Source organism: Sitophilus oryzae, unplaced genomic scaffold (assembly GCF_002938485.1).
Source record: "Sitophilus oryzae breed Bouriz unplaced genomic scaffold, Soryzae_2.0 scaffold_1500_pilon_pilon, whole genome shotgun sequence".
Lineage (NCBI taxonomy): Eukaryota > Metazoa > Arthropoda > Insecta > Coleoptera > Curculionidae > Sitophilus > Sitophilus oryzae.
The window spans coordinates 1,914,824-2,203,181 of NW_022146171.1; the positions used below are offsets into that span (position 1 = coordinate 1,914,824).

Here is a 288,358-nt window from a genome sequence, read left to right on the forward strand (position 1 = left end):
ACCAATAATATTTCTCTCATCCTCATCATAACTGCTACTATCTGAGTGTTTTGAATAATGGGATACATTAGGAATATGGGATATGCATTGGGAATAACCTGTTTATTTCTCACAATAAATTTTCTTGGCAATCCTGAGAAACGTGATTAGTCAATAATAAATTACATTTGTTTTCTTTCTTTGAATTTTTGAGGCCAGTGTTTGGCTAAGTAAAGGGAAATTAAAACAACTTTCGTTGCACGTCATCAATAACATCATGCGTCGTCTTATGGAGTTTGCTTGTGGTCGTATTATGATGTGCAATCAAAGTTATTTTAATTTCCCTATAGATGACGTTGTCAGATAGATTTTGTATACAAGTCCTAAGTGTTGTGTAGGTTGTGAATCACAGTTTACACCTGTGCAAGCTTGTATTAATTTGGGTGTTAGATATTTAATGTAAGGGAGACAGCTGTAGACTACATTGATCTCATTACTAGGGAGGTTATTTAGCTCTTCACCGATTGTAGGCTTCGATGATTGTGTGGTTTTGTTAAATAATATTCTATTCACTATGTATGGGAGATATCAATTAGTGATGAATATAGACTTAAGATCATACATCAGGTCTATATTTCGGAAGGAGACATGAGAAGAAAGAAGCGAGACTCTGTTGCAGAAAGCACCGACTATACCAAATTTTATCCGTGTGGGGTTGTCTTAATGATAGCTCATAATATCTATCACTACTAATGGGCTTTTCTGGATCACTTCGAGACGATTTTATTTTCAGGCCTCCTGACTAACTTCATCTAAGAGGGGGATCGAATTATTAACCCCGATTAACCTTTCGAGTGTGAACTTGAATATTTCGCTTGGGCTGTTAAAAACATCTAAAGTTTGTAGGACGTCAAGAAAAGGAAGCATTATGTGGTAATGTTCCACCCAATGGTAAATTTAACTATATTGGTAAGTTCTTTACTTGCCTCGATAATATGAAAATTATCTAAATAAATAAAATTTAAAATGTCAAACAATGTAACCATGTTAGCATCATCAGCAGATGATTATAAACTGAGTTTATAATCATCTGCTGATGATGCTAACATGGTTAGCGAAACGCGCGTCCAGTGTAAAAGTAAAAGTGTTTTGGTGTATTGTGGTGATTTAGTGTTTTTATTTTGCTACAATAATTTCCAAAAATATATGTTTCTAAAAATGACGTTATTAAACTTACCCAGTAATAAATTTACTTGCATGTTTTTTATGATTGATTTCTTCTTTTTTTAAAATTAACCATAAGCCTAAATATAACAACTTTCCTATTTATCTTTTAAATTATGACAGTTATGACAGCATTATTTAAAATGCCTCTTCACCTGCATATTTTTGAGAAAAATCTTGTTTTCTGATTGACTATCACAGATACGCCCCCTAGCGGACATTTTTCGAACCTGAAAATAATTTCCAGCGATTTCTCTTGGTCGATTTACTTATTAGAATTTTTTTCCCAAAGTTGTACGGTAAGTTTGGTTAGGTTAATTGGCCACCAATTAACTTAATATTCAAAATTACAACCTGGGTACGTACACTGTGTAGTACGACTAGTGATTTGACATTTTATATTATTGACGGTACCATAGTACTTAAACATTTTTATTACGGTTTTTTTTCATGTTTGCCTCGGTTTTAGACAGGTTGAATTCACTTTGATTTTCGAAGCATTATATTGTTTAGCTACCGTATGATAAAAAAACAACGGCTATGAAAGATGGCTATGAAATGACGATCGCTATCATTTTACATGTAAAATTATACCCTGCTGGCAAGCGAAACCTTGGGTCGGCGTTTACATGTATAGGAGTGAATCGCTATATGGCAATCAGTAAGTCGGAGAGAGCAAAAATACGAAGTATTTATTACATAATCACTTAATTTGACGGTAGATTCCATGCGTTTGGAAAAATACTTGCCTTCTGTCTATTCAGTACATCTTATTTTACTAAGCGTGTTGACCGTACCCTTCGTACACACGAAAATCGGCACCCAAGACCAAAAATGCCGACGCTTAGTATGGGGAATGTCATCGATGTTCATTTCCAAGCCAACTGGACGCCGTTTTTTCGATTATACGGTATTTCAGGCTTTGAAAATTCTTTTAATTATTTAGGCTTTATATTTTTTGATATAGGGTGGAAAATAAAAAACATTTTTGTGTATATAATACATTTATTTATTCATGACAATAAAAGAAGTAGAACTACATAGGGTAAATATTTAAGTTTTACAAACACAATGTGGAATATTAACATATCGAGCGAAGATTCTTTGTAGATCGGAATAGGCCTATGGTTGGTTCGCTGGTCACTCTGGAGGGGCTGTGGAACTCTGAAAGCGATCTGAAACAAAGCATAAAGATGAAAAAGAATCTACACATTATACATACGCAGACATATTCAAAGGATTTTGTTCATATTGTGCATGCATAGTATTTTTGGAGCAACTAGGGTAAAGTCGGGTGAGATGGCCACTGTTTTGTATAGGGGCCGCCTGTAAAGTTTTTGTGAAGGTTAGGCTTTATAACTTATCTGTTTACCATAGCTTAATTATCATCCGAACTGATAGGAAACTGTATACAATCCTGTAACAGTTTTTTTTCTAGAGAGCTATTACTAACGCTGAGCAGTCGGTCTTTTTTTCTCTCGGGCGCCACCCCCAAAATTTATAGTTTTGTATAGGGGCCGCCTGTAAAGTTTTTGTGAAGGTTAGGCTTTATAACTTATCTGTTTACCATAGCTTAATTATCATCCGAACTGATAGGAAACTGTATACAATCCTGTAACGGTTTTTTTTCTAGAGAGCTATTACTAACGCTGAGCAGTCGGTCTTTTTTTCTCTCGGGCGCCACCCCCAAAATTTATAGTGTTTGAGAGATCACTTCTGCCAGTACGGGTAGCTTTTCTACAGTGGAGAATCCAGGGAAATGGGGTAAAAGCCAGTTAAAGTCGAATATATTTCATAACGAGGTTTATTTAAATAAATTAAATATGAATCCAATATCTTCAAATAAATCAAATATGAAGAAAATATTAAAACATGAAATATCGCAAAATCTAACAAAAAGAAATTAAATCAGTTAATTACAATAGCAAATAATTAAGTTCACAGTATTTAAATTCAAACCTGTAAAGAAATATTATAATAGACAATAAAATAGAAACTTTAATTAAATTCAGATACGTAAGAAATATTATTATGGTAAAATAAAAGAGGAACTTTGGGGTAATTTCAAGATGCATTTGGGATAAACGCTTTAGAATCGCTGGTTACAAAGACTACAGCCTTATCTTGAAAGTATTGCGATTTGCATGACTTCATACCAAAATCTTCAAAGATCATTATCAAAACTCTGCGAATTTACGACAGAAGCACTTTAACTTTGTTATAAAACACTGCGAATTTGTGACAAAAGCACTTCGAATTTGTAACAACAGTGGAAATTTGCGACAAAATCATTGCAAATTTGTAACAAAGGCACTGTGGTTTTTGTAACTAAAGCACGGGGAATTTGTAACAAAAATTCACCTTAACCCGAATCATACACGGTCAATTTTTCTTTCAAATATATTTGCAAATACGTGTTATTTGAGTGTATGTGGCGTTATTTATGTATACCTAATTAAGTAGGTACACAACAATATCAATTATTTGCAGCAAATATATTTGAATTAAAAATTGACTTTTTAATTCAAATATTGGTTTGGTTTGGTTTGGAAATCATGCATAAACAAAATCAAACAACGCCTTATTGTTTCTACGTACACGACTTGCTGGGTGTTCAAAGGGACCGATGATACTAATACTAACAAGCACGTAAAAAGTTGGTCGCGTCACGATGCAAATACAGGCAACAATGGCTACTTATGCCAAGAGCGCCGACTTGCTACCAAAACCATGGCTTTCAGCTGAATAGTTTGACATTGGAGATAAAAGCATACAATTCCAATGAAACGAGTAAGTTGAATCCACGCAAAATTTGGCCCAAATGCAGTATTTTTCTGATAAAATTCTATTTGCCAAAAAAGCATGGGTTTTAATTTGAAACTCTTAAATTTGATGTGAAAGTAATTCATTTGCCTGAAAGGCACAACAAGACAAATGCATGGTAAATTTACCCCCATTGCAGTGGTTTTGTTTGGTACAAAAGCAGTGCTATTGGATTTAAGGAGTCTCCCTTGGCAAAAAAGCGAAAACGGCAAATGCGCGGAATCATTAAAGCATTAGTATTTTCAGTGCAGTATTGGTAACAGATCACATTATGACGATTCACACCTCCCAAATTCAGAAAATTTCGATATACCTGTCGATAATTTATATACGGAATCAGCGGTTCTGAAATGGACCAAGCAAGACATCGCAGAATGGAGAAATAGTATAATCGTATCCCTTGATGCGGGTGGTGCTAAAAAGTGACATCCATACTCCTCTAATAGCATTTAGTGAGACGCGCTATCTTATTGGAGAGGGTGGCTTGGAAGATTTTATTATACCACCTTTATTTATACTCTTGAATATCCAGCTGCCGAGTTTACTAAATGTTGCGTCCCAATAATCTAAGTGCTTTGAACACTTACTGATAGTAAAACGGAGCGTTTTCCCTTCAGGTGTTCCCTGTGTGTTCCCTTCACTTTTTTTGCTCTTGTTTTTTGAAGATTTGGGGACTGACATCTTTCTCTGTTTTAATATATGTAGAAGCTATGGAGGGTACTTCGCGTTACATTGTTGATGGCACTACGGGGGTTGACTCTGCTGGAGTTAGCACAGCTGAAGCGCCAGAGAGAAGTCGCCAGACGTGCACACTGATGGAATGTATAAAAAATCTATTGGCGCTGATCCCTCAGCTGGTAAAGTTTATTCTGGTGCACCTTAATTAGAAAATATAACTATTTGTTTTATTTTTATTATATTTGACGATATAATAATAATTAATACATTTCATTTGAAATGATATATAATTATTAGTTGTTGCAATTTTCTCTCTGCAGCTAAATCTTGATTTACTTTTGATTACTTGTTAATAATTTTGGAAGCTGTTTTCGGTGAATAACGTAAAACTCGGTGCTTGAGTAAGCAACGAAACCTAAGCTTCAATACGCCATTGCATCTTTCTATTAAAGATGTAGTGATTATAATATGATGCCGGTGGTATCTTTCCTCTGGAGTTCCCTTTTGTGCATTGTTAATTGGGGGCAGGATTCAAGATCGCAAGGCATAACCAGAGTCAACTATAGGTAGGGAATATAAATGTTAAATTTTGTATAACAACCAAATAGGAATAAGGTTTAAACAATTTCATACTTTTTAATTATTTCCATCACATACTTACCAATAAACATTTTCATCCTTTCTAGCACTATATGTTCCATTATTTCCATAAAACCATCATCATCAATATCTCTGAAATTCACCGGAGGAATATGATTTTTAATGCACATATTATGTAATATAAGTCCGGGACTATACATTGCGTTTTAGCGGGAGCGTTTTAAACGGGACCCGTTTGACGGGAATGCAGTTTGAGGCTATACATACTGCGGTAGAACGGTAACTGCGTCATTCGTGCTCGTGTTGCGCTAGCGTGAAATAAAATATTTTCGAAATCAAAAATTGTTTGCGCGCTTGAAGCCGCTGATTTGCTTGAAGAGCCGCCAGAAAAAAGAACAAGACGATATTCTGAAAAAAATATGAAGAGAAATTTTTTGGATACTATCGGATGTCTATTAATTCCTTTGACGAGCTATTAAATGCTGTCCGCCCATATATAACTAAACAAGAAACAACATGGAAGAACCCGATATCTGCAGAGGAAAGACTGACAATTACACTCAGGTAAGAAAATAGTTTATTAAGTTTAAGTTAGATATCTATATAATACAAAGAGAAAGTATGTAACTTGTGCATTAAAGAAAATCAGAGGAATGGGCAGAATGTGAGTAAGAAGGAGATGGCAGGGGCGTTGGAGTTTGAGATTCTGGGGGCGATGAGGCTTGGACGTTGTTATCCCAACGAGTTCGTGTTTCTCAGTGCATGCAAATATTGTTGAGGTTGGTGTGTGGTAGCGAAATGGGATTCGTATTGTAGTTGATATTCTGTCGATATGATGTGGTGGGCTGTTGAGGCATGTGTGGTTGGCTTCGTTTATTGCGGACATTACAGAAGAACTGCAGACTTTGCAGCCGGAAATCCAACTTCTCCTCCGCATTAAGTTGACGGTAATCCGGCAGCAAAGACAGCAGAAACGCTCTGTCGGTATCGTCTTCGACGCTTTTTGCTGTCCCCAATGACGAAAGAAGTTGCGTTTGGAATGGCGTCATAGCTGGCGCTGTTTTACGGCCCCTGGCCGATTTTCCCGGTTTGGGCCGGTATTGTTGGGGAGTTTGTTGGGATGCCACATTGTCGATATCCGGAGGATTTTCTTGGGAACTGTCACCATCTCCTTCGCCCTCGCCCTCCTCATCAGACACACGAGGCATGCTGCCCGTAGTTCTGGAAAATATAGTTCAAATTTCTTTACCGTCAGGCTGTTGTTCACGAACGCAAATTACGCATTAAAATGATACCTACACAGTACAACAGCTACCTGGTGTAGCTGAATAAGTAAGAATATTTATAAATTATTTAAGATTTCTAAAAGTATTTTGGTTTACCCAGCTTCTTTTCTCGATGGTTTGCTGTAGGAAAGATAGAGCATCTGCGTATACATATTTCCTTTTCTTTGGCGCCGGATCTCCTGATACACCTTGATTTATATATTTAGAATAGCTGTCCCTAATGTGGCGCCATTTATTCCTCATCTCTTTCACTGCAATTGAAAAATATGTGATGGTACATTTTGCTTCTTTTCCGATATTTAGCAACTGGCAACAACTTTGCTGGTTTGCAGTACGAATTTTATATAGCTAAAAGTACGATTGCGGCCATTGTTCGAGAAACTTGCCAGATTATATGGAGGTGCTTGAAAGAAAGTGAAATGCCTCCGCCTACCGAGGAAAAATGGATTGAAATTGCGGACACATTTTACGAGAGAACTGATTTTCCCAATTGTGTAGGCGCCATTGATGGCAAACACATCAGATGCGCAAATCCACACAAGTCAGGGTCGATTTTTTTCAATTACAAAAAATTCTTCTCGGTTGTACTGATGGCTGTGGCAGATGCAAATTTATGTTTCGTTGCTATAGACGTTGGAGCTTACGGAAAAGAGGGCGATTCAACTGTATTTCGCAATAGCCCATTAGGCAGAAAGTTATATTCTAACCAATTAAACTTGCCTGTACCTAGATGCCTACCAAATACAGACACTGAACCACAACCAACAATTTTGTTTTTGTCGGAGATGAGGCCTTCAAAATTCATACGAATCTTTTGCGCCCATTTCCTTTTCGTCAATTGGATCCTCGCAGAAGAGTTTTCAACTACAGACTCTCAAGATGTAGACGTTCTGTAGAATGCGCATTTGGTGTTCTTGCAAATAAATGGAGAGTGTTTCATACTCCCATTCTTGTGCAACAGGATTTTACTGATGACATTGTAGGCATGTTGCACATTACATAATTTCGTACGCAGAAGAGATGGAATTAATTATGAAGAAACTGAAACTCATCCTTTTCCGGAGGTTAATAACTTTGGACCGGGTATACGGGAACGAGGATCTATCGTGAGAGAATTTTTCGCTGACTATTTTTTGGAAGCAGGGGCCGTGGCTTTCCAAAGCCATCATATGTTTTGAATGAATATTTTAATTAATTGTCAATATAAATGAACCTAAAATATACCTACATATAGTGTGTATCGTTTTCTTACCTTGTTCCTGCTTTTCGGCCTCTGCCATTGCTTCCCACATATCGAACATTACTTCACCGACACTCCGCCAGCTCTTTTCCTTTTCATTCCTGTCACTATACTCTTTCGACGCCTTCTCCCATATAGCTGAATACTCCTGCACGCACTGTATGAACTTATCCGTATCAAACATATTGCATAAAAATACAAATAGCTACAACAAATTGCGCCGCAGAACCGCACAATATAAACGCTCTTGTTCAAATGCGTGTGTTGTCTATCGTATCCCGCGGTCCGGCCGTCCCGTTTGGCGGCAGCATGGTGCGCTCGCATCCGATTGGGGCGGCACAACGGCAGGTATATAGACGGCCCCATTTAAAACAATGTGTTGTATCTGTCCCGCCGAACGGGTCCCGCTAAAACGCTCCCGCTAAAACGCAATGTATGTCCCGGACTAACACAACTGTTAATAATTTTGGAAGCTGTTAAATAACGTAAAACTCGGTGCTTGAGTAAGCAACGAAACCTAAGCTTCAATACGCCATTGCATCTTTCTATTAAAGATATAGTGCTTAAAATAGGATGCCGGTGGTACCTTTCCTCTGTAGTTCCCTCTTGTGTATTGTTAATTGGGGGCAGGAATCTCCCATGCTAATATTAGGGAACCCATCCTCACTAAAACCACTGCAGATGTTTTGGGACTCCATTTTTCTTTTTGTATGAGTTTTGCTGAATACTGAGCAGACTATCTGAAAACGATACAATAATTATATTTGGCGATTGTGGTTGTATACCTTACTTCTTGAATCGACTCTTCCTCGCAGTTAGTCGCTCCGATTCGAAAGTACCAGGGTTGGCAACTAGCAACTTTTCCAACTTTCCACCAACCTTCTTCATCCTTTTTGCTCGGGGTTTTCGAACAATTGGGGATCTTGCTTTCTTTTAATAGATGTAGAAATTGTGGAGGGTACTTCTCCTTGCATTGTCGATGGCGCTGCGAAGGTCTCCCCTGCTGGGTTTGGCACTGCTGGAGTTAACACTACTGTATTATTTGTTGTATTTGGCACCGCATCGGCAGGTATATATAAATAAAACAATTTTTTCATTTCACTGTGTATTTATTTTCCACATTTCTCTCATCTAGTAAATTATAAAAAATAGGTAAACAGTATTTAAATAACAATATACAATCATCTTCCCAATCAATATAAGTTTTCCATTTCCTATCTTGAATTATCAGCACTTTCACTTCTTCTTCAAAAGCATAAGTTATGTTTAAATGTCCATCAATTTCTATAGATTTATCACACCAACCACTATTAACGTTTTCATCAACAAAGTCCAGAAACGTTGAAAAACCTTCATATGACATTTGAATCTTCTTCTTCTTGTTTGTACTTTGGAAAACAATTTGCTTTTCTGCCAAGTTCTCGGAAATGTTTAATGCTACATTTATTGGTTCTAATACACTTGATTTATCCATAACGATTTGATGATGAGAGCGATGTGAACAAGACAACGGTTTACAGTAAAATGAGCTAATAAGTAAAAAAAATACTGGATATTAATAGATTTAAATTTATTGAGTTAACAGGTTTATAATATAATCATATAATATATGAGCATTATTTACAGTACAAGAACATATTTCTAGTCTATGATAATTACAATTACTGTATGATTGTTCTAATTTTTCGGTACAGGTCAGAAGTAAATTCAAGTTCACTATACAGGGTGGATCAAGATTCATTTCGTTGTATGTGCACAGCAGAAATTCCTTTTTAATATATCCTTTAACGAAAACCATATCGACACCTTCCAATTCCTCCTGTATTATGTTATACATCGCCTTATAGGGTAAATACCCTGAATTATAAGGGATTCCATGAACATTGTGAAATATATAATTTATCGTCTTCTTATGGTGTATCGGCAGATGGTTGTAACAAATCTTTGGTTTAGACGTATAGGTTTTCATTTCTTTTCCATCGTATATGGATAATTCCTTAACCTCAAATTCGGGGATGGAAAATCCTTGTACGTCTATAACAACGAACTTCATCGTATCAATGTCTTGCAGCAACTGATTAAATTAGCGTTCTAACATGTCCTGATAAAGGTAAATATTCCATGACTCGATCGTATATGATGATACAAAATGCTCGGGTGTTTTCGGGGAAATTTTCCGAACTCTCAAATTCTAGCTTTACATCTATCACATTACTTTTCAAAGCCTCGTTTTGTTTTGAACAATCGATTACAAATAGGGCATGACTGGCAAAGGCGGTAAAATCTAGCAAAGGCTCGCTATTGATCTTTCCCAAATACGATTTTTGAAAATCCGTATACATAGAATAGGCTTTAGTAAACTGTCTAGTGTTAAAATTTAAATTTAGGGATTCATATGGGTAGGCCTCGGAATTTAGATAAAGCTTGACATCTGTAATTTTCAAATTATCGAAATATGTGCCATTAGCTTTATAGTTATCTTTTCGATCTTCTTGGAAGAATACAATAACATATCTCGCTCGTTCAGATGCTGCCTTCACTGTCCATACATCTTTTCTCGCTTGTCGTAGTGCAGGTAGTTCATGAATTTCCCATTTCCTAAATCCAATAAATATCGGTTTGTCCTTGGAAATTGCTTCAAACAATTTTAATTTCACAGAATCGTTTGGGTAGATATGTTTTACTCTTAACTCGATATTCAAAATGGTGATGTCTGCTTTCTTGTTTCCCTCTGAATTAACATAACAATTATCATCCTTTTTGGCACGTACAAGCTTTAATTTCTGCGTTCCCATAATAGCACTAGTATAATCGGAGAAGGCGTTCAATAGGAAATTCAATGGTATTAGGAGACTGAAATTATCCGTTTGTGGCTCATATGATTTCACAGCACCGCTAGGCCAATTCCATCCCGCCACATCAAGGGCAGTACTTTCATTTTGATTGAGACACAAAAAGACTTTTTAACGGTACTTATAAGCCCTGGATCTCGTGACACTTTATCGATTACTTTTCCATTCAATTCATACGTTATCGATTCAAATAGAAATGCTCCAACGTTATTTGTCAAGGAACATTTTCCTGTTTTCACAGCTGCCGATACTTCTTCCAGAAATTTGGCTTCAATGTATAATTCGGCCTGGCTAATATCCATAAACACATCCTGTTGATTAATAACAATTTCTATCTCATCGCTGTTCTTAAATGATTTGGTGAACGGGTGATACGTATGCCATTCTTCTCGAGCAATGGATTCATCTACGTTGACCGGTTGGAATATTTGTAGTTTTTCTGATACGGAGTCCATATTTACTGATAATATGGTGAAGCTGAAGTATGCGCTTGGACGTGAGCGTCTGCTTTGGCGTACAAGTACTAACTGATTGATTGCTCTGTGATCTGATATTTAAATAGTAAGGTTTAAAAGTTAAACCCATTCTTTTTAAGCTCCAACCGTATAACAATGTCTTCACCTCTAAAGTTGACCGGTCTTGATTCCTGATCTAATATATCCAATGTAATGTTATCAATAAAATTTCTATTTACTGGAAGGTAGATTAGATTTCTGGGTTCGATAATTATACTATAGCCAGGATCTACGCTAGGACTAAACTCGTACAGTGTATGAGATGGATTATTAATGTAATACGATCCAGATATGATATTGCATTCGATACGTATTGTTACCACAGGAAAAATTTCCACAGGTATATCTGATTTGTGCAATTTGTTGGCAGCTAAAACTTGCGGTGAAAATCTAATATTTTTTCCAATACTGTCTTCAGGTTGAAAATCTATATCGTAGATACACTTTATTTCACACTTTAGTGTATTATTATTAGGGTGTAACTTTATAACGGTTTTACTCTTAGAACTTAGCTCTTTTTGCAAATACTCTTCAATATCGGTAATCTCGTAAGATCCTGTTGGAATTTCAATTATTTGCTTTATACCGTCTACAGAATAATGAAACTTATTTCGGCCTGGTTCGATATTCGGTATTGAATTCCAGGTACTGAGAGATATCAGAGCTAGAGAATAACTGTATCTAGAATCGAGTTCTATTGGAGGATTAATGTACACGCTTAAACAGCTAGAACGACCTTTCAGTGTGAATGTCTGAGACATGACTGAGTTTGGAATTAAAACACATGTTCTTTTATAACTATTTATTATTATAGAGAAAGGACAATGCAAGATGACCACAATTGTAAGTATTATATGTTTGATACTGGTCGTAATTATAATATATTTTACATTTCTTGAAATATCGAACAATTTCTTTTGGTGGGTTTAAATTTCCAAAACTATCAAAATACACAACTTTATCCCTCGTTTTTCTATATGCTACCCAATGAGTTCCATCTCCTTCAATCTCGTCTAAATTTACAACACCGCACTCGTTCGTTCTAGGTGTTTGTGGTAGAGTATTTCGCATAAATACTCCTCTGAAGTTGGCAATTTTTAATTTCTTTACATATTTCTGTATATCTAGGTTAGACAAAGGTCGATTGGGTAGCTTTATTGGAAGTTTTTTGGTGATTGCTTCTGAAGAAATAATCCATATCCTGTCTTGTGTTTGGCAAGGTATAATCCGCTTCCTCTTTTACCCAACGCAATGGCTTCCATGGTCTCATTGTGTCGTTGAGATTCCTTTAATTTATCTCTTGCCGCTCGGCTATCTTGAACAGCTTTAGCGACAGAGGCAGCACCTCCGGTAAGAGCTCCCAAAGCACTTAGACCCGCGAAGAGCGGAATAAGAGGTAAAATGCCTCCGACTTTAGGTACTGGTATAACTCTAGGTACTTTAACTTTTCTTCTTCCACCAGCTTTGTTTAACACTCATGCGAGCTGCTCTCAGTGCTAGTTTAATATTATCCTTGAGGGTGCCATTACCATAATGTTTAATATGTCTCTTCACTTTATTAACAATAAAAGATTTGAAGGGTTTTCGTTTAACACCCATACCAAGCTTTCGTTTTGTTTTCATTGCGTTTGTAATAAGCCACGCAGCACTTTTTTCTCCGATATTAGAATCCAAAGCTTTAACTCTTTCCCACGCTTTTTCCAACACTTTATCGGCTTGATATCGTCGATTCAAATCCTTTTCTTTCGAGTATGCGATATCGTGCTCCTTACACGCTCGATCTAATTCGTTTATGCCTGGATCTCCTCTAGCTAATCGTTTAGCAAGCTTTGTTCCACCACAATATTGGTAACCAGGTAAATGAAGTTCAAATGGTAATTTATTGATAGCCCTATTTAAGAGACCTTTACCCTTTGACCTTCTCATTACAACTGAAGACGTGATCGAATAAACATCATATATATATGTGAAAAAAATGAGAAAAGTTAAACAGAAAATCGATATTGATGTTTGTAATTTCGATATCGCACAGGGTGATGCTAGAAATCGACATAGCGATCTATTACCAAATACTATAAGGGCTATAATCTGTGGCCCCAGTAATTCAGGAAAAACGAATGTGATGTTAAGTCTTTTAACAGATCCAAACGGACTTCGGTTCGAGAACGTGTATGTTTACTCAAAGTCTCTCTTTCAAGACAAATACACATTTTTGCAACAGGTTTTGGATCGTATTAAAGGTGTTAATTACTACGGATACAGCGATAATGATGGTGTATTAGATCCCGTAAACGCCAAACCCGACTCTGTCTTCATATTCGATGATGTAGCTTGTGAGAAACAAGATAAAATTAGAAATTATTTTTGCATGGGTCGTCACAATGCAATCGACTCGTTTTACCTCTGTCAGACCTATTCAAAGATCCCTAAACAATTGGTTCGAGATAATGCTAATATGTTGATACTTTTCAAGCAAGATGATACTAATCTCAGGCATGTGTATGATGATCACGTAAATACAGACATGTCGATAAACACGTTTAAGGATATATGTTCTGAATGTTGGAAAGACAAATATGGATTTCTTGTTATTGTTAAAGACTGTGATATTCACAAAGGCCGTTACCGAAGCAGATTTAATACCTATATAATACCATAAACATAGTTTAATGGTTAGTATGTAAGAACCCTTGGTCGAGGATACACCTAGTATCAGACGATCCGATTGAAACAGACCTGATTGAAACAGACCCGATTGAAACAGACCTGAATGCAACAGCCCTGATTGAAACAGACCCGATTGCAACAGACCCGATTGAAACAGACCCGATTGAACGGACCTGATTGTAACAGACCCGATTGGAACGGCTCTGATTGAAACAGACCTGATTGCAACAGATCGGGTTCGAAATGCCTAAGATATTAACAAAAGATGAGCGAGAAGTTCAGAGAAAGATTATAAATGCTGCTAGACATATACGAAAAAAACATCTAGCCTTGAAATTAGAACGTGATGAGGGAGATGAAGCTCTAAATAGAATATTGGGACCTATAACTATACCCTTAAATAAACTCGCAGACAGAACAATAAAGAACAAGGAAGAGGAAATTGTAAAGATGGAAAAGATAACACCACCATCATCGATAAAGAAACAGCCGAAACCTGAACGCAGTTCTCAAAAGTATGTTGAATTCCAGCCGACTGAAATGATTGCGGAGAAGTCTGGAAACAGTGATAATGATGATGATGATAATGTTTTTATGGAAGTACAATCACTACAAGCATTTAAAGATGCTAACGAAGATCTTCAAAAATCAATTCTAGAACAAACTGAAGTGTACAAGAGCTACTTGGATCAGTATCCAAAAATAGCACATGAATTTATCGATAAGTACTTTATAGATTCCGATGAAATAGATCATACGTATGGTTTACAACATAATGCACCAACTGAAACTTGGAAAATGGGGACGGAAAAAGTGGATTTTCTTCAAAATGGTGATATACGAGTAGGCGATTCTATTTACAAAGGAAATCGTGGTTTATATGAATTGTTATTTCTAAAGAAACCTATGCACTTTACTGAAAACGATAGAGTTCAATTTCAGAAAATATTGAAGCAAACCAACGTTCACAAAAGAGATTTTAGTCCATTGGGACAATTGAGAGGTAGTAAATCTGTGAAATATAGGGATTTCGTTAAACCATTGATTACAGCTGCATCTTCGGCTTCGCTTGAAGGTTCAAGACTTAGGCATTCATCAGCCAGCAATATAGCACAGAAAATCCCTAAAACCAGATCGCAAACTAAATCTGGATCCGCACTACTTGAGTATAATGAAAAACCTAAAGAATATATTTATTATGATGACGTCAACGAGTTGGTGGATAGATTAAGTAAACTGGATGCCTCTCAAACAGCAGGAAACGGAAACCATACGAATGAAATAATGAGTATTCTTGAAGAATTGTTAGAACTAGGTGTAGTTGAACCTATAAATAAAGTGTTATACTAGATATTTAGCATTATTATTTCAACCATGAACAAGTTCGGATGGTCTTTATCTTCCAAGCGAAGGTTAGTACACCCTCAACCTGAATTTTCCCACACACCTGAAGGAGATTATGATTTTGAAAATCGAAAAATAACTAATGTTGAAGACCCTACAGAAGAGAGCGATGTATCGACTAAACGATATACTGATGAGCTAGCAGGGAAAGTCCGCGAAGAGATAAAAGTTCAAGCTCGTTCTATGGAAACAATAAACGCATTTAACAGTGTTCTTACCGAAAGATTAGAGGCGTTAGAGATAGACTTGCAGGTGACGTTTTCAAAAATTTCAACAAGACTAACGGATATGGATAAGAAATTTGGAACTATAGAGGATGATAGTCAAGAAACTGTATATAGATCTTGATATGTTGGAAAGTGCGATAAAGAATTATACAGATACGGTGATTGAAAAATCCAATAAGGCTAAACGTCTAGAACTGGATAGTATCAATTCTAAACTATCAAACATTGAGCATGATATACAGAATATTGATACGGATATAGCAGCACAATATCTGAGAGCGCTTGATTCGTTTAAGACAATAACAAACCAGAAAATAGACGATTTATCAAACGATTTGGGTGATGTAAAAGGTGTCCTTGAAGATTTATTATTAAGTAAAAAAAATTCTAACCCAAAATAAATATAAATACACATATACCAGCACTATTTCGTTAGACAAAGCGATGGGTCCTAGAGAACAAGTCGTTAGGGAACTTCATAAACCCGCTCGTATTAAATTCAAAAGACGAAGATTTATTCAGTATGGTTTAGATGATACTTCTGCCACCGATCTTGCTCAATTAGATCAATATTCTCGAGAGAATAAGGGCTATAAATATATCTTGGTTGTGATTGATTGTTTTTCCAAATATCTATGGGCAAAACCTGTAAAATCAAAATCTGCACCAGACATTACTAAGGCCATGGAAATCATATTGAAATCTTCAAACAGAATTCCTAAAAGTTGGTGTCGGATAATGGCAAAAGTATTACAACAGTCAGTTTCAAAATTTGATGAAAAAATACAAGATCCAACACTACAGTACTTTTAGTCCTTTGAAAGCCTCTATAGCTGAACGTGTAATTTGCACTATTAAGGAAAAATTGTTTAGATCGTTTACGTTGAATGGGAACCATAAATGGCTGGAATTACTAAATAAAGTTACAGAAGACTATAACGATACGAAACACAGAACCATTGGAATGAAACCGAAGAATGTGGATAGTAATAGTGAGAAGAAACTACTAGATGGCGTTTATAGTCATATTAAGGTAGCGGGAAAATCAAAATTTAAAGTTGGCGATACCGTTAGAATCTCAAAACAGAAACATCTTTTTGAAAAGGGATATACGCCAAATTGGACTACTGAGCTTTTCAAAGTATCTAAAGTAAAAATCACAAACCCTGTAACGTACCTTTTAGAAGATTATCAAGGTAATCCCATCAGCGGTGGATTTTACGAAGAAGAATTACAGAAAACTAAACAACCTGAAATCTATCTTGTAGAGCAAGTGTTGAAAAAGAAAGGAAATAAAATTCTAGTCAAGTGGTTAGGATTCGACAAATCACATAATAGTTGGATTGATAAAAGTAAAGACATTGTCTAAACCTCTTCAGTATTCAAAATGCATTCATTGTGTAAGGAGTGTAATTTCCACTGTTTAAGTCATCAACATAAAAATCAGTGTTGTGTAGAATTAGAACCTGGACTTCAGCTTGTTAGGTGTGCTTTTAAAAATCGAATTAAATCTTATAGGATAACCTCTGAATCACATCCGAATAATATTATCCTTTATTTAGATGCTCTTAAAGATACTATTGTACGTTTACTTCAGGAACATATATCGATTCATACCTCCATCAAATTCAATATGGAATTATTTTGTTCCTATATATTAGGGTCTGAAACGAAAGAAGATATTAAATCGTTTAATTCCCGATATGATGTTGTTTACGAAAATACAAATCTGGAGGAAGTATTCAACGAGTTTAAACAAGTCTTAGTGACGAAATCTGGTGCTTTCCAGGAAAGAGATAGCGGCTGGTCGTTACGTAAGATTCTATTTTTAGAATTGAATATAAACAAGTTTAAACAAATAAATTAGTTTGGTGGTAGGGGAAGGAAATAAAACGTATACGGTCAATTAGTAATCGTCAAGACACCGGTTTGTGCGTATGTCGAGATGGAAGCGTTAGACATAGCCTCAAATTCATCATGTTCCCCACCAGATTATTTCGAGTATCTAAACAGTATGGTTTTACGAAGTAATATGGAAATCAAGAAAGAACGTAGATTGTTGGCTGAAACGTGTTATCCCACGAAGAACTTTGATATTGTTGCTGGAATAAGTATCGCGAGAGGATTGGTACCATCAGTTAAAATTGTGAACAAATTATTCAACCTACCCAATGAACTAATGATAATATCATTTGACGATACGGATTGGTTCGAGTTTTTGAACATTGCATCATCATTTATTTTGGTACCTGACAATGAGAAAATGGAAAAAACTGTTCAAGCCCTATCTGAAAATTTCACCGTTAAAGCAAGCAAATTCTTAGAAGAGTGGATAATTACAGTGATGTGCTTGGATGTACCGTTTTGTTTCACTATGGAAGACATTCGATTAATTTTAAATCAAAAGTTTATTGTTAATTATAGGTTAGAGTTACTTGTAAAATTAGACTTAAGACCTTTTTACGATAATCTTTTACATTATATTAGAGCTTGTAATGTCTCTGAAGAAAAGTGTTTGGAAGAAATTAAAAAATATTGTTATTTAAATGTTTGTGAATTATCATATTATATGTTGGAATTTCTAGAAATTAATCCAAATAAACTCGAAAATGATTTTCAACTCATATGTGTATTTACCTCTTGTGAATAAATGTATAGAAATAATAATTTAACGCTTTATTTTTTAGTATTATTTAAACACTTGAAAAGTAAATATGTGTAAAAGGAGAAAGATGTCTACCGAAGATATAAATTTTTTACTAGAGAAACATTTGGTTAATTTACTACAATTAAAAGAACTTATAAAATTTTACGAAGAGAAACAGTATATGTTTTCGAAACTTCTAGAATTGAAGATCTCCCATAAACATACTAAATGATGTGATTGGATGACTCGCCCTACGATATACGCATAATTTTTTAAATCAAAAGTTTATTGCTAATTATAGGTTAGAGTTACTTGTAAAAATAGCACCTTGTAACTGTTGTGAATAAATGTATAAAAATAATAATTAGCGTTTTATTCTTTAGTATTATTTAACCACTTGAAAAGCAAACATGTATTTGGATTTGACAAAATATACTACAGAGGAGTTAAAAGCTCTCTCTGTAGAATTTCTAGCAGAGCATATTAGCCCCTATACGCTTTTAAATATATGGTCTCGACTTCCTATTGAATACAAAAATAATTTCTATTTGCAAACGCAATTGCCATGTTTTATTCACTACAACCTGATCAAGTGACTCATATTGACGGTCCTCCCCCTTCTCAAGCAAGATGTCGAGATTGTTTATATGTTCTTCGTCAACATAGCTAAACAGTCATTCAGTATCCAGACATGGCGGCGTTAAGTTCAGCTTTTATTATATTTGCCGTTATAGTGCAAAATACATTCTATATAAATAAACCGAAAGATGTTATTGAAGCTTTCGTATGTTAAAAAACAATGATACTACAACGGAGTGTAAATGGCCCAGAAGCTTGGCAGAGATTGGAATATAGCAATAACGGATCGGTGGAAGTTTTCAAACGTCCATTATCGGAAGAAGAGACTAGGAATAAGACGAACATAAAATATAAAATAAGGGTAATCTTTTCAAATAGAAGTGTTGGAGATCAATCTGATTGGCAGATGCTACCCATCAATTTTAACGATAGTTCAACTATGAAAAATCAGACGTGTAAAAAGGATAAGGAAGAACCTACAGTGATTTCATATATAGTTCTATTTTTGTATATAATTATGACGTTTATATCATCTGCTATAATAGTATTTAGTACCTGCGCCAAAATATCAAAAAGTAAATGTGTTGCATACTTTAAATAAATATTAAAAATTTGCATTTGTTTTTCATTAACACCCTGTATATAATAGGTATGACGTAAGACAGGTTTGACGTTTGACAGATGACATAAGACAGGTTTGACGTTTGACAGATGACATTTGACGTTTGACAGATGATGTTTGACATATGACGTTTGACGGGTTTGACATTTGACGTTTGACAGATGACGTAAGACAGGTTTGACGATTGACAGATGACGTAAGACAGGTTTGACGTTTGATGTTTGACATATGACGTTTGACATATGACGTTTGACGTTTGACAGATGACAGGTTTGACAGATGACGTTTGACGTTTAACATTTGACATTTGACGTTTGACAGCTCCCCTCCTCCTCGCGCCTGCGCTGTACCCCTCCTCCTCGCGCATGCGCCGTGCGCTCTGCTCCTGCTCCTGATGCAGAAACCCCCTTCTCCCTCTACTAATATGTTCTGAAGAACCTCAATCGTCGAATTCAATATTTGATGTTGGGACCTCACTTGCACCGTTGCTAGTGTACTCAGGAGTGGTTAATGCGTAGCTATCTTTGATGAAATGTTCTAAACTCTTGTTATGTTCCAAACTCTTGTTATAACTATCAAGATCTCCAATGCTGATATTGGGAAACCCATCACTAAAGCAAAGGTTTTGTGACTTGTACCTCAAGCTTGAGATCAGTAGTTCTGGCAGAGATATTATTTGGGGAAAAATTTTAAACAGAAAACTTAGTCTTTGTAAACAGAAAACTTAGTGATTTGATTTAAACAGAAAACTTAGTCCCCTGATGCTAGATATCTTAAGGTAACAGCTAATCTTTCTTTTGCTGGAATGAATAATCTAAATGTATTATTTTTTTGGATTTGGGGACCAATTGCACTCAACAGCAACTCAAAGTTTTCATAACTCATCCTGAAGAAGTTATTGAATTTACCGTATGGTTTCTTCAGCATATCAACGATCTGCTGAGATCTGCTTTTATATAGAGACTGCTTCGACCATCTTATTTTCTTCTATTTTTTTTTAAAGGGAAATCACTACATAACATGCTTGTACTGCAGCAAACAAAAGTATAATGTAGAATGAGTGGGAGGGGTGATTAATTACTGCAACCTTGTGACTTTTTTTTTCGTATAGGTTTTTACTGAATACGAAAAACAGACTGTCTGAACACCAGATTTAGGATAACACTATCGAAGTCTCTTACTCGTTTGGTTTTTCTAAGAATGCCTTCACCACCTTTTACCTCGACCATTCAAAGTTGCCGTGCAAGTCTGTTAAAATACTAAAGGATGTTATCTTCAAGGCTTTTGGTTTACATTTTAGTTGAGCCCTAGGATATTTTCAAGGTGTTTTGTTTACAAACATATCCAAAACTTTACTTAACAAACTTGAGATTAACTATAGCAACATAGCATTGATTGTAAACCAAAAATGCAGATTATCGTATGCGTACTATATATTTTTATTTTTGATCTCTAATATTTAGATCGGAACGAATTCAGTTCACAATTTTACATTATCAGCATTTTTAGTTTGTCATCTAGTAAACGAAATAAAAAAGTTAGGTCGATGAATTCGCTATGATTTTCAAATCATACAAGATAAATAAATAAATTTACCTTTATTAATGAAAAATACCAGAATATAAATTTACTCAGTTCATCACTCTTTCGAAAAACTATTTCAGATAATAAAAATATAAAAACTGAATAGCTACATTAAAAAATGTTGGTAATACATAATAGTGCAAAAATTGAAAATGCATTACTGCTACCAGTAGAGACTTCCACAGAAATTCTGTAGGACATCTCTTCTATTACGTTCATTTCTATAACTGCCTCAAAGATAGTATGTTCTGTCTCTTGTGGATTGTCTTCTTCTTTAAATGGGACAAAAGGATATTGTTATCTTCCATGCAATTTGTTTGTGTTGATTCATTTGTCAAACCATTCAGTAACTGTGTTTTAAGGCTGCCAATAAACTGCTTGTAATTTGGATTGTCATTACAACCATAGTCATACCATATTGAAGCAAATAAATTCTCCAAAGGACCCTGATTTAAGGATCTAGGTCGCAATGTTCTAACACCCTTGGTTTGCATATAAATCCATACTCTTCTAATATCATTTAGTGACGTGAACCATCCTGTTTGAGAGGGTAGCTTAGAAGATTTGATTACACCACTTTTATTTATCCTCTTGAACGTCCAGCTGCTGAGTTTACTAAATGTTGCGTCCCAATAATCTAAGTGCTTTGAATACTTACTAATAGCAAAACGAAGGCTTTTTCCTTCAGGTACATTATTAGTTCTACTATTTAAATTATCGAATAAGGTGTCCATTTAATTTAATTTAATTTAAGTGGTTTTTATTCTCATCAATATATACAATATTTAAGACTAAAGGATTCCAAACAGGTCCAAGACCCAATATCACCTCAGTTCACAATAGTGTAGTATACAAATCAACACAATTTTATAATACTTAATTACTAAACCTTAAATTCTAAAAAAAGAAAAAAAAACTTAATATCCATATTGCAATTACTTAAGCATCATTAGAAAAATTAGTAATGTTTCTCTTGACTCGACTCTTAAATACTGGAAAGGATACAATAAAAATGTCTATGTAGGAATGGTGGTGTATTCTTACCTATATTAGTATTGTAAAAGTTCTTAGAAAACAAATATTTCCTCTAAAATTACGCTGGGGGAATGTTAAAATTAACTTTTTCCAGCAAAATTCAAACATCGTATTTACTGTTGATTAATTTATGTAAAAAGCAAACGTCATCACAAGTGCGACGCTGCTCAAGTGTAATCAACCCAAATTCCTGACGTAAGAGATCTGTGTTCGCATAATAATTATAAATGTTATTTTTCTTAAAATCTAAAAATTATTATTATTACTATGTCCTGGATGAACGTGGCAATGACAATTAATTTGTTTATTTTGACCAGCACAATTATCTGAAAAGAATATAATGTTTAATTCACCCCCACATTTCTTATATTTTATAGGTACAGTAGAACTTCGATAATCCAGACACAAACCGGAATAGCTATCGCCGAATTAGCGATGTTATCCGGATATTATAAACAAGTATCAACAACAAACTTTATAAAACACATAACCTTTAACACCATCATGAGATACCAATTTTGGAAAGGAACTTTATTGTCAGGTGTGAAATTAAATCTTTATGACTCTCACACATTATCGATTCAAAAAAAGTTTTGTTATAAATACCGCTAGACATGGTCTAGTACTTTTTTTCTGATGCATATTTATTGAGAAATAATTCCAGTGTTCTTATGCCCCTTCCAACAGTAACAGTGAAATATTGGCTGGGATAAATTAAGGAATTTTTGGAATCTGTCCATTCTTTACTGCTGACAAAATATTGTGGAGTTGAACTATTGAAATTCACGATTAATTTATTTCAAAAAAATCCTTAAGAGCCAGCAACATAGGCCATTGAAAATACATTACTGCTACCAGTATAGAGACTTCCACAGAAATTCTGTAGTACATCTCTTCTATTACATTCATTTCTATTTAAAAAGGATTTTAAATTGGACAAAGGATGTCGTCATCTTCCTCGCAATTTGTTTGTGTTGCTTGATTTGTCAACGTTTTAGGTTACCAAAATATCTAGAATTATACTCAATAGTTTGTGAATTATCCCTGGTCAAATTTCTTTAATTTCGACATTGACTCACTGACAGATCATCAAAATTCTAAGGCAAATGAAAAATCTCGAAATATCATTATGGACCAAAAGTTAGCTGTCTAGTCGTTATCGGTAACCGGCTTTTCGGCTATGGTAATAGGAGGACCGGTGATAAGATTGTTTTGAAAATTTGGATTTTTATATAAAGGCACTTGCTCCATCTATCTAAAATATTATCAGCGTTACAGTGTTGCCGGATCATTTGAAAAGTGGTAGCATCTTTGTTATTTTAAATGGAACACCCAGTATATTATTACATTTTTCGAAACTACTCTCATATCTCATAATTTTGTTATTATACTAACCTATCTCTTATACCGCACCAAAATAATTATAAAAGAATAATCTACCATCTCGATTACTAAGTAAATCTAAACAGTGTCCTTAAAAATAAAGTTTTTAAATTAGAATAGAATATCATATCGTGCAATTCCCAAGTCATTATAATTATTACAGAAATGAAGATGACTAATATTGATACTAACAATTTATAACAAAACTGTTGAATAGGTTCTTAAAGAGAGACTAAATAAAATAAACTGACTCGGTTTTACATGAGATCTCACAACTTTTTACAGTGCAAGAATAATTGTGTTGCGAGACTTGGAATTTTGATAGGATATCTTTTTTTCGTGAATTTGTATATCATGTAATCATTTTTATCGCGCCTTTTTTACACTTATACTGTGGTTTGATGTAAGCTTTTTAATGTTATAAATATTATTTAACGTAAAAAATATTGGATTAGTAAACCGAGTATCAATAAGCCATATTTTGTATCTTTTTCCGACGTACAGATTTTTTAAATAGAGCGGTTTAGAGTCCGATCCTGCCGGTTGCCAGACTTGCGACGGCAATGCCATAACCTCGCCACCCTGTGCTTCGCCGCCCATTCCAAAGGAAGTGTTTGTTGGGCGAGCGTCGGGTGAAACTGAACGATTGATCCGCCGCAAGTCAAATTTTAACGTGTTCCACATCCAGAAATGTGCCGTACGGTCGGAAAATGAAACGCAATGGCAACAGAAACGATGAACTCTGTTTACAGCAAGGTATTTAAGCGTTTATTTTTCTGTATGCTTGTTTTTAAGGTTGTAGATGGTCAGTGTTTATTGATTTTTACATTTTCCAATGTTAAATAATATATTTTTAACTGAATTTCGTTCTTGAAAATGGGTAAAATGCAAATAAATATATAAGACCGAAGAGGAAACAACAACAAACACTTAGACATTAGTTGGTTTATTTTTAGGTCGGTATCGTTCCGATAAATTGTTTTTGCAAGCGTATGAATTTTTATTTAATTTCCTCTCTCCCGTGAGAGAAACGAATCTACTTTGATTTTATTTAAATATACAGTATGTCCTTGGATTGTCTTTACAAAAGGAAAAACTTTTTTATTATTAACTTTTTGCGAAAAATGAATTCTTCATAAAAAAAATTGTTTGTTCTAAAATGGCAAATCTCGTTTATACTTTTTCAAGTTTTCATACCCAAAGAAAAATTCAAAAAATACAAGGTGTTTCAAAAAACATGTGCCATCTCTCGTGGGCCACGAGAGATGGCACATGTCAAAATAAGATTTAAGATTCCTCACGTCAAAATAAGATTAATTTTTCATATCAACATAGGTCCGATTCTGCTTTGTTTCGTAGCTACAGGGTTTTAAAGTCTTAATAAATAATCTTTTATCTTAATCGATTTATTATAATTTTCTTCCAAGCACTTTTAGTGATTCGAATGAAATTTTGAGGGTAAAAGTTGCTTTAAGTTTAAGTGCTACATATTTAGTTGCTAAAAAAGTTCATCAGGGGGTTATCACTGTAGTAATAATTTAAAAAAAACATGTGCGCTACTGACTTTTTTCTTTTGATATTAAAATTGTGTGGGCCGGTTAATGCCAATTAAAAATATTATTTCTTGATATTTTGTCGAATTTGGTCTCCTTGATGATATAAACGCAATTTTATTCATCTCAATTAATAAAATTAAAATAAAAATAAAATTAATAAATTATATATTTTACCTAATTTATTATGAAATGTTATTACTATTAGTAGTCCAACCTACAGCCATTTCAAATAAAAAAAATATGGTATTTAAGTTAATTGCAAAAAACCTAATTTTAAAAAGCTTTAAAATCCTCTAACTCGAAACTATGCATTTCCATACCCATGTTTATAGGAACTTTTTTTCATATTTTTTGATGAGGAATCAATGAGTGCTTATTTAAAATTTTCACAAGATAATGATATTAACTTTTTTAAATGTTGCTATTAGACTTGGATCAAGGTATATTAATAAAATTGCGTTTATCTCATCAAGGAGCCCGAAATCGACAAAATATCAAGAGACAACTTTTAATCGGCATTAAACTGGTTACACTATTTAGCTAGAAAAAAAGTCGGCGTACATAATTTTTTCAGAAAAATATTCCAGTAATAACTCATATGCACGTCCCTGGTGAATATGTCGACACTTTTTTAGCTTGAAAATATGTCGCATTTATAGTAATTTTTACCGTAAATATTTCATTCGAAACGCTAAAAGTATACTTGGAAGAAAATTATAATAAATCGGAAAAATATTAAGTCTTTAACACCCTGTAGCTACGAAACAAAGCAGTATCGGACCTATGTGGATATGAAAAATAAATTTTATTTTTACGTGAGAAACTCCTCACGAGAGATGGCACATGTTTTTTGAAACACTCTGTATATGAAAATATAGTTAATTTTTTCTAAGTTTCAAAAATCACAATGCTAATAACATTTTTAGGTTTCGATTCTTTGGCAGATGGGGATTATTAATTTTGATTAACGTCATATCTCTTGTTTTTTTAATATGTTAAAGAAGCACAAAATTAATATACCTAATTAATATGAATTATGAATAATGATATTATAGATTTTGTGCTTCTTTGAATAAAATGGGAATAATAGCAATGACGTTAATCAAAATTAATAATAACCATATATAGTCTAAGAGCTAGCAACGTTTTCGAGAAAGTATTTTAAGACGTCTGGCTCTTTGATATATCTTTTACTATGCTCTCTGGAACAGCATGCGGCCCGTATGGCTGCCGATACCCGTTGCGTTCACTACTGCGCATCGGAAGAAGATCCTATATTTTTTATTAATTTAGTCCTATAAATTCTAGTATTGAATATAAATCGAACATGTTTCCATGGCGCAGTGCGTAGAGTTTCCGACCACGAACCGATGATTCAGAGTTCGAATCCGGGTTAGGGCAAAGACTCTTTTATTTTATTTTCGTTTTGCTGCTTTCACTGCGCTATGGAGACATGTTCGATTTATATTCAATACTAGAATTTAAGGGACTAATAAAAATATAGGATCTTCTCTCAATGCGCAGTAGGGAACGCAACGTTTACCGGCAGCCAGACGGGCCGCATGCTGTTCTAGAGAGCATAGTAAAAGATATATCAAAGAGCCAGACGTCTTAAAATACTTGTTTTTCCGACGTTGCTAGCTCTCGTACTATATGTAGTTACAGATTTTTTTATTAATCTGTTTTTATAGTTAATTGTTTATAATTAATGTCATGTTAGTGATGTTATAAGTTGTTTATAATTAATTTTATGAAATCCATAGATGGTTGTTCGATTAGAACTCATAAATAAATAAGTGAAAAATGAATACTATAAGTTTTAATCAAGAATATGTTAATTTAGACATGTTATTAACTTTAACATGTCTAATCTGTTATAGCGTATTAAAAAAGAATTAAAGAAGTTCGAATATTTGAACCCCATAATAACTTTAAGAATAATGTTTAAAATGGCTAATACCGGGTGTTTTTCACAAGTGGCTCACCCAAACTTTTTTTTATTTTTTCAGATAAAAAAAAAACGAAATTTGGTATGTTAGTATATGAAATAAATCGGGATTAATTGACGGTATTCAATTAGTCTCGGTCACCTCCTGCTTTACCGGAAAATACTACAACTTTTGATTTTTTAAATAGTGCCATCGGTATTTTTTTACTTTATATCATAGAAAATGACGTTCTGAATAGATGTCAACTTTGAACATTTTTAATTAAAAAAATGTATTTTAAATTTCAATCTAGAGTGCCATGGCTTTGTTTGTTAAAACCATTAATTTTTAATCAAAGGGCTTTGGAAAAATATATTTGGTTTTCTAGTGTTTTTCGTGTCTTTTCTTGGCTATTTAAGAGATGCCCAAATCATATACTAATAGATTTTTACGAATAATTTGGTACCACATACTTGGTATTTCGAGTACCATGTATTTGGTTACATTTATGGCCATGAGACTCTAGAGTGAAGTTTAAAATGCTATTTTTTTAAATTGAACATGCTAAAAATTGACATATGATATGTTATTCTATTCAGAATGTCATTTTCTTTTATACAGGGTGGTCCGCACTGTATTCCGGAAACTTTGGCAGCATATTCTACAGATAAAAATAAGTAAAAAAGTTCATATAAATGTATGTCCGAAAATGCTTAGTTTTAGAGATATAGGGTGTAGAAGTTTTATTTTTATTTCTATTTTTTCCAAATAATTTCTGAAGAAACATATTTGGATGAAAATTGGTGTCTAGGAGTTTTTTGACATGAGAAATTTGATTTTGATGTCAATATGACTCCTACTGGTAGAGGGCGCTACCTACGTGTGTTTTAACTGTTTTGAAGCGTAATAACTTTTTGTCCGTACTTGTATAAAACTACCGAGGAAAAAACGCGAAAGAGGCATGAAATTTTAAAAATTATTAAAAAATGAAATTTGAACAATGAAAAAAAATATGGCATATTTGAATGATGATTGGTGAAATGTCATATTTATTTATTTTAAAAGCCGTATGCAAAAGGGCAGACAAAAAGATCGTGGCTCAATCAGCTGCAGACAGTTATCAAAAGCGCCATATTACTCTAGCGCTTTATTCAGGGAACGCTGGCCGCCTCATCCATTTAAGTATAGATAAATAATATAATATACGATTATATTATAAATATATTTTTTTATTATTTCAATAACGATTTTTTGTCTGCCCTTTTGCATACGGCTTTTTAATTAATTAACAATAAACATGACATTCCACCAATCGACATGCATGTATGCGATGATTTTCCTTTGTCAAAATTTTATGCCTCTTTCGCGTTGTCTGTCGGCATTTCAGCCACGAGAAAAATGTCTGTCAACAATTTTACACGTTTCCTAATAATAAATAAAAGCTATTTGGCAATTATAACTCGTGTACCTATAATATTTTTAGTGTCAAAATTTTTTAGTGTCACCCTTTAGATTGGCCGGCTTTAAGCCCCGGAATCGCGCTGGCAGACATGACTATTTCACAATGGCTACACCAAAGGATGCTTCACACAAAAAATTAGCCATGTAACGATATTAAGGTTTTTTATTTTTTTCTCAAAACCTACATATATGATAGCATGTGCACGACTTGTAGATAACTGAGGTCAAAGGTAAAAAAATCGATTTTTTTGTGCATTTTTTGCAAATATCTCGTTCCCTTTCACATTTACGCTATTTGTATTTACCATAACTATTGTAGAGGATAAAATTCTCTACAACTTTTGTTTCAAAAAATTTTTTGTACCTCAAACCGTTTTTGAGATAGAGGGCGGTGAGCGCGCAGTCGTTCATTATGTACGGTATCATTCAAGTTCAACCTCTAGTCTCGGTCAAAAACACGCCGTATAATTATTGAAAAATATATAATTATAAATAGTTTACATTTTTTCATAACAGATCATATTGAATATAATAATTTTTTTCATAAATTAAGTATACCTTCATTTAATAACACTTACCTCTTTGTACAATTAGAAAATTATTAACAGAAATACTTTAATTACATTTTAATTATTATTATCGTTAGATTTATACTAATTACATTTTAAGTAAATAAAAAGACAAGAAATACATTTTTAATTTATATGTCTATTAAAAAATACTATTTCATACATTTCCCATGGTTGAAATTAAAAAAATTGAATAAAAATAAAAAGAACTCCATGTTCTTATTTTTAGTTTTCTTCTTCTTCTTCACCATCGTCGTCTGGTCGTTGTGGAATTTCAAATTCTTCTTCATTTTCATCTTCAACGACATTTGTCTCCAAGTCTTCTAGGATTTCGGGGTCAAATGTACCATCTTCATTGACATCACTTTGATAGGGTGAAGCATTGAGACAAGCTTGCCCATTACACTGGCCACAAGCTAAAGAGCACGGCAACCCTGATTTCCTGCATCCACATTGCGAACCATAACCATTCTTGCAGTTGCAGAATATTGTGTTCAGCAAATTCTCTGGAGCTGGAGGTAGAATAGTAGTGGTAGGTTCTAGGAATCCATTACGCATTATCCGACCCCAGTCCTGGGGTTCTAAATCATGCCCTAACCAAGTCTGAACTTGGTAGTAAATACGATTGAAATGTTGGTGAGCTGCTGCACTTGTTGGTGGAAGATTTGATAATTGCACAGGTTTATTCAGTTTGGTTGATTTGATGAATTGTGTATAAAGAAGATGATCGATGCTGTTCTCAGATTTTGGAGCATTATAGGTTGCTAACAAAGTTCGCACTCCATTCTCAAATAACCTTTGAACCGGACAGTTTTCGTCTTCAAATGCTGCAGCAAGTTGATCCAAATCCGGAAGTTTTTCAAGTGTTCTTACAAAAGTTTTTTTTCCTTTTTTGAAGAGCGCAGAAGTCGTGTCACTGCGTCAAGAAACAAAATATGTTTGTTCAAACGAGGATATTTATCAAAACTTTTGGAAGAGTATATTTCAGTTTTTTACATTTCCTTTTCCAACTTTTTTTAAGAAAATTTCTTTTCGATGAGATAGAGTACAACCAATTAAGATGACAAGCAAATCTATGTATATCTTCTCCTATTATTACTGCAGTGTTTCCATGTTTCGATTCTTCAATAGCGGTTTCAATAATTAGAACAGCTGCATCATTTGTGGCCTGTTTTGTTTTGATATTAACAACTTTTAATTTTTCAATCAGCATATTAATAAGCTTTTCTTTATTATTTCGATTAGATAGGAATTTTTCTTGGGTAACAGGTACAACCATCGTTTCGTCAAAACAAACTTCGTATGTTTTGACGAAGCAGTTCTCCTTAGCTGCTCCATGGCTTTAATATTTTTAGAATAGTCTGAATATCCATCAAATACAACACAATGTCTGAACCATAATGCTTTTGTAAATACTACAGGTTAAACTTGAATGATACCGTACTTAATGAAAGACTGCGCGCTCACCGCCCTCTATCTCAAAAACGGTTTGAGGTACAAAAAAAATTTTGAACCAAAAGTTGTAGAGAATTTTATCCTCTACAATATTTATGATAAATACAAATAGCGTAAATGTGAAAGGGAACGAGATATTTGCAAAAAATGCACAAAAAATCGATTTTTTGACCTTTGATCTCCGTTATCTACAAGTCGCGTACACGCTACCATATGTAGGTTTTGAGACATGTTTTAGGATGTTAAAAAAATGGTTTATACGAGTTTACAGTCGGTTATCTCGAATTCCGAGGTGAAACCCCTAAGATGACTGGACTATTATTAGTAATTTTCTATTCTATCCAATATTTTTTTTAATGTTACCTTACTGGCGGACTGTGCGATAGGTATTTTCAATTAAGGATTCTTTTAGTATTTAAAATTTAGTTTTCGAGATCCAACAATATGCGATAGACGTTGTATACCGTTGAAAAACATTGCCTTGAAAATACAAACAATGAACTTCGTTTACAGTAAGTTATTTCAATATTTAGTTATCTGCTACTATTTATGTGTTTGTTTGAGACTGAAATTCTGAGTGGGTAATTTGTTTATAAAGTCAGTATATATGAAACAGATGACACAACAGATTATACCGGGTGTTAACCGTTTGTCTCGCTTTGGAAAATAATCTCTCATCAGACGGAACAGACGTTGCCACCACTCCTAAGAAAGGGTATAGCCGGATTAATATGGGAAATCTGCCCCCGCGGCTTTTTTGACTCGCACTCAGCGGATCGATTTGGTGCCGAATCAAAATAATTCACCTAAATTTTTAGCTCTGTAACTCAAACAGTTTTCGAGATTTTCAAATAAACCTGTTTTTTTAATTTAATTTTTATTTTTATAGTAAAATCCAAAATTAATTAATGATGATTTTTTTTCTAATTCTTAGAAGTCTAAGACAAGAAAAAATAATATCATGAGTCTTAAGCGAAAAGCCGATTTTTAGCGGAGGAAAGAAAATTAAAATCTTAATTTTTTTAACCTTCGTGAAATATGTCACTATAAATCGCCAGAAAATGTCTTTTATATTACTTTACACTCAGGAATTTTTTAGAATTTTTTGAAGTGGTGAAACAATATGAAAAAAATTAATAACTCATTTTTTTTCTATTTTTTTTTCTAAAATCTTCTCGGACTGATTTTTTTATAATAATCTTTATGTTTATTTCTGGCAAGGATGTATTTCTAATGAAAAAATATGTGCTACTCACTTTTTTAAACTAAACAAAAATATAAGTTATAATACAGAAGATCTTAGAAAAAAAATGAGTTTTTAATTTTTTTTCATATTGTTCCACCAGTTCAAAAAATTCTAAAAAATTCTTGAGTGTAAAGGAGCATAAAAGACATTTTCTGACGATTTTTAGTGAGTGACATATTTCACAAGAAATGAAGATTGAAGAAATGAAGATTTTATTTTTTTTCCTCGGCTAAAAATCGGCTTTACGTTTAATAATCATGATCATATTATTTTTTCCTAGACTTCTAAGAATTAGAAAAAAATCATCATTAATTAATTTTGAATTTTACTATAAAAATAAAAATATAATTGAAAAAAATAGTTTTTTTTTGAAAATCTCGATAACCGTTTAAGTTAAAAAGCTAAAAATTTAGGGGAATTAATTTTGATTCGACACCAAATCGATCCCTTGAGTGCGAGTTAAAAAAGCCGCGGGGGCACATTTCCCATATTAATCCGGCTATACTCCTTTAGGCCATTTTTGATAAAGATGGTAACTAAATACCGTATGATCGAGAAAAAACGGCGTCAAAGGCGGCTGGGGAATGACTATCGATGCTATTTTTGACGAGGTCGAACTCTGCTCAAAGTTAATTAACTTTATTTTGATTTTTTTAGGTAATTAAAATTCTTCTTCTTTTCACTTTAAAGATCTTCAAAAAAATTAAATTTTAATTAAAATGAATACTAAATGTAGAAAATCTAGGAGACAATAGTAAGTTTCCAGATACAGAAATCTATATCCAAAAAATATTTTTTTCTGATGATTTGAACTATACCAGTTTTAATTAATAAAAAATCTATATTAGGTAAATCTAGTAAATCGTAATTAATACTAAATGCGTCTTTAAAAGTAAAGAAGAGAAAAATCAAAAAGGCTCTAACCTAACAATCGCCCGTCCCAGTTCCAGGCATTTCGATAACTCGTTAACAAAAATCAGATTACTCTACTGTTAAAATGTATGGATTATCCTTTTGTAATTGTCTAATACACACTAGACCCTTCAGATTTAGTAAAACTGTAGCTGTAAACCAGTTATGTGTGTTCATTACTATACATGGAAGAAGTATCGTGTTTATCAACAAGGTTAATTGTAGGCCTTTACATTTTGCTTAATATGGTCATATTTTGTAATATTCAACTCATAATTGTTGATACTTCTGGTGGATGATGTTCAATTTAATACATGTATAAAATATAAACACACTAAATTGAAGTACTAGAAACGGTAAGGTGGGATATTTTTACGAATCTGTATTATTACTTTTTTACTTATAGAATATCTACAGCTGTGTATAACCTCTAAGAAACAAATTAAATGAACAAAACTATGTCCCAGAAATAGTCTATATAAATAGAAATAGTCTCTATAGAGGATTTAAGGAAAACCTTAAAATGTTTGTACAATTTGTTTTTGAATTTCTTCTAGGTTTCTGCATCTTCGGTCAGTGAAAGTAGAAATATTGAAAGCAGTTTTTTCAGTCCATAAGATTCAACATTTAAAAATACAGGGATACTTAATCATTAATTAATCTTAATTATTCTTTTTTGAGATATAGGCACTTAGGCAGCAAAATATTAGCCTTATAATCCCGGAAGCTGTGGCCAATAAATTAAATGATAAATAATTGTAAATTGTTTATACATATATAAATCACTTGTTTTAAAATAAAAAATTGGCATTTTAAATTTTATATTGTATTTATTTATTAAATGATAAAATTAAAATATTTATATACTACATGATCTAACACTGTAAGTCTTAGTTTCTTTGGTTTGGTTTACTGTTTGCCGAGTACTATGGGTATAGTTCATTAAATTAATAGATTCTTTTCTTATGATTGACATATGCATATTAATTGTTTTCTTAAGTTATGTTACAATGAAACTCACTTTATAAACAGTATAATATAGGTATTTATTTTCTTTCGAATGGTATTACAAAATATGTTTTACTGTGAACCCTACTAATTAATATACTATGCCTGGTTCAAGAGTCTAAATCTGTACTTATTACATTATCATTTAATTTAATAACAAACCTAAAATATTTGTCTGCGACTTACTAAAAAAAACAATTATGATTTTCGAAAGTGATTAATACAGCTTTTTGTAAAATTATACATTACTTCTTGATGTATGTATTATATTAATTCATTTATTTACTTAAATTGTTCCAATGTGTATATTATTTCCTACAATCTACCAGTAGTTACGTTAAAAGTTAAGTATGTAAATAAATGACTTAGGAGCCTAAAATTATTGAGATTAAATAACGTAATATATAAGTAAATAAAATTGACAATACACCAATAAAATATTTTAGCAATAACCATTGATTCCTGCATGGAACTTTACTTGAACACAGCATCACCAATTTTGTTTTCATTAAATTCTCTATGCAATAGATTATTTCTTGGACACAGTTTTGTTCATTTAATTAATATGCTTCTTGGAAAACAGAAACTTAGGCATACACAGAAACAGATACTCTATAAGTAAAGAAGTAATAATAAAGGGATTCGTAAAAATAACTATCTCACCTTATTGCTTCTAGTACTTCAATTTGGTTTGTTTATATTTTATATATGTATAAATTGAACATCATCCACCAGAAGTATCAACAATTATGAGTTGAATATTGCAAAATATGACCATATTAGGCAAAATTTAAAAGCCTACAATTAATTTTGTCGATAAACACGATACTTCTTCCATCAACTAACGGATTATTTACTGGTATTAAACACACATTTTTATTTACAGCTATAATCAATGCAATATTAGTAAATCTGAACGGTCTAGTGTGTATGAAACAATAATAAAAGGCTAATCCGTACATTTTAACAATACAATAATCAAAAATGTTGTCGAAATGTCTCGGTCGGAGGCTTGTCGGACGACGAGATTTAGTTAGGTTAGAGTCTTACTGGTCTTGCTTTTCTTTATTTTTAAAGGCGTTTACTGCATTAAGGATGATTTAATATCGATTTTTTATTGGGTAGAACTGGTGCAGATCGAAACATTTGAAAAAACAATTTTTTGGAAATAGATATGTGTATCTGGAAACTTTCTATTCTCTTCTGGTTTTTCTATATAAGGTATTAATTTTTGACAAATTTTATGTCAGTTCTCAGTAACTGACGTCTAGAGTTCTATCTCGTCAAAAATAGCATCGATAGTCATTCCCCAGCCGCCTTTGACGCCGTTTTTTCTCGATCATACGGTACTAATAAACTAATGAATTTTTTTTCACCAAAATAGAGGGTTTTCCCCGATTGGTATGATATAATTTCTTATGTAAATTGTTTTTTTTTCAGGGAATTTGACGTTGCTTGATGTGCCTTTTTATTTTCCGTGACCATTTTTTTGTGGGCTCCCCATAAATCAAATGAATAGTATGGAAGCTCTGTAACTGAACTAATAGAGATAATGACAATATGTATTTGATTTGTGATAAAAGGCTTTGTTTACCTGATGTTCCGTCATTTTCAGAAGCATTGAATTCATACTGGGGTCACAGTCTATTGCACTGTGTTGATTTCGCTCGAGCATCCCTTCTTGGGCAGCTCTTTCGCAATTTGATGGACAGTTAAAATATATTTTCTTAAACCGGGGATTGAGTACAGTAGATACTGCTAACAATAAATTTGTTCAGCAGATCCAAAGCGTTTTGAGGTTTCATTTAGCCAAGCCTCTTTTAACTGCTTTGCAACATCGGAATCGGGTAAACTTTCTTACTTCTTTAAATTGTAGAATCGTCCTTTTTCTATCTTCAAAGGTATTCTTCTTTCTTTCCTTACTTTTTTTTAAGTGAAGGACGAGAGTAAATAACAAAACATTTCGTTGAACTGTTACATTTAACAATAATACTGAGCAGAAAACACTACATACGTTAAAATACTTATAGGTTTTCAACATTTATGATAAATTTTTACAATTTTACCATCATTTTACAAACAGACGCTAATTGACGTTGCAGCCACCATTTTTCTCGCATGCGTCTCTCTCCATCGATGTCTTCGATTCTCGATAAGCTAAGCGCGGTTGCCATGTAGAGCAACATACATTAGAATTTAGGTACAAGGACAGTTACGAAACTAAACATTTTTTGAATACTTGATTTTATGTTACAAATCATTAGTATTACGACACTGCTAGTCGTATACTTTTCTCCAGGCATTTTCTTAGTGGCAGCTTGCTTTGCTTTTTTTGTAAGAACAATTATTGCTTGCTATTAAGAGTTTTTCTGTAGGTGTATGTTTAATATTTTTGTTATATTCCATAACTCCATTCATAAGTTTAGGATTAACTCAAGAAAAAACACCGGTTACTTTTACAACGTGTATTTTCCACGAACATTATTTTTGCCTCTCTTAAATTGAGGTTAGGTTACATTCTTCCTTTTTCGGAAACGGGCGCCTTCTGTCGCAGGCAGTTAACCCACACACTTAAAAATAACTAAGTCTAGACATGTTGCCCACCTTGAAGGACTGTGGAACTTCAATAATGAACAGACATTATGAACAAATAACACAAAAATATTAGCAAAATACTAAGTTAAACTGTAACAGTTTGCAACACTATGCGAATTTTTGCACAAAGAACACACCACAGAAATTCCTGTCAAGGAACAAGAACTAGATGAACTATCCTTTTTTGCACCTCTCCAAAAGGTAGTCCCACCTTCCACCTTGTCACTTACCTCGGAACCCTTTTTGAACCTTGTTAACACCAAACCCTCCAACAAATCCGCCTTACCTTTCAAAAAATCCAAAAATTCCTGTAAACTAGGAAACTCACTTTTTCCGACTACACCTGGACTATTACAAATGGCCTTAAAATCTGCCGACATCACCTTCCTCTCTTCTCACTCCCTCTCATTTTTTTTGTCTAGCTTAGAACAAAACAGAAAAATTAGGATTGAATCCCAGTGTTGGACCGGCTGATTTAGAGTTTTTAAAGATTGAATATGTTTAGAAATGGAATAAACCATTTTGTGAAGCTCACAAACTTTTGTTGCCTCAACACCTCGAATCACCTGTTCTGCTCCTTCCTCCAACGAAGAACGCAGGTAGTGAAACTTCTGTACCTTGCAGATGGACTCATTTGAGTGAATGAGGGAAATAAAAAGGTCTCTAAACTACAACCAATTTTTGTATTCACCATTAATTTTTTTCAAATTAATTGGTGGAAGCTTTAAATGGTTAATATTGTTATTAATATTGTGGGTGCCACTGCTGTCAGCAACACTTTCATGCACTTGTGAAGCGGTACTAGCAGCACTAGCACTGTTTGTTGCTGCATAAAATTCCTCTACAGTTTGCTTACTCTGCATGCAATTTAAAATAAATATTTTCAAATAAAGATCTTTCGCTCAATTGCTCCTCAAAAGAGTCAACCGACACCCCAATTTTGCCTTGAACTTCCTCAAAATTTGTTAATAATATGTTAAATTTCTCTAGTCTCTTCTCAAGTTCTAAAATTAACTTTTTTTCTATTTCTCCGGGACTAATGTCCGCAACACTACTCTTAAAATTCACCAAATAATTTTTAAAAAGTGTTTGTTTCCCCTTAATTACACCTCTATGCTTAATTAACTTATTAATTTCAACTTTAGTAGGATCTTCCATAGCTAGTTTTTACTCTATTTACTCAAAAAGTGACATTTTTTTTTATTAATTTACTCGACACATGTACACATTTTGCAAAAAGGCTACTGAAAAATGGATAAAAGTAATTGGAAAGCACTCACAATTTTCTCGACGATTTGTTTTTTGCTTTAGGACACAACACTGTGATTAGGACACAACACTGGGATTTCACAACTTAGACTCGGATTTGTTAGAATTCTGCACTCCATACACTGGACGCCATCTCATCACGGCTCTGTAGGACCATGTTTAATATTTTTGTTATATTCCACAACTCCATCCATAAGGCTTAGAATGATAAACTCAAGAAAAAACACCGGTTATACTTTTACAACGTGTATTTTTCCACGAACATTATTTTTGCCTCTCTTGAATTGAGGTTAGGTTGCATTCTTCCTCTTTCGGAAACGAGCGCCTTCTGTCGCAGGCAGTTAGCCCACACACTTACAAATAACTAAGTCTAGACAGTGTATCTATATCAATTTCTTCAATGAATATGTTCGGCTGGGTTTTTCAAATATCTGAATTAAATAAAGATCACAATAACATGCTTGTACATGATAGTAGTTGAAGTGACACAAAATATATTAAAAACAGGTTCGCTTCAGATACTGTAAAATTTTGGAAGCCTTGTTTGTCCTCGGATAGTTTTGATGAACCTTCACAACCCCATTTGGAAATTAAATTAAAATCATTGGTTCGAAATTTGTTTGCAGTGCGTGTATCTACGATTCTTAAAACCCTATGATCTAGATCTTTTACATCAGTACTAGATTTTAATCTAGTGGTACGACAAGTTGTCATAAAACAGGTGATAATCAGCTCGAATACTGATTTTTATGGCTGCAAATGTAAACATTGTTCTTTTTTTAATCGGTAGACGATTATTATACAATGTCGGGACTTCACCAAATGGACAACATAAACCTTGTATTGTATTTTTGGAAATACGGCTAAAAGGGAGATCCAGATAATCTTCGGAATGCCTCAATTTGTAAGCTATTGCACCATGTGCTGAATACTTCAAAGCCCGTATGTCTGTAACATGCGGATGGAAACAGTTTTATTAAAGTACAAAAAAAGTTAAATCAAATATTTACAGCTAAAAATTAATGAACTGAATCCTGCCATGGAGCTCTTCCATAGCCATTTACATAATCTGTAAATTCCTGCCTCACTTTTATGGCTTCATTTTTGGCCTTTGCCCATACTGTCTGCTTAAACCATAAACAAATTAATGTATATCTCCTGTCAATCTCTTCAGGATTATTGCCAAGATATTCTGTTTGGTTTTCTTTTAATAAATAATTGTATAATGTACAACTTGCTTGCACAATTAATTTTGCCTTTTCAGGATTCAATGGTATCGTATTTAATAAAATACGAAACCTATTGGCTAAAATACCAAAGGCATTTTCGACTACCCTCCTGGCTTGGGTTAATCTATAATTAAAAACCCTTTTCTCTTTATTAAATCCTTTTAATGGATATGGTTTTAAAATGTGGGTCGACAATGTAAAAGCTGCATCAGCAACAATAACATCAGAAACCCTCTCTATTCTTCTAGAAAGAGGTTTATCTTCGGGGACTTTCAGCCAGTTTCCTTTCAAGCGCTTTAGAAAGATCCTCTCCCGAAAAACACCACCATCAGATATGCGTCCATTTATTCCCACATTAATGTATGTAAAGGAATAGTTGGCATCCACCATTCTTAAAAAAACAACGCTATGCTGATCTTTATAATTGAGAAATGCTGATCCCATATTTGCAGCTGCCTTAATTGTAATGTGTTTCCCACCTAAAGTACCAATTGTATTTGGCATGTGTCATTTTTCCTCGAAAACTCTGGCAATTTTCAACCACTCGGCTGTAGTGTCAAGTACCTACAAATAGTTAAGATATTAAAACTAACAGCAGCACTTGATATATTCACTAGAATAAATAATGCTTTCCCCAGTAGCTAAATATCTTAGAGTTATAGTTAACTTTTCTTCTGGACTAATACATTTTCTGGTGAAAGATTCCTTATGGATGTGTTTTGATATTTTTGACGCGAGCGACAGAGATGGGAGATGGAGACGGAGAAACGGATTTCTTGTTTCTCGATCCAGCTTTTCCCACTAAACGCTTCTTTAGTTTATGAATTTTCCATCTTGTAAGAGTCTTGTTTTCCGTTAAAAATTTGTTTATATTAAATTGTGTTATTTTAAGAAATAATATTTTATTTGAATCTCTAATTGACTTTTCTTGACCGCATGTATACAATGTCGTTTCCTAGACGATGCGGTTTGCATTGTTGATGATTATTTTGACTGACGTCGCCATTTATCAAAAATTATTATTTGTTACTATTAACTTAATAAAAATATGTCAATAAAAGTTTTCTATCACATCACAGTTTCTAGATAATATGGCAGGTCAAAAATCACAATTTTTTTGGAAACTAAAGTACCGAGTTCTTATCTTCACTAGTGTTTTGACTGGAAAGGCAAGGTTTTTTTGGTCTGACTGGCTTTTCTCTTATACTGAGATGGAGAGGTATCTCTTATGAATCTCCAACAGTAATAGGCTAGCATAGTAGGTTCCCATCTTCCCTGGTAACGCCTCTCAATTGTGGCAATATCTTGATGAAAACGTTCTCCTTGTTCATTGCTAACTGAGCCCATATTTTCGGGGAAAAACTCAAATGGGAATGAAGGAAATGCAGTTTTAAAGACATATTGCATCCCATTTTATAATAGCAGTCTAGCATCACTTTTATTTTGTCACGAAAGTCGGCGGATTTGTTGTTACCAAGGAAGTTTTTTACCACATCTATAAAAGCGTTCCATGCTTCTTTTTCAGTTGGGTTAAGAGTAGATGTGAAAGATGAATCTTCAATTAGCTTTTTAATGTCCGGACCAACGAATACGCCTTTTTTGATTTTTGCTTCGCTAAGCTTCGAAAACTTTTGCTTGCGAAATTGAAAAGTAGGACAGTCTTTGTTTAAGCGTTTTACAAAATGTTTTATGAGACGCAATTTGATAGGTAGTGGTGGCAAAACTATATGTGATATGAAATTAAAATTGCATACAAATATTTTTATTAACCGACCTGATTATGAAACAATATAAGCCGATTCAGATAATTTTTTAGTGTTGAGTAGTGTAATCTATTTAGAACAAAAGCGTGGGGGACATATACGGAACCAACGTACCAAACGGCACGTCTTAAATATTTCCTATGTTTTTTAGCAACACGAATCAAGAAATATGCATTCTTAAGATCTAAAGAACACATTTGGGTGGGCCGAAAAACGCAAACAAAAATATTTTTTTGGAAATCTCAGTTGGCATAGTAAAAAAAATGGTAGGATGGGTAAACGATTAAAGCAATTTTTTTTTCAGAATTTTCAAAACATTTTTAGCCTCGCCCCAGGGTCACTAAATTTTTTTTACCTCAATATTTTGATCTGGAATAGTATAAAAGTGAAACATACTACCTTACTTATATTGAGTGAAAAAATTGGAAATAATATTTTAATATTTAGCCGCGTCCCTGGTACTTTAGAATAATTATTTTATTTCTTTGCAAGGTTTTGGAGCACCCCAAGGAACAGCAGCAAAATTTGTACCTCTTTGCTTGACAAAAATAATTATAATTACTTGTGACACAATCAAACAGTATTTTAATAATTATTTAGTTAACCTACAACTCATCGCGGGGAGGTGGCTGCATGTCGAGTTGCCCCCCTCCCTCCCTTCACATTAATGTAATCAAATTAATATAATCTGTTGCTTTTACTTTGCCTTAATATACTCTTTTTTATTTTCAAACGAGGGTAAATTTCCTCTTCCTTCTGGTCTAACCCTTATGAAATCATCTTTTGCCGAGGGGCCACAAACTCTGCTGGACACTTCTGTCACAATCTTTATGAATCTCTCCACAGATTGAGTGTGACATGGTAATTTACTTACATTTATAAAGGACCCATCCTTAATAGCTGCTAATAGATCATCATTTTTTATTTCCAATGTTAGTGGTGGATCTGTGATAGTGCGCTCCAGTTAATTAACACCGTGTTCGGCGTTCCCATTTATATCGGGAATTCTGAATATTCGCCCTTTTGTTGGTGGTTGACTTCTAACCTTTAATATTAGTCGAATACCAAGTTCCCTCACATATCTTCTCTGGTCGGCAATCATAGCTACTAATGTATTTTCCGAGTGGGCAAAATATGCGTTGGTTTTAATCACTTTATCAACGATTGCTTTAATTTCTCTAGGAAGATCTGGACACATTAATAGTTTTCCATAGATGCACGGAACCATATTCAATCGATAGCCGAGTTTTAATTTGAAACCACATAGGTGCGTACACTTTCATAATGAATTCTACTAAGAGAAGAAGGTTTTGCGAAGGATTGCAACGCGCATGGTTAATTTTTCCAGGATCTCTTTTAGACAGAGCTTCGGAACAAAAACCATCTCTAATTGAACAACAGATCTGTTACAGATAATGTTGATCTGTGTTAAAATCTTTGTCTTTAACCTCAGGTAACGTAATATCAATTGGCTGGAACTTTTGTATGGGTTTGGTGTTACACGATGCCAGCAATGAACCAATTGGACCCGAAAACGAGTTTAGTCCCTTCGTTTGACCATCAAGGTGTTGGAGCAGGACAATGCATTAGAACATAAACAAAGCGCGGTACGCAGCTAGCATGATTCTTAGCATCAGGGGCGCGGCTAAATAATAATATTTTCACCAATTTTTTTTCCTGTAATGAGGGAGCTTTTATTCATTAGATTTTTGCTATTCCAGAAATAAAATCACTTGATCTAACCATATTACAACATTATTTTTACTATGCTAGGTTAGGTTTCGAAAAATAATTTTTTCGGCCACCCTAGTACACATATAACCGTCTTGTTGTAAAATGTTACACACTGTTTGGTGATTTTCTGACTTAAAATGCTTTGTTGTAATAAAAGCATTAAGAGATTTTAAATTTAAAATAAGGCGCTTAGACCCATCGGGTTTAGGTATCAAGAAAATACTCGAAATAAATTCCCGTTTACTATGCTTTACCTCACTAATAGCACCTATATTTAAAAGATCTCTAATAGATGTATTTAGAAATTATTGCTCAGAACAAGACCAACTTCTTTCAGAAGGCTCGAATTTTTGAACCGGAGTGGAGTACTAATAAAAGGTAGTTTAAGTCCAGAAATCCAAGAAAGAATACTATCTTGGGTAATATTTTGCCAATTTTGTAAAAAAATATTGGAGCCTACCAACTAAAGTACACACCTCACTGAATATTGATCCATAGATGTAGATTAATATTGAAGAAGTTAACAATCCACGTGATTAAACTGATTAATCTGAATCTATTACAAATAGTACCGTAGTTTCATCTAAGTGCATATTTATAAATATACTAGAATCAACATTCTCCTCTTCATCTTCGTTCATTGGTGTACATTCCACAGGAATAAAAACTCCAGTAGCTTCATCAAGTACCATGGTACAAAGAATACAAGGTATGATCGATAGCGGCTCCAATTTCGTTCAGTTCACGCATACCACCTGTGACGTCACTAGGAAAATAAGCATAATAAGGAATAAATAAAAAATAAAGAAAGTTTACAGGAGATCTGCATTTTTAAGGTTATGGTTAAGAATTGCTTATTTTTTCTGACTTTTTAGTTCGTTTAATTTCATAATTACTAAAACCAGCAGTTTCAAAAATATATTTAAAAATAAAGGACAAAAATCCAAAATATTAATTATCTATTAACATGGATTTGGACGATAATAGGTAAGAATACTAAATGTATTTCTATATTCGGTATAAAATTGTTTATTAGGTTTTTAGTGTGCGATGTTATGGTAAATAATTTTCATGTTTATCGTCTCTGAATTACCATGACGACAGAGATGAGGATAAAAATATGACCATGGAAAAGTAACCACAAGAGGAATTGTTACATCATTTAAAAAATGTTGGGAAGTTGATTGTTTCCCATAGAAAACTAGACAATGCCAATGCAGATGAATGTATTGTAATTGTAATGGAAGTAATTCCAAGGGTGAAGTTTATTATAATTAGTGACATGTGCTTCTTTTTATATGTAGATGTTTTAGGTTTTGAGAATAAATCGGTTGAACGAAACCCAAAATTTAGAGGAAGTATTTGCATACCCAGAATATGCTCATCAAGGATTATAGCTCAAATTTCCTTTAATTGTAGGCAATTATTCAATACAAATTAACTTTTTAAGTGACTGAAATATTAAATAGTTGACTATATGGTATATTACTGTAAAAATATATTACTTTTAGGTAGAATTAGGGCCCGATACTCCGATACATTTCAATAAGTAGAATATTATTTTATATTAAATGGAGGTATTGTACCAACAATCAATTATATTAATACCGGAGATTAAAAAATAACAGAATAAATAGTTCTTTTTTTATACTACAAAAATAGACTATAGAATAGAACAGTATTTAAAAAATTAAATAAAAAAGTTATGCCCCGGCCGAGATTCGAACTCCGGTCTCTCGCTTCATAGCCTAACTCTCCACGCACTGCTCCACAGTAACTTGCTTAGCGATAGTTCAATGACGGTATATAAACAAAAAAACAGGTACATTACAATGTCTTGACGATTTGAACTGGCGCACGGAGCGTGCTGACCAATAGCGCCTGTTATCACCTGTGACGTAGCGGCCAACCTGCGCAATATCATACCTTGTTTTCTTTGTACCATGATCAAGTACCTCCTACAAGTACTCCTTGACGTCACTTGCGGTATTATTATTTAGATCTTCGGATGACATAATATATTTAACTCTAAAAAATATAAAATTTAATGTCATGTGAGAAATGTGTCAGTAATAATAGGTTAGAATATATGAATGTTTAATTATTGATACTTACTGTGATATTTTTTTTCATTCCGATAAAAAAATGTATTTTTTAACTACTGTCTAATGGCCGTTGATGACAATTACATTATCTGAGTAATTGAATTTTTTTTAATAACATTTAACTAAATCACACTGCTGAGAGGGAACTTGTTTATACGCCATCTTGTATTTTAAGATTTAAGATACGAGATTGCGCATGACAATTTTTTGAATTGAGATACGAGATTGTATTTTTTTAAATAAAAAAAAATTGGATGAATATTTTTATTTATAACTTTACAGATCGATGCGACGATATTTACCGATTAATATTCCGTTTAAATACCAAAATCGTTAAAAATCGAGGTTGCGTTAGAAATATGTACGTAATAATACAAAAGTAAATAAATTAGTACAAAATTAAAAAAAAATAGTTTCAATTAGTTTATAATTATTTATTATTCTTTGCTATCTTTCTTTTTTGGATCAAAAGCAACATTATTTCATCTTTCAGATCTTCCATAATTTGCACTGGCAAACTTTCCATTTCGGTCAATAAAAACTGGTAAAAACTCTCAGTAGGAGATGGTGTGGTGTCAGATTTGAGGTTGCTGTATATGGATTTAAGTGTTTCTGACAGTGGAAATATCCAAGCTGTTGCCCCATTTTTTATTCTTGTGACTGTAATGGTGTTGCCGCTTGAGAGTGCCTGCGGGCACTTTTTGATTCTTGCGAATTTAAAGTTGGTGTTGTTGCTTGAGAGTGCCCAGGAGTACTTTAGGGTTCACTACTTGCAGACTTCCCTGGATGAGGTTCCGCGATAAAATTATCACTATGTAAGCTCGAACTTGGCGAAACAATGCCAGTAAGCGGCATGTCATCCATGGAAACGTCCGTTTCAATTTCAAGGGCTGCATTTGTTTGACTAGTTTATTGCTCAATCTTAAAACTACCAAACTGCTGTATGTTTTTCGGGGTCGAATAACTTCTGCCAAGTATGACATTAAGAGTCCATTTCAATAGTCCGAAAAAGTAGCAAAATAAGCGTTCGGCATTTAACGTTTTATGAAAAAATTGAAGAAGGAAATTAAAGATAAAGGATAATACTATATCCGTATTGTTGCACATTTTTAGACAACTTCTATATTTTTAAGATTTTGAGGGTCAAACATCAACAACGGTCAAAATCCTCAAAATATAAGCAGGTATTTTACTGGACAACATGCTACTAAGAAAAAATGTTAGTTCCCTATACTTACTTAAATATTTTTTATTATTTTTTTCCTACGTATTCTTTGCTTCACTTCTTCTGTCGTAATAACTTCTGCACCTGTGGCTACTTTTCTTTTTTTATGATTAAATTTTTGGTTTGTTGCTTTTAAAGTGTTTAAAAGAAGGTCTTCAAAAGAAGTTGTTTCTGAATCTGTGCGAGAGCTTTGGTCGACATTAGGTGGAAAAAGTTTTTCAAAGGAAGAGTTCTCTCTTCTGGAGGTTCGGATGTTCCCGCATCTATACACTAACTTGCTGGAATTTCTGCTATATTGATCGTATGACATGCTGTATCTGAGTCTTGGTCCCTAGTCAAATCTTCTATCACAATGTCCAAACACAGTCCTGAGGCATTGAAGTATTGGTGGTAGAGTCAACAGAATTATTTAAGAATATTATTGGTCTGGACGGCCTCTTTAATTAAGGTAAATATGGCATCTTCACCTACTTCGGGGGATTCTGGTAATATCTTGTATTCTTTCCATCGTCTAAGGCTGATTGCTTCGTACATGGAATCTGGGATAACGTTCCTTGAAAACGGATATATACCACCCTTTCGGAATCCATTTTTTATTACCTCCTCATTTAAGTCTCTCCACAACTCACCTACTATCCTGGAGAATTCTTTTTTAGTCAATCTTAAGCCAATGTGATGCCGTTGCCACTTTACTAGTGCTTGATCCCAAGATGTCTTTAGTGGCTTAAAAACACTGAGATCTAGAGGTTCTAAGACGTGACTAGTATGTGGAGGTAACTTTAATGTGGTGACGCCTTCTTGAGATGCATTCTCTATCAATTTAATGCTTAGATGTGTAGCGTGTCCATCATATAATAAAGCGCGGGTCGGCCGTCTCCAATGGATTTTAAAAAGGATTTTGCAAAAACTGAGTCCCGTCTTTAAAGGGGGTTTTAAGTTCGTTTGATCGAACAAATTGTCTAACCAGTTCAAGCACATTCTTTCTGGATAATCCAAACTCAATTTTTCCATTTTGAGAAGACCATCAGCTAACCGTTTTTCATCAAATGTTCATAAAATCATCATATGTTGTTATAAAATATATATATATATATATATATATATATATATATATATATATATATATATATATATATATATATATATATATATATATATATATATATATATATATATATATATATATAGATTAATAAAATTAATAAATAATATTAATATGACTAATGATAAATTTAAAAGTTAAATATTTATTAAAAAGAATGTGAGATAGTTTCAATCTAAAAGTTATATTTTATTTACTAATACTTTTACACCTCAAGCAGGTCAATGCCCATCGGTAGCTCTACGGAGAGTAGGGGGGTTATACGAACTAAAAGAAAAATATAAATAAGCGCCACCCACTTTAAGACCCTCGGAGTAAAAGTGCTGTTCTTACACTAAAGTGGGAAATGCTAAGCTAAATAAAATAAAATAATAGAATCAGTTGACTCATTTAATTTTACGAAATGTTCCTCATTAGTAATTAGTAAATGTTAAACAGTGTGGCTCGGCAAATAAGATTAAATGGCTATACAGAACTTAAATGTAAAACAAATCAAAATAGTTATTTTATGAGCACTACCAGATTTTCTGCTTAAATTATAGCAACTCTAAATATATCCAAAATCGAAGACAATCTATACAAAAAAATATTCTGCATTACAAAACGACATTTCAAGGAGTTACAATTTACAGCAGTAAGTTAAAATGATCTTCAATAGCAGAATGTCAGTGTTAACTTGAACAAATAATAAAGCTAAAATGTTCAATAAATATATTTGTCAAAACCGAGGTCAAAACCATAAAACTAAATAGATTATATAGAAATGTAAAAGCGACTTAAATTAATGAACGTTCTCATGGTACTTACTAGTAAGTTTACATGTATGAGCCGCAATTCAAGTAAAGTATATCTAAATCTATAGTCTTGACATATCTGTCAAATATCAAATTTTAAGAAAAAAAAACTATAGTCCAATTCAACTATATATGACTACTATATATGTCTCTACGCAAAAAAAAATATATCTACAGTTGGAAAATATGAAAAAAAAAGAAAAGGTACTTATCAGACCATTCCAGGGGACGTCTCCCAGGGGATGGGCTGATCGTTGCTCTCAGGAAGTTGATGTATTTTGGTTGTGAATCAAGAGTAAGGTGACCAAGGGATGATGGTTAGGTTAAATAAGCCAACGGAACGACTTAATCAGGATGCTTGACTGTGCATTGAGATTTTGTTGCACATAAATAACTACCAAAAATGCGACCAAAAGGGCAACCAAAACTGCAACCAAAATTGGCCTAGAAGGAAATCAAAAGGAGAAAATTACTCTCTCGAAATAATATTAATATTACAAAATGGGGTACTGCTTACCTGGGATAAAAATACTACTACCTACTTAAAAATTTTCAATTTAAATCGGCATACAGCCAGATCCAATAGCAAAAACCCTGCTTGCAAAAGGGATCAAATCGAAAAGGAAGTAAAACTCGTACGTACCAGCTCTCGAGAAAAACTATCGCTAAGAAAAAAAGTTATAGCCAACTTAAAAATTTTAACATCCCCAGAATAAGAAGAATGACAATGGATATGCCCATCATATAGAAAGTCGCCGTAAAAGACCAAATTAAAGGAAAATTAGGAAGATAAGATCTGCAAGAATATTATTTTAGGGCCTGATGCCAATATTAAATAGTTAAACTCGATTCTCAACAACCAGAACACATCAATCATATATAAATACTACTCAACTCTGACCGCACGACCACAGCACCGATTAGATTGATGCCCACACAGCAGGAAACTGCCAAACTAACCTCAAACGCACATACCAAATGTAAACATCTCGCTACTGGATTAAAAATAAGAAATTATTTGCGACTATTTAGACTCGGTGTAGTCCCAGGAGATGAATACATTGGTAAGTAGTCCGCTTAAAAGTATGTGTTTTATAATGCCTAACCGATATATTTGCTTTTAGCTGCAATTAAAAGTTGTTGAGCAATTTGTTGAGCTACAATTAAAATTAGACGGTGCCGTAACCCAGAAGAACCTACAATTTGGACACATTTAAAGGGACAACAGCAAGCTAAGAAGAGATAACTCAAAATTAACTCTTCAAAACAAATGTTATAGTGTTAAGCATTCGAAAAGACAATCAGTGAAAGAATGTAAAGTTTGTTTATAAATAGTCAATTGCTTTGTTAAGTTGTAAATATAAATTTAGAGCAAATAAATCAAATTTGAACATAGCGAAATTTTATTGGGTTCTATATTTTGTTGTTGAACAAAAATGGCGAATGGTCTAGAATATAAACAATTATTACAGAGTTCTGTAAGCCATGCCATTTAGTTCCTTTTAAATCTACTAGAAGGCCATACCTTCCATATCAGGAAAATAAAACCCGTAACAATGTTTTGGGTTTAACACCACGTCTTTCTTTTATGTGGTCGAGTATTGTATTTAAAGGAATCACATATCTTTTACTGGCTTGGTAAGCATTTAACCTTTCGCTTTTAATTTCATCAATAGTTTCCGCAAGTTTTTCACGCGAGGATTTACCCCTGTCTGTTTTTCTAACGTAGTTGCGAACCATACTGGTCCTGAAAAGAAGCAGAACTTTTTAATGTTAATTTGACGTCAAGTTTTCGCAATGTCTTAACAAAACAAATGTTTGAAAGTTACAATTACATCAAGGTACATTCAGGCTGAGGGCGTCGAGGTTCCTCCGCGTGTCGAAATGGAATCAATTCACTTAACTTAAATTAGACCGTTCAGGCAGACAGCGTCGCGTTTGGCGTTGCGCTTGTCCGCTGGGCGTCGGGGTTCGAGTTCAATGGGGCGGGCGCGACGAGATGCGACGCTCGACGCTCTCAGCCTGAATGTACCTTAAATTTCGTCATGGGCAATAAGTAGGTGTAAACCTGGTCTGCATGGAGTAAACCCAGTCTATATGGGGTAAATGCAAAGCAATACGCACTTTTCCCGCCACTTTGATCTGCTCTGGCGCCGGGAGAGAATTTCGGCGGGGCAACGGATTTCTGTACGTCGGTAATATAGACAAGGAAATGTGCACATAGAGGATTTTACTACATTCTACAAAATATTTTTATTTGAATAAAAATAAGGTGACTGCCAAGAAGGACACATAAAAAAACAAATTCACATTCTAATTTTACATTGTAAGATATTATAAATAATAATACTTAATCCTAGTTGAACCAAATGTAACGAAATAATGTCCTACACCTCTATTTCCTTTATTTAGAACTTCCTAATCCTTTGCCTAAGGAAACGCAACTTTTCAATGAATGGGGATTTTGTTTGCTTGGCTTTTATCACGCTGCTCTACCTACTAGTTTTCTATTTCCACTCATTGTACACTTTCTACGGCTTATGGCAGTGGGTTGAACCCCAATCTTAATGCCCTTTCTTGATGTTTTGCTATGAGAAACAGCTAAAGACCCTTTATATTTGAAAGATGTATGTAATCCAGTTAAAAGGGATGGAATAGAGGCTCCATACTTTTCAGTATTTTCCAAATATGTTCTTACTGCTGGAACAAAATTCACTGGATCATCGGTCAAGTGATTGAAAACATTTTCGGTGTATTCTATTTCAATTATAAATTTTCAATTTCTTCAGTGTAATCGGGTTTAAAAGTTTCGTTCTCAACATTTATCTCACTCTCTCTTGTTAGGTCTTTTTGATCAAAAATTCTAATAGTTCAGAAAAAAAAACATGAAACTTTCTTATTTACCATTTTTTAATATCTCTTCAAATAACTCCTGTAGGGTGGGTACGAAAATATACGGGAAAACCCTGTACATTGTTCGAATAATTTTGTATATTTCTTACAATTTTGTAGGAATTTTTCCATTCCTCGACATTTTCCTATTCTCTATCCTACTACAATGATAACTATGCATAATAAATAATTCTACTCTTTAACTGGCATGTTTAGTGATCAACAGGCAATATCTCTTGAATTCTCACTGAATTGACATGAATATAATATTATATTTACCTCAGCGCCTTCTTTTGAATAAATTTTTAATTTCCATGAAGTATCTGATACTTGGATGAAATCTACGCTTTCTGGAAGGTGCATTTTTAATTTTATCACTATTAATAATAATCATTTACTAACAAAGTATTACGGAAACAGCACGTGGCATTTATTTTCTAGAGTAGAGAAAGAGTTGTCAAATATCTAAGTTGCATCTCAGTGAAAGCCAGTTGGGATGGCAGTGGGAATGGAGGCACTGTTTGGCACTTCATTTGAGCATAGCACACCTTTGCTTCGGCTATGTATAATATACACTTTAAAAATATTGCGTAATTAGCTTCTGTAGCTAATTGAGCGAATGGTCTAGTACCAATCGCTTTCATACGCTCCCATAATTCTCGTACATATGTCGGCAAATTCCGAAAGGAGATCGGAATTCTCGCTGGAGGGACGGAGGATTGTAGCTGGAGTGCGGAGATGTTGGTCGGATCAGAGACCTTCAACCTTCGGAGAATGGACGCTTGAAGCTCGTCCTGGAACTGTTGGTTCTTCTTTTCTCTGTATTTCATTTCTTGTCGAACCGCAGCTCCCTTTCCCTTAGGTTTAGATTTCTTGTCTTTCCTCGCGGTAGAATCTGTTACGTCAGTAACAATTTCATCACTTTTTGTATATATCCATTTTAATAGAAAATTTCCACTTAAAGCACCGTGAAACTATCCCGGTTTTTCAGATGAAAATTGATTTTCTAGAGTAACTAACGAACTAGACGACCGACAGCGAATTTGACAGCAATTGGTTGTATACTTACTCGCCAAATTTGCCTAGCTAAATAACCGACGCGACGTATAGAATTCGTGCCCGAATGAAAAGTATGTTGTTTAGAACACCCCACTCGGCTGCGGTCGGATGACGCTATTGACGGCTATTTAGTAATATGCGTGCCGAATATATCCATGGTTGGCAACAATTAATTTAAAAGTCGCGCCCTCGATGACGTAACTAAAAGTTTATTTGATTGTCAATTTGATTTCAGGTCGCAAAAGATTTTTTCCGAAAAAATTGCACTTGAATTCCTTATAGTATTCGGGGTCTAAAAGGCGAAAGAAAATCATTTTTTTTATTTCTTTATATCGATCTATGATTACATTTTCATATTATTGTAAGACCTACTTAAAATAGTGATCTTGTTTTTTTTGGTATATTTTTTAACTGCAAACATAGGCGCTACTTACAATATAATTAATAGAATTGTCTTAACGAATAACCAGGCTGACCGTCTTTGTTGAGGCATTTAGATCTTATATTTTTATAGAATATATTAATCATTATGTCTATTATCATCAACAAACACAGGTAATATTGAGTGTGCAATGATACTAAGGGCAGAGTCTCGCGATGTATCTACTCCAACTATTACCATCAAATATTTCGATCGTGCAATGAGTACTAAGGGTAGAGACACGCGAAGTAACCCGTCGCAAATATTTGTAAAACAATACTGAAGGGCAGAGTCACGCGACAGTATATAAACAACAACGATAATGTTGAGTGTGCAATGATACTAAGGGCAGAGTCACGCGAAGTATCTACTCCCAACTATTATCACCAAATATTTCGAACGTGCAATGGATACTAACAGCAGAGACACGCGAAGTATCCCGTCGCAAATATTTGCAAAACAATACTGAAGGGCAGAGTCACGCGACAGTATATAAACAACAACGATAATGTTGAGTGTGCAATGATACTAAGGGCAGAGTCGCGCGAAGTATCTACTCCCAACTATTATCACCAAATATTTCGAACGTGCAATGGATACTAACAGCAGAGACACGCGAAGTATCCCGTCGCAAATATTTGCAAAACAATACTGAAGGGCAGAGTCACGCGACAGTATATAAACAACAACGATAATGTTGAGTGTGCAATGATACTAAGGGCAGAATCACGCGACAGTATATAAACAACAACGATAATGTTGAGTGTGCAGTGGATACTAAGGGCAGAGACACGCGAAGTATCCCGTCGTAAATATTTCCAAAATAAAAGAAACAGATGCATATTGAGAGTAAGGAATAATCAATATAAAAATCAGTTCAATAATGTCCAAATTAAAATAGTCAATCAATAAATAAACAATTAATAACTCTCTCAGTTAAATGATATTAAATAAATAATATCCATATTAAAATAGCCAATCAGTAAATAAACAATCAATAACTTTCTCAATTAAATGATATTAAATAAATAATTTTCAAATACAAAGATAATCATAAAGTCATTATAATTACATTAGGGTTACTCTGTGAGAAAACTCACCAATTTATTCTGGCTGGCACAAAACACCGACGCACGATGGGGTATTAGCATGAAAAAGGTGATCGAAATTCGAAAAAGCAAATGTGTTTAAGATTTCCCAAAAAAAGATAAATGATAAGTTAAATCATGTCTGCAATGAATGGCGTTGCTATGGGTGTGTTTAGTTGCATTCATTTGTTTCAACGAAACGTCAAAATTGTTACTTCTCACAGATAAGAGGAAAATGGCTAAATTTTATGTCTAAAATTATAAATTGTTTTTGTTCTTGTGCTCTTTTTACGTTTATATTATTGTTTTGATTGAAAATGGTTCAGCAAGCTGCAGGTATGTATTCTACAAAAACGTATTATTAATTTTGATATTCTCTATACTAACGATTTTTTTGCAACTAAAAGTTGGGCGTTCAGAAAATTTGATTAAATTTGTGACATTTTTATTATACTTAGAGATTTAGTTGCCCATTTCGAAGAATTCAGCATATTGTCTATATACGTTTTACTTAGTAAACATTGGGCTTTTATACAGTAAAATAAAATACTGCGACTTTTTGCGACTTTGCTGATAAAATGAGAAAAGCATTCTTGGTTTCCTCTAATTTGCTAATCAGTGATATACTAATGCGAGGTGTAAACCGCGATGGAATTGTTGTGTACAAAGCGATCGCATTAGTGCCATTAGCAGTATAACACAATTTGACATTAGCTGCGACTTTAGTGGTATGGGCATTGCTCGCGGATCAGTCGTAGCATTAGTAGTATTAGTTGCGATATTACTACTGGTATTAGTGGCATTGTCCGTGGAAACACTGGAACAGTGATTTTTCTTTATTTTTTTAGAATCGACGAATTACCCTTTATTTTGTTCATATTATTTCCTCTTTAATTGAAATTAGCAATAATTTATATAAGGTCTACATAAAAAAATTTCGATCAACTATCTGTGTCAAATACCCCACTGTGCGACGCTGCGCACTTTCCGACTGTTCACTCAATAATGACGAAATAATATTATTTTTTACCGAAAGCAGCCAAAATGCGTTCTTAGAAAAATGATAAAGAGATCGATAATGCCCGCTTGGACCATATAAAAAATGTATGTCTTACATTATCAGTTCGCCACACTTTTCGGTACACTTCTGAAATATATTTTCGTTTCCATTAAATAAATTTTCCAAAAACTTATTCAATTCTTCAATTTTTTTAACACAATAACCAATATCAAAATTTTTTTATTGCAAAAGTATGTTAGTTTCAGCAAAAATATTAAAAAAAATATTGAATTAAAAATCTTGTAAGTGTGAGTCCCAATTTGATTGATTTGCGGTTATGTGCGTAAACAAATTTATAAGATCTTGAAGTTCAGAAAAATTTACATTTAGTGTTTCTGAGTTGTAAGCCCATCGTGTTTTTGGACGACGCGGGGTAATTTTTTTGAGCAGAATTGGTTAATAAAATTCGAATCTCTTTGTGGCTTCTGTGGAAGAATGATGCTAAATTTTTGTTTGTTCCAAAAATGCTTTGTTTCTATTGTAGGCTTTTTATTCAGTTGTCTAGGAGTTGTTTATTCAAAAACGAGTTCATAAAAACAGTTTAATGGTTACCTAGCACAATGGAAAAGTATGTGTGTTTAAATTTTAATAATGGTTTTGACTTGCCCCTCACTCTTTCTCGTCTTCTATCGTCACTATAAACTCTTCATAGTTTCAATTCGTCTTGGTTTAATCGTCTATACTATTACAAATTATTCGTCTTGCGTCTTTCGTCAGCTGGCGTCTGCTGTCGTCTGTCTTTTCCTCCGCGTCCTCACGCTATGTGAAAGTCGTAAGGAGCAAGTCTCAAACTAACTAGTGCTGGGAACATAACAATAATATCGATATCAAACTATCGAGCACACTACATTATTATTCTTTCACTTGATTTTGACAATACTAGGTTTAAAATGTGAGTATTGCACTAAAAATACAGTGCGTTAGGACATACCTCACGCACTTTCTGCTGAACGCCATTTTTATTCGATGATAGAACAGCCGCGCCATCATGCATTTGAGCTATTAATTTTTGGGTACAGATATACTCAGTCAGAATATCGATAACGATTTTTGATAGTGTATCAGCACTAAGATCTGCGCATACATTAACGAAACACAAAAACGGTCTACACTTTCATTAGGTTTTCTACAGTATCTTAAAATGGCACACAGTGTCTTTAGTTAATATTCGGTGACACAGTTCCTTAAAAAATGAAGAAATACTAATTAGTTTTTATTTTTCAAAATTCAGAAAATTATTTAAATCCGTGCCTGTGCTGTTCCATCACGTAATATAATATACTTACAAACTACGATTAATGAATTAATGATTTTGTAATTACTAAAATGAATATGGTGTTATCCTAAACATTTTCAATCAAATAAAATTTTCAAAATGTTCTATAAAATAAAGTTTCTAAAAATCATATACACTTTTCTAATAAATGTCTTATTAGGTATTATTATTATAAAGTATAATTTATACGTTAACCGTATATAAAAAAATTAAAAACGTAAAAATAATATAGTTGTAGGTTCAACTGATAAACTTCACCTAACTAATCCAATAAATTAAGTCAAGGCGTAGCCGAGTTGAAAAATTACTTGTCACCAGTGCAAAAATCACAACTAAACTTTTCCTTTGATTGGCACATGATTCGTGTCTCTACACTTCAGACATTGGATCATGTCTTCAACGACACATTCTCTACAAAATTTGCAATACCATTCGCGGTCATTTACTTTTGCCTTCTTAGTAATACCAGAATCTAGCTGAATTTTACGTTTTACAGTTTTCTTCTTATCTGGAGATGCCTGTTTAGCAGCTAACTCATCTTTATATGGACTTGCAGTAAGTACCTGTGCCTTCTGGGCCCCTCGAGATGTTTTCTTGGCTTGTTTTACAACTGGGCTTGTTAGGACTTCTTCGATTAGAAACATTGACACATTTTTGGAAACAGAAGAGGGCCTTTCTTCAGACAGACGCTTAGGCTCCTTTACTCCTAAACCATCGGCATTAGGCGTGGACTTGATGGAGCTCTTAGGTGCGGAAGTAGTTGCTGTAACCTGTAACTCTTTGTCAATGTCATTAGACGTAGGTTCACGCGAAGTCGATGATTTTAGCTTCTGATGAAGTGGACGCACTTACTTTAGAATCATTGGCTGTGGGCTGTGCCGCAGGCGAACAAGAGAATGCTTTGGCCTTTGAAGTAGATGCTTTCTCTTTCTTGGTGAGACTTAGACCGGAAGTCAACGCAACTGCCTGAGATGTGGATTCAAATACGGTACGGTTCAAAGGGGCCACGTAGCGAGCTAGGGGCTCATCGTAGCTGTCATCAGAATCTGATTCATCTTCAGAATGGTCACTTCTTGTCAAGACATCCGCAGGCGCAGGAGCAAAATCTACGTCTGAGAAAACATTTCGATCAACGGGCCAAATTCCAGTTTTTCTGAAACCGTTCATAGCATTTGCCATAACCGCAGCTCTGGGATAGGCTTCCCCAAGAAACTGTGCGACCTGGTATTGCTGGAGAGCTAATCCTGGATGAGACCTTAGCCATTTTTCATTTGCCTCGGTGTAATACAATTCTAAGGGTTTAAAAACCGCCACGTCAACTAGGAGTTGTCCAAACCAAACCAAACCAAACCAAAACAAAATAACACTATTTTTGCGAGCAAGTTCAATCGCTTCGAGGTTTTTTAAGTGTGTGCGTAACCGTCCAAAACAAGCAAAACCTTGCTGTTAACTGATGGTTTTATATACTTTATAAAGTTTTTAAGCCAGGTCACAAATATGTTTGTGTTAATGTACTCAGTATCCGAGATTTCCACCAGACAATCGGGTGGAGCACCAGTCCTCAATTCAGGATTTGCTCGTTTTCTTTTGAAAATAATCATTGGGGCGACGAACTGTCCAGAAGCACTTGCACATTAAACTGTGACAAATCTTTTCAGATTTATTACTTTTACTGGGTTGCGTGACTTTTTTATAAATTATAAAAAGATAATTAAGTTGAGCGGAAGGCAAGCTTGGATAAAAAGTACACCGACTCTTTGGGGCGTATGTTTAATGCTTTGTCTTGATGATGTTAGTTACACAAATCTACTATTACTTACTTTAATTGCGGCCCAACCTCTGCCCGAAAATCTGTAGCTCTTTTCTCGAGTCTTTTCTGGACTGCTCTGGAGATATTCTGCCCGTTCATAATGATCTTATTTATATACTTTTAAAACACTTGGTTATTTTTACTATAGAAATAAAACCGCCGAGTTTGTAGGAAAACATTTAAATTTAATATTAAAAAAAAAGAACAACAAAAAAAAATATATAATCGAAGTTACTTGTTACTACTAAAAATAAAGAAATGGATAAATACAGGAAAATTGTCTGGTTTCTGTTTTCATTGAGAAATATGATAATTACATAGTCAATTGAACCTTCATTATTAAGAACATTTGACAAAAGGACTTAAAAACATAACTATTAGCAGACACCAGACTTAAAACCTACAGGGGCTCACATCGTTAACTTTACCGAGTTTCGCGAACCCGAGGGAGAACCGTCTCTTTTAGAAACTTAAACCGAACTAACTTTTCTGCCTAAAAGCAGCCCCGAGGTTCCAACATTGCAGGGATGAAGGGTGGTGAATTCGGTACTTAGCCAATAAGGTCATTCCTGTAGGTAATGTTCTTTGTTTGATTGTCAGCTTGACACCGCCCTTCAAACCAAGTTGGTTCAGCCTCCCGTTATTAGATGGCAGTACTATAACCATTTTACGTATTTAATCCTCGTTTGGCGCCATTTACATCTAGATACGTGCTTTTCTAAAGTTCACAGATCCTTTACAAACATCCGACGATAGTTAAACATGTTATCAAGGGTGGTTATTGGTTTTACAACGTCCCAGCGTTTTTATCTAAGGTCTATCTTTACAATTTTTCTGTTTACTTCTAAGTTCTACAGTTTATTTGCTTTGTCCTTCTATAAGTTTGGGAATTAAAAAATATTCACGTTTGAAAGATGTTTTTTTATTACTTCCTGTTAAAAAGACCCTCTTCCAAAACGAACACCCGAAAACATCGACTTGAACGTAAAGAACATAGGAAATAATCTGTTAATAATATAAATAATAATATAAAGGAAATAATCTGTTACACAACAAACGTAGTATTGACTCCTCTTTCACCAGTTGCAATTATCCCGACCTGGCGCTTTCCTTTTGCTGCTCAAATCTTCTGGCACATTTTTGCCATCGTCGAAAATCCCGACTCATCCACGTTGAAAATTTGGGGAGCTGTCAATTGATTTTCATCTACCGTTCTTTCCAAGACATCGAAAAAATTGTAGACGTTTTCGCGATTAAATCCCTTGCATCGTGCTATGAATGTGCACTCCGGTTGTTTGAGTGTGAGGGTAGAATGTCGTCGCATGAATCCGTAGAACCACTTTTTTCCAGGTAAACATTTTTCTTTGTTGCAAGTATGCTTTATTTGGTTCTTTTCGGCTAGATCGAATACTAATTCGAACCTAATCAGTCTCTAAATGACTCATGTTTTTAACAAAAACATCTTTTAAATCTACATTCTGAATAGAGATAATTGAAAAATATTTTCCATTTGAACAAAAAAATAAAATAAAATTTCATTGCAAAAAAACAGGCCGTTTTCTTTGAATCTTTTGATTAAACTAAATTTGCTAAATTTTTTATAGATTGGCTGTTTGGTACCAGCAGCATTTATACATATTGTATAAGTCTTAGAAGTTTTTTTTAAAGTATATATCCGCATATATTATATAAGGAATTTATTTCGCTATTTTTCAGATTAAAAGTGTATTGAAAATCCTTGGGAAGGTCCACTGGCTCATATGTATGTTTTGTAGCATTTATCGTATTTAAAAATTTTCCGATAAAATGTCTGTCATCTTCATCATAACTGCTGCTATCTGCGTTTTTTTAAATATTGTGATACACAAATTAATTTCAGATTATTTTTTACCTGAGCCGCATTAGGAACAACCTGTTTGCTTCTCAGTACACAGAATAAATTTTCTATGCAATCTTGAGAAAACCGACTAGTCAATATAAAATTATATTTTTTTTCTTCGAGTTAACATTCCTGCAACTCCAACATTGAAGTGGTGGAAATTAGCACTCCTGTTTGCGAAGGCTTCCAAATCTTCTTGTATCCAACCTGTAAGTGTTTCAAAAGGTACAAAAAGTCCCTGGAAAATTTATTGAGTCATTGAAAATTTCAATATTATGCTTGCTTAAAGCCCTTGCAGGATTTCGAGATGTCATCAGGCAAAACCTTTTCTCGACTTGGTCTAGGAACCAAGCTATTGTCATATATTGAAGTTTGTCAAGTTCTTCAGCAAGACACTTTAAAGCGCTACTTACATTATGACTACATTAGTAGAAGTAGATACTTTCATCTACGAAAAATGTGTTGAAAGTTAATACTCCTCTGACAACCAAAAACTTTCCAAACAAACAACGCTTGATTGCAGGAACCCACATCAGATGTAATGGTTAAAATATTTAATTTTAGTTCTTCAGCTTGTTGAAGTATACTGTTGATAATATCTTTAAATACAGTGCCATATACAGCGAGATGATACTCCCCCTAGCATAAACACGAAAACTTGTATTGGTTCCTGGTTCCTGCCCTTACCTCGCCAAAATATTTGTTTAGTGAAGTATCATATAGTATTTCCTGATGTTATAGCTATCTCATCCATTACTAATACGCAATCTTTCTCATCTGGCTCAAAATTATGAACTTTAATCTTTATAAATTCAAAAAACTTTAATTATGGTACCATTATCAAATTTAAGATTATGTAATTTTCTCTGGAAGGTACGAATGGACGGTAAAGGCATTCCTTGTTTTAACAGTTCGTTATATCCATTGTTTCCATAACTAAACTTCAATTTGAGATCGTTTTGTTTGACCACTTGAATTTTGTTGTTTTCTTAGTTTCTTTTTTCTTTAAAGCCACAGGGAGAACTTTGTTAAAAGATGAGTTGGGGTAAATTGTTACTCCTTCTTTTTTGTCGACAGCCATTGCAGTGATTTTTCAGACTGATTTGTTGGCATTTGGTTCGGTGTAGAGGGCGTGTTAATTTTCGTTACGCTAAAGTAAGAAGATTGGGTTCGGAATTTGTTGACCTGAAGCCTGAGGGTCTCCTGGCATTTAGCGGTTGGTCCTTCTTAGAAGAAGAGGGTCGATTTTCAGGATTGTTGGGATTTTTGGGGCAAAGCAGATGATTTGCCGTGTGAGGTCCACTCTGGTCCACTGAGGTGTGTTAGTGCAAACTGCGGCAGAATTATCTTTTGTGTCGCAGTCTTTGTTGCTGTGGTGCTTATCGCACTTGACACAACGGGCCTGGGCGAAGCAGTTCGAGGCAGAATGCCGGAATTGCTGGAAATTGTGGCATTGGCTTGAGCCGTTACCACGTTTTTGGGCTTCGATACGCACTCTGAGAAGAGCTACAGTGCGTAATTCGAAAATGGGCGTTTGATGACGGGTGACCTTAATTTTAACGACTGGTAAAGGTTTGCCTTTTTTGACAAGGCGATGAATTTCTTTAACTTCATACCCTTGTGAAGTTAATTTTCGACATATGTTTCAATGCCTTTGATAATCACATTCAAATCCCTTTCTTCCGGGAGAAGGTAGGTATGATACGAAATTTTTTGATTTTTGAAATAGTTATGCTTCTATGGTCGGCAATAGAAGCAGGAGTAATTCGAATGCCTTGCGGCACAGTCTTGGCTTCGGAGATTTTAATTTTCTGGTCTTGAAACCTTTTGGTTATTGAGGACCATAGACGCGTGTCACGAAGGACAATTGGTGTAGGCTTCGTGTATATTGGAGGGGGTTTAGCCTGCTGCGTTTGAGGAGCAACAGGTATAGCTTTTGAAGTGTCTTGCTGCGATGCAGTATTACTTTGGGAATTTGACACGCCAGATGTTGACGTGCTTGGAATTTGAAGCGGGGGAAAATCTTTAATAACTGAGGAAGCAGCCCATGCTGCTATTTTCTTGCTACTTATTATGGTTGAGGAAGAGGAGTCGTCAGAATTGCTCTGACGTGCCCTCTTCTTCCTCAGAACTTTCCTCTTGAGACTGGCGACCTCAGGCTTTTCAGAATCAGATTTGGGAATGCGACCATGTTATTGGAGAATTTGTCGGTAGGCTTTTATTAAAGCTAAGAGGTTATTGAATTTAACCTCATACTCATCTAGCTGGTCTTTAGACATGTACGAACGAAATCACTAGAGTCCGTCTCGTAGTGACTATCTAGTTCGGAATTTGCATTTGTGTAATCTTCTGATTCCATTGGAATGATTTTTGGGGAAGTTTTGGTGGACATTTCCGATTCGGAATTGCTAGGGCTCATTTTTGGGGGCCCCCTTTTTTTTCTTTTTTTTTTGTTTCAGAGGTGGAAAAAATCTTTTAAAGACTGCACGAGCTAATCCCCGAAGAGAGGGAAGACTCTCGTGACTGTGTGGGACTCCAGAAAGCTGTTACCCACTACAACAACCACTCCCTTGGATTTCAGCGAACCAGAAGATGTGGCAGCTATATAATCCGGGTTTTCAGATCTGGAGAAAGGGACGAAGCCCTGGGCGCCTTAAGGCAAGATACGGTTTGGAAAAATTAGGGTCGACTGGGGATTATGTGTCCAGAAGAATTGTTTTGAGGCGACGGTACTTTGTATTCAAGTAATCTTCAGGGTTGTATTCGAATATCTCGAACGATGGATTTTGTATATTAGCCATGCTCCCAAATAGTTTGAGAGCACGATCACTAATATATTTCGAAACTGGGTCTATACGAAGGTCTTTACGAATATCTTTGTTGCGTATATACCAGGGTGCACCGGATATATATCGCAGGGTTTTATTTTCACAGACTTGTATTCTGCGGATTTGGTGGTCAGATGCTCTGGACCAGACAGTCGAAGCATACAAGGTTTGGGGACGGATTACTGTTTTAAACAGTAAGACTTTGTTGTTCAGTGAAAGTGAACTATGGTTGCGGAGAAGGCCATGAAGACTGGCATAAGTTGCTCGAGCCGAGGCAATTTTATTGGTGATGTGCTGCTTCCAAGAGAGCTTTTTGTCTAAGGTGACTCCGAGGTACTTGGCGGTATTTCCCCAAGTAATCTCTTCGTCGCCTACAACAATCGGCGGAGGAGGAGCTATTTTTCGCGTTCGTCCCGTGAAGAACAGAGTTTGCGTCTTGGCAAACTCTGATTTACTTTGATTTTCCAATGGGAAAACCAGTTAAGTAAATCTGTAATATGAGGTTGTAACGCTCTATGTAAGCCTTTACTTGAGACAGTGGCGAAGATACAAGTATCATCCGCGAAGAGGGCGAGTTTCGTATCAGTGGATTTTGGAATATCGGAAGTGTAGATGTTATAGAGAGTAGATGAGAGGACTGCGCCTTGGGGTACACCAGCTTCAATGGAGCGTGGTGTTGAAAGGGAGCTACCGATACGAACTTGGAATTTCCTATTAGCTAGGAAGGACTTTATTACAAGAGTGATCGCTTTGGGAAACTTGTACATGTGGTGTAGTTTATACACTAAGCCTTCGTGCCAAACCTTGTCAAAGGCCTTCTCAATGTCAAACATGACAAGACCAGTGCCTCGCTTAGCGTTTAGGCCTCGCGTAATATGTTCCACCACGCAGGCAACCTGTTGTTCGCAGGATAGGGCTCTACGGAAACCAAATTGTTCCGTAGGGATGATGTTTCGATCTTCAATAAAGTCGTTCACTCTTGACAGAATAATCCTTTCTGCTATTTTGGAAAGGGACGGAAGAAGACTAATGGGTTGCCAATTCACAGGGAATGTGTGATCTTTGTTTGGCTTTGGAATAACAATAATTACGGCGCTCTTCCAGGATTTTGGAAAATCCGATAGGTAGAGAATGCCGTTTATTATGTTAGTGAAGATGGTAATCATATTGGGCGGGAGCTGTTTGATTGTTTGGTTGTTAATATTATCAACACCAGGGTCTTTTCTATTTTTGAGAATAGAGATAAGCGATTTAACTTTCTTTGGAGTGGCAGGGGCGATATGTGGCCTGGGGGGAGTTTTTGAAGTTTCAAAAGATTCAAAGTAGTTTTCAACGACTTCTTCGAAGTCGAAGACGTCTTCTGGTTCCTTATTTGGCCTAAATTGCAACTTTAATGAGTCAGCAAAAGTCGAGGCTTTTGCTTCGCCGGAGTAGGCAACGCCGTTTGGACCATGTATGGGCGGGTAGTATTGGGAATTTGTATTCCGAAGACGTTTCTGCACACTCCAGAGTGATTTTCGGTCGTCCACAAGGGATTCCAGGAAGCTCTCCCACCTTTCATTTCTGAAAAGTTTGAATTGCCTCCTGATCTCCCCCGTGATCGAGTTCACTCTACGCTTTATCTCAGGGTCCAGCAGGGCCCGAAATTGTCTTTTAAGCCTATTCCTTTCACGAATAAGTGCTTTCATGTGAGGTGGGGCGATGAATGGGTTTTTAGAGTCGATTTGCGTGCTCGTTGTAGACTGGTCCAGAGCCAGGGTGATAGCCGAAGTAAAAATGTGGACAGCCTTATCGAGCGATTCAGCATCCACAATTTTTGGCAATTTGGGGGGATTCTTTTGAAGAATTTTTTGGAATTTAGTCAGATCAGATCGAACGCCTTCCTGACATCCAGGAAGACAGCACCCAACTTCTGTTTCCTCTCGAACGGATGGTGAACATGGTTAGCCACCCTGGCAGCCTGGTGGAGAGAGGATAGGCCCGCCCGAAATCCAAACTGGAAGTCGGGGATTGCGTGCTTTTCCTCGAGGCAGCGATTAGTGGGGGCGTTATTATTAGTGCGTCAGGGCCTGGAGCTTTTTTCCTAGCGATGGCCTGGATAGTGGCGGCAACGGTGGCAGGAGAAGCAAGGTTACGGGTGAGGAATTCACATGTGGCGCCGAGGTCGAGCGCGTTAGCCTCTTTCGTCACCTTCTGGTCCTTAGCAAGGTATACGTGTTGGAGCCTAGGGGAGGTGAATTGTGCTGCGAGCGCCGTGGCTAGCGCTTCCGTTTTCTCCCTAGGCTCCGTGATGGGGGCGGGAGCGTCCGGGCCTATGGACCAAATTTTCTTTTGCGAACCGTCCATTGCCAGAAGGTGCTCATTCCACCTTGCTTCCCTGAATTCCTTCAGAGCCTCCGACATTGTTCTCCGTGCTGCGTTGGCTTCCGCGCTGTCCACCTGGAGACCAGAAGCTCGTGCCCTGCGAGTTAACCGGTTCTTCCTGGTTATCAAGTCCTTAATGTTTCTCGGCAGACTCCATGATGTTGCGCGGGGAGGAGGTGTTGTGGAGACGTTCTGAGCTGCGGAGTTGATGTCCTCGGTAAGTTTAGACAGGCTGTTTCTAAATCCTGCACCATTCTAATAAGTGATATTGGTTGAGTGTTGCCAAGCAATCTTTTGTACTCTGTCCAGTTGGTAATACGTCTTGGGGTAGGGCCTGGGGCCTGCATGGGGCTGAAGCCTCAAACTTCGAGCACCACCGGGAGGTGGTCAGAAGTTAGCTCCTGAACGACCGAAATGTGCGTCGCCCTGGTCACATTTTTTGCGATAAACATGTCCAATATCGTTGGGTTCTCAAAAGCCCGGTGGTGATGTGTTGCTTCACCGGGTGGAATTAGAGTGGTGCCGTGCTGCTGGACCCTGTCGAAAAGGCAGGTGCCCCTGGAATTGCTGCACGTGGCGCCCCAGGTGGCGTGATGCGCATTGAAGTCCCCCCCCCCGATGATGCACGGGTGGGGGCCTTCTAGCAACTTATCCCAGTCCCCAGGTTCAGGGGGCTTTCCAGGAGACTAGTAAACCGAGTAGACCCCGACGGAGGCATCTTGCATCGGACGCAGACTGCCGAGGCCTCAGCCGCGACCATTGTTGGGGGCAGTATCACTTGGTGCTGGATGGACTTTCTCACCAGGATGAGCGTTCCACCTGCTGCTCCCGTGGTGCGATCGTTTCTATGGCAGACGTAGTTGGGTATTGTAAACCTCATGGCAGGTTTGAGGAATGTTCATATGTCAATGTTATGGTCATCTAGGAAGGTGCAGAACTCATCCTTCTTGTTCTTAAGGGAATTGGCGTTCCAGGAGGCAATTTTTATTGCTGATGGCCTAACCATTAGTTGGCGGGATACATGCGGTGATGGCGGCCATCATCTTCTCCTGGAACTGCGCCACAAATTGGGCAATTGTTGCATTCATAACGGCCGTGATGTCTTTGGGCGGCGTTTGGCTGTTATTTTGAGTGCCACATACAAACGTTGGCGGGGGAATAGGTTTTTTGCCTGTGGTTGCGGTGCGGGGGTTCTTTTAACTGGGCGCATAGGGCACCCTGAGGAGCTGGCTACGTGGTGCCCTGAACAGTTGTAACACTTCGCCGCCTCGGCAGGTTGGTTTCCGCAAGACCTGGAGCTGTGCGGCCCCGCGTATTTCACGCAGACTGGTGCTGCGCTGCACCTTTTGGCGGTGTGCCTTTTGGCGGTAGCCCGTGGCGAGAGACCGTTCGACTTCTTTGTAGATATGCTCACCCTCAAGTTCAGGATGCCTCTATATGGCCCTCTTCTTTCGGTACAGCTACCTGTACCACATCTTTTGCGACACCCTCTTTGGTCTTCCACCGCTGTACGTGCACCGGGTGGAAGCCCCGGGCCCGGAGTTCCTCCTCGAACTCTTCAGTGGAGATGTCGGGAACTACACCTCTGAATAGAACCCTCAGGTGACGTTCCTCCGGAGGGCAGAACGTATGATACGGAATGTTGTTGTCGTCCATAAAACGGGATATGTTCCTGTATTCCGTTTCGGAGTTAGGGTAGATAGTTACACCCTCTTTTTTGTCAGCAGCCTCTTCCTACCTGCTGGCTCGGTAGTAAAGTTATTCGAGACATCCGATATCGTGGACGGCATTTCGGCCTCTACAGCGTCCATTGGCTTGGATTCCGACGGAGATGGCGTCGGCTGCTGGTCGCTGCTCTCTGCCGTACCTGGATGCCCATCCTTTAGCATCCGGTTCTCTTCTAGAATCTCGGTGTAAGCACTCTGCATCGTTTTAACATTTGCATCAGCGAGTTGTACTGGTCTTTCATGATCTGTATCTCTTGCCGCAGCATAGCTAATTCGTTATCGCAGGGCTGCGATAATTCGTCTCCTGATCGGGAGTCTTCATCTGATTGGACTATCATCTCCTGTATCTGCCTTGACGCCGCCATAGCGACGTTACAGCGGGCCAACTCTCTACTGCTACCCTTGGGGGAGTCCTTGGGCACAAAAACAACTTGGGCGACTGGATCGTACACTCAACACACTGACTGATCGTAACACACATCGACACAGACTGCACCGAGGGAGGGGGGCGAGCGATGCTCTAGCTTCCACTGGTCCACTGGGAACTCGGTATTATATTATATACTATAACGAACGCGACTTAAATAATCTGGGTAAGCGACCAATCAGAGAACAGAAGCGATAAAGAGTGACAGGAAAACGGAGCCTACGGCCATCAAGTGTGATATTTCCTTTTCTTATATGTGATTGTGTGTTACACTTGTTCTCACTATCTAATGACACAATTAAAAAAACCAGCATTAATAACTTTCCCCCTCCTACAATAATTAAAACTTTTTAAAATAAAAAAAAAATCAATAAATAGATAAATAGTTCTAAGCTCTATATTTACCTTTGCCTGTTCCTATGGATTTCGTCCCTTTCGTTTTCTCCCTTCTAAAACTCGATAGAAGACTTTCCATTTTTTTTCACATCTGTTGCGGTGCACCCTATATTATTAGCAATTGCCACCCAAGCATCATGCTTCTTGACTTTATTATAATATCTCCCATTTGTCGGATCCCATAAAATAGGCTGCCTTTCAAACTCATCTATTAGCTCTAAACATTTTTCTCTGTTCCACTCCATAGTTTAAAAACTGATTATCCACTGAACACCGGCCGACGAATAAATTCTTTTGAGCAAATCCCGTTTACCGACAAGCTTCCGAAAATGTTTGGCGCGTTCGGTTCTGTTCCGCGCAACGTACTGACTATACAAACTTGTTACAGCGCGCGCGGCGCGTTTGGTTCGTTCGGAGTGTTTTGTTTCAAATGAATACCTACCTTAAGATCTTCTACAAATATTTTTCACAAATGCGATTTAAAATTTAATTAGCTTTGGTGCCTTTTTACTCTAGGAAACAAAACTTGAACAGTTAAACGCCATCGCTAAGGAGCCTATTTAAGAAATGTGTACTTACTTTTCAGCACTTCTGTGAAAATTATGCATCCTGTCTACTTCATCTTCAGTATCTCCACAAACTAAGCATCTTTTTATTTTTGTGTATAAATATAATCCCGCAATCTTGCCTTGAAAAAGCAGTCTTCGACTTCAAACATGTGTGTTCAAATAAAAAGTACACTTTTTGGGGTGATAAAACCAACCACACACTATTTCCACACTAATATGTTTTTAGATAAATCCGCAATTGCGCCCTCGGCAGACCTCTGATATTATCAACGATCTGTTGGAGAATACGGTGACATCTCTCCGTGTTCTGGCGTGTACCCAAATTAGGGAGCGCGTGAAAGCTCATAATATCTAACCTAACTTAACCTAACCCATCCATATTCTAAGACCCAAATATGTTTTCATTTCCGTTACGTTTGTTTCCTTCCATTGTTTGTATCTACTACTCCTTACAGTATTATTTTCCAAATACTTTTATTTCATTTGATATAAAAAGTTGATAGTCAATGGGACTTGCACTTTTTGGATCAAATGAAACATTTATTTTGCCTTGACCTGTGAAAGGAAACGTAAGTTGTGCATTTTTGCAGCAATTTTTTTACCGATGTTATCGTCATTCCTGTCACTCTTCAGACAAATTACTTTCATTTCGATCATCACTGTTGTTATCTTCGCCAGCTGTTTCCTCATTATATTCACTGGAATTAGCGGACTCTACTATTACTAGCTATGTATTCACTTCCGGAATCCTGGAATGGCTCTTCATCCGAACTGTCCCCTTTGGCTAATGCTAATTCTTCTAATTCTTGTTGATTTAACCTTTTTTCGGATTATCACAATCTAAAATACTCACTTGACGCCGTTTTGCATCCATTTTGTAATATTTATTATGCCAAACACAAAAAAAATATAGGAAAGCAAAGTGATTAGCTAGTGAGCAGTGTTAAGTGATTTAAGTGTCATCCTTTTTGGGTGGACAAAAATTACAAAAATTGGCTGATTTTGACAAATTTTGACTAAATACCGAGACCTTATTTAAGAATAAAAATGCAATTTTAGTCTCTAATACAATAGCTGATGCTACTATAAATAAATTATTAAACAGATTGTTGTCCACCCTTTTGGATTGACGTTAATAATTTATATTTGAAGTTTTCATGTCTACTCAGTCGTGTGGACGAAATTGTTATTTTGAGTTTTTTTAAAAATGGATCTGGCAGTCAACCTGTTTTTGGACACTTTTGTAAATTAAACAATTTTGGAAATTAAACAAATTTCTAAAATTTTTCTTACTAGTTTTCTCTGACAAACTGTTCAGAGTCAAGAACCAGTTGAAAATTAGCGATATTCGACTGACCGGCGCAAAAAAAAAATTTCTACTCCAAACCCTTTAATTTGTTATTAAAGGCTGTCGTACCTTAAGGTTTTATAAGACAAAAGGAGGTTCAGTATTTGCGGATGACCGGCCGGCAATATCTTTATTATTAAAAAATAAAAATCTCAACATTTTATGTAATTTCAATGTTGCTTTTTGCCTTGTAACCGAGTTATTTTTATGGTTATGCCGGGGTAAATGTGAGAAATTGAATAATCACTGGTTTATACTGAACACATGTAACAATTATTACAAAAATTGTACTATTTTAACTCAATTCTTATCATACATTAATAGCATGCATTTTTTACTAAATTTTAAAAAATTTAACCTATTTTAGTTCAATTTTTTTTAGGCAAATCGGATTTTCAAAATAATCCACAAGTTCCGAAAAACAGTCGCTGTTCTTAGTTTATTGGTTATTGGAACGTTTGTTTTTCTGTCATATACTGAAGTTGGAATTGATGGTCTGCACAGTACCCATCTACATGTTGGTAAGTTCACAATGTGTTTTGACATACCGTATTTTGACATAGAAAGACCCATGTTGTTTTTTGATCATATTGTATTATCTCCCCAATTAATTTTATGCAAAAGTTGTATTAACCTTCCGTCGGGCGCAGTCACCATATGCACCAGTTCAGGCGCAGTGTATCTGATAGAACCGAAATGAATAATTGCATAATTATCAGTAATTAGTTATTTTGTATGCCAATTTTCAACAAATTTGGCTAATCAATGAAAAAATAAAAATAAAAACTGATGAAATTAATCAGCGTTTATTAGTAATAAAATACATGCATATCAAAATTAAAAATATTCTTGTTGCATAACACGAAACTAATACTTAAAAATGTATAGTTTATGCAAAATAGTAATAAGTAGGTATTCTAACTATAAATAAGCAAATGTTATTCAAGTAACTGTTCGTTGGGCTGAATAGTAGTAGTCAAACAAGCTTCACATACATAATTTGCGTGTTGCAGACAGATCGATTTTTGACACTTTTTACACTGATATCTAGAGAGTCGTCTAAGTCCAGTTTCTGAGGTACATGGTGCACATCTTCTTTTTTTCGGTACTGCCTCAATCTCTTCTTGCTGGATTTCTGCCGACACATTGGGTCTGAATCTCTTTAGCCTTTCCTGTAGAACAAAAGGAATTCCTCTCGTTTTTTGACTTCTTCTAGTCAAATGTTCTAATACCAGTTCATGGGATAGCTTTTTCAAAAAAAGTCGCCTTCTAATTTCTTTGAAACCGTTCCCAAAGTAAACTATTTGGGAGTTGATTCCGCTCATATTTAGCATTGAGAAGAAAACTACCATTGGCCAACGTTTTACGTTTCTAGATACGTTGTACGATGCGCACATTTTATCGGCCGTATCTACTCCACCTTTTGTCTCATTGTAGAATGTTATAATGGATGGTTTCATTTGATTACCGGTGTTTGGATCAATTGATTTTTCATTGTGTAATGTAGAAACAAGAATAACAGTCTTCCCTTTTTTTGGAACATATGACATTAAAGTTGTGGAATCACTGAATCCAAAGTTGCTGGAATACTGTTGTCTCCCTACTGTTGAAACAAACTCAGGTGGTAAAGCTCTTTTGTTTTTCTTCACAGTACCAACAAATGATATTTTGTTTTGTCGTAGATATTCCACCAAGTCAAAATCAGTAAACCAGTTGTCAGCAGTTAGGTTTCGACCTGATCCTTTTATGGGATCTATCATCCGTTTGACAATATCTGCTGGTTTATTACTGACATTGAATGGGCCTTCAGGTTGTTTTCCAGCATAGATTTCTAAATTATATAAATAGCATAACTTAGCATCCATAAGAGCAAAAATCTTCAAACCATACTTCGCGGGTTTCGAGGGTATGTACTGGCGGAAAGAACATCGCCCACGAAAAGCTTCTAATTTTTCATCCAAGGTTACATTTTCTCCCAATGAATAATTCTTTTGGCAGTTTTCCACAAACTTTGTGAAAATGTCCCGCACAGCTGCCAGCCGGTATTCTTTTCTTTTTTTCTTTCCTCCCTTGTCAGGCGGTCGTCAAATCTTAGGCATCGAATTATAAATTTAAATCTTTTAATACTCATGACTAGTCCGAATTTCTCAACACCATCTCCATTTGTTCCCCAAAGTTCTTCCAAACTCTGCCTGTTGCTTTTATAGAGACTGCTGCTAAAAATAACAGCCCTATAAAGGCTTTTAGTTCAATCAAATCTATGAACCTTGCATCCCTTTCTCGTTCATAATTATCTTTTATAAAAGTTATGAATTGATTTGTGTTATTTGTTACATTTAAGAGGACTAGTCGCATTTCTCGCATTTTTTATGACGCCTGGTAGGTGCCTTATTATATTGTGAGCTTGAGCTCGAATTCTGTATGATTTAGGGTTAAAATGCCATTTTGTAACTTTATCTTTGCCAAAAAAATAACCACTTTCATTAAGTTTTATTTCCTCTTCATTCGAATCATCCTCTTGTTCAGTTTCAGAATCTTGCTTTCCAGGCTCTACGTGGTCTTCCCCATCACTGTCACTGTCTTCGTCAAAGTTTTCTTCAATTTCGTTGAACAATTAGAAGGAGGATTGATGGTTATATAACCACTGAATACAGTTACTGCAGGACACCGTATTGAAAATACTTGAATTGTGTAGCAGCTGATCATTAGAAGTAAGATTAGCATCCTCATGGTGATTTTTAAGATATAGTGATTGATATAGGGTCTAAAGATCGGAGTAGCTCGTTTACATGATCTTGATTCCCTAAATTATAGAATTTTCGTCTGCTAGACATGGTATTGCTTGAAATTAGAGAAAAATACGATATGGTAACTTATTCGGTCGCAGTGTATCCAACAGATCAACTTCTACAATAGTGCTAAATATGTGATATACCTAAATATATTTGTAAACATACAATAGAATAAATAACATACAATACTTACAATTTATAAAAAATGTAATATTTTCAACTAGTAAAGTGTAACGTAATCAGACGCAGTGTATCTAAGATATCACCACTGACTCATCGAAGGTTCTAACACAAACTGTCGTGAACGTATCGATAGCTAGCCTTGAAATACGAGGCTACCTAGGCGGTGGAGATTTTAACACTTAAGCCTGATGTACACCATGCAAAAGAGAGACTGCTGTATCTGCTAGAACAGCTGCGCCCGACGAAAGGTTGAGGGCAGTTTAGACTCTCAACAAGTAAACAGGAATCGTTATAATCCGGTCGAGATATTAAACCCCGCGAGTTTTTGGGGGACCTTTTTTATGACTGATTTATTTTTTGCATAGTAATTATTAAATTAAGCATGGAAGTCACTTTTTAAATTTTGACAAAAATGCTTGAATCTCCACAACTGTATATAAATTATTAGTAATTAAAGCGTAGACAGTAAGTAAAAATAAAAAATATATATATATTAATTTATACTACAGGACGATTCTAATTTAAAGTATTTTGTGATAAATATTAAAAAACTGTTGTTAAAAAATAAAATTTTCAAAATCTTTTATTTAAGGCAATAAAATCTACTTAAATATACAAAATTTAAGATACAATGTACTATTAAATAAAGAAACGTTAAAAAAGAAACAGCAAGTAAAAAACTAATAAAGAATCTCTTGTACTGTGAAAAATGTCTTTAATGTTATCAAAAAAACTCGCGAATCACATTTACCCCAACTTCTGCACGTGTCCGCTTGATATTCGCGGCCAAACCAACACTGAGGTGATTTCTTTGGATGTGTTCCACAAAATATTTGCCAGGGATAAGGGCCATTGTCTTTAAATCCCTCCACTACGTGACCTTTTTTTCCAAATATTTGTCTAAAACTTCACGAATGTCAATTCTTGCGAAAGGGAAGCCCCTGTTACTTACTGTTCTGAAAGTCTTGACTAACAACTCCTCCTCCTCGGGCGTAAAGGCAGTTGGGTGACCTGGGGGCATCCAGCTCGAGGAATCAGCTTTTAGTTAGCTCTTCATCATTCGTTTCTTCTTCGAATTCCTCCGACTCGAAATCGCTTAGGTCTTCTTCAAAATACTCGGTTTCTTCCGAAATGGATGAGTGTGGTGACTCAGCTTTTGACATTTTCAAATATGGTTTATTTGAAATTGCAACATGCGATTCAAAACGACAATTTGACTCGAAATACCAAATGTGTGGTACCAAATTATTCGTAAAAAATGCTTTTGGGTTAGGTTAGGTTAAAAGTTTATCCATGTTAACATTTTCCCCATGTAAATTAGCTCTCGTTTCGTCATAGATTTGACCTGCAGAACTGAACACTTGTTCACTAGGAACACTAGTGGGAGGAGCTGATAAATATTTAGTTGCTATTGGTCTTAAGTGAATATACGGACTGGAAGCCCAATACTCAAAAATGTCAGCGGTTCTAAGCAGCAAAATGTTCCTTCAAATAGCAAGTCAAATGTTCTTCAACACGTGGGAATCATCAGAATCTTCAAATGCAGTGACATTCAAATGCATTTTGTCGTGGGTATCCCATAAATCGTCGTTTGAGGAGTGGTTTGAGGTATTTCCATGAGAGGGGTCTGATAGGTTCTTCTGATATAGAGACTATATCTTCATTCTCGAGAATCTATAATAATCGTTGTCAGGAAGTATGTTTTTTATATATTTTTTTAAATGGTTGTATTTTTCCAAATTCTTACCGACATTTTGATCTGCAGTAAGTATTTTACACTTTGACATTAGATAATACTAATTTCATTCTCAACTTAAGAGTATTTCCGAACAATAGTGTATTGTTTTATTAGGAGTAAAAATTATACATTTTTGATGATGCTGTACCTTTGAAGGACCATCGTAAAGCTATTCCGATGTTACAAGGAAGCAAAAAAAGTACATTTTTACTCCTAATAGAACATACATACTATTTTTTTAAAACATTACAAATCATTTTTAATCAATTTCAAACATTGCAAATAATATAAACAGCAATCGAGCAACAATTTGTACGCTCGTTGAATTTGACACTTAATATTTTTTTTGTTTAATAGTATATTTTTGTACTTTTGTGCTTAGGCGTAACAGTGCTTTACTTTTATACCTAGGCGTTAAAATGACAAAAATTAATACTTTTGAGACGTCGAAAAAAAAATCCTTTTGATCTGAAGCGAGCGACTTTTTTGCGAAATATATTGGTGACCGATGTGAAAAAATGACAAAACGCACCCTAGAATTATTAATGTTATCGATAACGGGCAGAGTTATAAAGATTTAGCTATTTAGGATTTTAATTGGAAATAAGTCCTAGTCATTTGAAAATCCAATTTAAATATTGTTTTGAATTAAAATCAAAAAAATCTGATTTATATAAAAAAAATCTGATTTAAATCAAATAAATCAGATTTTCTTGATTTTTTTCAAAAAATCATGATTTTTTCCAACCCTAATTTGAATTATCAGATTCCCTGGAACAAAGTCACAGAAAAGCTGGTGCATTCCCAGAGCACTCATATCATCTGGCTCAAGATAATAATGTATCAGTGGACTGGAAATGTTCGCCCTTCTCAATAAATTCTGCCAAAATAGTACCAGCTGTGAATGTGTTATTCGTTGGCTGTTTTTGGTACTTCAAAACTGGATGTAGTTAAAAATTTGAAAAAACTTGTTCACTAGGAACACTAGTGGGAGGAGCTGATAAATATTTAGTTGCTATTGGTCTTAAGTGAATATACGGACTGGAAGCCCAATACTCAAAAATGTCAGCGGTTCTAAGCAGCAAAATGTTCCTTCAAATAGCAAGTCAAATGTTCTTCAACACGTGGGAATCATCAGAATCTTCAAATGCAGTGACATTCAAATGCATTTTGTCGTGGGTATCCCATAAATCGTCGTTTGAGGAGTGGTTTGAGGTATTTCCATGAGAGGGGTCTGATGTTGAACAAGAGGGTGCATTATTCCTCATCCTTGATGGATTCAGAAGCCCACATCCAGGTGCTGTCTGCCGGACCGTCAGATTCGTCCGGTTTGTGAAACTGGCACCCACCATCTCGAAGAGTCAGGAAAAGTTAGCTCTTCATCATCCGTTTCTTCTTCGAATTCCTCTGACTCGAAATCGCTTAGGTCTTCTTCAAAATACTCGGTTTCTTCCGAAATGGATGAGTGTGCGAAATGACTCAACTTTTGACATTTTCGAATATGGTTTATTTGAAATTACAACATGCGGTTCAAAACGACAATTTGACTCGAAATGCCAAGTATGTGGTACCAAATTATTCGTAAAAAAATGCCTTTTCCAAATATGCTAATGAGCTACCCTCTCTCTATTTGAAAAAATTGAGATATTACCAAGAGCAAGAATTTAAGATTTATCATTAAATAAATCACCCAATATATTAAATAAAATATATTTCTATAAACATATTATTTGCACAATGAAAATTAAACTAGAACAAGTTGACGTTAGACTAAGATCTGAAGATAAAGTTTATTTAATTCTTATTTTTGTAAATATCAATATGGAGAATAATTAAAAAGTAAATGATAAGAGAACGAATCAGAAGTCATGCTGTTTAGTTGAGTTGAGTTCTCCAAGTATTATAATGACAGTGAAGTAAGTTTGTAATTTTTTATATATTTTCTCTTAGTATATTTTATTGGTCAAAAGATATTCAACTTGACGTGTCTCGATTTGTTTCAGGAGTGTGTAACAATCCAGGCAGCCTAAGAGCTGTTCTTTCAAGTTCAGTCCATTGTCGAGCGTTGAGCAAATGTCCATTGAGGGTTCGATCTTGTGTGTTGTCAAAAGTCTGTAGTGGTGTATAGTCAGGTATATTATGAATCCTAAGATTCCGGGAATGTAGGGTAGTAGTAGCTGGTGGGCATTTCTTTCATTGTAAATCAATTCATTGGCTCTAAGGGCGCCGATTGTGGTGGGGATTATTGGAGTAACTGTTCCGTAAAGGGTATTATTAGGCTTCGTCGGGTTCAGTGATTCGAAAAAGTCACAAGGGGTCCGGGGATGGGCAGAGTCTCAGCAGGGTAGTCCTTCAAAAACATGTTTAGTAATCTTCGGTGTTTGGAAGATATCATTCCAGCTTTGAGCTCGGATCGCAGTATTTGAATGTAAAAAAGGATTCCAAAGTATGGGGGGGGGGGGTGATGAAAGGGTGCCATGCATCTTCATGGCGTCGGAAGTATTGGTTCTTTCTAAGTAGGTCGTCCATTATGTGAATAATATAGTACATATTGTAGGCTGACGGTACGTAGGTGGAGACGTCGGGATTAGGACGTCCAGTAAGTGGCTGTCGGAGGTAAAATGTTAGTATGATGTTAATGGTGGTCTGAGGTTTGACAGTCTTATTCTCTTAGTTGGTCAAAAGATATTCTACTTGACATTTCTCCTACATAAATTCATGTACTCAATTCTGTGATAAATTTATATTTTTTTATCTATATTTATTGTTTCAATTATCTTCGATACCTAAAACGTCCCTAGCCGCAACCCTCTAAAACAGGGTAGCAACATGTGGTGGAGGCGCCGCGTAATATTGACGTGTCCAATGGGTGAGAAAAGACCGAAGTCGTTAATCTCTGTGAAAGGGTTCGTCTTGACGCTTTCAGCTATCATCATTAGGGTGGGAGGAATATTTAACTCAGTAGTCGAGTGTCAGCATTCTAAGAAAAAGACTGTAAGATGTAAAACAATATTTAGTGTACGGATATAGTTTTGAGCAACTGTTTGAGAGGATGACTTGGTGTACTCATTAAGGATGATCGGGAGGCACTGGTGTCATTTACTCCGCATTTCGCGAGGGTGTCTGAACCTTTAAAGTATGAACAGTAAGTTCCTATTATTTGAACGAGGTTTCCGAACCAGGTGTTGCTGTTCCTAAGGAATAGGAAGTCTTTAAGCTGGCTGATCTGTGAACGACCGTTGGGTACAGGTAGAGATAATCTCTTACCGTAGATGTTAAATGAGATATCAATGTCTCGATTTGTTTCAGAAGTGTGTAACAATCCAGGCAGCATAAGAGCTGTTCTTTCAAGTTCAGTCCATTGTCGAGTGTTGAACAAATGTCCATTGAGGGTTCGATCTTGTGTGTTGTCAAAAGTCTGTAGTTGTGTATAGTCAAGTATATTATCAGGCTGAGCTGATATGCTGTTTATGAATCCTGAGATTCCGGGAATGTAGGGTAGTAGTAGCTGGTGGGCATTTTCTTCATTGTAGGGAATCAATACATTGACTCTAAGGGCGCCGATTGTGGTGGGGATTATTGGTGTGACTGTTCCGTAAAGGGTATTATTAGGCTTCGTCGGGTTACTTGACATTTCTCCTACATAAATTCATGTACTCAATTCTGTGATAAATTTATATTTTTTTTTATCTATATTTATTGTTTCAATGATCTTCGATACCTAAAACGTCCCTAGCCGCAACCCTCTAAAACAGGGTAGCAACATGTGGTGGAGGTGCCGGGTAATATTGACGTGTCCAATAAGTGAGAAAAGACCTAGGCTGAGGAAACATTGGTTGTTCAGGAAGTTGACGAACCAAATTACCAATGTGATGAGCCATAAGAAGGAGTCTCGGAAGATGTGGTTGCAAGTACATCATTGTCTTTATCTGACAAAAGTGAAAAAGGAATTCAAGTAAATCTCAAGCCAAATTATCGATCAAAATACACCCAATGTGATATCTACGGACAGTTTCTCTGTAACACTGCTTGCTCACCCCTTCAAAATCCGCTGGTTAATATAGCAACATCATCACTGAAACTTCGTAAAGCTATGCAGAGTGTTACAAAAATATTGTGGTTTGATGAGCCCAGTCCAAGTTCAAGCAAACCCTCCATATATGGAATTGGCACCGATTCTACCTTCTTCAAGTACTTCACAATTTGAATCAGGGTTGGCATGATTTAAATCAAATTATTTTTTTAATTTTAATCATTGATTTAAATAAAAAAAAAATTATTAAAACTTTATTATAAATCAAAAAATAGCTGTAAAAGTTATAAGAATGTGTCCTAGAAAACTATAAAAAATATTTCTATAAAAGATATAACAGTTAATAAATCGAAACGTAATTGTAAATGTTATAAAACTATATAAAAATATATATAAATCAATTTAAATGTTGGACCGATTTTTGAAGTAATTTCGTGTGAATCCATTAGACCGCTAAACGCAGGGATTTATTTTAAAATTTATGTATAAGTGACAAAAATTCGCTGTTCGAATACATATCATTCGCAGTCTAGTGCCAGAACTAGGTTCTTCTGATATAGAGACTATATCTTCATTCTCGAGAATCTATAATAATCGTTGTCAGGAAGTATGTTTTTTATATATTTTTTTAAATGGTTGTATTTTTCCAAATTCTTACCGACATTTTGATCTGCAGTAAGTATTTTACACTTTGACATTAGATAATACTAATTTCATTCTCAACTTAAGAGTATTTCCGAACAATAGTGTATTGTTTTATTAGGAGTAAAATTATACATTTTTGATGATGCTGTACCTTTGAAGGACCATCGTAAAGCTATTCCGATGTTACAAGGAAGCAAAAAAGTACATTTTTACTCCTAATAGAACATACATACTATTTTTTTAAAACATTACAAATCATTTTTAATCAATTTCAAACATTGCAAATAATATAAACAGCAATCGAGCAACAATTTGTACGCTCGTTGAATTTGACACTTAATATTTTTTTTGTTTAATAGTATATTTTTGTACTTTTGTGCTTAGGCGTAACAGTGCTTTTATACCTAGGCGTTAAAATGACAAAAATTAATACTTTTGAGACGTCGAAAAAAAATCCTTTTGATCTGAAGCGAGCGACTTTTTTGCGAAATATATTGGTGACCGATGTGAAAAAATGACAAAACGCACCCTAGAATTATTAATGTTATCGATAACGGGCAGAGTTATAAAGATTTAGCTATTTAGAATTTTAATTGGAAATAAGTCCTAGTCATTTGAAAATCCAATTTAAATATTGTTTTGAATTAAAATCAAAAAAATCTGATTTATATAAAAAAATCTGATTTAAATCAAATAAATCAGATTTTCTTGATTTTTTTCAAAAAATCATGATTTTTTCCAACCCTAATTTGAATTATCAGATTCCCTGGAACAAAGTCACAGAAAAGCTGGTGCATTCCCAGAGCACTCATATCATCTGGCTCAAGATAATAATGTATCAGTGGACTGGAAATGTTCGCCCTTCTCAATAAATTCTGCCAAAATAGTACCAGCTGTGAATGTGTTATTCGTTGGCTGTTTTTGGTACTTCAAAACTGGATGTAGTTAAAAATTTGAAAGATGTTCCAACACTTGATAATTTGGATTTTTTCCAGTAGCAAATGGTGTCAGTCGGAGCAGGTTCTTCACTCCTTCTGTGAAGCCACATAACAGCCTACGGAGTGTTTACATCCACCTACAACATAATCGCATTTAGTTATTACAAGGAAACGTTACCTGCCTACTATTTCTACAAACCTGCAGAAGCTGCACAGTCCTGACATTCTGCGCTCACAATTTTGGAATTTGCTTCATTAACCTCCGCCTGAACCGAATAATTTTTTGAACGGACCCTATGTTCGGGGTATATCTTTATCTTCACCAAACAAAGAGAATCTGCACGTTTCAGCTGCATCGCCATAGCTTTCTTTTCTTCTTCTTAAAGTGGCTATCACATTGGTCCATATTACTTTGTTCACCGCCGTTCTGAACAAATCTGTTGACGTCATTCCGGTTCATGTTCGTAGATTTCGTAGCTAGATTCCACAGTGCAGATCTTGCCTGTATTTCGGCGATTAGCACCTCCGCGTGCTGGTCCTCAGGCGCCATGACAACCACTGAACGCTAGAAATCTCGCCGAAAAACAATTCAGATTGAACTCGACTCTTGGCGGACGCTAGCGCAATGCCCAACGCGACACTTTCTGGCTGTGCATTTAAGTTAAGGGAATTGATTCCATTTCGTGGCGATGGCGACGCGACGCTCGACGCTCTTAGCCTGAATGTAACTTTCCCTTTTGATTTACCCTATGTTATGATTTTTATGAGTACCTTGTTTATATAGTGTATTGTTATGATTAACAAATTATGGTTTGTGTATTATGTCAGATTGTATTATTCATAATGCATGGTTTTTTATGACAGAGGCGATAGAATGTTACGGGAGATAAGATTGGGAGTGAGGCGTCCGCAGCAGTCAGTCGGTACCGTGCACTCGCACGAGACACATGTTTGTGTCGTAATCCTAAGTACTAAAATGTAATAAAGAAGTTATGAGGGAAATCCAGTGTTTTATTTGAAAATACAAGATCTATTGTTACATATCAGAAGTTGGATAGAACTACTAGAAGTACCACAAGAGTTTAAAAAGTGCCAATATGCCATGTTGTGTGTGAATCCATAAGTTAAGTTGCTGGAAAAGGACATAAAGCCATAAATAAGCCAGCAATGTTAGTGAATAAAAATGATAATAGTACTACATACATACAGGAACATTTGGAAATTGGCTTATCCACTCCTACTTCAAAAATGGGAAAAGACAAGGCTGTTACGATGTGCAAGGTGCAAACTGCAAGTCATGTTTGCTAAAATAAGTCTTTTGATTGACCATGTTGACATAAACACTAAAGCAGTGAGAAAATATAGCTTCAGAGGATACATTCGAATAAGATAAGTACCTACACAGATATCAATTAATTGTTAATTTATGTTTCATAGTTACGAATATAAAATTTTTAGTTGCTTGTTTATGATTTTAAAGACGTTATTGAAATTAATATTCCAATAAATTGAATTTGTAAAAGAATCAAATAAAATAAAAGGTTCAGATCAATTAATGATAGTGATATCAATATAGGGCAGCCTGTATAACAAAAAAATGTTTTAACTAAAATTAAAAACAAGCATCTTTTGCATAATCTCTTTGCAAATTTGATACAAGCAAAATCAAATGTTTAATGTCTAAATTATTTAAATTGATTTTGTAAAGGCTATTCATTTCTAGTGAATAAAATTAAACAATATGAAGGTTTAAAATATCACCAAGGTTTAAATTTACACTGTGAACAAATAATCGCAAAAATAAATCTCTACAAACATTATAGACCGATATAGTCTAAAAATAATTATTGTTTTAATAAAGTTTATGATTCAAAAATTATTTCTCTGTTTCTTATAAAGATATAACGTTCTTTTTAAAATAATTAAGGACTAATTATTATTTTCAGGACGGTCTTGAAAATAGTCTGTTAATAGAAATAAAAGGAGTTACACAATATGTTTCAAAAAAAAATATGGTGATAATTGATAACAGAAAATGTTCGTACACAGGTCGATAAACACACAGAGTTTTTTACATAACACAATAATATTTGTTTGGATTTGTAAAAAGAAATTAGTATGCACAAAAAATTGTTTTGTATGTTTAACAATTTATACAGAGGAGTTTAAAAGAAACCATTTAATTAATTTCGTGTTGTGTTGATTATATTTTATGTTATGGTTTTAGTAAAGCCCTTCAGGATTTTACCAGAAGATAGAGTGTCGGAGGAATAAAAAGTTTAAATAATTACTTTTGTTCGGCCTCAAAAAAAAATAAATAAATAAAAAGAAATAGGAAGTTTGAAATACCAAAAGCTGTAACTTCAGACAATAACAATTAAAAAAAATAAAGTTTATCAATATAAGAAATCAGACTGTTTTGCAACAAAAATAAAATAAATTAGCATTGAACGCAATGTCAAATGCAATGTCCTCACAACATTCTACTTCCTAAAAAAAATATTTATTCTGAATGTTCTCTTTGGAAACAGTATATGATTTCACTTTTTGAATGATTATTATTTTGTTCCATGATTTATTCGCTAATCTCTTTTATTGAAATCTGTTTTAGTGACATGTAAGACATACTTAAAGTGCTTCATGAATTATAAAATTATAAATGAATTGGGAGATATTATCAAGATTCTAGAACCCTAGAGAGAGCAAGGTGTCTCTTTTGGAAGCACAGACGAGTATAGTCATTTACAGATGATAAGTTTGCTGAGCGATTTGGAATATGAAGTTTAGAAGAATATGAAGTATCTGTTTCTTTTATATAGAAACAAATTGAGCAACTACCTACTACTTATATAGTTGGAACTTGATTTCAACCATCATATGTATCCTTTCAAGTCATCACACCATTATTCACTCTGTACTATTTATTTAACAAGATTTTTAATGCATTTAAAAAAAAATCGAATTTAATTAAATTAAAATATAATTCCCAATCTGTAGTGTTCATCAACACTAAAGTATCAGAAATTACTTATGAATAGCAGTTAGGTACAGATATCAATTTCATTGCCTCCAGCTTTCATGGAATGTTGCAAATTTGACTGCTGTATATAGTTTATCAAAACTCAATAATTTCTTATTAAAAACAATTGAGTAAATATCATTTCCTATTTAACCACAACAGAGTTCAAGCAAAAACACTCAAATTGCACCCTGTATGTTTACAGGATAAAATTTTCTTTTTAATTAAAAATACCAAGAATTAAATATGACTAAGTACTTGCTAAACAAAGAGGATCAGAATATCATCAATATTTCTAATATTTCTATATTTTGTTTTAAAGACAACTGCGATAGTTTAATAAAATGTTCGAAGCATATTGATAAAAACTAAAGTTCTTTGGTAAAAAAAATAACTTATAAAAAAAACCTGTTACAAACAAATTACTGCATACAACTAACACTATATTTCGTACAAGGAATTATGAAAAACCATACCAGTCTTTCATGAAGTTGACTATTATTAGTAAATTGATATTTAATATTTAAGACTGTATAAAAAAAACATCTCCAGTTTTAACAAAAGTTTCAGTTTTAATTAATTTTAAATTTTACAGGAAGGTATAAAAAATTAGAACTAAATGTTCTTATACTTTTAGTAACACGTATCAGTAAAAGCACAGGGTTACAATGCTGCAACCCATATTAATTAATTAATGTTTGGCTTTGATAATGATCATTGAGGATCGTTGGTTGCAGGGGATTATGAGCTGGCCCGATCCTCTTCAACTGGGTTCTGATTGGTGGTCTAATTGAATCTAAACTTTTCAGTAGAAATAGTAAATAAAAAAAAATAATTAAAAATAAAAACGAAATATCTTTAGTATTAAAAATAATTGGAATATTATTCATTAATACTTATTTTTATTAAAATAGGGTCAAAATATGAATCGATTGAAAATATACTTGGTTGGTTACTGTATGAAAAGCAAGGTGAATTTAATTCTCATATTTGGAGAAGTGTGATTTAAAACTGCAAACAGAAGTAAAAGAAAAATAAATCAGTTTATGAAAGCTTTTGGCAGATAAATATTTCTAAATATAAAAAAAAATTACAGTTCTATAGTAAATAAAATTTTCAGTCAAAAACTAAATGAAATCTATGCAATAATCAAAGATCAAATGAGTTTGTAATAAAAATAATTAATTCTGACAATTGGGGTACTACAAAATACAGTATCGGCCATAATGTGACGTCTAATATTAAAAAAAAAAGAAATCTAACGTCTAATATAAAATACTCTTTGACTTTATGGATTCACTTAAGGCGAACAATTATTAAGTAGATATAAAGTTTTGTATGTTTCAACATTCAATTTCTTAGAACCATAAAAAGGGACATCGATTTGCAGCGATGCGAGTAAGGTCAGGATGAACGAACGTTTACGTTACTTTACTTATTTTCATTCTTACTTACTATTAAAAATAAAACAAAAATCAAAATTTAAGTAGATCAGAATTAAATGTTTAGATGGTGTTAATATAAGCAAATACTTTAGCAGCCAGTATAAGGCGTGTATTGTCAGTTGCTATATTTTGAAATTTGATTATTAATTATTTTATTAAGGATTAGATTCTGGTCTTTGTTAAGATGAAATTATGAGATTTATTTTTGAATATAAAACACAACGAAGGCATTACTGATTTAAACCTAAAACAAAACAAAAATAAATTAAAATAAAACCTAAAAATAAGTAGAGCTCTAATGCGAGCATAAAACCTAAAAATAAGTAGAGCTCTAATGCGAGCATAAAACCTAAAAAATAAGTAGAGCTCTAATGCGAGCATAAAACCTAAAAATAAGTAGAGCTCTATGCGAGCATAAAACCTAAAAGTAAGTAGAGCTCTAATGCGAGCATAAAACCTAAAAATAAGTAGAGCTCTAATGCGAGCATAAAACCTAAAAATAAGTAGAGCTCTAATGCGAGCATAAAACCTAAAAAATAAGTAGAGCTCTAATGCGAGCATAAAACCTAAAAATAAGTAGAGCTCTAATGCGAGCATAAAACCTAAAAATAAGTAGAGCTCTAATGCGAGCATAAAACCTAAAAATAAGTAGAGCTCAAATGCGAGCATAAAACCTAAAAATAAGTAGAGCTCTAATGCGAGCATAAAAACCTTAAAATAAGTAGAGCTCTAATGCGAGCATAAAAATTTAAAAATAAGTAGAGCTCTGGTGCGAGCATAAAAACTTAAAAATAAATAAAGCTCTAAAGCGAGCATAAAAACTTAAAAATAAGTAAAGCTCTAATGCGAGCATGAAAACTTAAAGGTGAGTAAAGCTCTAATGTGAGCGTATAAACTTAAAAATAAATAAAGCTTTAATGCGAGCATAAAAACTTAAAAACAAATAAAGCTCTAGTGCGAGCATAAAAACTTAAAAATAAATAAAGCTCTAAAGCGAGCATAACAACTTAAAAATAAATAAAGCTCTAATGTTAGCATAAAAACTTAAAAGCAAATAAAGCTCTAATGCGAGCATAAAAACTTAAAAATAAGTAAATCTCTGGTGTGAGCATGGAAACTTAAAAATAAATAAAGCTCTAATGCGAGCATGGGAACTTGAAAACAAATAAAGCTCTAATGCGAGCATAAAAACTTGAAAATGAGTAAAGCTCTAATGCGAGCATAAAAACTTAAAAATAAGTAAAGCTCTGGTGCGAGCATAAAAACTTAAAAATAAGTAAAGCTCTGATGCGAGCATAAAAACTTAAAAACAAATAAAGCTCTAATGCCAGCATAAAAACTTAAAAATAAGTAAAGCTCTAATGCGAGCATAAAAACTTAAAAATGGGTAAAGCTCTAATGCGAGCATAAAAACTTAAAAATAAGTAAAGCTCTAATGCGAGCATAGAAACTTAAAAATAAATAATTTTTTTTCTTTTTTTTATTTTTTTTATTTATCTTTTCAGAAGCAATAAAGGAGGGAAGTCGAGGACGACCGGAAAGTAGGATGGCCGAGTGTTATGATTTTTATGAGTACCTTGTTTATATAGTGTATTGTTATGATTAACAAATTATGGTTTGTGTATTATGTCAGATTGTATTATTCATAATGCATGGTTTTTTATGACAGAGGCGATAGAATGTTACGGGAGATAAGATTGGGAGTGAGGCGTCCGCAGCAGTCAGTCGGTACCGTGCACTCGCACGAGACACATGTTTGTGTCGTAATCCTAAGTACTAAAATGTAATAAAGAAGTTATGAGGGAAATCCAGTGTTTTATTTGAAAATACAAGATCTATTGTTACACCTATTTAATGCCTGAATGATTTACCCTAATTACTTCAACTACTTGTTGAGTTCTTTCTCTTAAGTATGGCTCTACCCAACTTAGTGCTGGTCCGCGGACACCCACACTCGATAACTGTTGAAGCAGCAAGCTGTGATCGACCGAATAGAACGCTCGACCCATATCAAATCTCTCTCTCTCTCTCTCTCTCTCTCTCTCTCTCTCTCTCTCTAAGTCTCACAGCTATAAAATCGTCTCTCTCACAGCTATAAAATCGTCTCCCATCACGAAGGCGGCTCTAAGCAATGCTACATCAAGCTCAGAAACCGGCTCATCCCATCCTTCAGGAGGGTCTTTGTTAAAATGCTCGCAAACGTTACAAGCGCAAAGGGAGTCTCCTGCCTTCTCATGCCTCTCGAAGAAGTCAGCCACCCAATCAACCATCGACTTGTGCCTTTTAGTGTTTCCAAAGGCGGTAAAATAATCACCACTGGGCACTCGCCAAGGCGCCAAATAAGCCCGGTCTCTATCTATCTGAATGGCGGGATTGATATAATCGGCCAGGGCTCTGGCTAACAGCCTCTTGTCCCCCTCTCCCTTATCCTCCAGCTCAACGGCAGTGAGAATATCCATGATGAACAGCAATCCATCAGTTTCATTGGTGGAACTCTCCCATCTGGACTTGTCACTCTCATGGATCGGTTGAGTTGACAACCAAGCCAGAAAGTCATTCCAGTCTTCTGGTCCAACTATCTCTCGCCTCACTAACCACCACAACATGGGTATTTGTTTGAAATCCCCACTCTGCAGGGAGAGGCCTATTGCACAGCCGCTTGCTGGATCCTTCCACGTGAATACGAGGGGTTCAGAAAAATGTTTTTTGGCAATATAATTGGCTTGACTCTCCAGAAGAATGCCTCTGATCTTTTTCTTCTTTTTGATCACTTCTTCTTTCATTTGCGGCTTGTAGAGTAGTTGCACAGGAACGTGGTCGCCTTTTTAATCCTGCACGTTGACGGAAACAGCCCCCGCATGCATCTCTGTTTTTTTTTCGGTCACTGGGCCAAAAACATTATTTAACGGGAGCAGCCCGCTCGCGGATGTTGTCTGCTCTTGATCGCATATTGCTGAATATACGTCAGGCACTTTGTACTTCACTCTTTCCTCCTCCAGAGACGAATAAACTCCCCCGGCAAAAATCTCGAAAGCCACGTCAATGTCGAAATCCTTGGGGGGTCTTGAACCAGCACGGTGAAGGCTGGCACCAACAACTCTACATCAGTCACCTCACTAGAGTGGATGTAGGTGTCTATCTCTGCTACGGTGGATTCGGGCAAAAGGTCTCGTACATATTCTATGGATTGTTCTATATCCGGGAGGGCTGCAGGTAGACGAGGCAATGTGGATGGTCTAAATTGCCTAAAGCCAGCCAACCCCACTAGCGTTGCTCCGGCTTGCTCCACTCTATTCAGGCATATCTGTGATAGTGGTGTGCTCATGGCTAAAGTGAAGTGCACCGGGTCCTGCTGAAAGTAAGCTAAGGTGTAGGATCTCACCAGCAGGGCCACGATCTTGAATAGCTTGAAAGCGCAACTATGCCGTCTGACGAGAAACGCGCAACCCCTAGAAAGCGTAATCACATAAACTCCCTTACGATGATGTAGGTCGTAGCCGAGTCTCTCTCTCTCTCTCTCTCTCTCTCTCTAAGTTAAGAGTATTAGAACATATATAAGTTAAGAGTATTAGAATATATATATGAACATATGAAGTTTTTTCCTTAGAATAGGAAATATTAGCATGTTATTAAGCATGTTATTAAGGAACACCCTGTAGTGTAGACAAGAGTCATTGCCATAGTTCAAAAGAAGCTTAGATGTTTCATCACTATCTCTATGGAATTTCATTTTATACTTTTATATTGAAACGATTATAGAATTTTCCAGTGACTTGAAGTATTTTGAGGATGCCAACAAAATTTTTAGGATTTAATAAACAAATATTCTCAGTTATATTGCAACGAAATATTTTAACGATATCTCACTATCATTAATTTTGAAATTCATTCTCTGTTTCAGATACCTCGTTGGAAAATGCGAAGTATCTTATCAATACAACAAAATGTAGGATACCAGATATTGACCCGTTAAACGAAGACGTATTGCCTTTCTTTAAGGAGGAAAAATACGAGATGTGCTCAAATAGGCCTCTGCTAACTTACGTACAAAAATCTGGCCATGGAGTTAAATTAAAAGTTAATGAAACTGTGATTTATTTATATAGTAGTTGGAATATTTCTTGTTGCTATTCTAAAATTTTAAGAAGTAACAACGATGATAATGTTTTGTAAGTATACTAAATTTTTTTGAATATTTAATATACCTACGATTTTTTTAATCCGGCGAACGATCTTTCGGTATCAAAATATTTGCCGATTATATACCGGGTGAAACATTGTCGTTGGAAACGTAGGAAATCTCATGCAAATTTTGAACTGTCCAAATATTGGCTCCCCTTAATTTTACAGCAACGTCGCAAACAAGGTTTTTAAAGGTTTGCTTATGGCTGAAAACACATGCCAAATTTGAACAATTTTGGACAAGCCGATTTTAAGTAATTTAAATCAATAAATAAAAAAGGAAATACCTAACACACGTCCATCTGGTACGGTGTGACTCTCCTTTTTTAATGCAAAGAGTGCATCGCCTTGAGTTGACATGTGCTGGCATATGGCTGCAGGAGTCAAATCTGATTTCAAGGGGCACAGTGCTCTTCTAACATGGTAGAGATGGTCGTCCCTTTTTAGGGGTGTTTCCATTAGCACCTATAAGCCCAAGAGCTACATAGCTTCTAAAAAACTTAAGAGATAGCACCTTCGAATCTTGAGCTCTATTTTTGAAGATTAGGTAAGAATTTACTATTGCTACATCTAGCAAATACCAGAAGATTCTATGCCACCATTTTCTGGATTTTCTGTAAATTTCGTATATCGACTTCAACATATCGAGTTTATCAACAAAACCTATATTGCTTTTATAATTGACAACAATAAGTGAACAAGTAAATTCTTTCAAAGATCCATCTTTTTGTCTCCTATTTACGGTGGTACTCAGAGACGGATCTGAGTAGTTGGCGAGAAAATTAACTTCTTTCCGATCTTTTCATTTCAGATACACAAGTCCGTCCTTGCTCACGCGCCTTTCAGATTCACCTCTAACCATATCTTTTTCGAAATGTTATCACACTTACCACGCTTGTACCGACAATCGTGGACAACGTTTTACTACTTTACTAAACAGAAAAATGGTATAAGTGCACTTATACCGTTTTTTTCCAAACGAAAGGTCGTTATAACTGTTGTGCTTCGCCTACTAATTACAAGATGGCTCTCCGATGTTGAAATAAGACTTGTATGGTTTCTTTTCATTGTTTCAGTTTAACTGTAGTGGTGCAGTTATCTCTTATTCTGAGAAAATGTCACTTGTACAATTTTTTCACTAAGTGTTGTATTTTAAAACTGGTTGGAATGAGGCAAAAACGTTTAGAAAATATAATTTGACATTGACAAAATTATAAGATGACACTTAAGGTAGGTACGTTGGCATTTGCCTGGTTTTGCGTTGTCACCTGTTCAGTTTTAATTTAAAGATAAATGCAATTTTTCTTAAGTTACTTAAAATCAGCTTGTCCAAAATTGTTCAAATATGCATGCGCAGACCTTTGAAAACCCTATTTACGACTTTGCCGTAAAATTAATAGGGAAGCCAATATTTTGATAGTTCAAAATTTGAATGCGATTTCCTCTGTTTTCAACTTTTTAAAGAAATTGTTAAAATGAACCAATTGTTCATTTTCAATAGCTTCTACGATTTTTTTCAGAGTTATGAAAGATATAAAAGTACTAAATTAATTGAAAAAAAATCGGTTCTGATTGGCATACCAAATACTGAATTAATGTTTAGTAATTATTGTGAAATAATAGTAATCATATTATTTGACTCATTTTGTTTTATTTTTTAGTCATTCCAAATGCAAGACCTTCGTTAAAGAAACGGACATTACTTACCCATACATTAGAGTAATTTGCAAGAATATATTCCATATAGTTTACAAAAATGTTCATACAGTATTCTTTCCCGATAGGAACAAAACGAATCAATCTAGAAGCGATTCAGATGCATACAAGATATTTATGATCGGTATTGACAGTGTATCCAGACTGAATTTGGAGCGTACGATGCCGAAAACTTTTAATCATTTGGAGAAAAAGTTTATAAGTTTCCTGGGTTATAACAAAATAGGCGACAATACTTTTCCTAATCTAATGGCTATATTGAGTGGACGTAGTATGGACACGCTGGGCACTATATGTAACAAGAGTGAGAGTTTTGATAACTGTGATATTATTTGGAAAACGTACAAAGAAAATGGGTTTTTAACGGCCTACGGAGAAGACGAGCCTTTGGTTAGCACGTTCAATTATTATAAAAAAGGATTTATTAACGCACCTACCGACTTCTACTTAAGGCCTTATATGATATCCGCCTACAGGTTGCCTATAAAATTGAGATACTCCATGGCGACCTGTACCGGTTCGGAAAATACTGCAGAAAGGATCCTGGCCGCTGCAAAGGATTTTGCTACCTCGTCGAAAGATAGTCCTTCATTCTCGTTGTTCTGGCTAAATAGTTTCAGCCACGATAATGTCAACCTGCCCTTTTCCATGGATGCTAAAGTTTTGGAGTTTTTAACAGACACCGATATAATCGAGTCTTTAAACGATTCAATAATAATTATATTTAGCGACCATGGATTCAGATTCGGAGATATCAGATTGACTTATACCGGGTGGATGGAGGAACGCTTACCTTTCCTTTATTTTAAATTTCCTCATATGTTCAAGAAGACCTATTCGACGTTTTATAAAAATTTTCGTTTTAATGCCAAAAAGAGATTAGTTACTCCCTTCGACTTTCATATTACTCTCCAGAATATTTTACAAATATGTAATTCCAGTTTTAGTATAAAACCCGCTGTGGGTTGCCCTAGAGCGCAATCTTTATTTCAAAAGATTCCGGAAAATCGTTCTTGCCAAGATGCCTGCATTCCAAAGCACTATTGTACCTGTGACGGTTACTACTACATTAGCATAAAAGAACCAGTAGCTTATTTTATAGGTAGATTTGTTGTGAACCAAATTAACACAATAATTTTGAATTATCCCGATGAAGCAGACCTTTGTGCTAAATTTCGACTAAGGAAAATTATTTCCATAGGAAAGTCTAAGGGAACAGGTGACTTTGTCAACGAATATCTCATCATTGTAGAGACATACCCTTACGCCATGTTTGAAGCTACGGTACAAGGGAATAGTCAAAGAGGGAGTTTAGAATTACTAGGAGATATTAGCAGACTGAATATTTATAAAAGTTACACTTCGTGCATTATTAAAAATGGCAGTTTAAAAAAATACTGCTTTTGTGATGGATGGTTAACCAAAATAAAGAGTGGCCTTTGTTACTTATTTAATTGTTAAATATTGCTTGGTATATATATATATATATATATATTTATTTTTTTAATAAATGTTTTTTTGTTATTTAAATCTAGTTTTTCATTCAGTTTTAGGTACTTGTTCGAAATGAATATGCAACACTTAATCATCTAATATGTTTCAAAATGTATACGAATTTCAAATTAGTTTTTAGAAAATTTAATTTATAAGTCTCAAGACGGTGTTCATCATAAATACGACTCCTAAAATTAGATTCCATTATATTAATTCTATTCTTTATTGATATGTACACAAGAAAACAGCCTAAAGACTGCCTATAAAATCGAGATATTACATGGCGACCTGTACCGGTTCGGAAAATATTGCAGAAAGGATCCTGGCCGCTGCAAAGGATTTTGCTACCTCGTCGAAAGATAGTCCTTCATTCTCGTTGTTCTGGCTAAATAGTTTCAGCCACGATAATGTCAACCTGCCCTTTTCCATGGATGCTAAAGATTTGGAGTTTTTAACAGACACCGATATAATCCAGTCTTTAAACGATTCATAATAATTATATTTAGCGACCATGGATTCAGATTCGGAGATATCAGATTAACTTATACCGGGTGGATGGAGGAACGCTTACCTTTCCTTTATTTTAAATTTCCTCATATGTTCAAGAAGACCTATTCGACGTTTTATAAAAATTTTCGTTTTAATGCCAAAAAGAGATTAGTTACTCCCTTCGATTTTCATATTACTCTCCAGAATATTTTACAAATATGTAATTCTAGTTTTAGTATAAAACCCGCTGTGGGTTGCCCTAGAGCGCAATCTTTATTTCAAAAGATTCCGGAAAATCGTTCTTGCCAAGATGCCTGCATTCCAAAGCACTATTGTACCTGTGACGGTTACTACTACATTAGCATAAAAGAACCAGTAGCTTATTTTATAGGTAGATTTGTTGTGAACCAAATTAACGCAATAATTTTGAATTATCCCGATGAAGCAGACCTTTGTGCTAAATTTCGACTAAGGAAAATTATTTCCATAGGAAAGTCTAAGGGAACAGGTGACTTTGTCAACGAATATCTCATCATTGTAGAGACATACCCTTACGCCATGTTTGAAGCTACGGTACAAGGGAATAGTCAAAGAGGGAGTTTAGAATTACTAGGAGATATTAGCAGACTGAATATTTATAAAAGTTACACTTCGTGCATTATTAAAAATGGCAGTTTAAAAATACTGCTTTTGTGATGGATGGTTAACCAAAATAAAGAGTGGCCTTTGTTACTTATTTAATTGTTAAATATTGCTTGCTATATATATATATATATATATATATATATATATATATATATATATATATATATATATATATATATATATATATATATATATATATATATATATATATATATATATATATATATATATATATATATATATTATTTATTTTTTAATAAATGTTTTTGTTATTTAAATCTAGTTTTTCATTCAGTTTTAGGTACTTGTTCGAAATGAATATGCAACACTTAATCATCTAATATGTTTCAAAATGTATACGAATTTCAAATTAGTTTTTAGAAAATTTAATTTATAAGTCTCAAGACGGTGTTCATCATAAATACGACTCCTAAAATTAGATTCCATTATATTAATTCTATTCTTTATTGATATGTACACAAGAAAACAGCCTAAAGACTGCCTATAAAATCGAGATATTACATGGCGACCTGTACCGGTTCGGAAAATATTGCAGAAAGGATCCTGGCCGCTGCAAAGGATTTTGCTACCTCGTCGAAAGATAGTCCTTCATTCTCGTTGTTCTGGCTAAATAGTTTCAGCCACGATAATGTCAACCTGCCCTTTTCCATGGATGCTAAAGATTTGGAGTTTTTAACAGACACCGATATAATCCAGTCTTTAAACGATTCAATAATAATTATATTTAGCGACCATGGATTCAGATTCGGAGATATCAGATTAACTTATACCGGGTGGATGGAGGAACGCTTACCTTTCCTTTATTTTAAATTTCCTCATATGTTCAAGAAGACCTATTCGACGTTTTATAAAAATTTTCGTTTTAATGCCTAAAAGAGATTAGTTACTCCCTTCGATTTTCATATTACTCTCCAGAATATTTTACAAATATTTAATTCTAGTTTTAGTATAAAACCCGCTGTGGGTTGCCCTAGAGCGCAATCTTTATTTCAAAAGATTCCGGAAAATCGTTCTTGCCAGGATGCCTGCATTCCAAAGCACTATTGTACCTGTGACGGTTATTACATTAGCATAAAAGAACCAGTAGCTTATTTTATAGGTAGATTTGTTGTGAACCAAATTAACGCAATAATTTTGAATTATCCCGATGAAGCAGACCTTTGTGCTAAATTTCGACTAAGGAAAATTATTTCCATAGGAAAGTCTAAGGGAACAGGTGACTTTGTCAACGAATATCTCATCATTGTAGAGACATACCCTTACGCCATGTTTGAAGCTACGGTACAAGGGAATAGTCAAAGAGGGAGTTTAGAATTACTAGGAGATATTAGCAGACTGAATATTTATAAAAGTTACACTTCGTGCATTATTAAAAATGGCAGTTTAAAAAAATACTGCTTTTGTGATGGATGGTTAACCAAAATAAAGAGTGGCCTTTGTTACTTATTTAATTGTTAAATATTGCTTGGTATACATATATATTTATTTTTTTAAATGTTTTCTTTGTTATTTAAATTTAGTTTTTCATTTAGTTTTAGGTACTTGTTTGAAATGAATATGTAACATTTAGTCATCTAATAGGGTAATGGGTACAGTTGTTGGTCATTTAAACGAGCTGTGTATTAATTTTTTTCTGTGTCATATATGGAACAATATGCAATAAAACATTTTAAAATCAAAATTTATTTTGAACTGGTGGAAAAAAAAACACACACACATCCATAATTATTAATCCTTATATTTTTAACAAAATTTATTCAGTGTGAAATTTGTGCAAACAATTTCTATCCTTGTTGAAACAAAGAAAAGTATTACACATTTCACATTTTATAAAGTTTTTGGCCCCGCAACGATATTTGCACCTTTGCCTTTTGTGACACCATAATGGAAGATGGCCGTATCCATCTGTTCGAACCTCTTGGAAAAACACCTTTTTCTTTTATATTATACATTTGGCATAAGCGTGGACGACCTCTTTTTAGTTATATTGTCTTTAATCTGCCAGAGCTAAACTATTAAACTCATTGATATTTATTCTCCAAAGTATCCACGCATTAACGATCATTAAATCGATAATATGGAAAAATATACGCATATACTATTTTTTTTACCTGAGTTTGATTCTGTAGTATCCTATGCATGGAATCCAGGAGTTCTACACCTCCCATATACGTGTTATAGATCATTACAACTTTTCGACATTGAACCATTATATGTGTTTTATCCTTCTTGGAAAATCTTCGAACGTTGATTATTCTATTCTATATACTTCCAGCATATGTTGATAAAATGTTCACCAATTTGTTGTCATACCACGTGACCGTAGATTTATTTGTGCCATCAACTGTGGCGATTTTCTCCACCATAGTTCCACGGCCATTTTTCTTTAGTTCCGTGTCTTTTGGCATATTACTGTTTGGTACCCTATTCATTCTAACTGTGTGTTCCGAGTGGTAATGCCTTGTTTTGAAAGATACATTTGTAATGGGACGCTATTGAACCGGTTATCAAAGAATATTTTGGAATTTATATGTCTTGTAACAGATTGTGTTAGCCGAAGAACTACGTTTGAATTCACTCCAAGATCTGGAAAGCCATTGGGTACAATTATGTATCTCATATCTATTATCTTATTATTTTCATATTCCGAGTAACTGGCAGGAATATATCCAAATCAGATGTATTTGCTTCCAATTACTGATGCAGTTTTTCATTATCTTTGCCAGTTTTTAAATATATTTTACTTCCAAAAATACCCAAAGCAAAAAATCATATTGTTTTAAAATTAAGTAAATTATATTTGCAAAAAATCGTCAGTAAGCCCCAGCGTCCAGTGCAATGATTATTTACTGCATCATCCTCAAACAAATTATCCTTAAAATAATTTAAAATAGCTGGGGAAAGTGTTTTTAAGGTGTTAACTATTAAAATTGTAATGTAATTAAATTAAAATTGTAATGTATGTTTTTTAAGAGACCCACAGTTTTCATATAAAAACGAAAAAAAAATTCAGCGGCCTTACATGCATCTTGAATTAAAGGCGATTCTTTAATAAGTTTTCCGTAAGTTTTTCGTTTCTGCAGGGTACTTGAATCATCAGCTTCTAAGAGACTTAGGCAGCTTAAACAATTAACTGAAGTCTTATCCCCACTATATCTTTTGTCTAGATCGTTAGATCCCACACAGAAGAACTATAATATTGAAAATTTGAAATATATTTTTTTTATATCAATTTCAACATGTTTGAAATATTGTGTTTGCTCCAAATCATCCCCTTCGGCAGATTTGTAGCTGTACCTGCCCCTGTCGCTAGTATATTTATACCCCCGAATTCTATGACATTCCCTGTTTTTGGTCCACTTATACTGCTTTAAGGCTGCTTATTATAGCAGCCTCAAATTGTCTAGCGGTCGGGTTGTTACTAAAACCACCCTTGCTCCTTATAACTCCAAAAAACAATTCTATATGGTCCTGAGAGAACTTATTTGTTAATAGATAACCTAGTAATTTTTCATTCCTACAATAATGATTATATAAACCTTTTAAACTATTTATACATATCAGAAAACCTAAAAATCCTGTCTTTCGAGCTGATTTTATCACCAAGTTTTTATTTAATTTTAAATTTAAGATGTACTTTGAAATGAAATATAAATAGGCAAAAAATTGCGCCTGGGTATCATTTGATAATGGTTTTTTGAAACTATATTTAGCATATCTGTTTCTAGAATTAAAAATATCAAATGGGTTATTAAAGGCTAAGGCAAAATCTGCCGTAGCCTCAGAATTTATAAATTCCGAACAATTTAATTCTTGGCATAAAAACATTAAAGCATCTGAAACGCTCTTACTTAATGTTTGTGTCGCCAATTTAACACCCATTTTTTCGCGAGTCCATTGCAGATGACGCATACGTAATTTGTTCCCTGCATGAAGCCCTTCGAAGTTTTGTTTTTCAACTAATTTTATGATATAATTCCAATTTATATCATGACCTTCCCCATTTTGCAATCTTTTCATTGAAGCTAAACAATTTCTGACTAGTTTGATCATGTGACAAGGATCATAAAATATATATATTGGATCGTTACTTATTGGATTATTAAAATGTGATATTATGTTTTCAAAATTACTGACATCTAAACCTAATTTTTCAGCCATTCTTACATTTGATGCTGCACCATCAAAAGTAATAGAACAAATAACTATAACTGATGCATGGAGAAATTCTAAGCATCTTTTAAGAAGCTCAGCTTTTTCATTGGCTGTTATGCCATTTAGAAAATAGCCAAATGGAATTTTCCAACTCTGGTTTAGGCAAACTACCATAAAACTAAAGCCTCTCTTCCCTCAGGCAGTTCATCAGAATCAACATTACCACCTATATCAACATACCCTGTAAATTTTGTTCCATTCCATTCTATTCTTTTTCTTATCGACATCTCTTCGAACACTAAGTTACAGACCAGTTTGTTTTTGGATTCCTTAGCTCGTAATTTTAAAACAGTTATGGCTTCCATCAACTGCTGTGTACCACTTGGAGATAGTATTTAAATGCGGCAGAGAGTTATTAAAGGTCTTCCTCACAAAAGCATATGCCCTTGGCGAATGGAAAGCCGAAGTGAGAGCAAATGAGCGAAGACGTGGCTCATACTTTTGAGTTTTTGGACTCTTCAATATCCTGTCAAATATGTCCCTTTGCAGGACCATCAAGAGAAGCCTACAAAATTTACCTCAAATAAAAACATACACATACAGAGCTATTTACACAACCTATTCATTAAATATAAGTTAGTTGGCCAACCAAACCAAATCTACTTTAAGAGGACTTCAAAGACGACATTTTTTGGCTTTTAATTTGCTCATTTTAAATATACCTAAACACCTACTACATATCATCAACTACTACCAAATCATCCCCTTCAGCAGATCTTGTAGCTTTACCTGCCCCAGTCGCTAGTATATTTATGCCCCCGAATTCTATGACATTGCCAGTGTTTGGTTCACTTATACTGCTTTTAACTAATAGCCTTTCATAAGCAGCCTCAAATTGTCTAGCAGTCGGGTTGTTATTAAAACCACCCTTGCTCCTTGTAGCTCCAAAAAACAATTCTATATATGGCCCTGAGACAACTTATTTGTTAATATATAATCTAGTAATTTTTCATTACTACAATAATAGTGATTATAATAACCTTTTAAAATGTTGAAACTAACTGAAGCCTTCAGCTTCTTGACCACACACCCAGATATATAAGCTACTAGATCTTCTGTGTAGATCGTTAGATCTCACAGAGAAGAATTATAAAGTTGAACATTTGAAATATTTTTTTTATTTCAATTTCAACGTTTTTGAAATATTCTGTTTGCTCCAAATTGTCCTCTTCAGCAGATCTTGTAGGTGTACCTGCCCCTGTCGCTAGTATATTTATGCCCCCGAATTCAATGACATTATCAGTGTTTGCTCCCCTTATACTGCTTTTAACTAGTAGCCTTTTATATGCAGCCTCAAATTGTCTAGCAGTCGAGTTGTTATTAAAACCACCCTTGCTCCTTATAGCTCCAAAAAGCAATTCTATATGGTCCTGAGACAACTTATTTATTAATGGAAAATCTAGTAATTTTTCATTCCTACAATAGGGTATAAAAATAATGTATTAAACCTTTTAAAACGGTTTATACATATCACAAAACCTAAAAATCTAGTATTTCTAGGTAATTTTATCACTAAGTTGTTATTTAGTTTTAAATTTAATATATACGTTGTAATAAAATTTAAATAGTCAAAAATTGCGCCTGGGTATCAGTTGACAATGTTTTTTTGAAACTATATTTAGGATATTTGTTTCTTGAATTAAAAATATCAAATAGATTATATTAAAGGCTAATGCAGAATCTACCGTAGCCTCAGAATATGTAGATTCAGAAAATATACTTTTCTTTTTATGAAAGTTCCAATACTACTAAATTAACTTTAATGGTTTCGGGATATTAAATTGCATTAATATAATTAAAAAAAATGTTAGAACAGTTATAAGGGTATAATAATGGAAACAACACGAATATAACTTATTAAATCATTACAAGTTCATACAGAATCGTCGGAATTGAATAAACGGTTTATGTGAATAAAGAGTGTTAAATCCGGATATTCTACCGACTCAAATTACCACTTGACCTGGGACACACTGTACCTATACCGCGATTGTAACACGCGCAAGAAGGGGAACAATTTAAACTTTACTTGACTACAACGTTGCCAATTTTGCTCATTTATGATCAGATTTTAAGCGTCTATGTTTGAAATTTATATTAGATAGCACCAACGCAAAATACAATATTTTTAATGTTTGAAAATTATCAAAATGGGTCCATTGCCTAATTAAAAAACCTAAAGATCTTAACGCTTCAGCTCTCTTATTCTTAACATGAGATGAATAATTTAATTTATTATCATACTCCAGCCTTAAATCTCTTACCAAATTAACTTGCCTCAGTGGCTGGTTATCGATCAAGTAATTACAAATATTAGCTTTGTTCCAGCAGAGTAACAGAACTGTTAGCACGCGATGCTCGTGCGCAATATAGAAAATGTGTTCCAGCAACAAATTTTGCGAACTGGTAGTAACTTGGAACTTCAAACATTATGTTCCTGCAAGTGGAATTTTAAAATCGGAACGGTTTCAGAACAGTTATTACAATTCCATCAAAAAGGAAGAATTTAGCAAGTTCTGGGCATGCGCTTTTGTGTTATTTATAAAAGTGGGTTATGTTTATTCTTTATGTATATTCGATAAAACTTTCTGTGTTCTGTGTATAAAATGTTGGAAATTGTCTTGTTAATTCGTTTAGTGTTTCTGTGAAAAAGTTAAAATGATTTCTGATATATCTTCATCTAGTTCCAGTTTAACTAGTAGTTCTAGTTCTTCTGACGAAGAAAATCTACCACAACCTCGACCAAAGAATGAAAATTATGTTGAACAGACTGTGCCTCAGTACAATAATACAGTTTTTTTGGAACATTTTCGCGTCTCAAGAAATGTTTTTCAAGGTATTGTTGAACGATTTCGACAAAGTGACCAATTTAATATAGGGCATAGTGGTGGATTTGGCAAATTAGATGCCGAGTATCATATCTTAGTGTTTCTATGGTTTGCGGGTCATCAGACAGCAAGCTTTAGAGATGTGTCTGATAGATTCAATATAAGCATTAGTTCTCTTTTCAGAATTATAAAAAGAGTAACTGCTTTTTTGAGTAATCTAGGAAGAGACTTAATAACATGGCCATCTAATGAAGAAAAAAATATTATTGAAGGCCATTTTGAAGCAAGAGGCTTTCCTGGTGTTGTGGGCGTCATAGATGGGTCACACATAAAAATTGATAAACCTTCTGAAGATGCTGATTCGTACCTCAATCGGAAACATTTTTTTTCTATTCAGGTAAGTCTTTACAATATTTTGTACAGAATAATCATATATGGACAGGGTGTTCTAAAGAGTACCTAACAGGGGCTTATCTTTTACCCTCCTTGTATTTTTGAAAATATCCAAAAATAGCCAATTGATGTATTTTTCCCTAGAATTCAAAAACAAGGTTTAAAAAAACATTAAAACCAAAAACAAAAGGTGTACGCTATGCACAGAGTGCTTTTTAAATGGAACATGCTTTATATACAGGGCTATATATATTAATTCTACAACTTATTTTTACTAACAAAATCCATAGGACATTGCATGGCAAAATTGTATTAAGCATAGCTATAATGTAAAATATAGTGTACAAATATAGCCAAAACACGACATACATAAAATTTAAGAGTTGGAAAAGTTTTGTAGAATATATTTGTACATATTATTGAAAGTTTTTTCCGATTTTGTCTAATTTAAGTTTTGTTAGCATTACACATTTTCCTGAAATATGAAAACTTTTGCCTAGCTTGTTTTCAGAAATAATCTATAATGATCATTTATTTGTCTTAATATAATATTAATTATTTTCTTTAATAAACAAAGTAGACCTACATATTTATACCAGTATTGGATTTATTTTTAGATGCAAGTAGTGTGTGACCACCAAAGGAAAATTAGGGATATTTTCATTGGTTATCCTGGATCAGTTCATGATAGCCGTGTGTTTCGCACTTCCCCACTGTCAACTCAACTAGAAGAAAAATGTGGTAGAAATAGGTATATACTAGGAGATAGTGGTTACCCTTGCACTCGGTATTTACTGACTCCCTATAGAGATAGAGGTGAACTAACAGCTGTGCAGTCAAATTATAACAGAAAATTGGCCAGTTCACGGTACATAATAGAACATTGTTTTGGTATACTGAAGCAAAAGTTTCGTCAACTTTACCATGTTAAATTCAGAAGTATCGAGGATATCTGTCATTTTATTCGGGCATGTTGTGTTCTGCATAACTTAGCTCTGAATGACGAGTTTCCTGTAGAAGAGGGCCCTAATCTTAATGAAGGCGGTAATGAAGAAGTTCTGTTAGAAATCGAAGGAGATGGACATTATGATGACAGGAATGGTCTTGAAATGAGAAATTATGTATCCAGAATGTTAAATTTTTAAATATATAATTCAAAGATTTTAAATTTATGTTTTTCATTTGCTGTTAGTATAGTAAGTAGGTAACTAAATAAGTGAAAAATGTTTATAAGTACATAAAACATCATAATCAAAAATTATTGCAAATCTGACGGGAAAATGTTCATTCTTTTAATTCTCAAACTAACTCTTTATTCAATAAATACAAAACATAACACAAACAAATTTATAACACTGAATAACAAAAATTTAATCATATTATTTAGAGTAACACAACCTTTCACTTCGATGTTTTATGTATTAATCTAGTTAGTAAAATATTTTGCTTTTTTATAGCTGCTATTTTTTCTTTTTCTAAAAGTAGTTTTTCCTTATGATAGGCTTTCTTTTCCTCAAGCATATTTTGTAAATATAGTGTTTTTTGATGGTAATACTCCTTTTTCTGTTTATTTAATTCCATCAGAGTGTCATATTTTTTATTACTCTTCCTCCATTTTGTGTTCGGTGACAACTGTTTCAATGGGGTGACTTTTTTCTCTGCTTTTTTGAATGTTATCTCTGTAACTTCATCAGTTGTTTGTGCATTTTGTGAATCATTGTTATTTTCTATTCCAGTAATGTCTGTATTTTCTCTTTCTGCGCCTGCTGTAGAACTACTTCTACTTTGGGAATTAGCTGTTAATAATAGCTTAGGATAAATATTCTTTTTATTGCCAAATATATCAGTCATTTCGTCTAAGTACTCAAAATATTTTTTTCCTCTGCCTGTTTTTTTTTGATCGTCAATGAAATCTTTATATCTTCTCTCTAATACTTTCCATCTATTGGAGCAATTTGCTGACGAATATTCTAGATTATAATCGTCCCTCATGACATTGGAAATTTTGTCGAACATCATTTTTAGATTCCTCATTTCATACAAGCCCACTCGATTCCTATATTCTTTGTATAAATGAATTAATATTTTCGTAGCCTTTGGAGACCACTCTTTATAACTCTTTGTTTCATCAGAATGTTTCCTTTTCAATGGGGTACTCGCACTATCACTTATGCAGCTTTCTTCCACACTAACAGTTTCAGTTGCATTGTCATGATTGATAGTTTTGGCTTCACTGTCTTCTATTCTTATAAGCTGATTGTCGATAATAATAAACTTTGCTAAAAAACAGTATATTAAAATTTCAATGTGTTATAGCACATATTTTATTTATAGATAACATCTTCCATTAATAATTATTTACCAGTACATCTTTAATCCGTATAAAATAGATGTGACCTCATAGCTAATTAACTTACCCATATTTTATTAAAAATTTCAAGACTAATACGTCTCTTTTAATCAGTTTTTAAATAGAATATTTGATATTTTATAAGTATTGTAAAAGATGCTCGTACCGTACTTTACGCTATACATAACCTTGATACATAACACATAACCACTAACCACACAATTTTCAAATAAATACCAGTACTGTCATATTTAATTTTCATAAATACCAGTGTACTTGTTTTGTTCCAGCAGGTGCAAATTAGGGAACAGTTTTAGAACGAGATTTTGTGCGACTGAGCAGTAAAGCAGTTCATTTTCTGTCTGAGAACAGTTCTACTAGCTTTGCTGGAACAAAGCTATTATTTCTTGCCCAACTCATAGACATTACACAACATTTTGATAAGTTAAATTCAAATTTATTTATAATGCGCCAGTTGACTGCTCTTTTAATATTAGATTGAAGCCTAATGTAATCAGTAGTATTTCTGATGGGAAGGTAAAATTTCATGTCGTCAGCAAACAAAAGAGGTGTAGAATACTGAAACACCTCTGGCAAACCATAAAAATTAAAAAAAGCAAAGGTCTAAGATTGGACCCCTACGGTACTCCCGAATTTGCAGTATATTTATTGGAGAGGTATCTATCATAACGAACTATAAACTTTCTATCCTGTAGGTAAGATGTAAACAATTTAATCAGAGATGGTCCCATACCACATTCAACTAATCTCCCTAATAAAACAGCATGGTCAAACCTGTCAAATGCTTTTTTAAAATCTGTGTAAACCACACCTGTTTGAACTCCCTATAACATATTCTATGTCGCAAAATAACATATTTGCAGTGATTCAAAATATTAATTAAACTATCTCTAACACTGTTATTTATACCACCCAAGTCATTCGGAACATGTTCTCCTATATTATTTCCAATGTTTATTTCCGCTTCAATTTCATCAGTTACTAATGATGTTGGATCTGCAAACTGACATGCTGTGTTATGAAGAACAGCAGTGGAAACCACTATTGCTTCTACTTTCTCAACATTTAAACCTGTCGCTTATATAGGAAATTTTCTTTTCAGTACGCCAAAGCACCTTTCTATTGTGTTTCTTGTTCTTATCTGAGCTTCGTTAAATGTTCAGCCCTCGTTGTTGGATTCGCCAAAGGGGTTATTAGCTATGGTTTTACTCCATACCCAATGTTCCCTAGTAATAATTTCCATGTACTCCATTTTCAAATTCAGACTTTACTCTGGAATTTCTAAAAATCATTGAATCGTGTGTAGCATCAGGCCATCTACTCACAATTTTAAATATTTTCAAATCGCCGCGCACTGTCACAAATTGTGTATTAAATGAAAAAAATCCTTTCCTATTGTGGTAATTTTCTGCATTTGCCCCTCCAGCAGATTGTATCTTCATATGCGTACAATCAATAATTGCTATCCTATGCACCTTGGAAAGCGACAAATATTATAAAATTCTTGTGCTTTTGAATTTCTATCTTCCACTCCTACTGGTATTTTAATAAAATCCTTGCTTAAAGATGCAATAGCTCTAGATACTTTTGTAATCACGCGGCTTGTAGTAGACTTGTCTACACCATTGATATCACCAACACTTTGTAGAAAAGATCCTGTTGCTAAGAACCGTAATGGTGATAAATACCATGTCAGATGGTGTTAAAGCATGAATTCTAAAAATAAAAAATATACATAACTAAATTTGTTTGTTTTGGATGCAATTAAGGCGGAAATTTCCTCTATTAAATAATTCAGGATAGGTTGGGTTGGGTTGGCGTTATTCACATAATAAAGGATCCATTACGAAAAATCTTAAGAACAATAACAAAACGATAATCAAAACGTAAGGAAAGGCGGTCTACCCCTGAACGACGCTTGAACCACCAAATATCACCGTTTAGTTCACCGGATAATTTAAACGGCGCGGCGTTCAGGCTTGGTACAACGCATTTTTTGCTTTGGTCGACGTTCACTGTTGATCTGTCGATGATCGGTGAAGTTCGTTGGTAGGGGAGAGTTTCCTTGAAACGGACAATTTTCCTTTTTTTGCTCTAAAATATGCAATTGAATAAAAAAGATTAAAATTGCTCTGCTAGATTACAAGTTGAGGGTTTGTTGAATGATTTTCCAATAGAAAAGTTGAAAAAAAGCTAATCGTAACGAAAAAAAAATCTACTTTATTACATAAATTGTCCATTTCATGGAGCGTTGCCCTTGTTATGGACAACTATGACCATGAAATGGACAGTTGAAATTAACATTTCAAAAGCACGTTTTCCAAAAAAAATGTAAATTTCCAATAATTTCACATGATTTGTGGGCCCACTTATTACACAATCGACACTGGAAAAAATCTTCCTTACTTAAACGATATTCACCTCCACAAACTATGCAAGTAGAATCTTTTTCTTTATCACTTTGTTTGTCTTCTTCATTTGAAGAACCATATTTTTCTTGCTCTAGTTGTCTTATATATTCAAGATCTCGTTGAGGTGGAGATTCATTGTGAAGAGAGATTTGAGTGTCGTGTCTGAGTCACTAGTGCATTTTTTGTTTGCAACCTTCAAAACTTTTTTGTTCTTGGCTACCTTTCTTTTACCGCTTTCATCAGCTCATCCTTTTCAGGTGTGTCTGTTATAATCGACCATTTTCCTTTTTTTCGACCACCGCATTTACTTTTTGTTCGTAAGGGCGCAGTTGGATAGTCTTAGCATTTCTGGAGAAATTGTTCCTAACTCTTCTAGTCGTTCTTTCATGATATTGCTGTTTGAAATGCCGCTTGTAGAATCCTCTGATTCTATCGGAGAACTTGCTGGTATTGCCACACTCTCTACAGCATTACTGCAACTGCGAGTACTGTCACTACTCTTAAATTGAGGAAATGGGAGCTCTGATGATACTCTAGGACATGATGTATGTGAGGAGCCAGGTGGTACTGCAGAAGATGGCGTATATGACGGCCCAGGTGATACTGTAGAATATGATGTTTGTGCAGACATTGGCGTATTGAAGCTTGTATTTGGAAAATTGGCCATATATGGATATTGCTGTGGCTGTTGATAAACCGGGGTAAAATTTTGAAAGTTAGGTATGTCTTGGTTTGTTTTTTTGTCGTAGATGTACGTTTTTGCAGGTTTAGCTCCGTCTCCAGATTTATGTAACTTCTGACGTCTATGACGAACAAAAGCGTCCCTTAAATTTTTCCACTTAAGTTCAACTGCTTTACCTAAAAACAAAAAAAAAGAACTAATTAATTTTAAAATTAGCTTCAATAGTGAATCTAATTAAATGCTTTTATTTTATTGAACCTAATTTATTATTTTTTTACAGATATTTGGCTACAGGATGTACAGGGTGGACCATTTTGGTTGTTTCTATAGGGTATCTAGGAAACCGTGAGAAATATTCAAATTTTGATACTGCAGTCTCGGGTTATTTTTTTGAAAAAATCACAATGCCGCAAACGGATCGTGGCTATCTTGATCGGTTTCGAAGCTACAGCGGGATTCTCAAATTTTGTACTTTTTGAAGATGTTCGATAGTTTGTTTATTTCAACAACTATGCAAAAATGAATTAAACATTCTAAAGGCACTTTTCTGTGTAGAATGCAGTGGCGTAGTCAGACTTTTTTCGAAACAAATCTTTTTTTAGATATTAACTGTACTTATTTTTTTTTAAATACAACCCCCTGTATTTTTTTAAATTTCCTGCTTCAGTTTGGCACGGGCTTCATATATAACGCTATATATTTATTTTCACTATTAACTTTAAAATTCCAATTTATTTAAACATATCGACTTTCCTCTTGGTAGGTCATGCCTAGTATTAAAGGAAACAAGCGAATATCTACTTTGAAATTAATCCATGTATTAGCAATTAAATAAATTCGAACAATACGAAGCAAATAAAAAATAAGTGTGACAGAAACAAAAGAACATATTTTAATGGTACGGAGTTGGCACCGTCTCTGCACGCCGCCGCAAACAGCATTTCAAATGTTAATGTTGGTTACACTTTGCAAAGCCAGAACAAAACCATATTGTAACTCTTCTAATGGTCTATTTGCGTTTCGATAAATTTCGTTTTTCAGAAAGCCCCAGAGAAAGAAGTCCAAGGGAGTGATATCAAGTGACCTAGGTGGCTAGGACTAAACTATTTTCTGACCTTTTAAAAATGGCTGGGTTTGGTTGCTCGCGCTCAAAATACCGCTCAAAATATAAATCAGCTGCCATTTGCTTATGTTTGTTAGACTCAATATAACATTCTAACTTCTAACGTATTATGTTTCTCAAAATTTTCAAATTTACTCATTTTTTTATTATTTAAAATACACACATTTCAATCTGTTGAAATGAAATGTCACGCATCCATCAAAGGTAGGTCCCGATTACCATGACAACCGTTTACTTTGTTACTCGGCGCGGCCTACTACTAACTGGATATTTTAAGAAAAATTTGAAATGTTGAGGCTAATAGTTAAAATAAATATAGAGTGTTATATAGTTTCGAGAAGCCCATGCCAAGCTGAATCAGGAAATTTAAAAATATACAGGGGGTTCTATTTAAAAAAAAAACAAAAGTATAGTTGAGTATAGTTAATATCTAAAAAAATATTTTTTTCCAAAAAAGTCTGACTACGGCACTGCATTCTACACAGAAAAGTGCCTTTAGAATGTATGATTCATTTTTTCGTGGTTGGTGAAATAAACAAACTATCGAACATCTTCAAAAAGTACAAAATTTGAGAATCCCCCGGTAGCTTCGAAACCGATCAAGATAGCCACGATCCGTTTGCGCCATTGTGATTTTTTCAAAAAAAGAACCCGAGACTGCAGTATCAAAATTTGAATATTTCTTACGGTTTCCTAGATACCCTATAGAAACAACCAAAATGGTCCACCCTGTACATACACAGATTTGCATTACATTTACCGAGTAGGAATTACAACAGCAAGTCTTATAGTTCCGAGAATTTGTGCTTCCCTTCGTGCCAAAAGAAGCAATAGCCATTGTATGTAGATCGAATATAGTAAAGTTATGAACTATGAGCTTAGTTTTATAATATAAAGAGGATACATTTGATTGGGGTGACAACAACACTGATTGCAAATCCATTGTAAAAACTCGGTTTGGTGATGCCTTGTCCTTTTCTTTTTCTTCTCGTGCTTCTTTTTTTTTTCTTCAGGTGTTGCTGATACATTTCCTCTTCAATATTTTTGGTCCGATATCGTACGCAAATGTCGCATTCATCTTTCTTAGGACTAAATAGAGCCAAATTTGTGCCATCAAAAATGTATTTAAACAGTGTCATACTGGCCTCTTCTGTTTGGCGACCTCTACACCATGACTCTCTGTAAAGCTCCTATTTGCTTCTCCAACATGGTTCTAAATACAGTTTAGTGGATGACTTTCTGCAGTAGTGTGATTCCAACTTTGGCAAGCTGACCATGACCTGATCCACGACTGACTGCTTTTTTTAGCGTTTCGCAATTCTTTTTGATTTTCAGACTGACTTTGGTCTTCTAAATTTGGGGCGGCTCTTTCAACTTGCGGTGAATTTTGGCTTTTATTAAGCCAGTCCGTAACAGTTCTCATGGACATTCCTAAAGTATTACAAAACATAGTTTTACATACCCTCACTTTTTCACTTTCTGTGTCCATATAAAAGATATAGCTACAACTCCTACGGCTAGTCCCTTCAATCTTTCTGTTTCTTGCCCTGTTTGTATTTAATGCTGTCGCTCTTCCGTTGATGTAAATTTGTTTTTCCTCCCAAGAATAACTCCAAAATTTTTTACAATCTTTTTTTCTTTCCTCTTCTGTTATTCCGAAGCATTTCATTGACTCCCTTTTTTAGATAATTTTTTTGTACATAAGCATCGATTCTTCATTTCACGATCGCTATTCTCAGTCGAAAATGTGTTTCCTTTTTTTCCCATGTATCTTTTTTCCTTCTTCCCTCTTCTTTTTGTTCACATTATATTTCCACTCTCTACTATCACTCTATTTTATTTGAGTCTATTTTTCTATCTCTTGCGTTTTTTACTTTCTAAGTCAATAATATTTTCTTCTAAATTATTGGTTTCAGATTGATTATTAGCTTCGGGTTCATGTTCACTGGACAGCCCTGTAAATTATTATTGTTGAGCTGTGATTACGTAAATAAATATTGATTGACTATTACTTTCAAAACCAACACCTTTTGTGCTGCTATCGCTTTCAACTTCTTCATCCAAGTCGTTTTGGTAGTCTTCATCTGAGCTGATTTCTTCACTGGTAATATGTTCATTTGATGCTGTATATGTTTGGTTCTTTTCGATGTTCATTTGTACAATTTCTGGCTGCGGCTCCTCATCAAGTGCATCATTGAAGCGGTCTATCTAACAAGTCTTCCAAATCTTTGGTTGTGTTTATTTGAATATCACTGAGAATATCTTCATCATCGTTGTCGTCCAAATTCCCCTGTAGAACTTCTTCTGCTTTAGAGCATTCCTCTTCTAAATTCTGTATTGCCATAGAAAGCTCATTTTGCTTATTGAGTTGATGAGTGTTAGATTCTAATGACCCTATTTTAGATAAAATTGTGTACCCTCTTGAATTTACATTCATTCTGGAACAGAAAAAATACAGCCATGAAATATCTAAAATGTTTTCCAGTTTGAGATAATAATTGCGATCATTTAATCATACTGTTGCGAGCCGGTGTGGACTCGACCTAACCTCACAATATGGCCCGCCCTCGGATGACCTTAACATCGCATAGACACCGCAATGATTCATTCGTTCGAGAAGAATCGAGACCCACTAGAATGGACGCGTACATACGAGAACATTCGAAAACCTTCTCTATGCGCCTAACGATCTTTGGACTATTCTAGATTTCTTTTACCTGTCGGTATAAAAGCCGGCGGCAGTGGCCTAGAGAGGGCAGTTATAAATATACCAGTGCAGTTGACGCGCGAAAATTCAAAATAAATTCTTAGTTATAAATCGTTTGTAAATAGTTCTATAAGTCTTTTATCGTTATTGTTTTTGTTAATTAGTGTTAAATAAATAGTGTTTAAATAAATTGTGACTTTCTATCCACACGGAACCGACGAAAAACGTAACAATTGGTGTCAAGTGTGGCGTGTGTGATAGACAAGAAAAATAAAAAGACTGACCATGGCTCTGAAAAAATTGTTGAAAGACTTGAAAGTGTCCGAACTGAAATGCATATTGGAAGAGAGAGAGTGCGAGACAGATGGAAAGAAAAGCATTTTGCAAGCTAGACTGAGAGACGTTTTGGTGGAGGAAGGTGAGGATCCTGACACATTTTACTTCGAGCTGGAAGGTGACCTTGACTCGTCATTGAAAAATTTGCAAGACAATTTAAACGGCAATTTGAATAATTTAGAAGATAAAATGATGAAAAATTCCCAGGATTTAATTAATATTTTAGAAGATAAGATCGCAGAAAATTCTAAAGACATACAGGCCAGCTTTAATAATAAAATACTTAATTTAGAAGAAAAGATAACAGAAAATTCCAGGGAATTAGAAAGAAGATAACAGATACACAAGACAAAATAACACAAATTGAGGACGATGTAAATAAAAAAATCGAAATTTTAAAACAAGAAATAGAAAAGGCCAATTCACCAAAATGTCAAGAAACATCGGAGGCACCGAAACTAGTCGAAAATAAGTATATCTCAAAGTCAGTTATTAAGCCTCCACAGTTTGACGGAAAAACCGCTTGGGCCAATTATTTTTGCCAGTTTGAGGCCGCTGCGAGCGCGGATGGACAATCGCTGAAAAGGCTACCGCTTTGACTGTCGCACTGCGAGATGCGACTGATATCCTGCAGACATTGTCACCATCGGAACAGGGAGATTATCAGCAACTGGTACGACATTTAGAAATGAGGTACGGCCAAGCTCATTTGGAACATGTCTATCATTCCCAGCTAAAAAATCGCATTCAAAAAGTCAAATGAGTCTCTGCAGGAGTTTGAAGCCGACGTAGCCCGCCTCGTTCGCCTTGCGTACCCTGCTACGCCAGAGAATGTTATGGAGCGGTTGGCAGTACAGGCATTCTCCGACGGCTTACGTGATAACGAGACAAGACAAGCACTTCTCCTAGCCCACCCAACGCACTTGGTGGATGCTTTAGCACGTGCCCTAGAATTTGAGGCCGCGAAACAAAGTTCTCGGTCTCTAGTGAGAGTACGGGCGGTCAACCAATGTTCCGACGAATCCGTGGAAAGCATTGTGCGGAAAGTCATGGAGGAGTACATGGGCAAGAAAGGACCGACTTGTTGCTGGAATTGCGGCCAGGCAGGACACGTAAGAAGTCACTGTAAAGAAAAGGACGTGGACCCGGTTTCGCCAAGTGTCGAATCAAAGGGACACATATCGAGCAGTACCCAACAGGTTCCAACGAAAACTGCTCAAGTCGCATCGCTACAACACAAGTTCAACAGCATTTTTGTGGATGGTTTCGTGGATGGAGAGTTACGAACCATGCTTTTGGATACGGGTGCGACCAAAACGATCATCAGGCCGGATATCCTTAAAACATCAAAAAGGATTAAAACAACACAATGGCGACTACGTACAGCTACAGGAAGCTCCGCTCTCATCCATGGAGAGGTAGATCTTAATTTTGTTATCGGAAGCACCTGTTTTAATCATCGAGTGTTAGTAGCAGACATCGAAGATGAACTTATTCTCGGAATGGACATCATGACCACTAGAGGTTTTGAGCTAAACCTCAAACAAGGAATTTTGAAAATAAATGAAGAAGAAGTGGTTCTGCATCGAAAATGTGAGGAGACGCTTCGCGTGGTGGTAGCAGAAGATGTTTCGATCCCTGAGCGCTGTGAGATATTTTTGGATGGTTGCCTAGAAGGTAAAATGAATAATGGGAGTATTATTCTGTTGGAGCCAAGGAACCATGACAGCGAAATAGGACGAGGGATCGCTGTTGGAAAAGCCCTGCTACGAGCGAAGAAAACTGTACCGGTGAGAGTAATGAACACGAATTATTATTCTGTATCCTTGAAGAAGGGAACCCTCTTAGGGTACTGTTGTTCGGTCTCCTCAGTCGTTCGAAGCGTGGAAGCCTCCAAAGTTTCGACTTCAAAAATTCCGGACAAAATGGTGAAGGAGTTAGTAAACGTTAAAGGATTATCTCCCGAAAATAGAAGAAAATTGAGAAACCTGATAATCAAGTATCAAGATGTGTTTGATAAAGGAGAAGCAGGACAGAGAGGTCGTACCAATTTAGTACAACACAAAATTGATACCGGAGATGCACGACCAATCAAACAAAATCCGAGAAGACTTCCGCTCGCCAAACGTGAAGAAGCTGATAAAATCCTTCGAGAAATGAAAGAAGAGGGTGTCATCGAACCATCTAACAGCCCGTGGACATCGCCGGTAGTACTAGTAAAGAAGAAAGACGGTACCACCAGGTTCTGTGTTGATTATCGGCAGCTCAATAATGTTACCAAGAAGGATAGTTATCCCCTGCCGAGGATAGACGATACTCTAGACACGCTGGCGGGGTCAACGATATTCTCTACGTTAGATCTGAAGAGTGGATATTGGCAAGTCGACATGGCGCCGAAAGACAGAGAGAAGACAGCGTTCTCGGTGGGCTCCGGACTGTGGCAATTTACCGTCATGCCTTTTGGATTGTGCAACGCGCCAGCTACCTTTGAGAGACTAATGGAATCTGTGTTACAGGGACTATCCTGGACTACCTGTTTAGTGTACCTGGATGACATCATAGTGGTTGGGAAATCCTTTGACGATCATCTGAAGAATTTGGAAGAAGTTTTCAAGCGACTAGGGAGCTCTGGTTTGAAACTTAGCCCCAAGAAATGACATCTGTGTGCAAAGGTACACTACTTGGGCCATGTAGTCTCCTCCCAAGGAGTTGCGGTAGATCCACAGAAGACCAAGACAGTGGAAGAGTGGCCAATACCTAGAGATAAACATGAACTACGAAGCTTTTTGGGACTATGCACATACTATCGCCGTTATGTACAGTGTTTCGCCACCATCGCAAAACCATTGACCAGACTTACCGAAGGCGAGAGGCGTTTCTCTTGGGACTCAGATTCTGACGAGGCATTCCGAAAATTGAAGAAGGCACTGACTAGTGCGCCCATACTTAGCTACCCTCTAGGCAACGGAAACTTAATATTGGATACCGACGCTAGCAATGTTGCGTTAGGCGCTGTTCTGTCTCAGATCCAGGATGGTCAAGAAAAAGTCATTGGTTATTTTAGTAAGACCTTGTCAAAACCGGAAAGGAACTACTCTGTAACCAGACGAGAATTACTAGCAGTAGTTAAAGAAGTGGAACACTTCTACAAGTATCTCTATGGAAGAAAGTTCTTGTTAAGAACAGACCATGCTGCTTTGAAATGGCTTTGCAGTTTAAGAATCCTGAAGGGCAGGTAGCTAGATGGATTGAAGGATTACAAGAATTTGACTTCGACACAGAACATCGAACTGGGGCAATCCATCGGAATGCCGACGCACTTTCCAGAAGACCTTGCGCTAAGGACTGTAAGCATTGTTCCCGAGCAGAAGAGAAAGAAGCGAAACTCCTAAGAACAACTGTGGTTAATGATAGTTGGCAACCCGAAGATCTTGCAAATGACCAAACCAGTGACCCAGAATTAGGTTTAGTAATTAACTGGAAAAACGCAGGCCAAAGACCAACGTGGGAAGAAGTTTGCAGATATTCGCCGAACGTAAAGTGTACTGGGCCCAGTGGAATTCCTTGGTAATAGATAACGGACTACTTCGCCGTGTGATCGAGAGACCGGAGGGACAAGAAGAGAGAAGGCAGATCGTCATTCCAAAGAAGAGGGTCCCAGAAGTCTTGGAGGAAGTTCACAATGGAACCAGCGGAGGACATCTTGGTGTTACCAAGACACTTGGCAAGCTGCGTGAACGGTTCTACTGGGTGAACTGCAAAGAAGATGTGAGGGCCTGGTGTAAGAAATGTGACATTTGCGCAGCCATTAATGGGCCACAAAAGCGTGGTAAAGCCCCTATGCGCCAGTACAATGTTGGTAGTCCCTTCGAACGAATAGCGATCGACGTGGCTGGATTACTTCAGCAAATGGGTCGAGGCCTACGCGTTGCCAAATCAAGAAGCGTCCACGATTGCTGATGCCCTTGTTAAAGAATGGATCTGCAGGTTTGGTGTTCCCATGGAGCTTCATTCAGATCAGGGAAGAAACTTTGAGTCCAATCTGTTCCAAGGCGTCTGTGAAGTCCTGAACATCCGCAAGACCAGGACGACTGCTCTACATCCACAATCCGATGGGATGGTTGAACGCATGAACAGAACTATCAACCGTTATCTGGCCAAAGTAGTCTCTGACCACCAAAGAGACTGGGACAAATTTCTTCACCTGTTCCTGTTGGCCTACCGTTCATCCGTCCAAGAATCTACAGGGCAAACTCCAGCCAGCATCGTTATGGGACGGGAAGTGCGCCTACCCTGTGATCTGAAATTTGGTTGCCGACCGGGAGAAGAAGTCGCCGGAGAAGATTATGTCCACACACTACGTCAAAGGATGGACGACATTCATCAGAGAGTCCGCCTAAATATTCAAAGTGCTAGTGACCGAATGAAGGAACACTACGACATTCAAGCTGAGCATGGAGGATACCAACCAGGGAAGTTGGTGTGGCTATATAACCCGCAGAGACGTCGTGGGTTATCTCCGAAGCTACAATCCTCGTGGGAAGGGCCATACGAAGTCATGGATAGAATTAATGACGTCGTATACCGTATCAGAAAATTGCCAAAAGGAAAACCGAGGGTAGTCCATTTCAACCGTTTGAGCCCCTACCAAGGCGAAATAGAAGATCGTGCTGGGACCGTGAGAACCTGCAGCTTTGATCCCCCTGATTCGGAGATGTCCTTTGACGATTTCATGGCCCGATACAACAGCAGTGAGAAGGCTCGCTATGGTGTAACCAAAGAAGATCAACGAGACCTCTTTTCCGTGCCTCCTGATTATTCGCTCGCTCATTGTGTGGCTCGAGATTTGCGGATGTCCAGAGGAATCGCTGCGACGTTCAATGAGAAGTTTGGGCGTGTCGGAGAACTACGCCGACAGGATCCAGAGGTTGGAAGCGTCTTGAGGCTAACCGACAATGCACATGGTCAAGCAAGGCACATCTTCTACCTGGTCACCAAGGAATGGTCCCCGAGTAAGCCGACTTATCTCAATCTATGGAAGACCCTGATTGAACTGAGAGAAGCCCTGCTAAACAACAACATTGCACGATTAGCCATTCCGAAGCTGGCGTGTGGACTCGATGGTTTGAGTTGGCGTACAATCCGGAACATGATTGAAGTCTTGTTCAGATTTACGGGAATCGAGATCCTCGTTTGCTGCTACAACCCAAAGCTGAGATCGGGAGAGAAAACTGTAGACTGCTATTTCTACCAGACTTCGCAATGTACCAGGGGCCAGCTTTGCAAATACCTTCATTCACCGTATACATCTCGGGACGAGCATGTGCCTAAGAAGGGGGCAGTGTTGCGAGCCGGTGTGAACTCGACCTAACCTCACAATATGGCCCGCCCTCGGATGACCTTAACATCGCATAGACACCGCAATGATTCATTCGTTCGAGAAGAATCGAGACCCACTAGAATGGACGCGTACATACGAGAACATTCGGAAACCTTCTCTATGCGCCTAACGATCTTTGGACTATTCTAGATTTCTTTTACCTGTCGGTATAAAAGCCGGCGGCAGTGGCCTAGAGAGGGCAGTTATAAATATACCAGTGCAGTTGACGCGCGAAAATTCAAAATAAATTCTTAGTTATAAATCGTTTGTAAATAGTTCTATAAGTCTTTTATCGTTATTGTTTTTGTTAATTAGTGTTAAATAAATAGTGTTTAAATAAATTGTGACTTTCTATCCACACAGAACCGACGAAAAACGTAACAATACCGATAAATCATAAAGATACAGTTAAATATTCGAACTTTTCAGGATTAGAGATGCCTACTTCCATCTCACTTAAAGAGAAAATTGCATAACTCCATATAAAATTAAAATGAGAATTGCCTAACTCCATATAAATTTAAAATGAAAATTGTCTAACTCCATATAACCTTAAAATGAAAATTGCTTAAGCCCTGCCTAATTTTTTAGGAGCTTTACACTACCTATAACTACCAATAATAAACCATCTATATATTTTATACATTTCCTTCACTTACCTGAACTATATAATAATAATTCCCAGGAACTATTTCACTTTAAAACTGTAAAATAATAGGTTAACGTAGCAAGCGTTATAGACACCTGATAAACAACGGACATACGCATATTTCACTCTATCCTAAACGTCATCGGACTTGCGCAGTTTTCATACAGCTGTATTATGGTGCCATCTAACAATTTTCTAATAAACTTTCTGTGCCAGTCTATTCGTATTTTAATTCTTGACAACATGGTGTCAAAAGTCCAATTTCACTAAAAAATGGACTTACGCAATTTTCACATGACGCCGACGATATATAGATGTTGGCTCCTATGGTAAAGAATCGGATTCTACAATATTCAGAAACTGTTCCTTATTTACAAAATTAGAAGAAGGCACCTTAAATATTCCAAAACCACAGGAAGTAGCAGGTATGCCATATGTAATCGTTGGCGATGAGGCTTTTGGACTGACAAATAACTTAATGCGACCTTATCCTGGAAAAGAATTAACAAAAAGGAGAAGAATTTTTAACTACCGTTTGTCTAGAGCAAGAGGTAAGGTAGAGTGTTCCTTCGGTATTTAAGTTACAAGTGGCGTATATCCACCGAGCCATGAATGTGTCTGAGGAAACCGCAGTAGCAATCATAAAAACATGCTGCGCAATACACAATTTTGTTCGTGTAAGGGATGACTTTAAATTTGAGGATACTTTAACAGTAACAGGTTTATATAAAATTTAAAGGAACCAACAAGAAAACCGTGGATAGAAGTCCGCTTGCAAATATAGAGATGCTCTCGCCGATTTTAGCAGCACTGCAGGGGCTGTTTCATGGCAGGACACCAAGATATAATTATATGTACAGTACCGGCCAAAAGTGGAGAAACTTTTAATATTTTTACTATGTCAAAATACAGTTTACTTTCTGCAGAATAGGATATCAAGAAAATATTTCGCATTTAATCTGCTTTGTATAGCCATATAAAAACTGCTTATTTTGTGAATAAATTTGCAGGCAAAAAATTATTTACAAATTCCAGCGGACAGGTGGAGAAACCTTATCTTCTTCTTAACATTCTATGAGATATTCTCTTGTTAAAGCGTCTAGATCGTGGTATTGGGTTTACAGAGCGTTAAAAATGTGCCGCGCGGGATAAATTTTTCAGATCAAATAAAAAAAATCATAATTGAGAAGTATCATTCGGGAATTAAACAAACTGATATTGCTAGACACTTAAATTTACATAAAAGTGTTGTGTGCAAACAGATTAATTTGTATAGAAGTCGTGGGACAACTGCCAGTATATCCAAGCACGGAAGACCGAAAAAACAACTTTGGCGACAGATAAAATAAAAAGAAGATATTCACTTAGAAATCCATTTTGCACTGCGGAGGATATAAGGAACGAATATCCCTTTATTTCAATATCTGTTAGGTCCATTAGACGGCGTCTAAAACAGGCACAACTAAATGCCAGAAGACCTACCCGAAAGTCGTTTTATTTATAAGAAAAATAGGCAGGCCCGACTACAATTTGCATTGGAACATGCAAATTGGACCCACAAGCAGTGGAAAAAGGTACTCTGGTCGGACGAAAGCAAGTACAATCTATTTAGTTCGGATGGTATTGCAGTTTTCCTCATTGAGCCGTCCTCATGAAATAACGAGGCAGGAGTAGGAGTTAATTCGAATGATAACATATTTTTGAAATCAAGTTCTTTAAATTGAGCAGCACTTATAATTATTCTTCTAAACATACCCTGGATTGCAAAATAAAACACTAAAATCACCACAATACACCAAAACACTTTTACTTTTACACTGGACGCACGTTTCGCTAACCATGTTAGCATCATCAGCAGATGATTAAGACTGATCTAGTCTTACAGTCTACAGGCTAACATGGTTAGCGAAACGCGCGTTTAGTGTAAAAGTAAAAGTTATTTTTATTAGTTAGTTTTGGTGTATTGTGGTGATTTTAGTGTTTTATTTTGCTGTGTAACACCAAAGGTTCCAACCCCCAACTGTAATACTCTGGATTTATAACAGTTTTTGACTTTGTTTTCTCGTAACCAATGTTACTGGCATTAAAGAAAATAATTGGATTACGCGACACGGCTTTCCAGAAACTGGCTTGCCCGTGAGTTGTAAGCCATTCTTGGCCAGCTAACATTTTTTTGCAATTTCTCTGGTTAAAACAAGTGCTGGTTCCATTCGTTGGTCAACGTCGCTTATTTGTACTTAATACGGTTCTGTACTGACTGCATGTTTTACGCGATTTTCCCTCTTCTCGGACAGTTTATTGTATTGATGAAAACTCCCTTTTCACTTTAGGCTTCATGCTTGAAAATAACCAAAATCTCATAAAAATCAGTCTGAACTCTGCAATATGACGTCGAAAAGAGGCTACTGTCCGACCTCTCAAATATACCAAATTTAGCGTTGACCGGTGCACAGACGGGTATTTTACCATTCTAGCTGGCCAAAAGTCGATTATAAAAAGTATAAAATGTACCAAAAAAATTATCAGACGGTTTCGACAAATGATCAGAGATCGCTTTTTTGTGGGTTTTGCTAATGTTAAAATAAATTTAGTTTCTCTTTATCAGTCTAAACTTCGTCTTTGTGTCGAGTATATTTAGCGATTTTTATTTGAATTTAAGTTTATATATTCCTTACGTTTTAGTGCTACGTATAGTGTATTAATTCTCTAGGAAATAATGGAAGGTGATGAAGCAGGTAAACGACTATTAGCATAACACAGCTTTATTTATCCTGGAGATATTTTCAATATTTTTTATGCATCAAACCGATCTTTGTTCATTCTTGAAATTTTCATCTATTTTTTTTTTCGTTAAGAGAATTAATTTATTTCCGGGCACAATTATGGAATTAATTTTGTGGCAAAAATATTCTACAAGATTGTAGTTTCTGACAGTAAAAAAAACTATTCCACATATTTCCCCCCTTTTCGAAGAAATTTATAAGAAAATTAAAAACTACAAAACTTTGTTTTCAGAAATATTTTATTTTAGTTTACAACATAGATTTTCTGTTACTTTAGGTTGCTCCAATGTAAAACTTTTTACCCGATTGAAGTTGTACAACTTAATGAGAAGACAGAACTTACCAACTTTCAATGACAAATTGAACTATTTAGAAAATTATCTTCTATCTGTTGAATCATTTTGTGGTGAAGAAAGGCTTTTTATAAAACAAAAGTTTTCTCATGAAAAATTTGAATTTAAAAGGCGTTGGGTGGCTGCTCATTACACAGAAGAAAGATTTTTGGAAAAAAATAACTTATGGTTGCAAGGAGTTTTCGGAATTCCTAAGCCATAATTCCTAAGGGCCACTTCAGGAAGGCCAGAAAAAGCCTTTTCAGACTTAAGAGGCGAAAGACCGACGAGTTGAGGGGTAAATTTAGCCCGGAAATTATAGGCTATGTTACTCAGATGCAGCTAAGATCGGAAGGCCATTAAAACGCTAAGCCAAAAAGTTATGTTGTAAGGGAACTAATCAGTAATCCCGCAAAAGGCACCGAGTATAAAAACGCTATAATTGGAAAAGAGCAAAAAAGGACGATTTGCGCATTTCTCCTTTAAATGCGTTGTCAATGCTGGTGGAAGCAGATCTATCAAGGCGTCAATATGAAATTATTAGAAGTACAAACAAAATGTTTTATCCCTGTTATAGTCTAGTCTGTTATAGAAAGATTGTTACCCAAATAAAAGTGCATTTAGGGTAACCGAAACTTGTGCTGAAATTAGATTACAAGATCTAATGTATCATACAGTTTTACGATTACTCACTTATCTTGAGGACGTTTTGGAATTGCTAAGTGAACAAGAATGTACAAATCTAGTTTTGATATGTAAATGGGGATGTGACGGATCCCAGCAGTCACAATTTAAACAAAAGTTTAGTTGCGAGGAAGATTCTGACTGTAATATCTTTCAAAGTTCTTTTGTACCAGTCAAGCTTATATGTGACTTGAACCAAAATGTGATTTGGCAAAATCCGACGCCATCATCCCCTATATTTTGTCGACCAATTAGAATTCGTTTTATAAAGGAGTCTGTAGATATTACCAAAGAAGAAATATGTTTTGTAGAAAATTCGTATCTATAATGGCCGTACCTATAGTCCGATCTCAATCTCAGACTTGAGTCGAACTTAGCCAAGCCTTACTCAGTATATTGAGATTCCGTCTCTACTATAGTCAAACCTTCGGGTATTCTCGGCGAAGCAAAGCTTGAGCAAACGATGTCTAGTAACATTTGTGTTTTTAGTAACAATTCTAGTGATTTTTGAAATGTAATATTTGAAACACTGCGTAAACATAACCAATATTTTATAATTTTCCAACTCGTCTTTTTACTTTTGTCTTTTGTCTGCCTTTTCCTGTGTGTTTCTGATTTTGATTGTGTTTTGCCGTTTTTGTTATAATTATAAATGGATCAAGACGATATTGACGATTTCCGAGAGTATCTCGACTATTTGGAAGAGGTAGTCGAAAATGAAAGAGTGCCCAAAAGGTATATTCGAGATGCCGAAAATCCTATTGACTTTTACAACGACAAAGATTTTCGATACCGATACCGTTTTTCAAAAGCTATTGTTCTGGAGGTTACACTACCACGCATTATACATCGTTTAGTACGAGTTAATAACCGAGGCTTACCCATATCACCCTTAATACAGCTATTAACTTGTTTACGCTATTATGGAACAGGAGATTTTCAGGTAAGTGGTCTTTTTTGTATAATCAATGTTTATAATCAATATTAATTTTCTAGACGGTTAGTGGGGATTTACGAGGAATAAGTCAACAATCGGTATTCCTTATAATAAGAAGGATTTCGGAGGAAATATGTAGGCTTTTGTCTGAATATATTCAGCATCCTGGCTTAGAACAAAAGCGACGAAACGTACGGTTGTTTCAGGCAATAGCTGGATTTCCTGGGGTGGCAGCATGCATAGATTGTACACACATAAAAATCGTTAACCCAGGAGGCGATAATGCTGAAGTTTTCAGAAATCGCAAAGGCATCTTCTCCTTGAATGTTCAAGTGAGTCAGAAACATTAATTATTATTAATTATTTTTAAAATATGTACTAATTTAGGTTGCAATTGGTCCTCAGATGGAAATGTTGGATATTGTTGTCAGACATCCCGGATCAGTTCATGACAGTGTCTTCGATAGAAGTGCTCTTCGAGTATTTTGTGAAAGAGGACAAATGGGTGGCTTTCTTTTGGGGGATAATGGATATCCTTGTCGACCATACTTGCTGACACCAATAATTCATCCAGGCAAGTAATTCTGTCATAGAGATCTGCTTATAATATATATTTTTAATTTGTGGCTTTCAGGTAATGTACGTGATGAACGCTACAACAGAGCTCACAAGAGTACAAGAAACATTGTTGAACGTGTGTTTGGTGTTTATAAACGAAGGTTTCCATGCTTGTATAGAGGTCTGACAACAAAATTAGAAACAACCCAAGCAATAATTTATGCTACAGCAACTTTATATAATTTAGGTGTAAAATGTAAGGACAACTTTATTTTTGAGGACGAGGTGGCTGAGAATATAGATGATGATATTGGCAATAATTAATGTTCCGTTGGATCAGTTAGGGTTAGGTTTTAGAAATGAATTTATACAAAATCATTTTTAGTATTATTTTTTGTTTGTTAATAGTACTGGTAGTATATTCAACCAGTGTTTTTTTTTAAATATTAATTGTAGTAAGAATGTGTTGGTTTTAAAATTTCCTTATGCTTTTTATAAATATGTTATAAGCATTACTTTAATTTGTGTTTAAATTTTTGTGGTTAAAATGATGATAGAAATATAGTCAAATTGTTCGATTTTTAATATTATTAGTACTATAATATTACTTGTTAATTAAAATAAAACAATAAAGTTTTATGGTAATCTATTTAGATGTTTTTATTTTTAAACAACTCCATATGAAGCATAGCTAGCTCAGCCTCTATCTCAGCCTTTTTTCGCAATGCTGTGGCTGTCCGCAGGTTTTCTTCCTCTACTTTTTTCCTTAGAACAGCTGCCTGCATGTTTTCCTCCTCAATTTTTTGTCGAACACTATGTAGTTGGGAGTTGTTGTTGAGGGCTCTCCTCCACCTTCCTCATCCTTAAGTCTGCCTCTTTTTGGGCAGCCCGACCTTGTCGCCCTGTAACACAATTATTAAAATCAAGACCATACGAGAATATTGTATATAATTTATTTACCAGTTTCACTAGCCGTTTGTTTGGCAGCACATAAAGGATGGTCAGCTGTGAAGGTGGTCTTTGGAGTAGCAGCGACCATTTTTTTAATGCTCAACCCTAAAAAACAAATTAAATTAAAATCAAGCTAAGCATAACTTACTTTAGAATTACCAGAAGTGGAGGGATAAATATCCTCTGGTTCTGGTTCTGGTTCCCTCCCCTTTTTCCACAACCACTTCAATGACTTCATAGTCTAAAAATAAATATAATAATTAGACAAATGTATTACAATTAATAAGTTAATAAAGAAAATTTCTATAAAAGATTATCGGTTTCAAAGAAAATATAACAAACGTACTTTGCATTGTAGCATGTGATGTTTCCTCTGCTTGCTGTCTCTCGTAGACGCCTGTCATATCCCATTTACAGGACATCATCACATCTGCATGTGGTGCCGCCACGCTAACTGCTTCCATCACAGGGTCCTGTGACTCGGAAGGCTCTGGACCTCCACCAGTAACGAGGCGCTGGTATTTCACCTCCGTATTAGCCTTCCTTTTCCTAAAAAATATAAATATATTTGCATTTATTATGACTATAACATTTTTACAAAAATTAAAGTTTTTGAAAAGGTTATAACATAATAAAGTATACAAAGAGAACCATATAGTAATAAATATAAACTTTAATCAATTTTCAAAAAAGGTACCTTTATTTTAAATTATTCCACAGCTTTTTAGCTGTGTAGCAGTGCGTCTGACGGTAATCATTGTGGCCTGGGCGTTGTACTCCGCAGCAATTTTGTCCCACGCGCGCTGCTTCTGATGGAGGTTGCTGGCATCAGTTTTTTTGTTTTCCAGCACAAGTTTGTACTTGTCCACTAGATTCGCCAACAACAACTTTTCATGGTTGGTGTATGGCGTCCTTTCACTTGCTACAAAATTATAATGCTATAATAAAATATTCTTTTCTAAAATCTTGAATTTACCTAAACTCATTATAACACACAGAATAGAAATAAAGGTAAAATAAAAAACAACTAAAGACAACAGACAACTAAATTTGAGAAACAACTCTGGAAACAACTGATCGGTTTGGCAGTTGGCGTAAGAATGACGCGTCGCGTCGCAGCACAGAGCACAGCTAAACAAATCAACAAAGAAAATAAATTGTTAAGCTGTGGTTTTTGTCCCAAATATTGCTCTGTGGCAATACTTAAGCAAGGTGCTTGCCGTTCTTGAGTACGTCTCAAGTTACATATGCACAGTTTGTCGCTTTCTTGACCAAGTCTCGTCTATAGTACGCATTTTTCATCTAAGGCCATGCTCAAGCCTGAGATCGACTCAAGTACCGACTATAGATACGGCAATAAGTCACTTCAAATTACCGACATTTTACTAAAAAATAAGAAGTTCTGGGAAGGAGATGAAACAATGGATACATTTGAAGAGGAAATATATTCTTCATCCTCCGATCTCTAATGGAATATCTTATTTCTGTATATCTTACATCTTATTCTTACTTCTGATAAATAACTTGGGCAATTTTATATTTTTTTCAGGTTCCATAGTAAGTAGTCATGCCATTACTATCCAGGTAGTAAGTTAAACACTGCTTCTTTTTCTTTAAATTAGCCTAATTTAGCATCAAGTTTTATATAACACCCAAAAACCCTATTTGATAATTTTGGCCAGCTGGAATGTTAAAATACCTGTATGTGCGGTGGTCGGACAACTTTTATTTCCTTTGATCTGCGTGTGTGTTGAGTTTTTGCTGTCCGGCCACTAAACACTGCCAAAAACTCATGTTTCATTATATTTCAAACGAAAAAGACAGCCAATATTACATATCAATTACCAAGAAAAAGAGTTATTTTTCCAGTTAAAAAGAGTTATGGACTTAAGACAAAATTATATATGAATTTATCGGACACCTCAATTTAACATTAAAATATTAAAAAGTATCCTTTTTTGTTATTTGAAATAAAAGTTTAGACTATTTTACATACACGTAAAGTTATATAATATGTACTTCATCAATTAGATACAAAGTTTTTAATTTACCCTGACAAACTATAAAAAATGTCTATATCTATATGGCGGATTCATCTCTCCAAAAAATCCTATATGGGTTTTTGGCCAATGCAAGAAAATCTAAAAAATAAAATAGTTATTTTATTTAAACACTTCTGCGTTAATCCCAAACGGAAACTACTTGTCAGAAGTTAGGTTAACAGATATACAAATTTGCCTAACGAACAAAAAAATAAACTTCTGCTTAACGTTTCGGAAAGTTTATCTCTTTCCGTCGTCGGAAGCAAAAAAATACAAAGAACAAAGAAAAAAACTATTGAAAATATTTAAATTCAACTATTCGAGAACAGTTTAGTTTTTTAAAACAGATACGTCTACAAAAACCGTTGACGTTCTGTTAAAAGGACATTATATCAAGGTAAACTTCAAAATTAGCAATTACTACCTGATAACAATTACTTAATAAGGTAAAACCAAAAAGTCCAGACTTTCTGTATGATTATTTTTAATTTTTACGTATGTTATGTTCTTTAAAATCAAAAAAGCGATTGCCATACATTACTAACATCTACAGATGCATGAGCAATACATTTATTTTTATTAGATTGTATTAAAAAAAGCCTCTTTTATTTTTCTTTTAGAGGCTATCGCTTCTTTCATTATAATTTTGGCGTTATTAAAATTTATTTTTGACGAACTATCTCACCTCCATCTTTAACAGACAAAAATTAGGAAGTACAAACATGTGGTCACTTTCCAGAATTTTTAACTGTTCAGGGTGACAATTTAGGCAAAGAAAATGTTATAGAACAAAGCGGAAGAATTGGTAGAATTAAGTTTTTAATTATTTGAAGGCAATAGGTACTAAGCCATATTTTTAACTTATTTCCCAATAAATACGTTTTGTCCGACCACTGCACAGTGGTTTCCAGATAGGTCATTACTTAGAAATATTAATTTCAAAATGTTTGCATGAAACTGTTGCTAATACTTTCCTTATATTACCCTGTAAATGATACATAATAAATAACAAAATCAAGTAAGCCTAGTGCAGCGCTTTTTTTTATTAGAAATGTCACATTTTTGCTACTGGTATCAAGCTGACATAAACAGTTTTCAGATAACGCTAATTAATTACTTATTTTATTTAAATTGATAAAAGCTGTTGCCTTTTCTGTAATGGACGTTCGAAAAGAAGGTAAAAAACTGTTTTTTCTTTTTTGCACTTAATTAAACCTAAGTAATATTAGTTTATGGCAATTTATTTGAAGGCAACAAAAATAGTATTTTTACATTTTTGCTTGTCACTTTTTAAGACTTTTAACTACTTTCCCTTTCAAATCCTCTTAAACGGCATGATAATACTTGTTGCTTAAAGTATATTGCATATAAATTAATTGCCACTGGCTGCCGCGAATTGCCGCCGGATCTTATACCGGGTGGTTATATCGGGTGGTTTTTGGCTTTTTGTCTTAAAATAAAAATAACTTATTTTTTCCTCTTCGTGTCAACTTATTTCGTGGACACACTGTATATCAATTGACAATAAAATTCTTCTTCTTCTAGTGCAGATCCATTAATGGATGTTTGCGATAACATTTTCCATTGCTTCTCTGTTCCGGGCGGTGTGTATTAACGACTGAACATCGAGTAGCCCTGTCCACTGTCTAATATTCCTCAGCCAAGACATTTTCTTCCTTCCGATACCCCGAATAAAATTGTATTTATAAAATGAAACAACTGTCTCTTTTATTTTTTCAACATTTAAAATAAATTTGACCTCTTCAATATGAAAAAAACATGTCATATGTGCCATCTGTATACCTTTCCGAATAGTTAGAACTTAAAATGCAAATCACCCGAACTGGGCCCAGTTTTTTTAATACAAATTACATTAAGTTTTTTATATACATTTATTTAGCATTTGTTATCAATTTCTATTAAAAAAAGTGCAGTCAAGTTATATCTAGATATCTAACAGTTATGACCGCGCAGCTCATTAAGGGGAACCACTGTGCACTGGTGTATGTTCGGCTACTGGCGTATTCACCCTATATTTGAATACCTTTTCCAAATTTTATATTACACGACTTTTATGACTCACTGTATTCATAATTTACCATTGGCTTTGCTATCTCGGTAAGGAACGCTTGCGTACAAACAAAAACCGGCCCGTTGTAAGCCGGTATCTAAAGGCCCCAATTATACCGTTACAATAGAAACGAAAAACCGACGGTCGGGACAAGAGTGTCTGAGTCGCAGTGGCAGTTACGAGCACGTGGTCGGCATGGACGACAATTTTGCCCGCCAATGAACGATTAATTTGAATTTCCGGAACTAAAAAGCGCCGAAAAAAATGACGAAAAAAGTCGGGTCTAAGGAAAACTCTTCTTCCGGCGAAGAAGAGTTCAAAATGAAGAAAGAACTGACGTTGTTGGACGGTGTCGCGATTATAGTGGGTGTTATAGTAGGATCGGGAATTTTTGTGTCTCCTAAGGGAGTACTGAAGTACTCTGGATCAGTGGGAATGGCTATAATTGTGTGGGTATTGTCGGGGATATTGTCGATGCTGGGCGCTCTCTGCTATGCAGAACTAGGTATGTTTTTATTCGCAATTTAAACTAATATCACTTTATTAACCCACTTGTTTAACACTTGCTAATATTTGTAGCTTTTTATTGTTAGTCGAAAAAAATATCTGTAATTATACTTTTTTTTTGTTCGTTAATTACTTATTAATTATTGCTAATATCAGATTTATTTATGAAGTAGTTTCATGCAGGAATATTCTAAAATTGGGTTGTTCTATTATAACAAATTTATTCATTGCATCATTTAAGAAGTTGAATTTATTGTTATATATGCAGATAATGTATACAACCCAAAAAGAGTTTTTAACCGTCTGATAACATACATGAAAAATTGCATCATACGTAACGAAAGGTTTCTTTTATGTAATAAACATTTTCTATTAATGTAATAATAATAAATAGGGTGTTTTATAATGTATTATCCAAATTCGGGTGTATACAAATTGCAATTAAACTAAACAATTTTTATTTTTTTTTTTTTAGAAAAAAGGATCGTATATAGAACTATAATATAATTTTAATGATAATTTAATTATATTATTAAATTTACTTATACTTAATTAGCTTTTTTACGAGCATGTGGTCGGTATGGATGACAATTTTGTCCGACAATGAACGATTAATTTGAATTTTCGGTACTAAAAGCGCCGAAAAATGACGATAAAAGTCGGGTCTAAGGAAAGCTCTACTTCCGGCGAAGAAGAGTTCAAAATGAAGAAAGAACTACGTTGTTGGACGGTGTCGCGATTTTAGTGGGTGTTATAGTAGGATCGGGAATTTTTGTGTCTCCTAAGGGAGTACTAAAGTACTCTGGATCAGTGGGAATGGCTATAATTGTGTGGGTATTGTCGGGGATATTGTCGATGCTGGGCGCTCTCTGCTATGCAGAACTAGGTATGTTTTAATTCGGAATTTAAACTAATATCACTTTATTAACCCACTTGTTTAACACTTGCTAATATTTGTAACTTTTTATTGTTAGTCGAAAAAAATATCTGTAATTATACTTTTTTTTGTTCGTTAATTACTTATTAATTATTGCTAATATCAGATTTATTTATGAAGTAGTTTCATGCAGGAATATTCTAAAATTGGGTTGTTCTATTATAACAAATTTATTCATTGCATCATTTTAGAAGTTGAATTTATTGTTATATATGCATATAATGTATACAACCCAGAAAGAGTTTTTAACCGTCTGATAACATACATGAAAAATTGCATCATACGTAACGAAAGGTTTCTTTTATGTAATAAACATTTTCTATTAATGTAATAATAATAAATAGGGTGTTTTATAATGTATTATCCAAATTCGGGTGTATACAAATTGCAATTAAACTAAACAATTTTTATTTTTTTTAGAAAAAAGGATCGTATATAGAACTATAATATAATTTTAATGATAATTTAATTATATTATTAAATTTACTTATACTTAATTAGCTTTTTTTACGAGCATGTGGTCGGTATGGATGACAATTTTGTCCGACAATGAACGATTAATTTGAATTTTCGGTACTAAAAGGCGCCGAAAAAATGACGATAAAAGTCGGGTCTAAGGAAAGCTCTACTTCCGGCGAAGAAGAGTTCAAAATGAAGAAAGAACTGACGTTGTTGGACGGTGTCGCGATTTTAGTGGGTGTTATAGTAGGATCGGGAATTTTTGTGTCTCCTAAGGGAGTACTAAAGTACTCTGGATCAGTGGGAATGGCTATAATTGTGTGGGTATTGTCGGGGATATTGTCGATGCTGGGCGCTCTCTGCTATGCAGAACTAGGTATGTTTTTATTCGCAATTTAAACTAATATCACTTTATTAACCCACTTGTTTAACACTTGCTAATATTTGTAACTTTTTATTGTTAGTCGAAAAAAATATCTGTAATTATACTTTTTTTGTTCGTTAATTACTTATTAATTATTGCTAATATCAGATTTATTTATGAAGTAGTTTCATGCAGGAATATTCTAAAATTCGGTTGTTCTATTATAACAAATTTATTCATTGCATCATTTTAGAAGTTGAATTTATTGTTATATATGCAGATAATGTATACAACCCAAAAAGAGTTTTTAACCGTCTGATAACATACATGAAAAATTGCATCATACGTGACGAAATTTTTCTTTTATCTAATAAACACTTTCTATTAATGTAATAATAATAAATAGAGTGTTTTATAATGTATTATTCAAATTCGGGTATATGCAAATTGCAACTGAACTAAACAATTTTTTTTTTGGAAAAAAGTTTCGTATATAGAACTATAATATAATTTAATTATATTATTAAATTTATTTATACTTAATTAGCTTTTTTACGAGCATGTGGTCGGCATGGATGACAATTTTGCCCGCCAATGAACGATTAATTTGAATTTCCGGAACTAAAAAGCGCCGAAAAAAATGACGAGAAAAGTCGGGTCTAAGGAAAACTCTTCTTCCGGCGAAGAAGAGTTCAAAATGAAGAAAGAACTGACGTTGTTGGACGGTGTCGCGATTATAGTGGGTGTTATAGTAGGATCGGGAATTTTTGTGTCTCCTAAGGGAGTACTTAAGTACTCTGGATCAGTGGGAATGGCTATAATTGTTAGGTATTGTCGGGGATATTGTCGATGCTGGGCGCTCTCTGCTATGCAGAACTAGGTATGTTTTTATTCGCAATTTAAACTAATATCTCTTTATTAACCCATTTGTTTAACACTTGCTAATATTTGTAACTTCTTATTGTTAGTCCAAAAAAATATCTGTAATTATACTTTTTTTTGTTCGTTAATTACTTATTAATTATTGCGAATATCAGATTTATTTATGAAGTAGTTTCATGGAGGAATATTCTAAAATTGGGTTGTTCTATTATAACAAATTTATTCATTGCATAATTTTAGAAGTTGAATTTATTGTTATATATGCATATAATTGTATACAACCCAGAAAGAGTTTTTAACCGTCTGATAACATACATGAAAAATTGCATCATACGTGACGAAAGTTTTCTTTTATGTAATAAACACTTTCTATTAATGTAATAATAATAAATAGAGGGTTTTATAAAGTATTATTCAAATTCGGGTATATACAAATTGCAACTGAACTAAACAATTTTTATTTTTTTTAGAAAAAGGTTTCGTATATGGAACTATAAAATAATTTAATTATATTATTAAATTCACTTATACTTAATTAGCTTTTTTACGAGCATGAGTTCGGCATGGTCGACAATTTTGCCCGCCAATAAACGGTTAATTTGAATTTTTGGAACTAAAAAATACCGAAAATACCGAATTTTCGGATCTGAAAAGCACCGAAAAAAAATACGAAAAAAGTCGGGTCTAAGGAAGACTCTTCTTCCGGCGAAGAACAGTTCAAAATGAAGAAAGAACTGACGTTGTTGGACGGTGTCGCGATTATAGTGGGTGTTATAGTAGGATCGCGGGAAATTTTGTGTCTCCTAAGGGAGTACTGAAGTACTGTGGATCAGTGGGAATGGCTATAATTCTGTAGGTATTGTCGGGGATATTGTCGATGCTGGGCGCTCTCTGCTATGCAGAACTAGGTATGTTTTTATTCGCAATTTAAACTAATATCACTTTATTAACCCACTTGTTTAACACTTGCTAATATTTGTAGCTTTTTATTGTTACTCGAACAAAAACTATCTATAATTATACTTTTTTTCTGCTGGTTAATTACTTACTAATTATTAATAATATCAGATTTGTTTATGAAGTATTTTCATGCAGGAATATTTTAAAATTTGGATGGTCTGTGATAACAAATTTATTCATTGCATCATTTTAGAAGTTGAATTTATTGTCATATAATGTATAAAACCCAAAAAGAGTTTTTAACCGTCTAATAACATACATGAATAATTGCATGATACGTGACGAAAACGTTCTTTTATATAATAAACACTTTCTGTTAATGTAATAATATTAAATAAAGTGTTTTATAATGTATTATTCAAATTTGGTTATATACTGCAATTGAACTAAACAATTTTTATTTTTTAGAAAAAAGGATCGTATATAGAACTATAATATAATTTTAATGATAATTTAATTATATTATTAAATTTACTTATACTTAATTAGCTTTTTTACGAGCATGAGGTCGGCATGGACGACAATTTTGCCCGCCAATGAACGGTTAATTTGAATTTTCGGAACTAAAATATACCGAAAAAAATGACGAAAAAAATCGGGTCTAAGGAAAACTCTTCTTCCGGCGAAGAAGAGTTCAAAATGAAGAAAGAACTGACGTTGTTGGACGGTGTCGCGATTATAGTGGGTGTGAAGCAGGATCGGGAATTGTTGTGTCTCCTAAGGGAGTACTAAAGTACTCTGGATCAGTGGGAATGGCTATAATTGTGTGGGTATTGTCGGGGATATTGTTGATGCTGGGCGCTCTCTGCTATGCAGAACTAGGTATGTTTTTATTCGCAATTTAAACTAATATCACTTTATTAACCCACTTGTTTAACACTTGCTAATATTTGTAACTTTTTATTGTTACTCCAACAAAAACTATCTATAATTATACTTTTTTTCTGTTGGTTCATTACTTATTAATTATTGCTAATATCAGATTTATTTATGTAGTAGTTTCATGCAGGAGTATTCAAAATTTGGGATGTTCTATGATAAAAAATTCATTCATTGCATCATTTTAGAAGTTAAATTTATTATAATATAATGTATACAACGCAAAAAGAGTTTTTAAGCGTCTGATAACATACAAGAAAAATTGCATCATACGTAACGAAAGCTTTTTTCTATGTAATAAATATTTTCTATTAATGTAATAATAATAAATAGGGTGTTTTATAATGTATTATCCAAATTCGGGTATATACAAATTGCAATTAAACTAAACAATTTTTATTTTTTTAGAAAAAAGGATCGTATATAGAACGATAATATAATTTTAATCATAATTTAATTATATTATTAAATTTACTTATACTTAATTAGCTTTTTTTACGAGCATGTGGTCGGTATGGATGATAATTTTACCCGACAATGAACGATTAATTTGAATTTTCGGTACTAAAAAGCGCCGAAAAAATGACGATAAAAGTCGGGTCTAAGGAAAGCTCTACTTCCGGCGAGGAAGAGTTCAAAATGAAGAAAGAACTGACGTTGTTGGACGGTGTCGCGATTATAGTGGGTGTTATAGTAGGATCGGGAATTTTTGTGTCTCCTAAGGGAGTACTGAAGTACTCTGGATCAGTGGGAATGGCTATAATTGTGTGGGTATGCTGGGCGCTCTCTGCTATGCAGAACTAGGTATGTTTTTATTCGCAATTTAAACTAATATCACTTTATTAACCCACTTGTTTAACACTTGCTAATATTTGTAACTTTTTATTGTTATTCCAACAAAAACTATCTGTAATTATACTTTTTTTCTGTTGGTTCATTACTTATTAATTATTGCTAATATCAATTTTATTTATGAAGTAGTCTCATGCAGGAATATTCTAAAATTGGGTTGTTCTATTATAACAAATTTATTCATTGCATCATTTTAGAAGTTAAATTTATTATCATATAATGTATACAACCCAAAAAGAGTTTTTAACTGTCTAATAACATACATGAAAAATTGCATCATACGTGACGAAAGTTTTCTTTTATGTAATAAACAGTTTCTATTAATGTAATAATAATAAATAGAGTGTTTTATAATGTATTATTCAAATTCGGGTATATACAAATTACAACTGAACTAAACAATTTTTATTTTTTTTAGGAAAAAGTTTCGTATATAGAACTATAATATAATTTAATTATATTATTAAATTTACTTATACTTAATTAGCTTTTTTACGAGCATGAGGTCGGCATGGTCGACAATTTTGCCCGCCAATAAACGGTTTATTTGAATTTTCGGAACTAAAAAATACCGAAAATACCCAATTTTCGGAACTGAAAAGCACCGAAAAAAAAATTACGAAAAAAGTCGGGTTTAAGGAAGACTCTTCTTCCGGCGAAGAACAGTTCAAAATGAAGAAAGAACTGACGTTGTTGGACGGTGTCGCGATTGTAGTGGGTGTTATAGTAGGATCGGGAATTTTTGTGTCTCCTAAGGGATTACTGAAGTACTCTGGATCAGTGGGAATGGCTATATAATTGTGTGGGTATTGTCGGGGATATGGACGACAATTTTGCCCGCCAATGTACGGTTAATTTGAATTTCCAGAACTAAAAAGCGCCGAAAAAAATGACGTAAAAAGTCGGGTCTCAGGAAAACTTTTCTTCCGGCGAAGAAGAGTTCAAAATGAAGAAGGAACTAACGTTGTTGGACGGGAGGTGTCGCGATTATAGTGGGTGTTATAGTAGGATCGGGAATTTTGTGTCTCCTAAGGGAGTACTTAAGTACTCTGGATCAGTGGGAGTGGCTATAATTGTGTGGGTATTGTCGGGGCTACTGTCGATGCTGGAAGCTCTCTGCTATATGTAGAACTAGGTATGTTTTTATTCGCAATTTTTAATTTTAAACCAAACCAAACCAAACAAAATTAATTTTGTTTTTAAATTTGATTTTCAAGATTAATTGTGTTGGGGGTAAAAATAAAAATAACAAAAATCACAAATTTTAAACTTGTTTTTAATAATGTAAAAATGTTTCTGGTATACCATACTTAAGCCACATAACTATTCGCTGATGCAGTTCGTCAATGCGATTCTTTAGTTCGAATGGAAACTGGTCCATGGTGGTTGTGATATTTCCTATGATGGTTCGTCTAAAAAAACGACTTTGCACGACGAATGCAGAACGAATCGCATCTACAAACCGCATCGACGAATCGCATCAGCGAATAGTATGGGAGTTTATAATACAGGGTGGTCCGAATTGTATTCCGGAAACTTCGACAGCATATTCTGCAGATAAAAATAAGTAAAAAAAGTCCTAAAATGCTTCGTTTCGGAGATACAGGGTGTAGAAGTTTCATTTTTATTTCTATTTTTTCCAGATAATTTTTGAAGTAACGTCAATATTTGGATGAAAATTTGTATCTGGGAGTTTTTTCACATAAGAAAATTGATTTTGATGTCAATATGACTCCTATTTGTAGGGGGCGCCACCTACATGCGTATTAACAGTTTTGAAGGGTAATAATTTGCCGTCCGTGCCTGTATAAAACTACTGAGTGAAAAAAATATATGCATTTGAGTAATTTTCTACGTAAAAAATATCTCTTGGTAAAAATCGCTACGAGCAACCGTTCTCAAGATATTTAGAATGGAAATAGTCAATACATTTCATTATAGACAAAAACATGTTAAGAAGATAATTATTTGATTGAAATGATAAATTTGGGAACTTTTAACTTTTTTAAATTACTCAAAATTTTTTTTCGAAAAAATGCTGATAAAACAGCTTATGTTGAACTTTTGGCACAAAAACATTTCGAATTTGATTTCAGTCTAACAACTATTTAGTCAACTTGTTTAATTTATGCTAATGATGACAGGTATTGATAATTTTTATTCCAAATATCTCGAGAATCATTTTTCGAAGCGATTTTTATGAAGATATTTTTACGTAAGAGAACGTTTTTACCTAAATAACATCGTAAATGTACATTTTTTTACTTGGTAGTTTTATACATATACGGACGAAAAGTTATTATTACGAGTAGGAGTCATATTGACATCAAAATCAAATTTTTCATGTCAAGAAACTCCCAGACATTAATTTTCATCCAAATATTAACGTTACTTCAGAAATTATTTGGTAAAAATCGAAATAAAAATGAAACTTTTACACCCTGTATCTCAGAAACTAGGCATTTTTGGGACATACATTTATACGAACTTTTTTACTTATTTTTATGTGCAGAATATGCTGCCGAAGTTTCCGGAATACAGTTCGGACCACCCTGTATATCGAAATTCTACCAGCTGCTGCTTTTGGTACGTCAGCCTTACATATTATTGATTTAATAGCTTTCATTCAATAATAAAAATTCTCATATTTATATTATATATTTTTATGTAATACATATCTATTGGTATAATAATGTCGTGTGTAGCGTATATTTGCTGTGAATGAAATACTTTGAGTTTTTCATTCATAATAAGCAGTAAAAACTGATGACGTAAATTTACACAAGGATAAGCTTCTTATTACTCCTAATTGCCATGCCTTGGCATACATATTGAAATCAGATAATAGAGAATATTTGTATAGGGGATATCTGTTTCCCAAAAAGCGCTTATCTCTCCTCGTGCCATATAGTAGTAATGGGCCCGGCAATGAATGATTGTAGGGAATCGTCGCTTACGTCTTCTGGCGTTTTTAGCTGGGTTTTAGAAATTGGCGCCAAAGTTTACAATTTATGTCTAATCGTTGTAATGTAAGCAATTGATAGAAAAAAAGCATCTTTACTTGCAACAATAATATTAAAATGTCCCTGCAGAATATGTAATATTAGCTTTAACTATTAGTTACATTACATTTAATTAGAAGGATCAGTTTACCATAAATGAATGTTTTTATTTGCTGAATATGTTTCGTTATAAATCGAATAATAAAATGTTGTCAGTTTTAACAATATGTCTCTATTTAAAATAAAATGATTATAATATTTCTGTTAGCTGCACTATGTTTGTATGAATGGGTTTGCTCTCAATAATAAGACTATTGTTGAAAATACCTTATTTTTTTTCTTCTGTGTAGTATTCACTGATTTTGAACCCAGTGCGTTTTTCTTTTGGCTGAAGTTCCGCTGGTAATGCAAAATTTTTAAAATACTTAGACCACCAGTTACTAAAATCAAGAATATCATTATTATCCAGGAGAACTACTTTTATTTTGTTAGACGGTTAGAGGTTTGGTCTTTTAAACGACTTATATATCGATATGTCTATTATATATACATGGTAGAAAACTATAACATAACCTCTAATTGGGAAATATTGCTTTATGGCCATGTTTCGTTTCATAGAGTCCCAACAGGAAGTAATCAGTGGTGGAACTCTGTAACGAAATAGCGATCGGTAGCGATGAAGAATACTGTCGCTTGCCTAGTGATGTTAATATTTCAGAAATTTTTGATTGTTGCAGGAAATATCCGAAACTTTCGGAAATTTATGAAATTTTAGGAAATTTTACAATTTTACATGCTTTTTGTGGATACAATAAAGGAATAAATTAGATAGACATTTGATACCAACATGTAAGTGAAACAAAAACAATAAACATAATATTAGTTGTTATATTTTTACTAAACAATACATAACTCATAAAAGTCATAAACATAACACATAACAAAAATCATTTAGTAACATTTGTACTTTGTACATAAACAAAAATGCACGAAATATAAATTTAATAAACGTAAAACACAAATAACTGAATTATTCTATTCCGGAATACTTTCAGGCGCCGGACTGGTCCAATCTTCATAGGGTATTATAGTAGTAGTAGTTTCTATTTCCAAATCAGATATATTTGATGTATCATCTGGTTCTGATTCTGAAGGATGGACTTCTACCTCTACGGGTTCTAGTGGTTCTGGAGGAGTTTCATGTTGTTGAATATCATGCTCCATATCCACTTTTTGTTTTTGTAGTAATAATTTATTGTTATGAGCTACGAACATTATTTTGCCGGCTCTTTGTGCAGATAAGCGGTTCCTTTTTTTAGTATGGATAAAACTGTATGTACTGAAACTTCCCTCAGTGGCTACAGATGACGTTGGTAAAGACAGCAGAGCAACAGCTAAATATTTCAACTGAGTATTTTTACACATTGCTTGCCACCACTACTAAGTCTACTCCTATCTAAGTAGTCTACTACTACTGTCTAAGTAGTCTACTACTACTGTCTAAGTAGTCTACATTTTTAATTGACATCCAAACGTAGTCGGGGGCCCATAGACCCTATTTGGCGCAATATTTTGTTACATCTGTAAAAATGGCTTCTTTATTATTGACAAACTGAGGATGTTTGTTGGTGATATTGTTGATCAATTCCATAGCGGCTATGTGTTCTTCATTGTTAAGGTGCTCTCCCAGGAAACAGAGGGGTCCAAGAGATTTGCGGCAAAATGCATTGGTTTAAGAGCCATATGTTTTCTATTTTGTAAAGCGCAGAAGCATTATTTTTCTTCTGATTTAAGAATAGGCATTGATATATACTTGATACCTACATTTTCGTTAAATTTTTGCGCAATGTCTTGAATTTTGCACAGAAAGTTATTGCAAAATTCGAATTTTTGCGAATATTCGCGATTTTGGGACCGAATATTTTGGAAATTTCTGAAATTTCCTGCAAAATTCGAATGGAAATATTCGCTACCAACATCACTACGCTTGCCATTTAGTTTGTACGGCCAAGGTCAGTATTCTTCATCGCTACCGATCGCTATTTCGTTACAGAGTTCCACCCCAGGAGTAATCAACAACAAACTTGGTGCTCACGCGACGTGATGAGTGACAGTTTATATTTAATGCTAAACAAATCTCCTCTAATGCACCAGCTTTCTTGTAACAATTTTTGTAGTCCTTGTTTTTACGTTCCCATAATAATAAATGCGCTCTATAAAGCTCTATTAGTTTTCCGTTGTTTATAAAGATGGAGCACTCCATCATATACAGTATGACCGAAAAAACGGCATTAAATTTGACAAAAAGGAAATTTGCTGTATTGTCACTGGATTTCTGTACCATCGAATAGAAATAGAAGTAAGCTAGTTGTAGCTTGTACCATCAAAAAGAGCATGAAAAATTATACTGGTCAAACTAGTTAACTCAAAATCACAAAAACTCTAGTTACCTAATGGTTGTACTAAGGGGACGATAATGCAGCTGAGTTACGAGAGGTGCCCGAAACTGCCACTTTTTTAAAATCAGCCTGTAGCTCAGTAACTAAGAGGGCCATGACAATTCCTATTAGGGCATCTCTCATTTTGTCAAAAAGTAGCCGACTATTGTAAAAACCTATTCATAAGGGCAACAAAACACATGAAAATGGGATACCCTGTAGGTACAAGGCATTCCATTCGTAAAAAAAAACTTATTATCGCACCCTGCATACAAAGGGCATAAAAAAATTGGTATAGCACTTAAATTCAATTTGTTCTTGCTTCAAATAATATCCTGATTACCTGTGCTGGTTATGACGGCAATTCCCAATACTTCTTTCTTAACATGTTCATGTTCCTATTTACATTGTTTATTTTAATTTAGTTTAGTTTTGTTGTTGTTTTTTGTTTTGTTTTTATTTATTTCTTTGATATTTTATGTGGTTTGGGTTACATATTCTGTGTTGCAGTAATAAATAATACTATAAAAATTAATTAGATAATGTTATTTCTAACCTAAAATATGAGTGCATATTATTCAGATTAGTATATAAGTATTGTAATATGTAGGTGTAATAGGGGGGCCGGTAAAATTTTTGCACACAGGCCCGTGAGTCTGTTGCTACGCCACTGACAGAGATCTTCATTTCATAGCCATCGCTGACGCCGTTTTTTTTTTCGATCATACGGAACTAATGTCATATATCAGCAGTACCAACACTCCACAGTAATGTAAGATGGTAAATGACGATAATGTTATTTTTATATTAAATAACTTTATGTGATTTCATTGGTTTCCTCCTATTGGCAATGAAGGACATCCAGACTGCGCCGACAACTTGTCGTAAAATGCATGACAAAACAGAGACTATTTGAACTTTACCGACTCGAGATAGGACATTCAAAAGTCTCAAAATTTGGAAACGAAACAAAAATGACACAAAAATGTCGCAGATATACAGGGTGTTTCAAAACAAATGCGAAAAACTTTAGGGGGTGATTCCTTGTTCAAAATAAAGGGTAGTTTGCTTTATAAACGTTGGGTCAAAAGTCAATCATTAGGGAGATATCGCGGTACAAAGATGGCGGAAAAATAATGTTTTTATTTTTTATCTTGAAAACGAAAAGAGATAGACTAATGACATTTTATGGAAGCATTACTGTTATGAAAACACACTTTCTGATAATTTTTTCACTTTTTTAAAATGAGTGGAAGGGGTTGAAATAAACTACCCCTATCATTCTTGTTAACGAAATTTAAAGAAAAATCTTATCAAACACATGTAAGTGCTTTAATTTGGATAGTTTAGTTTGTTTAGAAACTTTTTTATCTTTTGTGTTCTTTTGATAAAACTCACCGATTTGAAGTTAAAAAATAAAATGTAAAGCATTATATGTCAGGACAAAGAACATTTTTAGATTAAGAATCTAATGATAATAACGATAATAATAATCATCTAGATAATATCGTATTGCAGTAGAGTAATGTCAAATAAAATAATATTAGGAACATCCTAAAAAGTAACAGCGGCCGACTAGATTTTTTCCTAAAAATTACAGCAGCCCGCTAGATTCTTTATCAGAAAATGTTTTTTGTCCTGACATGTAATGCTTTACATTTTATTTTTTAATTTCAAATCGGCGAGTTTTATCAAAAAAATACAAGAGATAAAAAAGTTTCTAAACAAACTAAACTATCCAAATTAATTTTTTTGCATGTGTTTGATAAGATTTTTCTTTAAATTTCGTTAACAAGAATGATAGGGGTAGTTTATTTCAACCCCTTCCACTCACTTCAAAAAAGTGAAAAAATTACTAGAAAGTGTGTTTTCATAACAGTAATGCTTCCATAAAATTTTATTAGTCTATCTCTTTTCGTTTTCAAGATAAAAATTAAAAACATTATTTTTCCGCCATCTTTGTACCGCGATATCTCCCTAATGGTTGACTTTTGACCCAACGTTTATGAAGCAAACTACCCTTTATTTTGAACAAGGAATCACCCCCTGAAGTTTTTCGCATTTGTTTTGAAACACCCTGTATATTGGATTTGTCGCAACTTTGTCGTAAAGCATGGATGTTTCTATCTTGTCAGATCATGCTGTTAAGTTAAGATCATGCTGGTAAAATAAAATAAATTCAATCTTTTCAAAAAATTAGACTGTAAGACTTTATGACGTTGCCGTATTTTAATTTGTTATGTGTTATAATGCTATGTTCCAAGATAAAATGTATTTTTGACCATGTGGGACCCAACTTATTAGGCATCCACTAAGATCTACGCTTCCTGTATAATTAATAGTTTAAAGAATGTTTATTTAATTTTAACGACATTTATTATCTGTTTAGGCATTTATTACTGTTATTAAATAACAACGTTTAAATAAGCATAAATCACGATAATGTTATTTTTATATCAATTAATCAATTATTAATAAACCAGATAAATAATATTGACTGCAATGTTTTAATTACCCTAGAACTATTTATAAATAATGAAATAATGAATTTAATCTAATATTGTTTGACTTTTTAGTGTTACCAGCTATTAACTCGAACTTAAATGATATCTATAATAATTACTTCCTTATTCTAATTATGGTTTATCTTGTGTATACTGATAGTAAAGTGATTTAAAATGTTTGTTTTAGGTGTACAAAGTGATAAACGTTATGTATAAGGATTATAAAAGATATCTTATTAAGTATCCTAATTTAGACGATTTTTTTTGTTCCCTGTGTGAATCCCTGTATATTAAGGTGGACGTTATCAATACATAATTTGATGCGTAATTTCTACTTTATATGGTAAAGTTTTCGAAATTGGGCCGACAAAAATTAGGCCTGCTTGTTTTTTTCTATCATCATATCTGTTAATATAATCTGACCACACAAAGGATGAGCGACACGAATGCTCAGAAGGGGACGTATATTGCTCTGGATGCTAACAGTATGCCATAACGGCTCTGATCTCCATCGTAAGTGGATGAGGATACAGGGTAGTTCGAACTGTATTCTGGAAACTCAAAACAAATAACGCTTTATTGTGCAAAAAGGCAAAATAGCTTCATCGACAAAGCATTTACAAAACAAACAAAAGCACAAAAAATATACAAATAATAAAACATTTACAATATAAATCATACAATTTAAAAAAAATTAAGTCATTAAAATTACAAATAGAACATACATGGATAACTATTCCATAACTCCGGCAGCATATTCTGCAGATAAAAATAAGTTAAAAAGTTCATATAAATGTATGTCCTAATATGTTAGTTTCGGAGATACAGGGTGTAGAAGTTTTTTTTTATTTCAATTTTTTTCAAATAATTTATGAAGTAACGTCAATATTTGGATGAAAATTGGTCTCTGGGAGTTTTTTGACATTGATTTTGATGTCAATATGACTCCTACTTGTAGAGGGCGCACTCTACATATTTTTTAACTGATGGTTTGAAGACTAATAACTTTTCGTCCGTACCTGTATAAAACTACTGATTAAAAAATATACATTTACGACGTTTTTTACGTAAAAAATGTCTCTAGGTAAAAATCACTACGAGTATATATGATATATTTCGAATCGTAATTATCAATATCTGTCATCATTGACATAAATTAAACATGTTGACTAAATAGTTATTAGATTGAAATCATGAATTTGAAATGTTTTTGTGCCAAAAGTCCAACAGAAACTGTTTCATCATCATTTTGTGCAGAAAAATTTATGGTTATGTAAAAAAAATAAAAAATTCCCAAATTGAGTTTTTTAGTCGAATAAATATCTACTTAAGGTTTTTATTTTCTGTCAACAATGACATGTATTGACTATTTTCATTCTAAATATCTTGACCCAAGCTCACCTGATGATGGGGTAGGGCCCCGAAACCGGTAATGAGAGCAGGTTGATCCACATTATGATGAACACAGTGTGGAATTAATTTCTATATTAGCAGTTCAAGGCAGCTCAAAACTGGCTCACCCCTATAACTTTTTTATTTTTTCGGATAATAAAACGAGATTTAGTATGTTAGTATATGACATAAATTAGGATTGACTCACAAAACATCCCCCTTTAGAAATTTTTCTTTAATGGCCATAAGCGGGAGTAAAAGACCAACGGTCCGAACAAACACTAGAGGCGCCACCGGTCATCAAATGGTGTAAAAATTGGGAAAATTTAATCATCTAATTTTGACACAAGGGGTCGCGCTTTACTTTTTCAATTTTAATTCTATATTCATTGTTTTCAAACTATATTATTAGACTTTATTGTATTTTGTGAATGTATAAATGTTTTCTTAGTATAAAGTTGCATTATAGTAATTTAAATTATATTACATACATATTTAAGATTAAAATATTATGACATATATGTCAGTTGCCGTCTAAAATGTCATCTTGATAAAAAGTTAGTTATTGTCAAAAGTAGTTAAAATCATGTTAAAATATTAAAATTTACAAGTTATAATTAGATATTTTATATTATTTCAACAACAAACACATAATAGTACAGCGTAATGTTAATATGCAGGTCCAAAACAAAAAGTGCCGTTATATTTTTCAGTTTTCGTTGTCAGCCGCGGAAGTTTCAGTGATTTTAGTGTTGTCGGATATTTTTATTTGTGAAATAGAAATATTGCGTTTGGATTACAAAACTAAAAGTGGAAGTTTTATTACAATGTAAGTAAGCATTTGTCCATTTTATATTTTACTTTTTTCATACCTACGACAAATATACATACAGTGTGTCAATTTTAAAACTTCCCACCCTTAATAACTTTCTTGAAGTTCAAAATATGAAAAATCGGAAAGACACGTCAATTTTATTTGTAAGGGGGACACTTTAAATTAATATTTTTAGCCTTTTTCTTTTAACCCCCTAGGAGGGGTAGATGTCACCCTTACAATTTTAAATGGGAATGGGGGTCAAGTGGCACATCGTTTTAAAGGACGTTAATTCTCTTTTCAGTGGTATCCTACTTTGTTGCTTTTTGTCCAGAGGTTTCCGAATAATCGCGTTTGAAACTTGCAGAAACAATTAAACATGCCTGCATTGAGATTATGGTTTTCACGCTAGTGTTTATAAAAAATATTGCAATGGATCTCCTTGTAGTACAAATAATTAGAAGATTAGGTGAAAACGTAGCAATTATATTTTTCTAGGGGGGTCGAAATACTAATAAACAGAAAACATCATAAACATTAACGTTTATTTTCTTAAATTCGAATGAGTGGCAACCTCTAATCAGTTATACAGGAGGATTTGTTAACATTCCAGCAGGACGGTGACGCCACCTTATTATTTTCTTCCGATCCGACAGTGATTAAACGAGAGATTTCCGGGTACATGGATTGGCAGAAGGGGACCAATTGAATGGCTTCCAAGATCACCAGATTTAACACCCTTAGATGATTTCTTTCTTTGGGGACATCTTAAATTCATTGTTTATAGAACACAACCTACACACAAAAAAGAATATTCTTATTTCAAACATTTAATACTCAAATAGAATAAATCTTAACTTTGTATATACGCAAAGAAATATATATTTATACTAATTATTTAGAATGATCAATTTAATGCTGCAATATTCTCCTAATGAATGATTAATTTTATAAAACAAGAATAAAAATTTTAGATTTAAATATTTATTATTACTCTATCTAAAACACAAACGATTATTGTTTTAAGATATCAAATCTTTTAAAGCGAAAATAAACTAATTCTACAATTAAAATTGCATTTACTCTGTTTGAAATGCCTCGAATTTGAAGTTATATAACGGTTTTCTTGATCAAAGTATATTCAATCTCCATTTGAGTAACTTATTTCTCAAAATGAATATTAGTAAAAGTTTGGTTTAAGATACGAACGAATTGAAGCAACAAAAGTTTTTACTTAGTCTGAATAAATATATTTTTAAATTTGAGACTTTTCAATTCTCCGAACAATTTTCTTTTTGTTTCATTTGAGTAAAATAAAATTCTTGAAGTAAGGCAAAAATATCTCTGTTAAAAGTTTATTTTTAGTATGTACAGCATAAACATTGGTTTGGTTTGGTCATTTTTCAAGGTATTGCGACACTGAGGATGACATGTCACATGATGTGGATCGAACTTCCCAGGTTCCAGTCCAATATTCCATTACTTTATTCCATGGCTCGGTATTATGTTGCAGCTATGCAATTTCTTCTTTAAATGTACCTAAAAATGATTGCTTTCTGTTAATTTCAACTAAATTTTACTATTTTATTGCTATACCTTCTAAATTATCTTTTTTTTTGTTTCGGGACAATACTAAAAGAGTCTTCGTCGTCATCTTCATGTGCCCCTTTTCCTTGTTTTTGGGTATCACCAGATCTAAATAAAATATTTCTGCAGTGATTCACTAGTTTGCCCTTAGCCATAACTGGCTTGTGAAATGGATTACATGCTCTTTTCACAGGGGGACAGTAATACAATCTCATTGGCTTTGTGGGAAAAAGGAGAACTATTTTAGCAGCCAAAGAATGTACTCATCTTGTTGAAGTCGGCTAAAAAATAATAATTTTTAGTTTTTGCTTATGTAAATTTAAAAGCGAGTTCAGCTGAGTAAAAAGAGTATTAAATTTTTTTAATCTATTATAGTATTCTACTTACTTTTTAAATACTAATTTTTTTTCCATAATTAATAACTAATCACACCACGGCACCAAGCGCAACAGCAACACCCATGCAACACCCCTACCTCGTCCCATCAATCAACTGTTCAACTCAACTATAAAATACCGCCTGAAGCAGGTTTAGAAAACAAGTGATGGGAAGGGGTGAAATGAAATTTGCTAATTCTCAAGACAAAATTAATAAAAAAAAATAATTTTAATCCTAGTAAATATGTTTATTTTCTAATTGGTTTGTGCAGCAAAATATATTTAAACGGAAATATAGTAGTTTCAAAATGTGTATAAAATATTTTTATTTTAAGAAAAACTGTGTTTTAATTCCTTGGTTATTTTTATTTGGAGAATATTATTATTTTATACTAAACAATTAAAGCAAAGATTTGTTTTAAATGAAGTATATAAGATTCTTAAAATAATATTTTATTTTTCTTGATCAAAACCTTATAAATTTCATTGAAATAGATTGGTATTTTAAATAGAGTATGTAACTTATTTTGGAAGCAGTATATTTAAAACTTTATTTAATACTATCAGAGTTTCTAAACAAAAATATTATTTTAAATTAAGAAAATATATTGAATAAGTATTATTTTGCTTTTAAGCAAATGCATATATTTAAACAAAACATGTATACTTGAAAAAAGTATCTGTTTACTTAAATTTAGTAAAAAAATTTGAGAAAATATGTTTACATAAATGAAGTATTTCTTTTTTTGTGTGTACTGATATTGATGATCTTAAAAGGCGAATTACAGCAGAATTCCCGGTGAAGTTTTCCGAAATGTTAGGGAGGAGTTTGAAAACACACTTTATTATTGTTAACAGGAAAATGGACAACATTCTAAACAACTTATAAGATCGGGTGTAAGTGGTGTAATGTGATCTTCTAATCTTTTGTAAATAGTAGACTGAAAACCAAAATCTTAATGCAGGTATGTTTAATTGTTTCTGCAACTTTGAAACGTGATTATTCGGAAACCACTCGACAAAAAGCAACAAAGTAGGATACCACTGAAAAGATAATTAAACGCCCTTTAAGACGATGTGCCACTTGACCCCCATTCCCATTTAAGATTGTAAGTGTGACATTTCCCCTTCCTAGGAGGTTAAAAGAAAAAGGCTAACAATATTAATTTAAAGTGTCCCCCTTACAAATAAAATTGACGTGTCTTTCCGATTTTTCATATTTTTAACTGCAAGAAAGATATTAAGGGTGGGAAGTTTTAAAATTGACACACTGTATATTGAAATTTTATAATTCGTTTTATTTAAAAAAATGTTAGAAAACAAGCTTTTAATCCTGTAATTGACATAATTGTTATGTAATATATTCCATTTAAATGTAATATATTACTTTTCAATTAAAATAATGTAATTTTAAAAAATATATTAAAAATATATACAGGCATTAATTTAATTTTTTTGAGTGCGAACAAACACGAGAGGCGCTTTATTATTTACTTTCATTTCTTAATATGACAGACGAAGTTCTAAAGGGTGATGTTTGGTATTTTTTAACTTTATTCGATAGAAAATGACACTCTGAATTGAATGACATACCATATGCCAACTTTTGACATTTTCGCATATGGTTTATTTGAAATTATAACATGCGGTTCATAACGACAATAATTTGACTCGAAATACCAAGTGTCTGGTATCAAATTATTCGTAAAAAAATGCTTTTTCCAAATATGCTAATGAGATATGCACCTTCGTTCCATTTGAAAAAAATGAGATATAATTAAAAAACGATTTGAGCATCTTTGAACCGACCAGTACAAGACACTAAAAATATTAGACGATCAAATCTATTTTTCCAAGGCTCCTTGATTAAAAATTACTGTTTTAACACAGCCATGGAGCTCTAGATTGAAATTTAAAATACAATTTTGTTTTAAGCGAAAAGGTCAAAATTTGACATATGACATTCGATTCAGAGTGTCATTTTCTATCGAATGAAGTAAAAAAATACGGAGGGTACCATTTAAAAATCAAAGGTTGTAGTCATTTCCGGTGAAACAGGAAGTGACCGAAAACAAATGAATACGTCAATCAATCCCCCAATTTATGTTATATAATAACATACCACTTTTGGGACGCACCCGGTATAAAATATATTAAATAATTCTGAATTTTATTAACGAAATTATACAAACCATGGCACACTCTAACTCTAACAGATAGTTCACTCATAATATTTAAAAGAGCATTTCTTTCGCTTTGTTAACAATCTGCAATATAAACTTCGTTTCCATATATTTTGCCGTAGTAGGTAGGGTTTTTATGACGCCGACTGTACATATAGGCGTAGGTTAAAGAGTTAAAGTGTAAAATACATTGTTATCTCTACAAGTGTCCAGAAATAAAATTGTACTTGATGTAAAGACTTCCGCTGTATTCATTCCGCTCTCCAATTCTAACAACAGACACTTGTAAATCATATTAGTTTAATGCACTGAAGCAGAGATTTTATTAAATGCATTGTATAAATAAGGCCCGGTTATAGCAATTATTAGTTAAATAATTTTTTATATTACCTTATTTATAATTTGATCAGACACCGATCCAAAGTCTAAACAAAAAGTTTTTTAAGTAGGCTATGAAAAATACAAGTTGTCATTTAGTATTGTGCACATTTAACACGATACAGGGTGACCCAGGCATCCAAAGAAGAAGAGAGAGTTGAGAGTCCTTTTGAGACGCACCCGGTATATATGTGCTATTAAAGTATGTAACAGAAAGCTGGTTTTAATTTATTTTCGTATCTTTCTAAAATTTCCTTTCCTTAGCTTTGTTATTTTGCTTTTAAGGGGTGGATGTACGATCCATTAGATTTTAAAATGATGTTGTTGTTTTAAAATTTTGTCTTTGACTTTAGGTCCGCAGATTTAACCACAATTAAGTGGCCGTCTGTTCTTTCGAACCAACCTTTTGTCTTTGACGATTTTAAAGTTACCGCTGAGTTTTGATCATACGGCGGACTGCGTTTTGTGTTTGCAAGTCCTGTCTTATGCCAATTGCCCTGAACCTTTCAGAGCCTAGAACTTCAGGCAGATCTCGCCTTCCGTTTCTGTTCTCGTACCATGGATCTGGCATGTTCCACGGTTCGTCGCCATCTCCAGCTATGCAGCTCCAGTTTCTGTTTTTTTGCACTTCTGGTCTCACCTGGGCCGTCCTCCTTGTACAGTTGAAAACCAAAACAATACGCTGCTCCCATTTGAGCGGTTGCGCTCGTGGCTGCAGATAAAGTTTGGACTGTTCTGGCCGTCCAGACGTATGGCTCCTCTGTTTCTATTGGTTTGGACTTTATGACCTGAGTCTCTCCGCCAACAGAAGATAGATTTTTGAAAGTGATTTTCTCGATACGGAAAGTATCGAAACCACTGATTATATCCGAAATTGATCGTAGGTATTTGAGGTTAAACCTCGTACCTGTCGAGAATTCTGGAAAGCTGTTCTGGGTGATTCCAAAACCAGCCAACCTTTGCCGTATCTCCGGTCGTCGCTCGCCTATAGGAAAGATTTTTCCTATTAAGTTTGAGGTCCACTCAGAGTGTGCGGGTTTGCCGATTCTGAAGTTAGGTATCGGTTCAGCTTCCGGAGAAGCGAGAGCCATAACCATATCCCCAGCAATTCCAAGGCTCGGTATCTCTTCGAATAAATTGTGAGTGTCCACATTTACACTTTGGGCATGATAACCTCCAAAATTTTGGACCACTGTGACGGGCAATGCTGGTACGTGCAGCAGTGTCTCTTTTCCCATTTTGTCAATGTATGTCCCGATTTCCTGAACATACGCATAGACTGGGAGTGGCACATTAAACACGTCGTCGCATGTCGCCTTCCTTAGATCCTTCTCCTGAGAAGTTAAAGCCGATTGTGATTGCTTACTTTTCACCTCGATGAATTTGAGGTGGAGTAATGCTGTTGTATAGTAGACAAACTCTTCTTTTGTAAGCGTCCTATCTAGTTGCTTAACATCAGTTTGCAAGCTTGAGAATGTCTCAAGGCTTAGGTCTATTAGTCGTGAATAGTTCGACTGAAACTCTTGCCTGGGAGCAATCTCTACTACGCTGACATCAATGCCAAAGATAGCTTCGTTTACAATAGACTCGTTGCGTTGTGGAGTCTGTTTTGTGCTAAGCGCAGCTGGCGGTGGTACTTCGAATCCCTTCGGACCACTTTGCCTCTGTTTCGGTTGCATCGGCGCCGTCTTCTTTCCAAACTTTTTTTTATGCTGGTTGTTATGTTAAGTGTTATTTTAAATGGCATAACCAATATCCATACAATGAAATAATGCCTTTGCTTTATTGATGTTTATTCATTAGGTGTTTTTTACATTTTATACCTATCTGTATACAAGGTGTCCCAATATTCCATGGACATGGAACTACAACGTATTTTTGTAATCAAAATAAGTTTATTGGACATAATTTACTTCTATAAAAAAGTGCTTCGTTTGTCCGCTAGAGGGCATCAAGCTTTAAAAAAATAAACACATCTTTCAGATATTTTAAGAACCGTTATACCGATTTAAATGAGATTTGGGGTGCCTATGTTTTGCTAAGTACTTTAATATTTGGACTTTTACAAAAATCAAAAAAAAATACGGGAAGGGTGAAAACTACCCCCTCACCTGTATACATTTTAGTATAAATATTTTCCAATTCAACCGATGACCGATTTTTTTTGTAAAATGGCCCCTCTAGTATTTAAATTCTTTGTCCCTTGTAAAAAAAATCGCTACATTGCATAGTTTTTGAACGAACTTTTTACTTATTCATATCTGCGGAATATGTTGCCGAAGTTTCCGGAATACAGTTCGGACCACCCTGTATATGAAAAAATGTGTTTATTTTTTATAGTTTGATGCCCTCTAGTAGAAAAACGAAGCATTTTTGTATAGAGTAAGTTGTGTCAAATGAGCTTATTTTTATTCCAAAATACGTAGTAAGAATATTGGGACACCCTGTATATGAACTGATATGGGGTCTTAAATTTTTACGGTAATCTAACCATTATATTATGTTTTCCGGTGACAAAGTTACGCCTTTTTTTCATAGATTTTTTTTAGATTGTTAAAATTTGGACATCACAATATACAGGGTGTTTCAAAAAACATGTGCCATCTCTCGTGGGAGGATTCCTCAAATAATTGATAATAATAATTTTCATATCAACATAGGTCCGATTTTACTTTGTTTCGTAGCTACAGGGTGTTAAATTTTTAATTATCTTTCGATTTATTATAATTTTCTTCCAAGTACTTTTAGTGATTCGAATGAAATTTTGAAGGTAAAAGTTACTGTAAGTGCTACATATTTTAATGCTAAAAAAGTGTCGATAAATTAATCAGGAACGTGCATATGGATTATCACTTGAATATTTTTCAAAAAAAAAAAACATGTGCGCCACTGACTTTTTTCTTTTGATATCAAAATTGTATAGGCCGTTTAAAGCCAATTGAAAGTTATCTCTTGATATTTTGTTTGTATTCGGCCTCCTTCATGAGATAAACACAATTTTATTAATCACAATTAATAAAATTAAATTAATAAATTATATATTTTATCTAATTTATTATTAAATATTATTACTATTAGTTATTATTAGTATTGTCCAACATAACAGCAATTTCCAATAATAAAATTATGGTATTTAAGATAATTACAAAAAACCTAATTTTAAAAAGTTTTAACATCCTGTAACTCTAAAACTATGCATTTCCATACCCATGTTTATAGGAACTTTTTTTTCATATTTTTTGATGAGGAATCAGTGAGTACTTATTTAAGACTGTCTCAAGTTAATGATATTAAATTTTTTTAAACTTAGATCAAGGCAAATTAATAAAATTGCGTATACCTGATCAAGGAGGCCAAAATCGACAAAATATCAAGAGACAACTTTTAATCAGTATTACAAACTTCTTACACAATTTCGCTATCAAAAGAAAAAAAAGTCAGTGGCGTACATGCTTTTTTTAGAAAAATATTCCAGTGATAACCCATACGCACGTCACTGGTGAATATGGCGACACTTTTTTAGCTTTAAAATATGTCGCATTTATAGTTAACTTTTACCCTCAAAATTTAATTCGAAACGCTTAAAGTACTTTGAAGAAAAGTATAATAAATAGAAAAAATATTAAGACTTTAATACCCTGTAGCTAGGAAGCAAAGCAAAATCGGACCTATGTTGATATGAAAAATAAATCTTATATTTACGTGAGGAATGATGGATCATAGTTTCATAGTTGTCGATTTTCGAAAGAAATCAGTACATGTATATATTATTTCGTATATTTTTCATTTTATTGATTTTATGGAAAGCACTATTCATTGAACTGAGTGTTTGTGTTAATAAATAATTATTATAACTTATCTATTTTTACTAGAATATATTATACAGGGTGGTCCGAACTGTATTTCGGAAACTTCGGCAGCATATTCTACATATAAAAATAATTAAAAAAGTCTGTATAAATGTATGTCCTAAAATCAGGGTTGCCATATTTAGAAGAAGAAAAAGCGGGACGCACTGAATGACCGCCGGAGGTGAAAATGTTTGGGTGCCACGCCCAAAAATGTTTATTTTAATATCTTAAATAATAATTTATTGAGGGATTGTGGTATAAAAAATGTTTTAAAATGAAAATACACAAGCACTAAACGAAAAATATAATAAACATATTAACATTATTTATATTTTATTAAAAATAAGATAGTATAGGTAGGTAGTTGTTTTTTTTATCAACAAAGGGGATAATATAAAGTTAACATGATTGCTAAGAAATTATAATAAATGCTGACGATAACCACCATTACCGATTATTCTCAGGTTCGTACTCAAGAAAACCCCCGATGATGGCCATTTTTGTTACCAGACCTCTGTAAAATATATTTGGTGAATTTTCTAAGTAGCATATTTTGTAGAAAAAGAAAAAAATATAAAATTTGTGCACAAAACTTATGATTCTATAATTATTAATAGTTTTTGAGTTATTTTTTTTTAATAAAATAAATGTTACACATTTTGTACATATTTCCCTGTATATTGGAAACAAATGAAATTTTGGCAACTCTGTATACGTAACTTTATTGAGCACAAAAATGCGCAACTTTTTTCTAATTTAACAAACCTCGTATCTTTTGGTGGATTATTCTATATATGAAAATAGTTTAATATACCTACCTCTCTTTTTCTTTTATTTTTTTGCAAAATGGAACACGCAGCCGCCGCTGTATTTTCCCGGGAAATGTTTTTGATTTTTTTAACATCGTTAACACCGTTGTCAAATTCTCGGGAATTTCCGTCATTGACGACATTGACCACATCATTTTCATCTTCAAAAACACCACAATTTACCCCTAGCCAGTCAATCTCATCAGAGGACACTGAGGAATCTGAATCCATTTTGTTGCAAAAAAAAGAATTAACCTATAATTATATAATTATATATAATATTAAAATGTACGTAATATGCAGCAAATTATATATATATATATATATATAATTTGCTGCTATATATATATATATATATATATATATATATATATATAATTTGCTGCTATTAGCAGCTAATTATACATATGCTCGGGTAAAGCACTCACTGCACGGACCACGGACACGGAGCAAGGAGCAAGTACACCTTCTACCTTCTGTGAAGTACACCAAACACCAAAGTACAAGTACACCACAGAACAGAAGTACACTACAACAAGGTCTTTTAAAATTAAAAGACAAAAGACCTTGCGACAAAACGTAAGCGACAAGCGACTAAATCCCGTGAAGAAAAGAAGAGAGAAAGAAGAATCAGTAGGAATGGCAATGATGCATCGATATGTCATGTATTTAAACCGTCGATACTTGAAACGGTGAGGCGGACACGAGGCGATAACAGAGTTTACGCATGATGCCATTGTCGCCTGTCTCCTACTATAGTGGCGAAGGAAGATTTTGGGAATTTGAAAGCAGAGAACTAGATGCGGGACAAATCGGGACAGTCTCGGGCCGCGGGACATATCGGGACACATCGATTAAAATCGGGACAGTCCCGCCTAAATCGGGACGTCTGGCAACCCTGCCTAAAATGCTTAGTATCGGAGATACAGGGTGTAGCAATTTCATTTTTATTTCGATTTTTTCCAAATAATTTCTAAAGTAGCGTCACTGTTTGGATGAAAATTGGTTTCTGGGAGTTTTTTGGCATGAGAAATTTGATTTTGATATCAACATGACTCCTATTTGCAGGTGGGCGCATCTACATGCGTTTATGGTTTTACCTGGTTTGAAGGGGAATAACTTTTCGTCCGTACCTGTATAAAACTACTGAGTGAAAAAATATACAATTTCGTGTTTTTTTACGTAAAGAGTATCTCTTGGTAAAAATCGCTACGAGCAACCGTTCTCAGAAGAAACTCACCCCACGAGAGATGGTACGTGTTTTTTGAAACACCCTGTATAGCACATTATTCTTTAACAAATTTAACTTTAAATATTTTACGATTAAATACGATTAACATTTTAATGTGAAATTTCTTTTTCGTTCGCACATTGAGAAATACCATTTATTTGGAAACAAATAAACTGTAACTAATTTACTGGACACTAATACGTTTTAATTAGCATATATTAAACATTTAAGTGTATATATAAAAGCAAATATTACAGATAAAATACTTTTACTTTATAAACTTCTATTGACATACTGCAAATCGACGAACGGAATCTAGGTTACCTGATACATATCTTACATAATGCTCTTTAAAAAGGAGACAACCTACCTTTTACAGTCTTTACTACGTTGTTCAACCATTGTTGATTACCATTGAGTGATCAACAATTGTTGAACTAGTTGACTATTATGATTTTGCTCTTCACAATAAATTTAAGAAAATATTTATCTAGTGTTATCACCAGCTTAACAGATTATTATAAAAATCAATCGAAAAAATTAATTAACAATTTAAAATTACACCAAATAAAGCAAAATAACTAAATAATATGAAAACTATTTTACTTACGTAACCGGGCGCGTGCGGTACGCAGTATTTGTCAGTAGTTGCCAGGTTTATGACAAAATTGCTACTGAACCAAAATCGCTGGATACGCAGCTACTACGGCCCAGGGTGTCAAATATCCTTAAATAAACATATTTAATGGCACCACCGACATACGTCCAATAGATATTTAAAGGAAATTAGTAAAATTGCGGTACAAAATTCCGGACGCGTTCGCTGTTAATATACAGGGTGGTCCGAACTGTATTTCGGAAACTTCGCCAGCATATTCTGCAGATAAAAATAAGTAAAAACTTCGTATAAATGTATGTCCTAAATTGTTTAGTTTCGGGGATACAGGGTGTAGAAATTTCATTTTGATTTCGATTTTTTCCAAATAATTTCTGTAAGTAACGTCAATATTTGGATGAAAATTGGTGTCTGGGTGTTTTTTGACATGAGAAATTTGATTTTAATATCAATATGACGCCTATTCGTAGAGGGTACCACCTATATGTATTTTAACTGTTTTGAGAGTAATAACTTTTCGTCCGTACCTTTATAAAACTCCTGGGTGAAAAATATATATTTCCGTGATTTTTTAGATAAAAGATGTCTCTTGGTAAAAGTCTCTGCGAACAACCGTTCTCAAGATATTTAGCATGGAAATAGTGAAATATATGACAATAAATAAACATGTTGAATAGATAGTTATTTTACTGTATTGATAAATTTGGGAACTTTTTAAATTAATCATAAATTTTTCATCGAAAAAACGATGTTACAGTTTCTGTTGATCTTTTGGTACAAAAGTATTTCAAATTTATTATTTTAATCTAATAACTATTTAGTCAACATGTTTAATTTATGTCATTGATAACAGGTATTGATAATTTCGATTCCAAATATCTCGAGAACCATTAGCCCGCGGTTACATTGGATGCGTGTCCGTGCGTTTTTTTGGTCGTACGTGCTCGGACGTGCACGCAGCAAAAAACAAACAAATGGTATCTACGCAGGCGGTTACATTACATCGCAGTTTGCGCGTCCGTGCACGTACGTCAATTTCCGTTGGTCGGATGAAAACAAGCTGGTTTGTTTTTATAATACGTGCACGGTCCGAGCGTTCGAATTTTTATATCTCTGGGCCCAATACATTCCCTAAAAATTTGAATATTTTTGAATATCAGGTTTATTTTTATTATAAATATATTAATGTTGCTGGAAACATTATAAAATATTCAAAAAATTTGACCGGTTGCTGTTTTAATTCACCAAATATTTTACATATTCATTTTCTTCCCCTTTTCTTGCATATAAATCATTTCATCAATAATTTTCTTCTGTTCATAAGTAGTTATTTTAACATTAAATCGTCCGTTTTGAACAACTCGACACACAGGGCACCATGAACGCGCATCTAATGTAACCATTAAAGTAAAATAGTCGTGCGAGTAAATTCCGTCAGAGCTCGCACGTTTAAAAAAACGCACGGACCCGCGTCCAATGTAACCGCGGGCTTACTCGTAGCCATTTTTACTAATAGACCTTGTTTAAGTAAAAACGTCGTAAATGTATATTTTTTTACTCAGTATTTTTACACAGGACTAAAAATTATTACTCTTCACACCAGTTAAAAATATGTAGGTGGGGTTCTCTATAAGTAGGAGTCGTTAATTACTTCAGAAATTATTTGGAAAAAATCGAAATAAAAATGAAACTACTACACGCTGTATCTCCGAAACTAAGCATTTTAGGACATTTATACGAACTTTTTTACTTATTTTTATCTGCAGAATATCCTGCCGAAGTTTCCGGAATACAGTTTAGACCACCCTGTATAAACTTGAAATCAAAACTTTATTATATAATATTACGTATGAGAATTTAATAGAAAGGGATTTTGAATAATAATTAAATGATCAATTGACTTACCTTAAGGAAAATTGATTTATATTATACGAGTATTGCCGTTCGAAAAATTACAATAACTACTTGTAGTGGCAATTTTTTCCTAGCTCGGTCGACACGAATTTTAAAGCAAATTTCCAGGATTTCCTACTACGGCCACTAGTAATATGATGCTTTAAGCGAGTTACTGCAAACTTTTTTTTCAAATTTTGAAAAAACCAAATTTTTTTTGGAAAAACTGAGTTGGTAGAAAGATAGAGAATATGTTCAAGAATACGAATTCACCAAAATCTCAAAATCGAAAAAAATCGAGTTACTGCGTTCTTCATTAGGACGGCAGCATTTAATTATACTTCGTATTGCCGTTCTCGAATTACAATAAAAATCTATTTGGGAAAAAAACAATATCGATGGCTAAATTCTAAGAGGTCGTATCCCCAGTGACAAACATTTTACAGGAGACAATAAAATCTGCGTATTTTTTTTGGAAATTACGAAAGATTTTTTAAAAGCTTATAAAATGACCTAATATTGTAAGATATCTTTATATTAACCCCTCAGAGGGCTTGGAAGGACCTTCTAGTCCTTTCAAGTACGGGATTGACGCTCCCGAGTTACCTTAGTCATGTTTGTCCCGTCTAATATGTTCAAGTTCTTTGTGTTATATATAAATCCTTATGTCAAGTTGTTAAGCGAACCGTGGCGAGGACTGCATCGAATTTGAGGGGGCATCAAGTGTCACTAACGGAGCCTTTGAAGCACCTTCCATCCCTTCAAAGAATTTAAGTGGGATTACCTTGGTAAAGGAGCACTGCCCAGATGGACCTCTTTTCTTCCTTACTCGTAGGACCAGCATGTCTCTTATTTCTAAAAATAATTTTCCTCCTTTAGGGTCTAAAGACCCCGGATAGCGACTCCACCGGAAAGTCCGGTACTCTCATGATAGATTTTTTATTTTTAAACGAACAGATAACATAACTTTTACCAATGTATCTCCTTTTCTTATCCATAAAATACTTACATTTTCTCTAGGACTGGTTAATAACGTTAAAAAATTAAATGATGGTACCCTCCTAATTACAACTGATTTGGAAACTATTTCATCAAAATTCCTAAATCTTAAAACCCTTGGAGATTTTCCTGTCACTGTTACCCGTCATAAAATCCTTAACTATTGCAAAGGAGTTATCTCATCTAAAGAATTAATGTTGTGTAGTGAAGAAGAAATTCTGGAAAACCTCAAAGATCTGGGCGTAACTGAAGTCAAAAGAATATCAACCAAAAAGGATGGTATAATTAACCCAACCCCAAGTTTAATCATCACTTTCAAGCTTCACTCTCTTCCTGACCGTATAATAGCGAAAGAAACTACAATGTTAACTTTATGTGGATTCCTGGACACTCTGACATTGCTGGTAACGACAGAGCAGACAAACTGGCTAACGAGGCAACGCTCTTACATAATATTGAAGGAACTCCATCCGTTGTCGATTTCAGAAATTTCCACAAAAAAGTGTTCTTCAGTATACTTCAAAATGTATGAGACATCCTCGAGGTAACTAATAAACTTAGATCACATATGCCACTTCTTCATCTGTATCAAAATATATATTCTCTTGTACGCGGATCTTTTTGTAAAGTTGTTAGAACCCTCACAGGACACTCATATCTTACCAAATCATATATTATCAGAAATGAACCCCCTCCGAAATGCACCTTATGCAATAATTTAATGTCAATGAGACACTTTCTTTTGGAATGCTTACCTGTTGCCTCCCATGAGTCTAGATTCTTTAATGCTGTTACTTGTTTTACCTCTTTATATTAAACTTATTTTCAATTTAACATAAATTTAAACTTCTAGAGTGGGATACGACTTTTTGTAATTCCAATTTTGTGGTTTACGTCTTTTTATACGTTAAGTTTTGTGGGTTAGGTCCTTTTATTTTTTTTAATGTTTCAAACCAAGGGGTTTCGTCCTTTTAGAATTAAAAAATAAAAGTATTAATTTTGTTGTAATTTATAATAATTCATAATTATGCGGTAGTAACAATTAAAAACAATAGGGTAAGTCCGGTATAGTTGGACCACTTTTTTTGCTCCTACTTTTACACTTCTATATTAAATTTTACAAAGCGCCATCTAGCAAAAAGAAGTAACTATATAGTTATTGTGCAAGTATTTATTATGCAAAAATACAAAAATTCACAAAGGAAACTATGAGTGAAATTTAAAAAAAAAGTGGTATCGGTCGAACTATCCCGATGTCCTCGGGTTAGATGGACCAAGATATATGGGATAGATCGACCACTTTTTAAATAAAAAGTTATAAACTAAAAAATATACATTTTAATAAAAGGAAACGAATTTGCATTAAGAACTAAAAATAAGGATACATAAACAACATTAATTTCTTAAAGGGACTTATTTAGGCACTGTTTTTAGAGGCGGTTTTGCCGCACCGGTCACACATCTGTGAATATTTCATACAACCCTCGTGTGACCATCTATCACATCGAGTGCACTGGAACCAGTCATCCTTTTTCCTAGTCACTGAGTAGTTTTCGCGGCAACCAGTACAATCGTTTTCATCCCATTTTTCGTCACCGCTTTCGCTGTCTTGCAAAATAATTTCACTCTCTGAGTTGCTATCATCACTATAATCTTCTTTTAATCTCTTTGTTATTGGTCGTTTCTTTTTAGCTCTTTCTTTGCTCGACTTGTTTTTTATTTCGGCCTTCTGTTTTTTTTGTTTTTGCAGCTCAATATTTTCTGGACTTGTCAAAACATTGGCTACTTGACGGGCACGCTTTCTAACCGTATTAACAGCAGATGTATTAATAACAGGCGCAATTTCATTCAGGGCTTTTCCTGGGGTAATTTCTGTTGTTTGGGCTTGTTGTTCATTTGGACAGTTTGGAGGGTTCAAACCATTGTAATCGGGATCTTTGGAGCAACCAGCAACTGGCGATAGTGTCTTGGAGCAACTAGCAACTGGCGATAGTGTCTTGGAGCAACTAGCAACTGGCGTAGTGTCGGAGCAATGTTTGGATTAGATGTTAAAGAAATTGCGTGTCTGTTGGGAATACCATCAGTTTGATTAGCAGAATTCGAAACTAACGTATCGCTTAAGTACGCATAATCTGGAATGATACTGGGATTAAACGGTAGGATTCCTGTGACTTTGAAGCCAGAAATGGCGTTTTGAACAGTAGCTGATTTGTTCCAAGCTTCTCCAAGTAATTTGCCGAATTGGTACCGGGTTATTTTCCTAGAAGGATTTGTTTTCATAAATCGGTTACACTCAGAATAATAATGGGATTTAAGTGATTTAAAGAACGACCTATCTAAGGGCTGTAGAAAATGTGTCGTATGGCTAGGCAGACACAGCAAAATAATTTCATTTGCTTCACAAAATTCTAATACTTCTACAGAGTTGGTGTGCGATGTGTGCCCATCTAAGATAATTAAGGCGGTACCAGCAGGCTTTCTTGGCAGGAAATGCTCCTCTAACCATTTCTTAAAAATAACAGCATGTAAGCTGATTTCTCGTTCATTACAATGGCAGACCCTGGAGGCATTCCGTCCTTATGACATTCCTTAAGGTTTGAAAATACATAGGGGGGGGGGGGGATAGAAAAACACACTCTGCACTGCATACATGCTACAATAGAAATGGTTTCCCCCTTTTCGCCAGAAGTTATGTTGGATACAGTTTTAGACCCTTTTTTCGCTATAACATACCCAGGTTTATTATTTAACTGTAGGCCACTTTCATCAATATTAAAAATATTTCCTGGCTTCTCAAATAATTGATATTCGGTTAAAACATTTTCAAGAACAGAAAAATACTCTTCCACTACGGTCTTATTCAATCCTACAGCACGCGCATTTGATACTCCTTCTGCCTTTGATTGATAAACTGATAAATCTGCATGCCTTGATAAGAATAACTGCAACCAATCATACCCGGTTTTTTTCTTTATTTTAAGTTTCTCAGCAAGTTCAAAAGCCATGCTTCTTACCAGATCACGATTTGGAGTAAAACCATACTTCTGCATTTTTTTAATGTGGGAAACTAACTTCAGTTCAGCTTCTTCATTCAGGCAGGACTGCTTCCCCAATGAACGTGACTTTGATGACTTTTGTAATTTTATTCTGTTTTTAAGCGTAGTTTTAGGTATTCCATATTCCCTTGGAGCTTGATTAACACCTAATGTACCCGTGGAAACAGCATTCATTGCATTTTGAAGGGCCTCTGCGCTCCAAGTAGCTCTATTGACTGTGCCTTTCCTTTTATAAAAAGTCGGCATTATGACTATCTAAAACAAAACAATGGTCTAACTAACCCAAAATTTACGGTCCAACTAACCCATTTACATGGGTTAGATGGACCACCTTGTCAATACGGCCTAGTACTATTTAGCGATAAAAATATTAGGTTAAACTGTACTTTGTTAAGGTAGCAACAATCTACTATACAATCGGCAAAAAATACTTACATATATTTTTTACAGCATGTAATACTAAACTATAGAATTTTTTTATTACTAACATGTGCACACTAACTAAGCTTCTGTGTGACTGAACGCCGCCAGACAAACAAAAACAATATTTTAATATTTGGATTCGTCCAACGGAGGGGTGCCCGGGTGTAGATGTATAAAAAATTAAATAACACGTAGAATTTTGGCACTGGTCGATCTAACCCGATGGTCCAACTACCCCGGAATTACCCTACAACATACAAAACAATCAGATTTTCATCACTATCACTATACGACACTATACTTGATAACGGTCGATGATAAGTTACCAACCGAAACGTCGGCGCTGTATAGTAGAAAACTGATGAGACAATGGAAGTCCGATAAACTTCTAATTTACAAAACCAAAACTTAATTCTAGTTAAAAATTTAAAAATAAGAAACACAAGAAAACCTATACATTTACGGTGGGTAAATTGTCATAGTGTAAACAGCGCAAATCGGCAACGGTAGGATCACTTTAAGCGTTTGTCATCATACTTTAGGATCGCATTAAGCGTTTGTCATCATACTTTCTAAAAAAATCGTGAGTTAAGTATTCAACATCAAAAGGAATGGGATTTTTTCGCGCTTCACGAATTATTTCAGCGTATTGAATGGGAAGTGTGATCTCCCGCCTTTTTAACTTCCGCTCAATAAGAGCATGAGTTGAGTCACACTCCATTTGAGTTGAGTCACACTCCATATTCTTTTTTTTTTCAAGGCAATACTTTTCCAGGTAGTATATAATGCATGATGTAAACACAGATGCTTGTAAATCTGCCTCGGTTTCGTCCCAAAGATAATTGGTACATTGATGTGTCGCTAAGTTAAAAATAGTGAAAATGTGAACCTGAAGTCTTATCTTATAATAAACTTTACTAGCTGCTATCATGGGGCACAATTTTACTGCTTGAACGTCCATTGTAAAAGTGTACTGATTTTCCTTTACAGCTTCTTCTTTATCTCTTGCTTTATTTTCCTGAGCTAGTTTTTTTCTCTTTATGTGGATTTCGTATTCATCTTCGGTGAGTTGTTTGGCCTTATATTGAAGACAAGTGTCGCACTGATCTTTTTTTGGTTTATGTATAACCAAATTTAAATATGCAAAGACTCTACTGAAGGTAGTAATGAAAACATGTTTTAAATCGTTTTCAGCGCATTTTTGCTTATAAATATCATAAATTTGGCTTTGAGTTTGAAAAGGATGTTCAAAGTATTGTTTCCGAGAATCCTTCCGGCAATAATAAGAATCCATTTCTGGAAGAAGATCAAAAAAATCTTTTAAGAATTGGATTTGATTACTGCATCTCAAAGTATGCAGAGTGATTTCGTTTTAAAGTTTCGATGTTATTTTCTACCTCTGATACTAAATTATTTAAAACCCAAGTACGAGTCATTTTTTCTTTTATATGTAATGTTCCGAGAAACATATTCTTGCAAACTTGGACGTTTGTATTATTTAAGCGTAAATATTAAAAAAATGACCCACTTCTTCTCGAAGGCCCATCAACATAGCAACGTTTTTTTGGTTCGTAACGCACTAAATTTCGAACACACATTTTCTCTTGAGACTAATCCATCTCCCAAAAAAGACGAAATATTTCTAGTCGTATTTCGGCAATAAAAAGATTGCAGTTTCTTTTTTCAGATCTTTTGCAAAAATAATTATTTTTACAACCATTTTTAAGTTCTTTCAGGCCGCACTTTCTCACGTTTCTGTATATGTTTCCGTTTCTGTTATAACGTGCTTCATTGTATCGTCATCTTCCATACAGAGTCAGCATTCGGCGTCTTCCACCAGTCCCATCCTCTGTAGGTGTGATCTCAGCCGGCAGTGGCCCCTGTATACTGCAGTAAGCGTATGCGCTCCGTTCATACCAGCCTTTAGGAGTTCATCGGATCTACGTTTGGATTCGTTGGTTCATCTGTTCAGCGTTTCTTTCCTGGACTCTGTGAAGTTACCATCGGGGCGCTGTATCGTCCCTAGCTCATTCACTGGTTCTTTTGAGAGAATCTTGCGAATTCTGGTGCTTTGGGGTAGATCTACCAAGACTCTCTCTTCGTCCTTCTTATTTCCTTATTGAACTCCGTCAGCGTAGTACGATAGGTTTCCCAGTTACCTGACTCTTTAGCGCGATTAAAGAGCTGTCGCACTTCTTTTCTTCTTTTGTCCAGTTAGTTGTTCCACCAAGAGGACTTCCTATTATCCTTCTTTGTTTTAAGTGGTCAGTTTTCACTATAAGCCGTTATGATTGCACACCGCAGTTGTTCCGCCGCAATCTCGATCTCATCGCGATCTTTCACTTTTGCAATTGTGGGTTCCAGCAGATGCTCGAGTGAGCGGTTGTATCCTTCCCAATCTGTGCACTTTGGATCCCTATATTGCGGGAGAGTTCTTTCACCTACGTTTATTTCAAACTGTATGTGTCTGTGATCCGAGCACGATGGCTCAGATGATACCCTCCAGTTGGATATCCTGTTGCTCAAATAGTTGGAGCTGACCGTAATATCTAAAACCTCTTTCCTGTTAGAGGTAATAAGGGTTGGTTCGGAGCTAATGTTATTAAGTAAGCCTATTAAGTAATTAAGAAGCCTATTAAGCCTATTAAGTAATTAAGAATTAACTCACCTCTGAAGTTGGTGTCCGTGCTTCCCCATGCCTCGTTGTGGCCGTTGGCGTCGCATCCTATCACCAGCTGTAGATTTTTCCTCTTGCAGAAGGAAATTAGTTCTCTCACTTTCTTTGGAGGAGGTAGATCTGCTGTCTTGTCTCCTGGGAAATATGCTGAGTAGGCAACGAACTCTATTCCACCACCGCTCCTCCCCGCTGGGATCTGGATATGCACCGCCAACACATCCTGACAGCAGAACCTGTAAAAGTTAAAAGAGTGCACGCTCTTTTTTACTAAAATACATGCCCTAGGTCTGGTTACTCCCGGGGCAGTAATTAGTCTACCCTCTGCGTCCCCAAGGCCACATACGCGGCCTGAGTTAACTCAAGGTTCTTGAATGAAGGCGAGATGTATACCTTCCTTCTTGAACCTTCTGCCAAGGACGTTGGAAGCGGCCTTGGCATGTTGCAGCTTACTTTGTATACATTTGACTGCTGCAGCCATCCCCGCAGCGGTTAAATTTAGGTTTTGCTCCCACCATTAGGCGGTCTACGCCCCCTTTTGGTGGAAAACCTACATTCGTTTCGCCTGCCTTTCCGGGTGGGTTTGTTCTCACTCGAGTTGCCAGGCTTCCCCGAGGCTCCAGAGGGTTTAGCTTTAGACACTTTCATGGCCGGGTTTTTCCGTGCCACTACATTACCTCCAGCTTTCTCCCTCTGGGTGTTACCAGACCTTGTGGGAACTCTGCTCAGCTTAAAAAACATTTCTTTTTGCTTTAGCAAGGACGTTTTTTGAAATATTGCGACAAATAAAATTTCCTCCTCTGTGATGACATGGTGGTCGAAAATTCAGCAACAAGGGGTCAGAGTCTTGATATCTAAAAAAAATAATATTTTGGTATTATTTCTTTCTATAATAAACAAGCAATGCTTACCTCTTCTCATAATCCATTTCTCTTTTTGTTTTTCGTCGTTGTTTTTTCCTTGCTCCTTGATTATATTCGCCCACAATAACACTGATATCGAGAGTTTCCATAGTAATATTTTTCAAATATGTAGTGAAAAACGTGCACTTGTATTTCACAGCTGGCTACACAAACAGAACTGAATTTTAGGTTATAATAAACAAAATTTTAAACGCGCAAATCAGCTGATGTTCAGATTGTGTCTCCTTCTAACGGCAAAATACGATAATGCGTTTTGATCCGACTTCATGTGTGGACAAAATGCGTTTCAATCTGCCTCTCATATTTTGCACTTGAATTACAAAGGGATATGATGGTATTTGAAACGTTTTGTTTATCCCCTCTTGTATAGCAATACAAATCCGTGTGTCACTTCATTTAAACAACGGGCACCTCAACCTGTTAGAGAAGCGGCCCTATACATTTAAAGAGCAAAGTCTCTTATCTACTACAATAGGCCTACCTATGTTCTGGCTTAAAGTGTGATACCACCAATTCAGCTTAGATTTCATCGAGTTTGAAATTAATAGGGACGACTCATACACATGGTTATTAGAGCGTAATGCTAAATATTTTTTTCGTTCTAAAATTTTCAAATGAACCCAACCGTATTTAACAGTGGGAGAAGCAGCTACAAACCTTCCTATGAGTTCAGCTAGGGACAGAGTAGAGCATCTACCCTTTGATAAAAGTTTTGTAATTTGTAGCAGAATGAGAGTCTTTTTTTGGATCGGCAAATAGACCCTGAACGGCACAGAGTTATATACAAAACCCAGAAAAATACATATTTGAGAAGGTACTAAAACACTCTTCTTTAAATTAAGTAAAAAACCTAACGATTCCAGAAGAGATTTTGTTGTCTGACAGTCTTTCTTAGCAGCCTCTACAGTTTTGCTTATAATGAGTATATCATCCAAATAAATAACACAGACAATGCCATTAGACCTTAAAAATTTTACTACAGGCTTCATAATCTTTGTGAACACAAATGGAGACACAAATGGAACAATTAAAACTATAATATGAATCTTTAAAAGAAAAAGTTAGATATTTTCTAAATTTCTTATCAACTGAAACCAAAAAATATGCATCTTTTATATCCAGTGATGTGAAAACAATCTGGATATAATAATTTAAAGACAGTCCTATATAATCCTCTAATTTAAAGTGAGGACGTCGTAGAAAACGGTTCCAAGCCTTGAGATTTAAGATAAATCTAGATGAGCCATCGGGTTTTGGAACCAAGAAGATCGATGATAAAAACTGACCAACTCTCGGACTTGTCTTAGACACTGCCCCTATTTGTACTAATTGAGCAATAGCTTTCTCTATATTAGATCATCATTTAAGGTCAAAGATGGTCTTGGTAAATAATTTTGTATTGGTTTTTTATAAAACGGAATCTCGTATCCAGAAATACAAGAGAGAACAAAGGGATCATTAGTGATTAGAGGCTGTTAGGTTATCCAATTAGTCAGAAAGGCTACCGGCATAATATGTATTTACCAGACTCACTAACAACTGTTTTTCACTAAAAAGATCTTCTGAAGATTTTATTGGCTGGAACTATACCTCCCCTCCTCTTTTTCATGCGGCTCCGGGGCTGGGTGCGCCGGAAGTTTAAAGATTGTAAACCTGAAGGAGCAGCTCTAGACTCACTGATGGCCTTGCGGGTTGCCAGAGCCTTTGAAAGAACCTTATCCTTCTTTTTAATGCTAGACCCTAGACGCTGCGCCTCATTTGAACTCTTCAACTGCTCCAGAAATGGTTTTCCAAACAAAAAATCATCTATGGGACAGGAATCCAAAACTGTCCTTACTCCGCTGTCCAAAAAAGGGACGATACAGTGGCGTCGATGTAAGGATAAGGCGTGAAATACATCTGAAATTTTTTTTACTGGGTCACATCTCTTTTCCGATTCTTTCTTTGTTTCCTTTGTTGCTTTTTCTTTGGTTATCTGATACTGCTCATTAAGCTGCATCGCTAATATGCCTATGCCAGCCGCTAACTGAGATTGCAATTTCATCAAAAAGTTATCCTGTTTCAAAGCATTTGCATCTAAGTAAGACTTTATTTCTTGGTTAACTACAGGGGGCTGGAGCGCTGAGCAGTTGGCAATACAAGGATAAGAATCTAAAACAGCAGTATCCTTAAGAAGAAAGCCAGAAGAAGAGCAGCTACATATGTATGAATTATAGGTCTCTTGTTGGTTGAGGACTGGCTACTTAATAAAGACAAAATGTTCTGCGCGCCCCTATCAACCAAATCAGTATTAATATTTTGATTCGCAGGAACCAAATTTACTAAAGGGGCATCTGAATCCAAATCCGTCACTGATTTTTCATTTGAAGAAATCTCAGACGAACCTGTAATAAAAGCACAATTCAGGCGCAAATATTATATTACATTACTCCAAAAAATCCTTTATGGGTATTTCGCCACTGCAGTGCAAGAAAATCTACAAAATGAAATAGTTATTTTTTGTAAACACTTCTGGCGTTAAACCTAAACGGACACTGCTTGTCAGAAGTTATGTTTACAGTTATATAAATTTGCCTAACAAAGAAAAAAATGCTTAACGTTTCGGAAAGTTTATCTCTTTCCGTCGTTGGAAGCAGGAAAAATACAAAGAATAAAAAAAAATATTTAAATTTAAATTCAACTATTCGAGAACACTTTACTTTTCTAAAGCCGATACGTCTACCGTAGACGTATCTGTAGAAACCGTTGACGTTCTGTTAAAATGATATTATATCAAGTTAAACTTCAAAATTAGCAATTACTACCTGATAACAATTACTTAATAAGGTAAAACTAAAAAGCCCCAAACTTTCTGTATGATTATTTTTAAATTTTACGTATGTTATGTTCTTTAAAATCAAAGAAGCGATTGCCATACATTACTAACATCTACAGATGCATGAGCAATACATTTATTTTTATTAGATTGAATTGAAAAAGCCTCTTTTATTTTTCTTTTGGGGGCTATCGCTTGTTTCATTATAATTTTGGCGTTATTATAATTTATTCATTTTTACAAACAACTTTTCTTTGGCCGTTTATTTCAAAATGGTAAATATATGTGTTAAGTCTATTTTTTGTTGGTTTTCCATTATTTACTTTATTTCTCGTTATTTCGGTTTCTTTAACGTTTATTAGACTTGCAATGTAGGCCACCCTTTTATCGTGCGTTCTCAGATTCCAATACTCAGTAAAAATTGTTTGTCTTGTAATCTGATCAATATTTTCCTTGCATTTATTTCTGGAGTTTTCTCTAAGATCTCCCATTTTCTTTCACGTTAATGAAAAAACGTGACCAAACCGGAATTTCTATTTATCTTTCGTTTTTCAACTGCTTTTCGAGAATATTTTCTTAACTAACTTTCTGCTCTTTTTCTTTTCTTTGGATCTGGATCTTCGTTCTTGTCCTCTTTTTCGGAACTTTCGCTGCTATTTTCATCGCTTGGTGTAACATAATCAGGATCATCCTCAACGTGATGTTTTAATTGATCGTCGTCTGCCTCGCCTGGCAAATCATGATTGTAGTTCAGGTTTGGATCTTCAAAATCAGGGACTCCAATGTTTTCTGAAGTCTGTAAGCCCTCCCATCTTCGCAATTTTCGCATTAAAAAAGAACACGTAAAATCAAAGAAATATCAAGAACAAATGGCCAGCTTTACACACACAATTTTTCTAAACACTGTATATTACAAAAAAGTCCTACGACTTCACAAAAAGACAAAAAAATAATCACATTCATGCTTCTCACAAAATAATCTCAAACATTCAAAGTGATGTCTTAAGAATGCTGTAGGGGAGATTGGTATAAAACAGCATATTTTTTATAAAAAGGGGGCCGTAACTTTAAAATCAACAGATACACGAACACGAAAAAAATATATTACTCTCTGGAAATGACACTTTCGTAAAACCATAAAAAACTAATGAAAAGAACAATAGGAAACACAAAAAAAAAATTTCCGTAGAGCTGCAAATGTGCCATATTAGTTCAGTCATTGGGGATCAAAAAAGGGGCCTGCTTGGAAAAAAGTCCGGAACTTTGCAGGTTTAGAAAATTGTAAAATTTCCAAGGATTTTGTGCCTAAACGGTTGACTTTGGAATGGTTGGCAAACCAAACCAAAAACGCATAGTTTTCGAGATATTTACAAAATACCGATTTTGGGCGCCATCTTGGCAAGATGGCGGCGCCGGCGGCAAGTCTGGAAATGTGCATTTTATGGATTTTAGTTAGGGACCCCAAAACCTATAAACCTGCAAAATTGCAAAACTTCCGGACTTTTTTCGAAACAAAAATCCCCAATGACTGAACTATATTATCCAATCGGTTGGATAAAACGGCATAGGTACTTTAAACACTGGAAATAATATTAAAAACAACAAAATGAGTATAATCATCGAATCAAAAATCAAAAAATCATAACGAATAAAAAACATCAAAACGATAAAACTTACTGGGTCTAACAAAACTAGCAGCAGAGTTCACAAGTAAAAATTTTGGTTTTCGGACCAACTCCCGCACATTCCGCATGGCACCATTTCTTGCAGATTTGACAACGAATCCAAATTTCCCTTGGTTTAGACATGGAATAAAGTTCATTGCAATAGATACAAGCTGCTTCGTCTTCATTCTCCTCACCAAATGGATCTTGAATTTCCGACAACTCTTCCGTAAGGTCTACTTTTGCTTTTACTTTTCTCTTAGATCTTCGGCTTTGTCTTTCAGTTCATCTAAGTTTGGCGTGAAATTTAAAACAACGGGTCTTTGACTCTTACGATTTTTCTTACTGGCTAATTGTGTCATCTTTGGTAACATTGCAATTACTTTTAACGGAATGCGTTCCTCATTATCTTTTGTGGTGTTTTGATATAGCTCGGGGGACGGTGTTTCTTCCAAGCGTTTTTGGCAGAATAAATGATGATTGATGAGTTCCAGACGCATTTAAGACATTTTTGGAATTGGCATTTGAAGGATCTGGCTGGTTTTCTTGTGGATCTTCTGGCATTTCCACTCGGAGAATATATTTGGGTTAAAAGGATGTATGCCGGTACTCTTAAACCCACTAACTGCGTTCTTCATTACTGCAGCTTTTTCGTAGGCTTCTGCAAATATCTTACCAACTTGATAAATTGACACAGTCGTTCCTGGATTGCTTTTCAACCAGTTAGAGACGGTTTGGTTATAATACGTCGACAAAGGACCGAAAAACGCTACGTCCAGTGGCTGAATACGGTGTGTGCATTGTGGTCGGGTACAAAGAATGATCAAAAATGGGCCTTAGCGGACTCCACAGCATTTAGATACTTGTAACTTGAGTGGCCGTCCAGTATCAGCAAAACTTTTTTCTCTATGGATGCATCTGTATATTTTATGAAGTGTGCCAACCACTTCTCGAATAGTGGAACAGTCATTAGTTGTAGGGTGCCAGTTAGAGCGTCATCAGTAAGTTCGGACTTGCAAACGTGTGTATTTATTAATTAAATGTTTAATTAAGAGTTCAGCAAGACGATCCCTGTCAAGATTTGAAAGTGATTGTTTCTTAGACTTAAACAAGGATTGCTTGTCCAATGATATCTGATTTTAAGAAATCAATAATATTGAATTCTGACAAGGCAGAGTATAAATTTTCATCTTCTGAGCCTGTAACATACCCGGAACTAGTCAGAGTTTCTGTTGCTGTTGCAATGCTTTTTGGATTATCTTGATTGCTTATAATTATTATGGGTATATTATTGCCCTGGTCATCCTGTAAAACAGTCTGACTTTCATCAATTGTCTTAGAATCTAAATGCAAAATAATCTGCTCTGGCTCGGGTCCTTGATGGTTTTACATTAGTAAAACCGCTGTCTGCTCAACAATAGCCTGCGGTTCTTCTAATTTCCTTTTTTTGACATGGTTCATACTAAACTAATGTAAAAATATGTATATCAGAAATGTATTCCCATTTCGGTAAAAAAATTAAACAAATATCTGAGGTGCCTAAAAGCATGTAATGGGAAGGATTGTGGGGGTTTAATTAGAGATGGAAAATAATGTGTAGACGATCAGACTCAGCTTTATTCAGTCTAGTGCTTCAGGCTCGATCTAATACAAAAAATCCCTTAATTATGGTAACAGGTAATTTGCGATTAGCAAACAGAAAATCTCACCTAATACCGGGATACAGCTCACTAATATATTTATTATATTATTCACTAACACCCTCGTGGCTATTTGATCGGCCATCAAACTGCGAATATTCATACGGCAGTAAAAACCTACCTATCTTTTAATAGAATACCACATTTTTTGCGGGGTATAAACCTTAATGGTTCCCTCGCACTTGCCCAGCGCATTCACCGTATTTAACAATAGTAAATAAAATAATAACAACAATAATACCAAATAATTCTCGTTACAAGCAAAATGCGTTAAGTCCACTGATACAAGTTATGAAAAAAGGGCAAAAAACTGTTGTCGCTACAAATTATTATATTAAAATTGAAACTTGGTTTAAAAATATTTTAAACCTAAAATATAATGTGGATTCAAGTGCACAACGTTGTCACTATATCCTAACAGCCCTTATTTAGATTTTAAAGACGGATTTTATCGGTTTTGCTTCTTAATTCTGGACTTTACAGGTTTTGCATATCAATCATATGGATTTTATTTGTTTTGATATAAAAACAATTTTTTTAAAGAATGAAATTTGAAATTATTTATTTATAATAATTATCAAAAACATAACTCGGGAGCCTCTTCGGTCGGTCCACATAAATCCATTTCTAGTTCGGATTCCTGATGACCTTCGGCAAGACGTCTTTCACAAGAAGCGAAAAAATGCACGTAAAACTGCAGAGAAGGGTTTGAAGGCCACTCTGAACCGTAATGCAATTCTAGGAGCCTCTTTACGTGTGCTATTTTTTTGGTGTTAACAGAAACATTGTTTTTTGGGACAACTGATGGATTAATGGCCAAGACGTTTTTTTTTTGCTTTTCATAAGCGATTTGAAATTTCCACAACTATGATAGTAAAACTCTTCCGCTTGAACTAAGATCATCTTACTTAAATTGGTGGAACGTTTAAAAAAGTACCTTTTGCAAGGTTTAAATTTAAAATGCCAGTTCGAAATGGGTTTAAGATGATCCGTTGCTTCTTGCTTCCAGTCAAAAACCTCTACATCAATTCCCAGCTGTCTAAGGGTAGCATATTTTCCGATTATGTCGATGTAGCTCTGGGGGTTTTCAATTACTTCTTGCTTTTTAAACTCTTTTTTACAAAGGCCAAATAAACGATCAGGTGGAAGGAATGTCCTCGTACTGGGAAGATCAACTCAACTTCCTTAACATTTTTAGGAGCTTTCAACAACCATTTTTATTTTTATTTTGGCCACCGCATCCGTCGGCAAACAGTTTTATTTTTTTAACCGCTGACAAATCAATGTTCTGAAGACAATGATACACGCATCAAGATACTTCATTTGAGCCCTTTCAGTAATTTCCTTCGGTCCAAACGTAGCTGAAGCAGTTATTTTGGGACATTTTGCATTTAATACTTCCAACAACAATAGAAAAATTGTACAGGTAAAGTTGACACCGGTAGTAAGCTTCCTGGTCGGGAATTTTTGGATTGGGCAAATTTTTCTGGCAATCAAAAGAGAGCGTTAAACATCCCGGTTCGTTTTCTTTTAATAATGCTTTATTTTCTCTGTGAGTTTAAAGGTCGATGTATAAACTGAAAACGTTGCGGTTCGACGCCCGACGTTACGGTCGGTAAGAAGTTTGTTTATACGCAGGATGTTTTGTTAATTATAAATTTTTCGGTTGTTGTTGCGGTTGACGTTTTACGTCAAAAATTAATCAATTTTTAACTTCGACAGGAACGTTGACCTTGAAACGTTAATAATAGCCAATAGAAATAATCGCAACCGCAACGTCGAACCGCACCGTTTTCAGTTTATAAATCGACCTTAAGACATGTAGAGCATACATCTACCCGAAGCGAACCGAATCCGAAATTGAAGTTATGATTAAAAACGAAGCGAAAATACGATTTTTTTACTTTTAAGTTATCTTCGGCCTGCGCATTGTACATGTTTGCTAATTTTTTTCTGGCCTTATATATATATTTAATCAGAATAATGTTACTCTGAGTAGCGATAAACAACTCCAGTGGTACATCATATAAAAACAATCTTTTAGAGACACTTTCATTTGTGAAAAGAATGATTGTATCAGAACAATGTAACCGACTTTGCGTCTGTTGCATCTGAATACATAGCCCAAAGATCCTCTTTTCCTTGTAATATGTATTTCTCAGTTTGTACAAGTATTGACTGCCTTGTACGATCTTGTAAAAAACTATAATGCCCCTCTTTTCTGTGACATCCAGCATGCCTAACAGCCACTTTTGTGGTACAATTCTACCAGCTTCATATTTCCGTTTTGTATCGACACTCTCATCTATTTGTATTATATGCCCAAAGCCACCAAATTTGTACTCATTCGGATCGTTTACCAATTTCCATGATGCAATGTCCCGAAAAAACCTGTACTGTTGTAGTACCGTTGTTCCTGGCCTTTTATTTAATAAGGATAATGTTAATCTTAGTGGTGATAAACAACTCCAGTGGTACATCATATAAAGACAATCTTTTAGAGACACTCTCCTTTGTGAAAAGAGTGAATGTATTAGGACAATGTAACCGACTTTGCGTCTGTTGCATCTGAATACATGGCTCAAAGAATCGCGTTTTTCAAATAATATGTATTTTTCAATTTGCGCAAGTATTGACTGTCTTGTACGGTTTTGTAAAAAAACTATAACGCCTCTCTTTGCTGTGACATCTAGCATGCCTAACACCCATCACATTTGTGGTACAATTCTACTAACTTCATATTTCCGTTTTGTAACGACACTCTCATCTATTTGTATTATATGCCCAACGCCACCAAATTTGTACTCATTTGAATCGTTTACCAATTTCCATGATGCAATGTCCCGAAAAAAACTGTACTGTTGTAGTACCGTCGTTCCTGGCCTTTTATTTAATAAGAATCATATTAGTGGTGATAAACAACTTCAGTGGTACATCATATAAAGACAATGTTTTAGAGACACTCTCATTTGTGAAAAGAATGATTGTCTCAGGACAATCTAACCGACTTTGCGTCTGTTGCATGTGAAGCCATGAATACATGGCCAAAGAATCGCCTTTTCCAAATAATATGTATTTCTCAATTTGTGCAAGTATTGACTGTCTTGTACGGTTTTGTAAAAAAAACTATAACGCCTCTCTTTGCTGTAACATCCAGCATGACGGTAAAACTCGATGTAATGTTAGACTTCTGTAAGCTACATAGGCATCAGTCCAAATTTCGCTTTCTAGTGAATGAGTCTTAAATAAAAGTTCTTTAGAAATAACGTACTATCATAATGAAAAATACTTATACTCGACTTATATCAGTGAAGCTTTTGTAGCTTTACATAATTTGTGTTAACTCCCATTTCCGGATCGACAAAATTTCTGCTATCCGTTTTATTACCGTATTATGTATTACTATAGTTTTTATTACCGTTTTATGTGTGTACGGTGAAAATCCATGTAATGTATTTAGACTTCTGTAAGCTACATAGGCATCAGTCCAAATTTCGCTTTCTAGTAAATGAGTCTTAAATAAAAGTCCTTTAGTAATAACATACTATCTTAATGAAAAATACTAATACTCGACCTATATCAGTGAAGCTTTTTTAGCTTTACATAATTTGTATTAACTCCCGTTTCCGGATCGACAAAATTTCTGCTATGGTTCACCGTTTTATGTGTGTACGGTGAATACATGGCTCAAAGAATCGCCTTTTCCAAATAATATGTATTTCTCAATTTGTGCAAGTATTGACTGTCTTGTACGGTTTTGTAAAAAAAACTATAACACCTCTCTTTGCTGTAACATCCAGCATGACGGTGAAACTCCATGTAATGTTAGACTTCTGTAAGCTACATAGGCATCAGTCGAAATTTCGCTTCCTAGTGAATGAGTCTTAAATAAAAGTCCTTTAGTAATAACGTACTATCATAATGAAAAATACTAATACTCGACCTATATCAGTGAAGCTTTTTTAGCTTTACATAATTTGTGTTAACTCCCATTTCCGGATCGACAAAATTTCTGCTAAGGTTCACCGTTTTATGTGTGTACGGTGAAAATCCATGTAATGTATTTAGACTTCTGTAAGCTACATAGGTATCAGTCCAAATTTCGCTTCCTAGTGAATGAGTCTTAAATAAAAGTCCTTTAGTAATACGTACTATCATAATGAAAAATACTAATACTCAACCTATATCAGTAAAGCTTTTGTAGCTTTACATAATTTGTGTTAACTCCCATTTCCGGATCAACAAAATTGCTGCTATGGTTCACCGTTTTATGTGAGTACGGTGAAAATCCATGTAATGTATTTAGACTTCTGTAAGCTACATAGGCATCAATCCAAATTTCGCTTCCTAGTGAATGAGTCTTAAATAAAAGTCCTTTAGTAATAACATACTATCTTAATGAAAAATACTAATACTCGACCTATATCAGTGAAGCTTTTGTAGCTTTACATAATTTGTGTTAACTCCCGTTTCCGGATCGACAAAATTTCTGCTATGGTTCACCGTTTTATGTGTGTACGGTGAAACTCCATGTAATGTATTTAGACTTCTGTAAGCTACATAGGCATCAGTCCAAATTTCGCTTCCTAGTGAATGAGTCTTAAATAAAATCCTTTAGTAATAACATACTATCTTAATGAAAAAATACTAATACTCGACCTATATCAGTGAAGCTTTTGTAGCTTTACATAATTTGTGTTAACTCCCGTTTCCGGATCGACAAAATTTCTGCTATGGTTCACCGTTTTATGTGTGTACGGTGAAACTCCATGTAATGTATTTAGACTTCTGTAAGCTACATAGGCATCAGTCCAAATTTCGCTTCCTAGTGAATGAGTCTTAAATAAAAGTCCTTTAGAAATAACCTACTATCATAATGAAAAATACTAATACTCAACCTATATCAGTGAAGCTTTTGTAGCTTTACATAATTTGTGTTAACTCCCATTTCCGGATCGACAAAATTTCTGCTATGGTTCACCGTTTTATGTGTGTACGGTGAAAATCCATGTAATATATTTAGACTTCTGTAAGCTACATAGGCATCAGTCCAAATTTCGCTTCCTAGTGAATGAGTCTTAAATAAAAGTCCTTTAGAAATAACCTACTATCATAATGAAAAATACTAATACTCAACCTATATCAGTGAAGCTTTTGTAGCTTTACATAATTTGTGTTAACTCCCATTTCCGGATCGACAAAATTTCTGCTATGGTTCACCGTTTTATGTGTGTACGGTGAAAATCCATGTAATATATTTAGACTTCTGTAAGCTACATAGGCATCAATCCAAATTTCGCTTCCTAGTGAATGAGTCTTAAATAAAAGTCCTTTAGTAATGACATACTATCTTAATGAAAAATACTAATACTCGACCTATATCAGTGAAGCTTTTGTAGCTTTACATAATTTGTGTTAACTCCCGTTTCCGGATCGACAAAATTTCTGCCATGGTTCACCGTTTTATGTGTGTACGGTGAAACTCCATGTAATGTATTTAGACTTCTGTAAGCTACATAGGCATCAGTCCAAATTTCGCTTCCTAGTGAATGAGTCTTAAATAAAAGTCCTTTAGAAATAACCTACTATCATAATGAAAAATACTAATACTCGACCTATATCAGTGAAGCTTTTGTAGCTTTACATAATTTGTGTTAACTCCCGTTTCCGGATCGACAAAATTTCTGCTATGGTTCACCGTTTTATGTGTGTACGGTGAAACTCCATGTAATGTATTTAGACTTCTGTAAGCTACATAGGCATCAGTCCAAATTTCGCTTCCTAGTGAATGAGTCTTAAATAAAAGTCCTTTAGAAATAACCTACTATCATAATGAAAAATACTAATACTCGACCTATATCAGTGAAGCTTTTGTAGCTTTACATAATTTGTGTTAACTCCCGTTTCCGGATCGACAAAATTTCTGCTATGGTTCACCGTTTTATGTGTGTACGGTGAAACTCCATGTAATGTATTTAGACTTCTGTAAGCTACATAGGCATCAGTCCAAATTTCGCTTCCTAGTGAATGAGTCTTAAATAAAAGTCCTTTAGAAATAACCTACTATCATAATGAAAAATACTAATACTCGACCTATATCAGTGAAGCTTTTGTAGCTTTACATAATTTGTGTTAACTCCCGTTTCCGGATCGACAAAATTTCTGCTATGGTTCACCGTTTTATGTGTGTACGGTGAAACTCCATGTAATGTATTTAGACTTCTGTAAGCTACATAGGCATCAGTCCAAATTTCGCTTCCTAGTGAATGAGTCTTAAATAAAAGTCCTTTAGAAATAACCTACTATCATAATGAAAATACTAATACTGACCTATATCAGTGAAGCTTTTTGTAGCTTTACATAATTTGTGTTAACTCCCGTTTCCGGATCGACAAAATTTCTGCTATGGTTCACCGTTTTATGTGTGTACGGTGAAACTCCATGTAATGTATTTAGACTTCTGTAAGCTACATAGGCATCAGTCCAAATTTCGCTTCCTAGTGAATGAGTCTTAAATAAAAGTCCTTTAGAAATAACCTACTATCATAATGAAAAATACTAATACTCGACCTATATCAGTGAAGCTTTTGTAGCTTTACATAATTTGTGTTAACTCCCGTTTCCGGATCGACAAAATTCCTGCTATGGTTCACCGTTTTATGTGTGTACGGTGAAACTCCATGTAATGTATTTAGACTTCTGTAAGCTACATAGGCATCAGTCCAAATTTCGCTTCCTAGTGAATTAGTCTTAAATAAAAGTCCTTTAGAAATAACCTACTATCATAATGAAAAATACTAATACTCGACCTATATCAGTGAAGCTTTTGTAGCTTTACATAATTTGTGTTAACTCCCGTTTTCGGATCGACAAAATTTCTGCTATGGTTCACCGTTTTATGTGTGTACGGTGAAACTCCATGTAATGTATTTAGACTTCTGTAAGCTACATAGGCATCAGTCCAAATTTCGCTTCCTAGTGAATGAGTCTTAAATAAAAGTCCTTTAGAAATAACCTACTATCATAATGAAAAATACTAATACTCGACCTATATCAGTGAAGCTTTTGTAGCTTTACATAATTTGTGTTAACTCCCGTTTCCGGATCGACAAAATTTCTGCTATGGTTCACCGTTTTATGTGTGTACGGTGAAACTCCATGTAATGTTTTAGACTTCTGTAAGCTACATAGGCATCAGTCCAAATTTCGCTTCCTAGTGAATGAGTCTTAAATAAAAGTCCTTTAGAAATAACCTACTATCATAATGAAAAATACTAATACTCGACCTATATCAGTGAAGCTTTTGTAGCTTTACATAATTTGTGTTAACTCCCGTTTCCGGATCGACAAAATTCCTGCTATGGTTCACCGTTTTATGTGTGTACGGTGAAACTCCATGTAATGTATTTAGACTTCTGTAAGCTACATAGGCATCAGTCCAAATTTCGCTTCCTAGTGAATTAGTCTTAAATAAAAGTCCTTTAGAAATAACCTACTATCATAATGAAAAATACTAATACTCGACCTATATCAGTGAAGCTTTTGTAGCTTTACATAATTTGTGTTAACTCCCGTTTCCGGATCGACAAAATTTCTGCTATGATTCACCGTTTTATGTGTGTACGGTGAAACTCCATGTAATGTATTTAGACTTCTGTAAGCTACATAGGCATCAGTCCAAATTTCGCTTCCTAGTGAATGAGTCTTAAATAAAAGTCCTTTAGAAATAACCTACTATCATAATGAAAAATACTAATACTCGACCTATATCAGTGAAGCTTTTGTAGCTTTACATAATTTGTATTAACTCCTTTTGCGGACCGACAAAATTTCTGCTATGGTTCACCGTTTTATGTGTGTACGGTGAAACTTATATGAAAAATACTAATACTCGACCTATAGAATAAAGCGGGGAAATATGGCAACATAAATTTCATAGGATCACATTCTAACAAACAAGCGACTCAGCCGCAATATGAAAGTGACACCTAAGACCGTGCCTTTATAGCTAGTCACTGTAAATATCTCGTTGCCGTATTTCCACTGATAAAAATGTTACACATAGAAATGTTGAATGATACTTCATTGCCATATTACCCGTGGGTACGGGTAATATGGCATATAGCTTGGGGTAATAGGGCAACATTAATTCATAATTAGAAATTATATTTTTAACAAAAAGTAGACAAATTTACAAAAAATAGCTTTTATTTTCCAAAAAATAAAGAATATGTATTTTAATCAACAAAAAACAACAAATCATTTCAAAACTCGGATAACGGGATGCAGTCGTCGCAGAATCTATCAGATGGAGTGCAGATTTCGAGATGGAGGACCCATTTCGAACAAATTACACATTGAATCCAATCACACTTGGGACCTTTTTTGTCCATATAACATCCTTTACAGCTTGCACAAAAATCTGATTCATCAAATTCGAGTTCTGAATCATCGCTTTCCTTTAATTCTACCTCTGTCTCGGTGTCTGATGAACTAGAGCTGTAATTCATTCCCGTTGAAACAGTTTTCTTTCTCTGAACTTTTGCGCTTTTTCCAGGCTTTTTCTTTGCAAGTGTTAACCTATTATTTAATTTCTTACTTTCCACTTTATTTTTAGACTTTGTCGCTCTTTCTTCTTTCTGTTTTCTTGCTGCTTTCTTCTTTTAATTTCTTTATTGTTTCTTCTTTCTTTGCTCTTTTCACGGTAATTGTTTCCGGTGATGTTAGCACTTCAGCATGTTGCTTTCGGTGACCTCTGTTGTTACTTGGTCCTGGTTCTATGCGAGGAATTGGGAGAATTTCTTCGAATGGATTTTTGTGTTTACGATCATTGTTCCTTGCAATGACATCTGGAAAGTTATTATTTTCATTATGCCCTTCGCCCTCAATGATATTTTCTCCTGGATTAGGATTTTCTTGACCTTGTTCTATTTGGTAAATTTCTGCTATGGTTCACCGTTTTATGTGTGTACGGTGAAACTCCATGTAATGTATTTAGACTTTTGTAAGCTATATAGGCATCAGTCCAAATTTCGCTTCCTAGTGAATGAGTCTTAAATAAAAGTCCTTTAGTAATAACGTACTATCATAATGAAAAATACTAATACTCGACCTATATCAGTGAAGCTTTTGTAGCTTTACATAATTTGTATTAACTCCTGTTTCCGGATCGACAAAATTTCTGCTATGGTTCACCGTTTTATGTGTGTACGGTGAAACTCCATGTAATGTATTTAGACTTCTGTAAGCTAGATAGGCATCAGTCCAAATTGCGCTTCCTAGTGAATGAGTCTTAAATAAAAGTCCTTTAGTAATAACGTACTATCATAATGAAAAATACTAATACTCGACCTATATCAGTGAAGCTTTTGTAGCTTTACATAATTTGTATTAACTCCTTTTGCGGATCGACAAAATTTCTGCTATGGTTCACCGTTTTATGTGTGTACGGTGAAACTCCATGTAATGTATTTAGACTTCTGTAAGCTACATAGGCATCAGTCCAAATTTCGCTTCCTAGTGAATGAGTCTTAAATAAAAGTCCTTTAGTAATAACGTACTATCATAATGAAAAATACTAATACTCGACCTATATCAGTGAAACTTTTGTAGCTTTACATAATTTGTATTAACTCCAATTTCCGGATCGACAAAATTTCTGCTATGGTTCACAGTTTTATGTTTCTACTGTGAAACTCCATGTAATGTATTTAGACTTCTGTAAGCTACATAGGCATCGGTCCAAATTTCGCTTCCTAGTGAATGAGTCTTAGATAAAAGTCCTTTAATAATAACGTACTATCTTAATGAAAAATACTAATACTCGATAATTAATAACACTTAATAAAATAATTCTGAAACCACAGCTAAATTATATGTTTTATTTTTATATATTTTTTTGTTGTTCCAGGTACTATGATACCTAAATCTGGGGGAGATTATGCCTATATTAGTGAAGCTTTTGGCCCTTTGCCAGCTTTCCTGTATCTATGGGTGGCCCTTTTTATTCTGGTACCTACTGGAAATGCCATAACATCGATGACATTTGCTCAGTACATTCTTCAGCCGTTCTGGGGTGATTGTCCTGCTCCAGTAGAAGCTGTCACTCTCGTAGCCGCAGCCACAATATGTGGCTTGACTGCTATCAATTGTTACAATGTAAAGTAAGTGTATTTTGTTGTTGTGTTTGTAATGATGTAATTGTAATGGGAGAAAATCCAACAGGTGATTAAAATCCAACGAATATTAACTATAGGTAAAATCCAAAAAATATTAGCGGTATCGCAACAAAAACAATATATCATCTAATACCATCAACTAATTGATTGGTCTGACTTGAAGATAATTTGTATGTTTGTCTGTGGTTGAGAGAATTAAAGATTTGAAGAAGAGATTCAGCAAAATCCTCAAAGTATGTGGATTTATCTTGTCATACGATATTACTCACTCCATGCAACAGACAACCTAACCTAACCTAACCCATTTTATCCTAGCCTTATTATTTAAAAAAATACAAATTCAATTCATTCAAATCATATAAACATGTTCGATGTTTGCTAACTTAGGGTCTAAAATTGTTGGTAGTTTTCTTCATTTATCGTCAATCAGTTGCTGAACACTTGTGTCATCCGAGGGCAAAAACGTTTTTGTCTCACTACTGTCTGTTTGGGATCAACAGGAAAGAAGGAAGGTGAGATTACTATCACAAATATAAGCACAGCGACTGTGAAAACATTACCAAGCAAATAAGAAAATGTTCTAGACAATCACTGCACAGGAACAGGAATGCCATTGGAGATTATGTAAATTCAAGTGAGCGACACTTTCTACATGGGTTTCTACACAAACCAACAGCCTTGGCAAGACTCATCCTGTAGGCTGCTTTCTATTGAAACAGTCACGGGAGCAATTATTGTGCTAAATATTATGTCTCTTATGAGAATTCTAAGGATAACGATAAAGGATTAAAAATTATACAATTTTATCATTAAGACTGTCAAGAGAAGAGCGATGAATAATAATATTTCTTTGCTGCTTGTTAAGCAGTGTAAAAATATATTTAATCATAACAAATTCGATGGACTGTAAGTCCTGATGCATTATTAGTAACATTCATCAAAAGGATAGATGTACTGCCATGAAACTTTTTGACAGCCAGATCGTGTATTTCAGTGGTACCAAAATAAATTTGATAGGCAATTTTCACTTTAGTTAAAGTAACCAGGCCAATTGATTATGAAACCTATTTGAATTTAAAGTGGACTTTAACTTAAAGTGGACTTTAACTAAAGTGACTTTAAGGGTTGTATTATGAAACTGGGCGTAAGTCTCTTATGAAAATTCTAAGGATAAAGGGTTAAAAATTATACAATTATATCAATAAGACAATCAAGAGAAGAGTGATGAATAATAATATTTCTTTACTACTTTTGAAGCAGTAAAATATATTTAACCATAACAAATAAAATTTTAGATATATTTTAAGTCCTGATGCATTATTAGTAATATTCATCAAAAGGATAGATGTACTGCCATGAAACTGTATACATCAATCGATTTGTTGTACAAAATATATAAAAATGAAAAAAATAATATTACATTTATTAATTATGCTATAATTGTGCTGAATATTCGTATTTCTAAGTCTCTTATGAAAATTCTAAGGATAACGATAAAGGGTTAAAAATTATACAATTATATCAATAAGACAATCAAGAGAAGAGTGATGAATAAATAATAATATTTCTTTACTACTTTTGAAGCAGTAAAATATATTTAACCATAACAAATAAAATTTTAGATATATTTTAAGTCCTGATGCATTATTAGTAATATTCATCAAAAGGATAGATGTACTGCCATGAAACTGTATACATCCATCGATTTGTTGTACAAAATCTATAAAAATGAAAAAATAATATTACATTTATTAATCATGGCTATAAATAAATTTTAATTTTGCTATAAAATATTTTTTTTTGTTTCATACTAATATTAAGTATTAGCCTGTTAATAAACATTTAATTAATTTAATAAAATTGTTTTACAATAATAAAAAAAAATACTTTTAATCGGATCAAGCAGAACCAGAATGATGGCCAAACATCAGAATTATATAAGAGGTGACCCAGGTCTCTTTTTTAGGTGGTCTTTACGTGCTGTGTGTGTATTATTAATATCACTCATTTTCAGGAGGTTAAATTATAGGTTATAACCGTTATAATATTACGTTTTCTTCTTTTTGTCCTAAAGAATTTGTCTCTAGAATATCGTGTAGGATGCTGGAATAGTGTGTTATCCGATGTTTTATTTATTTATTTTTTCGACTTAAAACGTGGTCATGGTCCACGAAGAGACATTTCATAAACATAGAAACTACATGAAAGTATATTTACCTATACATATTTAACAGACTTTTACTAAACTAAATAAAATTGGATATTAAACAGAAAACACATATAAAAATATTTATTTTGAGGAAGACAATTTATTTTTTGAGATCGAGATTCGAGATCGATGATGAGGTATTAATTTTATTGGAGGAGAAAGATGTCGAGAAAAACATAGGGTTGAAATTAGCAGAATATATCGATGTGCCTAAGGTAAGAAAGGAATATGAGAAACTGATACAAAGATATTGGGTTTCTTATTTCAAACTTTTACTCCAATCTTTTTTATAGGCATTATAAAAAATATATACAGGGTAGTATTGTATTCGAATTGTATTCCGAGAACTTCTCGTTAAAATTTATAGTGATATAATTAGTGATGTTGGTAGCAAATATTTCCATTCGAATTTTGCAGGAAATTTCAGAAATTTCCAAAATATTCGGTCTCAAAACAAGCCTTGGCAATACTCATCCTGTAGGCTGCTTTCTATTGAAACAGTCACGGGAGCAATTATTGGGCTAAATATTATGTCTCTTATGAGAATTCTAAGGATAACGATAAAGGATTAAAAATTATACAGTTTTATCAATAAGACTGTCAAGAGAAGAGCGATGAATAATAATATTTCCTTGCTGCTTGTTAAGCAGTAAAAATATATTTAATCATTGTATCTTGTTGTACAAAATATATAAAAATGAAAAAAATAATATTACATTTATTAATTATGCTATAATTGTGCTGAATATTCTTATTTCTAAGTCTCTTATGAAAATTCTAAGGATAACGATAAAGGGTTAAAAATTATACAATTATATCAATAAGACAATCAAGAGAAGAGTGATGAATAATAATAATATTTCTTTACTACTTTTGAAGCAGTAAAAATATATTTAACCATAACAAATAAAATTTTAGATATATTTTAAGTCCTGATGCATTATTAGTAATATTCATCAAAAGGATAGATGTACTGCCATGAAACTGTATACATCCATCGATTTTTTGTACAAAATCTATAAAAATGAAAAAATAATATTACATTTATTAATCATGGCTATAAATAAATTTTAATTTTGCTATAAAATATTTTTTTGTTTCATACTAATATTAAGTATTAGCCTGTTTACTAATTTTAACAAAAAGCTGTTATGACTCGACGCAATCTATCAGAAAGAAATTATGTTCAATGTCAAAACCAAAAAAGACTCAAATATTCAAAACAAATTCCAAAATTTTACGAAGTACTAACAACGCTACCCTGTATACTAAAATTATGTCCACTCTGTATATTCAAAATATAACCTTACCTGTATATTTATATCAAGATCAAAATTTCAATAAACTATGTAGTCAGAAGTATCAAGTTATTTATCTCTGAGTTTTAAACCGATAAACAAACACCCTCTATAACATAAAAAACAAAAATTGCTGTTGTACTGAAATTATAAAAATTAAATTACAGAAATAATGAAAACAAAATTTCAAAACTATAGTCTTTGCCTTAAAGAAAATTTATCTGAGCCTAATAGAAATTATTTTACTAAATTAAGTTTACCAATAAAAGTCAAACAAAATAAACTAAGTTGATCCAATTAAATAGAACATGAGCCAATCAAATTAAGCTGAACCAATCAAATTAAGCTGAGTCAATCAAATTAAGCTGAGTCAATCAAATTAAGCTGAGTCAATCAAATTAAGCTGAGTCAATCAAATTAAGCTGAGTCAATCAAATTAAGCTGGGTCAATCAAATTAAGCTGAGTCAATCAAATTAAGCTGAACCCCACGTTACAGGGCGTCATATACTTTATTCTTTTATGTGTGACGATTTTTCTGTCGTTACCCAAATAGAATGAAAAAAAAAATCGTTGCTCAGGGTTAGAGGAAAGCTGGATTCGTAGGTAAGGCTTCTGACTCACAGTGACTTTCTAATGTTGTTAAATATTCAAATAAAAAAAATGATAATATATAGGCTGCAGAGATTTTAATATTGATGTTTTATTGAAGAATTCAAATAGGTATGGTCAAAGACAGTGAAAAGGGCGCCACTTACTTTGTTTATGAGAGTGGTAAAGTAAGAAACCAAAAAGAAAAATACGATATCACAACATAGCTAAAATAAAGTAATCAACAGCATTAAGGGTCTATTATGTTTATCAGGAATAAAAGTCAGAAATAACTATCCTACATTAAACATTTATTTCCCAATAAAACCGCAAGTTATTTTAAATAGATTCGAATTTAGTAACTGTATTCTTTGAACTAAGTAAGCTACTTAATATAAAAACAGGTGAAATTTATGTATGTCTCAATACGATGATGTTTCGAAACATGTCGTGTACAAAAACCTTTAAAATGAATACGTGTTAATAATTTTCATATAAAATATCATAGCTAAGTAAGAGTGTACTGTACGAATCAAATTATAACTTATAACGTTAAATAAAAAATAATTTTGACTAGAATATGTGGGATAAATAGTGATAATTTACCAGGTTATTAAATCTGTTGTCTCAAAAATTATAAAATAAAAGCGTACCTTGTGTATCAAACTTAAGACTTATCTGTATTAGTAAAGGATCCGAGTACTAAACGACTTTCACCGAACTGGTTAGTGGATGAAAAATATTTTATATCAAATGAAATATCTTAATGAATATATTTTAAATGGGTTGTCTAAAAAATTTCAGTCCAGAATATGATTAATTAAAAATTAAAAAATCCATTTTTTTTAAACATTTTACCGTCTCGGTTAATGGATAAATAACTTACCAATCAAAAAGTATGAACCCTATAGAATATGCAAACGTTAGGTTGACTATTTTTTCCCGTCATAACCTTTGGGTAGGCAGGTATAAACAGGTAAATCGATAATAGTAATTTGCGCCGGTCTAGTTAATGAATGAGCTTTTTTAAATTAAAGATTATTTTATTGTGAACACGGTGATATAGGGTTGTCTGCAAAAAATCAGTCCTGAATTCCGGTTGTCAAGTTTTAAAAAGTTAAATATTGCTGCGAGTAAATACGTCCAACAGAGAGGTCCCAGCGAAGCTATACCATGCGATAGAAGAGGACGCAGCATTACAGCTGCGTGTATCTCGTCCGTTGAATGAGAGAGAGAGTGCGCATGCGTTTTGTCTATGCCATTGAAAAGGATAGCGATAGACTCGTAAATATTGCGCGTCATTTTTAAGCAGATTATTTATATTTAAATCGAAGAATGTTTTTTAAATACTTTTTTATAATATATTAATGATATATGTGTGTACATATTGTACGTGATATTAAAGTATATACTTGTTTTGGAAATAAAAATGTATAGTGATACATATATAATACTTATCTTGCTATTTCAAATTTTTCTATCAGCAGTTTGAATTAAAACAAATAAAACAAAAATTTTAATATTTATCATCAAGTAAAAATAATTATATACAAAAGTAACGTTATGTTTATATAGAAAGTTTATTATAATCAAAAGTAATACATAAGTTTTTAAATTAAATACATTTTCATTCAATATCAATTATTCTACATCCGATTCATCGGAAGTAAAATTTGGGTCTTCTGGATTTGAATATTCTTCGTCCTCATTCTCGTTTTCAGTAGCTTCTACAATTTCTTCCACCGTTAACGGTGTTTGTTCTCCAATAAACCCTATTGGTTTTAAATAATTATCTAAAACCCAACCGCAGTTTGTAGGCTGCAGTTTAACGCATACTGGATTCGTGGCATTAAGCCACATAGAATTGACAAAAATCGTTCTCAAAATTTTTTGCTTCAGTGATATCCAGCATGGTGGTATAGTATTGGAGTCGAAACTTTTGATTTTTTTTAAAAACCGTTCTCTGTCTTCTTTGGAAGAGTAATTTTTTTGAAAAATGCGATATCTCGCATCATTCACTTTAGTGCAGTTTTTAATGCCATACATTTTACAAGTAAATTCTTGAACGATGTCAATTTTTTCATTAATATAAATATCAGCTTCATCTATTAATGACGTAAAAACAGTTTGATATTTTTCATTTTTTGAAAATAACTTGAAAGGTTTCACTTTTCCTTTATTATAAAATGCTGCCGTGTAATCGCAACCTGTAAAGGCATGAAATGCGGGTAAACTTTTACACAATTTGGGCCCTAACTTCGACGCTAATTTGGTGCAATTAATGCAATCAAGATGTTGGTTACTTGTCTTTTTTGTTGCCGAATTAGCAAGCAAAATTTCTAATTCCGAAAGTTTATGCATATTTCCCAACAAAATAATGAAGACATCGGTATCAGAGGCTTTTATTAATATTCTAGAGCCTGGTGCCGCTTTATGAGCATGGAAAATAATCCTCGTATCTGCCTCTTCGTGATGACATTCATAATCAACCTCTTCAGTTTTTCTAATAGAATTTTGCTCAACTTGATAAGAGTAGCACTGATGGTCGACGGTTAAAAAAATTTTTTTCGTTTGGATTATTGGTACCAAATCTTTGTTGTCCCAATGATCTGCCAGAAACTGCACCAAAGCCTCTTTAAAACGATAATTTCTAAGACTTTTCAAAAAATCTTTAGGTCTGGTCTGTTGAGGTCCAGAAATATTGTACGCAATATCAAACTCTTTTCGATTTTCACGTTCACAATCTTTGATTGACGGTGATAAATAGCGATCAAAAATTAAATGTATTTCTGCGGCATTTGTTGAACATATTTTTATGAGTATTGACTCTGCAATTTTTTGAAAAGTTTGTGGCATAGAAGATCCGATTTGGTGTAAGTAGTAAAAACCATCAATTATTTCTACGTCGATGTTTGTTGGCTCTACCACTTCAGTTTCGGATTTCAAAGTTTTTGCTAACGTCGATTTAGCTGTTTTCAACATTTCACCAGTATATGAAAAAAGGGCCGGTGGCATTGGTGCTAGTGGAAAAGTCAGGCAATATTCAACATTAATTTTTTTGCTTAGACTAATTCCCAGAAGTCGCCCAAATATGTCTCGTTCCATTTTTAATAATACTTTTTTGTTTTTGTCTTTGGTCATCAGAACTTTAGTCGTACACTGAGAAGCAAAATTGCAGATCTTGTTCCGTTTTATAGGCTTGTCGAATCTTGCGGAAGTTGAAGCGCATTCCAAGATAAAATTTAATTTTTGTTCATTGCCGGCTGTCTTGATGTTAAGCAAGAAATCAGCAACTTCTTCAGATGCAGCTTTCCCCGTCGAAATATTGAATAAAATATCTTTGTCAATGGTGTCATCAAATGGATTCATCATATCTTTTATTGCTTTAATGATACTGTCCAAATTTTTTTTATCTTTCTTAATTTTACTTGTTTGTAACGAGTGTGAAGTATCATCCTTTTTCGTTAATCCGATATTTTCTTTGATAGTCGATAATATTTTTGTCCTCATACTGTGACTGAGCGCCCATCTTTGACGTGCAGATATTGAATCGGCGGCAAGGTTATCAGTCAATTGATTGCTAGCATCAGCATTGATCGTCTGCTCTAGTGTCAAGTCAACAGGAGATCGAGCAAAATTTGTTTTGGTTCGTCTAATTCCAAAAGCGCCTCGACGAAACTCAGATATCAACGGCGAATTTTCAGAATACAAATTGATTAAATTGCTCAAGTACAATAAAGACCATCGGGCATAATTTGGCTGATTCAACGCAAAAAATAAATCAGACATGTTGAAAATTGAGTCCATGTACAGTTCTACGTCACTCGTGCGGATACTCCTTGAAAACCGATGGTATAAATTTATTAATTCACAATATTGATAGTAGAATTTAGCGGTCTTCCCTTTCTCACCCATCAAAGTCTGTCGGCAGAATTCTTTATATCCGTTTAAAATACGATCCAATAAATCTGGTAACTCGATCTTTTCCCTGGCGTCACACGCATCCTGATTGGATGCATTCCGTATTTGCATTTGCAGTAGCTCATCCATTGTCTCAGGAGACATATTAGTTGTTGATAAATATTGTTCAAAATGTAATGTTTGCAATGCAGCAGCAGTAAGAGGATGTAAGCGCTTACAGCGATTGAAATGCTTACTGTCTAAAAAGCTGTTCATGGAGCCAGCAGCTAATACCTCTGCTTGAACCAATATTTCCACTAATCCGCTACAGTCTATATATTTTCCGACCGCTTTGAAAAATGCCGCGATTGTATGGAACGCTCCCAAATTAACAAAAATATTATCGTATTTTGGTTTCTCTTTCTCTTGAATCTGCATTGCCATTTTTGCTATTGCTAAATCATATGTCACAATAATTTCTGCCTGTTGACATTTTTCAGCAATTTCTTTTGCTATGATTAATGTTTCGTTGACTACCGCATAAGACGTTGGAGAAGAATTTATCGGAGCTAAATACTCGATCTTTTGCGTTTCACTATGGTCAATTGACATCATGCAGTTATAACCCAACCACATAGGAACAGAATCTATTCTTGATAACGACATTATCCATAGCAAATCTTTATCTGTTGCTATTTCCGTAGCACCTTTGCATAGATCCATTGTACTGGTATAAGAATCTACGGTAATAAGCTGCATACTCGTTTTTGGCTTCGTATAATATGGTCTAACTTGTCGCGAAATTTCGCTAAATCGTCTTCTTTTACGGACAGGTCCTTCTTCATTTTCGTTGCCATCAAATGGAGACGCTGATGAAGTTGTAGCTTCAACATCGTCGAAGTTATCTGTTTCAGCACTAGAAAATTGATAAATAATCCCAACAGTATCATGCATCGTGTCTTTGCCAGATGTAGTGTCAACGAAGCGGTCGAAATTGTCGAACGCCACGTGAGTGCTGTATCCATTAGCTGCGATGATACCAGCTGGTATTACTGTATTCTCTTCAATCGATGTATACGTCATTTCGGTTTCCAATTCTTCGGCCAAATTGTATCCAATCGTGTGGCCGTACTTGTTGAGCATCGAAATGACTTGCCGAGAGTTAGTTAAAGATTTGATTGCCAATCCAAGGTTTAAATTTTTTGCTGGCTTACATCTACCCTTAGTGACAGCATAAATAATGTCGCTACATATGGAAGTTATTTTGACATTATATTTGTCGGAATTATCATCAGAAATGTTAGGACCTTGAACTAAGTTTTGAATAAAATCAAATAATTGTTGAGGAATGTTGCATTCTCCTTGAATGATGTCGTTTGCAGTTACTCTGCGAGGAAGCGGGTGAACATCAATATTTTTAATGCAGCTTCTTAAATAATATGCGACATCTTCAAATTTTTGATCATTTTTTTTCTCCAAAAATTTGGTGTTATTCGCCATGACAGAAACGTCAATGTCTGTCCGGTACACAATTTTTTGGGAACGCGTTCCGGTAGACGCTTCGATAGTAATACGGTCACCAAATTTGCTCAATATTTTTTTTTGCAGAGTTTCAGATCGGTAATCTTGGATATCGTCGAAATCAATTTCATGATTTCCAAACTCTAACAATAAAGCTTGATATCTCAACATTAATTGGGCCAAGTACATTACTTTATTATTTCCGATGATTTGTACTGTTATGAAATTCGATAAAGATTCAAAAGCCAATTTATGGAGCTGTCTGTATTTACTAAAGCTGGAATCAGTAGGCTCTTGAGTAGATCGTTTATCTTTTGATTGATATGCTGCATAACAAGGCTGATGGTATGCAACAGTTTGATGCGCAAGTTTAGAGAGGATCTCTAAATCGCCTAATTTTTCGGCTATATTTTTCATTAACAGCGGCACTTTTTCATTCTTAGGAAAAATCAGATTGAGCAGTTTCTTCCCGCATCTTTTTTGACTGTGCTCGCAAAAAATACAAACGATTTTGCTCGATGCCGAAACTGTTGTTGTTGACGGATCCTAAAAGAATCAATACCATTATTTAATTACGAATTGGCCAAAAAATATTTAATGCAGAATAAAAATTGAATCGATCAAAATTTTTTTATAAATTTTTAATGTTTAATTATTAAAATATTAAATAGAACAATATACATTATATTTCTATGAGTAAGTCATCTATTAAATGCCCTGTAAATTTACTCAAGGTTTCGGTTAGCCTCAGTCATAAAAGCTTTTAGTTGTTCATTCGCATAATTATTCTGATAATGGAATTTAACACTATTAAAGAAAATATATAACGACATTGATTTTGTATTACTGTTGCACTTCTTCATTACGCTGGTTCAAATATTGAGAAAGTAATGTTTTTTCGAAAATGTTTATATGTATTAAACTGGGCCAAATCAAACAAAAAATTTTCTTTTAAACAGTACTGTAAAAATATTGTTTATAACAAAAAAAAATTATCCTGCAAGTTTGAATTCTTCATTTTAATACTGAGGGGTGTATTATTATAATTAGTGGAAATGCTGTATTATTTTGTAGTAAAATTTTGAGGCCAGTGTACAATATATAATTATTTCAATGTTATTTGATCCGCTGACGCCGAATATCAGTAATATTACAGAAAAAGAAGAAAGTAAATGAAGAAAGGTTAAAAAAAAAATGAAAAATATCATTACCTTCTCTGCATCTGCCGAAGTATGAGATGTCTCATTCGCATTGCTGTCTTCACCTTCCGGAAGTATGATATCGGAAGTGACACTAGAATGTTTGGAGACTTCGTCAGCAGTAGATGCATTGGCGTACTCCTGAAAGTCGATTTTTACGATTATATTTAAATGTATGATAAATAAGATTCATGAATCATTTTATTTCGATAGTTGAATGGAAATGTCTCCATTTTAATGAAGTTACAAAAAAAAAAAAGAAATCAAATAATTTTCATTATTATTTTATCAGCAAGATACTTTAAGTAAACGAAAGAAATTGTATGTGTTGAAAATTAACAGAATTATAAGTGTGAATTTTACAAGCAATTATTTCATCATGAAAAAATATATAGAAGACAAAGTCTGCTAAGATAATTGTAAAAATTAAATTATTATGTACTTACAATATTCTCAGCACTAAACTTCAGAAATTCGTCGTTGTACTTTTGATTTAAAGCTGTAATTTTCTTATAACATGTGGTATGATAACCTACAAATTTGAGCGACGCATAGGTTAGCTGAACGTCGTGGTATTTAAAATTTTTAATTTTACGAAAAGCTAACTTGGATACACAATTTTTAAAAGTTTCGTCGCTAAAATCAATCACATCATCGTCCGAACTACACAAAAAACACTTTTTCGCCATTTTTTTCACAATATAACATTTAAGAATAAGAGAGCAGGTTGTTTTGATTCTGAAAAAGCGTGTTAAAATCGTGGCAAGCACTCAAAAATGACGCGCAATATTTACGAGTCTATCGCTATCCTTTTCAATGGCATAGACAAAACGCATGCGCACTCTCTCTCATTCAACGGACGAGATACACGCAGCTGTAATGCTGCGTCCTCTTCTATCGCATGGTATAGCTTCGCTGGGACCTCTCTGTTGGACGTATTTACTCGCAGCAATATTTAACTTTTTAAAACTTGACAACCGGAATTCAGGACTGATTTTTTGCAGACAACCCTATATCACCGTGTTCACAATAAAATAATCTTTAATTTAAAAGCTCATTCATTAACTAGACCGGCGCAAATTACTATTATCGATTTACCTGTTTATACCTGCCTACCCAAAGGTTATGACGGGAAAAAAATAGTCAACCTAACGTTTGCATATTCTATAGGGTTCATACTTTTGATTGGTAAGTTATTTATCCATTAACCGAGACGGTAAAATGTTTAAAAAATGGATTTTTTAATTTTTAATTAATCATATTCTGGACTGAAATTTTTTAGACAACCCATTTAAAATATATTCATTAAGATATTTCATTTGATATAAAATATTTTTCATCCACTAACCAGTTCGGTGAAAGTCGTTTAGTACTCGGATCTTAGACTATATATAGTTTTTTATGATGTAAACAGGTAGGTAGGTATTCTCCAGACTAACAGAAGTGGATGCAGATGACTATGGCAGGAGAAGTCTTCGATATCAGCCAAAAGAACGATTGTAATGTCAGGAACACTGTCTTAAGGTCTGCATAGGTCCATACAAAATGAAAGTGGGTGAAACATACAATAATTACTGCATTATTACTGCATACCATGTGGTAATTACTGAGTACCATGTGGTAGTTACTCTATAATTAAAAAATAGTTCTCAGGACAGATACTCAATAAAAAAAGCAACTTACGGTCTGAAAATCAGCTTTAAATAAATATATTCAAACCATATGCCGATCCAAACCAGTAATTAAATACTCAAATAAACGAAATAAAAAACGGAAATAACTGAAATAGAATTTAGTTAGATAGGGCTATATAAAATGGCGGATAAACTTACGGTGATCATTCCAAGAAGAAACAAAACAAATACGATCTATACTCTGGATTGCATACTTTACAAGGTTTTCAAATTTCCAAATCGGATACCCATGCAATGGAAATCGAAAAGTGGATTCAGAGTGCTTTTCACTGGAAAATTTGTCGGACGCCGAAACACGCGTCTTCTTCAGATCCAAATTCTCAGAAAAAAAGACCTTCTTCTCAGTTTCAGAACCGAAGCTAAAAACTTTTCACCACAGACAAAATGAGAGAGAAAAAAGTGATATCATATGATCGAAATCATTAGAACAGAAAATCGCAATCCACAGCGAAGTGAGATTCGGACAAGTGAAATGCAATTAAGGAAGTTTGGCATATAGCGAATAGATGGCGCTAATAAACAAGACAAGTTAAAGTCCCTAGATATATAAAGTACGGCAATTACCGCCATATTGGCGCCAAAACTAGCGGCAAATTTAAAAAGGAGGCCAACATTTCGCTGTTTCGGCTTTTTAAGCAGCTGGTCGGTCGCCAATATGGCCGACCTGTGTGGCCGACCAACATTGACAGGCAAGCCGTAAAATAAAATATTTATTAATTGTAATAGAATTACGTTTATTATCTACAGTTTACCTTCATTTTAACGTAATATCAGGTGGTATATTAATATTCAATTTCATAAATTTAATTTTTTAGGCCTATTTATGTTAAGAGGTTATAAACGAATGGTTTCCGTACAAGTGTTTTTCATTTGTATTAGCATTTATTTTATGTTACCTTTTAGCGCAAAGTACGCCGACAGAAGTAAGTTAATAGGTAAGAAGAAATAAAGTTGGAATAACATTTAGCATTTTAGTACTTAATTCAGTCGAAACAATTGGAAAAACTTTGTTTGTTGATGAGAACGGGATACCTATACCATAAGTATACTTTCCCTATTATACCAGTTATGCTGTAGTTAATTTTGACAAATGAGCATGATTTAACGAAAGTCTTTGGAACTATGAATAAGCTACAAACTTAAATTTGAAGGCCGGCTTTTATACGAGAAAATTTTGAACCATGGTTGAAACAAATAAATGTAATAATTAAATTGATATGATACGTACCTGCTATTTTTGAAATATATTAATATATTGATAGAAAGATTGTTTCAATTAGTATTACTTCAGGTAGTTTCGGCATTTTAGGTATGTAATTGTGCACTTAATTTAAAAATAACTTAGAAAGAAGCTTGAAACGCATAGGAGCTCTTTATGTATGCTGTATAATAAAGGTTCGTATGTTATGGAGTGATTTTTATACAACAAATTTATTATTAGTTGAATAAAAGCAAGTTAATACCACATAATACAATTAAAATATATTTTACTCTGCAATTTAATGTTATATTTTTAAAACAACAAGTCTCATAATGTTTAAGTATCATTATAATAAAAAAGTTATACTGCTATAAATTTAACATTGAAATAACTGTAATTATTGTTATACATAAATTAAGTAGGCATAATTTTACCTCAACAATATGTAAAACAATATGTCTTGTTCTATAATGAAGTTTTATGTACCAATAGGTTATAGTACAAATAAGATTGTTAAAAATATTCACTGGAGCATAAATAAATTCAATCCACTACCTAACGTGTATTGAATATCGACGATGTTAGAAAACACATCAAATGGCGGCCTTTTCGTGTAATACACATTTCTTCACTAAAGATATCGACGCCTATACATTATTAACTAATAAATTTGTAGCATTTTAGTGGCTTTATAATTATTTTAAAATATGTGGATAAATATTTTTATCCTGAAATTGACAGCTTCTCAACATTTGACATGACAAATTCAGACAAATGTGACATTTAAACAGTCCTACCACTACAGTTTTTCCAGAAATACCCCAAAAATCCGCCATTTTGGCGCCAATAACATTGAACAAACCAATTGCGGTACTTTATATATCTAGGGACTTTAAGACAAGTGAACTGTAATAAATGAAGTTTGACATCTAGCGAATAGATGCGCTAATAAAAATTAAATATCGAGACAAGTGAGCTGTAACAAATGGAGTTTGGTATCTTTGGCATCTAGCAAATAGATGGCGCCAATACTAAGAAATTTAAATAAAAATAGATTTTTAAATTCAATTTTATTAAAGGAAATAAAAAATGCTACAATTTTATTCTCAATACTTTCTCAGATTTTAATTTTGTTTATTAGGGATACCAAAAAACCATTCACCACAAAAGTGATACAGTTATGGGCTATTCTGAAAAAAAATAAAAAAATAAAATTTAACCTTTAATTACGCATTATATTAACGAAAAAAAAACAAAAAGTAACAAAAAAATTACATGCTCATACAGTACGGCTAAAATCACAAATGTATTCGTCCTTATCGGCATCCGCACAGTCAACATGCCCCCATGTTGCACATTAAGCATTGAATCCAGAGTTCACCTTTGCGGTCTTCTGAAAATTTTCCTTCACAAAATATGCACTCAGCATCTAAGTCATCTGGTTTCTTCTGTCCAGGAATATCATCTGAATCTAAGTTATCATCCGCTGGCACATACTCTGTTTCCTCGTCTTCACTTTCAGATATTTTTTTTGGTTTCCGTTTGTTAGATATTTTGTCGGCTGACTAAGAAAAACACTTTTTCTTAGCGCCCTTAGCACTTTGTTTCATTTTTTCGGCAGTGCTTAGCAATTCATTTTTGTAAGGAGAAGAGGTAATTATCGTCGTCCCTGAAGATTTTCAACCCCTATTGGAACTAATCTTCTTAGATATTGGCACTGGTGAAATATCACTTTCTTTTGCATCCCAGATGGCCCAGGTTGTGCGTCGACTCCGGTCGGTGGTTGTGTATCTGATTTAGATGTACCTGGTTTATCATGTTTGTTTAAAGGCAATTCGGCTGAACGGATCAACGAGCCAGCAGTGCAGTTTACTTTTTCTGTTTCAATTTCGGCATCCAGAAAGTCCACGTCTGAAAAGATATTTCTATTCAACGGGAAAATTCCTGTTGCACTGAATCCTTTCACTGCAATTTCTCCAGTCTGTGTTTTAAGATAGGCCTTTCCCAAAAGTTCGCCGATATCAAATTGCGACAAGGCCCGATGGTTGTGACGAATCCATTGCCTAATCTCCTCACTGTAGTAAGTCTTTAAAGCCCCCATAAAAGTTTTGTCCAGTGGTTGCAATTTATGGGTAGAAGGGGGGGGGGGTAACGAGACTATCACTACGTTATTCTCTCTTGCCATGTTGACAACGTCCAAATTACACGTATGGCTATAATGTCCATCCAAAACTAGAAGCACAGGTGATGTTGGAGATGGTTTTACCGTGTTTATAAAATGTATAAACCATTGGGAAAATAATGAAGCGTGAACCCACCCACTAGGATGAACGGCAGAAATGGACCCCGGTGGAGTGCCCTTCATTAGTTGAATATTCATGTTTTTCCGAGTGAATATCAACATCGGCGGCACAAAATCTCCTCCAGCACTCATGCAGGCTATCAGCGTGATTAAAGAGCCCCTCTTCATGGATGTTAATGAGGCAATTTGTTTTTTACACTTACGGCCAATTACTTCTGCGATTTTATTTTGCACAACAGTCAAACCAGTCTCATCCACATTGAAAACACGATTAGCTGGGAATTTATATTTTGCATACAATTCCTCTAAAAGCGTAAAAAATTTGTGAACAGATTCTTTAATAAACCCCTTGGCTCGCGCGAAAGATGTTCCTGTTGGCTTTCTAATTGATAGGATATTTTTATGTCTTTGAAGAACTAGATCCAACCAGCCTCTTCCTGCCGCCTGCGTAATTCCAAAAGGATGTTTCAAGCCATTTTGTTCTGCTAGGCAAAATGCCATACGCTGGGTATGTTTGCGGGTCAGACTGTAACATTTGGCTTTCATTTCAAGAATATACTGAACTAAATTATTTTCCAAATCTGTGTTTAGAATTGTTCCTCGACCAAGCTTGACTTTAACAACCTCGTCCACACTAAGGTGTTCTATTTTTGCTAATCGTTGCACTGTAGTTCTTGGGACCCCAAATATTTTGGCTGCTTTTAGAGTACCCATAGCTTTCTCTCTTACTGCATGAACAGCCCTCTTCATATTCTCTGCATCCCATGTTTTTCTCTTTTTTGGATTTGAACCTGGTGATACCACAGCCGTTTTGCGTGGCATTCTGAAACAAGACATCAGTTTTCAATACTGCTTCAAATATGGAAAGCGGAAAGGTAGCCCATATTAAAAAATAACCTCACAAAAATTAATTTTCTCATAAATATTTTATATTTTAAGTTTCCATAATTTGAAAGTGTTAATCTAAAAATACGAACCTTACGTCAAATCTGAATCAATAAAAAATTAGTAAAACCACTAAATTCTCCGAACACGGGGAAATGCCAAAATAACCCTACCAGAGTTCCACACGCGGGAAGCGAATTACAGTATTCAATAATCGGTATCTTCCATCGAAACATAAATACTTTGCACGTTTACTGTTAGATGCCTCCACTTATATCAAAAATGACAGTGTAGCCCATATTACATGCCTAGCCCATATTGTACCTTCTCCTCTAACTAACGTTTACGAAATAATGGTAAAATTTCATTTCATCTAGCTTGTCTTAGATTTTCCTAAGCCTCAGTAAGATGGAGCCGCTTGGTAGTACGGAGCTGATAACCTTTCACATTTATATAAAGTTAAAAGTAGCGCAAAATATCCTAAAGCGTTAGTGGCAATGAGCGTTGCCACGTTGGTAATATTCATTAAAAGGATAAATGTGTTGCTGTGAAACTGTATACATCCATCGATTTGTTGTACAAAATGAAAAAAAAATATATTTTACATTTATTAATTATTAAACTAAACGTTCTTCGTTTTTTTTGTTTTTTTTTTCTAAATAGAGCGACCAACGAGCCGCCACCTCATACTCCAGGGCCGTTATTTTCGATCCTATGGTGCTCGTGGAACAAAATCACATGAAACTGATTTTTGGTTAATATCTAGCTTTGGTCGCCCCGATTAACATACAAAAAGTCCCCATCCCTGCGAGAGTGCAAACCACCCCAAAACCACCCCCAAAGGTACATTTTTTAGTTTTCGCCCATTATCTCGAATATGGTTGATTTTTTCAAAAAAAGACTAGATATTAAAATTAAAGCCATAAATCTATATTTTAATTTACACAGTGGCGTACAGCAAACGTTTAAAGTCGATAAAGTCCATTTTTTTGTACATTTTTTAAAGTTTTCGTTATTTAATTCAAAAATGGTTGATTTAAGAAAAAAATACTACATAACAAAATGGAATCCAGTAAAAATACCTACAAAATGATGTATATAAGTACATATTTAAGTTAAGACAGTGGCGTACACTAAAGGTCTTTATGTTGGTGTTAATATTTTCCATTATGTAGCGTAAAATTATTGAGGCTTTGTTGTACCTTATTTAAACAAAGTCTTCTTCGTCGTCATCCTCGTTTTTATCAGTCTGCTTAGAGACGAGAACATTGCTAGAGGACTGTCCTTGGCATTGCCAACAGAGATTGGAGCAATCTAATCCAGCTTTTCTGCAACTGCACAGTTTTCCACAATCTGTCCTACAGTTGTAGAACACCAATTTTAAAATAAAATCTGGGGCAATGGCAGGGGCGGATCGTGAATTTGTGGGGCCCTGGGCTGAAACTACTTAGGGGCCTACATAAGTACTCAACTAATAGCCATATCAAAAAACTGTTTCTATAATGATATATTATTATTCTTCTTCTTTACGTGCCGTCTCTTTCGTGGAGGTTGGCGATCACATTGGCAAAATCTTCACGATTCTCGGCTTTCCTTTTAAGTTCTTCAAAAGTTAGGTGAGTCCAGTTTCTGATGTTTCTCAACCAAGATAGTTTCTTCCTGCCGAGACCTCTCTTTCCTTCAATCTTACCCTTAACTATCAATTGTAACACGTGGTATTTTTCATTTCTCAATATATGCCCTAAGTATGATGTTTTTCTTATTTTTATTATATTGAGCAATTCTCTTTCTCTGCCTATTCTGCTGTCGACTTCGGTATTTGTGATATGTGGATTTAAGTAACATAAATGTTACTTAAATCTACGCAAGTATTAGTTGTACAAAAGGCGACCTTATTGCTGTGGTAGTAATCTCTTCCAGGCAAACTTTGGGTGAGAGAGAAACCGAAATAGTGATATTTTATAAGAATATAAAAAAACAATAAAACAATTTTATTTATTTACTTATTATGAATTAGTAAAAGAAATTGATAGGTTGTAGTCACAGAAATTGACAGTTATTTGTTCATCACATTCCAAGTCTTTTGTTAGATCACAATTTATGGAAAGAAGTGATAAATGATTTAGTCGATGGTTCGACATTGTTGTCCTAAGGTAAACTAGCCAATTAATGACCGCTTAAGCAGATACTCCAACTTTATTTCAGTACTGTTTTTTTCTGGAACTGACTAAAATTCAACATATATTTCTTTAGGGTACTTTGAAGTATTGTCTTTCATAAAATCATGCAATTTTGTTATAATTTTGTATTATAACTTAAATATTAACGGATATTCGGAAAAAAGCAGGTTTAACCAATTATTGACCAGTGTAAAGTTGAAGATATCTAATTAGTGACCATACGCATATCCAATTATTGACCGGCCACATTAAATTGATTATGTGAATTATACTTACTTATTGCTATACTTTTGGATATAAAACAACAAAATTTTAATTAAAACTTTATTTTTTAAATACCTACATAAATTAATTAATAATCACAAACATATCATACCACTAACTTAGAAAAATATATTTATACCTAAGTACCTACTTTTGTTCAGTACTTTTTTCTAAACAAATACGAAAAATCACATAAACTTATTTTTTAAGGTAATTTTATTATGTAATTATGCAGGTACGTCCATAAATTCTTTGGTTTAACTTACTAAATGTAAGTATATATTATAAATTGCACATTAACTATTTATACCTAGGAACTAAGTAGTAAGGAAACTACTTAGTTCGTTGGTAATTTATAATAAATATTAACATTAATCGATAATAATTCATTAATACATATAACAACTAATTAATACAACACTTATTAATGATAAACCATTTGTTTAAATCTGTATGGCACATTTATAAAATTAGCAACAAGTTAAGTACCTTTCGTAAAAGAAATGTTAAATTTTGTCTTTATTCGTATGAACAAAATGTATTATTTCAAAAAATACTTTATCAAAAATTGTTACTACATGTTTCTCAACAAAGTCTAACAAATTTGAATTAATAATTATACTAAACTGTCTATATCCTTGACACTATAAATACCTCTCTTGTTTATCATTTTTGGTTCTGTTATATTCGTTATAGTGTCTGCTTCTTTATACCATAATATATCTTCGGGATATGGCCATTTCCAGTTTAACCCACTTGGTGTCATTGCTGTCACTTTATATTCAATTTCAGAATTTTGATTTCTAGTATCTAAAATCTTGCCAGGAAAATATTTTTGTTCATACCTGACAATACAGAAATTGCCGACAAATTTTTTTTTATTAATTTTTTTTCTCAAATTATTGGATAAGGGTGTTTCAGTTTGGTTTATCTCAGGTACTGCGTTCTTATTCAATTTACTTTCTTTTTTATTTAAACGTACCTGTTTTCGAATATTTTTTTCTTCTACTTGTTTACTCCTAATCTCTTCTTTTCTTTTATGATATTGTTGCCATTCTTCCGATGATGCGACTGCTGGTACTTTTTCTTTTTTTCTTTTTTTCGTTTCTATATTTTCTTTTGAATCAGGCCAAAAAAGTGCCCTTTTAAAGGGAGTGGGAATAGAGTCGGGAGTTGTCGTAGAAATTTTATTAGGTTGCTCTCCAATTGTGGTATTTTCTATTGAACTTAATGCAGATACGTTGTTTTGTTTTTGGACATTTGGGGATGGTGTTGACTCTAATTGTAATATATTAGTATTAGAATTATTTGGTTCTAGAATTTCTATAACAATACTGTTTTCTTCTTTTGGTGGAACAGCAACACGATTGGGTTCTTTTATTGAATCAGTATCTAAAATTTCATATTCTTGATTTATATCAAATGGGATAACCAAACTGTCTCCGTCTAAAATAATTCTATCAATATTAGACATATCTGCATTCTCTTCCAGCACTTCTGTAATAATATTATCTATGCTCTTTGATGGTGAAGAATTTGCAATTGGTAAAATGTCTTGGTTTATTTCCATATCGATTTCCTCATTTTGCTGACTTTCGTCATGTTCATTATATTTATTTTTCTCTGCCTTTAAAAACTTCCAGTATTCATATAATCCCGTGTCTCTGGTATCACCCTTCCAAACGGCTCCAGTATTTTTAAATATTTCAATTTTATCGGGAAGATCCATTTCCATCCTTTTTAAAACAGTATTTATAGTGTAGCAATTGTTATATTGTTTTTTAATAGTACTTTGGCAAGCTTCAGAAATTTCTATGTCATTTTTGAAATATTTGGAAAAATTTATATTATCCACTTCAAAAGGAAATAATCCTGTAGCTCTAAATCCATTTGAAATTATTTTTGTTTTATTTTCCATTTCGTCTATCGATTTTTGAAGCAGCGGCGCAAAATCTTCTCTGGATATTTTAGCTCCATTGTTCTCTAAACGCCATGTGTGTACGACCGTTTTCCAAGACATTTTTAATGGCCTGAAAAATGCAACATCTAGTGGCTGAATTATATGAGTCGCATTAGGATACAGAGCGACCAAAATAATTTTCTTTTCAGAACAGAATTTACTAAGAGTTAGAGTAAGATGAGAAGAGTGTCCATCAACAAATAAAAGCACGGGAAACGAAATATTATTTTCCGTCAGCCATTTGTAGAATACATTGGCAATGTATTCAAAAAAGGTTTCACCTGTCATCCAACCATTGTCACTACGACCAAGACCCCAATGTTTAGGTGCTTGATTACTTATTTTTGGTGGTATACGTTTGTATGGAAAAACCACCATCGGTGGTGGCAAATCTCCAGCGGCATTGCACATAATGAGCGTTGTCAAACATTCCTTGTCATCATTACTAGAAAAAGAATAAACTGCTTTTTCCCCCTTTCTAGCCAGCACACGATTTCCCTTCGGGCTCAAAAAAAAAGCGGACTCGTCACAGTTGTACACCCGTTTTGGGTCCTCTAACACATTCTCCAAATTATTATTTTTTAAATATGTATATACTTCGGCATGCCAATTCCTTAAACTGTTTTCATTTAGTGTCGATCTAGGCTTGGATAAATTTTGGGCTACTCTAACTGCTATTTCGGGATGTCTCTTCTCAAAAAGCTGATGCCATTTTATTGTTGGACGACCGCTTGGAAACGGATTTTCTTTCTTCATATATTTAAAAAGTAATTCTATGCTATCTGCCAATTGATTCCGGGTAGCAGGAAAGCCTCTATTACTGACGAAGATTAACCATTTTACAAGCATATCTTCTTCATCACTTGACAGTAATGTGGGTGGCCCTGGTTTGCCTGTCATGGGAATTTTGCCAGAATTTTTATATATCAGTGTGGTTTTTGGTATATTGAAAGCTTTACTGGCATTTCCATAGGACATGCCGTTTCCCACGGCAAGTAGAGCGTTATCAAGCATCTGCCTGGTGTATAATTTCCGTTTTTTATTTTGTGGGGGCATTCTGAAAAAATGTAAAGTACTTAATACTTAGTACCGCATTTTTTCCTTAAAGGAATTACAAATGCTAAATTGCTAGTAAAATGGCGTATATTTTATATAAAATTAAAAATACGTGTTTAACGTCCAATTAACAAGTAACTAACAAGGCTATTTAATCCAGACACTTAGTTAAGAGTGAACAAAAATTCTGTTTTACCGCAAAACTAAATAATGACCTATATAGTGCCCTATTTGTGACCACACTATTAATATTAAAAATAATACTATACTTTAACATATTACGCTGAAAATCATTTGGTCAAAATAAAATGTAATGAATCGTTTTATTAGTTTCATGGTTTTGAGGTAAATAATTTGCTATTAAAATACTGAAAATAGCAATCTCCATGCAGTTGTGTCTGTGAATCAATTATTGACCGACCGGTCAATAGGTAAAATCCTTTAGATCCAATTACTGACCAAAGGAAAGCTAAATAATGACCGATGCTTAATCCTAATAGTGACCGCATATTTGTTTTAAAAATACTAATTATGGTCAAAATATTATCATGGTCATTATTTGGCCTACGTGTAGTTTAGTGTATTATTAGTTTATTTTTCAATAAAAAAAATGTCTCAGTATTAAAATAGATAAAATAAAAGGAATTATAATTAGTAATGCAATAAACCAATTATTGACCGGTCGGTCAATAATTAGATTTTCTGTGGTTAAACGCACCCAAATATTGACCGATAATTATTTTACATAAATGTTATAAAATATTTAATTTAAAGTATGCAATTGTCAAAAATATACCTTTATTAATGTCTAGAAACTCAAATATTGAAGTAATATGCTTACCTTAATTGTATTCGCCTCGAACAAACAAAGCACGCTGTTAACACCTTCGACACCTAATAACGACTAAACGGGCTGATCTCCCGCGCCCCTACGCTTTAAATAAATTGGCGGCTGATTTAAAAAAGTAAATATCAAAATTATGTGAAAAACATTAACCTTAAATATGTCTAAATGAAATGGAGGCGTTGAATTGTTTATAAATGTTTTAAAATTCTTATTTAAGAAGTATATAGACAAAATCGGTCAACAATTGGCGATCGGTCACTAATTGGCTACTTACCTTATATTTATTTTCTACATAGGACATCTTGGAGAAGGAGCGTTCTGCTTCACAGCTAGTGATTGGCAATGTTAAAAAAATCTTTAAAATGGTATAGCAGTTAGGGAACACGTTAATAAGTTTATTTTCATACATGAGCATATAAATGTCACTGCAAGAGGTGTAAGACTCAGACATAGATTGGAGTAAGTACGATTTTAATTGAATGCACTCATTCACTAAATGCTCGTCTACGTTATCGGGATAGTAATCAATAATATGACGTGCAATTTCCAAATCTATGTTTTCGATATTTTTGTCTTGCAAATCCATTAAAAATTTGAATTTTTTGCTATACGTCTTGCTATACGTCTCATAGACTTGTCTCCTTTTATTTAAATCCATAATCAGCTTATCCAACGCAACTTTTAACGTGTCTCTTTAAATCTTTCTGCTGCTCTCTCTTTAAATATACTGAGAATTCACCTGTAGACTTATCTGAAAATTTTGGGATAATGCGTCTCTTGTTTATGTAATTGTAGTCTATTATTACACTAGTACTTAATTTTTTAGCTTTTTCGTCGTATTCCTGTAACATTTGATCTGATTGATGTCGTATGTTGCTCACAAAGTCTTTTAAAGAAACAATTAACTTGTTGTCTTCACAAATGTCTAAACCAGGGCTCTGTATTTTTTTATTAACTAAATGAAATCTCTCCAAAACTTCTTCCCAAAAGATAATCAAAATTGCAGTCTCGAGTTTCGCCATTTTATTGAATAAATTTCGTGCCTCTTTCCGGAAATCAACTTTCTCAACCTCATTTTCGCTGAAACTTTTGAAAATTTTCATAATGTCATCATAATTATTTTTTAAGGCTTTGACAGCATCATAGTGGCAAGGCCATCTTGTCTGGCTTAAACTTTTAACCTGAATTTTAATTTTATTTCACGATTCAACAGTTCCCACCTATGGGTCTATTGTTTTTCGCGGGACCTGGGGGCCCCTTGTAACCTCGGGGCCCTGGGCTGCAGCCCAAACAGCCCGTAGGTAGATCCGGCCCTGGGCAATGGGCTTATTAACAGTTGTTGGCACCAAAAGCTCTGTTTTTTTCCATCCCCAAGAGGTAGCATCCAATTCAATCCCCAACCATGCCTGAATTTGGTGATACACCCGCAAACTGTGCTTGGATGCAGTGTCGGATGTAGGCGGCAGAGATGCCAAGGAGAAGTCCGAATTGAGGCTTTGTTGTGCAGTATTGTTGAATTTTACGAACCGGAGTTGATCTAATGTTTTTATTGATTTACCGGCTCCATATAAAATTAAAATAAATTCTTCTCCTACAGAAATTAATTCACTTTTGTTGGCATATGGCGTTAAAAAACTGCTACTTTCCTTTGTAATTCCGGATTTTTTTCTAAAAGCTTATAGGTGGACAACTTTCCCTTTTTATGGTGGGTATGAAAAAAATACTTGTGCTGACATCCTATGATCGGAAGACACTATGGCAACCTTCAACCAATTACATTTTTTTTTCGAATAAGAACAATAAGTCGTTATTTATTAAACAACTGAGTTAAAACTTAAAGAAGCTGGTGTTCAAATATTTCAGGCAGACGGTGATGCAGATATACTTATAGTGGACAAAGTTTTAGAATTAGGAAAATCAGATATTCGAGTAACATTGGTTGGAGAAGACATTAACTTAATGGTTTTACTACTATTTAAAACAAAATCCGACATCTTTATGTTAAGACCTGACCAAGCTACAAAACTTAATAAAAGCACGCACATAAGTTTCCTACAGAACCAGATAGGTGTCCTTACATCCTCTATCCTATTTTGCCATGCCATTTTTGGATGTAACACAACTTTTGCAATTTATAAAAAGGGAAAGTTGTCAACCTATAAGCTTTTAGAAAAAAATCCGGAATTACAAAGGAAAGTAGCAGTTTTTTAACGCCAAATGCCAACAAAAGTGAATTAATTTCTGTAGGAGTAGAATTTCTTTTAATTTTATATGGAGCCGATAAATCAATAAAAACATTAGATCAACTACGGTTGGTAAAATTCAACAACAATACTGCGCGACAAAGCCTCAACTCGACCTGCTCCTTGACATCTCTGCCGCCAACATGCGACGCTGCATCCAATCACAGTTTGCGGGTGTATCACCAAATTCAGGCATGGATGGGGATTGAATTGGATGCTATATACCTCTTGGGGATGGAAAAAAACAGGGCTTTTGGTGCCAATAACTGTTAATAAGCCCATTGCCCCAGATTTTATTTTAAAATTGTTGTTCTGCAACTGTAGGACAGATTGTGGAAAACTGCGCAGTTGCAGAAAAGCTGGATTAGATTGCTCCAATCTCTGTTGGCAATGCCAAGGACAGTCCTGTAGCAATGTTCTCGTCCCTAAGCAGACTGATGAAAACGAGGATGACCACGATGAAAACTTTGTTTAAATAAGGTACCTATTAATTTTACGCTACACGATGGAAAATATTAACACCAACATAAAGACCTTTAGTGTACGCCACTGTGTTAACTTAAATATGTACTTATATACATCATTTTGTAGGTATTTTTACTGGATTCCATTTTGTTATGTAGTATTTTTTTCTTAAATTAACCATTTTTGTAATAAATAACGAAAACTTTAAAAAATGTACAAAAAAATGGACTTTGTCGACTTTAAACGTTTGCTGTACGCCACTGTGTAAATTAAAATATAGATTTATATACATCAATTTGTAGATAATTTTATTGGCTTTAATTTTAATATCTAGTCTTTTTTTGAAAAAATCAACCATATTCGAGATAATGGGCGAAAACTAAAAAAATGTACCTTTGGGGGTGGTTTTGGGGTGGTTTGCACCCTCGCAGGGGTGGGGACTTTTTGTATGTTAATCGGAGCGACCAATACTAGATATTAACCAAAAATCAGCTTCATGTGATTTTGTTCCACGAGCGACCTTAAATGCATTGGGGTATCAAGGAAGTATCTCACCTTGTACATCCTCTCAAATAGTGCCGTTTGGATTCGGCGATAAACTGTAGGTGAAGCACTCATGACACTTGTGAAACACTCATGACACACATCACAAGTACATGCGAGAGGTAGTCGACCCTCTATATAGAGTATGGCACTGTAATAAGAACCCAATGTATCGTATGTAAATAATTTGCTGGTCTGAGATAACTTTATTTTATATTTTATTTTATTTTCATCAACTTTAAAATTCAAAGAAATATGACATTTGCCTTAAATATTTTTCTCATGTTTGTGCCATAAGGCATTAATAGCAGCTTGATTGTTAGCACGCTGATCCCACATAGAGGAAATGATAAATGAACTTAAACATTCTCACGTTTGAAACTGCCAATTAGACCTCAATGAAAGTTCTTTGTTGAACTTTTTTTAAAAACATTTTTCATGTCGAAAAGTAACACAAAGGTGCTCTTTCATATCGCTTTAATCTTTATAATTGTTTTATAAAGGAGTCTGAGGGACTTTAATAACTTTATAAAAGTGTTAGTTCACACTAAATAGTTTTTTAACAATATGGCTTTTTAATATAGCAACAGAACCTTCTTAGAGTTAAATAATCTCTTTAGTCTTTTATAATCTTAATATAATCTTAATCTTTTATATATTTGCTCCAATAAGCCTTTATAAAAGTGATAGCCACAGCTGTGTACACAATTTTTTGCGTTTTGCCTGCATAATTGGTTATATATAAAGCACAAATAAAGCCACTAAAAACGATTTTTTTATTATTAAATTAAACTCTTTTATAAAACCATTATGGAGTAATTTGGGTATTTTTAGCTCAATATGCTTCTATCTAACGCCATTATAAAGAGTCTATAAATGCTTTTTTAATATGTCTTTCATTTGATAACTTTTTAAGAAAATACGCTTTATTACTGGGATATAGTAGTTTTGTAAAAGTTTTTTTACAGTAGTCAGTAACGCAATAATATTACCCTAAAACAGGGATATCGATATTGGGATGCAGCCATTTTGTCGTGTGCTTTCGATGCTTGTATATAGACTTGTTTACATTTTAAATTTTTTTGATTTGTGGCTCAATTTTGTTTGTATTCGTGTAAAAAACATTTGACTTGCTTGTTGAAAGTTAAATTAAATAATAGCTGATATTTCGAAGAGGAAAAAAACTAAAAGAACCGGTAATTTTCACAGAAAAGTAAAAATTCGATTAATTTTAGTTTGAATTGATAGCTCTTCTTCCAGTAAAAATTGTTCATCAAGTTCTAGATTATTGTTCATATTTACTGTATAGACAGGTACACTTTAGCTGTTGACATTCTTGCCTGATGGTGCCACTATTTGAACATCTTCTAATATTTCTACTTTATTTTTAGTCATATCCAGTAGTGGTAATTGTTCATACTCTTGGCACAATTATGTTGTATTTTGAGCTTAAAAAGGAAATTATTATTTGGTAAACTCACACACCACTAATAGCGTTTTCCATTGACCAAAATAGTGTGCACTGAATGTATTTCCATCATTATTATTTGTTAATTCATACCTAAAAATGAGAAGCATTAAATACATTCGTTGCACACTATTTTGGTCAGCGGAAAATGCCATAACATGAAATATACAATGTCCCAGCAGACTGACTCATTTTAAATGGGACACTCTGTATCACAGATATCAATATACAGGTTGTCCTAGAAATAAGTGCAAGTATTTTAAGTGGTGGTAGATCTCGATAAAAGAAAGATATTTTCTCTTTATCGTTTTTCAAATAAGTCCAAAATAACGGAGTTATTTTACTTTAAAAATTTTCAAAAAAAATTATTAAACTTTTGAGAACCACTGGATCTTTTCTGGATTTTCTTTTTTGTAAATTTCTAATACCTATGTTGCCATATTATAAAGAAATTATGGTTTTTAACTAAAAACTAAAAAAAATTCCAAAAAATTTCGAATTTTCAAAAAAAAAATTCGCCAAAAAACCTCATAGGCATATTTCTGAAGTTGAACTATACTACCAGTTAAAATACTTGCACTTATTTCTGGGACACCTTGTATAGTGATAACCCTGTAAAAAATGTAATGAGACCCTGGAACAAAATTAAACACATTCTCAATTATTATTGTACAAAAACTTCAGGCACTTACAAGACATGCTAAGGCTACTTCATTAAAATTGGCAGAAGAAGTTTCTACTCGGGATGACTTAGGAAGCAGTACTTTTGCTTTTTTTTCTTTTTTTCCGCAATATTCCTTGGTGGTCATCTGTGTCAGTGACATACATCATGGTTGAAATTTTGTGTTCGGCCTCCTCGTAGCTGGCAAGATTCCTCCTCTTTAAAACACAATTCATCTCAAGCCAACCGCTCGAAGGAGCTGAGCTACCTTCTAAAATTAATTTGTCTACTTTTGATTTGGGCCAGTATATAAATCCCGCATCTTCCCATTTTTCGGGAACGGTGCACAACCGCTTTTGCCCCCTTTCTATAGTTTGCACTATTTTGAACATGCTACAAATAATAAAAAAAGACTCAACTTCATAAATAAGCGCCTGGGACTTAACCCAGACATTACTGAATATATTTTCGGAGAAAAATTAAAATTATTTATAAAAGTGTTTGTTTATAACGTATATTGATCATAATTACTCATGCCTATTTTTTTTTAAAAATTTAAACTGCAAAATTTTGAGAAAAACTTCGGTACTTTTAAAAGGCCACTAGTAATAGGGGCTACTAATTATTGTGCAAAAAAAATATTATTACAAAAAATGTAAAATATTTTAATGTACATTACATAGGATGGTACTCTTTAAAACAGTCCATGGGGTGCAGCCCGATGTCACATTTTTCACACCTAAACTGCACTTTTTTGTGGCAATTGCCACATTTTGTTTGCTTCTCTTGGTATATAATTAGATGGTCAATTCCATCATATCGGGAATGGGCATGTATTTGATAATCTTGGTCGTCCTCTTTTATATTGTAGCATTTTTTATAAAACATTACCACTGCGAACGGCAGCTTTTCGTTGGTAAAGCAGTCGTGGATAAGGTATTTCACTGGACAGAAACTAACTAACCATAATAAATCAAAAATACAAATATTGGGCGCCAGGCATGAACAGAGAAAGAAGTTGTTTATTACTGAAAACTAGTGACTATATTCATTCATGATGTATTCTGACGGTAAATAGCATTGTACAGTTTTAATAATTACACTGGGGAACAAAAAGAAAACTTTTTTCTGCGGCATTAGTTTTTGTAGTAAATTTAGAGACATTAAACACAATAAGTTCTAACTATATAACTTTTTTGTTTAAATTGGCTCTACTTTCATTTGCTGTTAGCGTTAACGCATTTTATTCTATGCAACAGAAAGTTAAAATGCCTATGCTGCGAATTTACTTATCGCATCTAAGCGGGCCATGAAACAAAATCGAGTGCTTAAATCTTTTTATGACACTGACATTTCATTTCGTCTGTTTAAAATTATTTTGATAGAGTTAATAATTAAAATTATTTTAATATCAAGTGCTTTTTAGTCACCGTCTGAATTTTATAAAAGAAAGTTAGTTTTAATTGCTACTATATCAGTTTGTTTATTAAGTCGTTTAAGTTGGTGTTATATTTAAAAACAATAATGAATTCTTCACGCAAGTGTTGTGTGAACCATCCCAACAAATTTTGCTACATATGTGGAAAATTCTGTCAAGAAAAACAACAAAGAAACATTAACGGTTTTGTAAAACAAGCATACCAAACATATTTTGGCAAGCATCTTGGACAGCAGGATAAATGGTGGGTGCCTCATAAAGTTTGTAAATCTTGTGTAGAGTCACTTCGGTACTGGACCCAAGGAGGACGCAAAGGACTTCCATTTGGTGTGCCGATGACGTGGTGCGAGCCATCAAACCATGCTGATGATTGTTATTTTTGTGCCGTGAATATAAAAGGTATGAATAAATATAAAAAGCGTACTTGGGTTTTTCCAAATATACAGTCGTCTAAATCGCCAGTGTTGCATAGTGACTCGTTGCCAGTGCCGATATTTACAACCTTCTCGAACCTTACCTGTGATGATGTCGAAATGATTAGATAGGCAACTTATAATACATTTCAATTTTATTATACAAAGGCGCCCCTGGTAGTCGGAGGAAGAAACACTAGGTGATGAGAGGGGTGCGAGGAAGGGGGGTTGTTTTAGTTAATTTAAAATAAATTTAGACATACATGTAAGAACACTTTGTGAGCTTTTAATTAGGTCGAACATATTATAAACGATAAATCAACTTAATTAAAAACATACAAAGTGTTCTTATATGTCGGATATTAATTAAAAAAAAATATTAAAAAGACTAGTAATAGTATATATTAAGTTGTTACAGTTATAATTTAATCTTTGGCGGTTTTCACCAAACAGCAGGAAGTTTTACATAATTTTCCTCCCTTTGAAGTGAATTGGAGACGGCTATACGGCAATATAATTTTGGTGTAGGCAGGATTCCCAGTTTGTTTCCGTTTGAGACCTGAAATAATAAAAACAAATTAAATTAGATTTAATCATCTGCTGATCATACTAATATAACGCAACGCGCGTCGTTAATTCCTTACATGCACCATAAAAAAAATAAATAACTGCTCAGCAATTATCATTTATTAGCAGTACTAATTTAAAAAATATATAACTGTAAATAGATATATTTAATTTACTTACCTTCATATCCTTCGGAAACCCGGTGTACAACAATTAAACTCCATGATAAAAAATAAATGTCTATACAAAACACAAATTGTCCCACCGTTTTTAAAAAACATTGCCTAAAACAGAATCCATTACCAAAAAATCTGAAGGAATTTAATTTTACAATAATTCCACAAATCAAAACGAAGTCAAACCGTAAAATCACAACAAAAGCGTCTCTGAGTGTCAGTTAAAAATCAAATTTTATTGTCAAAATGTCAGATAGACATTTGCATTGCTGATATTGACAGTTTTAATATTTTGCGCCTCTGCATCTTGGAGGAAAAACTATTTTTAATGAACTGTCATTTACATTTAAGTTTCCCAGCCATGTGATAGACCTTCAAAGTGACAGCGACAGTGAATTTGAATATTGTAGTGCAACTGCAACAGTGAGGGGTTTTTCACAAGGAGAGTTAAATGACTTGATTCGAGATTTAAATTTGTCTCAGAAATCAGCGGAGCTTCTTGCATCAAGACTTAAAGAAAAACAGTGCCTACAGCCTGAGGTAAACATAACATCTTATCGAACGAGAGAGGAAACCATTCTTCCGTATTTTGCCGAGGAAAATAATTTGGTATATTGTAACGATGTTTCCGGACTTCTACATTTAATGGGTCTTTCCAAATACCGACCAGAAGATTGGAGGCTTTTATAGACAGTTCTAAACGCATTTAAAATGTGTTTTACTGCATAATGGAAATAAATTAGCTTCAATCCCGATAGGTCACTCAACTAAACTTAAAGAGGAATACCAAAACATTAAACTGGTTTTAGAGAAAATTTTGTTTGTACAACATCAGTGGTCTGTATGCGTAGATTTAAAAATGGTGAACTTCCTATTAGGCCAACAAGGTGGGTACACTAAATACCCCTGTTTTTTCTGTTTATGGGACAGTCGGGCAAAAAGAGAGCACTGGACTAGAAAGGATTCGCCGTTGAGAGAAAATATGACTGTTGGGAATGCCAATATTATTCATGAACCCCTAATAAGCCGGGAAAAAATAATTCTTCCGCCACTTCATCTTAAACTTGGGCTCATGAAACAGTTCGTTAAAGCTCTGGATAAAAATGGTGATAGTTTTAAATATATTTGTCAGACATTTTCCAGCCTTAGCATGGAGAAATTAAACGCAGGTATCTTTGATGGTCCGCAGATCCGCACTCTTATAAATGACAAGAACTTTTTAAATCACATGAGTGAGGTGGAAGCAGAAGCATGGAAGAGCTTTGTATCCGTTGTGAAAAACTTTTTAGGAAATCACAAGGCAGCAGAATATTGCGAAATTGTCGCCCAGATGCTAAAAAATTTTGAAAAACTAGGAGCTAATATGAGTATAAAAATTCATTTCTTGCATAGCCATTTGGATCGATTCCCGGATAACTTGGGCGATTACAGCGAAGAACAAGGGGAGCGGTTCCATCAGGACATAAAAGTAATGGAAGAAAGATACCAAGGCCGGTGGGATCGCCACATGATGGCGGATTACTGTTGGACCTTACAAAGAGATTGCCCAGAACAAAGATACAGGAGACGGTCATATACCAAACGTTTCTCCTAACTTTTTTTTTTAAATATTTTAGTTTCATTAGCTTAGTTTTAGTTTAATATAACATACTATAAAAGCTGGTGGCATTGAAATTATAGCTATTCAATATAAATAATTTTCATTTTATTTTTGTTTTAATTTATATGAAAGTTTTTTATCTCACAAACTAGAGTCAATTAAGATTATTTACGATACTCCTCGTATTTGGGACACCACAACTACTCAAAATCGACTCTTAGAACCCGCGCCACAGAATCACTGTTCCCCTGTGTTATTATAGTGGTTATACCCATGTCGAGTTAAGCTATGTTAGAAATAATATTAAATATATTCCATGAAAGACTATAAAAAATACCATACATGTAAAGTTATAGAAAATGTATAAAAGTACTTTAATTAATTTGATATATTTTATATGATGTTAAATCAAAGATGTTGCAACCCGTAAATTCTAGAATCTATGTTTGGTTATTCATCTGTTAATATAGCGCAATAATAATATCTATAGAAAGTAATACTATTACAAGACGTAATGTAATGAAACCTAAGATCTAAATCATATTGTAACTACTAAATCGACATAAATGTTCTTAATAATCTAACCACTAAACATAGTCTGTACGATATTTTTTAAAATGTACGTTATTATGTTAAGACTGAAAATCGACTGAAAACTAGAACTTAAATCTACACTTAGCTGTTCTTTATACAATCATGCTTCAAACAGTAACAGCGTGAGGTGGGCTCGCATCTCTGTACTGTTTCTCGGCTATCCTGTTGGCCAATACAACAAAAGAAGCCAGAATGAGGACACCATGAATCAATAGAGCCATAACTATTGACAAGGCTTAGAAATGCGAAAGAAGCAGCATGGGACTCAAGCTACATCCACGCTGGGGCACTCTATATATAAGATAAACCATCCCTACATGGGATACTCGTCCACAGGACATCCGTACATAGGGCATCCAACCATAGGACAATGTCTGTATCTTTTACCATAACCTTGGAATCAATACATAGATATGGGACACCTGCCATACCTTGGAAATAGTCCGTAACTTGGACCATAACCTTGGAATCAATACATATATATGGGACACCTGCCCATACCTTGGACCCTAAAAATACGAAACTCTTGTTTAAAACCAAACAAGGTCTAATAAACAAAATAAACCTACCTCGAAACACTTCCAAGGGCTCAATAATAAACAAAAAAAACTATCCTTTCTTCCATTTAACATTCTGGAGGACAACAGCAAAGGAACGCCAATAGGGTATCCAGTTCCGGAACTTGGTCCCGGGACGGTCCCGGAACTTAGCATAAAAAAAGTGGTCCCGGGACTCAATGATGGTCCCGGGACCTCAACTTGGTCCCGAAACCGCAATTATTATACCCGACAGGCCGACACGGAGAAAGTTGTTTAAAGCTTTTCAATGTTTTGGAATAAGGGGAATCTCCAATTCATTGCCGTTTCAGGGTTTCTCTATCTACTACTACTGAAGTTTAGTTAGTTACTTAGTACTACTAAATTTTAAGCAATCCTTTAGATTTTAACCAGTCTAAGCCAGATCCCAGAGAAATCTTAAAGTTCTTTGACAGATTGGTGCAAAGATTATCACAATCCAAAGTACAAGAGCAAGAAGCTGTTTCAGATGAAGACGAAGTTTCTCTGGCCGAGATAAGAAACAGAAATAGTAATCAGGTTGAGAAAGTTCCATTGGCAAAAAGGTTAGACGGATTTATTGAAAGTGCAATATCTGCTACTGCCTCAACAAGTAGAAGAGCAATCATACAAACGTCATTAGCTGCAAAACCAGATCGATTGTCAAAAGTCAAAAGTTATAAAACGGGAAATGATCTTTTTTCAGGATGGCGGTTGTCAATATTTGCAGCTATGTTACGAGCATTTACTGACCATTCCACCCACCAGCGTCCAATCGGAGAGAGCTTTTTCAGTTGCCGGTGGATTTTGTAGGAAGCTTCGTTCAAGATTAGATGATAAATCCTTAAATGCCCTCGTGCCACTTAAGTCATACTTTGGACAGAAGTGATGTTTCTCGTTATATACTTATATTTTTTTAGTTTATATAGTTTTTTTATAGCTTTATATTTGCCATGTTCGCATGAGTTCATGTCAATTTTTTTTTTTTGTTTTGATCTTTGTTGGTTAACCATTTAGCAGTATAAATAAACCTGAGTTCTAAGTTAAATTAATTTAATTTCTTATATTTTCTCAAGACAGATCTAATCGATATTAGATAGGTATACTGTGTATTTTAGTTTCGGGACCAGTTTCGGGACTCCCGGGAAGTCCCGAAAGCATTTTTGGTCCCGGGACTTGGATTCCCTAAACGCCAACGTGCCAGCAAAATACAAATACAAGTTAAGTTGGGACATCCGTAACTCTACCCTAAAAATATTCAATAATAATAACGAATCTAATAAAGATAATATATCATCTTTACCTGTAGCTTCGAAATAGCAGCTGATTCAAATTATACAGCAAGATTTAAATAATTGCAATTTCTCTAAGCAGGGCTCTGAAGGTGAGCGTCTGGCCAGAGGCCAGACTAAAAGTGAAGTTAAGCGCGGAGAGACCTTGGAGCGATGTTGACAGCGCCTCCACAGAACAGTGAAACGATAGCAGGGTTGCTGACTAGAGAACGTAAAAATTAGGCCAAGCGCGTCAAATAAATTTTCCGGCCTAAACGAAGGACGTTATAACTAAAGACATGTAACGAACTAAAAATGTTACAATATGTTTCCAAGAAATTAGTTGCAATTGCTCTTCGGAATGTAAGCTGGTCCATTTTTCCTCCTTGAAGTCTATGAATCTGCCAGGCATTTTGCACGCTCATGTCGATGCAATGGGAAAAGAGCGGAAAGTATTGAAATCCTGTTAAGCCCAATGTTTTGATCTGATCGATCAACTCCTCCCATGTTGGCGTTATAACTTCTTATCAAATCTGGTTGATCAACTAGTATGTTCTTTTTCTCTTTCTGAGAATACCGCTTCACTTGATGAACAGGCTCAGATTAACATGCATTACTAGCTATAGAAACAACATTATTGTCGTTCCATTTACATACAAATATTTTTGCAGTATTACTAACGTCATAGGAAGTTTCGAATTTTTTTAGAATCTTCGAAGAACTTATAGGGCACGAACCAAGTCTGTTTTCCCTTACTGTACCTGTAGCTTTTATGCCTCTCTGAGTAAGTATATCCAGTAATGGAAGGGTCGTAAAAAAATTATCAAAGTAGAAATGAAAATGATTTCCTGGTTTTGATCCATGTAGAGCATCAGCAAAACGTAAAATTACACCAGGCCCTAGTCCCAGGTCTTTATAAGGATTGACATGTTGCTGATTATACGATCCCTGATATGGTTCAAACCATGCCACATAACCTAGTCTAGTTGATCCTGCCCAGAATTGCTTTTTTTCATCGATGCAGTAATTTCCTTCATTCGGAGAAAAGAGCATAAATCGCTGATTCAAAGCATTGAAAAGCGGCCTCATTTTGGGGAATTTATTGCTTTTATCCAAAGCATTATTATCACAGCAATGGATATTTTTCATTATGTATGTAAACCGATCTCGAGACAATGCTGAAGCAATCAGCTCATTATTAGAGTCCTTAGCAGTTTCCCAATACATGAACCGTTTTGGTTCTCTGACGTAGCCACTAACCATCAAAATACCAATAAAGCATTGTATTTTCTCAATAGTTATGTCTACATGACGGTTGTTTTGTCTACAGTAATTTTATTGTTGGTGTGAAAAAACAAAAGGCGAAAAACATCATTATCAAAAAACAATTTGAATAAACTCAAAGGAGAAGCATTGTTCTGAGGTTCCATTGGGGTCAAAGTCAGAAAAATTAGCAACAGTAGAATTATTTGTCCATGAAAAAGATTTGGCTGCTGTTATAATTTCCTTTTCTGCTTCCGTACTATTTGAAGTAAGTTTTGATTTGCCACAAAATATTGAGAGAGGAACATCATCGTCAGAATCCGTCTCTGAATTAGAGTTATTCGGGCCAATAATTTCGACTGGTGCTCGTAGCTGACTTCCGGGTAGATTATTTAAATCTACAAACTCCTCATCACCAGAATCCTCGTCAGTATGGTCTTCATTCCCAGTTTCAGGCGGAAAAATAACCATATCTACAGGACTGTGATCTTTTTCAATATACGCATTTTCAGCTTCATTGAGGAGCTCATGAAGAGTAAGAGGTCTCCGGTTAGAGCTGGAAATAAAATTTAAAGATTAAAGTAAGAGCGTAGCAAGGAAATTAACGTTTTGAACGGAATAAAAAAAATCAAAAGTTTCTAACTTCCTAGGTATAAAAATACTCCCACTTAAATTCTATTGGTTGCCGAAATTACTAGCGTCCTTTTAAAAGGACGATACCAAAAATAACCCTAACCGCAAATAGTAAATGTATGCATTCGATTTTTAACATATCCTAACCTCTAAACGAGTATTTGTGAAGAACACAGTTTTAAACCAATAGTTTTCATACTATCTATATTACTTACTTCCAATTACTCATGGTTCCTTTCCAAAAAATACACGACTTAAAAAACACGATTACTTTTTACAAAAATCTGAAAAACTGACAGCCAGGCTTTTTAAAATGTGTTTAGAAGTATCCGGAATACATTTCCACAACAAAACTGGTGGCTCCATCTCACAGGCAACCGCCATACTTTAAATTATAGAGCTCTGTATGGCGTCCTTTTAAAAGGACGATAGTAAGATTTAGGTTAAGTATTTACTAGTAAATACTTAGTCTATTCCATATCCTAGCTTTTTATTATCAATTCACCATCCAAAACAATAATAAAATCACAAATTTAAAAGAAAAAGCTAGTTGCCGGCGGTCAGGGTCACTTTTTACATAACAAGCGCATGACTGAAAAGCTTTTTAGTTGAGTATACAGCAATCTAGTGACATTGTTAGAGTATTTTATAAAGTACTTACATATCGGTTTTATAGTTGAGGAATTTCATACCATAATATACGTGATTTATAATGGACAATTATAAAGCTTAAAAACCGCGGGAAAAAGCTTTATATTTGATTTATAAATGCTTTATAATGTACTTTATAGGCGATTATAAAACTACCAATTTACACCAGATTCTGTTTAAGGGTAAAATAAAATTTTTATTAAAGTTATAAAATGTGCCTATTTTGGGTATATGAGCACTATTGAGCACTATGAGCACCACAGAACGTTGTACGGGGTGTCCCACTAAGAATATCTCTCGGCTGAATCTCGGAAAGTATTAGCCGTAGGGCCTGCGGAAAAAAATATTTATAACTAAAGAGGCTATGAGAAATTGCTGGAAATTAATTTCAAGTCTGTTGAACAACCGCTAGGGGGCCCAACTGCAACAAAAAAATAAGTAAATGGAGTTTTTTACACAATTTTGCCTAGATAAGGTGTACTATAAGTAATAGCTTCATAATGTTCAGTAAATCTTGAATATTTTTTGTTAAAACCATTTTCCCCTATCTACGAAAATAAAGTTGTGGTTAGGTTAGGTTGGGTTAGGCAACAACTTCAACTATTTCAAATAATAAAGGCATTTTGAAAAAGCAATTAAAAGATAAAAAAAACGCTGATAAGACTATCAAAATGTTGATCTAATAACAATCCAAAGTCTATCATTCTATCACTCACAGTCTATCACTTCACTGAATCATCGTTTCTTGTTCACTGTTATTAATATCTTAATTATTAGATATTAATACCTCTGGTTTATTTTTTGGTATTTAATTATAATTTTGCTAATATCTTCGATTTGAAAGAAGATATCAAAATGCGATTTTCGCTGACTTTTTAAGCTTTTACTACTCTTTACGCGCAATGTTTGTTAAATTGTAAGACAACGGCCCCTAGCGTCTACGTTCAAAAGCTTATTATTATTGTCTATATGGTACAATATAGAGTAAGAAACGCTCTTTTAAACGAGCCCTCGCTTGTTGGATTCCGATCATCCAGTCCAGAGTTATTAATATTTAAATAAAAACAGATCTAACCTTCCCCCAACACTTTATTTTGGTAGATAGGAGAAATGGCTCTAACAAAAAATATTCAAAATTTACTGAAGATTATGAAGCTATTACTTACAGTACACCTTATCTAGGCAAAATTGTGTAAAAACTCCATTTTCATATTTTTTGTTGCAGTTGCGTCCCCTAGCGGTCGTTCTACAAACTTGAAAATAATTTCCAGCAATTTCTCATAGCCCTTTAGTTATAAATATTTTTTCCGTAAACCCTACGGCTAATACTTTCCGAGATACAGCCGAGAGCTATTCTTAGTGGGACACCCGGTACAGTATAAATAATAAATCATTAAGATGGATAATTTAGTGATGTAGTAGTTCTCTCAGCTTTTACAAAGCAAGTTGTGTTACTTGGGAAATTTGTTAATTAAATTATTTCAATATAGTGGAATTTAATTAATAAATTAAGTTTGATGCCACCAAGTAACTGCAGAATCAATTCAATTATAACATAATTTAATTTTAAATCGTTTTTTAAATCTCCAGTCGTGGCCTTAATTTTTCTTAATATACTATTTTTTACAGATGGGTGACTCGTGTAACGGATACCTTTACTGCCACAAAAATATTTGCCCTTTTGATAATCGTTGCTGCAGGAGCCTATCATCTATTTACGGGACACTCTGAAAATTTCGACGCGCCCATGGAGGGCACCAAAATGGACCCGGGATTCATAGCTCTAGCTTTTTACAGCGGCCTATTCTCGTACTCCGGATGGAATTACCTCAATTATGTTACGGAGGAACTTCAAGATCCTTACAAGTGAGTTTAATCAATGCATCAATCCAATTTTTCATAATTTACGACTGTAATGTCAATATTTTATTTTTATATTTTGTTGACTTCTTAGACCCTCTTTTCTATAATTATGGTTAACTTTTTCTTGGTATTTGGTCTACCTTTAATAATACAATTCAATTAGAGTTATAACATAATCTTTAATAGTATTCCAACGTTTCGATCACATTTTGATCTTTTTCAAGGAACAACTACAAATAACGATAATAATAATTTTAAATTTGGCTTCTTTACAATAAAAATGAAAAAAAACTTACTATTGAACGTAGATATATTTTGTCATTTACACACACATGTCCAAACATTTAATTACATTAATTAACTTTAAAAAATTGACACACATACACATTTTTAAAAATTATAAATAAAATTTCGGTAAGTTTTGTTCCGCCGGACAATATTCTAGCTATACGAGTACTAAACCTCTTTACAAAAACTTATAACTTACTAAACTTATCAATCGCACCTAAAGAACTACACTCAGATGCAAAAAAACGCAACGGAGAAAATTTTAGTTAAATTTAAAGTGTTATATATTTGTTATTTTTAGCCCTATTTTCATGATTTTTTAGCAAAGGTTTTAATAAACATTAATAACGATAACAGAACTAATGATATTAAAAAAAAACATCTGAAATACTGAAGTATACAAACAGAAAAAACAATTGTAAAAATACCCCCAAACCAAACACTTTGTATTGCCCCCCTTGGCTCCCTGCTACAACTACCTGTATACGTCCGTTCATACTGTCATTGAGGCTGCAAGTATCATATTGCGTTATGCTTTCCCATTCTTCTTTAACAACCAAGCAAAGTTCATTTAATGAAGCTGCCAAGCATTTCCCAAACGTCAAACATGATGGGCAGTGCATAATATATAGTTCACAATAATCACCAAAGCCGCCTTGTCATATTGAAAAAAAAACTTCAAAAAGAAATGATAATTGAAAAAATTGCAAATTGTTGGTGGCAAGTTCATTTCACTATTAAAAATTAACTAAGGCCGTACTTCTGACCGTAAAATTTTATTTTAGGAAAATTCCACACCTGTAATTTTTAACCAATCAAAACGTGTTTTTTTGACAAATCACCATGGCAACGGATAAATTTTAGTGAAAATTTTCTCCTTGTGGGCACCCAACAGCGAATTATACTGGAAATTTTTTGACGTTTATAATGACAGAATATCTTTTTGAGAGTCTGGTTTTTATTTGTTTACATGATAATTTTGATACATTTCAATTACAAATCTGAGATGTTTTCTATATTCTTTGGACACCTCCTTTCTTCTTAATGGCGAAAATTTAGGACTTGGAATGGACTGAATTAAATATCTATGTCTAATGAAATATATATAATATTTAGACATTATTTTATTCACCTTTTTTCTATTTAGCACTTTGAATTTTGAGTAGTTTAGATGCAAATATTCAATTTTGACCCATAGTCTTCAAGAATGAGCGCCAGTTCTTCCACAGGTATATCGGCTCTGTCCAAATCATACGATTTTTGCGCAAAAGTTTGTAAACTGCTTCCATACGCTTGACTTCGATTTCCTAGTATTCGCGGGTGTCAACTGCTTAATCTCCTGGCGAATATATTTTCTTTGCTTTCTTGACCGAAGCGAAACATTTTTTTTAAGTCGTGCCGCTTGACAGCTTCAAAACTGAAATAGTTTTTAGGTTTGGGTTGGTTTGGGTGTCACTTAGTTGCCATAGTAACTAAATAATGAAGTCGACCAAAAATCGAAAAATACATTTTAATTATTTGATTTTCAAACACAATTTGGTGTGGAATTTTCTTACCGAATACCACACGAGGTCAAATTAAATCCGGAATTTTTTTCTCGCTCTTGAATATTTTTAGAAAATTATCCCTCGTCTTCGACTCGGGATAATTTTCAAAATATTCATGAGCTCGAAAAAATTTCCGGAAATAATTTGACCTCTAGTGGTATTACTAGTGAAAATTTACACAGGAAATTATTGCACAAGGTATTTTAAAGTTAGGATAAAAAACAACCCCTCGATTAACTCTGTATAATATGCCAAATACAGTGCGACCTCGATAATCCGGACTAATTAAAACCGCGGTGATCCGGATTAGTAAATAATTCGGATTACTGAAGCGAGACAAGTTTTGTATTGGAAATTGACATATTTATTAAAAAATAGAACATACATAAAAACATTCAAAAATATTTTTTTTTAATAAACTAACTTATTTTGTAAAATAATTTGTAATTTTTTGTTGCTTGTTCTTTTTGTGATTCATTATAAAGGCCGCTTCCTTTAATCTTTGGAGGACAAGAACTTCAGTCAAAGGAATATCATTTTTTTCAGCCCACTTAATGCAACCATTAAAACTTTTAACTGCTTCATCATTCTTAACAACCTTAACAGTCTGGTTTGTATTATTCATTTCGGAACCTTCATTATCACTTTCGCGTTGTTCATCTATACCATCTACGTCTTCCAGTGGTAACAAATCCTCATCATTTTCAATCCAATTGGATATTTCCAAATCCGTGAGATTTTGTTCAGAGAGAACATTCAGCATATTCGAAACATCTGTAAGAATATAAATTAACTGTGGAATACTCGAAACTGTGGAAAAACTTTAACTTTGCTACGAACACTGACTCGGCCACTTTAAAATGAGTTGAACAATTCGGTGAGCTCATTGTAGGTCTTGTCTTCGGGTAATCTTGGCAAAGCCAGATTATAAATAAGTTTATATGCTTCCTCATCCAGAGCATTAAGCAACAATACCTTCCTCTTCTCGTTGTCAGTTATACTATTTACGGTGAAATAATTTTCCAGACGCCTTTTATAAATGACCCATTCACTATTTTGAGCACTGAATTCTCTGATTTTTCCATAATATGATGGATTCTCAGTTTCCCCCATTTTATTTTGAAATCTTCCTTCAAAATATGTATTCTTCCTTCCAAGAATAGAGACTAACCTGATTATTTTTTATCCTCGTCGCCATTGTGGAATACTCGGTGGTTGAGTGGAGATCAAACTATATATATATTTTAATAATAACTATATTTTAATAATGTTTAAAACAGCCAGTATAAACTCTACAATGAAACTGCGTCTTAATATCAAAATAAGATTTTATATATCGCAGAACTAGAATAAAAACAACATTTTTTAAATTCTATGTACCTACAGAAATATCGAAATAAATATATTACATTAACAATAAAAAGTATTGAAGTCTAAAAAATTGTATGTTCCGCAATTGACTCAAAGGAATCAGATCTTCAGCGTCATATTCAGTGTCCAGGTTGGTGTTTGACACGTGGATCATAATTTTATGCCAGCACTTTTTCAAGACTTCGGGAGAAACTTTTTCCCAAGCATTGCATAGTAGGCAAACAGCGTCCTTTAAGTTGATGATTTTCAGCAATTTAACAACGTTTTCTTCGTTACTAGATAAGATATGGGCTAAAAGACTTTTCCGATAAAATAATTTTGTCAGTCTTATGGCATTTTGGTTCATAGGCTGCAAAAGTGCTGTACAATTCGGTGGAAGAAATAGTGTCGTAAATTGTCCATCCTCACTAGTCAGCTCTTCTATAAACCCATGGCTAGAGGCGTTATTGACGATCAGCAGGGCCCCTTCAGGCAAATTGAGGCTTTTCAGATGACTTCTGACTTCACGAATAAAGGAGAAATGAAACCAGTCTAAAAAAATTGCTGTAGTCATCCATGCATTGATAGATGATTTATATTCTACAGGAAGATTTACGTTTTTAAAAGCCCTCGGATTTTTCGCCTTGCCCACCACTAACAGCTTCAATTTTTGTGAACCATCAGCGTTACAACATTCCAGAAAAGTAACACGTTCTTTGCTTATTTTTCGATCCGGTGCAGTTTTCTTCTGAGAACGAACCAGCGTTTTCTCAGGCAACATCTTCCAATACAGCGCAGATTCATCTGCGTTGTATATTTGAGTAGGTCCGAGGTTTAATTCTTTTACCTTCTCCGGGAATGTAGTAAGGAAAGGATCGACGGCACTTTGATCATTTAACAGGTTTTCGCCACACACTTTTAAAGCACGCAAACCATGTCTTTAAAGTCGTCCTAAAATTGTCGTTCCCATAGGTTTCAGTGTAAAACTGTCTTGCTTTGGCAAATAAAATTTCATAGGAAATTGGGACGTGCCTTGATCGTTGCGTACAAAACCAAGCATACAAACAAGTTTCCATTTCTGGATATTCGGCTTTTCGTAGGGTCTTTTTAGCGCCAGGACCAAAATCACATTTGGCGATAAATCTAGAAGTTAGTTACACAATACATGTCTGAAATGATTTTTAAAATTAATCATACCTTTTAAATTTCTGTTTGTTTTTTTTATATCAGAAATTGTTGACGTCCCTACTCCATACTCATTTGCCAACACTTTTCCACTTTCACCACGAGCTAGTCTTTCTAATACATCGGACTTCTGTTTAATTATTAGTGTAATATGCTTTCGTTTAGATGTCATTCTAATACGTCTGTAGTCACGTAAAAAAGTGTTGATAACCTATGACTTATATACCAAACAACAAACAATTTATTGTAATTACTCTTCTGACGCGATGCATTGCAAGCAAATCAAGGACGCAAACTATTTATGTGAAGCCTAGAAGTTAAACACGGCCGAATTTAGGAAGTTCGGGGAATCCCCCAGCACCGATTTAGATTTACATAATGTATAATATGTAATTTGAATGAAACAGTGGCCTAAAACGCAGACCCGGATTACCGAGTATCATAAAATCCGGATCATAAAGTACATAATGCAACTGAAATGCATGTCCGGATTATTGAATAATTCGGTATAATGATGATTCGGATTATCAAGGTGCACTGTTCTAAAGTTTATAAAAAGCTAAGTTTACGAATTAAAGTCGATATAATTATATACAGCTTGCTAAAAAATTCGTGAAAATAGGGCTAAAAATAACAAAAATATAACACTTTAAATTTGACCAAAAATTTCTCCGTTGCATTTTTTTGCATCTCAGTGTATATACAGATTATTTTTTTTTGTTTTTTGTAACAAAAAAAAATTTAAATTATGTATGTCCTTTTTGTCATTAACAGTATTTTGATTTTTTTGAATTGCCACCATTTCGAAAAACTCGCGCTTTTTCGGTTTTGTTCTGTCTTTAATATTTTTGTTTCGCCAAAGTTGAATGAAAGTTTTATTTGAATTTATTAAACATTATTTTACATTTTAGGAACCTTCCACGGGCCATCTGCATCTCTATGCCTTTAGTTACCGGTATCTACGTCGTTACCAACATAGCCTACTTCGTCGTGTTGAGTCCCTACGACATCCTAGCTTCGAATGCTGTAGCCATGACGTTCGGCGACAAGATGCTGGGCTTTGTGTCGTTTGTTATGCCCGTGTTTGTAGCCTGCGCCACTTTTGGTTCGCTGAACGGTGCAATATTTGCTTCTGCGAGGCTCTTTTTCGTTGGGGCTAGAGCGGGCCATTTGCCTCGAGCCATCGCTCTCATTGATGTTAAAAGACTGACACCTGTGCCGTCACTCATTTTTATGGTAAGTTAATTAATGTATTAAACTGCTAGAGTTACAAGTTCACTAATAATAAATAACGCTTTATAGTGCAAAAAGCCAAAATAGCTTCATTGACACAGCATTTACAAAACAAACAAAAGCACAGAAAATATACAAACAATAAAAAATATACAATACAAATTATACAATTCAAAAAATTTAAGTCATTAAAATTACAAACAGAACATCATGGACAATTGCAGAACACAAAAAAGACGTATCCATGAAATTTTACAATAGGAAAATTGTAAATGGATATAATTTTAAGAGTTATAAAATATTAAATACTTGACCCTTGACCAGTGTATGAGATGATCAAAATTGTTCATGATTAAACATCAACAAAAAAGTCGTTTACCGCATATAGGGCTCTCTCCAGTAAGTATGATTTCAGAGCTTTGCGAAATGCGGGAAAGAATGAAAGCGACTTGTATTCAAAGGTAGATGATTGTACATTTTTTTGGTATTGTACAATATTGAGCCCTTAACTAGTTCTGAGCTCGGGGTTGCCAGATATAGATCGTGCTCCGCATTCCTAAGTAGTTAGTTGTGAGATGGCCTTTCGGGAATAGCAGATATGTGCTTGCGGATTAAGCAAACGGATTCAAAAATGAATAAAGAAGGAAGAGTCGGTATTTTGAAATGTTTAAAGAAATTTTGGCAGTTAGTTCTACTGTTCAGTCCCAATAAATATCGAACCTCTTTTGAAGTTTGAAAATAAGATCAAATTTTGTTGCGCAGCAAGTACCCCAGAATGGAAGGGCATAACGAAGAGGTGACTCAAAAAGGGCAAATAGGCTATTCTACAGGTTGATAAGTTAAGTTCCTTAGAAGAACAGTCCACGACGTCAATACTGGTGTTATTAAGTACAAAAGGTTGTAGAGTACTTTTATATGACAAAACTTTAGTTTTTGATAGGTTGAGGCATAGGACATTAGAATCGCACCATGATTTAATGGTGTATAAGTCACTAGATATAGTATTAAGTACAAAAGGTTGTAGAGTACTTTTATATGACAAAACTTTAGTTTTTGATAGGTTGGGGCATAGGACATTAGAATCGCACCAAGATTTAATGGTGTATAAGTCACTAGATATAGTATTATATAGTGCCGCAACATTTGGGCCGCTCTAAGTGAAACTAGTATCGTCCGCAAAAAGGCAGATTTTACCGCTAACGTCTAGATTTTCATTGTCGTTGATAAACACCAAAAACAAAATAGGGCCAAGTACTGAACCCTGAGGGACACCACATTCTATAGGCTTACAAGAAGACATAGACGTATCAATCCTTACAAGCACCAGTTCTGTTGCTAAGATATGACTTAAGTCACTCGAGCGGGACTCCCCTGAATTCATAGTATTGTAATTTGTTAATTAAGATATTATGATTTACACAGTCGAAAGCCTTAGAGAAATCACAGAAAATTGTAGCTGTAGAGTGATGATAATTCAGGCCATAGCAGGGTTTCTTAAACTTTTTGCAGTCACGGGCCACTTTCGCAATTTGTACAATTCCACGGACCCCTATCAGAAATAATAGAGGAAAATAAAAAAAACCTTATTTATATAAAAAGAAAATGTTTATTAGTAGATTTATTACACGTACACTAGTAAATTAGTGAGAAGGATGCAGCTGTTTAGCATCAATGAAAACGTTAAATTGTGGGGTTATCTTCGACAAGGCAAGGCTCATATCATCTGCGACGTTCAATCGGTTGCGACTTTTTGTTTTTATTGAGACCAGAACCAAGAACCCTGCCTCGGCAAAGGTACGTAGTAAAGAGGGTAAGCTTGACTTAAAGAACACCAAAACTCGCCAAGATCTCTTGCATGAAATTCAGCTTTCAAAACTTCTTTTGATCATCAATCTTTAATGAGATCTTCATTGCTGATATTATCCGTGTCGATTATAAATGGACCCCGCACCTAAGTTTCATTTTCAAGCGATTCTAAATTAAATTAGCCTCCAAAAGAAGTTTGCAATGTGTCCAAATGCTTAGACACCTCTTTATGTAGCATTTTTGATATCGTATTGCCGTCACCTTGTGCTATTAACTCTTCAAACATTGAAAAATTTGCATAGTTACCAGATTCCACCCTCCTTTTCCAAAGTGGCAGTTTACATACAAAACCTTTCAACCGTTCAGATGCCTCCACGATGGTCACCGCAGAGCCCTGAAGAGACAAGTTAATCTCATTCAATTGAGTAAATATATCTGCCAAATACGCTAGCCCCTGTACCACATTTTCGCTCTCAAGATATTTGGACAGTGAATTTCCTTTATCTTTTAGAAAAAGTAACACTTCTGTCCTCAACTCAAACAATCGCTTTAAGACCTGTTCTTTTGACAGCCAACGAACTTCTGTGTGGTAAAGCAGTACTTCATGTTCTGACCCCATTTCTTGACCCCAAGTCTTTTAGCAAAATAAAAGCTGTAGCGTTTTTTAAACAACTACCACTGCGAACGGCAGCTTTTCATCGGAGAGCAGTCGTGGATAAGGTATTTCACTAGAGAGAAAATTAATCAATAATAATAAACAAAAGATATATAGATATTGGGCGCCAGGCATGTACAGAGAAAGAAAACACAGTTGTATAATACTTAAAACTAATGACTATATTTATTCGTGATGAATTCTGATGGTAAATAGCATTGTACAATTAATATAATTATTATAGTGGTTACTTGTCGAGTAGAACTATATATGTAAATAATATTAAATATGTTCTATGAAAAGACTATAAAGAAAATACAATGCGTGTAACGTTATAGAAAATATAGGAAAAGTAGCATTACTTTATTTAAATTGTTAAATTTAAACGGTGTTAAAGCGCAAGAGCTAGTTGCAACCTGTAGATTCTAGAATCTATCTCGTAATTCATTTGTTAGTATAGCGTAATAATAATGTCTATAGAAAGTAATACTATTACAAGGTGTAATATAATGAAACCTAAAATCTAAATCACATTGAAACTACTGCATCGACATAAATGTTCTTATTAATCTAACCACTAAATATAGTCTGTACGATATTATTTAAAATGTACGTTACTGTTTAAGACTGAAAACATTTTAGATGTTAAATGCAAAACTAGAACTTAACTATACACTTAGCTGTTCTTTTATGTAAACCTGCTTCAAACAGTAGCAGCGCGAGGAGGTCTAGCATCTCTGTACTGTCTGTCGGCGATCCAGGCTTAGAAATGGGGGTGAAGCAGCACGGGGCTCAAGCCACATCCACGCTGGGGCAATCTATGTGTAAGACAAATTAATCCTACTGGGGACACTTGTCCATGGGACATCCGTCCATAAGATAGTGGCACAGGAGAACACTACTAGGACCTTGAAAAATAGTCCATACCTTGGACACTTGTCCGTAAGACAATGTCCGTCCGTAAGACCCTAAGAACACGAAACTCTTGTTTAAAATCAAACACCGTCTAATAAACAAAATGAACCTACCTCGAAATACTTCCGAGGGCTCAAGAAATAATAAACAATCTGTCCTTTCTTCCAAATGACATTCTGGAGGACAAAAAGCAAAGGGACGCCAACGTGCCAGCCAAATACAAATACAAGTTGGGACATCCGTAACTCTACCCTAAAATATTCAATAATAATATCGAATCTAAAAGGATAATATCTCATCTTTACCTGTTGCTTTGAAATAGCAGCTGATTCAGATTATACAGCAAGATTTAAATAATCACCATTTCTAAAAGCTGGGATAAAACAGAGCGTCAAAACAAAGTGAGGTTAAGCACGGAGAGTTGACAGAAGCGATGTTGACAGCGCGCGCCTTCACAGAATAGTAACAGGGTTGTGTCGAACGATCACAGGGTTGGCGACCAGGGAACGTAAAAATGACGCGTCAAATAATCTATCCGGCCTGAACGAGAGGGAATCCGGTGATGATAGGCCGGACATCATATATTATATGTAAAAAAGACATGTAACGAACTAAAAACGTTACAAAGCACTAAATCACCACAATACACCAAAACGCTTTTACTTTTACACTGGACGCGCGTTTCGCTAACCATGTTAGCATCATCAGCAGATGATTATAAACTCTCAGTTTATAAGGTCAGAACATGAAGTACAGGTCAGAACATGAAGTATTGCTTTACCACATTATAAACTCTCAGTTTATAATTATCTGCTGATGATGCTAACATGGTTAGCGAAACGCGCGTCCAGTGTAAAAGTAAAAGTGTTTTGGTGTATTGTGGTGATTTAGTGTCTTTATTTTGGTGTGTAACACCAAAGGTTCCAACCCTCAACTGTAACCCAAGTCTTTTAAACAGGCGGTGGTTTAAGGCTCTTGCTCTGATGAAGTTAATTATTTTGACACATCTAGACATAACTTCCTTTAGAAATGTATAGAGGAAGATCCCAGAGCTCCCAGACGTCACTTATTTTCTGATGGACAAAATATATACGAGTGAGTAGTGGTGGGGTGTGCTATGATCATATGACTAGTTGCTACCTTGGCCAGACGGCCCTTTTTCAGGTAGCAATTAATCAAGGTACATAGAAATACTGCTCACTTCACTTAAATTCTGATAGCTGATTTTAACATATATTTCACACAATATCGTTAAAAATCAGGATTCATTACTCCCAGACACATGCGGTCGGCCGTTTTACCTTACAGACGCTTCAAAGCTATTAAAAAAATATTAATTAAGGTCACTTATTTTCTGATGCTTGATTTTTATATATGTTATTCAAACAACTATTTTAAAACGTTTTGCAAACGGACAGACCGATCCAAGGGGCCAAACATTCACCAGACCCAATTTTCATGTCGCTGAGAGTAGGGGCACGGGCATTATCCGTGCGCATAAGTGCGAGTGAGACAGACATGAGTGTCATTGCTTCTCTCCTTCTATTTGAAAATCACGTAAATAATCAAAGATTAACTTTGAGAAAAGTGCTCATCTGACCGCAATAATTATACAATTGTACCTTACAAACTGTTTTATTAATTTAAATTTTTTTAAGTAAGTTAATTTTAAATTTTTAAAGTAAATATCAAAAGGTTTACAAAGTATTAATAATTTAATTAAATAACAGCAACCTTTTCAAATAATTATTTATTTGTAACGAACCTTAAAAAACTATCAAAAATCGACAAATATTTTTTTACATAAGTTTGTAAGATTGATTTGTAAATATTCGACTGGCTTCTAATCTTCATTGTCATCGTCGTTGAAGTCAGGTAATTCATCATCGATCCTATCTTGATATTGAATATCTAAATCATCATCTTGTTCATCAGTATTTTCCTCGGGCGTTTTCGCTGTAAAAAAGTAAAAACAAACCAACCAATTAAGATTTGGAAAACTAAAGAGACATCAAAATTATGAGAAGCTAAAATAAATTACCTAATTCTTCCTCCAAGGACTGACTGACAAAATCCGGCAATTGATCTCCATCAAACCAATGAAAATGATATTTATCATCTTCTAATGTCCAGCCAAAATTTTCGGGATTGAAAATATTAATCATTTTTGCACTAGCATTGTTCCAAACACTAGCAATATAGTTAGCTCGTCGAAACTGTTGCCGAAGTTCGCTTTTACAAGGTGGTAAGTTAGTAGCATCGAAGTTTTTCATATTTTTTTGCATAAATTTTTCATTAACATCACATACCATATATGTATTAATAAACAGCTGAAGTCTGGCAGCATTTACATCCATTACTCCTGGTACGTTATAAACATCACATATAAATCTTTGTACTATATTGAATACACGTTCTTCTTCGTCTACATCATCGATCAAATTCAACGTGCCAAAGGTGAGAAATGCTTGTTGGTATTCTTTATTTTTTTTAAGAATACTAAACGGCCTTTGTTTTCCCTTTTTGAAAAATGCGGGATTATAATCGCATCCAGTAATAGCATGGAATCCTGGTAGACTTCGACATAACGACGGTCCTAACTGTTTGTAGATACTGCTAATATCAACATATCGCTGATTGTTACCAGTGCCGGTTAATATCCACACGTGTGAATCATCATTTTTTAAATGATGCATATTTCCTAGCATTATCGCTGCAATATCCGTATCTGAACATCGTATCACAAAATTAGCTCGAGCATCAGTGTTGCAAACATGATAAACAATCTTTGTATCAGCTTCCTCATGCTGGGGACACGATAAATCTTCATTGATTTCAGACATAACTTTATTATTACTCACGGTGAAAGAGTGACATTGTCGAAAATTAATGTAAACTTGATTATTACCAATGAATGGAATCATCTCCTCACTAGTCCAGTGCAATATGAAGAAATCAACGAGAGCCTGTTTGAAGTGGATATTTTTTAACTCTTTCGTGAAATTTGATGGACGAACTTGATCTGGCCCAGTAATGTTGAATTCCAGTAGTGATGATTCATATCGGCGAGATCTTTCATAATCTTTAATGGAAGGGGAAAAATACTGATCAAATATGACATCATATCTCGTGGCTTTCAACTGTGTCACCATTTGTAGTAATTTTTTTGCGATATTTCCAAAAGTTTTAGGCACATTATTCATAGTATAGAGCAGAAAGAAACCATCAATTATCAAAATATCAATGTGAGAAGGTAGGTTGTGTTGTACGCCTTTTTCCAATGATTTCATCAGAACCGACTTTTGGGTTTTACAGATGCCACCGTCGAAATGACACATGGATAATGGCACTGGCGTTATGGGGTATGATAAAATTTTGGCTATATCGACTTTGTGATCAATCGATATTCCAAGCATCCGCCCAAACAGATCTCTTTGAGTACGTACTTCTAGCACTTTACCACCTACCTTAGTTGTTGTTGTTTTCTTAGCATAATCTAAAGAAAAGTTTTCCAGTGGCACTTTTTTTATGCTCTTTTCGAACCTATATTCATCGTTTTTACATTCTGCGATGAATGTTTGACGTCTTATGTCTCCATTCTTCTCAACATTGAGAAGAAATTTTTCTACGACCTCTGAGGCTGCTTTTCCAGATGAAATATTAAGCAAAAGATCTTGTGGTACTTCAGGACTAAACGGATTGATGAATCGATCGAATTCGTCGATAAATTTTTGTAATTGTTTGGTATCATTCTTCATATTATGATTAGACACCTCGGCTGTAACATCTTGTATTTGTTGTAAGTCTAGATCTTTATAAACAGAACTAATTATTGTTGATCGTATATCATGACTGCGAGCCCATCGTTGGCGTGCTGATATGGAATTGGTGAATTGGATTATTCCTGAAAAATATAAATTTACGGTTTTTGTATATTCAATTTTTTTTGACATATTCATTTATTTTCATATATTCTGACATTTTTGTTTATTTTTTTTTAATTTTATTAACTTTTTTGACATGTATATTCATTAATCTTTATATATATATTTTTTCAATTTTCCTTTTAATTTTTATTAATCATTAATGTTCATTACCTGTGAGTCTCCTGGCTGCATCTGCATTAATGGTTTGTTCCAGGACTAAGTCAATCGGTTGCTTAGAAAAAGGCTTACTAGTTCTTTGAATGCAAAAAAAACCATTTTTGAACTGTTCATACAAGTCAGGATGAGTTTCGGCAACTTTTAACAAATTATTACTGTATTTAACTGTCCAACGAGCATAATTCTGTTGATTGCATATGAAAAATAAGTTAGTAATTTTTGGCAGTACAAACTTAAATAATTCAAAATCTCCACAACGTATGCTTCTTGACAAGGTTAAATAATGATGAACAAGATTTATATAGATTAAATAAAACTGTGGAGTTTTACCAAACTCGCCATTGAGGGTTTTTTGCTTATAAATATCATAATTCTGTAATAATGCATTAAGCTCGTCATCCTCAATTGTAAGTGAAGATATTGAAGACGTTCTTAGTCGTGTGATTTCTTGGATAATTTGATCACTGATAGTAATATTATTACTCTCCAAAAACGATTTAAAATGTAAAATTTCCAAACCTACAGCCATCAAAGGGTGAAGCCTTTTACACCTATTGAAATGTTTTCCCTCCAGAAATCCATTTACAGAGCCGGATGCTAATAAATTACTCTGTACCATGACGTTTGTTAAGCCACAATGCATAATAAATTTTCCTATAGTTTTGAAGTAAGCCATCATTATATGGAATGGCCCCAAATGTATGAATAAATTATCAAGATCTGGTTTGTGGCTAGCTTGAATTTGTAAGGCTATTTTTGCAATCGCAAGATCATAAGTAACTTGGATGGATGACTGCTTCACTTCTTCACAAATTTGTTGACTCTGTTTCATAGTCTCCAAAACTACTGATTTGTTAGTAGGCGATTGATTTATTGGAGTTAGATATGAAACTATTTGTTGTGGGCTATTATTGTCAACTAGAAAAGAATTAAATCCAACCCACATTGGAACATTCGGTAACTGGAGAGCATGGCTAAACATCCACAGCGTATCGATCGTTTTGTACAGTGGTAAATTTATAGGTTCTGTATCTTCACAAGCTGACGCTTCTAGATCTGTTATCTTCATTTTTTTAACCAATGGTTCTTCACTAATTTCCATAGAAATAGCATCAAAAGTTCTCCGTCTCCTTTTTTGCGAGTTGATAGATACTTCGGTATGAGCATCGGTGATATTTATTAATTGCGGTTCATCTGGGGTGTTCATATCAATATTCTGGTAAATAATACCAACTGTATCGTGCAATGTATCTTTACCAGTCTTTGTCTCCACGAAACGATCAAAATTATCGAAAGCAAGACCGGTGCAGAGATCTGGTGATTTTTTAATTGTTTCAGGACATACACTTGATTTTTCAACTGATGTATATGTTGCTTCTGTTTCGAGCTCTTCCACTCCAGGATAACTGATACAATGCCCATATCTATGTATTATATCAATAATTTTGCGGCTACTTGTTAGACTTTTTAAAGCCATTCCGAGCATAATATGCTTTGATGTTTTTATTTTTCCATTGTAAATGCTATAGACGACATCTTCACAATATGACTTGACTTGACGGATACACTTTTGATTATTTTTACGTCTTCGATTATTACCGGCTATCAAAGTAGAATAAAAGTCCAGTAGATCTTGTGGCACAGATATTTCTCCGTCCTGCAAATGTTGTATTGTTAAGTTATGAGGTAACTTTTTTTTTTCAGCTTGTAAAACAGATTTTCTCAATAATAGAGCAGCTTTAAGTAAAATATCTTCATCTTTTAGACTTTCGAGTGTTTGCTCATCAATAGCCACTACATTTTTCGGCGCGACTAATTTTTTATTCTGAATAATAAAAATTTTTATCTCTTTACCATATTTTTTCTTAATTTTTGATTCCAAAATGTGTGCTTTAAAATCCCCTCTAATTCCGACATCATTATTTTCATCACTTTCATCTAATAATCCGATATAACATCGACAAATATAACTCAGGAAGTAACACCGTCCTTTTTGAATTATATTTTCTTCAATAAAAGAACATATTTCATGAAAAGCTGCTCGGTGTTGTTCACGAAGACTATGCCAATGAGTTGTAGTAGTTTTTTTGTTTGATGAAGTTTCATAAGAAAAATTTAATTGACAGATATTGTGATAGTGTATTTTAGAATGTGGATAATTTACAATTTTTTCCAAGAATTCTGTATGATTTTCATATTGATTTTTAGCTTTAGATAGAAATACATTTTTATCTGACGTAATTAGAGGCAATCGTTTAGACTTGTGCTTTTTAGTTTTTTGATCACAATATATACAAGTAAGATTATTTGGAGAATTATTTACATCGATATCAACTGCAGTATTACTGTCAGAAAGTGAATCAATATTTTCAGGATGATCAATATATTCTTCTAATCTTGGAAAATCCGGTTCGACCAACTCAGGTAAGACAGATGGGCTAGGTATTGTAGTAGTGTCAGGTATAACAGCTGCTGCTGGATTAAAATGTTGAGACGTAGATGCTTCTGGCTGAATACATTGTGTATCTAATTCAACTGTCGTTGAGATATCAGTGGATAAATTTTCTGCAATGCTTAATAACTTTTCTGTTGAATTAGCTTTCTCGGTTGCCGTATTTTTTGGTAAATAGTACTTTTTATTTAACCCTGTAAACGATTTGTAACAGTTTCTGTGATAACCACTTTCAAATAGTTCACCCGGCAAAACAACGTCTTTAAATTTTAGGTTATGTTCCTTTCTATGCTGTAAAATCACTCGACACTTTTTTAATGTCTCTTCCGTAAATAATATTAAATTTTCATCACAATTATTGCAAAATACACAATTTAACAAATTAGCCATTATATTTTTTCAAACACTGCAAATATTTGTATTTTTTTATACGAATTGCTACTTAAATCACAACACAGCTGACGCACTCAACAGACGCGATACATTAACTAGTGGGTAAGAGTAAACCGAATAGAAGGAGAGAAGCAATGACACTCATGTCTGTCTCACTCGCACTTATGCGCACGGATAATGCCCGTGCCCCTACTCTCAGCGACATGAAAATTGGGTCTGGTGAATGTTTGGCCCCTTGGATCGGTCTGTCCGTTTGCAAAACGTTTTAAAATAGTTGTTTGAATAACATATATAAAAATCAAGCATCAGAAAATAAGTGACCTTAATTAATTTTTTTAATAGCTTTGAAGCGTCTGTAAGGTAAAACCGCCGACCGCATGTGTCTGGGAGTAATGAATCCTGATTTTTAACGATATTGTGTGAAATATATGTTAAAATCAGCTATCAGAATTTAAGTGAAGTGAGCAGTATTTCTATGTACCTTGATTAATTGCTACCTGAAAAAGGGCCGTCTGGCCAAGGTAGCAACTAGTCATATGATCATAGCACACCCCACCACTACTCACTCGTATATATTTTGTCCATCAGAAAATAAGTGACGTCTGGGAGCTCTGGGATCTTGGACTAGTAGGTAAAGTTCGTGAAGCCAAGGCATGTCGATGTAAGACACAATGAGTTATTATGACTTGAGGAATCTCTTTCTTAAGCAAAGCCGCGAAACCAGACGTATCACCAAGCATTGCGGGAGCTCCATCGGTGCAGATACTACCAAGTCTAGTCTTCCAGTCCAGCTTTTGTAGTCTCCAAAAGTGAATTGCAAAAAAGACTCTTCTTTAATACTACGTGTGCCTTGTTGTACGTAACGGACAAATACCAAGAGTTGGCTACAATGTGACACATCGGTACTTTCATCCATTTGAATGCTGAATGGAAACGGGGAAGCAATTCATTCAACAACTTGTAAAACATTTGACAATATTCAGCAATTCTAGAACGAATAACATCGTTTGATAAGAGAACAGCTTCAACTTTGTTTTTTTTATCCTTACCACAGACAAGTTCCACAATATCCAGTGCGCAGAGTTTCACTAATGTTTTCGCGATAGTGTGTGGCTTCTTTTGCTGAGCAATACGGTATGCAACCTTGTACGATGCCTCAAGACATGGTTTTTGCGTCGGGGTGAATCCAAGTTTAGGTAAAGTGCCGGACTTTTCAAACCGAGCCTAGGGATGTTCGCCGCCCTACACTATTTCTTTTCTTAATAAATATGTTTACAGTTAACTGGAGTAATGCGGACCGCGGGCTCCTTATACATACGTATGCTATGGACCGCACTTTAAGAAACCCTGGGCTAGAGTATACATTATTAAACTACGCGATATCATATCATCATCAGTCGGATTTTTTACTAATTGACAGCAATTCGACTGAGCTTTAAATGACTACTTGGAATTTAGAATTTCAATCTAAAAGATGATTGAAGCGGTGTGCTAGTCACACTACCATTCTAGTCGATTTACTAATTTCAAGGCATGTGATAACTCTTCCCACTGGATAGGTTGCCGACGCACAGTTCCAGTAAGCCGGCAACGGTTTTGATATTCTTCAATAATCATGTTTTTAAAGATACAGGAGAGATGATTAAGATGATGTTAATACGGCTTCTTTAAATATAAACTTTTTCCATTGATGTTCCTTGTGGAGAACCCGGGCTTCCGACCATTTTATGTTGTGGTACTTGAACCGCACATGGTCTGACTTCATTGTTTTATTCAAAGTAACCTAATATTACCGTATTTATGTTTGACAGTAGCATCTTAAAATCTTTTAGGTTTGGTGAGCAAATAATACAGTCAGTTCGGATTATATAAAATACCTTTTTTAATTTCCCATACAAAACCCCAAACCTAACCAACCCAAATTTTAGAATTAAATAGCTAGTAGTATTATTTAAATGAGTTTCCTGTAAAAGGCTAGATAACAAAACTAATTATGAAGTTACAAAAGAATATAGAAAAACATGAACTTTGTGAAAAAAGTGGAGAATAATATGGAATAGGTATGGAGAATAATATGGGATGAGTTATTTCTGCAGGCATCATGAGCCAATTCTTTACGAAAGACACAGCTGCTTGCCTTCGAATGTTAACTTCATGCAGCCTATTTCTTGCAATCTGGGTTGAAATTCGCGTTCCTCTGGCGATAGTAAGAAGATTTTGTTGGTTTCTACGGTAAGTGTTCTTTCACGAAGGGCGGCTTGATCATGATACCGATCTTCCCACCTCGTGTCCGCTTTATTCCTTGAAGATATGGTCTGTGGACGACAAAACCATATTCACTGTGTCAATTCTATAGTCTAGAAATGACCAATTGTGTAACATGCAAAAGCTGCGACACGTATCGTTGCGACCGAACCTCCTACAAGTTATGGCTCTGATGACTTCTTCAAGATTTAAACGCCTAACACCGTTTGGTCTCCCCAAAACATTAAAATTTTCCATATTTAACACCAGTTTTGACTATCAAGGAAGCAAAATCCCACTAAATAAGAAACTTATTTTATGTAATTTATGCGCCTCTATGGCTATTTTTTCATGGCTGGAAAGAATTTCGTTTCTGTATCAATTTATGCATGAAAAAAGGCCAAATTGTTATGATGATACGCTGCTATAAACAAACGGGATACATTAATAAACATAATAAATACAGATACACATAAAAGTGATCCCTAATTCGTTTTGATTAGTTTATTATTTCAGTGCTATTTTTTATTATCTACTACTATTTGTTTTTCTTATTTCAGTGTATCATCACCTTAGCCCAACTGCTGGTCGCTGACGTCTACGTCCTCATAAACTACGTTCAGTTTGTCGAAGCCCTTTTTATAACCATCAGCGTATTAGGCCTGCTTTACATGCGTTACACGAGACCCGACGCCAACCGACCAATCAAAGTCAATATGACCTTGCCGTGCATTTTCTTCGTCATATGTACCTTCTTAGTGATATTTCCGTGTTACGCCAGTCCGGTTGAGGTAGGCGTTGGACTGGCATTTGTTATACTGGGCATACCTGTGTATTACATAACAATCGGATGGAAACACAAACCCAGGTGGTTGCAGGACTTTTTCGATAATTTTAACAATTGGTGTGCGAAGTTGTTCATGTGCGTGCCCGAACAAGTATCCGATAAAGAACTGTGATGTTTGAATCGTGAAGATCTATTGTAGGGAATTATTTTTTAGATTTTTTTATTAATGCAGGGTAAGATTGTGCGATGAAAACGAGAATGACGCTTATATTAAAAGTGATTGTTTTACAATATGACTTAAAGAATAGACGTTTGGACGAAATAAATTTTATATTTGAACATATTTTCAATTTTAAAAATATTATAATTTGTTTGTGAAGACTTAAGTTTATTTTATTATACAGTATGGGCCAATGTATCCTAAAATGCTTAGTTTCGGAGATACAGGGTGTAGAAATTTCATTATTTTGATTTTTTTCCAAATAATTTCTTAAGTAACGTCAATATATGGATGAAAATTGGTGTCTGGGAGTTTTTTGATATGAGAAATTTGATTTTGATGTCAATATGACCCCTACTTGTAGACGGCGCCATCTACATATTTTTAACTGGTTTGAAGAATAATAATTTTTCGTCTGTCCCTGTATAAAACTACTGAGTAAAAAAATATACATTTACGACGTTTTTTACGTAAAAAAGGTCTCTTTATAAAAATCGCTACGTGTAATGGTTCCCGAGATATTTGGAACTGAAATTATCAATACCGGTCATCATTGACATAAATTATATATGTTGACAAAATAGTTTAGACTGCAATCATAAATTTGAAATGATTTTGTATCAAAAGTTCAACAGAAACTGTTTTATCGTCATTTTTGCGAAGAAAAATTTATGATTAATTTAAAAAAATAAAAAGTGCCCAAATTTGTAATTTCAGTGAAATGACTATCTACTCAACATACCGGGTTAACTTACCGTCTCGAAAGTGGCTCACCCCTATAAATTTTATTTTTTCAGATAAAAAAGGAGTTTAGGTATGTTAGTGTCATAAATTAGGATTGATTAACGTATTCAATTATTTTCAGTCACTTCTTTTTTCACCGGAAATAACTACAACTTTTGGTTTTTAAATGGCACCCTCAGTATTTTTTTCCTTTGTTTGATAGAGAATGACATTCTGAATAGAATGACATTATCATATGTCAACTTTTGACATTCTCGCTTAAATGAAAAATTTCTTTGATCGTCTAATGTTTTTAGTGTCTTGTACTGGCCGGTTAAAAGATGCCCAAATCGTATTTTTGATCATATATATCAATTTTTTCAAATAGAACGAGGGTGGCTCATTAGCATATTTGGAAAAAGCATTTTTTACGAATAATTTGGGATCACACATTTGGTATTTCGAGTCAAATTGACGTTATGAATCGCGTGTTGCAATTTCAAATAAACCATATTCGAAAATGTCAAAAGTTAACATATAATATGTCATTTTATTCAGAGTGTCATTTTCTATCGAATAAAGTAACAAAATACCGAGGGTACCGTTGAAAATTCATTGTCGTCAATTCCGGTGAAATAGGAAGTGAGCAAAAACTATTGAATACCGTCAATTAATTCTAATTTATATCATATACTAACAACTAACACACCAAATCTTGTTTTTTTATCTGAAAAAAATGGAAAAGTTATAGGGGTGAGCCACTTTTGAGACGCACCCGGTATTTATTTTTTGTCAATGATGACTATTTCCATTCCAAATATCTTGAGAACGGTTGCTCGTAGCGATTTTTACCAAGAGATACTTTTAACGTAAAAAATCACGGAAATATGTATGTTTTCACTTCACTCAATAATCGATACAGGTCGAATGAAAAGTTATTACTCTTCAAAACACATGTAGGTGGCGCTCCCTACAAATAGAAGTCATATTGACATCAAAATCAAATTTCTCATGTCAAAAAACTCCCAGACACCAATTATTGTCATCCAAATATTGACGTTAATTCAGAAATTATTTGTAAAAATTCGAAATAAAAATTTAACTTCTACACCCTGTATCTCCGAACCTTAGCGATTTAGGACATACATTTATACGAACTTATTTTTATCTGCAGAATATGCTGCCGAAGTTTCTGGAATACAGTTCGGATCACCCTGTATATTTTGGGTGTTTTGTCGCTTTAGAAATTTAGAAACAGTACTGTTAGTTGTTGATGTCACAATTCCCTCACTAGGTAAAAGTGTTTTTTGTTGTAATTGTCGATTGATGTGGTACTACGAAACCAGAAACCAACTCGGCATGGCATTCTTGATAAGACAACATATTATTGCGTGAAAATTTTCTCGACTTAATTCCATTTTTCGACTGATTCGTAAACTTCAAAAATTCAGTTTAGGTCCAGCTTTAAACGAAGCGGTTTAAAATTTTAGCCTTAACTAAAGATGACAGTTAATTTTGACGTTTGATATACAGGGTGTCCCTGGCTGAGCGTGCATTAGAAGTTTCTATAGAACCACAATATCTAGATCGGAGATTTTTTGCATATCATTGTTTTACAACTAGATTTATCGATTAAAAATATTTTCACTATGGCGTCACTTCCGGAAATACCATAATTTTGATGTTAAACACTCTATACCTAACATCGTAATCGTTTTTGAGAAAAAAATATTTAAAATTTTTGGACGAAAAAAACTACCTGTCAAAAAAATTTGTATAGCCTAAAAGTCAAATTTAGTGATTACTAGTAGTGGGAAGTATCGAATGAATACTATCGAAACATTCGATAGTTGCAATTCATTCGAATAATTCGATAGTTAGTAAGAAAACATTCGTTGAAAACTATTCGAATAAAAATTATCGAATAGATCCGTCATCTGCCTTGAAATATTGTATTCAGTAATTCGGCAGCAAAAACCATTCATTTATAAAATTCATTCATTTATGAAATTCATTTATTCGTCATGATCCATTATAATAAAATATTAACTGAATTTTAGTTGTCGCACGGCGACGTAGGTTTCTTTCCGAGAAACCCGACAGCGGTCGGTGGCAATGCTATGAAAGAAGCCGGCGTCTTTGATTTTTTGCGGAGTCAGATATAAATAAGGACACATTATTTTTTTTATTGAGGTGCTGGTATTTATACAGAAAATACATTATGAAGGGCGCTGTTGCCATATTTTGGTATTAGTTGATATTAGCAAAGAATATTATTGTTTGGCTTTAGTTAGTTAGGGATAGTATGTCTATATATTTTGCATTTTTTTATTAATATTCTGTTGTTACACTGCAATAATACTTGTTATTTTGGATGTAGGAAAATTATTTTTAATGTTTTTAAGCAAAGACTGGTTTAATAAATAATAATAACAGTCATAATTTGTTATACCTATTAACAACAAAATTTGAAATCATTTAATATAAATATTTTTTTTAAGTAGTAGCAAAATATAAACAACAAATTAGATGTCAAAATTATTTATATTAGATCCTATTTAAAAATAATATAGTCTCTAAATTTTTTGGGGGGCAACTTTGGTTTATTAAATAATAATAATAATTACAGAACTAATTTGTTATATTAACAACAAATTTTAAAATCATGAAATATAAACATTTATTAATTTTCTAAGCATACAATGTAATGGAAGAAAAATATAAATAAAAAATTAGAAATCAAAATTATTTATATTAGGTGCTTTATATTACTGTTTAAAAATTATATTTACTTTTACTGGCATTTACTTTAAAAAATAAATGAAGAGAGAATTAGCATAAACAAAATACAAACATCGTTAACTTCTTTTTTTAAATTGGCACGTGTAAAACTTTCATTTTAATTTTCTCACACCATAGTTTGAGTTCGATAACCCCCCATTTACTTAACCACATTACTTAAATATGATTATTAAGTTCAACTAATTCATATTATTAAAACATCTAAAATACAAATATGTATTTTTAAAATTAATTGTAAGTTCATCTCATCTCTCTTAAAAATTGTTACTTCTCAAAATTTCCCATTAAAAAATAGACCATATATCATATAAAATGCACACAATCGTCAATATATAAAATTAAAAAATAACTATTATTTTAATATTTTAACTATTTTAATAAACGCAAAAATAGCACAGTATTTATACGGCGAAGTTATAAAAATTTGGAAGAACTAATAATGCACTGACGCATACAAAAATCAAACGAATACTAAATTTCATTTTTCATTTATCAAAAGCATTCGATAGTCGTGGCTCAACGATAACCATTTAGTTGCACGGCGAGGTTGTCACATATGCTTTAGTATACAAATGAATGAATGATTTTATTCGAATAAAACCATTCGATAGTTGAAATCATTCATTCATTAAACATTCGATAGTCTAATTCATTCGATAGTTCCCATCGCTAGTGATTACCACAGCCACTGTGACACAAACAGAAGTCATGTGGCTATCTATTTTAAGAATTAAATTGTTCAAATGTCAATATAATAATGGCGGTAGCTGTCATGGAATTGAGCAATCACAAATTATTTTTTTCAAATGGAAACCCACTTTTTTTTATTTCACTAATGAAAGGGTTTTAAATTCGTTACTTTTTAACTATACATGTTCCTATACTTAAAATAAATCGTTTTTAAGTTATTTCAGATTTAATTAAAAACGTATATTTTTCTTGATTTTATCTAGCTTCGTTTGACATTAAGTGTCAAACGGTCAGACAATTTATTTCCATATGTCAGAAATTTTCTATATCTCTATGTCTCTATCTGTAGAAATATCCTATATTATAAATACTGCCTGCTTAAGAATTTAAAAAGTATATTTATAAAAATATATCTCGTATTTTCACTCTTTAGTGATATCTAATAATTGATATTATTAATAATATTCCTTATGATCGAAAAAAAAACAGGGCAAAGTTGGCTCGAAAATGATGCTGCTTTTTGAACAAAGCGTCACAATATGACATGGCCAGATCTATTGTTTTACCTCACTTGACGTTTAAAGTCGTAAGCTACTAGTTAAAATCAAGGAAAATATATGCTTTAAAACTAAAGGTACATTCAGGCTGAGAGCGTCGAGCGTCGCGTCCGGCGAAAGCTCTCATATATTTACCCAGACTGTGAAAAAATACTTACTAGAAATACCTAAAATTGTAACTATTTCTTCAAGTAGCCGATCACGCAGATTTCTGTTTCTATATTATGGCAATTTTTTTTGAATGTACCTTAAATCTGAAATAACTTAAAAACGATTTATTTTAGGTATAGGAACATGTATAGTCAAAAAGTGACGAATTGAAAAGCCTTTTCACTAGTGAAATAAAAAAAGTGGATTTCCATTTGAAAAAAATGATTCATGATAATTTTTTAAACGCTCAATTCTATGATAACTGCGGCCATTATTATATGATATTGGAACAATTTAATTTTTGAAATAGATAGCCACATGTTTTTTCTTTATGGCACAGTGGCTGTGGTAATCACTAAATTTGACGTTTAAGCTATACACATATTTTTGACAGGCAGTTTTTTACGTTCAAAAATTTTAAATATTTTTTTTCTCAAAAACGGTCAATGTTAGATATAGAGTGTTTGATATCAAAGTTCACAACATTTTAGAGAGAATTTAAGTATGTAATAAAAAATGGGAGCACCCATTTAAAATAAGGAAGCTGCTGTCAACTTTTGGTATTTCCGGAAGTGCCGCCATATTGAAAATATTTTTAATCGATATATCTGATTGTAACTATGATGTGCAAATAATCTCCGAGCTAGATGTTGTAGTTCTCTAGAAACTTCTAATGCACGCTCAGCCTGGGACACCCTGTATATGTCAGGCAACTACTATGTTTCTATATGCAAAATTTGAAAGACCACCCTCGTATGGCATAGAATAGTTTTTTTATATTTGAAGTTTTATACGTTTTATATTTAGATAAATCATTATAGAAACGGATAAATTATGAGTCAGTAATGTGCTAAATTATACAAATTTAACATTTTTATGTTAATGAATCGTAATGTATTTTTTCTATAAATGCAACATAATGAAAAATAAATTAGAGTATTTGTTGTAATTACGTATATGTAAAAACAGCGTGATAATTCTTAAGTCATAATTAAATTTCAATATTTCAAGAGACTCTTAATATCATTCTTCCTGTACTAATTGAAAGTCGATGCTTTTTTGCTCGGTATAATTAGACTGAACACTAAGTGACATCAACATAGCTGGAGACTTAACTGATTTTATACAGGGTGTTTCAAAAAACATGTGCCACCTCTCGTGGGGAGATTTCGCACGTAAAAATAAGATTTATTTTTCATATCAACATAAGTCCGATTCTGCTTTGTTTCGTAGCTACAGGGTGTTAAATTCTTAATAATTTTTCGATTTATTATAATTTTCTTCCAAGTACTTTTAGCGACTAGAATGACATTTTGACGGTAAAAATTGCTATAAGTGCTACATATTTTAATGCTAAAAAAGTGTCGATAAATTCATCAGGGACGTGCATATGGGTTATCACTGGAATATTTTTCAAAAAAACATGTGCGCTACTGATTTTTTTCTTTTAATATCACAGTTATGTAGGCCGTTTAATGCCAATGAAAAGTTATCTCTTGATATTTTGCCGAATTCGGCTTCCTTGATGAGATAAACGCAATTTTATTAATAACAATTAATAAAATTACAATAAAAATAACATTAATAAATTATATATTAATTAATAATACTTAATTTATTATTAAATATTATTACTATTAGTTATTTTTACTATTAGTCCAACCTATAGTAATTTCAGATAAAAAAATGGTAATTAAAATAATTACCTACAAAAAACCTAATTTTAAAAAGTTTTAACATCCTGTAGCTCTAAAACTATGCATTTCCATACCCATGTTTATAGGAACTTTTTTTCATATTTTTTGATGAGGAATCAATGAGTGCTTATTTAAAACTTTCGCAAGTTAATGATATTAAATTTTTTTGAAGGTTGCTATTAGACTTGGATCAAGGCAAATTAATAAAATTGCATTTATCTCATAAAGGAGGTCGAAATCGGAAAATATTAAGAGGCAACTTTTAATCGGCATTAAACTGCTTACACTATTTCACTAATTAGAGAAAAAAAAGTCAGTGGCGTACATGCTTTTTTTAGAAAAATATTCCAGTGATAACCCATATGCACGTCCCTGGTGAATATGTCGACACTTTTTTAGCATTAGGATGTATCGTATTTATAATAACTTTTACCCTCAAAATTTCAATTGTTGGCACATGTTTTTTTTTTCAATCAATGGCACATGTTTTTTGCACCCTGTATAAATTGTTTATTATAAAGGCAATCATATCAATGTATTTTATAGCATATAAAGACCTAAACCCAAAAAGCACTGCTCTGAATTATACTGAATTACATGATGCATTTAAATAAAAAAAAATATTTACTACAGTGCCTTCCATTATATTTCAAGTTAATATATTGAATAATGTAAGTGACACTTTGTTGATTCTGATACTTATAGAGCGTAAGAAACCGAACCTTATTATTAAATTAACTTATTTGTATTCTAATAGAATAATAGTTTTGCTCAATGTAGCTCAAAGGCGTCTTTTCCTATATAGAGGCCGCCAAATCTAAGTCATCCTCAAACTAGTGTTTAGATTTATTTGTTTCTGTCCTGTATATTTTGCTTATTTATAAAAATAATTTATTTTTGTAGATAAAATATAAATTACTAAGTAATTAAGACCATAATTTTATGCTAGGAAAAATACCTTTTGATTAGCTTAGATACAAACATAAATTATAACAAATAGAATTAAAGTAAAACATCTCGAATAGTCAGAAATGTTCTGTATTTATTTATATTTTTTACCTGTTTATTTATAAAATTGAAAATTGCTTAATTTTGTCAGAATAAAAAAAATAAAAATATGAAAATTTAATGTTACTACGTTTTACGTTATAAAATAAAAAGACGAATTTAATAATTTTAATTCCTCTATTAGTATTAGTAATTTTTATAGCAATTTAGAATACATTTTATGTATATAATGTATTTATTAATAAAAAATATTGACTAAACATTTCTTTTATTTATTTGTTTAATAATAAGATTGCTACCTGTCTTTTCTATACAAATATCGAATCCCCGGGCCTTTGAAGACAGCTTAAATTTGTTTTTCTTAAGCCTACTGGCTTAAATCAGAGATTAAGGGATTCTTATTGGCATGTAATAAAATAAAATCTGTACAACTAGGCAGTTTTTTTACTCCAATCAAAACATTTATACCCAAAATACACTTTATTTCCTCTGTTATTCTAGGAATTTTTGTGGTTACTTTGTACTGCGTATAAATTTGTTTGGAAAACAAATGTGTAAAATCGCTTATATCTGGGGCTTACTCAACCGGGTCTCACAATGCAAATCCACCTCAAATATCCATTTAGTTGGTCATTGTACTCTCTCATTGTACATGAAAATAACAAAACAAACATTTACTGATCTCGATAAAATTTATAGTTAAATAGTAAGACTCACCCGGGGGTACTCCGCCCCCTAGCCACTGACATTCTATTCAATGTATCCCGTTCCATATCTTCTATCTAATTCAAATATTATTCGGATCTATTGATCTATTGGTTAATAATCTCCAACAACTAGCTAGTGCCACCTGAAATAGTATAGGGGCTTCCTCCGGACGCAAATCTGCCGCTAAACAGATTCGCATCCCACTACCCCAACGCCGCATCGTGTCAATCGAGAAGACAAGGGAGACCTCAAACTCTCAAGACCAACGTCGAAGGCAAGACATCACAAGAGGTTTTCTTCGTTGCCTTACAGTACATGCAACTTTTATAGTCAAAAGACTCGCAACCCCCAAATGCCAGCTCTGTGACAAAACACAACACTACACAGCCGGCCGGTTTGTCTACTACTGACCCGCCCCCGGCAAGCTAAGCCTCCTTTTACATCACAATTTTACATGATTACAAATATTTACATCGCTTGCCAATGAATCATACTATTTTCTCTAACCGACTTTCATATAGAGTGTTTTAGCATTACTAGATAAATAAATAGAGAGTTTTCGAAGGGATGCATATTCTTTATTAGAATAGTGAATAAATAAAAGCATTATTATAACAAACTTATTTTCCAAGTTTTACAAATGTATTCAATAAACTTGTGAATGAATGCAAAAAGAATCTATAAGTTATAAGGAACATTTGGTCCAACGTTTTCTAAAAAAGGTAGTTGTTGAGTTTCATTGATTTGATGGTGGTCCATTATAATTTATTTTCGCGAACAAAAGTAGCTCATCTTCACTGTCGAAGGCATGATTATCAGCATGCATATCGTCTGCTCACCCAAAAACTTGTCTCGTTCCTCCGGTGTCAAAGTGATGTCAAATACTGCATCATCAGAATCCGATACGTCCGACGGAATATTACTTAGCAAATCGTAGACTTTATCACTTGTTATTTTATGCAAATAAGTACTTCTTTTAGTTTTGAAAATTTGTTACAAAAACACAGCTATTAGTTACCATAAGGTCCTCGTACTCTGGATGCCAACTCACCAAGGGGTAGAAGGCAATGAAAAAGCAAACGATCTAGCTAGAAAAGGAGCGAACACTCCACTAACTGGACCAGAACCGTTCTGCTTTTCAAGTGAAAACCAACTTAAAGCGGAACTCAAGAACCTATAATAATAAATAATCAGCAGTATTATTCCTTGATTCAACATACTCTAATCAAAAACAAAATTTGAAAGTATTAAAGCCCAACGTTGCAATCTGTTAGTGACAAGTTGAGGAAACCAACTTTTTTATTGCCAACTAAAATTACTAGACACTTGGCATCGGTTTTAATAGTGGATTTCCTACCATAAAGATATTGAAAAACTTTTTACACCAAAAATAATGGCTAACGCCTCTTTTTCAACTTGAGAATATTTTTGCTGACAACTTGACAAAGTTAAGGATGCAAAACTATTAATTATATGTGAAATCATGGCACCAACACCATAAAAAGAGTTTAGAGCTATCAACTATCCATTTTACTGATAATTCTGGATTATAATGCTCCAATACGGGAGCTACTGTAATTTATTTTAACTTTATTACATGCCCTAGCACATTCTTCGGACCAATTAAACTGCATGTTTTTCTTAATCAAATTGTACAAAGGTTGAAGTACTGAGGCAGCATTAGGCATAACTTTATTGTAAAAATTAATGAAGCCCAAAAATGACCTAAGTTGTGTTATATTTTGAAATATTGGAGCTTCGACAATCGCTTTAACTTTATCTTTATTTGTTTTAACTCCATATTGTACTGGCATGTACCGGGTGTCCCACTAAGAATAGCTCTCGGCTGTATCTCGGAAAGTCTTAGCAGTAGGGCTTACGGAAAAAAAATTTGTGGGGGAAGGTTAGATCTATCTTTATTTAAATGTTAATAACTCCGGACTGGATGATCAGAATCCAACAAACGAGGGTTCGTTTAAAAGAGCGTTTCTTTCTCTATATTATACCATAAAAATAATTATAATAAGGTTTTAAACGTAGACGCTAGGGGGCGCTTTCTTACAATTTAATAAACATAGCGCGTTTTTTCAAAAAAATTAAATACGATAGTATGTGTTATTTTAGCTGGTAGTAAAGAGTAGTAAAAGCTTAAAAAGTCAGCGAAAACCGCATCTTGAATATCTTCTTTCAAACCGAAAATATTAACAAAATTATAGTAAATACCAAAAAATAGCCCTGAATTACCTTATTTTTACAATACAGTACCAGTAGCCCTCTTGATTAGGCCCATTCTAACAAAAAAATAAGATAGAAACAGTTAGTTTATTTTAAAATCGACGAAATACCAGAATACCATAATACCAGATGTATTAATATCTAATAATTATTATTTATATTATTATATTAATAATAGTGAACACGAAACGATGATTCTGTGAAGTCATGGTAGGCTTTGGAAAAAAGTTGCTTTTCGCGTAATAGTATAAACGTCAAATTGTTATTAGATCAACATTTTGATAGACTTAGCAGGGTTTTTTTATCTTTTAATTGCTTTTTCAAAATGCCTTTATTATTTGAAGTAGTTGAAGTTGTTGGCATTTTGAAAAAGCAATCAAAAGATAAAAACGCTGCTAAGACTATCAAAATGTTGATCTAATAACAATTTGACGTTTATACTATTATATCAAAAGCAACTTTTTTCCAAAACCTACCATGACTTTTTCTTGTTCACTATTATTAATATCTTAATTATTAGATATTAATACATCTGATATTATGATATTCTGGTATATCGTCGATTTTAAAATAAACTAACTGTGTCTATCTTATTTTTAGGTTAGAATGGGCTTAATCAAGAGGGCTACTGATACCGTGTTGTAAAAGTAAGGTAATTAAGGGCTTATTTTTTGGTATTTATTATAATTTTGCTAATATCTTCGGTTTGAAAGAAAATATCAAGATGCGGTTTTCGCTGACTTTTTAAGCTTTTACTACTCTTTACTAACAGCTAAAATTACATATACTATTGCATTTAATTTTTTTGAAAAAACGCGCAATGTTTGTTAAATTGTAAGAAAACGCCCCCTAGCGTCTACGTTCAAAATCTTATTATTATTGTTTATATGGTAAAATATAGAGTAAGAAACGCTCTTTTAAACGAGCCCTCGCTTGTTGGATTCCGATCATTCAGTCCTGAGTTATTAATATTCAAATAAAAACAGATCTAACCTTCTCCCACCACTTTATTTTGGTAGATAGGGGAAAATGGTTCTAACAAAAAATATTCAAAATTTACTGAAGATTATGAAGCTGTTACTTATAGTACACCTTATCTAGGCAAAATTGTGTAAAAACTCCATTTTCTTATTTTTTGTTGCAGTTGCGCCCCCTAGCGGTCGTTCTACAAACTTGAAAATAATTTCCAGCAATTTCCCATAGCCTCTTTAGTCATAAATATTTTTTTCCGTAAGCCCTACGGCTAATAATTTCCGAGATACAGCCGAGAGCTATTCTTAGTGGGACACCCTGTACATACATGTACTGACTTAAAAAGTTCGCATTTGTCTAATGCTACTGTAAGATCACTTCTTTGTAACCTATCAAGAACTAATTCAACTATTTCTAAATGAGAAACCCTGTTTTTTCCTGTAATTAAAATGTCATCCAAAAAGCAAACAATCCCATCCAAGCCTGCCAATAATTGCTCCATTATACTCTGAAACATTGCCGGTGCACTGGCAACACCAAAAGGCAACCGGTTATACACAAATAATCCTTTATGAGTATTAATTATTATTGTTCTTTTTTTTTTGATTCGTCATCTAATTCAATTTGCTGATATGCCTAAGAAAGATCAATTTTTGAAAATTCAATTCCACCTTGTAATTTAGCAAATAATTCATCAATACGAGGCAAAGGATATTTATAAATTAATTAATAAAACAGGATTAAGAGTAATTTTGTAATCACCACAAATCCTAATGGATCCATTTTTCTTGACTACTGGTACGATGGATGTCGACCAACCGCTGTATGATACTGGGCTCAAAATTTTTTCCGAGATGAGTCGATCTAGCTCAGCTTCGACTCCTCTGCATAGGGCAAAAGGCACGGAACGGGCTTTGTAAAATTTAGGCTTGGCTCCATCCTGCATGTCTTGTCGCAGTTTTTAGTTTACCTCCAGTAAATTTACCTAAATGGGAAGAAAATACTTCAGAATTAACATTGAAAATGTTTCTGTTATCCTATATAAGGGAGCCCAAATCGAATTAAAATGCTACATTTGCCACACCATGACGTCATATATACAAGGGTATAGGAAATCTCGGCGCAGCGCGGCGGCAATCGGCCGGCGCGCGCAAAAACCATTACATCGCTAATTGTTTATTGATATATCTTTATTAGTTTAAAAGCAAAAAATATGGGGTTTGCTTTGATACCTTGTCAAGACATAAGCGAAACTTTTAAATTGTTTCTTTTTTCATTTAGGCCTTCGTTTTTCGTTAAATTAAAGTTATATTAAAAAAAATCTATTTTTAAACCAAATTTTCGCGTGATTGAAATGATTATTCATGTTTAAAGTTTTTTTGGTCATAAGCGCTAATGGAAATGTTTTTTTGTAAATAATTATAAAAAATTACTCCCTACGAAGACTTTATTGTGTACTGGATCAAAAAAAAAGTATTTGTTTTCTCTATACGGTGGTATTAATATATCAATTTTTGATGATAGTGCCCTTTTACCCGGTCTAATTTTGTACTACTTTCGGAATAAGGGTCCCCATATCATGTACTGTACTTCCATCTCTGAAAAATTCAGCTTGTGACACCGAAGTGAGAGGTAACGTCAAAATAAGCTTTAATCTACCTACATCATAGGTAGATGTAGGTACTCTAGGTATATTCTACCTAGACAGTAGCTGAACTAGCTGACAGTAGTAATTAATTTGTTATCCGATAAGTAGTTGTCATTATATAAGTTTAATCATCTTATACCTCCTATAACGGTAGGTTTTGGATTTTTCCTGATTGGTTTGTTAAACAAAAATATACTGGGCATATAAATGTCTGTTACAGGTTAATTCGTTAAAGAAATATGTTACACACATATTATTTTAATAATAATAGTATAATAGTAATGGCTATATTATTTTATAACACATACATATGTATTGAATGTACTTATTTTAACCAATGCATTTTTTTAATCTCACAAATAAGAAATGTTTTATAGTTTTTATTATAAAAAACAGTGATTATACAATTTATTTACACCCCTTACACTGTTTTCTGTAAGGGATGTAACCAGGAGTATATTTCGTAACCTCTTACGATATAAGAGGGCACAAAGTGTTTTATTACTTAATGCTTAAAATTTAATAATATATTTGTACATAAAATAAAATAGACTAGAAAGTCAATTGATTAATATTGACGTAATTACTAAATAAGTACAAGATTTTTTTTCTAATTATTTTAGTGTATTTTTAGTCACCTAATTATAAAGGAGAGATATCCAACCATTGCATTATATTACTCACAAATAAATGTTTTATGGTTTTTATTATAAAACAACGATTCATTTATTATACACCCCTTAACCCAAACACTCCAAGGAGGATATTTCGTGACTCCTTATTTAAAGTGGACAAGCTTTATTAGTCAATGTTTTAATTACCTAGCGTCTTTAATAAAAATCTAATGTAATTTTTCATAGAAATGATCTGACATAAAAAGCAAATTTTATTAAAAAACTTTTTGATTATCTACAAGGAGTAAACCGCTGACAAATGTCTGTATACTAATGCCAAAGTAATGCCAAAAATACAAATTAAATACCAAAATTTCTCATATAATGCCCCACTAATGCCAAGCTGATTCCAATATAATAGTTTTTAACTTGTGTAACATATTTCTTTAACGAATTAACCTGTAACAATAGTGGTAGGTACGCGCACAGATTTTTTCGCTAGGTAACTTATATTAAGTCGTTAAACAGGCCTATAAAAGCTATAACAACATAGGTAACTAATATTTATAATTTAATTCGAGTTTTAATCTCAAATAATAAATGTTTTTACTGGTGTATTTCTGAAGTGTTCATTATTAAAAGTAGATATTCTTCAAGTTATGCGAAGTAATAAGTAATGTTTCCGGTGAGACTGCGTATATGTCACCGGATTCTGGTTAGTATAAAGACTTTTCTATAGAAAGAGTTTTTTCTATATTTTCCTTTCAAAATAAGACTAATTTCTTATTAATTCTTCTTCTGTTTCTTTTTCCTAAAATGTTATACTTAATTTTCGCTTAAAATTAAAAAATCACCAAATGGAGGAAAATATACGTTATTGAATAAAGTTTATACAAATCACTTTACCATAACAAAAAAGTAAAAACATGTCATGGCGGAAGATATTCAGGTGGCATTTCACACATTTATCTATTAAAATCGAGATTAAAATAATAAACTTGCGTAACATCTTATACACGAGATAGAAAGTTTCAGAATCGATTAATACGCATACGCTACGCAGTCAACTTATTCCTATGCGCGGATGAGCGTCTTCAAGACTCTTCCTTCCGCCAGGGTCACGACGCCGCCCAAGAGGAATCGGCTTACGTTTGGCTAAACAGGCTGGACACGGTGGAGTACGATATTGGCGAGTCTGAATATTTATAAAAATTTGCAAAGTAAAATATGTTGGAAAAATAATTAATCCATACATATATAAATATACTTTACCAATTTTGATGATTCTTTTTTTAAATGAAAGGTATATATGTGTAGATTTGTTATGAAGTATTTTTATAGTGCTTAATGGTTATTTCTTTGTGTAAAACGACTAAATACTAAAACATACCTGAAAAACACCTACACACAATACCTCCAGAAATAAATTATTTGTCATTGTCAGTGGTGTGTCAGTTAGATTATATATTACGTTTTTAGATATTTTAGAGTGAGTTTTAGATACATAAATACCGTCAGCTTTAGATACATAAATATTAGCACAAAGGTTCGTTTAAACGACATTAGTGAATTAGCTACACAAAGCGATTTTAGGAAATTCATCCTCTTAGAGAGTAAAATTATCTCGGAACAGTTTGTTGTATGAAAATTCCTTACTATTTGGTCTAGAAGAATGAAATCCTACAAAAAGAATTAGAAGAAATTTTTGAAATTCATCAACCAAATGGGTAAAGTTAGTAAAAATTTATATAAAACTTGGTGACCTCTGGAGTATACACATAAAAATTGGCACAAAGGTAAAGCGAATTTATGAAATTTATACCCTTAGGGAGTAGAATGAAAGTTTGCTGTACGAAAATGCAATACTATAACATTATAAACCAGACAGTATAAAATTTTATACAAGGGTTTATTTAGTGACATCATAATGAAATATATCTTCCTCAATTATCCTTCAAAGAATAAAAAATAACCTATAAAGAGAGTATTAGTGCTCTTAATAAATAAAAAAAAAGATGAAAAATAAAAAACATCTATGCTCACTAGCTCTCTATAAAGAAGTAAAAAATCATTTAAATCAATGCATGAACAATTCGAGGTGTAACGCGAACGTAGTCGCGAGAAAAAGTACCAGCTTATTTATTAAATTATTTTATTTAACTCATTAATTTTCATTGAAAAAGAATTTTTGTAATTCGCCACTATATTAGTTAAAAACTAAGAAACTCATATCAAATTTAAGTTTTGCGATTTTGACTTATACTTTTTACAAAATCTGAACACATTTTAAAAGAAAAAAAGTTTTTGATAATATTTGTGTAGATTGACTACAAGTTGTATAACATAAATTTCTACGACCGGTCTGCAGCATCGCCTTGTGGTGCAAACATGGGCCTGTTAATCTGTGACGTGACGCACAACAGCCAAGAAAAACAGAAACGTGGCTAAGAATTTAGTAATTTAAAAAAAAGTCTTTTAGATACAGTAGTAGGTATTAAAAAGTTTTGTGTTTAAATGGGGTTTGCCTTTAACAGTTAAAAAATTATATCGTAAAGTGTAACTTTCCGTAAGAATTCTTTATCTGTCATTTATCATGATCTGTTATCATGTTAACCTGATGTTTTGTATGTTATTTTGTTTTTTTCGAGGTTTTTTTGCTTGCTTGTTTTACGGATAGGTGCGATCGCATAATTATTATTGATAATGTTTTATTTAATGTTAACACTACTACTTTTTCAGTGAATCTTTAAATCTGTTGTTTTTTGTTAAGTTCGTTATTTAAACATATGTATGTAATACACTCATATTAACACTAATCATATTTTTACATTTTTATTCATCATTTTCAATGCCTCCCCGGTTGCATCTTTGTAAAGGACTGTGAATTTTTTGACAACATTTGCTTGATTTCAGCTACATCAGTTACATGTTCAAGTTTAAGTAAGTTTCCTTTCTTATGTTCAAAATTATTCTTTATACTAGTTACACCTAAATTAAAGAAATCTCTCCCTAATAATGGAGGGCCCCCATTTGCAATAATATAAAATCGTAAAGGAAGTGTTTTTAAATTAGAAGTTACTTCACTCAATAAAACCCAAAGAAACAGTAGAAGAACCATCATAACTCGCCAGAGTTTTGCTGGTTTTATTTATACCATACCAACTAAAATGTTTTTCTCTAAATTGATCAGATATCACTAAGACCGAGGCCCCAGTATCCAACTGAAAAGCAAACAATTGCTTGTTTATTTGAAGAAAATAAGTTACTAAAAATTTACCACGTTCCTTTCGATGCTGGCTGACTCCATGGCTCCGAATTCGCATTTCGAGGCTAAGTTGCGTAATCTTGCGGCCCACTCCGCAACCGTCTCAGCACGGCTCTTCGTAGCTCCATAAAACTTATGGCGGGCAGCAAAAGCACTTGTTGTAGACTTGAAATGTTTATCAAATAGCTTCACTAGGTCACTAGGTCCTTGTAAACTTTTGTTTCTGGTTTATCTGGTACGCACAGGCTAAAAATTAATCTGTAAGCGTCTTCGTCGCCTGCGTTTAACAGTAGGGCACGTTTTACTCCATCATCTGTAATGCTGTTTGCAATAAAATACTGCTCTAGCCTGGCGGTGTTTTAAATTCCATACATATGTTAATACTTATATTGTGGTCCCAAACCTCTTCGTATCTTGTAGAATTTGGTTTTATACCATATGGGGAATTATACATATGAAGCACCATTATTAAACTGGTCTGTCAAAAATTCAAAACCTTCGGAATTGATATTTCAAAGGGACCAAAAAAATTATTTGCCACCAAACTACCACCAAAATTTTAAACCTACTGTGTATTGCTTGAATGTGGAACTTATTATAGGGAATATGCTTATATCTAAAGAGCCTTGCGGAACCTCTCCTCGAAAAAGCGCTTCCCGGATAACTTCCCTACTACCAGGAAAAGGTTAGCTTAGGTTAGGTTATCTAACACTTAAACCTTACCGTTTTTGAAATATTTTCAATTTTGTGAAATTGCAGTAAACATTTTTTAAGTCTTCATTTCTCCAAGGGCATTAAAGGTTTTGATACTAATTATTTACTGAAGATTATATATTGATCAGATATTGTGTTGCAATAATAAAAACCTAAACGAAACTAAAGGTTAGAAAGGTTTTTTGATAAGGCATTTTTTATTACCTTTATACAAAGGCTACATCTTATAAATTTTATCTGTTTTTGTAACTTAGACCGATGTTGAAAGAAAAAAAAACGGTTTCTAGACATTGTTGACGCCCTATTCCAATATAAGCGTACCTGTTGGAAATATTAAACGCCCTGTTATAATGTGTAAACCAGACAAACACTTTAGTTAATATGAGGTTGAATTTCTAAATAGATATTTGACATCCGGACCCATGATTTCCATAAACCACGATTCGACCATTGAAAAAATTTTTTTGCTTTCGTGTATGTTTTTTAATGGCTTTATTCTGGTATTCACCATCGTCATGATCAACAGAGTTTACCATGTCTAAATACTTGTAATAGCTAATAGACTTTAAAAACTAGAAAAAAAAACATTTTCCATCCTTTAAATTGTCAACACTCACAGGCCTCAGTTCACGATAGTCTTCAAATTAATCCATCGGATCATCTGATTCTTTGAAGTGAAAATTCTGAATCATCTGAAGATGAAGATGACAAAAGAATTTTTCTTTTTAATTTTTCTGCTCTTTTAAGTTTCGATTAGCTTATCTGCCTTTTACATTGTTTTTTTTTGTCTTCCCTTATGTTAAGTTCTTCTATGTTTTTTTAGACGTGTCTTTAGAGTACACTTAATTTTACTTTTTTTATCCTTCCTTTTCCACATTTCTTTCGTATGGCCAAACTTGTATAGGACTTACAAGGAAATTCCTAAACTTTGACGTCAATGATGATGCAGTTGAACCAGCTGGTTGAATAGTCTGTTTTTTTGTATATTATTTAATCTCCTAGTTGATTGATTGGTCTGAGACTGTTCTTGTACAAATTGTTCATCGGGCCGATCGCTACCAAAGACAAACGAAAATATCTAATATACGTGGATTATGTGGCTGTATTCTTGTCTTTACAATTCCGTTTCTAGTATTTGCCTCAGTGAATGCGAGTTGATAAGCTTTCCCCACTATATACGAGATATCATAATATATCGTAATCACTCGACCTGGATGTTGTGCCATACGTTCAGTCGTATTTCTGTCGTAAGCATTTTTAATTGACCCGAAAACATAAATCTAGGGACAGTACCTGTATAGTTAAAGGGATTATACCATTTTAACCGTACATCTCCGTACTTTTTCCAATATAATTATTATCACTAAAGTACTTTTTAATATACAGGGGTACACTAAAACACGAACAATAACTTTGTCAAAACCTTCTCTAATTTATTGATAAATTCGTATATTTGTACACTATGCCAAGCTAATTCAGAATGTCCTTATATTTTTCAATCAGCCGCTAAGCTCGCCACTGTCGCCTTCTTATCGACTTCTGTTTTGCCGAATCCGCAGATTCGGCCGACTCGGTGTTGGGATGACGACAGCTTCTTAGAAGTTGACTACATTCGGCCATCCTGACTTTCCGTATTGTCCTCAAGACGGTCATCCTTATCGTATAACAATGTCAACATTCAAGTAACTTCAGTACATTCAGTACTCACCACAACACTCTATTTAACCATCAAGTATTTTGAGATATTCAACGTATCCCAAATATTTTACACGTATTTTTCAACACACTGTATTTCGAGTATTTTTAGTTATTTAACATATCCAGAATACTTTAGACACAACAATTTACAACAAACAGTGTGAATCAAGTATTTTTAGATAATTTAATGTATCTCGAATACTTTACACATAACAATTTTGAATAAATAGCATGTACTGAATATTTTTGGATATTTAACGTATCCCGTATACTTTATACATACTAACTTTTTACAAATAGTATGCATCGAGTATTTTTGGATATTTAACCCTATCCCGAATATTTTACACATAGCAACTTTCAACAGAATTTGTGCATCAAGTGTTTTTGGATATTTAACCTATCCCGAATACTTTAAACATAGCAACTTTCAACAAAATATGAGCATCGAGTATTTTTGGATAGTTAACCTATCCCGAATACTTTACATATAGCAACTTTTAACAAATGGTGTGCATCGAGTATTTTTAGATATTTAACTTATCCCCAATACTTTAAACATAGCAACTTTCATCAAAACTTGTGCATCGAGTATTTTTGGATATTTAACCTATCCCGAATACTTTAAACATAACAACTTTCAACAAAATTTGTGCATCGAGAATTTTTGGATATTTAACCTATCCCGAATACTTTAAACATATCAATTTTCAACAAAATTTGTGCATCGAGTATTTTTGGATAATTGAATTTGTTGATCTACAATTCCAACAATTATTCAATCGATTATTTATTTATTTATTTATTTATTTATTTACCAATATAGGAGCATACACAGATTACAATCCATTACAATACTCACAATATTACCAATTTTATTGGGTTTTATGTAAAATAATAAAAATAAACCAAGAAAAAATCAAAATGGAAACAATTACAAAAAAATACAAATTTCATATCCTACTAACTAATAACGTCTTAATACTGAATCTAAACCTTTCCACATTTGACTGGAAAGGCGACAAATCATTATAATATTCGTTGAACAGTCTACTCAGTCTACATATAGGTGCATTTTGACCGTAATTCGTATTCCTGAAGGGAACAGAAAATAGTTCATTAGACCTAAAAGACCTACTAGATAATTTTAAATTTATTTTATTATAGATTTCCGGAGCGTAAACCAATCTTTTAAATATTTTAAAAAACAAAACCAAATCCGACACAACTCTACGATTTTTTAACGAAAGAATCCCAAAGTTGCGCATCAGCGGTGCATAGCGCAGGTATAAGTCGATGTTACATCTTAGCGATAAATACTTCAAAAATGTATTTTGTATAGATTCAATTCTGTTTATATATACCTGGTACTGCGGGTTCCAAACTGCGGATGCGAAGGATAGCTTACTGCAAATGAATAATATTATTTGTTCATTTGTAAAATTTAACTGCAACTTATTTAACTTAGAAAGCTTAATAAAACAATACGTATTTAAATCTTCGTTACTTTGAGTTTGATACGTGGCAGCTTCGTAAAAGAGGCTTGAAAACTTTTCCTTTGAGGGAAAAGTGTTTTTTAACATTGTTTGCCACTCATTCCAAGTATATTGATAACTTTTTAACTTATCGTACCAAATTCGTGCCAACCCCTTTAGTTTGCCCAATGCGAAATACAGTATTGGCCATAATGGTTGGAACTTTTTATATTTTGCAATATATTTATTACATACTACACATTTTAAGATTTTTATTAAATAATATATAGCTTAATGCAAACCTAATAAAATAAAGTAAAATTTATATCAAATGTCGGCGGTGTTTGGGTTTTGGGTTTAAAATAAAAAAATAGGCTGGACAAAAAAGTTGGAACAAAATAATATCATTTATTAAAAACGAAAAACAAAATAAATTTTCTTAACATAATTTAATAAATTAATATTTAGTGTGATAACCTTTGTCGTTAAGGACGGCTTGCATTCTTCTTGGGATTGATTCTATTAGATTTTCAATTGTTGGTCTGTCAATGGTATTCCAGGCTTGAGTAAGTTTTTCAAACATCTCATTGGCATTTTTGATGGGTCCCAATTCACGAACTTTGCGGTCTAAATGTTCCCATAACTTTTCAATCGGATTTAAATCGGGACTTTGTGCTGGCCACTTTAATACTGCGATCTTTTCCGTGTCAAACCATTCCTTTAACAAGCTTTGAATCGTGCTTCGGATCGTTATCATGTTGAAAAATGTAATTAACGGGCATACTTTCAAACGAGTATGGCTCCATTACGTCACGAAGGATGTCTCTGTACATGAAAAAGGAAAAATGGACAGGATTTTTCCTACCACTCGTTGAAGAGGCCCCACGCCATACCAAGAAAAGCAGCCCCACACCATTACGTTACCCCCTCCATGCTTCACTGTCGGTCTAACGTATTTTCTTTCTAGTCTTTTGCCCTTTGGTCGCCTAACATGTACAATACCATCACTAGAAAACAGATTATATTTGGACTCGTCACTGAATAACACCTTTTTCCAATCTTGCAGTCCAATGGATGTGGTCTACGGCAAATTGTAACCGTAACTTGATGTTTTTTTTCTTAGTAATGGTTTTTTGGCGGGTCTGCAGCTTTTAAGTTCACTACTCAGTAATCGTCTCCTTATCGTTCTTGCCGAAATATTGCAAGGTTCAGTTTCTCTTATTTTTTGTAAAATTTTCCAAGAAGATAAAAAAGGATCATTATGCGACACAGTTGAAATTCTTTTATCCATGCGGGCATTTGTAGCTATAGGTCTTCCAATGCTTTTTCCCGGAATTACGTGACCATACACTTTATATTTTTTAATAATACGTGACATCGTGTTTTTTGGAACTTTAAGTCTTTCAGAAATTACACTCTGTTTGATGCCTTGGTTGTAAAAATCTAGAATTCGCTGACGAATATCACTAGAATACGCTTTTCCTTTTGCCATACTGATAATAATAGTTCAATTATTGTAAAACTGTGTAACACAAACGCTGGCTAGTTAGAAACTATAATTATCTAGAATACCTTTTGACAATTAGAATATAGTTCCAAGTTTTTTGTCCAGCCCCAAAAAAAAATTACTGATAATATTGTATACAAAGATAAGACTTGAATACTAACATCTTATTTTGTTTATGTTTCCTTAGATTTATGATTTGATTTGTATATGAGAATAAGGAATATTGAATTTGTAGAAAAAATTTAACAAATATAAAAGTTCCAACCATTATGGCCAATACTGTATATCGTGGTTTCCTCATCACATGCACATTGATTAATTTTATTTAAACAATCGTCAATGCTAAGAATTCCCTGAGGATCAAATTCAGATATCAATTTATCATTTTTAAACCACCCCCAACTGGGAGCTAACTCCGTACTAGTATTAGTAGCATTACTGGTATTACAATTAGATGTATCATTCATTGACTCTGCACTTACCACTTCCCTCAAACGGACCATGGAATCTACCACACTCTTGCCATGGAATCTACCACACTCTGCGAAATGGGGGGGTATTTCGGACCGCAAACTGCTGCCTTCCAATGGTCCACCCTGATCAGTTGAACTGGCACGTCTGTTCATATTTATTTTTTTAGTCTGAATTGACGCCACATGATTTTTTTATTGTAATTTCCGGCGCTTTTTGTTGGATCTTGGATCCCACTTCTGAACCATAGTACTTTTTAATATACAGGGGTACACTAAAACACGAACAATAACTTTGTCAAAACCTTCTCTAATTTATTGATAAATTCGTATATCTGTACACTATGCCAAGCTAATTCAGAATGTCCTTATATTTTTCATCAGCCGCTAAGCTCGCCACTGTCACCTCCTTATCGACTTCTGTTTAGCCGAATCCGCAGATTCGGCCGACTCGGTGTTGGGTGACGACAGTTTCTTAGAAGTTGACTACAATACGCAATTTCTTTCATAGGTAAATCTTGCCTCCCGGTAAAGAGCTAAAATGTCTTTATGTTAGTTTAAACATTATAAAAACAACAGTAGCATACATACTGCAGAGTTATTGCAGTTGTTCTGCTGATACTAGATACTTAGAATCATCCCTCTGTAGATGTGGGTTTAATAAATGGAGAAGATGGTGAAACATTTCTGATTTTTGTGTACTTAAACAATTGATCTGTATCGTGTTTAGCAGCAAATTGTAATATCTTTTTTGTATACTCTGCACCTATCTCTTTGTCTTTGTTTTACATTTCTAATTATTTTACGCATTTTACGGACGATATTATATTGTTTACTTTTATAAAATTATGTGGCGACTATAAATTCGTTGATGCAGGCGTTAAGTCATGCAGGCTGGCCGCTGATGTGCTGACGAAGAGTACCTATTTTTATTAGGATTATTCTTAAGTTAAAATTTGTAAGCAGTCCCTCGACTAACGTAGAGAAATAAACAGTTTGTTAAATAATTCTGATTTTATTTGAATATAATATAATACTATTCATAGGTCTCACTTTAAATCTCCTTCATCTTTTGTAATAGAAAAACACTCAAAAATAAAACACCAAACGACCACTTTTAACAACTCATGTTTTAAAACGACCCCATGACAATTCTTTCACGATCTTGCTAAGACTGTCCTTATTTTTTAATTCCAATATTTCTTTTAACTCTTTATCTACATATAAAGAGCTCTTTCTAATCGAAATTATTACTTTTTAAAACAACACTTTCATTTAAACTTAAAGTGTACTCATATTTCATGCCTCTCCGAAAACCAGACCGTGAGTCTTGCAACCTCAGCAAGTCCTCCAATCGTCGTTCCTTAATATCCCAATATATACGTCATCGGCCTTCGTCTTTTTCTTACATTTGAAAAATCTTACAGTTAAAAATCCATGACAGTGGACAACAATAAAAATAAATTGACTTCTAACCAAATAGAAAATACTTTATATAAATAAATAAGAATCTAAGCTTATACTTGTTAGTTGGTTATAAGCTTTTTTACTTATTTTTTCTTTTTAACTATCGTCTTTTTTCTGATTATTTTCTTATGTTTTTATTAAAAGTGGTTATTAATGTTTTCAATCCTAACCGCCTTGCAATTGGTTCTTTTTCATGTGTCTCTATAAAACTCAAAATTTCTGTTGCTAGTCTTGATGGGCATGCAATTGGTTATGAGTTGGTTACTATATAAAACCAAATAGTGTGTTATTTTGAAAACGTAATATGATTTATTATAGACATCATCATCTTAAAACAGAAAATTAGTGATTAAATTTCAATTTTAGACACAATGTATCAATATAATTGGATAAAAACGTCTGTTGTTTTAAGTAAATTAAGAAACTACTTTTCTTAATTTACTAAATTACAGGGTGTTCCATCTGAACATGTTGTTTTGACTCACTCTGTATATGCTGTGCAACATAGTATATTTTATATATATATTAGGTTTGAGATGGACACATACATAACATACTTTGAATTAAAAAAAAAATGTGAATTTTCAATTTTGGGAGACTTTAAATTAGTTTAAAATATGAATAGCACACGAGAAAAATGATGAGTGCCCAAAAACGGGAGGAGGGGGGGGGCATAAATGTCCAGAAAAAAATTATGCATGGACTTTTATCATTTTTTTAGCATTTTTTTATTGATATTCCCGTTTATTTAGGCACCAAAAGGTGTAGCTTTTTAAGGCGGAAAATATGCATTAAAACCAAATTAGCATAAAATGAACTTTCATCGTTTTCCCGTGTGCTCTTTATATGCAAAAAAAAATATTGTAAAATTCATTATTTCATGCATATTTTATAAAAAAAGTTGGAACGAAAATATCCAATTGGAAACTTGATATGGAGCTTTTTCAGAACTCTGGGGCTTTATTCTGAACAAAGCATCGACAATCGTTGGTATCGGTATGTTACCGACAACTATCGGTTAGTTATTACCGGGATCGAGATGACGCTGTTCTGTAACTGTATCACGCTGTTCCGACGCACAGTGCGACGGATGGTAATTCTAGCGGGACAAAACCTCAGAAGCGATGTTTGGGACTTAAATAAAATCTAACAAGGTAGCAAATGGTCTAGTATATAGCAACCATATAGTTAAATTTTAGTTAATCTTCAGACCTGGAGTCAACTTAGTAGTGGGAAAAAAATTGTGCAGAATGGACTGATAGTGCGACAAAATTATTAATAGATAAATTTCGAGAATTAAAACCGCTAGTTGAAACCAGAAAAATAAAAACTATGAAAACGTTGTGGCAGCTTATTAGTGAAAATTTTAAAGAATATGTAGTGCATTTGTATTCAATACGACAAATAGAAAGCAAATGGAAAACCCTTGGACGAGCTTTTAAAATATCCATAAGTAATGCTAAAGACATGTACTTTTTCAGGCTGTTCATCTACCACTGTTTGTTCTGTTACAAATATTGTAAAATCAGATTCATTTCCTAAGTTGTGCAGAACACAACATGCCCTTATAAAACTGCAAATTCTTTTATGGCCTCTCAATTTCAGATGATACAATTGCCGAAAACGTTGCTTAAGCATCCCAAAAGTATGTTCAATAAAAACGCTGAGCTTATTTTTTTATTATAATATTTCTGTGCTGAATTTAGATGGCCATTATCTCGATAAGGTGTTATTAGAGAGAAGCAAAGGATAGGTAGAATCACCCAAAATGTAGAAATCTAAAATAAAAATACTTTATTTAAGCAGTCTAATAATACTATGTTTTACCTTCCTTACCATTGTCTACTCGATTCAGCTTTTCATAAAAGTTGAATTCTTAAAAACTCTAGCATCATGAGTAGATCCTGGAAAGCCAATGAAGATATTAATAAATTTTCTTCTTTCATCACAGACGGCCTGCAATATAACTGAGTAATAGCCTTTTCTGTTACAATAATCTGTGTGTCTCTCAGTTGTCTATTTTTATATGGGTTCCATCCAAACAACCTAAAAATCAAAACAGTATAAAATTGAATTAAATAACTTATATACCCCGCTGGCAAGCGAACCTTTAGGTCGGCGTTTACATGTATAGAAGTGAGTCGTTATGGCAATCTAGTAAGTCGGAGTGAACAAAAATACGAAGTATTTATTTCATAACTACTTAATCTGACGCTAGATTCCATGCGCTTGGGAAAATACTCGCCTTTTGTCTTTATTCAATACATCTTATTTTACTAAGCTTGTTGACCGTACTCTTTGTACACATGAAAACCGGCACCCAAGACCAAAAATGCCGACCCTTAGTATAAGTACATGTGACTTACCAATAACTTTCGGGATACCCTTCTTATTTACAAAATAAGTTTTTGATTCTATTTTCTTTGAGTCTGAAAGCCATTTAATAACTACTGGAGCAACTGTTTCTAAAAATGAACAGACTCGACTAATAATGTCATAGAGATGCTTCTTAAACAAATATTAAACCTATCTGTGACATGCGGGACAAACGGTTTTGTCCCGCATCAATATAATTATGTATATATTAGAATATGCCTGTTGATGTTGATGGCTGTTCCATTCGACATACATTGTTGTTCAGTTCGGCTCTATGTTTTTAGAGATGCTTGTTCGGCACACTTCGTTGTCTGTCCATCTCTCATATATATTTAAAAGGAATTGCCGTAGTCGGCAATCGTTTTAAAAAATAACGTCCACTTTTTTAAAATGCTTTGCATATAGAAACTTATTGCTAAGATCGCACAGTGGAAGATCGACTAAAAAAATTGTCATAAGTATAATATAATATTCATAATTAATTCGAATAAGAAATATATTGTAGATATGAAACTCGTAATAAAAAGCTAGTATTATTTTATATCAAAATAATACTATCTATCAAATTAGTATCAAAAAATTGTCAAATAAGTTTCTATTTTATAATTAATATTCTTATAATTAAATACCTATTATAAATTATCCCAAAAAAATAATACCTACTTCAGTAATTTCATAAATAAATAATAAATAAATAAATAAATCTTTATTGACTACGTATTTATACAATGTATAATTGTAGCAGGTCAGAGTAAATAACAAACAGATAAGAATTCATAAAAATACTAAAAGTTAGAAAAAAAACAATACACGGAGGCAAAGTGTGTTACATTAAATACATACAAGACAAACAACAATTTAAGAATTTTTGTACAAATAAATCAAATTAAATCTACCTGCTCTATAAACTCATCCACGCTATAAATTCCAGATTTCTCTAAAAATGTCTTAAGCTTATATTTAAATTTATTAAAACATAGAGTTTTTTAATTCCATTGGAAGACGGTTGTATAAATCAATGCGTAGAGAGTTTCTAGCTGATTTATCCAGTCTATAGAAATTGGTTCGTATTAGATTGGCAGATCTTGTTCCATAATTATGACAGTCAGAGTTAACTGTCAGATAAGATTTAGTTTTTATGAACTTCCAAAAGTTGATTTAATATATACAGAGCAGGCAGTGTAAGTATATTCAGTCTAATAAAGTGGGGCTTACATGTATCTCGATAGCCAACACCACATAATATTCTAATTAGCCTTTTTGCAACCGAAATATTTGAATAGAATTTGTCGAGTTCCCCACAAAGCCACTCCATAGGACATATGGGAATGAAACAAGGCATAGTACGAATTCAACAAAGACTCCTGGCAGATTAACGCTTTAAGTTTACGCATCAAGTATACCACCGACGAAAGTCTGCGTTTAAGATTTTCAATATGTGGTACCCAACTGAGTGTACTATCCAGTGTAATACCCAATAGTCTCTGCACTTTTTCATCAACCTACAAGACATTGAACTGTCATCCGCAAACGCTCGACACTTATTTGGTATAAGGTAATTAAAAAGGTCATTAATATAAATAATAAAGAGCAGTGGTCCCAGTACAGATCCCTGTGGCACACCACTCTCCATCAAACCTACTTCAGAAACCGCATTGCCAAAGTCCATGCACTGTCTACGCCCGTCGAGATATGACTTAAGCATTTGCAGTCCAACACCTCTAACACCATATCTGTACAACTTGTCAATCAGGATCGCATGCGATACACAGTCGAACGCCTTAGTGAGATCGCATAGCATTAGATTTACCAGCTCTCCCTTTTCAAAGCCCTCGACTATGTCCGACACAACACTACCAACAGCCTGAACCGCAGATCGCTCCTCCCGGAAGCCGAACTGTGAAAAGTCGAGAAAATCGTTTCTCTCGAAAAAATCCATTAATCTAACTTTAATAATTTTTTCAAATATTTTGCCAAAAACGGGAACAATCGATATGGGGCGATAGTCCGACACTGAATCCTCGTCTCCTTTTTTAAAAATTGGAACCACTCTAGATAATTTAAAAAGATTGGGAAAATTGCCCTTTTCAACACAAATGTTAAAAAGATGAACCATAGGTTGGATAATTTCATTTGAAATGCTTTTCAAAATATTGCTACTTATATCATAGATATCATATGAAGCCGAATCTTTCAGCGCATTAACAGCATTCCATATCTCTCGCCCGTCTATTGCCAAAAAAACAAAAGTGCTGTTGTTCATTAATATATTTCCAATCAATTCGTTCTGAATATTTTGATCAATGGACAATTCGCTTACAATTTTAGATGCTATTTCCAGAAAATACTCGTTGAATTCCCCAGCTTTTATATCAGAGTTGTTTCTCGATCTTGCCTGATGATTTCTCTCGAGGTTGATAATTTTCCAGGCACTTTTTGCTTTCGATTTTGATGAATTTACATAATTACTGTAGGCATTCTTTTTTGCGATAATGATAGACTTTTTATAATCTCCCCGCAGTAACCGGTAGTAGGCGCTATACTCTACACTATTTAATCCGTCAGCAATGCATTTTACAACTTGCATTTGCCTTCTTTTTTCTTTGAGCTCACTATTATACCAGCGAACAGGAGGATTATTATTCCTATTCCTAACCGTTTTCAAGGGTAAGTGTTTATTTATTAAAATTTGAACATTTATTACTAAAAATTTTGACAAAAACTCAATGTCATTCGAGTTAAAATAGTCTGCCCAGTCTAAATCTAACAATTCCCGCTTTATGCAACTCAAAGCCCTGGCTGTTAAACTTCTTACCTTAAAAATTTGAGGAGCCGGACTCACCTCTGCAATATTCAGATTTATGTATATACCATGATGGTCAGATAGACATGAATTCATTACTCCGGTAACAAAATCAGTAATATTATCGCTAATTAATATGTTGTCTATACATGACGCAGATATTTCGGTTATTCGTGTATTTTCAGAGATAGTGGGACTCATACCATTACAAGTTAAAATAGACATTAAGTCGCTCAAATTAGACGAACTACGCGAGAAGTCTATGTTAAGTCGCCCAGCACAATCAACTGCCTGTACCTACTTTGCGCATCGTGGAGAAACTCCCCAAAGACATTGAAGAATGTGCCAGTAAGACCCGAGGGTGATCTATAAGCAGTTATCACCAAAATCCTACCGTTACATATCTCTATGGCACACAACTCTGCCTCTATTTCTCTTCATATACTATTTAAATCTAGATTCTTATTTTTAAAACAATTTCTAACAAAAATACATACACCGCCGTGACACTTATCTTTTCTACAAAATGATGGGGCTAGTGTAAAGTTTTGTATCTTAATACTACTTAAAACATCCTGCTTGCACCAGTGCTCACTAAGACAACCAATATCGTACTTCTCATCATTCATTAATATGGAAAGTTCATCAGATTTGTTGGTTGTCTGTATGTTTATATGGAATATTTTCAGGTTGTAGGATGTTGTTCCTATCCTATGGTTTTCGATATTTTCCTGAGGTGAAAAAACTTACTGATCTTCGTTCCTGGAGGCCACAAGGTTGGATCAGTTATATTTTCAGAATGACTGTCATTCACACCTATTTTAAATGATGAATATTCATCAGCCCGTCTGGATTGTAATTTTTCACATGGTACTTCGGGGATTAAGCTAATTAGATAGTTGTTAATATCTGTTTCTGTACATGCTGGGTCCAGTCTATAGATATGGTAATACGTTAGGCTACGTACCGCCTTAATTGTAAAATTTGTCCCTGTTCCAGTAATCGCCTTATGATGACGACGCCGTTTATTGGTAACAGTTCTCCAGTTAGTCTCCTCCCTTCCTGGTGGGTTGACCAGCACACCCATGATGCTACGTGACTCCGCCTCAGAAATAGCACTGGCCAGTTGCTGTCTAGTCACTACTTGACCAGTTGGTACTCTATTATTGCTGGCGTTCAACTTCTCGCAGCTCAGTGACGATGTACTCGTAGTACCCTGTTGCTGTAGAACCGGTACCCCCGATGTAGGCGCTGCAGCCTGTTCGAGTTGCTGAGCGCTTCGCCGCACGATCAGAGGATCCCAGTCTAGTAGAGGTGGTGGGGCCGTTATTATTTTGCTTTCTGGGTTCGATCGACCGATTAACCTCACTTTTATGATTAGATTTCATTAACGAAATTATCGTATTCAATTGTTCTATTTGCGTTCCCAACTCGGAAGTTAGTCTTTTATGTGATTCTACTTCTACTCTAGCTACCCTAAGATCACATCTTACCAGTATGCATGAAGTTTCCATACATTCGTCATTTTCTCCAACGACTGTCCTGTTCAGATGGTCAGTGTCCTCTGCACGGCCTTTCAGAAAATTTAGTGTAGCTTCTCCAAGGCATACAGTACTATCTGGCATCCTCCTTAACACTATATAATTTATAAGATCCTGTTTCGTCAACTTTCTCAGATCACTTTCAATATTCACGTTTACACCGGGTGCCATCTTGAACTACATTCGATACTACATATATTTGATAAGGTATTGATATTATAGTTTGTATTAATTGGCACCTATATTCTGTGACTATTTTATGTTTTATCACTTTCACTTTACAGACATTCTCTATAGCATCGTTAAAATCAATTTTCTTTGAAACTCTTCTTTCAATTGATAAAATAAATAGATGGCACTCTCCTGATTCGTCGTAAATCTAAGATAATTTTTTATTAACATTAAACTTCTCTCACATGATGAGATTGAGACACAAATGGTTAAAAAATATTGCACTATAATTGATAAGCAAGGCAATGATTCACTAAAGTCGCATGTAATTATAAATTGAAATATTTCTCGGGCAGTTCATTTAGCAGCAACGTCCACACTGGCATGAGCTAAATCTAGATGCCTACGATAGCGTTTTATTTCTTGAACTACTTTTTCGTTAGCAAATTCGTCACACATGTTAATTAAATTGTCCAATGCAACATCCAGAGCGTTATCGGAAGATTCAAGCTTAAAAAAAAGCCTGAACTAAATTTGTCTAAACATTGAAACATTGACCTACGAACTTCTTCTTGAAGTGATAGTCCTGTATCATGAGCTAGCTCACCGGGTATTGTTTTTTACTCTTCTTTTCCGTTAATATTAATGTCCATATCATTACATTTTTGGTACTAAATTTAACAGAATTGTCTGTAATAGTTTTCCTGCCCATAACTAAAATTTGTTCAAGAAGTTTAGTTTTGCACGTCCTTTGCTTAAAATCATTTTTGGTAACTGTAAATACTGTTGGGCTAAATTTACTTCTTGCAGTATTGTATGCCAAAATTTGCCGAAAATTCCAAACGATTAAATCGCAAATAGCTGATAGGAGCAAGCTTGCTGATGATCTAGTATCAAAGTTTGCTTTGGCTGGATCTTGCATATGTTCCAAAGAACTTAGAACATTACTTATTTCCATATTTGCCTTCAGTTGTCCAGCTCCGACTCCATTTTCACTAAAAAAAAAACGATAAGGCTACGTTCCAGTTAGAATATAATCATTTTATCATTACTGCTAGCACTTGTTTAGCTACTGCTCCTCAACGCCCGAACTGACCAAGATCTTCAATCCCCTGGTATGAACTACACCTAGATGCCTACCATAGCGTTTTATTTCTTGAAATACTTTTTCGTTAGCAAATTCGTCATACATGTTAATTAAATTGTCCAATGCAACAACCAGAGCGTTATCGTAAGTTTCAAGCCTAAACTTCGGTTCAACAGTTTGAAATATTTTGTTAATCTCCTTCATGGCCATGTACCGTTGCGATAGTTCTAATATAAATTTGTCTAAACATTGAAACATTGACCTACGAACTTCTTCTTGAAGTGATAGTCCAGTATCATGAGCTAGCTCACCGGGTATTGTTTTTTACTTTTCTTCTTCTTCGTCCGTCAATATTAATATCCGTATCATTACATTTTTGGTGGTAAACGTAACAGAATTGTCTATAATAATTATCCTTTCCATATCTAAAATTGTTCAAGGACTTTAGTTTTGCAAGTCCTTTGCCCAAAGTTATTTTTGGTGACTGTAAATACTGTTGGGCTAAATTTACTTCTTGCAGTATTGTATGCCAAAATTTTCCATAAAGTCCAAAAGGTAAAATCACAAATAGCTAGAAGGAGCAAGCTTGTTGATGATCTAGTAGCAAAGTTTGCTTTGGCTGGATCTTGCATATCTTCCAAAGTACTTACAATTGTTTCCACATTTTCTATTACGACTTTAGCTGATTTGTAAGGGGCACTCTAGCGAGTACCAAATAACCATTTTAAAGTTTTTCCTGTGTTTTGTAATACGAAGTCCAATCTATATGTAGAGAAAGAGAAGAATGAATATAACTTCTCTATAGTACCAAACCAGAATGAAGACACCAAAGATTTAAGCAGTGATTAGCCCAAGGACTGAACAGATATTTAGGATTGACCAATTCCATAATACGCTGCTTCTTTGGTGGAGTGTTAAAATCAGTTGATGTTTGATATCGAACTTCAGAATGTCCTTCCATATTATATTGTCGAAACATGGGTGACGAAGATTGTTGTTCATTTCGGCTGTATGTTTTTCGAGATTCTTGTTCAGCAAATTTACATTTGGCTCAGTTGGGTTGGCCCTATTTTTGAACTATAAATATAAAAAATTCACAGTCCTTTACACAGATGCAACCGGGGGGGCATTGAAAATGATGAATAAAAACGTAAAACTATGATTAGTGTTAATATGAGTGTATTACATACATATGTTTAAATAACGAACTTAACAAAAAACAACAAATTTAAAGATTCACTGAAAAAGTAGTAATGTTAACATTAAATAAAACATTATCAATAATAATTATGCGATCGCACCTATCTGTAAAACAAGCAAACAAAAAAACAAAATAACATACAAAACATCAGGTTAACATGATGACAGATCATGATCGATGACAGATAAAGAATTCTTACGGAAAGTTACACTTTACGATATAATTTTTTAACTGTTAAAGGCAAACCCCATTTAAACACAAAACTTTTTAATACCTACTACTGTATCTAAAAGACTTTTTTAAATTACTAAATTCTTAGCCACGCTTCTGTTTTTCTTGGCTGTTGTGCGTCACGTCACAGATTAACAGGCCCACGTTTGCACCACAAGGCGATACCACTAGGTAGACCGGTCGTAGAAATTTATGTTATACAACTTGTAGTCAATCTACACAAATATTATCAAAAGCTTTTTTTTTTTAAAATGTGTTCAGATTTTGTAAAAAGTATAAGTCAAAATCGCAAAACTTAAAATTGATACGAGTTTCTTAGTTTTTAACTAATATAGTGGCGAATTACAAAAATTTCTTTTCAATGAAAATTAATCAGTTAAATAAAATAATTTAATAAATTACTAGCTTTTTCCCGCGACTACGTTCGCGTTACACCTCGAATCGTTCATGCATTGATTTAAATGATTTTTTACTTCTTTGTAGAGAGCTAGTGATATTTTTTTATTTTTCATCTTTCTTTTATTTATTAAGAGCACTAATACTCTCTTTATAGGTTATTTTTTATTCTTTGAAGGATAATTGAGGAAGATATATTTCGTTATGATGTCACTAAATAATAAATATATGTATTGTTGTATAAAATTTTATACTGTCTGGTTTATAATGTTATAGTATTGCATTTTCGTACAGCAAACTTTCATTCCCTATTGTGTACTCCCTAAGTGTATAAATTTCATAAATTCGCTTTATCTTTGTGCCAATTTTTATGTGTATAATCCAGGTCACCAAGTTTTATATAAATTTTTACTAACTTTACCCATTTGGTTGATGAATTTCAAAAATGTCTTCTAATTCTTTTTGTAGGATTTCATTCTTCTAGACCAAACAGTAAGGAATTTTCATACAACAAACTGTTCCGACATAATTTTACTCTCTAAGAGGCTGAATTTCCTAAAATCTCTTTGTGTAGCTAATTCGCTAATGTCGTTTAAACGAACCTTTGTGCTAATATTTATGTATCTAAAGCTGGCGGCATGAACTCACTTTAAAATATCTAAAAACGTAATATATAATCTAACTGACACACCACTGACAATGACAAATAATTTATTTCTGGAGGTATTGTGTGTAGGTGTTTTTCAGGTATGTTTTAGTATTTAGTCGTTTTACACAAAGAAATAGCCATTAAGCACTATAAAAATACTTCATAACAAATCTACACATTTAAAAAAAGAATCATCAAGATTGGTGAAGCGGTTTCGGCGGGATGGATGCAACAAAAAAACCCTTTGAGCTTTTATATATTATGTATGGATTAATTATTTTTCCAACATATTTTACTTTGCAAATATTTATAAATATTCAGACTCACCAATATCGTAGTCCACCGTGTCCAGCCTGTTTAGCCAAACGTAGGCCGATTCCTCTTCGGCGGCGCGCGGCGTCGTGACCCTGGCCGATGGAAGAGTCTTGAAGATGCTCATCCGCGCATAGGAACAAGTTGATTGCGTAGCGTGTTACGTATTAATCGATTATGAATCTTTCTATCTCATGTATAACATGTTACGCAAGTTTATTATTATAATCTCGATTTTAATAAATAAATATGTGAAATGCCACCTGAATATCTTCCGCCATGACATGTTTTTACTTTTTTGTTATGGTAAATTGATTTGTATAAACTTTATTCAATAACGTATATTTTCCTCCATTTGTGATTTTTTAATTTTAAGCGAAAATTAAGTATATCATTTTAGGAAAAAGAGACACTGTAATATTTAAAAGAATAAGAAGAAATTAGTCTTATTTTGAAAGAAAAATATAGAAACAACTCTTTCTATAGAAAAAAGTCTTTATACTAACCAGAATTCGGTGACATATACGCGGTCTCACCGGAAACATTACTTATTACTTCACATAACTTGAAGAATATCTACTTTTAATAATGAACACTTCAGAAATACACCAGTAAAAACATTTAGGTATTATTTGAGATTAAAACTCGAATAAAATTATAAATATTAGTTAACTATGTTGTTATAGCTTTTATAGGCCTGTTTAACGACTTAATAAGTTACCTAGCGAAAAAATCTGTGCGCGTACCTACCACTATTGTTACAGGTTAATTTTTTAAGGAAATATGTTACACAAATTAAAAACGCTAAAATTTTAATGGTATTACTTGTGCATTATTGGCCTTATAATGCAATTAGTTGGAATTATATCTTCTTTAAATATAATTAGACTTTTTAACGACTTTTAAGTTACCTAGGAAAAAATCTGTGCACGTACCTACCACTATTGTTATAGGTTAATTCGTTAAACAAATGTGTTACATATTATTCGTGGTATTAGTAGTATTATATTGGAATCAGCTTGGCATTAGTGGGGCATTATATGAGAAATTTTGGTATTTAATTTGTATTTTTGGCATTACTTTGGCATTAGTATACAGACATTTGTCAGCAGTTTACTCCTTGTAGATAATCAAAAAGTTTTTAGATAAAATTTGCTTTTTATGTCAGATCATTTCTATGAAAAATTACATTAGATTTTTATTAAAGACGCTGGGTAATTAAAACATTGACTAATAAAGCTTGTCCACTTTAAATAAGGGGTCACAAAATATCCTCCTTGGAGTGTTTGGGTTAAAGGGTGTATAATAAATTAATCCTTGTTTTATAATAAAAACCATAAAACATTTATTTGTGAGCAAAATAATGCAACGGTTGGATATCTCTCCTTTATAATTAGGTGACTAAAAATATACTAAAATAATTAGAAAAAAAATCTTGTAATTATTTAGTAATTACGTCAATATTAATTAATTGACTTTCTAGTCTATTTTATTTTATGTACAAATATATTATTAAATCTTAATCTAAGCATTAAGTAATAAAACACTTTGTGCCCTCTTATATCGTAAGAGGTTACGAAATATACTCCTGGTTACACTCCTTACAGAAAACAGTGTAAGGGGTGCAAATAAATTGTATAATCACTGCTTTTTATAATAAAAACTATAAAACATTTCTTATTTGTGAGATTAAAAAAACAAAACAATGCATTGGTTAAAATAAGTACATTCAATACATGTGTTGTGTTAGACCTTTATATGCCCAGTATATTTTTGTTTAACAAACCAATCAGGAAAAAATCCAAAACCTACCGTTATAGGAGGTTTAAGATGATTAAACTTATATAATGACAACTACTTATCGGATAACAAATTAATTACTACTGTCAGCTACTGTCTAGGTAGAATATACCTAGAGTACCTACACCTACCTATGATGTAGGTAGATTAAAGTTTATTTTGACTTTACGTCTCACTTCGGTGTCACAAGCTGAATTTTTCAGGGATGGAAGTACAGTACATGATATGGGGACCCTTATTCCGAAAGTAGTACAAAATTAGACCGGGTAAAAGGGCACTATCATCAAAAATCGATATATTAATACCACCGTATAGAGAAAACAAATATTATTTTTTGATCCAGTACACAATAAAGTCTTCGTAGGGAGTAATTTTTTATAATTATTTACAAAAAAACATTTCCATTAGCGCTTATGACCAAAAAAAAACTTTAAACATGATTGAAATATAAATATTTCAATCATGCGAAAATTTGGTTTAAAAATAGACTTTTTTTAATATAACTTTCATTTAACGAAAAACGAAGGCCTAAATGAAAAATAGAAACAATTTAAAAGTTTCGCTTATGTCTTGACAAGGTACCAAAGCAAACCCCATATTTTTTACTTTTAAACTAATAAAGATATATCAATAAACAATTAGCGATGTAATGGTTTTTGCGCGCGCTGGCCGACTGCCGCCGCTGCGCCGAGATTTTTTATACCCTTGTATATATGACGTCATGGTGTGGCAAATGTAGCATTTTAATTCGATTTGGGCTCCCTTATATAGGATAACAGAAACATTTTCAATGTTAAAATTACTATTCTTACTCGTTCTTAACTGGAAAGTATGGAAAATAGTAAAACTAGCTTTCAGTTGTCCAGCCTCGGCACTATTTTTACTTTCCAGTCAGAATATAATAATCTTATCATTACTGCAAGCACTTGTTTAGCTACTGTTCCTCAACGTCCGAACTGACCAAGATCTTCAAAACCCTCAATAAAATCTTTATTATTAGAGAATTCTTAACATTTTTTTATTGCCATTTCATAAAAATTTAATGTTCATTCTGTTGATTTTTCGTCATGGCCTCTAGTTTTATCTTTAACAAATTAAAAATATATTTATAGTGTTCAGGATTGTGCCTGTACCTCTTAACCCACGTTGATATGGTTGCCGGAAGTGGCAATACTTATACAACCTTTTGATCTCATAAAAAAGTAAGAGCAACCTTTTTTTCTTCTACTTCTTACAGGCTGTTTTTTTCTTGTGGTACATCTGCATTGTTACCATTGCTCTACTAAATTGTGACAATTGTTTAAGTGGTTTAGGGTTCATTAAAGAAGAATTTGTTCTTAAGCTCAACTCAGTTGTTTTTTAGTGTAAACTTTTTCGTCACAAAGCTAGTTTACTAAGGGTATATGCTGATGATTCTTTATCAATTGTTGCCCTATTTACAATTTGTCTGTTCACTGTTCTTATATAGTTTCCATAATATCGATACTTTACTTTGAAAACCTTGGAAGCTCAATTTTTGGCAAAAGTTATATTCAAAGTCTATTGGATTGTAAAACAAAATCGAATTATTTTGATTACTGCGCTCTCTGTAGGCATTTTTTCTCACAATTAACAAGAGTACAGCTCACTGGAAAAAGCTTTATTTTTCTCCTGTGAAAGCAGGTTTTGCGTACTTAAGAGGTTTTCAAAGTAAGGTATCGATATGCTGCATCTTCTTTGATGAAGTGTTAAAATCAGTTGGTGTTAGATTTCTAACTTCAGAATGGAATATGCCTGTTGATGTCGATGGCTGTTCTTTCGACGTACATTGTTGTTCTGTTTAGCTGTATGTTTTTAGAGATGCTTGTTCGGCACACTTCGTTGTGTGTTCATCTCTCATATATATTTAAAAGGAATTGCCGTAGTCGTTTTAAAAACTAACTTCCTCTTTTTTTAAATGCTTTGCACACAGAAACTTATTGCTAAGATCGCACAGTGGAAGATCGACTAAAAAAAATTGTCACTCCATAAGTTTCGAATAAGAAATCTATTGTAGATATGAAACTCGTAATACAAAGCTAGTATTATTTTATATCTAAATAATACTAGCTATCAAACTAGTATAAAAAAATAAAGTTTTTATTGTCAAATAAGTTTCTATTTTATAATTAATATTCTTATAATTAAATACCTATTATAAATTATCCCAAAAAAATAATACTTAAGTAATTAAGTAATTTCATATATTTTATAAGATATTGACTATTGATATTATAGTTTGTGTTAATTGACACCTATATTCTGTGACTATTTTATGTTTTCTCGCTTTCACTTTACAGACATTCTCTATATCATCATTAGAATTAATTTTCTTTGAAACTCTTGTTTCAATTGATAAAATAAATAGATCGGCAAAATTGAAGATAACTTTTTATTAACTTTAAACTTCTCTCACATGATGAGATTGAGACACAAATAGTTAAAAAATATTGCACTATAAGTGATAAACAAGGCAATGATTCACTAAAGTCGCATGTAATTATAAATTGAAATATTTCTTGGGCAGTCCATTTTTTCAACAATGTCCACACTGGTATGAGCTGCACCTAGATGCCTACTATAGCGTTTTATTTCTTGAAATTTTTTTTTAAAATTTAGAATGAGTGGGAGGGGGGTTAATCACTTCGACCTTACAGATCCATTGTGTCCCCCTTTCTTGAATCATAACTCATCATACAGTCCCAGGGCTTTGACAAAAGCCAGTATCTGGGACGGTTTTATAGAGGGTAGTTCTCCATCTCCAATATCAGTCGTACCAAAATTCATGGCACGAATGGTTGTCGTCTCGGCACTCAGTGATGAGGTGTACTGGTGTTTCACCATCTTCCCCACAGAATCTGCATTCGCCGTTTCTTCTTAGTTTCAATCTACTGAGGTGTTCATTGAGGAGACAGTGTCCTGTTAAAACCCCCGTGACAATCCGAAGATTGTTCTTACTCAGACCCAGGAAGATCTGTGATTTTTCTTGATCATAAGCCCTCAGAAACTTCTTCGAGTGTCCTAGACCATTGCAAGATTTCCATTCCAGGTTGCGGATGGAATCTTCCAAGTTCTTGAGTTCCGCCTTGAGTTGGTTACCACTTGGAAAGCAGAACGGTTCTGGTCCAGTTAGTGGAGTGTTCGCTCCTTTCCTAGCTAGATTATTTGCTTTTTCATTGCCTTCTATCCCTTGGTGAGCAGGCACCCAGTGCAGGAGGACTTTGTTTTCTTTGGCTAATTTATTCAGCTTCTCTATGCATTCTTTGACCAATTTCGAATTGATTGATACTGAGTTGATCGCCTTTAATGCTGCTTGACTATCAGATAAGATGCTATTTCTTGTTTCCGATAGTTCCTATCTAAGATAAGTTGTACGCATCTCTCGATAGCGTAGATTTCTGCCTGTAGGATACTAGGGTAAGTGCCCATTGGTTCGGAGTAATTAGCTCTCGGCCCAATCACTCCGATCCCTGTTCCCGTATTGGTTTTGGAAGCATCAGTATACCAAGTTATGGTATGATCTTTTAACTGCTGGGCAAGCGTTTCGCTCTTCCAATCCTTCTTATTGCTCAATACTACATTGACATGTTTGTCAAAGTTGTACGTTCTTGGCATATCGTCCACTGGGAGTTGCATGAGTTGTATTTCCTTTTTGAGGGTGTTCCAAGCCCCTGATCTGACAATTCTCCCAGTACTAATTCCGTTAGTGACCATTCTAATCATTGTCGCATTGGCATATCTACCAATGACAATGTGCAGTGGTGTTAGATCTAGAATGACCTCCATTGCTGCTATTGGACAGGTTCTCATGGCTCCTGTGATGCACACACATGCTAGTCTCTGGACTTTGCATAGGTTTAGCCTTGCCGTCCGTTGCTCTAGTTTTGTGTACCAGGCAACTGCTCCATAAGTAATCATGGGTCTTACTATCATGGTATACATCCAGCGCAAAATGTTAGGGGAGCAGCCCCATCTATTTCCGGCCAGTCTTCTGCATATCATGAGAGCCTTTTGATGAGAATTTTGAAATACTTTTTCGTTAGCAAATTCGTCATACACGTTAATTAAATTGTCCAATGCAACATCCAGAGCGTTATCGGAAGATTCAAGCCTAAACTTCGGTTCAACAATTTGGAATATTTTGTTAATTTCCTTCATGGCCGTGTTCCGTTGCGATAGTTCTAATATAAATTTGTCTAAACATTCAAACATTGACCTACGAACTTCTTAAAGTGATAATCCAGTATCATGAGCTAGTTCACCGGGCATTTTTTTTTAATCCACTTCTTCCTCGTCCGTCAATATTAATGTCCATATCATTACATTTTTGGTACTAAACATAACAGAATTGTCTATAGTTATCCTTTCCATTACTAAAATTGTTCAAGTAGTTTAGTTTTGCAAGTCCTTTGCCCAAAGTCATTTTTGGCGACTGTAAATACTGTTGGGCTAAATTTACTTCTTGCAGTATTGTGTGCCAAAATTTTCCAAAAAGTCCAAAAGGTAAAATCACAAATAGCTAGAAGGAGCAAGCTGGCTGATGATCTAGTAGCAAAGTTTAATTTGGCTGGATCTTGCATATCTTCCAAAGTACTTACAATTGTTTCCACATTTTCTATTACGACTTTAGCTGAATTGTAATGAGATCTGGATCCTTAGGTAGTTCCTCATTTCTGTCAGAAAAACTCTTCTTACCTTCTGACGACGAAGTATTATGAAGAGAATATTCTCCGTCATCAGACGAAGTGCTGGAGTTCCGCTGCTTACGTTTGCTTCGGCACAAGCCACTTGGACCAGGCTGAGTTCGGTGGTGTATAGCCTTATTAGCTTGGTCGTTAAAATTGGTTTTATTTTCTTGGTCGGGTATTTTCTGAGTAGTAGTACTTTTCTTGCATTCTACTATGGTCTATCACGATTTTCAACTGTTCGTCTAGCTGATATATCCGATGAAGTAAATGCTGTATCAGGTATGATATTGGGATCATAAGGGTAGATACCTGTTGCACGGAATCCAGCAATTATATTATTGGGGCTCGCTGCTTTTGGCCATACTTTACTAAACATCAACCCAAAACTAGTTTTGTTTATAGTGTGATTGGGTTTGTTTGTCCAGAAAAGTAGCACTTCGTCATCCCAGTAAGATTCAAAAGCTGCGAACACTGATTTGTCCATGGGTAGTATTGCTAGGTAGGCAAAATAAAATAATATCTTTTTTTTTCAGCAGCATCTACAATAGTCTCATCTAGATGTGATGAAGCTCCATCGAAGATAAGAAGTACTTTTTCAGTAGGCTTGAATATGGAAAAATTGTCTATCCATTTTACAAATGTCTCAGTCGTCATGCTCCCTTTTGCAGTCATTTCAATGACGGAACCAGGCGCCAAATGCAGAGACCATTCGGGTTTTTTCTGATTCCCATGATTAATATCATGGGCGGAATTGCTTCCCCCAAGGCGTTACCGCATGCAACTATCGTCACATTCTCAGTGTGTTCCTCTGCTATCATGTGTACTCGTTTAGAGCCCTTTTTGCCAAAACCACTTGCTGTTTGTGTAAATTAAGTTGACAGCCCTTTTCATCCATGTTGAATATACATTGAGGGTTGTTAATAACCCCTGATTCGGTCATCACATCTCTGAGTTTTTGAAAATAATCATTGACAATAAATCTGTTAAGTTTGGCTGCTCGAGCGGCATTCATGTGCTGTGCTTTCCGTCTACTAATATCTGGATGGCGTTTTAAAAATAATCTTACCCATTTTCTGCCAGCCATAGTTCGACCTCTATCAAATTTATGCGGAATTACCATTTTTTCAGTATATGCAAAGACAGACCGTCTAAGACTCTTGAAGGTTACAGGCATGCCGATGTCAGCCAACCTAATGATTCTATCCCTAAGATCATTTTCTTGGTCCAAAGTTAACGTGCTAGTGCGGCCGATTTCTTTTACAGTACTTCCAGAAGTTATATGATTTCGTAAAGTTCTTCTTGAAATTCCAAACTGAGCACTTGCCGTCCTTACCGCCATCCCATTTCGAACTGCTAGCTTCTTCCAGACGTTCCTCGGTCCACAAAGCCCTCTTTATTGGCATTTTGATTTATCTTAAAAAAAGGAGACGTAAATTTAATAATTAAATTTATGTCTCTTTTTTAATTACAGATCTACTGTGTTTTCACAGTAGACATTCAATAGGACCTTGTTAGAACCAAGTAGTTCCTAGGTTATGTTTTTTTTTTATTTTCATTTATAATTAAATTTGTAAAAAAATCTATTAATTCTATCTAAATCTACATACGTAAAGGCTCAGATCTAGATAATACACCTTCCTTTTTTTATCCACTGGCACAATATATTAGAACACAAAACTCCGGCGATTTAAGAACAGCGTGATCTAAATAAAATAGGTTAAAATGTACGTTAACCGACGTTGCTGCAGGCCATGTATTGGTGGTGGCCTACACTAGTGGGTTCATATTCTTTATCATTATGTGTGAAATTTAGCTAATTATGCTGTGCCGAACTTACAATGTGGCGTGGGCCTTTTTAGGACCTTAGCACCTACCTTAATACTTACGCTTGGTTGAGTGTTTATTATTGTCGTCGGAGTGAGCCCGTCACTTAGAAATGAATCCAGGGCATCGTAGGCAAACCATATTGGTTTGTATATTTTATTTTCTCCAGCACCTGATCGGGAGGAATCTTTAACCATCTTTCTGTATTTCCTGTAACTTACAAAAAGAGATTCTTTTTCTTTTTGAGTTCTGATACCGGTTTGTCAATTAACTCTCCAACTCTATTCCAAGCGTCGTGATTTAGACTCTTATCTTTGTAATTTCTGGGTTTTGTGTCCCACAAAATGGAACCGACACCGACACTGAACGAAGAACACGCGAGACCGAGAACGATACTGCGAGAAAAATCACATTTACGCTTCGCGGGCGTTCTCGGGGCTTCTCGCCGCGAGTGTGTAGGCCCTATTTCGCTATAGAGAAATATAAAATCTATTGTGTCCCTCTTTTAGTTTCTCTATGGCTCTCGCCTCCTTTGACTCGTGCTGGAGACCGCCTCTAGACCGAGTGCTCTCACGACGAGGCGAGAGCCCCGAGGCAAGAACCCCATATACACGCTCGCCTTGTCTCGCCTCGGGTTCTTTCGGCGAGCGTGTACTTGGTACAAAACGTTCAGAGTGCGAGGCGAGAGGGCCCGGGAGGAGGCGAGAGCCCCAAATACACACTCACCTCGGGTCGCCTCGGCGAGTGTGTACTTGCAGCAGTAGAGTGTTCCATTTCGTTGATACATTTTTTTGTGGTAATAATGAGGTAAGTTAATATATCAATTTTTTAAAAATTTTGAGAGCTGTATATCGCAACTGTTACCGCGAAGACTCGGCAGACGAGCGACGAGCTGTTTTATAGTAGATAATGCTACGCTATTGCAATTCCAGTATCAAACCTCTGGTAACTTAAAAGTACATTTTACTCCCAGCTCTAGGACTATAAGTTTTTTGATATGCTCCTTCTCTAATCTTTATATGTAAAGACTAAAGGCGGCTACAGAGGTTCATGCATACTTGACAAGTGTACTTGTGCAAACGTACTTGTTTGCATTGTACATACGTACAAGTTTGCATTGACTCCACACAATACCAGCGTGCTTGAATAGTTTTAGTCTGGTTTTGTAGGTAAAAATGGACGAAGAAGACGCGCTAGCTCTTGCGATGTTCGTTATTCTGCTTAAACAAAAAGAAAAAAAGAAAACCCGTCGATTTTGATGCAAAAACTGCCTTCTAAAAAAGAATATTTATTCGCATACTAATATTTTAAACGAATTGAAGTTTTACCCTGCTAAATATTTGTTCTTAAACTGTTTAATTTTTTTACAATGAAATCGCGGTTTGCAGTTTTATCAATTTCTTGCAATTTTTTAATTAAACTTTTACATGCAGCCTCTCTTTTGTTTTTATTATGATAGTCCTTTGATTTTACTTGCCATAAACAAAGATATTCTCTATAAATACTAATGAACTCCACCAATACCTCCCGAATACTTTTTCATGTTCACTAGCCATTTTTATCTATCTTCTAGTAACAAACAAATAAGAACCAAGCAATAAACCTACTAGAATCAACTTCAGGCTTGCGCAAGTTTGATACACACGTTCATGCATACATGCGCAAATCAGTGGGGCATGAAGAAAATTCGTACAAGTCTATGTCACTTGCACAAGTCGAAATACTTGTACAGGGTGGGTCAAATTCGACGCTTTTAAATGGAAACACCCTTTTCTATAGGAGATAGACGAAAACTAATATCAGTGTCTGGAGCTCAATTTTCATCAAAAACATGATGGTGAAAATCGCACATCGATATCTGTTACCCTTTCGGAGTCACGGGGTGTTTTTCAAAAATGTGCATTTTTAACAAATTGCTGTAACTTTTTTGCTATGAAAAATTTTGTATTTCTATGAAAACATTTCCAAAGCACCTTTTTACGTAGAATTTAGTTGTTTAAGTATATTTTTTTTAAAATTAATAATTTAAGAGTTATCAACAGAAAAATTGATTTTTTATTTGGGACACCCTCCATATTTTTAATTAACTGAAATGAATTTAAAATTACCTTTCCAAAAATATAGCACACTTGATATTTTGTTATAATCCCCTTCGAAATACAGAATTTTTAAAAGTTCGCCACTTTTAACTAGTAGGCTTTGGACCCCTTATTGATGATATGCCCTTAATGGAACTCGAAAACATTATATTTCCAGCAAGACGACGCACCGCCTCTGAACGCTGAAGTTATCAGCAAATTTTTGCAGCCAATTTCAAGAATAATTGAATAGCTAATCAAGATCCCAGCCATTGGCCGTCGAGGCCGCCTAACTTGGTGCCTATGGATATAATCCTATGGATATATTTGCGGAAGAATAAAGGTTCCTTATTCTTCCATATAATCTAGACAAAAATTAAAAATACTTAGCAGTTATGAGGGGGTATCTTTCACCCCCACCGAGTTAATGAATTCCGCGAGAAATGTTCATAAACTGACCCGTCTGTCCATAACAGAAGACGGTCGATATCAAAGAATATACCTAGCTAGAAAAAGAATGGACTCTGCCATACTGAAAAATGGTCCTACAGAAGTGGCACCATCTATTGAGTAGGGCTTGTTTTAAATGGATCGAAGCGCGGGCTTTTTAAATGAGCGTATTTATTAAATTTTACTCTAAAATATATATAATTAAATTTGATTATTAAATATTATTTTTTAAACAAATTCAACAATACTAATAACAAGTATCGTTGTGATGTGTAAAAAATAAGATTTAACAGTTTAATTTAACAATTATTAAATAAAATTAAAGCCAAACATGTGAAATATTATTCATTATTTAAAGTTCTTATTTGTAAGTCAAATATTTAAACATCGTTTATTATAATAAATCAAAACCAACGTAATACGCCCAAAGTTTTGTAAATGGAGTAAATATAAATAGGTACTTAAATGATGGCAAAAATAAAAGACTTACATTATATTTTTAGGGCCAGAAACAGCAAATATTATTTCGTTTTAATTGATGCTCACAGCTAATTTTTTTTTCCATTACAGCCGGTGCTGTTCAAAGCCTACTTATTTAAAGAGGGCGAATTTTTATATACTCTATATCTCGAAGAGGAATTGAGCAAAATATCAAGTATGTTATATTTTTGGAAAGCTCATTTTAAATTCTTTTCAATAAATTAAAAATATACAGGGTGTCCCATATAAAAAATCAAATTTTCTGTTGATAACTCTTAAATTATTAATTTTAAAAAAATTATACTTAAACCATTAAATTCTACGTAAAAAGGTGCTTTGGAAATGTTTTCATAAAAAAACAAAATTTTCCATAGCAAAAAAGTTACAGCGATTTGTTAAAAATGCATATTTTTGAAAAACACCCCGTTACTCCGAAACGGTAACAGATATCGATATGCTGTTTTCACCATCATGTTTTTGACAAAAATTAAGCTCCAGACACCGATATTAGTTTTTGTCTATCTCCTATAGAAAAGGGTGTTTCCATTTAAAAGCGTCGAATTTGACCCACCCTGTACAAGTTTGTCCCTACACACGTTCAAAATTCTTATACAAGTACGCTTGCACAAGCACACTTGTCAAGTATGCATGAACGTCTGTAGCCCGTTTAACAGTTAGGACCCGCAGTTAAGATATATTAAATAACTAAAGCAAAAAATAATTAAATATTTATTAATTTCATATAATATAAACATGAACATTTATAGACGAATCAGTACCTTGCAATTAAAAACAGTTGCAACAAAATAAATATAACACCATAGTAATAACATAAAAAAAATTATGAGTATAATATTATCATTGTTTCTTCGTCGAGGAACTACTCAACATAATGACGTTCAGCAAATTTAGCGATTCTATCGCTACCCTCCGCCAGAACGTCACACGGGGAAGTAATGACGATTCTTATGAATCCGGTCATTTCAAAACACTGAAACAAAAAAAGCCATTAACAAAATCTATTAAATATTAAAATATTGTGTGATTATACCGTTTAAATGAAATGTGTTGTGACACCTTTAAGCTTAAAACATTTTAATAGCAGACCTTGCAGTCGAACATTGTTCATTTTAGAACCTCTTTTAGTGCGAAGTGTACAAGATAACTTAATAACTGTTGCAAAACACTCATCGCAAACTTATTAGAATATTTTGAACGAGAAAACGGTAATGTCCCTTAAATGCAGTTAAGGAGGTGAGATTTGTTGATGTAAATAATATCTGTTTATACAGGGTGGTCCGAACTGTATTCCGGAAACTTCGGCAGCGTATTCTGCAGATAAAAATAAGTTAAAAAGTTCGTATAAATGTATGTCCTAAAATGCTTAGTTTCGGAGATACAGGGTGTTGAAATTTCATTTTTATTTCGATTTTTTCCAAATAATTTCTGAAGTAACATCAATATTTGGATGAAAATTGATGTCTGGGAGTTTATTGACATGAGAAATTTGATTTTGATATTAATATGACTCCTACTTGTAGAGGGGGGCCACCTACATATTTTTTAACTGGTTTGAAGAGTAATAACTTTTCGTCCGTACCTGTATAAAACTACTGAGGAAAAAATATACATTTACGAACTTTTTTACGTAAAAAAAGTCTCTTAGTAAAAATAGCTACGAGTAATGGTTCTTGAGATAATTGGAATCGAAATTATCAATACCTGTCATCATTGACATAAATTAAACATGTTGACTAAATAGTTATTACACTGAAATCGTACATTTGAAATGTTTTGGTACCAAAAGTTCAACAGAAACTATTTTATTATCATTTTTTCGAAAAAAAAAATATGATTAATTTAAAAAAATAAAAAGTTCCCAAATTTCTCATTTTAGTAAAAAAAAACATGTTTATCTTCAACATGTTTATTTTTGTCAATAATGACATGTATTGGCTGTTCCCATTCTAAATATCTTGAGAACAGTTCCTCGTAGCGATTTTTACCAAGAGACATTTTTTACGTAAAAAATCACGGAAATGTAGGTATATTTTTTCACTCGGTAGTTTTATACAGGTACGGACGAAAAGTTATTACTCTTCAAAACAGTTAAAATACATGTAGGTGGCGCCCCTTACAAATGGGAGTCATATTGACACCAAAATCAAATTTCTCATGTCAAAAAACTCTCAGACACCAATTTTCATCCAAATATTGACGTTACTTCAGAAGTTATTTGGAAAAAATCGAAATAAAAATGAAACTTCTACACCCTGTATCTCCGAAACTAAGCATTTTAGGACATACATTTATACGAACTTTTTTACTTATTTTTATCTACAGAATATGCTGCCGAAGTTTCCGGAATACAGTTCGGACCATCCTGTATATTTATAATTAATTTTTCTTTCCTAAAATATTTTGATTAAAAGAAAATATGTAAAAGTGGACCAACGTTGTACGAAAAAGATACACCTTGATGATAAATAATTTTTACGTTTCTTTCTTTGTTAACGTACTCGACAGGGTGTTTAACTATCACCAAGACATCAATACTTTGTTTTCCCTCGTATAACTAACAGATAGGAATTTTAATTTTTAATTTACAGAGAGATACTAAACAGTCAAATAATTTAGCTACAAGTTGCTTAAAAAATCAAGGTGAGTTTTATTAAAGAAGTAATATCTAAAATGTAAGGGTTTTGACAATTTCACATTATGTGAAAATGAAGAGTAAATTTTAAATTTCGAAAATACGATAGCTACTTAAATTTTAGTTAAATTTCTATAGCCTGATATTTAATTACAGTAACCATTGTATGTTAAACAAAATTGAAATTTGACCCGAAAAGTTATACAGGGCGAGACAAAATTAATATAGAATATCAGTCACTTTTAAAAGCAACTTACTCCTTTATTTTAAAGGGAACAGCCAGTATATTATTCCGGTGTTCAGTGGGAAATTTATATTCAAACTTCAAAATATTTTTTTTTTTATTATTATTACCTTTCAGACAAAGATTTTCCTAGATATTTTAATTTTTATGATTTTGCGTCAGTAGATCTTTATTATTTGAAAAAATCTAGGTGGCTGCGATATACCTTTTGTTAATTTAACAAAAATTAAAGATTGTAGAGTAAAATACTCAACGGTAATAAAAAGATACACGTTTAAAACATATTTTAATTATTATAGAATTAAAACTAGATATAGACGTATAATTAATGTGACAAAAATTAGCTAGATGAAATCAAATGCTTAAAATGCTTCCTTTCCTGTTAACTGCATAAAATGATTGTCTTTTCAAAAGGTTCTTTTCATTTTAAGACATATGTGGAGTTCTACCTCGAAAAGCAGCTACAATAATTTCTCTCATGTTGTCGACAGTAGTTGGTCGAGTTTTGTAAACACTGTCTTTAACATATCCCCATAAAAAAACCAGATGCAGATGCACACTGCATTCACCATAGTTGTGTCAAGTTGTGTAGCCTATTAGTATAGGATCTTATTAATTCTTTCTGATGTAGGATAAGTTTGCATTGTCGGCAAATTTCTGAGAATTTTTTTTTGTTTTAAATGACACAGAAGGATAACTAGTAGTCAAAATTGGACTAATTAGACAACTATGTTGAAGTAACGTCAGACATATCACAGCCACCTAGATTTTATCAAATAATAAAGATCTACTCAGATCAAATCATGTAAATGAAAATATCTAGGAAAATCTTTGTTTCAGGGGTAGGCAACCTTAATAGTATTTTGAAGAGACATGCATTCTCCATTGAATATCGGAATAATTTACTGGGTGTTTCGCTTAAAATAAGAGAGCAACATACTTTTGAAGGTGACCAATGTTTAATATTAATTTTGTCTCACCCTGTATACCTTTTTAGATCAAGTTTTAATTTGAGTTTTAAAGTACAATAGTTAATTTAACTACATATTAGGTTATACCGGGTCAATTTCAATTTAGGTAGTTTTATTGTAATTTAAAAATTGTTCTTTATATCTAGAAAATGTTAAATATGTCAAAAACCTTACATGTTAGTCATATATTTCTCTTATAAAACTCAGAATCCGAAAATCACTTAATATATAGGGTGTTCCATTACAAAAAACATAACTTTGATATGTTTCTTTTTTTGGGGACACCTTGTAGAACTTTCCATATTTTTAAAAATTGCTCTGAATTAACCTACATATGCTCACAGAATTTCATTTTAATACAAACTGTCGTTCTCCTAGGAGCCTCCGCGGCATATGAGAGGTGCCACCCTGTATAATAAATTAGTCTAAAAGTTTTATGGTATGTTTTAAATTGGATCCATGGAATACGTAAAAGTTTGTTAAAACATAAGTGAAAATCTTACCTCTCCCGGTAAACAAAATACAGATTCTTCACTCAAAAGTTGTTTGGTAATATCGATTCCACTTTTAAACTCTGGAAATTTGTTGAGATCAAAATGAAGTACAAGGTATAGAGCTGCTTCCGGCATATGAGGTGTCAAGCCTTTAACTTTGCTCAGTCTGTCATAAACGACTCTTGCTTGCTTCTCCAATTGAGCTGCTGCATTGTCATAGAAAGA

At 34.0% G+C, this 288,358-nt stretch overlaps 9 protein-coding genes, 2 long non-coding RNA genes and 2 pseudogenes across 16 annotated transcripts; 6 read left to right on the forward strand and 7 right to left on the reverse strand.

Moving 5' to 3' along the window:
• Nucleotides 1-5,699: 5,699 nt before the first annotated feature.
• Nucleotides 5,700-8,020, reverse strand: LOC115878052. Its single transcript, XM_030894407.1, has 5 exons — nucleotides 7,843-8,020; nucleotides 7,336-7,454; nucleotides 6,687-6,938; nucleotides 6,600-6,628; nucleotides 5,700-6,525 (listed from the first exon to the last, which is right to left on the reverse strand). The coding sequence occupies exons 1-5, from the start codon at nucleotides 8,012-8,014 to the stop codon at nucleotides 6,060-6,062; spliced, it is 1,038 nt and encodes a 345-aa protein (XP_030750267.1). The 5' UTR covers nucleotides 8,015-8,020; the 3' UTR covers nucleotides 5,700-6,059.
• Nucleotides 8,021-9,908: 1,888 nt separating this feature from the next.
• On the reverse strand, nucleotides 9,909-10,625 carry LOC115878054. Its single transcript, XM_030894408.1, has one exon. The coding sequence runs from the start codon at nucleotides 10,623-10,625 to the stop codon at nucleotides 9,909-9,911; it is 717 nt and encodes a 238-aa protein (XP_030750268.1).
• Nucleotides 10,626-15,617: 4,992 nt separating this feature from the next.
• Nucleotides 15,618-16,864, forward strand: LOC115878055. The gene is made up of 3 exons (XM_030894409.1): nucleotides 15,618-15,870; nucleotides 15,932-16,298; nucleotides 16,369-16,864. The coding sequence occupies exons 1-3, from the start codon at nucleotides 15,618-15,620 to the stop codon at nucleotides 16,862-16,864; spliced, it is 1,116 nt and encodes a 371-aa protein (XP_030750269.1).
• A 6,818-nt stretch (nucleotides 16,865-23,682) lies between these two features.
• On the forward strand, nucleotides 23,683-90,652 carry LOC115878120. Its single transcript, XM_030894490.1, has 4 exons — nucleotides 23,683-24,101; nucleotides 68,823-68,961; nucleotides 87,135-87,402; nucleotides 89,077-90,652. The coding sequence occupies exons 1-4, from the start codon at nucleotides 24,066-24,068 to the stop codon at nucleotides 90,590-90,592; spliced, it is 1,959 nt and encodes a 652-aa protein (XP_030750350.1). The 5' UTR covers nucleotides 23,683-24,065; the 3' UTR covers nucleotides 90,593-90,652.
• A 1,431-nt stretch (nucleotides 90,653-92,083) lies between these two features.
• LOC115878074 lies at nucleotides 92,084-93,239 on the forward strand (annotated as a pseudogene).
• Nucleotides 93,240-97,644: 4,405 nt separating this feature from the next.
• LOC115878121 (putative nuclease HARBI1) lies at nucleotides 97,645-100,376 on the forward strand. Its single transcript, XM_030894491.1, has 2 exons — nucleotides 97,645-99,220; nucleotides 99,834-100,376. Exons 1-2 carry the CDS (start codon nucleotides 98,654-98,656, stop codon nucleotides 100,359-100,361), a joined length of 1,095 nt encoding a protein of 364 aa, XP_030750351.1. The 5' UTR covers nucleotides 97,645-98,653; the 3' UTR covers nucleotides 100,362-100,376.
• A 78-nt stretch (nucleotides 100,377-100,454) lies between these two features.
• Nucleotides 100,455-101,982, reverse strand: LOC115878123. Its single transcript, XM_030894492.1, has 2 exons — nucleotides 101,634-101,982; nucleotides 100,455-101,495 (listed from the first exon to the last, which is right to left on the reverse strand). The coding sequence occupies exons 1-2, from the start codon at nucleotides 101,635-101,637 to the stop codon at nucleotides 100,618-100,620; spliced, it is 882 nt and encodes a 293-aa protein (XP_030750352.1). The 5' UTR covers nucleotides 101,638-101,982; the 3' UTR covers nucleotides 100,455-100,617.
• Nucleotides 101,983-116,883: 14,901 nt separating this feature from the next.
• LOC115878126 (putative nuclease HARBI1) lies at nucleotides 116,884-120,721 on the forward strand. Of its 2 annotated transcripts, none has more exons than XM_030894500.1 (4): nucleotides 116,884-119,617; nucleotides 119,671-119,943; nucleotides 119,999-120,189; nucleotides 120,246-120,721. In XM_030894500.1, exons 1-4 carry the CDS (start codon nucleotides 119,327-119,329, stop codon nucleotides 120,247-120,249), a joined length of 759 nt encoding a protein of 252 aa, XP_030750360.1. In that variant the 5' UTR covers nucleotides 116,884-119,326; the 3' UTR covers nucleotides 120,250-120,721. The 2 variants fall into 2 exon arrangements, with proteins under 2 accessions (XP_030750360.1, XP_030750359.1); XM_030894499.1 differs by having other exon boundaries at nucleotides 119,999-120,185.
• Nucleotides 120,722-124,877: 4,156 nt separating this feature from the next.
• LOC115878125 (large neutral amino acids transporter small subunit 2) lies at nucleotides 124,878-238,177 on the forward strand. 5 transcript variants are annotated; one of them, XM_030894495.1, is made up of 5 exons: nucleotides 124,878-125,738; nucleotides 178,313-178,565; nucleotides 217,855-218,091; nucleotides 223,370-223,694; nucleotides 236,820-238,177. In XM_030894495.1, exons 1-5 carry the CDS (start codon nucleotides 125,498-125,500, stop codon nucleotides 237,216-237,218), a joined length of 1,455 nt encoding a protein of 484 aa, XP_030750355.1. In that variant the 5' UTR covers nucleotides 124,878-125,497; the 3' UTR covers nucleotides 237,219-238,177. The 5 variants fall into 5 exon arrangements, with proteins under 5 accessions (XP_030750355.1, XP_030750354.1, XP_030750358.1 ...); XM_030894494.1 differs by lacking the exon at nucleotides 124,878-125,738 and adding an exon at nucleotides 127,160-127,512; XM_030894498.1 differs by lacking the exon at nucleotides 124,878-125,738 and adding an exon at nucleotides 129,235-129,290.
• Nucleotides 142,552-142,971, reverse strand: LOC115878129. Its single transcript, XR_004049469.1, has 2 exons — nucleotides 142,820-142,971; nucleotides 142,552-142,762 (listed from the first exon to the last, which is right to left on the reverse strand). It is a non-coding gene; the product is annotated as an uncharacterized LOC115878129 (long non-coding RNA).
• LOC115878128 lies at nucleotides 172,636-173,708 on the reverse strand. The gene is made up of 3 exons (XR_004049468.1): nucleotides 173,062-173,708; nucleotides 172,823-173,001; nucleotides 172,636-172,762 (listed from the first exon to the last, which is right to left on the reverse strand). It is a non-coding gene; the product is annotated as an uncharacterized LOC115878128 (long non-coding RNA).
• Nucleotides 228,423-236,801, reverse strand: LOC115878124. The gene is made up of 3 exons (XM_030894493.1): nucleotides 231,165-236,801; nucleotides 229,109-230,971; nucleotides 228,423-229,023 (listed from the first exon to the last, which is right to left on the reverse strand). The coding sequence occupies exons 1-3, from the start codon at nucleotides 234,010-234,012 to the stop codon at nucleotides 228,911-228,913; spliced, it is 4,824 nt and encodes a 1,607-aa protein (XP_030750353.1). The 5' UTR covers nucleotides 234,013-236,801; the 3' UTR covers nucleotides 228,423-228,910.
• A 46,305-nt stretch (nucleotides 238,178-284,482) lies between the features above and the next one.
• LOC115878130 overlaps nucleotides 284,483-288,358 on the reverse strand; it is a 17,098-nt pseudogene continuing 13,222 nt past the window's right edge.

Excerpts from the sequence above, each read along its gene's own strand:
- LOC115878052 (XM_030894407.1), bottom strand. The coding sequence starts at position 8,014 with ATGTTTGATACGGATAAGTTCATACAGTGCGTGCAGGAGTATTCAGCT. Across the intron at positions 7,455-7,842 it reads GGCCGAAAAGCAGGAACAAG|TTGAAAACTCTTCTGCGAGG; the intron begins GTAAGAAAACGA and ends GAGAGTCTGTAG. Across the intron at positions 6,629-6,686 it reads CCATCGAGAAAAGAAGCTGG|CTACACCAGGTAGCTGTTGT; the intron begins GTAAACCAAAAT and ends TTACTTATTCAG.
- LOC115878054 (XM_030894408.1), bottom strand. The coding sequence starts at position 10,625 with ATGGGAACGCAGAAATTAAAGCTTGTACGTGCCAAAAAGGATGATAAT.
- LOC115878055 (XM_030894409.1), top strand. The coding sequence starts at position 15,618 with ATGTTGGAAAGTGCGATAAAGAATTATACAGATACGGTGATTGAAAAA. Across the intron at positions 15,871-15,931 it reads CCTTGAAGATTTATTATTAA|ACAAAGCGATGGGTCCTAGA; the intron begins GTAAAAAAAATT and ends CTATTTCGTTAG. Across the intron at positions 16,299-16,368 it reads ATACAAGATCCAACACTACA|ATCGTTTACGTTGAATGGGA; the intron begins GTACTTTTAGTC and ends AAAATTGTTTAG.
- LOC115878120 (XM_030894490.1), top strand. The coding sequence starts at position 24,066 with ATGGCAACAGAAACGATGAACTCTGTTTACAGCAAG. Across the intron at positions 24,102-68,822 it reads TGAACTCTGTTTACAGCAAG|GCAAATCGGATTTTCAAAAT; the intron begins GTATTTAAGCGT and ends AATTTTTTTTAG. Across the intron at positions 87,403-89,076 it reads AACAACGATGATAATGTTTT|TCATTCCAAATGCAAGACCT; the intron begins GTAAGTATACTA and ends TTTATTTTTTAG.
- LOC115878121 (XM_030894491.1), top strand. The coding sequence starts at position 98,654 with ATGATTTCTGATATATCTTCATCTAGTTCCAGTTTAACTAGTAGTTCT. Across the intron at positions 99,221-99,833 it reads AACATTTTTTTTCTATTCAG|ATGCAAGTAGTGTGTGACCA; the intron begins GTAAGTCTTTAC and ends ATTTATTTTTAG.
- LOC115878126 (XM_030894499.1), top strand. The coding sequence starts at position 119,327 with ATGGATCAAGACGATATTGACGATTTCCGAGAGTATCTCGACTATTTG. Across the intron at positions 119,618-119,670 it reads ATGGAACAGGAGATTTTCAG|ACGGTTAGTGGGGATTTACG; the intron begins GTAAGTGGTCTT and ends TTAATTTTCTAG. Across the intron at positions 119,944-119,998 it reads TCTTCTCCTTGAATGTTCAA|GTTGCAATTGGTCCTCAGAT; the intron begins GTGAGTCAGAAA and ends GTACTAATTTAG.
- LOC115878125 (XM_030894495.1), top strand. The coding sequence starts at position 125,498 with ATGACGAAAAAAGTCGGGTCTAAGGAAAACTCTTCTTCCGGCGAAGAA. Across the intron at positions 178,566-217,854 it reads ATCAATTGTTACAATGTAAA|ATGGGTGACTCGTGTAACGG; the intron begins GTAAGTGTATTT and ends TATTTTTTACAG. Across the intron at positions 223,695-236,819 it reads TGCCGTCACTCATTTTTATG|TGTATCATCACCTTAGCCCA; the intron begins GTAAGTTAATTA and ends TTCTTATTTCAG.
- LOC115878124 (XM_030894493.1), bottom strand. The coding sequence starts at position 234,012 with ATGGCTAATTTGTTAAATTGTGTATTTTGCAATAATTGTGATGAAAAT. Across the intron at positions 230,972-231,164 it reads TGCAGCCAGGAGACTCACAG|GAATAATCCAATTCACCAAT; the intron begins GTAATGAACATT and ends TATATTTTTCAG. Across the intron at positions 229,024-229,108 it reads GTCCTTGGAGGAAGAATTAG|CGAAAACGCCCGAGGAAAAT; the intron begins GTAATTTATTTT and ends ACTTTTTTACAG.